At 42.6% G+C, this 288358-nt stretch overlaps 1 protein-coding gene and 1 non-coding gene across 2 annotated transcripts; one reads left to right on the top strand and one right to left on the bottom strand.

Moving 5' to 3' along the window:
• The first annotated feature begins 52212 nt into the window (after positions 1-52212).
• LOC126162009 (nephrin) lies at positions 52213-241538 on the top strand. Its single transcript, XM_049918231.1, has 19 exons — positions 52213-52317; positions 156637-156816; positions 176862-177014; positions 191432-191623; positions 192401-192691; positions 192885-193184; positions 196532-196665; positions 198127-198280; positions 200879-201057; positions 201532-201655; positions 202386-202664; positions 206563-206853; positions 207440-207612; positions 212939-213180; positions 217179-217360; positions 222592-222774; positions 226908-227056; positions 236682-236841; positions 237200-241538. Exons 2-19 carry the CDS (start codon positions 156678-156680, stop codon positions 237535-237537), a joined length of 3663 nt encoding a protein of 1220 aa, XP_049774188.1. The 5' UTR covers positions 52213-52317; positions 156637-156677; the 3' UTR covers positions 237538-241538.
• On the bottom strand, positions 115654-115728 carry Trnat-ugu (transfer RNA threonine (anticodon UGU)). The gene has a single exon. It is a non-coding gene; the product is annotated as a tRNA-Thr (tRNA).
• Positions 241539-288358: the final 46820 nt, after the last annotated feature.

The raw sequence follows: 288358 nt of genomic DNA, 5'->3' as shown, positions 1-288358 counted from the left end.
CGAAACACACACAAAAAACAAAAGAATCATCGCAGCCTTTAGGAAACTAAAACCGCATAGAAAACCCAAACAGCCTAAGAGAGTCCCGAAAGTGAAAGCGTGTGACGACCAATCTCGGCAATCGCTGGCTGCCTCAAAACCTAGTGATACGAAAGTGCATACCCCTGATGATACCAACACCTTCGCAACCCCCCAACCAACAGCCTCAATGCCGACGCCCAAGGAAACCCCCACAACAACCAACGAGGAAGCCAATCCAGCGCCCCCGGCAGAGGTGCACAACAACGCCACTACACCATCACGACACGTCACGGCTGCAGAGACGCCAACACACGCCATCGACACCGATAGTTTTAGTTACGATAAGCTAGATATAAATGTTAAATTAAGTAGGCTAGAAAAAAGAGACATCTTAGAGACGGCACAGCGGATGCTCATCCGCACCCTACACCCGTACGGCCAATCTGTTTGTTTCCGTACATCAGAGCAAACCGATAGAGTGATTCTCAAAACGGAGAATATTCCAACAGATCCAGACAGCCTACTAGACCTGCTCATGCAAGTGTGCGCCCGCAGGGAGGAACCATTCGATATGGACAAGCTTTACAAGGATCACGTAAGGGCTTATGGGAGAACATACTTCGATTACAGTCAAACTGGCAGCAAGTGCTACGCCACAGTTAAACACCCAAACTGCTAATAGCACAGCTTAATGCTATGCGGAGTATACTTGTAAATTCGGAGCTCCCACGGGTCCTACGTGAACTAAAAAGTGACATTCTGTGCATACAGGAGCCCTACACTAGACAAGGGCATATCCCCAACTTTCCTCCAAGTGCGGTGACGGTTTCGGAGGGGACAGGCTGCATGGCATCTGTCATAATCCTAAACAAAGAAATACATCCAGTCAAAATTACAGAACTCTGTTCCGAGCGCCTAGTTACAGTTGAAGTCACACACAAGGGGGATACTTGGATCATCGCGTCGCTTTACGCCCAATTCTGTCATTGCATCAAACCATACGCAGACCTCATCAGAGATGTTGCGCAATACGCTGGCAACAAAAAACTTCTCATCTGTGCAGACATAAATGCCAGATCAACCCTGTGGCATTCAGACAGAACTGACGACAGAGGTAGAATAATAAATGACATCATCCAAGAAAACAGACTACACGTACTCAACAAGGAAGGACATCACCCGACTCACATCGGACACAACGGTCATTCATCAAACATAGACATCACCCTCGTTAATAACGCCGCCATCAACCACGTACGAAACTGGACCGTACATGACCAGATCACTGCTAGCGACCACAACATCATCACACTAACCTTAAGTGGCACACCAAACGTCAACACAGAAACACTACCAAAAAGACTATTATTTGACAAAACAGATTGGGACAGGGTCAGACAAAAAATACATGAGCACAAACCGCAAGACATCACCGGCAGTGTTGATTACAGAGCACACATGCTGACAGATATCATCACACACATACAGAACACCTGCATACCCACAAAAAGAATGACAAAACACCAAAATATTCCCTGGACTACACAATTAACACGACTCAAACAAGACTCAAAACGTAAACGTAAACTTTACCAACGAGCAATTTCAGATAGAGAAAGACAATTACGACTACACGACTACCGGCTTGCCAAGGATAAATATAAACTTGAGCTGAATAAGACCAGGAAAGACCATTGGAACAGCCATGTAGCAGCACAAACACAACTAAACATTTGGGGGGAACCATACAAAATCGTGACAGAGAAAATTAAGAGCCCACTGGTTCTGGGAACGCTGCGACAGGAGGATGGTGAGATGACTAAGGGCTGGAGACGCACAGCGGAGTTCCTGCTGAGCAAACTCCTGCCCGACGACATCGCAGACACAGACACACCACAACATGCAGCGGTGAGACGCGAAGTAGACACAGTATACACCACACCAACCGTCACCTGTCCATTTGCGCAGGAAGAAGTGGCGATCTCAGAACTCAAAAACAAAAAGGCTCCTGGACCGGATGGTATCCACTCTGAGGTACTGAAACAAATTGCACCGCAGATCATCCCGTTTCTCACAACGTTGTTAAACGATGCATTAAGGCTGGGCCGTGTGCCTGCAGTGTGGAAGACCTCGAAGGCGGTTATCATCAAAAAGGCTCCAGACAAAGACACATCAGACCCCAAGTCATACAGACCAATTTGCCTTATCAATACACTCGGTAAAGTACAAGAAAAACTACTCTGCAAAAGACTACAAGCACACCGAACACTACGGGGACTGACACCACACCAATATGGCTTCAGGGAAGGGAAATCTATAGACGATGCAATTAACAGAGCACTCCAAATAGTACACGACACACCCTCCAAATACACACTTGCAATTATGATAGACATCTCAGGTGCCTTCGACAACCTCTGGTGGCCGGCCTTGTTCAAGAGGCTCAGACACCTGCAGGTACCGGAGTCTCTGTATAATAGTTTCATGGACTACTGCAGAGACAGAACGGTCGTTTGGCAAATGGACAACCAGAAAGTGATTAAACGAATTACAAAAGGCTGTCCACAAGGGTCGATCTGCGGCCCCATCTTCTGGGACATAGTTATAGAACCGCTCCTACTGTTACTAGAGGAGCACATCTTGACAGATGGAGCTGTCGCTTATGCTGATGATCTACTCGTCGTAGTTTCAGCAAATAACCGTGCCCAGCTAGAAGAAAGAGCCAATGGAACACTTAGGACAATAACCCAATGGTACACAGATAATAAATTAAAGATAGCAGGAAACAAAACAACTTATACATTGCTAAAGGGTATCCTGCGCAGGAACCCAATAGTCAAAATCGGGGACACTAACATAAAAAGACTAGCAGTCACACGCTATCTAGGAGTATACATTGATGAACGATTGAACTTCCACGAACACATGCGAATATGCACAAACAAAGCAGAAAAGATACTACACAAACTGGCTAGGCTAAATTCGGAACAATTCAGACTACCCCTGTCAGTGACACGAACATACCATTGCGCTCTCTTCGAGTCAGTACTATGCTTTGCTGCCAGTACGTGGGCCCACAGGTTAAATCTCTCAACCAACAGAACCATTGTACGTCGAGGCCAAAGAAGTGTTCTACTTCGACTAACAGGGGCATTTAACACAACATCAAATGACGCACTATGTGTCGTCATGGGAATTTTCCCCATAGATATCACCATCAGGTACCGCGCAGCAATGTACTGGCTTAGGATGGGGAGAATAGACCAGGTTCGGCAGATCACTGGTATACCGATTGAGACAACACGCCAACTCAGAGCATGGCGAGTGGATACCTGGCAGAGCGAGTGGGCCAACAGCGATAAGGGCCGCCGTGTATACAACTTCTTCCCTGACATCCGGGAAAGACTAAAACTAAAACATATTGATCCTAGCCGCGGTATGGTACATTTCATCACAGGACATGGCCCTTATCCCACGCACCTGTACCGCGTGAGTCTGCAGCAGACTAATAGATGCACATGCGGGGAAGAAGGCTCCCCTGAACATACTGTCTTCTTCTGCGGACAACGCACGAACATAAGACACACAGTACACATAAATCGCCTGAACACACAGAACGAACTACATGCCATAATACGCGACCCGGAAAGGTGGACTGAACTCAACAAACTAACGGACGAAATCTCGAAGCTCCAACAAATAGAATACTTGCGCAACAGAACCTACAGAAGGCAAGTCGGTCCAAACAGACGTCACGATGCCCAGGGGGACACAAATATGATTAGCACCACGAGTGATGAAGAAGAAACAGATACAGACCAGGACACCAACACAGATATTGAAGCGTCCAGCGCGGATGATCCATAGTGTCAACCAAGTTAAATTCAAAGAATAGAGTGGAACAACCGACAAGAGGTGCACAAGTCACACACAATCCTAAAAACAGATTGCACCTTATATATAAACAGTTAACAGCATCTCCATGTTCAATAAGAGCTTAAAGCTAGGTACCTCTTCAAGGGACCTACGCCTTCCGCTAAGAGGCAGCGCACAGTCTGTATGGAAGGATCTTAATTGTGGTCCCTCTCTTTTGAGCCCAACCCGACGGATACCTATGGTAGATCGGGGAAAACCACCGCTCAGGCTGTGTTGCTGGCGGGGCCGGAAGGTGCTAACTGCCACACCACGTATCATTGTAAGTCTCATTGGCTCAGTGTGAACTTTTTGTACAACTAACCTACACAGCCTATACCTCAACCTCCACTATACTAAGAACTTCTCATCTGAAGCTTAAAGTTGGGCACCTCTTCAAGGGACCCACGCCCCCCTGGTAAGAGGCGGCGCACGTCCTGGATGGAAGGATCTTAATTGTGGTTCCTCTCTTTTGAGCCCAACCCGACGGATACCTATGGTAGATCGGGGAAAACCACCGTTCAGGTCGTGTTGTTGGCGGGGCCGGGAGGTGCTTGCAACTGATGTACTCTACTAGGAGCCTTGTAGGCTCAACACAAACCGTTAGCGTCATTACCTTATTACTTTTACTACGAGTACCCTTTCATTAGCAACTTTGAGCCAAGCACAAAATCAGTTACCTCTATTGTATATCGTAAATAGTTTAGTAGGCTGGACATGGAGGTCTTAGTCTTAGTTTCTAGCTTTAACGTATCGTAATCTCTTCTAGTTAAGATAGTTTTTAGGATAGTAGATGTTAAAGGCATGGTGAGCAACGGCCAGCGTCTTGAGGTTCATTCCAAGACCCGGGCCGCCGCCCACAACCAGGTGACGGGCAATATTATACCCATAACTTCTCTATTCAGTTCTCTTCCTTCCTTCTTTCTAAATATTTAATTTCGTTTTGTTTATTAATTTCTTACTTGATTTTGTATTAGTTATACGTTTTTCTAATGCTGCACAAAAAAAAAAAAAAAAAAAGATATCAAATGGATCTAAACAGAGCCCGCCTCCACGTGGCGGGACACGGGCAACGGTGTGAGTGGGGTCGGGAGCCGGTGTGGTGTTACTTTCAGTCACTGCGGACCCCGGACCCAGTCACAGCGGCTAAGTGGCAATATACGACCCACCATAAGAAATTAGACGGTGGGTCATAAAATATAAGCAGCTAGTGGAAAAAAAAAAAAAAAAAAAAAAAAGTGTCGATCATCAGTCGCTAAAACTGAGGGCGATTTTTATTTGTGTAACGTCGATCTATGCGCAGGAGTAATACGATTTCAAATATTTGCAAGAGGGGGTTTGCTTAATTTATTTTCAAAGAATTCTCTGTAGCTTAGTGTAGTTGTTAAATCGGTGTATATAGTATAGCTATGCCTACGAGCATGAGACCCGAGTTACAATACCGGCGGTGGCACAAATTTTCGTTTCAGTCTGGATATATAGGACATAAATTAACTATTATTATTCCGGGCGGGAAGGAGCGCCTGGTCCCCGGCACGAATCTGCCTGGTGGATTTGTGTCGAGGTCCGGTGAACCGGCCACTCTGTGGATGGTTTTTAGGCGATTTTCCATCTGCGTCGGCGAATGCGGGCTGGTTCCCCTTGTTCCGCCTCAGTTACACTATGTCGGCGATTGCTGCGCAAACTTCTCCACGTACGCATACACCACCATTACTCTACCACGCAAACATAGGGGTTACACTCGTTTGGTGTGAGACATTCCCTGGGAGGGTGCACCGGGGGCCGAACCGCACAATAACCCTAGCTTCGGTGTGGGGCGGCGGTGGGGTGGACTGCCGTAGTCGTAGTCGGGTTGTTGGCCACTGCAGCTGCGGCGGGGACGGAGCCTCTCCCACGTTTCTAGGTCCCCGGTTAACATACAATACAATACAATACAAATACTATTAGTCTAGGATACAGGTCAGCCCACGCGCGGTTTTTCGACAGTTTTCCAGCTTGTACGCAAATGCTGGGCTGGTGCTCAATCTCCGCCTCAAAGTACACGATACACAGTGTTAAAATACGATGGCACACAGACGAATGGTCATACCATTCACAGACAGGTGGCGCGCATGGTTTGACTTCTGCACATTATCTGACGACTGTGACGACAGGGCGCATAGTTCCAACAAAAGTGATTTGCCAAATCATGGAAACATCGACCCGGTACGACGAAATAAAACTTAGGAGAGAGAGACTCGGAACGACTTGCTTCACGATTTCTTAGACGTAGGATGATCCATAAACTGAATCTGAATCCTCCCCCCCCCCCCCCCCGCCTTACTTTTCAGCAGGACTTATTTCCCTAGTACGTTATCCTCCTCATCGCCTGATACGTTCCTATGCGTCGCCACACAGTACCAAACTTGTCATATCTCATGCAGAATGGTGCTGACAAATGTCACATTCCTCGGAAGCCGCTGCTTCACTCATAGATGACGTCTGAGCTGGAATTTCATTACTGGCGACAATTCAAGAATCCCACTCGCAGAACCACTGTCGAGATAGCTTATAGGCACGGCACTACCGTGAACTTCCACAGCCCTCCTCTTCCACTAAAGATTCTCCTGCGCCCGCCGTCGGTATTCCGCACGACGCCCGCCGAGGATTTAGACACGCAACGAAATTATTAACGGGGAAGGAGAAAAGGAAGGACTGAGAGCAGAGGCAGGGCCGGTGCAAGAGCGACGGTAAAGGAAAAAGTGTGGTAGCTGGAGGGGAAAAGTGAGTGAAAAGAAGAGGGCCACGAATAAGAAAGGGCGGAAAAAAGCTTCTAAATACGGACGTCAATCGGCGCTTTCAGGACCGAAGGGGAGTGCGGGGTGGTTAATTAGTGGCGGCCGCGCAGTATCAGCAGGGTCGATGCCACTGGAGGGACCGGCGCCGCCGCCTCTTTGCCGGACGGCGGCTTTTGAGCCGCTTAACCCGCCGCGTAGGCAGCGCCGTGCCCAGGTGGCGCCGTTTCGCAGCCACTGTGCCCCGCACGCAGCCGAGTAATTAGCGGCGAGGCTGCGCGCACTGCGCCACGAGCACGCCTAGATGCTCTTCTCGCAGTCTTGGCGTCGCCGCGTGAGAGCTCTTATATCCCCAACATCAGATTGCACATTTCCACAGGGCCAAACTCCCGCCAATGGCTTGTTTTGTAGTCAATCGTGTGCCACTTAACTTTCCTAGTATCTCAGGCATCGACATTTAAACTAAATAACTAAAATATTGTTACTTAGTAAAAAACTTTGAGGTTCACCGATGACATTGTAATTCTGTCAGAGACAGCAAAGGACTTGGAAGAGCAGTTTGAACGGAATGGATTGTGTCTTGAAGGGAGGATATAAGATGAACATCAACAAAAGCAAAACGAGGATAATGAAATGTAGTCGAATTAAGTCGGGTAATGCTGAGGGAATTAGATTAGGAAATGAGACACTTAAAGTAGTAAAGGAGTTTTGCTATTTGGGGAGCAAAATAACTGATGATGGTCGACGTAGAGAGGATATAAAATGTAGACTGGCAATGGCAAGGAAAGCGTTTCTGAAAAAGAGAAATTTGTTAACATCGAGTATAGATTTAAGTGTCAGGAAGCCGTTTCTGAAAGTATTTGTATGGAGTGTAGCCACGTATAGAAGTGAAACATGGACGATAAATAGTTTAGACAAGTAGAGAATAGAAGCTTTCGAAATGTGGTGCTACAGAAGAATGCTGAAAATTAGATGGGTAGATCACATAACTAATAAGGAGGTATTGAATAGGATTGGGGAGAAGAGAAGTTTGTGGCACAACTTGACTAGAAGAAGGGATCGGTTGGTAGGACATGTTCTGAGGCATCGAGGGATCACCAATTTAGTATTGGAGGACAGCGTGGAGGGTAAAAATCGTAGAGGGAGACCAAGAGATGAATACACCAAGCAGATTCAGAAGGATGTAGGTTGCAGTAGGTACTGGGAGATGAAGAAGCTTGCACAGGATAGAGTAGCATGGAGAGCTGCATCAAACCAGTCTCTGGACTGAAGACCACAACAAAAACAGTACTAAAGAAAAGGTTGTATGCCATGCTAGCTGCGAGACGACGTAGCGTTAGCCGCCTATTCGCCTTTTACTGGTGATTACAATTGGCATTTGATTTTAATTTAAATTAAACAGAATTTTGATGCATACACAAACGAGTAAACGTCAGGATGTTTTCACTGGAAACCCCACGTCGGGTTTCGTTCCCTGCCCTTCATCGAGAAACCAGATACTTTGTCTCCATCCTACATTTATACACCTTAAGCCACATTACGGTGTGTATAAGTTCTAACCTCTCTAATTTTGCATTCATGGCCTTTTCGCGAGATATGTGTAGAAGGATGCAGTATGTTGTTTGACTTGTAGCAATGTACGCTCTCGGACGTTTAACAATAAACGCACGGCGTCTACCACTGGAGTTTGATAAACATCTCTATTGTGCTTACTAAACGAACTCATGATGATGTGCGCTGCTGCTCTTTGTACCACCTCTATTTCTTATCACTCCTACGTAGTGAGGGTCTCAGAGGAGCATCTGTACACACACTCCACAAGCCGCCACATGGTACCTGGCGGAGGAAACGTTGTAGCACAACTAGTCATTTCCTTTTCTTTTCCACTCGCAAATAGAGCGAGGGAGAACAACTGTCTGTATGCTTCCGTACGAGCCCTAATTTCGCTAATCTAATCTTCGTGGTCCTTCGGCGAAATTTACGTTGCTGGCGGTAGAGTCGTTCTGCAGTCAGCTTCAAATGCCGGTTCCCTAAATTTTCTCAATAGTGCTCCTCGAAGAGAATTCCCATTTGAATTCCCGAAGCACCTCCGTTAACACTTTCGTGTTTTCCGAACCTACCAGTATCAAATCTAGCCGCTCGCCTCTGAATTGCTTCGATGTCTTTCTTTAATCCTGCCTGTGTGGATCCCAAACACCCGAGATGTACTCAACAGTGCGTCACGCCAGTATCTTGTATTCAGCGTCCTTACAGATGAGCCACACTTCCCTAAAATCTTCCCAACATACCGAAGTCGACTACTGGCCTTCCCTACTACAATCCTTACATGCTCGTTCCATTTCATATTGCTTTGCAAGGCTACATCCAGATATTTAACCTACGTGTCTGCCTCGGGCAGCATACAACTAATACTGCATTCGAACATTATTGGTTTGTTTTTCCTAGTTATCTGAATTAACTTACGTTTTTCTACATTTAGAGCTACCTGCCAGTCATTGCGCCACTACAGTACACAAATAGCTATCAAAGGAAAGTTTTGTGAGCTACTTTCTTCGTGGGTGGGCAGTATTTCCTGAGGAGTCTTCCACTGAATCTCGCCTATGCAATCAAGATCGCCTGTGCAATCGTGTGTGGTGGTGTTTCTCTCGTATATTGCTAGTTCGACTCCTGAAAGTGGAAGAAATTTGCGACGACAGTATTTCAGCGGCGAGGGTAGGAGGGGTGGTGGCGTGAAGTTCCTGATTCCCAGACTCCGCGTCGCTATATTGGATTATATTCTACAACTCTCTGCAGAGTCTCATGGAGTAAGCAGTGCTTGGTGTTATCCTTCTTATGCGATGAATGATAGAGTGACCTGTTCATTGGAATATATGTGACAAGTTAGGAGAACTTAACTATGGTAACGGCTAATTGGAACAGTATATCAGTACTAACCACATGGCCTGACTTACATTACAGCCAAGATGAAGGAAGGAGTAAGGACGGACTGACGTAATTTAACGTCTAGGCGACCTCTAGAAGCAACTTATGGAACCGGCAGAAAGTTGAGTAAAGCCCTGCATCTTCCACGTACGAGACTAGTGTATCAATCACTATACGATATCGATCGCTGTTAGAAACGGGCAGAGCGACAACTGATGGCACTGGTGCATAAACCAGATTGTCCACTTTTGGCCGAAAATGACATTTTACTACCATTGTATAGTTTCAAAATTTCTTCATCGTATGATACAAGAAAGAGACTTGTCAATTGGACGAATTCAGAATAACATTCTGAATGGACATGTCCGTGACTTGCCTTGTCGTTGCAGCGAATAGTATTCAGATTCTGGCACGTGAAAGGAGAAGAAGATAACGCAGGTATTTCTGCAGTGTCATCTCTATGCACAGAATATACAGATTACATGTCTAGCCTAAAAAAAACCGTTTAGGTGTACATTAACAGTACTGATAATGAGAAATTTACTATTTCGAAGTACAGGTTCTTGGAATACTCTACTGAATACAAGCTTGTAATTCGCTGTAGTGCATCATTATCACAGCTTATTCATCATGATTTCGTGAATAAGAAAGCCTCAACTACACTGGCTTTTCGTGAGAAAAATTTTTTTAGGTGCCTCTGCGGACGAAATCTAAGAAATGTGAATACGTCATGAAGCTTGCCAAGAACCATTTGTCTACCTCAGACACAAAATTTTGTTATAAGTTGGCCTGCGACTGAACCGTTACGGTTGCTACATCAGTACACCAGAAGGGAAAGCACAATGAACGTCTTTGTAACCTTCCACAGCTATGACTTATTTAAGGGTGTCCATTTTATTTAATTTTCGGACTGATCACATTTACTAACCTGTAAAGTGCTAAAAGTTGTTTCGTTGCTTGTTTACTAATCAGACATCTTGTTCATAAAACAGAGCTGTTTGACTGTGCATGCGAGAGAGGGAGAGAGAGAGAGAGAGAGAGAGAGAATTCAAATTTTTAAAACTTCCTTCAGTATCGTAATAAATTTTGATTTGGTTATGTAAGAGTTTACTACGATGCATTGATGGCCTATGTAGAGGCTTGAAAAAAGCACGACCGATTTAAGTTTTTTGTATTTTGCTGGAAATTATGCAAATTTGATTTACCTCGCTATTTCACCAGTGCCTTCAGTTTAATTCAAGAAGTTATTTTTTTCAGCTGTCTAACAGTATGTCTTTTCCGCTTCCGCCCACTTGTTGGAGATTCAGTAAATTCTTCCTGTTACAGAACGGCGTCAGTTTTTAAACCAATTTTTATGCAGAGGAAATTTCCGATAATGGCTTACACGATGTGTTTTTATTGCATCTGATGTCTGACAGCACTGTAAAAAGAAACGCAACTATTTATCTCGCTTTTGTCAGCTCTCTCTACAACCTTTTTACTCGAAAAACAACCGGACTATCCAATTAGTACTATATTTTGTTAATTATTTGCTCGCGGGGCGTGTCATTCGGCATTGTCCGCTTTGAAATTACCCCATTTCGGAAATATGTTGAGTCGTACACGTTCGGACGTTAACAAGCCGTCAGAGCGGTTAACGAGCGCGCTCCTTCCATTGTGCCTGCGTTCGGCCAGTTCGCCTCCTCGGAACGGCTCTGTCAGAGCAGCCGTCCCTCGATATTTAATTAATGTCAGCAGTGCAGGCGTGCCCGCGCTGCATCAGCGGACAGAAATTCGCCCGGTGGCCGCGGTACATGATTTATTGGCGGCTGACAGAACGAGAGTCATAGCTGAATTAGCTTTCATGTGTTATTGAGTACAAGGTGTCACAATGTTGTGGAAGTAATTGTTTATGCGCTGGGAACACCGCCCTCCCCCTCCCCCCCCTAATTCTCCCTCCGCACAGTAAATGAAATTGCTCTTCTGAGTGCCACCTACGACATTACTGGTGAGATTGTGTGAGATTCACATTAGCCTGGAATGACAAGTGCGAGAAAAAGCAGCAAGGACGATCAGGCAATTCTGTTCGGTTGAAATGAGAATGCTGTATGGAAACTTCGTATAAAAAATTGCCATCTATAGTTTGTGGGATTGTTTCTGTGACAATGTACATTTCTATGTCACAGCTTCATCACTGCTCCTATAAGGATAAGGATCTTCGTCCGCAGCTCGTGGTCGTGCGGTAGCGTTCTCGCTTCCCACGCCCGGATTCCCGGGTTCGATTCCCGGCGGGATCAGGGATTTTCTCTGCCTCGTGATGACTGGGTGTTGTGTGATGTCCTTAGGTTAGTTAGGTTTAAGTAGTTCTAAGCTCTAGGGGACTGATGACCATAGATGTTAAGTCCCATAGTGCTCAGAGCCATTTGAACCATAAGGACCTTCAGCAATTTCGCAACACACCAGGAACACATTACTGTGATATTAAGTGATGTGTTTTAAATGTATGACATCACAATGGAACAACTCCTATGAATTCAACATACACAATTTATATATAAAATTAAAACTGCCATGTTGCAAAATTCAATTTAGTTGATACAGAAATCCCATAGAAAATTGCCCGGATGCAAATACCCTCTTTTGTCTATGAATGTTGACCCATAAAAAATATTATTACAAAGCAGTCTTTCTTCAGTATATGAGTAATTTAAGGCAGACGAACTTACTTCTGGCAACGGTTAAATCAGGCATCTACATCATTTAGTCCTGAAATAGACAGCTCGATCATACAGAAGTTTCCCATGTTCCGCCTTACAGGCAATACATGTGTTTTGAGCGTTCTTCGCTCACGACTGCAATTCAGTACATCTTTTTATCAGGCTTCGAATAATATACAGTTTTCGTAGAAAAATGCATGGAATATGACGTAGTAAGTATAGACTAGAAGATCTCGAGGGAAGTTTCGTTTTGGAGCGTGGAAGAAATTTACTAAAATTGTTGCAAACGAACTCACGCTACCTAAATGTGTGTAACACTTGAAAATCAATTCTCATGGAAAAGATTGCCGTGCTGAAGGCAAAACAGTACATTAAAATCCCATTATTGAATAATGTATAAGTCCGTGGCCATACGGCACCTTAACAATAACGAACATTTAAATAAATGTACATTTTCAGTTTACTGAGGGGACTGTGAATAACCGCAGGAGATTTTGTATCACTTGATAATTTTTGAAACCCAAAAGGTAGAATTAATTTACATGCAACTCCATGACTGATATCACAAGAACCACGTAATAACTACGCCACGGTAAAATGAAGATTTCGTTCACAAAGTATTCGTGAAACCAACAAAAACGCAAAGAAAGTTAGATGAATGAAGAAGGTATTTTACTCAGCTCGGTTGCGAATCAAGTACACCGTTCAGAGAGAACGAGAGCTGCCCCACGCTAAACGAAACCACAATCCCCACTTTGCTATTCATAACGGCTCAGTACAGACAGGAAGCTCTCGGCTCAATATGCCTCGCCAAGAACGCGTTTGCGGCAAATACTACCTTGTTCTCCATCGCTCGTCCACAGATAAATGCTCTCCACGATTCTCATTATTGTCTGTTACACGAAAACCCAGCCTGCAACCATGCATCACTCTCCTTCCTTCGCAGTATAAGAAACAGCAGTCACCGTAGCACAGGCGAGAACCAAACACAACGGAAGCCAGATCAGAATAGGAATCTTTTTTTCGTGTTTAAAACCTCGGGCCGTTTTATCTACTTAGCGGTCCCCACTTCTCACTCTCTGTGTCACCGGTCGCCCCAAACACTGTAGTTAGACAAACCAGCGTAGCTGAGTCAGTAGTGAGTACACAGATATTGGGTACGGATAGTACTGTAGAACTTGCTGGCGACTAGCAAACGCGAAGAACATGATAACGTGGAAGACGACAATTATAACAGGCAACTTTCAACTAGAAATCAATAAAGTTTACTGACGCGCGTTTTTGTCGCGGCGAAGGTCCTTGCATAACACTAGAATCCTTGAGAATGAAGCTGTGACTTCCAAATGTACGTTGCCGCTATATTAAGTTTTCTAATTACTTCCCTGTCTGTTTGCCAAAAACAGCAATAATGGTTACCATGTAAAATTTTATGTTACAGTCTGTGGAAAAAGAATGTAGAAAACTCAAAGATCGAAGTCAACGACACTGAGAATTTGTTTGTGTTGCTTCAGAGGCAGAAGTATTTGAGGGAATCAGGTAATGTGCTGCAGTCCCCCGAATACTTATCCACGGATCGGTCATAAGACGGATTTGTGTTGCAGCTGTGTCCACAGCATTACAGGTTGTCGAAATCTGTGGTTAATAATATAATTAACTATAGTAGATACAAAGAAATATAAGCTCTCTGTCTCTCCATACGGTAACAAACTGACGATCTTTTTATTATCTCGTACAACTTCATGAACTACAATCATTCGGCTATGTATACTAACCAGCTGGACTCTTGACACCCGAACGTGTGCGCCAGGACATTATCTGGAACTAATGTTGGTGTTCCTCGAGCAGTTTAATCCAATTTTAGCCTCACAATCGTTCCGCTCCAAACGCGGAATCTTGTGAGGAGGACACTGACCATGAAGAGAATCCTGTGACCAGCGTTAATAAAAACGTATTCATCATTTGTTCTTTAAAAATGTATCTCCCAGGAAGAATCTCACGTATGTTCCAGACAGCGTAACTGAAACTTTGCGCGGCACGTGTGCAGACCAGAAGTTTTCCTGTTTGATGACGTTTTCTTGCACAACAATCGATTTGGTCGCGATTAATTTGATCAAGCAACTGATTTGTTGTTTCAGAGCAATCACTTTACGGCGTGCATTTTCCCCTGCAACGGCAGTATTGACGGGCGCCCTGTGGCACTCTCACTGCCCGTGTGCTGGAGATCTCCTCTATCACTTGCTTTGCTTCACAGAGAGGGCTAGCGTTCGTCTTCCGTTTCCTTGGAGGACTAGCGGACGGCTTCTCGTATCCTGGCTGTTCCACCGCACGATACTAGCGTGGCAACCGACTAGCCGGTGCCATTCGTCCGGATCATCACATCAATAAAACAGACGGTTTGTCAGGTCGCTAAGTCCAGCAGCTTTTTAGATCCTCGCCATATAGAGTCAGCCAAAGAATTTATCGCCAGTAATTATTATAATCCTTTCGTATTGTGTCACATTTAATATATTTGATCTATCAGCGATGTTAACAGCCAGCTCGCGACCTCACCCGAAGGGCTGCCGAAATTGACATGAGATCAGTACCTCGCAATAAGAAACCATAGATATTTCTCGTAACATATAAGCTGGATCGTTGACGCAATTATTCTCGCCACAAAGTCAATTACAAACATCGAGGTGCCGCTGATGTCAGTGTAAATACGGACGCTAACCCCAACCAGACATCAGGCACGCACACTTACAAGCACAATTACTGAAATGAGTACAGTTCTATTTGCAAACCATACAGTTATTCAGTGACAAGCAAATACCCAACTTCAAGAGATCTTTTTACGATGTCCCCAGTCGATGACAGTCCTGCTCTGAGGCAAAGTCGAACTGATGCACAGTAAGACCTCTATCCGGCATGACCTAAGATGTTGAGTCCCATAGTGCTCAGAGCCATTTTTTCGCTACTTGTATACGAGTGAGCGGCGATACTGAGATAGGCAACGTTGCTCTACGTGATGTGTGACTTTAAACGTAGTTCCGCGTCGCTGGGACTTCCGGACTTCCGCAGCGTCAGAGGTTGCTGTCGGACTCGTTTCGACTGGGCTCCGAAAAGTGTGGGAGTGATGTGCCTTTTAAAGAGGGTATCACTCGAGACTTGTCCGCAAGTCAGTTCCCCTCCCGTGTGTCCTGGCGACACGGGGGACGCAGCCAGCTTCTGGTGCCGGACCACTGGCCACTGCACGGCCCGGCACAGCCGCACGCAGAGCCGGACGCCGCACTATATCAGAGTTAGCCGGCGCGTGCAACCTGAGTGCCTGCTCGTCCGCTGCCGCCCACACGCGTTATGCAGTCCGCTGCGTTACCCGCCTACCGCCGCGCCGGCAGCCAGCTACATCTGCAACTGCCGTAGAGGATGCTTCTTCACAAATAGAAGTCCGTCGTAATCACTCATACGCAGACTCTTTAATAAGCATCGCGGGCAATCTATAAAGATACCCTCAGGCAGTTATACAAAGAATCACCTGCACGTCCGTGTCGTATACCTAACCATTATGACAGTCGTATCCAGTTAACGGACAGCCTGAAATGGACTGACGTTAGACCGACAGTTGACATTCAGATCCAATTTACTAACCATGCTTAGGAAGCTCACAATAAACTACAAGTGCTTCAATTACTAACAGGCCGAACATGGGGATTGAACCTCTCATCTATCCTCTGCACATACAAAACTTTTATCTGGCCAGACCTTTCTTGCGCTAATGATGCCTGGATATCTGGCCCATCATTGTTCTGTCATTCTCTCCAGCTGTTTGATTGTCATGAACTACGCCTTGCCTTACGCTACGTTTACTTCCCCCCAGATACATCATTTACCATCTCATCAATTTCTCACATCTTCTTCCCAACACTGAACACCTCAGTACAACCCAATTTAGACACAAACACGATTCCATACATGCCACTGTTGCTCCTCTAATTCTGGAATGTTACAGCGTTTATACAGACTCCCCCCATTAGTTATACAAACGCACAATGAAATCGCTTCGGTATTTATCCGCCTTAACTCCTATTACTCTTTCCTGTTCCAAACCACTGTCCCCACCTCCCTTTCCGTCTTAAGCTGGTACTTTCCTCTTAATACTAGGCTCTGGCCCAACCCAATCCTCTACTCCGTTTCTTCTTCCCGACAGTCATCACGTACCTACACCCATCACAAACAACACACTCACACCCTCCTACCCTACAGAACCTCAATCTATTCTTTATCATGTCGAAGTCTTTCCTTTTTCAGTGCAAGTGTAATATTTTATTTCAAGATCTTACATTTACTGCACTAACTTCTTATTCACAAACAAAAAAGTCAACAGTTTCATTTTTCACACCACGACCGAATATGACCGAAAAAATTCATGACATGGCTCTGCTGGAATTGAACGGCCATTCACAAACTCAGATATTACAACAGTTCTCAGTAATAACCAGTTATACTTCAGGATACTTTAGCCTTTAAACGAAATAACTTCACTAATTACTGTTTAAGGCAGACTGTCAACGAGGGCGCTTCTTTGCACGTTGTAAAGTTATATCCGTTTCTATTTTACTGTTAAGTGGTGAAGTTCCTAAGAGCATTAAATTCAGTATAGACCCGAGAACAGCAAGTAGTTGGTGTAATTCCGGCAGTAATTCGTTAGTGGAAGCCTTCCCAATCCGCTGCAAATATTATCAGCCGAAGTCAGCACTGTGAAGTCCTATTTATAAAATCCGTCACATCAGTAAAATTTGCCAGTTCTCTCAGCAAGTGACTTCATCGTAATAATAAACTGCAATGAACGCTAATGTCAGTAAGGAATGCCACAAGTATTTATGGAATTATAAAGAGAGACAGCAGTCTGGTGCCACCCTGGCGTGAATGTTGTGAGTGAATAAAACTGGACCGTTAATGCCTACAGTTTAAAAGACTATGCCGATAAGTGCGAAACAACAGTTTTGCACACACTTTGCAATAAACATTAATCAAGCATGGCGTTTACTGTATCATTTTATCTGTCATCTTTTATAATCTCGAGATAGATCCTAATATGTGTGAAAGTGTTCAAATGGTTCAAATGGCTCTGAGCAGTATGGGACTTAACTTCTAAGGTTACCAGTCCCCTAGAGCTCATAACTACTTAAACCTAACTAACCTAAGGACAGCACACGCATCCATGCCCTAGACAGGATTCGAACCTGCTACCGTAGCGGTCGCGCGGTTCCAGACTGTAGCGCCTAGAACCGGTCAGCCACTCCGGGCCGGCGTGAAAGCGTTACCTTCCTATTATAATGTGAGAGTATCTCATTAATTAGAGCATGAACGTTTTCAGAAAATCGTTCTTTGTTACCTTTTACAAGCATAAAAAATGTCTATGAGATTGCAGTGATGTGAAATTGATCACCTATTCTTTCAAATCCTTCAGTTGCTCAACCAGTAGCAGCAGTGCCATTAAAACAGTCACTAGTTGCGGCAGTGGAACTGATTTATATTGGGCATCGAGCATCTCTCAGGTTTTTTAGCTTGTAAGCTCATGACAAATTTAAGTGATGATCTCTTCTTCAAAACCCCCTTACTACATATCCGCGATCCACGTCAGTAGCTGCTAAGTGACACTGCTGTTCCATTGTAACAATAACGAACTTTACCTACGAACATTGACATTCGTGTCCATTTATGACCTTTTTTCCACTCTCTATCGTTGTCTTTTCGAGGACAAGTTAAACATGGACATTGTCATTTTTTGAGCCCTAGCTGACATTTATTTATGAGACGATTTTGCCTCTCGTGGCTTTCCATTTAGGCAGTTGTCGTTGCATGCAATCTGAATGTGTTAAATGCCATGTTTTGTTAATTCCCTTAATATGAACAGGCAGTCCCGTACTGAATAATCTCGGAAAAGACGCTTGAGAGGAAACGGATTTAACTCTGGTGAACCAAGCCGCGCCCGACGGCCGGTCAAGTCAAAGGCAGGCGCGCCTCGGCCGCAGCCGACAGGCAGTTCTTCCGGCTCGCCCCAACGACGGCTGCGTAATGTTTGCCGCCCTTAATTGGTGCCGGGTATTACGGAATGGCAAATCAGATTTCTAGCCGGGTCACGGAAATCGAATAGAAATTACGCGTAGCTTGCCGGCAACGTAAACTCAATTTCCTCAGTCCTGTGCAATCACGAAAATGTTTCGCTGCGTTAATTCAACCGAAAACAACGCGGATGTTACAATTAGTTGTTGTTGTTGTTGCTGCTGCTGCTGCTGCTGCCCTTGCCATGTTTACGCCTCCGGAAAGCTTCAGGAACTTAAAAAAAGTGCGTTCAAATAATTAATTCTGCAGAAGCGTGTAATTATTTTGTCAAAATATCGTCCTCTCATTACTCACTTCTGCGGGTGCTTGTTATTTTGAAAATTGTAATTAAATGCTATAATAGAAACGAACTGTCGTTCTTCATGTGTTACTGCTCGTCTGTATTAATAGGAAATACATTTATATTCCAGTTATTTCTCCTGTGTGTGCTTTTGTGAGCAATGGCAGATGTTTGAGGAAGACCAAACTTATTTGCTCCATTTCACTTGGATAGTTGAGAATTTTAGTAAAATTCAGGGTTGACACGTCGATAGATGATTTTCACATAATTACTGCAAACTGCCTGGATTCTTGGTGGTGATACATTCTTTGTAAAACAGCTTCTTACGTTTCAGGGTGAAGGTGATAACGTTTATTTTCAATATTTATGTTGCACCTAATCTAGACTTAAAGAATACGTCTCCACTCGAAGTAAGAGAACTACAGTATTCGAAGGTCGCTCGAAATGCGAAAGGAATGACAGTAATATGAATACTCACAAATTGCCACATTTTCCCATCTAACTTTCCATATGTCACCTCGATCATTGAGTCATTCGTCTATACTTGATATGAATTATAAGTTGTCCGCTACCACATCGTGAGACACAATGGCTATTAAACAAATTCCATAACAGTATCTAACGGTCTTCTAAATACGCAAGGTACAGTGCGTGAAGCTTCGAATTTCTCTTTTAAAACTTCTGTTCTGAAATATCTCATTTACATTTCACCAGTGGTCGAGAGCTTACGAAGAAACATGGGGCACAAGTTACAGCAGGGGAAAGAAATTTTTTGTCTCGTTTTCAATGGAACCATTCAGGCATCCACTTTAACTGATTGATGAAAACGACAGAAAATATAAATAAAACGTTCTTCTTCCTTCCAAGCTGAAATGTTTCTGCTGTTCGTTATAGATAAAAATAATTATTCTTCAACTGTTTTTGTTTATACATAAATATATATATTCAACCCGATTATATTAGTTCCTTCAGTCCCTCTCTTACAATGGACCAGGCTTACACTCATAGAGCGTACATGGTTTAATTCACACTTACCTAAGAAATAACAGTGATTTTATTGGGACAAATAGTAGAATAGTAGTATAAACAGAAAATGATTTGCATGTATGTAGAGAGATAGTTAATACCTAGAATCGGTAAATATGTCTAAGGAAGTATTCATTTTTACAAATCAGGATAACAAGTTGGGAGTGATAACGGCACTTCTCTCGAATACGTCTTCAGTATTATAACTCGTGTGCCAGTTCGCTATGTGACACATAACGGAGGTGTCACTTATAGAAGCCAAAGGGGTGAAAAATTTTTCTTTCCATTTTCTCCCGAGTAGTTTGAGTATCATTTTGTACAAACACTAACAAGCAGTGCGTCCGCAGCTCGTGGTCGTGCGGTAGCGTTTTCGCTTCCCGCGCCCGGGTTCCCGGGTTCGATTCCCGGCGGGGTCAGGGATTTTCTCTGCCTCGTGATGACTGGGTGTTGTGTGATGTCCTTAGGTTAGTTAGGTTTAAGTAGTTCTAAGTTCTAGGGGATTGATGACCATAGATGTTAAGTCCCATAGTGCTCAGAGCCATTTGAACCACTAACAAGCAGTGGGGCAACAATAGCATTCTTAACGAGATTGCCTACACTCCCTATGAAGGAACTTCGTCATGCGTCTCAACATGGTACCTGAATTATCTGCGATCCCATTGGTTGGTGGTGGATCTATAACTCCTCCTGGGCCAAAATAGCACGAAATCACAATGACAGTGTGTTCAGTTTCGGAAGTTTTCCCCTATCGAGGAAGGTGGTGTATTAGTTATGATATAAATACTCGTATTAATGAGCAGGAAGATACAGATCTCTCTCTGTCCAACTAGATGTCGATACTTAAATGTTTCCCTACGCCATCGAAGGAAAATTTATGGATGGCTTTTTAAGCAAGGCATCGGGTGACATACTTCCTCTACCGCATCCAGTCCTAGCTAATGCTTCGTCTCCGATGTTCTCGTCGTCAGTACTAACCTTTTCTTTTTATTGCGCTCGCTTTCCGTGTAAATTTTTTCCTGCTTCTGTGTTGGGTGCTTGTTGAGTACTCCTGAGTCTTATTTTCTCACGACTGTTTTCAGTACACACCTTTTTTTTACTTACACGGAACTGTTCATTTTGGAGGCAGGTAATTGTGGCGTGTAATGCGAAATGAAATGAATGACTCATTCTAAATGTTAAGTTGTTCATTCTACAAAAGTAAAAAGACTGTAAGAAACTGACCCACACAACGATTTATTACTTTCAACACTTTCGTAGCGCAAATAACCAGGGTGCGAGAAATTACTGTCCGGTTTACTTATGACTAAGGCAATCTGCAGTATTACTTACATTTGCGATCAGCAGGAAGCCGTAACTTGTTTACAAAAAACGCTACACGTACGCACGATGTGTGCGATCTTTCCAGACATTGGCCGAAATTATCCGGACATCTACTAGAGGGCGTTAATATGGTATGCGTCCACCTTTCACCTTTATGGAGTATTGAACTTTCCTCAACACTTTCAATGAAGTTTCTGAATGGATTTGGAGGAATGGCGTCATAATGTTAGTCTGTAGCTGAAACCAGAAAAGGCAGTGATGTTTGACTCTGGTGGCCTGGAGCGGTCGGCGTTCTAGCACATACCAAAGATGTTCCACTTGATGTATTTAGATGTACGACCAGATAAAAAGATCTCTACTGGAGGCAATCTAGCCAGTTAGAATTTCGGTGCCCCCGGGTGCTCAGCACTGCCGTTCCCCCGTATGCCAGGTGTGCAGCTCCCAGGACGAGCCCCCTCTAATGATTGCGGTGCTACGCCAGCACCAGCCTGCGTTCTGTCCGAACCTAAGTGAGCTGCAAGGCTGCCCTTCCTGAGGCTCACGCGAGTTCTGCCCGGAAATCGCTTGCTTTATCCCGCTACGCACGCCAGCCGGCGATCAAGAGAGTCGCTGGGTTTCCCCATCCCTACCTTCCTGCTAACGTCTTCATATCGCCCGTCACGAAAAACATCGTTTTTTTTTTTTTTTCTCCACGTCCCTGTCGCAATTTTGTGAAGGAAAGAAAGTGCTATTTTGAAGACACTCAGGTACCTGCAGACGATGTTCATAATAATGGGAACACCAATGTTCCTTACTCTTAGGTCTGTACGAAGTGTCAACGCCGATCTTTGGTGCACTGTGAATTCCGTTTGTTATAACGGTGTGACCATGATCACGAAGAGCAACAGTCGTTATCTGCTGCGACCAGTAGCGGATGTATATTGAGCCTTAATGATCACTGAACATTAAAAGAGGATTGTCAGAAAGTACGCTGGAGTTCACCTTCACGAAACGAAAAAAAGAAGTTTAGAGTTGACGCCCCGCGAAAGATGTAGTCCTTATGGAGAGAACACCTCTCGAGACTGTCAAAGATGAGTAACTAAATCGTCCGTTAACAAGCTCCACATGTAATTGTGTAATCGTGTAGTATTTCGTGATGTACACAACTTCAAATATCACTTCATTAAAGACGAATGGAACCAGACCGATATTTGATCTGGATGTCACTGGATATTACCACAACTTCTATCGGGTAACATATCCTCGCGGTTAACCATTTGATTACACTTTATCGATCGCCCTTGGTGTCGTATGTTTCAGAGGAGATATTTGGTTAGGGCAGATTTTTGGAGAATTTCTGAATGTTGTGTTGTTAGCATTCTACATTGCTATAACGAAAAATTTATTGTTTCACCCAGCACTAAGAAAATGCTAAGCCCACTCTGTATGAATAGGTGGTGCTTCGTTGCAGCCGCGCGGGATTAGCCGAGCGGTCTCAGGCGCTGCAGTCATGGACTATGCTAGCAGTTAAGTCCCATAAGATTTCACGCACATTTGATTTTTTTTTTGCATCCCACTAATGAAAGTGGTAAAAAGGTAAAAAGTCTCTGTTATCCCTGTAGCTATAAGCTCGTGCAGAAAAAAGTTGCTCATCCGAATCCTGTTCATTTTGCTTCCTAGTCTAATGCATGGGTAAATAATGTTGTCTGATAAGTCACTTTAATTTGGCGGACTTACTGTGCATTCACTGTAGACGTAATAGCAGCGTGAATTTTCCTTAAACTGCAGGTAAGGCAGTCAATAAGGCCCCTCTCCCCCACCCCCCGCTTCCACTCCCCCACATTCACCATCCCTAACCGTTCTCCGTTTCAACCTTCGAGTAATGACTTCAACGCAGACGGTCGCATTTCGCCACTCGACGCCCTACATGTTAAGACAGGTGCTCAAGGAAATCGAAATTTTCAGCAATTTGTCTTACTGATGAATAACAATCGAATTAACCTGCTAGCTATTAATCCAACATGATCGCTTCTGTCAAAATTCCCTAAATCTGATATTTTTAATTTGTTCGGTTGTGTGAAATTTCTACACAAAACTCGCCTGGTATCACAATTTTTGCAACTTGTTTAAAGATGTAGCCCCGTTATCACTTTAAACATTAGCGAACGAAGCGAGAGTCATTTGAACTATTATTCTAATGAATGTTTGTGCAAAACTGCGAACATTGTGTGACGCAACATGTGCAGTTGTTTCCCACGAACTCTAAACAGGACTTCTTATGCATGCGGAATATTTGTAATACAAACATTCGCCCTCCGATTCGGGGCACGAGCCGCGGCCAAGCCGCCCTGACATAACCGCAGCACACGAAAAAACTACACACGCGGCAGCGACGCCAGTGAACCGGGAACTAGTTGATTACTGGCAAGCTTGGAGTGACGTGAGGATGAAACAATGTGTGAAAGTTGTGTTTTTGGACTGGTGACGAAATCGATAGTTTAGAACAAATATCTACTATCATCGGTATCTCGTTTCTTAGAGCATAGAAATCGTTACACAGTAAATTAATGTAACACAACTCAATTTATTCTTGAATTAAGATTATTTTCTAGAAATTCTTTAATTAAAATGTAGTTTAAAATTACGTATTTTCCCCTACTCATCCTCAGCACTAAGAGACTTTTAGTGTTAGTTAAATACAATTTCTTTCCCTATTAAAGTGTAGCATTTATAAGCCATGTACGGTTCAGACTGAAGGAGCATGCCAATTCCGGAAACTAACTTCTGAACGCTCTCTTCCGTTCAGTTACTATTCGGTTTTAGGAGTATAATAAACTGCTGACTTAGACAGACTGAGGTATGGCACTGTTTGTAGAAATACATTACGTCAGATACGAAAATAGATTTCTGTATCTTGCTAGGTGACAGTACGTGCCACATCATTAGGCGGGGCTTTCTTTGCAGTTCACGTGGACGCAAGTATGAAACAGAATTTTTCGCGGGTGGATAATTTATTGAGGTTATCGCTTATGCTACTGTGTACTATAGTGGATTCAAAATTTCCGGGGGGGGGGGGATGAGGGGGAAGGACAGCATTCTTTCTTGAAAGCTGTGTGGAAGAATTTAGCTGCAAATATTCGACGATTTAAAGAAAAAAAACTGTACCTCTAGTATTCACTTATAATTGGAATGAATCTTTCGTTGACACTACACTACTGTACGTGGGAACTACGTCCGTAAAATATATTTTTTTCTGTTATTTCCCGCTTCGTCTTCAGGTAAATAGGGGGATTGTACCTTTGTAACAAGTCCATGAGGGATGTCCTGTCAATAGTTCTGCCTACCTCTTTGTCTCTTAGCTAAACATTCATAATTTACGACTCACAGAAGACCGAGGCTCTGAAATGCACTGATTTCTCGTTAGATGAAAGACAAAATTCATTTTATACTTACGTTTTTGCCCTCCGAAAAATGGGAATCTGAACCGTCCCGAGGAAAATAGTGAATGAAAAATAAAAGTAACGAAACTGGGCGATTATTTCCCGGAAGCTAACTGAAAGCAAGTAATAAGACCGGCGGTAACTCACATACGACGCTCTCGTGTGCAATTATATGGGTACTCTGCAATTCGTATTAAGTGCCTGACGGAGGCTTCCTCGAACACCTCTGACGCCATTTTTCTGATGTTCCACTCCCCAGTGGGGAGAGGGAAAAACAAGCACTTAAATCTGTCAGTTCGAGATCTGATTTCCCTAGGTTTCTTATGATGATCATTTCTCCCTATGTAGGTGAACGGCAACAAAATATTTTCGCATTCGGAGGAGAAAGTAAGTGATTGAAATTTCGTGAAAAGATGTCGCCGCGAAGAAAAACGACTTTATTAACGACTGCCACTCCAATTTGTATGTCATCCGTGACACAGTCTTTCCTTTCGCGATAATACGAAACGAGCTGCCCTTGTATGCATTTTTCATTGTCATCCGGCAATCCTGTGTGATAAGGATTTGCACAGCGGTATTCTTGCAGAGGACGGACAAATGTACTGTAGGCATAGGGTTTGTTGCGTCTTCTTAGTGTTCCGCTAATGAACAGCTGTCTTTGGTTTGTCTTCCCAAAAATTACGTACGTGATGGTTGCCAGTTAAGTTGCTTGTAGTTGTTGTCCCTAGGTATGTAGCTCAACTGACAGCCTTTACATTTGTGTGATTTATCGTGTAGCCGAAATTTGACGGATTCCTGTTACTACTCATGTGAATGATCTCGCATTTTTAACTATTTAGAGTCAACCGCCACTTTTCGCACCATTCACATATCTTGTCTGAATGATTTTGCAATTGCTTTTGATCTTCTGATGACTTTATTTTAGGTAATTGACAGCTTCATATGCAAATAATGTAAGATGACTGCAAACATTGTCTCCCAAATCATCTATATAGAATAGCAACAGCAGAGGGCCTATAACACTTCCTCGGGGAGCGGCAGATATCACTTCTGATTTTCGGGATGACTTCCCGTTAATTACTACGAACTGTGACGTTTCTGACAAGAAATCACGAACTTCACACACGTCCACAAGAAGGATAGTAGAAGTGATCCACAAAACTACCGTCCAGTATCCTTGATGTCACTTTGTTGTAGAATCTTAGAATATATTTCGAGCTGAAACATGATGAGGTATCCTGCACATAAAGATCTCCTCAACGCCAAACAAACGTGGATTTCAAAAACATCGATCACGTGAAACCAAACTCGCACTTTTCTGAGACGACATACTGAAACTTTTGGATCAAGGCAGTCAGGTAGATGCAGAATTTTTTGATTTCCGAAAAGCATTTCACTCAATACTACAACTGCGCTTATTGTTAAAAGTACACTCATGTGGAGTAGCAAGTGTAATTTGTGACTGAATTTAGAACTTTTTGGTAGAGAGCACGCAGAATGTTTTCTTGGATGGATAGTCATCTTCAGATGCAGAAGTAACTTCAGTTGTGCCCCAAAGAAGTGCTTTGGGACCCTTGCAATTCATTTTATATATTAAAGACCTTGCAGATAATAATAAATTAATCTCAGACTTTTTTAGATGATGCATTTTCTATAATGAAGTACTATCTCAAAGAAGTGCATAAATATTCAGTCAGATCTTGAGAAGATTTCAAACTGATGCAAAGTTTGGCAACTTCCTCTAAATCAGAAATGTAAAATTACACACTTCATAAAAAGAAAAACACATAGGGTCTTATGACTATAATATCTATCTGATAAAAATACCTGGGTGTTCACACTATTTCGGAATATGAAACGGATTGATCACATAGGTTCAGTCGCGGGTATAGCAGGTGGTAGACTTCGGTTTATCGGACTAATAGTAGGGAAGAGCAATCAGTACACAAAGGCAAATGCTTACCAATCATTTGTACGACAGGTTGTGGAATATTGCTCAAGTGTTTGGGAGTCGTACCAAATAGGACTAACATGGGATACAGAAGTATACCGAGAAGGGCAGCACGAATTGTCACAGGTTTGTTTGATCCGTGGGAAAGGGTCACAGAGATACCGAAGGAACTGAACTGGAAGACGTCAAGACAGACGTAAAGCATCCCGAGAACGTTTATTAATAAAGTTTTAAGAACAGGCTGTAAATTATGATTCTAGGAATATACTGCACTTCCCTACCTGTCGCTCATATAGGGATCGTGAGGATAAGGTTAGAATAATTACTGCATGCAGAGAGGCATTCAAACAACCTTTCTTCCCGCGCTCCGTACGTGAATGAAACGGGAAGAAACCCTAATAACTGGTACAGCGGGACGTACTCTCTGCCACGTACCTCACGGTGATTTACAGTGTATTGATGTAGAGGTTGATTTAATTCATAATGTTCGAACACATGTTCCAAGATCCTACAGCATATCGACGCCAGTGATACGGGTCTGTAACTCAGCAGATTACTCATAGGTCCTTTCTTGGGTATAGGTGTGACCCGTACAACTTTTCCAGTTTGTAAGTACGGATCCCCAATCGCAACATCATGAAGGAGCTGTTTAAGATAAACTAAAGTTGGTAGGCATGTTTCCGTACCTGAAAGATGACGTCTATTCAGATTTCGCTACGAGAAGCTGGATGTTCCTTCCGCGATATTGCAGACGCGAAAGCGCGTTTGTGTTATCGAGAAGTAGGGGAGAGAGTGTAACGGACATGATACAGGATCTGGAGTGGACATCACTAAAACAAAAGATTTTTTCGTTATGGCGGGATGTTCTCACGAAATTTCAGCTTTCTCCTCCGTGTACGGAAACGTTTCATCGACTCCGATCTACATAGAAATGATCATCACAATAAAGTAAGGGAAACCAGAGCTCGCACGGAAAGGTATAGGTGTTCCTTTTTTCCCCGCGCTGTTCTACGTGGAATAATAGAGAATTAATGTGAAGGTGGTTCGATGAACCCTCTGCCGGGCACTTAAGTGTGATTTTGTGGAGTATCTGTGTAGATGTAGATGTGAAGCCAACATGTTCTGCACGGTGTCGACATGTCTTGGCCCGCTTGCTCACGAGATCTGTCTCCAGTCGAGCACAAATGGGACATCATCCGACGCCAGCTTTAGCGTCATCCACAGCCATCATTAACCGTCCCTGTGTTCATCGACTAACCGCAACGGACGTGAACGTTATACCACGAAATGAAAGCTCACATTTGTACGACACAACTCGTACACGTTTACATACTTACATTTCACATTCTAGTAGTTACACCGGTTATTAATGTTCCAGCATTTCACATTTGCAAAGGCTTTTCTCTGGTTTACATTAAAGTGTGAACTTGCACCATCAATCACTAAAGTATGCTACATACATAAACATATTCCGAAAATTTCATTAGTCTACACTAACAATTTCTTCGCGTTGGGATTTTTTCTATAAGTGTATACGACCGCTAAGTATGGATTTGTTGTATCAGCCTAGTCTGGAATGGGATCTAATTCACATACAATCTGGACCGAAAGACTTGACTTTATTAAGTGATTTGAATGGAAGTGTCGTGATAGTGTGATAATTATTTTGCAACACTAGAAATGGCTCGCTGCATTCTATAGTATTCTGGCGCTTCTATCCACCCCCCCCCCCCCCCCACCTCCGTTCACCCCACTGTTAAGTGCGAGAAAGAGAGCTGTCGTCAGACGGAAGTTGGGCAGTGTAGCGTGGAGCCCCTGCTGAGAGCTACGCGGGCGCGGGCTAACAGTTAAGTCCGGCGGATCTGCGGCGCTCTCCGTTCGGCAGCCTCGGCCTACCCCCAGCCACCTCGCAGTTCTTGGCGGCTCTCCACAGGACTACCCCACCTGGCGCGATATGAGAAATGCGCTCCGCGCCCGCCAGACGGGTAAATTTAGGCAACTTTGTAGCGCTTATCCACCGGAGAAAATTACAACGACCCGCTCTTTTCTCTACGAGATAACTCGCCCGCGTGGTTTAGCGCTAAGCCCAGGCAGTTCTTAAGATTGTAAGCTCGAGTTCGAGGCAAATTGGATTGCATAGTGCTCCAGAACGTGGACCTTCACTTGTCTCGAAGATAAAAGACACACACGAAGCCCTGCAATTACCTTACACTGCGCTTCCTCTGTCAATGCATGTGTAAACATAAGTCCTCAAACCCAAGATCAAGGAGATCCTCATAGAGATTGTATCTTTTTAAAAAATTGAGACTTATGCTTATAAAAATCCGAATAAGTGCAAGTACGACTCGCTCACCAAGGGTTCCGTACGAACTTAAACTCTAAATGAACAGATCGATTTGAAACAGTAACATTACACAGAACATTTTATTGAACTTATTCCCTCAACCACAAAATGAATAGAAAAACAAAATCTACAAACATATCAGAGATCATGTTACCATGAAATTAAAAATAACCGCTGGAAAGCATACGTTTAAGAATAAAACGACATCGGGAAACTGTCATAAACATTGCACATTACAACAATGCCTGGTATAACTAACTAACCAAAAAAAAGATTAAATTTCAAAAATTGAAATATTGTACCGAGATATGTACTTTACACAGGATGAAGACAGCAATCACCGCAAAATAGTCGCATTATAATCAATATATATATTGTAAAAGTAAGTGTATAGTGTTCGTCCCGCTAAAACTCAGAAATTAGTCCCGCTACGATCAAGGGAGTTATACGGTGTGGTTGCCCTTTATCCCCCCTCCATGAAAAAGGTTGCAGTTTTTACATGAAGGACGTGCTTTTGAAGGTAAAAAACTGGGAAGTACCACCTTCTAGAAATTTCTAGAACACACGAGAGTATTCTAGAACATTCTAGAACGTTCGAGAGTATTTGATTGCATTCCACAACATTCCACATTGTTCCGGAATGTTCAATAATGATCTTGGATGTTCTGCAATGTTCGGGAATAGTCTGGAACATTCGGGAAGGTTCCAGAATATTCGGAGACATCCCGGAACATTCCAGATCACTATGGAACATCCCAAAATGTTTTGGAATGTTCTGAAACATTGTGGACCATTCGAAACCTTTTTGGTATGTTCTGGAATTCGCCACTGCTGGGGTTACCAATTGGTAGGGGTATATAAAGCAAGACACGTCGTGGGTTCGAACGTCGTTCCTTATCAGTGACAAAGGGAGGAACCGAAAAAGTGGTGCTGTGACAACGCCTGCTTCCGAGTGACTTCTTTTGATGTCACTTCGATCAGCACTAACAGAGATGAAATCTATTATGTTTTTTTTCATCCAAGGATAAGTCTATTAGAGCATGGGATCATTACTACCTCTACCCAACGAAGGCCATAAATTTCTGCAAGTATATTTCATCGGAAATGAAGAAACAGCAGACGAGATCAAAGCACGCTTAAAAAATCACATCATTTGTCACACACGCAATGTCTGCGACTAACAAAAAAATATGACAGTTGAACTATTGAAAGACGAAACAACACCACATTTTGCTCCACAACTTTTACGAACAGATGTAGGCACATATCCTACTGACTAAATGACCGGCCTCATTAAAGTCAGGCCGCGCGGGATTACCCGAGCGGTCTAAGGCGCTGCAGTCATGGAGTGTGCGGCTGGTCCCGGCGGAGGTTCGAGTCCTACCTCGGGCTTGGGTGTGTGTGTTTGTCCTTGGAGTAATTTAAGTTACACAGTGTGTAAGTTTAGGGACTGATGATCTTAGCAGTTAAGTCCCATAAGATTTCACACACATTTTTTTTCATTAAACTCAGAAAGGATTTATGCAACATAGCCACTGCAGAAGAAGAACCCATCGACCAAATTTATCCAAACATTGTTCACAACTGGACATTATCGAAGCCGAACTTATGCCTGGACAGTACAAAAGACGCACACTATTTTCGCCAGAATACCACTGATCTCTACTGAACTGCCATTCCAATTTAAAAGACTGCAATTTCCACTCAAATTAGACTACAGTTTTACAATTATCAAAGCGCAAGGACAGTCTTTAAAATATTGCGGCATCTACCTCAAAGACTCCTGCTTTTCTCATGGCTCACTATACGTAATTTACTCCCAAGTAGGAAATTCAAAAAAATTGTTCATATATATACCGGATAACGAGATGAAAAAATGCGGTTTATAAACAAGTATTGTAAATACTTAGAATATGTTTACAACAAAAGTTTATACTTAAAGTTTATCCTCTTATTCCAACTACAACACGATCTCATATCAACTCACTGAGCGAAGCCGGAAACTGCAGCTAATAAACAATACTCATATAATCGAATAAAGCAGCGTTTTCGTCTCCTAGCACAGTATATAATGTCCTTATATGACATACACGACGCAGCGAACGCAGATGGGTACAAAAAGGCTTAATTATGTGTGCAGAATTGTCCAACCATCCAGGGAATCGAGAATTTCGACAATTTTTGGCTGTTATCGTTATCGATGCCGGCAAGATACCAAAATATGTGACATAAATGGCCATATCTTTTGATTGTATTGACATAGAAGCTAAAATTTTGTGCACCGCCAAAGGATCGTAGACTCCAGTACGTGACACCAATTTCAACTTGACACGTCTACTAATTTTTGAGAAAAAGGGTTTTTAACAGTTGGCAAACAGACAGACGGACGAATAACAAAGTAATCCTACAAGAGTTCCATTTTTTCAGACTTTAGTACAGAACCCTAAAAACGACCTCCTCGCCCAGGCCGTGAATTCCCAAGGGATGCCAACCGGCTGCTGTGTCATCCTCTGTCGTGTGGCGTCATGCGGATGCGCTACAGAGACGCATGTACTCAGCACATCACTTCACGGCCGTTTTGCCTACTTTTCAGACAGCGGAGCCGCTAATACTGAACTGGCATCACGGCGCTGAGTGCATCCCGTACCTTTCCTCCCCCCCCCCCCCCCCCCCAGGAAAAATCTTCGCAGTACCGGGAATCGAACCCAACTCCTCCGCATGGCAGCCATCTAAGCTCGCTTTTCAGCTAGAGGCGGACATCTGCATACTACCGCCCCGCATTTTTCGAGACATTGTTTATTTTTCAAGTAATGAAATGTCGTATCTAGACTTTTTGGGTCATTTAGAAGAAGAAACATACGTCCGCTCACATTAAAGTCATTCTGAGTGTACTGCTGCGTCATACTAAAAGAATTACCAGTTGGCTTCTGTGTCGGGATCTTCGTCCTGTGTTTGTTTGACAATTTTTTTTTGGCGTCCATTGCTGGTGGCGGATGGAGCGTGAATGTTTGACAATGTTTGCCACTTGTGCTGGCGAAACGTCAGAAAAATTGTCAAAGAAACGTCGGCCGAAGAACTCGAAACAGAAGTGAACAGGCAGTTTGTCAACAAGTAGTTAAAAAAGTCTTAACAATTTTGTACATACTAAAATAGCGAACGTTTCGGTAGTGTTGCAGTGGCCCTCCTCAGGGCCCAAACTGCATTCGCCCTGAGGAAAACGACCGAAACCTAGGTTATTTTAGTATTTTATAAAATAACGGTGCAGTACACCCAAAAAGATTTTAGTGAGACAAATCGGCCGCGGAATGCCTGTTTATGTTTCAATGTTTCCTTTTTTCTCCTGGTGATAGCATTACGTGTTTACCACGGAAAGGTTCAAATGGTCAAATTGCTCTGAGCACTATGGGACTTAACGTCTGAGGTCATCAGTCCCCTTAAACCTAACTAACCTAAGAACATCACACACATCCATGCCCGAGGCAGGATTCGAATCTGCGACCGTAGCAGTCGCGCGGTTCCGGAGTGAAGCTGCCACCGCGGCCAGCTTACCACGGAAAGAGAAATATTTTGACATATAATGTAATTTAAGTGTTACGAAGTCTTTTCTGAAAGTATTTGCTTTGTACCCTTCTACGGAAGTGCAACGTGCACAACTAACAGTGGAGACAGAAAAAGAATGAAATCGTTTCAGATGATACGCTACAAAAAAAAAATTGTCAAGATTAGATGCGTGGATCGGACAACTAATGAAGAGGTAATGCGAGGAATGGGAGAGAAATCAAAATTATGGGACAACTTGAGTACAGAAATGGACCCGTTGATATGGCACATCCTGCCTGAGCCATCGAGGAGTAATCAGTTTAGAAATGGATGAAAATATGCAGGGTGGGTGTAAAAGCTGTTGCGGAGGACAATGGCTAGTCTTCAATTAGCAGCTTCGAGTATACGTAGATTTCAGTAAGATGAACAGGCTTGCACAGAATGGACTGGCTTCGAGAACTGCATCGAAACTAGTCTTCGGACAGATTACCACAACAACACTCTTTGTAAAACCCATTTGCATAGTTAAATTTTAACTAACGCATTTCCTCCCATTACAGTTTAATCTCAACCCGTCCAGAGTGCAATGAAATACTTTCCCCGCATTTTTTCGTAAAAATACGCAATAAAAATAAAGTATGGATTGTGCCACGCTGGTGAATTGAATTCTTTCTGACGGAATAACGCGATTAAATCTGGTAATCCTTTTCCAGCTTCACGGCAAGAAGAACTTTTGATTTAAAAGCGGACACTGAAAATAGAATTCTCGGAAAAGCGCGCGGAGCAAACGAAGCCTTTTCGATTAAATACTCCTTTACCTGAAATTTCGCAGTATCAGAGATTTTCTGGTACTTTTCCGGGGCGTTTTATGCCAGCTTCAAATGAGAGCTATTCGTCCAGTTAATATTCAGTTTGTTACAGTATGGACTTTCCCATAAAATGACGTGAGCGAGGTAGTGAAATTACGCTGTAATTGCTGCTCGTGGTTGAGTGAGTCGCGCTTTCACTGAAGCGGAGCACGGATTGCTAAAGTCGCTGACCGTCGATAAATTCTGTGAAGTTCCGAGAGGGAAGGGGGGGGGGGAGGCGGCAGGCTATTTTCACCCATTACTTTATGCGTCAATCTGCCTGTTTGAATGGTATTCGAAGGGCACGTCCGGACGCAGACCTAAGAGGCAGTCGAATGAAAACTGAACACTCGCCACAACGGACCCATGGAGTGATCGCATTCAAAAGTAATCACCACGCATATTAAGACATTTATGACACTGGGAGACGAGCCAATCAGTTCCTGTTTCTTAGAACGCGGTCGGCCGCTGACGGATCCACAACCGCATCCACTCTTGCACTTCCTCGTCCGACTGAAATCGACGTCCACGCCTGTCTTTCTTCGGATCGCCAAAGATGTGAAAATCACACCGTGAAAAATCCAGGTTGTACGGAGCATGTTATGGTGTTTCCCAACTAAACTGCTGAAGCGTAGCCTTCATCCTATTGGGAGCGTGGGGACGGACGTTATCGTGCAACAGGAAGATCCCGTCTGACAACATTCCTGCATGCAGTTTGTGTAATGTGTCTTCGTAGCGCCGAGTATTGATGGTGTTTCCACGCTGGAGGAACTCGACGAGCAGACGAAACTTGTGTGAACAGCTTTTGACTTCCTTGGCGGAGGAGATGTTGGCTTTGCCGTTTGCCCTGTAGGAATGTTATCGGACGAAGTCACTGTGTTGCGCGACAAGGCCGACACCCACACTGCCAGGGTATGATTCAGCGATTTGATTGGATAACACCACAGTATCCTCCGTGCAGCCCGTATCTTTGACCGTGTGATTTTCAGATCTTTGGCAACCCGAAGAATGTCTTGCGTGGACGTTGCTTGCCGGCTGCTGTGACCGAGCGGTTCTAGGCATTTCAGTCCGGAACCGCGCGACCGCTACGGTTGCAGGTTCGAATCCTGCCTCGGGCATGGATGTATGTGATGTCCTTAGCTTAGTTAGGTTTAAGTAGTTCTAAGTCTAGAGGACTGATGACCTAAGATGTTAAGTCCCATAGTGCTCAGCGCCATTTGAACCATTTTCACGTTGCTTTCAGTCGGATGAGGAAGTGCAAGAGTGTGTGCGGTTGTGGATCCGCCAGCTGCCGCCTGCGTTCTGCCAAGAGGAATTCATCGTCTCGTCTTTCAGTGGGATAAAACGTCTGAACACGTGTTATGATTACTTTTGAATGGAACCATTCCATGGCACCATTGTGGTGGGTGTTCGGTTTTCATTTGACTGCACCGCGTACACACTTGATTTTTCTCTCTCCGTATGGGTGTGGAAGAGGAAAGGAAATGACGAATATTGCTACATGGTGCACTCTGCCATGTACCATACGTTGGCTTGCGGAGTATATATCTAAATACTGATGTAGAAGACGTGAATAACAACATTAATTCTGTTTTGAACTTTTAGAAAGCCCCTTTTAAAAGAAACCCGTACACATTGCAATAAATTATTTTTAATTCTGCTAACTGGCTTAGGCCTATACGACCATGTTCAGACAAAAGGTTCAAAAATATGTAATATTTCTAATGTTGTCGAGATTATTACTTGAGTTTAGTTCAATATACATGAGGAACTACAGTTTCCTCATTCTAAATATCAGTAAATCGGCTTTTAAACCATTTTAGGACGACGTATCTTATTCATTTAAATTTGCAAACGTATCTCTGAACCAACAGCTGCTGTGTTAATAACTGCTTCATCAACTTACGTTTTCGTTTAATAATTCTGCGGCGTTAAGAGACTCTAATTTACGGTGGACTCAGCAGTGTGTAATCTGGTTATGCAGTACAGGTCCTGAGTTTCGTTCAACGAGTCATTTATCGATAACTTGGCCCTCTTAGTATTTCGTGAAAAATACTCCCCATATCAAGAAAGAGAGAAAAATACGACTATGCAGGCGAGAATTAACTACGAAGTAGTTTTTGTTTCTACTTATTAGCGACACACAGCGGTAGCACTGCCTGTGTCCCCACAGATGCTTGTAGTAGCATGTACTGATCACAACCGGTCACATCCGTAATCTCCATTACCGAGGCGTCGCGATCTAAAATAACTTAAGTGTGAGCTGAGGTTAGATCTGTATACATACACTCGTGGAAAGCCCTTTCTCACTCCCTTATGTCCGTTATGGTTCTGTCACTTTGTGGTTCTATCACTTTGTCCCTCGCCCATATGCTTCTTGTTAATTTATTGGGATATTGCTGGTGACACTTAACGAAACAGCAGTGGTGATCAGAAACATATCTGCACGGTGTAGCTGCCTGGTCGTACAGCACTCATTTTTTGAGGAGATGTTTTGTTGTATCAGTTTTAAAAACACAGTCTGATAATTTTTTCAAGTACTCGAAGACAGACTGTCGCAATAGTTTAAGTGTACTCTCCTGGACTCTAAATTCATTTACTATATCATCACGCTGAAATGCAATACTTGTCGATTGTTAAAATGTCTCTGTTAATGCAGTGTCTGCAGCTTCATTTTACAGTGTCCTTCAGACATACAAGCCTGAAGGAAAAGGCTCTGTTTGACGGTTATAGCAGTGGTAAATATTACGAAATAGATTCGCTTTTTCTATGTACTGACAGGCGAAAATGACGATAAAGTATTTGTCTCTCCCTTCGCGGGAATGACGAAGTGTGTGACTGTAGGACTTGAGGACCTCGTGACATATTGAAGTTTGTATCGGTCCTGGAGGCGTATTCGGGTAGCCGGAGTTGTTACGGCGGCCGCTCCCGATAAGCTCCGGCACAAATTTTCATTTGTCAAAAATAGCTGACGTCAGTACGATGCGAACTCATTCCGTAACTTGTTGATGTAATGGCTGTCAAAAGCAGAAAAGGATGTCCCCTTCCTATGGACGCTGTTATAACGTCCACTCTGTGACGTCGTATCCACCTGCCACAGAGTTTATGTTCGGTAACAAACCGCAATGTACAGTGTATCTTTGACTTCGTCGATAGCGCATTAGCTACCTATTATATTTAGAAGAAGGCTGTGCACAGTTACTACGTCTCGAAGTGCTGACACGAGCGTTCCTTTCTCCATTTAGCAGTCTGGGGTGTACCAGGTTGCATATGCCAATAGCCCGGTAACTGACTACCTTTTTCACAAACAAGCAAAGCTAGACACATGACAGAAATTTATACAGTGTGGCAGACGCTGCTAAGCTTTTGTGTACAACTGAGCTCCGCTTACGCGATTTCAAGGCACCGTATGGCCCAACGGCGTGTTGTCAGCGGGGAGCCATGCGAACAACAAGCCAGCCGAGGACCCATAATTACTGGCCGGACGACCCCTGATTGGCGTGGACGTGGCCCTTAATTAAGTGCTGCTTTGACGTTGTCCATTCAGACGGCAGATCGTGCCTGTCCGATAATGCGACGCCGGGGAAACTTCTGCCTCGGCTCCGACACTCTGCAGTCAGCTTCCCACGTGACGTCTAACTGAGCCGTCGGCAGAGCACGGCAGAAGTTATCTCCAGAAGTTTAATGACACGTCACGTCGAAATTAGAAGGCGACTCACCTCTCCGAACTAGCATCTAAAAGATAAGGATATGTGTGTCTGTGTTTATTTACACGTGATGAGCAACCGAGGCTGTGCTTTGTTTCGAATGACCGGATGTCGTCGATACTGCAAACTCGGACTTCACTTCCTTCTTCGTATTTCGTTATGAAGTGCAATCTCTTTCGAGCGAACTAAGAAACTTGACATCCTCTGAAATGTGCTGTTTCACTGCTGGACCTGGACATAACGAGTCATGTCGCGACCCGAATTTTTCGACCCAAACCCGCCTTGAGGCAAACTGATTTTGCCACTTCCCCCTTTAACCTTGTAAGTCATAACTTTTCTGTTCTCCTATTTTGTGCTTCACACGTTTCTGCTTACTGTTTCACCGGCCGTTTTTGCCAGAACAAATATGAGTTCCGTCAATGCAAACCCTACCGCCACTTGGGGCTTAGAGAGCTTTCATAGCACTTCTGTATATTTCTAGGACAGCATGCCGCTTTTGTTTCTGTAGTCACGCCAACTCATTGCGAGTAATTCTTTGTTGTTCTAATTTTTACCGACCTTCCGTCTTTAATGTTCTTCTTTACCCGCCTATATTTTTATGCCCCCCTTCACACACACACACACACACACGCGCGCGCACAGACACACGCCACCGCCTCTCTACCGCCACAATAATCACCACCACTTCTCTGGAAACTATGTGATCTTGATTCTGATAAATCATTTATTGGGAAACCGATACAATCACAGTTTTGTGTAGTCAATAACGCAACAACCGGTTCATTCCATCTTGAGAATTTATAACAGCAGTAGTCGTATTATCATATATGGCAGAACAAATACAGTCTGAAGATAGCAGACGATGACAGAAAATGGTTAGATGGTCGTCGATTATCAAAAATTGAAATTACGCCAAAGCTTTCCTAATACCTGCATCAATTTTTTGGAGTTCATAAAATACAAATGGTTTCAGTAAATCGTTCTTTGGAGGGTGTTATATCCTCAATGACCCTTTGTTTTTAACCAATACTGTTAAGCACTGGTTTGCTGTTATGTCACATATGGACTGGAAGAATTTTCAAAAATTTATGACACCAGCAGACAATGCCGTATCCGTAGGGTCTTCAGCCTACCGTTCTCGCTCACCTTTACCTCATCTTAAAACTCTCTTACTTTACCAGGAGGGTTTCGCTTTATTAGTTCCTAGTCGCGACTTCTTCTCTGATGCATACTTGCTCGCCTACACGGCGCTTGAGCGCGAAATGCCAACTCTGGGCTCACAACCGCAAGACGAACACCTGCTACATTACGCCCTCTGCCCTATGCGACCGTATACTGCTACTATCACTGTACTGAAATGATCATTTTCACCTGGATTCCCAAAGCAAACGTTATGCAACGGCGTGGAAACAGTTCAATTGTTTTTGTGCTAAAATGTATGTTTTAGTTCCAGTGTTCCATAATTTCATTAAGAATGGATTGCCAGTTATTCAGCACTGCAAGTAGATTCAGTTGGCACCCATGGTCTAATGTTGGCGGCTTCGACTCGTAATCAAAACGCACTGGGTCCCGGATTCGAAACCAGCCGCTGTTTAAATTCTTAATGAAAATCATCATCAGCGACGGGCGCGGACTTTCGGTATACGGAGGGTGACCTTTGTTGTACCAACGGCTTTTTGAAAGAAGGCAGAGGAGCAGACATGGCTTGAGACCAAGATTTGTCCACCTATAAAAAACGGTCGACGATGTAAAATGGCGCAAGATGTTCAAAATACTGGGAAAAATGGTTGTAAGCTATAGCGGAAGATGGATGGTATAAAAAAATGCACAAGGACCAAGAGGGAACAAAGGACAGAAGACGGAGAAGGAAGAGGTCGGATTAAAAATGTGGTTGTTTTTCGTCCCTACCGTTCAATCTATACATCGAAGAAGCAATAACGTTTATAAAATTCAGGATGAAAAGATATCAGTGATAAGATTCGCTGATGACACTGCTGTGAGGGAAAACGAAGAATAATTACAAGACATATTGAATGAAATGAAATGTCTAGTGAATAAAGAGCATGTATTGAGAGTAAAGTAAAAGCAGATGAAAGTAATGAGGAGTAGCAGAAATGAGACTGGCAATCAACTTAACATCAAAACCAAGAAATTAAGAAGTTCTACTACCTTGCAAGCAAAATTAAACATGACGCACGAAGGAAGCAGGACATAAAAAGCAGACTAGCACAGGCAAAGAGGGCATTCTTGGTCAAAAGAAGTCTACTACTGTGAAACGTGAACCGTAAATTTAGAAAGTAATTTGTGAGAATGTACGTTTGGAGCACAGAAGTGAATCATGAACTGCGGAAAAACTGGAGAAGAAGATAATCGAAGCGTTGGAGGTGTGATGTTATAGAAGGATGAAGAAAATTAGGTGCAATGATGAGACGTGAAGAGGTTCTGTGCACAATCGGAGAAGAAGGGAACACATGAAAATCATTGATATGAAGCAGGGACTGGGCCATAGGACATGAGTTAAGACGTCATGGGATAACTTCCACGTTACTAGAGGGAGCAGTAGAGGGTAAAAGCTGCAGAGGGACACAGAGATATAAGTACATCCGAAAAACAGTTGAGGATGTTGGGTTGAAGTGCTACTGTGAGATAATGAGGTTGACACAGTACAGGAATTCGTGACAGAAAATTGATAAGAAAAAAAAAACTTTAATGTTAACCGATTTCTCCCGCTCTGCGTGTACAGCACTATTATTGCAGAAGAGTACGTGCGTAGTTGGACCAGAACTGACACCCTGGAATTACTGACTCCTGCTGTTTGCTGCCTTTTGTTGCGGTGCAGGGCGCGAACGACAGCTCAGCTCTTCATTTAGCCGGCGGGTGGCGCCTGTTCTGGCGTCTAGTCGAGTGCGGGCGCGCACCTCGACGCACAGTAGTCGGCGGCGGGAGGCAGCGTTGCGCCTTGCGAACGTGTGATCGGCTGGCGGGACGCGCCCCTGTGTGTGACACCGCGCGCCGCTTTGTCGCTGCGTAGGAAGCGCACTCACCGTTGGCAATCTCCTTTGGCGCTGTCGCCTGTTCGCTACTTGTTACACCGCTCGCGTCCTGTTTGCCAGCCGTCGGTAAGGTGTGCCTCGTAGAACAGAATCACAACGGAGAAGAGCGTGATGAAGAGCCTGCAGGCATCCCAATCCCTTCCGACTGTCATTACCGAATATGCAGGTGGTCTCTAATACTACGCTATCAAAATGTTTTCGACTGGCGAAAGGATGCGCAGTTAAAGAAAGGTACAAGAAATTGATCATACTATGCAGTACATTATTTTCTTGTCTAGAGCTCAAATGACTAAAGACTTGATAGAATCTCGTCGACGTCAAAGTCAGGAGAGATGGTGCATTATTTCGCTGTCAGAAAAGTGGGAAGAAAATCGGTCATTGAGTGATTTAGGGAAAACATGGAACCTCAAGCGAACTGGCCTGGCCGGCCGGAGTGGCCGAGCGGTTAAAGGCGCTACAGTCTGGAACCGCACGACCGCTACGGTCGCAGGTTCGAATCCTGCCTCGGGCATGGATGTGTGTGATGTCCTTAGGTTAGTTAGGTTTAAGTAGTTCTAAGTTCTAGGGGACTTATGACCACAGTAGTTGAGTCCCATAGTGCTCAGAGCCATTTGAACCATTTTTTTGAACTGGCCTGCGTGGCATACGAACCTTTATCGTCTCTAACAGAAGTTCATTGTGTTAACCAGTGCGTTACCTTGCTCAATGCTAGATCATACTGGCGAGCTATTATTTCGCACCCGCGTGTTCCTGATGATCACAGAATTTCCATTCATCTGTAACAAGCAGTTTATAAATATCACTAGACGAGTGACCTCTGTGGTAGTGGTATGCATTTATTTCAATCTTCTACTGGATCATCTCCTCCTTCCCCCCCTCTTTGTCCTCCTGCTTATCTCTCTCTCCCTCTTTCTCTCTCTGTCCATCTCCTCCCCCCTCTATCTGTCTCCATGTCCTCTTTCCTCCCCTCTTTCTACCCATCTCCTCCTCCCCTCCACCCCCTCTCTCTGTTCATCATCCCACCTCAGTAATAGGTTGGTGGTTCTTACCTCACGGTATTTCTTTCCAGACAGTAAGTAACGTGTGTACAAAGTTTAGTTGAAACTGATCCAGGAGGATCTCCGTATCCGCTGCTTCACCCGCGTACTAATTTGCAATGTGTCTTTCACATTGATTCAACATATTTCATACATATTTCACGTGTATCTCAGCTAATTTTGCCATGCAGCTTCGTTTCCACACTTCTCAGTGTGTATGACGTCTTATCTCCAGAATTATGTGTCGTATGGTGATATTATTTCGCAGGTACATTCAGTGGTGTATGTGAATAGTCCGCGAGATGAGTTGCGAATAGAGTTAGTAGTCAAGAAGCAACAAATTATAGCATCATCTCTGATGCAGCATTCAAAGCGAAAATGTAGTAAGCGATAAACTTTTTTCTTTCACCATTTTGTGTAGGGTCTGAGCGAGAAAAAGTTTCCTACAGGTTTGAAATTGTGTATAAGGTTTGTTGCAAGTGACTAAGTGCTCCCATTCTCAAATATTGGATGAGTACAGATTGGGTGTTTGCGCGTTGTGAGTTACACGTCTTATTCGCCGCCATCCCTTTGATACATACGTATCGATTAGGATACAGTGCAGGTTTTCAGGTATTTAAAAATTTCTTTGTTTTTGTTGTATTGTCCGTCGTCTAAGGTATGTTTCTGTGCCAAACGTTTCGTGTTCTAATGCAAGAGACGTCAGATTGGTTGGCTGATTTGGGGAAGGGGACCAAACAGTGAGATCATCGGTCCCATCGGATCAGGGAAGGTAGTCGGCCGTGCTGTTTCAAAGGAACCATCCCAGCATTTACCTCAAGTGGTTTAGGGAAATCACGGAAAACCTATATCAGTTGGCCGGACGCGCGGTTGAACCGTCGTACTTCTGAATACGAACCCAGTTTCCTAACCACTGCGCCACTCTTATCGGTGCAAGAGGCGTCACCAGAAGCTACAATAACACCGTTAGTATTTTAAACAAGCAAACCCAGCAAACAGAACTGTTTATACGTAACCGTAATTGGAAGGTGACTTAATGGAAAAGTTTACTATTAAATTGAATTCGTGCTAACTAGGACAAAATTTCATACTAAAGTCATTGACGGCTTGTAACCTTAGATTCACAATTATCTTTTTTTCTTCTATTATCGTGTTCTGTTACACGTGTTAGCTTTCACACTTAATTATGATAGATAAAATTTGCAAGTAGTAACACGCATCGAAGGTAGAAAATTGAATGCCGGATATTACAGCAGACACACATCTTCCTATTCATCACTTTATTATTGCCGTAAATAATAATAATATTGTTTTTTGGACAGCGGTGCAGAACTGAGCCAATATCGGGATGCACGGCTAGCTACTGTTTCGCGAAGATCCTTACTACTGTCTCGTCGCGCTTTCAACATTTTTTAGCCTGCATCACAGCGATGGAAACTGAACAAGAAAAGCGACTCAGAATATTGGCGTAACTGTCGCTTTACATGAGTGGTCGCTTCAAAGAAACTTTTATCCGAGGTCTGTTCACTGTCAACGAGTGTGGAAAATTTGCCTGCCTGGAGCCGTCTCCCCTGGAAATATTGCTTTGCGCTTCCAGACGTCTGAATCATAAAAGAGGAGAGGGACTAGCTTCTTCCTCCGTTTCCCATCCACTTGCTACAGTTGCCAACGGCTGACGCAAGGACGGAAAGAAGGCATTCGTCAATTTCAATTCTCTATTGAATTTCGGCGAATTTATGTCCTGCTTCGTGACCGGAGAATAAGGAATTCGTTCTTGATCCGACAGTGTGCGGTATATTTATTCGATTTTTGCGTCGTTTAAGGTGCTCCAGTGCCTGCAAAATATTACGGCCGTATGGCTGTTTAACGAGCACGTCCATGGCAACGCAATTACGGCGCAGGAAAGAGTGGGAGTAGAAAGTGACTGGGGGTTGTGTTGGCGTAAATCCTTAACAACATTCAAATATATTTATTAATCAGTTTCACAAACTCCGAACGCATCCACCCGGCGACGCAAGCAATGTATTCAGCAATCAATTTACCAAAATGCAAATGCACACAGTAAAACAATCTGCGCCTTTGCATTTCACCAACTTTACAATAACGGTAGGAAAGAAATATTACACCAAAAATAATTTCAGAACAGTAAAATTAGAATAAGACAACATAAAATAATCAGTCTTAATACACAATACAAATGCCTGAAATATTCGCAGCCAAAACTAGTCGCCGCAATTTACAAGAAATCGAAAATGAGCAATCCAGTACACTAGCCCAAGTTACTCACTACTGGACACAATAACGAAAATAACAAAATAGTGAATGCCACTGACAAGAAATGATTAAAATTTCGCTGAACATAGCAATAGCAAATGAGATTTTTCCTACTTTAATACACTGGACCCTACAGTGACTTCGGCATAGTTAAAAATTGTGATCTCCTGTTAACTTAATTTGGCCAACCCAACTCACACGTCTGTACTACAGAACTGCACTGATCACAACCAGCATCATTTCCTTTAACTGTCGTAGTCAAAAACAAATCGCAGCTAACAGCATTAGACTTCTGGCCGTCCTGTGTTTCCTGGGCACACGAAGGCAAGCCCTGTCCGCTGCTGCAAACAGAGACGATGTCTCGTTTTGTTAGCATGCCACGGCTACTCCCGACTGCAAGTCCAGCAGGCTTCCTCGCTGCTTTGCTCTATAATATCCTGCTTAGCTAAGTCCAGTCAGCTGCTGTCCTCTAAAACTGCTAGCTGCGTCGCCTCGTAGCTGGCTGTCTTTTAACTGCCTCCATTCCGCCATGGCTCCACTCTGACGGCAGCAGGCCAGCCACGCTGGGATATACACTGAAGCCCCAAAGAAACTGCCATAGGCATGCGTATTCGGATACAGAGATATGTAAACAGGCAGAATATGACGCTGCGGTCGGCAACGCCCATACATGACAACAAGTGTTTGGCACAATTGTTAGATCTGTTACTGCTGCTACAATGACAGGTTATCAAGATTTAAGTGAGTTTGAAGGCGGTGTTACAGTCGGCGCACGAGCGATGGGACGCAGCGATGTAGTGGGGATTTTCCCGTACGACCATTTCAGGAGTGTACCGTGAATATCAGGAATCAGTTAAAACATCAAACCTCCGGCAACGCCACGGCTGGAAAAAGATCCTGTAAGAACGGGACCGATGATGACTAAAGAGAATCGTTCAACGTGGGAGAGGTGCAACCGTTACGCAAATTGCTGCCGATTTCAATACTGGGCCATCAGCAAGTGCCAGCGTGCGAACCATTAAACGAAGCATCATCGACATGAGATTTCGGAGCCGAAGACCCACTCGTGTACCCTTGATGACTGCATCTCACAAAGCTTTTCGCCTCGCTTGGGTCCTTCAACACCGACATTTGGACTGTTGATGACTGGAAACATGTTGCCTGGTCGTACGAGTCTCGTTTCAAATTATGTCGAACGGATGGACGTGTACGGGTATGGAGACAACCTCATGAATTCATGGACCCTGTCATCAGGGGCTGTTCAAACTGGTGGAGGCTCTGCAATGGTGTGGGGCGTGTGAAGTTGGAGTGATATGGGAGCCCTGATACGTCTAGATATGACTCTGACAGGTGACACGTACATATGCATCCAAACTGATCGTCTGCATCCATTCATGTCCATTGTGCATTCCGAGGGACTTGGGCAATTCCAGCAGAACAATGCGACACTCCACACGTCCACAATTGCTCAGAGTGGCTCCAGGAACACTCTTCTGAGTTGAAACATTTGCGCTGGTCACCAAACTCCCCAGGCATGAACATTATTGAGCATATCTGCGGTCCTTGCAACTTGCTGTTCAGAAGAGATATCCACCATTTCGTACTCTTACGGAATTATTGACAGTTCTGCAGGATTCATGGTGTCAGTTCCCTCCAACACTACTTCAGACATCAGTCGAGTCCAGGTCACGTAGTGTTGCGGCACTTCTGCGTGATTGCGGGGCCCCTACACGATATTAGGCAGGTGTACCAGTTTCTTTGGCTCTTCAGTGTAAGTGGGCACACTCGGCACGTCATGCATGACCCATTGTCGAACGAAGACTCATCTGCTGCAGTCTATGGCGCCTGGCTCTGGCTCCAAGTTGACTTGGCGGTTCAGTTCCTCACTTCGCACTGTGACAGCACACCTGTCCATACCTCACACTTCAAGCGGCTATTTTGCTGATGCAGGTGTGGTATTTCGTGGCAGAAGACAGCAGCAGTGGTGGCCGCAACCGCCAAGTGAGGTGCGAAAACGACTGTGCCGAGAATCGCCTGATCATGGCACACAGTTTTCTTGTACAACGTTTTAGCTACTACCACAATGATCCACAGTCTTACCTCAGATAATTCTGCACTCTTGTTGGTATGCTATGACTCTAAGACTTCTGTGGCGTGCTTGAATTTAGGTCTCAGAGACAAATCATCATTAAGAGTCTAATTTACATCGACGATAGAGAGTATAATGGGAAATAGGTGTTTGTCGCCTTATTTGCCACCAACACTACTGGAAGATATTTTACGTGGTGATTTCAATGAAAACCTTTTGAAGGAGAATCTATTGGAAACTAACACAAATTACGATTTTCAAGATTGATATAACTGTTAAGACACTAAAGGAACTGAGTTTATTTGGAAGTAACACACGTTCCATGGTAAAAGACAGTCTTCCGCTTCAAGGTACAGGAGGGTGCACGACTTACGAAGTATCGTTTAGTCGTCCTCGTTTTGTATAAATAGTTCTAAAAGTATGTAGCATTTTACTCCCCATAAAAGTTTGTACTTGAAGGATCCACAATATATTCCAGATAGGTTTAACATATGCTGTTTGAGACGTTCCCGACTTAATAACTGCTTTACTGGTTCACGTGCGTTGCGAAGGATAGTCTTGTAGAAGCTGCACAATATTTCAACGAGACAGCTACTGCTCATCTTCAGCTGGTTACTGACGTGTTGGTGCAGTGGCTCGCCAGAAAAGCGCAGGCGCCGGGAGGGCGGGGCTATAACATCATCGTAGATGAATCAAAGAGCACGGCGACATCCGATGCCCCCTGCCGAAGAAGCGGGTCACGATCTTCGTATTAGCAAAACAGGAAAATCGCGGCCATAAATCGCGGCCCAGCCCGCGTGCGGGCAGAGTATTGGCGCCCAGTTTAAATGTGCACGCATTAAAGCTTAAGGACAGCCAGAAGAGGATGATATGTCTACCCTACGTTGGTGATTCAAGAAACATCAAATAAAATATGTCTTCCTCCCTCCAGAGTGCAAACGGTGCTGCATTCTGTTAAAGGTAACCTAGATCTAAGGAGACCAGGGATATATAAAATCCCGTGTCAGTGTGTCAAATTATATATTGGCCAGCCGCGTCGCACTGTTAAGGATAGATGCGTTGAAGATAGACGTCACGATAGCCAGAAAAGTCTGTTGTGGCTGAACTTTGTCTCTATGCGGGACACAGCATGAATTACCGAGAGACAAAGATCCTTTCGTCCGCTTCCGCGTACTGGGAATCCATCATTAAACCTAACTAACCTAAGTACATCACACACATCCATGACCGAGGCAGGATTCGAACCGTAGCAGTCGCGCGGTTCCGGACTGAAGCGCCTAAAACCGCTCGGCCACCGCGGCCGGCTGTATGATTCGTCTACGATGACGCTGTAGCCCCACCCCTGTGTGCCTGCGCTTTTCTAGCGGGCCAGCGTATATACTCATACTGGCGAGCCGCTGCAGCAACACGTCAGTAAGCAGGTGTCTCGAAATATTGTGCAGCTTCCACAACACTGTGCGAAGCAATGTCCGTGAACCACTGAAGTAGATTTCATATATTAACCAGCACCTAAACGTGCATAACGTGAAATATTTACAAATGCTGCACAAAACAGAACCTCTTGTATAACAACAACAAACATTGTAGAAAATGGCGGAAGCTGCTTGTGGCCATCTCTAGTGCGCACGCCTCCATGCGCTTCTAATATCAGTCACTAGACTGAAGTACTCACCAAAAAAGATCTAGTACTCTCAGGTGCGCTATCCGAGAGCACTGTTCCCTACTCAAGGCAAGCCTGAACGAGAAGAAATCACCGGGCATTATTGTTGGCAACAGGAAGTACCGGGAACGTATACGTACAACTAACTAGCTTGCAAACAAGACACAATCGCATAACGTCGAAATTTGCGGTTATTTGCAGACATTTTCAGTACAACACATACATAAAGAAAAATGGGGGTAATAAATCAAACGAAATGGAACTGAAATATAAATAAAAACAAAATTCTAAATCTTTTATTTGCGACGCGTTTAGAAAATTTTCTTCATCATCAAGTGATAGTCCGGTGTTTCGCTCAGGTGCATTGCACCAGCGAAAGCAGCGATGCAGATATATAGGCAGTCCTGTGAATCTTCGTTGCGTACTTTCCCTGAGAGCACTGCATGTGAACGTGCATATTCACATTTGAGCAGACAGACACAGAACAGGCTACTAAACATGTGTTTGTGCAGTTGCTCTGTTACTAGTCAGGAGACATCACGGACCCTTGTACCAAAATATTCCGTGAAATTTGTAGATGGGGTTCGGGTTCACGCTATTTATGTGTATGAGATGCTGCTGAGCAGCCGCAGTTTATTGGTCGGTCCTAATAGGATTGAGGAGAAGTGTCCCACTTAGAGGTGTAAAACTACTGTAGGCTACTGCATATATATATATATATATATATATATATATATATATATATATATATATATATATATATATATATATATATATAAGTAAGCTTGCATTACGGCTTTGGTCAGTTAAGGTCCTGCCTGGGTTACCAATATGTTAAGTGTGTTGAATACCTGTCTGGCGTTAACTCGTAACGATCACTTTGTTTATGTATGCGATTAGTGTCTCACTAGAAAACCGGAATCGAGAAACCATCTAGAAACAGAATAAGAACATACAAAGAGCTGTGTAACCTATACAACAATTTTGATCCACATAATTATCCTCCTGTCTATCACTTAAAAATAAACAGTATTTACAGGAAACTGAAACTGTCAATGTTTAATTGAGGGTTTATTCGAAAATTGTCGATTTGTAATGTGAAACAGAGGAATGTTGTAATCAAAATGTAGAAAACTTTATAGATTTATTATATAGAGATAAAGAACGCAATTTCCCCACAGGAAGAAGCAGAAAACAAAAATATATCAAACATCACTTCAATACTTTGTCATACGCACATAAAACATGTTTCTGTTATTGATAAACAGCTTTCGCATTTATGAGTTGAAACAGGAACTGTTGCATTTTATCATGATATATATATAAAATCAAAATGTAACTGCTTTCGTTACATAAAAGCGCAGATCATCTAATTTTTATTACATATAAAATGAAATTTATATTCTGTAAGGAAATAAAATACACGGTCGATTAACACTGCATGATGTGGGGTTCTAATTATGTGCAAAACAAACGAAGCGAACAAACAAAGAAAGAGAATTCGTGGTTCCCAGTTTCTCACTTACACTATCATTTGTGTTTCTTTCGATACCATTGCTACCATCACTACTGATAACCTTACCATTTACTACGTCACATATGTAGTGTATCAAAACTACCGAACTGTAGTTTTGACGCTGCAGTCACGGACTGTGCGGCTGGTCCCGGCGGAGGTTGGAGTCCTCCCTCGGGCATGGGTGTGTGTGTTTGTCCTTAGGATAATTTAGGTTAAGTAGTGTGTAAGCTTAGGGACTGATGACCTTAGCAGTTGAGTCCCATAAGATTTCACACATATTTGAACATTTTTTCTTTTTTTTTCTAGTTTTGGTAGAATAGACCTGTGATCTACTAAATACCATGGCACCACATGGTTGAAGTGCACAACTTATTTGACAGCTAGTGTGACAAATAAAGGACGCCTCAGCTGTCTGAAGACCCCTTCAGCGGTTGGCGCCTCTGGGAAGTACGTGCGAAGGCGTGTAGGATAGTTTTGTGGAGAAGGAAGGAAGGAGGGGGGTGGAGGGGAGAGCCGTGCTCGCACACGCTGCACAGCCCGGGGGCCTACGCTAGTGCCGGCCGGCGCCGGCAGCGGCGGAAGTCGAACTTTAATCCAGTTAAAACTGATAGAGGCGGCCTTAAGCAGATTACGGCGCCCTGGCAGGTGCCGGCGCGCCCGCCTGCCCCCAGATACCATCTCGGCCGCCTGCGTTGCGCGGCGCCGCGCTGGCCGCTCCTCTGTACAGCGACACACCGCGACTCCCCTTCCCTCGCAGTTCCCTGTGGAACCGCCTACGCAAACAGCCGCTCTCCCTGCTGGGCACGTGTTCCTGCTGTTCTCCAAATGCCCCGGAACAGCTGCGTTCTCTGGCAGCTCCGTGTTCTCGCAGTGCCTTTTAACCGAGAGAGCAGGCCGGTGCTAGGCAGCATTTCAAATCCCCGTTCGTTTTTACAGATGAATCGTTTGCAAACATCACGGACGCTATCCATACCTTCTCCATTCCGTGCTTATGTTCCATCACTAACGACCTCTCCGTCGCCGGGGCGTTACGCTCTAGTCTTTCTTTTTTTTCCCGCTGTATACTGATCACAGCTACCGGATAGTGTAATAAAGCTGGTGTCGTTATGCCTATAATTCATTTTGCTTTCACTGTTTACGCTTGGTTGGTTATTAAACCGACTGTACCTTGGTCCTGGAGCGAATCTATGTCCCTTTAATTTTACTACTGCGTTGTTGCACACTGAAAGGCCTGTTCGTATAGCGTAACGCATAACTCGGCAGTCCTCAGCTCGTGGTCGTGCGGTAGCGTTCTCGCTTGCCGCGCCAGGGTTCCCGGGTTCGATTCCCGGCGGGGTCAGAGATTTTCTCTGCCTCGTGATGGCTGGGTGCTGTGTGATGTCCTTAGGTTAGTTAGGTTTAAGTAGTTCTAAGTTCTAGGGGACTGATGACCATAGATGTTAAGTCCCATAGTGCTCAGAACCAGCCATAACTCGGCAGCTTGCGAGCCGGATTGAATCCGCACAGTGGCTGGTATGGTTTTCAAGCAGTTTCCCACTCACCTTGTGCAAATGCTCGGCTGGTCCTCGTATTCCGCCTCATGAAATGCGATACACAAACATTTAAAATACGATCAAACAGTTAAGTGTTGCACACGACTTCCCTCCCCTCGGTTACCTTGACAGTTGTGGCAACAGGAAGGGCATCCGACTGCAAAGTAAATTGATGTAAAGTAAAGCTGAAAGAAGGGATAAAGGAAAGGGAAGTAACTATCGATGTCATTTGCATCGCGACTTTATACGACGAGCGGAAATGTGAGCCTGACCGGGATTCGAACTCGCGCTCTCCTGCTTACTAGCACTGAGCCACCCGAACACAGTGTTTGTCGCAAATGCACGGACTATCTCGGCATGGTTCCCAGTTGGCGCACACTCCCACCTAGCGCCACCTATCCGCACCCCCCCCCCCCCCCATGTCCTCCATGCTCGATACTTTGAGATTGCCGCAGGCAGGTCGAACATAATTGTGCATCCGGACTGAGAATGGTCGAACCATTGCCTATTGAGACGAATCAGTTATATGAATTCATGGTGTGTTCTTCCGGACGTGTCCGACTCATTCATAAAAACAAATTTTCCGAATCTTGGGTACAGTGGAGCCTATAGCTAAACGGGGTAAACGCTGACGACAAGAAACAAAAGTTGTTTCATAATGAGAGAAAAGAGACGGTGAGAGACCGTGCAGAGCCACAGCTCAACGTCCCCATCCATCATGAACGGATCAGCATGAGCGGTGTCTCATGCGCTCACTCAGTGACACGCCCCTGCGGAGAGGTTCACTTTGAAGCATTTTATTTTTGCATTCCGTTCTCATCGAACGCTGTAGCTAATCAATACATTTTCCTAATCCTGATTTTACTTAGCAACTGCCGTTTCTCGTTCATGCGTTTGGTACATCCGCGTTACCATTAAAGTTTACACTCATTCCCTTCTTCGAAAAAGATACTTCGAATCTCAGCAAACGCTGCTCTTCGCGCTTTCACTGTGTGTATCGTTTCAGTGACCAGTAAGACTATGCCTAACGAGCAATACTTAACATTTTTCGTAGCTATTTACTCAAGGTTCAAATGGTTCAAATGGCTCTGAGAACTATGGGACTAAACATCTGAGGTCATCAGTCCCCTAGAACTTAGAACTACTTAAACCTAACTAACATAAGGACGTTACACACATCCATGCCCGAGGCAGGATTCGAACCTGCGACCATAGCGGTCTCGCGGTTCCAGACTGAAGCGCCTAGAACCGCTCGACAACAATGGCCGGCTTTACTCAAGGAAGTACGAAATACTTTGTTTTACCTACAAATAGGTTCTATTTTTACTCCATAGTGTAAAATAATGTTATGATCGTGTGTTTTTATACCTAAAAGATTTTTGTAATTTTATATGATGCAACAGACCGAAAACAGAAATGTATAAAACATATGCGGATAAGAATCCTACGCCAAGATAGCAAATTTTCTTCATTGATTATCGGTATCGGCTAGCCATCTCCGTGTCAATATAAAATATTGTTCAGTGCGTGACAGTTATTACACATCGTCGTATTCTTTAGAGGTAAGGCGCCCTAAACTCTGTAACAATATTTGATTTGTGATTAACGTTGTCAACTTATATAACCAACTTCGATTTTTCATTTTGGGGCCACTTAGCTCTTAAGAATACGACGATGTGTAATGACTGACACACATTAAACAACATTTTAGATTGACTTGTAGGTGGTTCGTCAGTGAGGCAAAACCGATAATTAATAAAGAAAATTTCGGATCTTGACGTAGGATTTTTCCCACACAGGTTTTAAATCAACAGATCACGTTTACAATATCAAAGAATAACACAGAAATTTATAAACAAATTTCCGTCTATTGTACACCAACGATAAAACAAAACACGGATCCTTGTTATTTTACTATTTGCAATTCAAGATACATTATTTGTGTTTAAATGTGGCAAAAATAATTTTTTTTAGTTTAATCATGCCCTGAAGTTAATAGTTTTCGGTTTCCATTTTCCTTAAGATTAGAAAATTCTAACCCTCTGTTTTTTCTGTCTCTCTCCTCCTCTGTGAATTATTTCAGCATTTGAGATGAGTAATGTGTAGCATTCCCGAGTGGCGGACGTCAAGTTACGAGCGTGTCGTCGGTGTTGCAGGCGCGTCGCAGCAGCAGTACTTCCGCATCCTGCCGAAGGACGTGCGCGTACACGAGGGCGGCGAGGCGGTGCTGGAGTGCGAGGTCAGCAACCTGGGCGGCCGCGTCCAGTGGACCAAGGACGGCTTCGCGCTCGGTGAGTACCGCGCCATATCCTCTCTCTTCACAGAACTTGCAGAATACTTTAATTTGCTCTCGTTTTACTAGATACGAGGTGATTTCGAAGGAGCGTGCAAAATTGGTAGGCATTTTTTGACGAGGTAAGTCACAAATAATGTTTGACGTCCGAAAACGCATGTTAGGTGCATTCACGAAAGACAGTGCAATGAACATAGTATTCCAGTGGAAGCCATGACAACGTTCGTGCCATAGGTCGTAAGTGGCTTGCAGTACCATCAAGCAGCAGCGATATGACCCTTCGTCCCACGAAAGCGCTTCCTCGAGCAGGGGAGGCAGTGTGTATCGCAGGGGAGCCCACATACGTGTCGCCTTGCAGGTGCTGTGAAAGTACTGCGGTCGTGTGTAGACAACATATACTAATATGATCTAATGAAAATTGCCTCCACTGTCGTGGAGAACAGCACCACACATTGGTATGGAGTGTCGTCGACTGAAATGTCTGTACAGGTATTTGCATGGTAAGCTCACTGGGCAAAATATTACTCACCCCTTAGCCTAATACGTCCTCACAGTATGAAAAAATACAGATTTAAAATTTTTCACGAAATTGGTGTTTATTATCGTAGTAAGCGACAAACACAAGAAGAATTTGGCAAAAAAGTAAGCAATCAATTCTTTTTGGGAGTTGACTTCACTTTAGACTATAATTTTGAAAATTTTTACAAGATTAATCTTTATTATCAGAGAAAGAGACGAACAGAAGAAAAAACAGGCAAAAAAGAACACAGTGAGTTGTTTTAACGGTATGCTTCCACTTTGGAACCACTGGGACATGGTTTCCAACCACCCATAACCTCATGTAAAATATTAGAATCTAGAGTGACATTTGTCTTCGACAAAATCCCACATCTCGATACTTCCATCAACTCACAACGCCGAAAATAAATTATAGTCCTAAATAACAAACAACCGTAGGTCTAAACTTGAATAAATTTTTCATCAAGACTACGTACTGCTCCAGTGGTTTCATTTCGAAACCACTCAAAAATCCAGTAGTACAAAGTCAAATTTACTTCACAATAACGTTAGATACACACATTCACAGTCGGCAACCTCCTCAATATAGCCACTATAAAAAATCGCATGTCACAATCTCCTACAATCACGTAGCACAATCTCTGTGCCGACTATTGCTTTGAACGCTATAAGAGACAGCTACAATTCACAACATTCGTAGAAGTACCTCAGTGTTCAACCAGATGTCTCTGTCTTACAACAGCACCGGCGGTTTTGTGCTAAAAGCACTGGTACTTCGAAAGAAGATGGCGTAAGAACAATGGTCGTAAAAAGATAGTAACTGACAGGAATCGAAGGCGAGTGTCACGCACTGTCAGTAGCAATAGACTTCAAAACCATAGGAATTGTGGGTGTCAACGAACGCAGATCCATCTCAGACAATTTCCGAACGAACATTCTGAAAGGTAGTGTAAGCAATGGACAGCTGGGAGTGGGGAGCCTCGCAAAACTCCATTGCTCGCTGTGGCATAAAAGTCTTCACTAGTTCAAACAACACATAGTGGACATTAGCTGATTGGTGCTGCACAATTATGTTCGACGAATCTTGATTTTTCGTCTTTCACAGTGATGCCAGGCGTCGAATGCACCGACGGCCCAATGAGGTGTTTAAACCACAGTGTGTGCAAGATGCAGTTCGGGCCAGGGGTGGCTCTTTGATGTTTTGAAAGTGTTTTACATACCAGGACTAGGGTCTACTAGTTCATGTTATCACGAACATGAAGCGTGTTTGATGAAATCTTCTCGGGTTATCAGCCGAGTCGTAACGTCGTCTTGTCGGAACGTTTCGGCGAGTTTCCTACTCGTCAACTTCAGGCGAAGTTGTCGACGCACCACAAGATGACGCTTTGACTCGGCTGATAACCCAAAAAGATTTCGCTGATCAAATTCGCCGAGAAAGCCTACATTCCCACACGAACCAGGATGCACATCTCAATGTTATCGGTGAGAAAGTATTGTACTTTCGTCTACATCTACATGAAGAGTGTGCTGCGGACACCCCCGTCTTCCAAAAGTGCAACAGTGATGTTTACGAGACTGCGTAATACATTTCTCGTTTGAGCACCAGTCGTGCGTCCTGTGGAACCTACACTGACACTGTCTCAACCCCTCAGAAAATTATATAAAACGTAATTATCTGCCAATCGGTTGCACACCCATTTTTATTAAAAAAAACCACATTAACCAGGTTTCGATAGTTCTGAGACTATTTTCATCAGAATGATAAAAGTTACCTGGAATCACATAACTTTTGAATTTCAGTATTTTAGAAAATGTCTAGATCACAGCAAGTGAAACTTAGCAGTGAAATCGACGCAGTTTGATACCTCTGCAGGATATGATCAATGGGTAGCTTCAGCTAGATATGATGTACGCGAAGAAGCTACTACACCAGTCCATCTCTTTTGGACATGTTGTAGGAAAATAAAGCTCTTGGAGTGGAAACTGCAATGAAAAACAGGAAAGGTTTGCGACGAATATTCAAAACATTAAAACTAAAAAACAAAAGATAGGTACCTGCAGTTAGACAGTCCAGTGATATTTTGTTTTAAATTTAGATACAGTAATAATAGTATTACTCAAGAGAGAGATCATGTTAAACTTTTTTATCCACGACGTTTTTGTGTTTTTTTATAATTATAACACCCATTTGTACTTCATATTGTAAAATAAACTCACATTCATGTAAAGCTCTTACTTTTTCCTTTTAAATGATGCAAGAACCGTATTCTTATCATTTTTCTGTTGTTTAAAATCTAATTTCAAACATCCATTAAATATGCCAGTTCACAGCCAAGTGCCGGGTGTAAAGAGGGCAGTGTTGAAAGTGTTAATATTCCCCGTCCAGCACCATAGTTTCCAGGACTCACAAAGCGTAGAACCATGCCTTGTTCTTAAACACCGTATTAATCTCTCGCATCGTCCATATTCTACATGCAAACCTTTCTGAAGTGCGTGACAGAGGGCACTTATCCATTGTGTCACGCGTTGCTGTTCCCATATGTGGCACGGAAAGAATGACTGCGTAAATAGCTATGAGCTCGCTATAGTGCGTGTTGTCTTGTGCTCCCCGATCACTGCAGGTCCGATACGTGGGGGCTGTAATATGTTTCTAGAGTCCTTGAAATTTTGTAACGGTTTTCACTCGATGGTTGACGCCTGTCTTCAAGCGTCTGACAGTTCAGGTTTTTTAAGCATTTTCAGTGCGCTCTCCCATAGGCCAAACAAACCTGTAGAAATAGGAAACAGCTAATCTGTTGCAAAGTGGAACGTTTACTAAAACCCCTTTATCAAAATTTCAACTTTATATAAACATCGTCTTCAGAAGGAAATATTGACAGCTAGGTTACATGTCGAGGCAGAAGAACGTTAAATTATAGCCGAAAGACATCAGTTACACAAATATTGTACCTCTGTAGTAATTAAAACATGTACAACATGGTTGTTGTCATTTGGTATTTCCCCTCCAATGTACAGCTAGTTAAATTTTATATGTGACTGACGCCTTTTGGATATATTTTAACGTACCTCTGCTACAACATGTAAGCCAATTTTCAGTATTTACTTCTGTAGAAGACATTTTTATAAACGTAGAAACTATGGTAAAGGGTTTAATAAATCGTTGTTTTGCAACTGATTGGCTGTTTACTCTTTCTAAAAGAAGATTTCATACTACGATTGGTGCTCCAGCCTTGTAAAAAAATTCAAAATTTTTAAATCTGTCACCATTCCTGCTGCCCTCCATTGCATACTTTTAAAATCTCCTGTTAATTCGGTATCGGGCCACACATATGAGCAGTATTCTAGGAAGCGTCACACCAGTTTTCTATAAGCAAATTCATTTATATACAAATTGAATTTTCCCAGCATTCTACCAGTCACCGGACGTGCACCACCTGCTTTATTTACGAGTGAACCTTAGTGGTCATTACGTTTCATATCCCCACAAATTGTTACCCTTAGGAATTTGCATAGCTTGACTGAGTCCAATAACGATGCATTAATACTACAATCAAAGAATACCACGTACTTCCGTTTTCTGAATATTCAAAGCAAGTTGCCTAGCTTTGCAACACTTTAAAATCTTACGAAGATCTGGCTGGATACTCTGTCTCTCACGACCAACTGAGGCCATTATAAAGGCTAGAGACTGTGTTTCATGGTGACTTATCTTTCGTACAAATGTTGTGAATAAAACCGTCTAGATCGGTTAATTCATTTCTTTAACACCGTTTCGACTACCGTCCGTCATCAGATATCAAAAGCTTAGAACTCGCAGAAAAAGCTTTAGTGTCGGTATTAGAAACCTATACGTATATTAATAGTAGGTAGAGGTCTTTAATACTGACACTAAACCTTGTTTTACAACTTATAAGTTTCTGATCTCTGATGATGGCACTTGGCGGAACGGTGTAATAAAGTGATTTGTTACACGATCTGGACGGTTTTATTCACAAAATCATTCACTGTGATTGATGACTCTCGAAGGAAATGAATTTATTGATTTTTTGTGTACGGTGTGAGTATATATGAGATGGAATCTAGCAAAGTGACCTTGCACTTACACAAATGATTTCGTTTCTCTTTTCCTCTCAGTGATAATTTCTCGAACTTTTTGAAACTCATCCTGTATAATGACTGTATTACAAAAAGGCTGCTGGCAGCCTGTAATTGTTATTATTATATCGTCTCTATTTTTGACACAATTACGGGCCTCATAATTTCGCTTCAAAGTTTGTTTGAACTATGACGTAGTTTAAAGAAGTATTTGCATACTGAAAGAGGTTATCCACAGATTTTTAAGGTATCTTTAATGCTTTGAATGCTTTTGATTATGTGCCATGATTGTACTGTGACGAAGGTAATGGGGAAGGTTAGAGAACAATGAATTTTTAGTAACTTGTCATTTTCTCATTGTAAATAAATAGCTGCGACGTTTACTACTATGACAGACGTGCTCGAAAACAGGAGGATATTAATTCAGCTACTCGTCTGCAGGGAGTCTACGAATTTCCATTTCGCGCTACAGTGAAGATTACCAGTGTTGCGTCGGACATTCAGAATCAAATAAAAGTTCCCGCGCGTTCTGGAAGCATAATTGCGAGGCTTAGACCGTTCGACCGAAAAATCTGGGGCGAAAACGTTGGTGCTCCATCCGATTAGTCGTGTAGCGAAAAATTTCGAATATTACGATTTACTTTTGTTGTGCGGAGAGTCAATTAGCGAAGTGCGGGCCCGAGCCTTTCCGCGCCAGATAGCCGCCGCATTGGCGGATTTATTCGGGGATTTGGCCGGCGGGTCGGCGAGGAGCGGCGCTGATGCCGGGCTGGCGATTAGTATGCCGGTCGCGGACCGCGGCAGCTGGCGGCGCCAAGCTTGTTCAGCAGGCGCCCCGCCGGCCGCAACCATAACGACGCGCCTGCGAGAGCGCAGCACACGCACACACACACACACACCTGGCGCGTGCCCACTGTGAACTGCGGGGTCCCCTCGTCCCTCAGGGGGCATTCGCGATGGGCCGAGCCACTTTGCCAGCTGGCGTGGTGTAGACGTGTTCGTTGGCTCGCGTTTCCCGATGGGAAAGCGACAAGTGGCGGTCAGCGTTTGCTCAGCTAGTGTGGGCGTATAGCAATTGGCTTTCGGTGGCTTGCGGTCTCGGCTCACGAACAACGCCCCATCTATACTTCGATTAAAGTAACTTTGTGCTTGATGTTTCGGCAAGTCGAGAAGCAGCCTACCACAGCTCTCTCTAGCTCTGCAGGTGCTAGCCTGGTCAGACAGCTCTTAACTTCGGTGATCAGACGGGAACCGGTGCCACTACGGCAAGCCCGTTGGCTGTTTGGGAGTGTCATGGAAGCTAAATTTAGTACACACAGGAAGAATACGTGGTCGATAAAATTCTTCAGGTTATGTGACCGGATTTTCAGTATAAAAAATCCCTCCGAACAGTGGCTTTCCTCAGGCTGTTTTACTTGCGGCTGAAAGAGAAAACCTTTACATCTTCCGGACATACTAGCGGATCAGGATTTTTTCGTAATCTGATAAGGTACTGAGAATGAGGAAGAGGGATGTTAGATGTCCTTTATTGGAGTTTGCTTTATTTCTGGCTATTGGTGGAAAAAGATGTCCTTGATTGGCGTTTGCTTTTTTTCTAGTCATTGATGAAAACAAGCGAGTGAGAAACGGGCGGCAGTACTAGCGTAGCGCTGTTTACTTGCTGCCGAGTACTGGCTGAGGCGTGCCAGTACTCAGAAAAAAAAACGCATGCTGAAGCGCAGATAACATCAGTCTTGCGTCATCTTGTTGAAAATTATCGTGGTGGAAACCTCGGAGATACGGTGCAGCCACTGGCCATAACAGTACAGACGCGTAACGGTTGCTGTCTAAATTAGCAGCTATGCGAGAAAGATCTGGCAACGATCGTTCTCTTCGTAAATCTGCACACACCTGTACGTCTATAGCGGTGCTGACCGCACAAGTCATCCAAAATACGATGCGGCGCCATTCCTGTGTCCAGTGTGGTGGTCGACGTGCGTCTGCCACCGCACCGAGGGAAGCGCAACAGTAATCGCTGTGCTGAGAGTCGTGGTACTGCAGACGACGTCGCTCTGTACTTACGGGTATTTGTCTTGCTGCAACCAAGTCCATTTCACAGCTACGTGACGTGGTTGTATGACCTTGCACAGTCGACAGTGTTAGTCGTGAAGGGCCGTTGTCGTCCGACATGGCCCTCTTGAACCCAGCAAGCAGATCGCCTAACAATGAACAGCAGTCTCGATATACCACGTTCCTTTTGCTGTTGAACCCCGATGCTTGCAAGTACACTTTTCGCTTTCTTAGACTATGCGCAACACGATCTTCTCACAAACAAAGAACATTCGAATGCGTATTTTTTTTCTTACGCACTGAATGAAGATGGTGTTACTCCAACTCAATTTGTGAGCTTGCGCTGAAGTGCTCGTCATTTGCATATCGAAGCAGCTAGTATACTAAATTCCGATTCCACGTTTCTTGCATGTCTCCTGTACCAGTACTAGTCCGCAACAACACTCGCCCCACCACTGATATCTTTCTGTTCATCAGAGTGGTACGAAAGTGCTGTAGCCAGCGATGGAATTATTCTTCTAAGTGAAGTGTTGCTCTGTTGCCGTTAAATTAAGAATAATCTGCAAGTTATTGTTGACCATTAGGAAAAACTACTGGAATTCACTGCGACTTTGTTCTATTTTATTATATACATTTCATTCTCTAGCCCAGTTTTGTGCCAAAGTAGAATTACCCTTCTTTCAGCTAGATACCAGACGAGCTTAATAGTATTACAAACGGAATACAAGTTGGGAATATATCGGATTCCAGTTCCGGAATTTATCGTACAACCAAGGGAGACTTAGAGAAATGTTGGTGAGAATATCGTGTTTCTAGACGCTTTCGGAATTAGCTTTTTGCGATAAACGGCTAACAGTTTCCATAAACGGCTAACAGATTTCGGGACGGTAAACTGACGGTTCTCAGCGGTGCCCAAGTACAAGTCCAAGATGGTTTTTGCTGACTGAATGAAATCCGCTGCTGATGTGTTCATGGCGGATATCATCTGCTTGTTCATGAAGTCCGGTCGATACTCAGGGCAGAGCTGACGATAAATTTTGATCATCGATACAGTCTTAAATTCGCTGTCGGTCCGTCATTTTGCTGTATACTGCGAGGGAGGAGGAGGAGATTAGTGTTTAACGTCCCGTCGACAACGAGGTCATTAGAGACGGAGCGCAAGCTCGGGTGAGGGAAGGATGGGGAAAGAAATCGGCCGTGCCCTTTCAAAGGAACCATCCCGGCATTTGCCTGAAGCGATTTAGGGAAATCACATACTGCGAGGGATAAGGAAGTGTCAGCAGATGATCATTTCATGAACCGTATATGCATGTTCTGTTATCTTTTACAGTATATGGACTGCCATCTCCTTGCGTTGTGGGAACGCTATTTTGTGGATAAACATCGTATCGCAAACCAAACAGACGTTTATATAAATATGTAGGCTTCCGCGCCGGCCGTGGTGGCCGAGCGGTTCTAGGCGCTCCAGTCCGGAACCGCGCTGCTGCTACGGTCGCAGGTTCGAATCCTGCCTCGGGCATGGTTGTTTGTGATGTCCTTAGGTAAGTAGTTCTAATTCTAGGGGACTGATGACCTCAGAAGTTGAGTCACATAGTGCTCAGAGCCATTTCTTTTGTAGGCTTCCGCAGCCAGAGTCAGTTGTCATTAAAGTTTTCTATCGTACCGAGTCATAATGTAAAAACCTATAATAGAGGCCACTGTGATGGTGGGCGAAGTTTTATTTTCTCCAGCACAGTTTTTTACATTACGACGCGGTTAAACACTCAGCAAAACTTTTATGGCAGAAATATGTTGATATGTAAATTGAAGGGGTGGGGGGAGAAAGGAAAGGAAAGGAATTAATATCAGCTGCATCGGTACTCTATGCGGATCAGCGGCGACTAGTGAATATGCGTGCCAGACAGGGGCTCGAACCCGGGATCTCCTGCTTACTAGGCAGTTGCTTTAATCACTGCGCCACCCGGACAGTGTTCTTTGCAAATGCGCGCCCATCGAGGTGAATCAATTACTTGAATGAGTGACATCTGGTCTCCCGGACATGTCCGAAAGAATGGACACCACACATTCATATAAACAGGTATTAGTTACTTAATTTACGAAACGTAGTTGCTATGGAATGAGATCTTCTGGCCAGGTATTTTTGCAGGTTATTACAAATGACCGTACGGTTCTAGGCGCTACAGTCTGGAGCCGAGAGACCGCTACGGTCGCAGGTTCGAATCCTGCCTCGGGCATGGATGTGTGTGATGTCCTTAGGTTAGTTAGGTTTCATTAGTTCTAGGAGATTGACGACCTCAGAAGTTAAGTCGAATAGTGCTCAGAGCCATTTTTGTTGCAAATGAGAGCAGCAGCTGTTTGCACAATGCTCCGACATAACTGAGAAAAAATCTGGGGAAAATGTAGGTTCCAGATTTTGCAGCTGCAGATTGGAGAACCGAATGCCGTGCCAGGAGAGGGCCATACACGGGAAGCTGCATATAGAGAGTACTTCCCAATTTGCCAGCAGGCCGTGCTGCATTAATATTTATTACAAACGCCGCGTCATGTAAAACTGATCGCTCGCTTGCAGAGCGACAAATAATAAAAAAACCGGACAGGAAAAAAAGAGCAACACAGCAAAAGAAGGAAAAAAACTTTGTCGTCGTCACCTTTCCAATTAGCCAATTCCGGCCATTACCGGTGCAGGCCCCTGCCCCCCCCCCCCCCCCTCCTCTTTTTCACATTTGCGCGCCGCGCCGCTGTCGAAATATCATCCGGAGAGCGCGCGCTGCCGGCAGTAAATTTGGCGCTCGTTAGCCGACAACCGGCAGGCAGCGGCCAGCGCGTGTATACGCGCCGCGCCCGCTGTTAATGGCGTTTCCGTGTGCAACATGGAACGCCCGTCAGCGGCCACGTCGATTTGCAGATAGACAGTCCGGCGCCGCACCATGCCGCGCCGGCAGATTTGGCAATAAATTTTTGTGTCACCTCGCCGCCGGCGGGCGGACGCGCCGCGACTTCTTGCCAGAGTCTGTCCTAGGGCCCGACTGCGGCAGCGCCTGCCAGTATCCGCACTTACAAATGTGGACAGAAATATGCAAACACCACAGACACAACACACTACCAAGTACAGTGTCCGGCAAAAATATCTCCTGTATTCGCAAAGGCCGCTGTCTCGGTTGTGGAGGAGATAAAGCTGTCCATGGGATATCGATCGGTAGCGGTATACCTGCCATTTTCAGCAGGCGCAATGGCTTGTCAAGGTGAGAATAGTGCGTTTGTTGTGGATGAGTATAGTGTGTCTACGACTGCTACTCGGCAAGAATTTCGCATTCGGTCAGAACATGCTCACATGACTCGGTTCCTAACAGAAAAAAAACAGTTCGAGTTTGGGTATGAAACTTTGGATCATCAGGTACTGCACTGAAAAGAAAATTTACAGGCTGACTTTGGACTGTAACAACCCTGGTTCAAAAATGGCTCTGAGCACTATGGGACTTAACTTCTAAGGTCATCAGTCCCCTAGAACTTAGAACTACTTAAACCTAACTAACCTAAGGACATCACACACATCGATGCCCGAGATAGGATTCATACCTGCGACCGCAGCGGTCTCGCGGTTCCAGACTGTAGCGCCTAGAACCGCTTGGCCACTACGGCCGGCAACAACGCTGGAAAATGTGGCGCGTGTGAGAGGTCCGTCTAGCAATCTCCAAAGCATTCGGCACTTAAATATACAGCTGCCCCGGGATTCTCTCATGGGAATGGAAGAATAACCATGCACAGAGATCTTAACATGCACCCATACAAAATTATGGTTACCTAACAATCTAGTGAGGGAGATTTTGAAACTCTCAGAGCTCTGTCATGAAATTCTTCAGAACATTCCCACTGGCGCTGTTTTGATTTTATCTGATGAGGCCCACTTCCACTTGTCAAGTACTATAAATAAACAAAATTTCCACTGCTGGGCTGCGAAAAACCCTCAGGTACTTCACCAGCGACCACTTCACAGCCATCCTGCGACTCGCTGATGTCACATGATACGAGAACTTCCTCCGACCTAAATTAAACCACTTTGTTGGGGACCATGAAGAGGCAGAAGTCTGGTTCCATAGGACAGTGCGACACCCTCCACTTGAAAGCCTTCTCTTGAAAATTGGAGGCAATTGTTACCTGAACGTCTTCTCTCTTCACGAGTAGACATCGCCTAGCCTCCAAACTCACCCGATTTGTCTCCTCGTAACTTTTTACTTGTGTACCCTTAAAGGGGCAAATGTAAGAACATCGCCCCCACAGACCTGCAAGCACTTAAGGAGGCAGTCACCCAAGAAGTGACTGCAATTTCACCTGATATGGCACGGACAACCATGGACCTTCCGGGCAAGGCTTCATCAAAGTGTCAACAGCGGAGAATGCCTTTTAGCGGACATAATTTTTAAAATGAGCTGACGTAAAAATCATTTATTGTTCACAAATGTAAATAATTTTTCTGTGTCTTTGTCTGTTTGTAACTACCTTTTTGAAATACGAGAGGTCTTTTTGCCGGACTCTGTATAATATAGTGACTTTCAATCAGCTTTCAGTCATCTCGAAATGGATGAATACACATCCTGTGTGGTTTTCAAGCGATTCTTATACCACTCTTCCAGCAGAATAGTGTCATGTCGAGGTAACGATGATGGAGGGGGATTGAGATAACGCACCCTTCTTTCCAAAGTAGATATCTGGTGACCGTGGTGGCCAGGGGAGATGCCACAATTCAACCTCGTGCTCACAAAGCAAGTCCTGACGATGTGAGCTGTCGCCTTGGTACACAGCATCACCATCGGGGAACAAACATTGTACAACGGGATGGACCTGATCAGCCAAACTGATCACATCATCCTTGACAGTAAGGCAGCTTTGGAGGCTAACCATCCAGATCTGTTTGTACCTTATGTCAATGCAGCTTTTGTCTTTGCTTTCCTCTCTAAAGATTGCTGTATGTCCCAGAGGAGCATGAAAATTCATGCAAAGTCGGACGTAAAGAAAAATTTACGTAGGAGGGAAATTCGGTTTCACACATCTCTACATTCTTACTTATGTACCCACTGATAAGTATGTGTGCGTTTTCAAAGCGAGAAATTGACCACCAAAGGAAAACTGTGGCAGAAGAACTACATATATTTCAATGGTATAACTTTAGTCAGCCGAGCCAGCGAACCCTAAGCAATACTTTCTGATTGAAGTTGTGTGAGCGATTGTATGGCTTACCTCAACGTGATAAAAACTACCAGTACATTATTTGAAGTGTTTAGACAGGAACTTTAACTACAGGTAACAGAAATAAAAACTGCTAATATTTACGTGTGAAGTAACACGCTACAGTGTAACAATCTTAAATACGAGATTGCACACAGAACGACGACTTGATAAATATAAAATCACGAAATAATCAAGTAAAATAAATGAAAGAATTATCGTATCTCAGTTGGGGGATTACACAACATTTTCTATCCCAGAAAGATACCAGGAAAAAGGTGGAAAAGACGAAGAAACTTAAAAAATACGACGTGAAAAATGAGAAGCTGAAATTTCGAGAAAATACTTTCCGGGAAGTGTCGAACGTCATAATTCACACTCCCCCAAATGCCTCGCGAAGTGATCAAAATGAGAAAATTTGAGAAATTAAATGTAATATTTAGGGTTACCGACTGTCTTTCTTTCCACGCGCCATTCGCAAATGGAACATAGGAGGTGGGATCAGTTAGTGGTATGAGAAGTACCTTCCACCACACACTGTCAGGCAGCTTACAGAGTTCTGATTCAGATGTAGCTAAAGTCTGCTGGCAACTGATATTGTTACAGCACTGGGAAATAAGTATTTGAATCTGGACATCTGAGAAGAGCACCTTGTGAAATTGTAACATGGACTGGGGAAGGATAGGAGAGCAAAAACTTGAAAGGGACTGAAAGTAATTGCCAGAAAACGAAGCTGAAAATTGGAGGATTAGCAAATACAAAATTAAGAGGCTCAAGATAACACTATATTGGATATCCTTACCAAAAAGTTGACATACATTAGTGAACGTGAGAAAAATAGTTGGGGCAAATTAGATGGTGATACACTAGTACGACGTCGCAGAGGAGAAGTGCCTACACTCAGGAAGGCATGGAAGACGACTCGCAACTAGCTGAAAGTATATGACATAATTATGACATGGTTTGCTAACAGGATCCTGCAGTCGCGTTTTTTTTCCTTAATCATACTCTGAACAGCCGTAAGTGTTACACGGTATCCTTGTATAATATAGGTACATGTTGTACCGTGACCTCTTTGGCATAACATTATGTCCAATCGATTCTTCAGTGCCAACCTGCAAACTATGCTGGGTAACAAATGACTTCGGCAAACGAATGCATGCTTGGCGAATATGCTCGACGTTATCTTCACTGATTGGCGGTCTCCGTGCGTTATTGCCAGTATAAATTACATTACCTTCTTTTATGATAAAAACTACTCCCAAATTCGAAATGTTCCCAAAACACTATCACTATCCCAAGTGTTCTCATTCATGTTGGGAAAAGGTTTATACACCACGACTCCAGATTCGCATGAAAGGGTTTGATTTGTTGAATGTTCTGAAAAAGGTAATTTTGTGTTTGAGAAAAAAGGAATATAGTTTTGTAACATTAATGGCTAACTGGCCCTTAGGCTTATGTCTAATAATCTCAGACGTGATTTTAGTTTATGGAAAAAAAGTTATTCCACTCAAACAGTTCCGCATATGTGAACTGTGATGTTGCGCAATATGGGATGAACTCAAATGGCAGCGTACGTACATTGTACTGTGATCGAGCGCTGGTTGCGTACTCGATCATGTGAAACGACAGAGAAATACGTTTTCTTGTCTCATACTTGGAAAGAAGTCTTGCCATTCCTGATCTTTGGTTGGCTAGCATTTGAGGACTGAGAGTCCAGAACAGCTTCACATGAATAGGTGGCGTTAGTTTGATGGTGAATGTACACGGAGAAAGACCTAGGTTGTACAAGAGAGTGTTATATTCTGTTTCAGTTGTATGACATTATTTTCATAGTGTTTATGTCTGTAATAAAGTGTACTGCACATTTTAAAGTGGGAATTAATAAAAAAATATTAGAGCACCTTTAAAAGAATCTCAGTCCCCTATCACAATTAAAAAAAATGGTTCAAATGGCTCTGAGCACTATGCGACTTAACTTCTGAGGTCATCAGTCGCCTAGGACTTAGAACTAATTAAACCTAACTAACCTAAGGACATCACACACATCCATGCCCGAGGAAGGATTCGAACCTGCGACCGTAGCGGTCACGCGGTTCCAGACTGAAGCGCCTTTAACCGCACGGCCACACCGGCCGGCCCCTATTAAAATCATAGCGATCCTCATTGCAATCAAGGTGAGTGTCATCAATGAACCTGCAACTGCAGTACCTTCTGTGAAAGGGACATAGCTATTGAAGAGTGGAGTGGATAGAATACTCCTGACGAGCGTCTCATGTGTACATGTGCAACTGTAAGCCTAAATGAAGTGCATGGCTGTTAACAACCAGTCCACATCATCACGTTTTCGGCATTAATGTGAAGTGAAGGTGTTTCAGCTTGGCTCTCAGAGAGAAGTATATTTTCCCATATGGTTCCCCTTATATTCGCCAGTGCCGCATCTTATTTACTGGAGCAGATAATACTTAGGTGATAAAAGTCGTGGGATAGCGATATGCACAAACACAGATAGCGGTAGTATCGCATACATAGGGTATAAAAGGGCACTTCATTGGTGGAATTGTCATTTGTACTCAGGTGACTCATGTGAAAAGGTTTCCGGCATGATTACGGCCACACGACGGGAATTAACAGACTTTAAATACGGAACCGTAGTTGAAGATAGACGCATAGGACATTCCATTTCGGAAATCGTTGGGGAATTCAATATTCCGAGATCCACAGTGCCAAGAGTGTGCCGAGAATACCAGATTTCAGGCATTACCTCTCACCACGGACAACGTAGTGACCTACGACGGGCCGCGCGGGATTAGCCGAGCGGTCTCAGGCGCTGCAGTCATGGACTGTGCGGCTGGTCCCAGCGGAGGTTCGAGTCCTCCCTCGGGCATGGGTGTGTGTGTTTGTCCTTTGGATAATTTAGGTTAAGTAGTGTGTAAGCTTAGGGACTGATGACCTTAGCAGTTAAGTCCCATAAGATTTCACACACATTTGAACACTTGAACAATGGGCTATTGCAGCAGACGATCGACGCGAGTGCCTTTGCTAACAGCACGGCATCGCCTGCAGTGCCTGTCCTGGAGTCGTGACAAGCAGACCTCACAAAGCTATGGACCCAAGTTGTCAAGAAGGCATGGTGCAAGCTGGTGGTGGCTCCATAATGGTGTGGGCTGAGTGTTCTCTGGTCCAACTGAACCGACCATTGACTGGAAATGATTATGTTCGGCTACTTGGAGACTATTTGCAGGTATTCGTGGACCTCATGTTCCCAAACAACGACTGAAGTTTTATAGATATCAGTGCGCCATGTCGCTGGGCTACAGTTGTTGGTGATTGGTTTGGAGAATATTCTGGACAGTTCGAACGAATAACGTGGCCACCCAGACCACCCGAAATGAATCCCATCGCACATTTATGAGACATAATCTGGAGGTTCGTGCACAAAATCCTATACCGGCAGCACTTTCGCAATTATGGACGGCTGTAGGGGCAGCGTGGTTCAATATCTCTGCAGGGGATTTCCAGTGACTTGTTGAGTCCATGCCACGTCGAGTCTGTGCACTACGCCGGGCAAATAGAGGTCCGACACGATATTACGAGCTATCTTATGACTTTTGTCACCTCAGTGTATTATCTCTCATTATGATGCCGAGCTACCTATTTCAGAAACATTCGGCCATCGGAAATCAAATCAAGTGCCACCAGGACTCCAACGTGACTCCACAGCATTCTTTAGACCATGCAGCTAGTCAATTTGTGAACGTACACTACGTTGACGTTACGTGACGTCCATCTTCTGAATAAGGGAAAAAAGCTATTCACTTAAATTGGTATTGTAATCGTTGATTTAACCTGATATAATGACGTATTGTTTATGTGTTTTGTGGATGAAAGACTTTCGATCAACAACAAGATCGCTATACGAGCACGAATTATTTCTCTTTTTTTGAGGTTCCGTAGTCGTAAATTCGGCACAGGTTGTCAGTCTTGGGTTGGGAACGGCGAGAGGAGCGTTTTTGGAGGGTGCTAAGTAGTTCCCTGGCGGATGTCGCTAATCTGGCTGTCGGGCCGTGAGCTGGAACCGCGGCATTAAGTCGGCCGGCGCTCGGCGACACGTCCGCATTCATCAGCGCCGGATTTATAGTTCATAATGTGGCGCGTTTTTAATTTGTTAATTGCGTTTCTCTTCTGAGCCGGCCGGCGCGGATTTTTCCCTCCCTTTCTTTAACGCGCCGGTCCGTGCAGTCGGAGGTAGAGGTCGGCGTTATTAATGGCGAGGTCGGTCGCCAGATTGGAAAATATTGTTACCGGGGCTGGCACTCAGAAATTAAACCACTTCATCTTTTGCGCGTAGCGGTCGTCATCACTGCACCGCGTGTCACCTACCGGCCGAAACTCGACCTAACAAAAAAAAACTAACTTTTCTTCGTGCTGATCGCATCTGTTAGGTGCGCAACCTCCTTAAAATTTAATTTTCACGACGTGCCCTTATTATAAATAAAAGAAAGGAGAAAAAAGAAGAAGTCGCGTCATGTACTTGTGTCCCGTGCTCGCTGTCATCCATCTTGAATTTAATTACGAGGCCGCGTCCCGTCCGTCGCCGCTCCTCTCTTGTTGTTGTTATACGCGTTCTCGGAAGACGGGCTCGCTCGCGAGAGGGTATTAGCACTTAAAACGGCAGGCCCGCTGAATGGCTCGCCTCCCCATGCATCATTCAGCGCCTTTTATGAGACTTTCTTTACGAGTGTATTAAACGGTGCCGGGGTACTAAGTTCTTTACACCGCCCTGCGCCGTAATTAAGTAGCGATATTCACTTAGAGCTCGTCGTAACTTGGCTTTAAGGAGTGCTCGGAATGTAACCCGTGGAGTTATTCGACCCTCCCCATTAGCAGTGGTAATTTCGGATCCACGGCCTCTTTCAGGTATGATAAAACTTAGCGTCGGAGCAAATAGATTACTAGCTGGGAGAGCGATGCACAGTCTGCATCTAATTGGTGTCTTCGCCTTCAGACTGGCCGCATACACTGATATTCTAGCGACTTAAACCCACTTGTCATCTTTGCTGTTTCTGGATGTGAATGTCTGCTTACAGCAGTCGGAAACTCTTAAAAGCCAGTCAAATTTTAAAGTGCACATAAATGGACACTATAGACTGTGTAGAATCTGGCTTTGAAGTGCTTTTAATCATAAATATTACGAGTAATTGCATTTACAGCTTGTGGAAATGTCCACTTGAACTGAAAGAAGTAAATGAAAAGACATATTACAGCATGAATAAATGCTGAACAGTATATGTAATTTTTTATTGCAACTGTATCTAATTTGTATTACGTCTGTGGCCGCCGAAGTGTTAATAATTTAAAATTTGCTAGGAATGTTGTATTTGCGACTACTTCAACACGTATGTGACATACATACAGGAACTAACTACAATCGCAGAAGCAGCGCCCACAAATAATGTTAAAGTTAAGTTAGCTCCAATAAAACTGGTGGGCAGAGCTTTGGTATTTTACGTAAATCTCTTGCCGGATATTATGAACGACGGACCGTTTCACCAATTACACGGTTCCAATTTGAATGCTCGACACCTCGTGGAAAATGAGCAGATAGTATGGCAAAAATTATAAGTCAATAGCGAGGTATTGACAGTTGCAAAATGTGGTACTAAGGCGAAGATCGGACAATATGTTTGGATGTCAGTTCAGTGCTTTTCAACTACGTTTCAGCTACGTTGCAATATGATAGCTGCAACGGTATACCTGCTAAGAGTTTCGTGTCTGATGTTCTCTTCATCGACGGAACCTTTTTTCCTTGCTAATGGGAAAAGACCTAAAGCGGAGTCGAAATCAAGAAGGGATTTGTAATGACTGTCTTATGGGGGAGAGAGAGAAACACAGAGGGAGAGAAAGGTAGATGAAAGTCAACAGTCATACGTCGTCTCTACTTGTGCTCAGTTTTGGGTCGTTTAATAGTCAGAATAGGTCTTAAGGAAGGAGAAACTAATGAAAAGCTGTCGAGATTGTACTTTGATGGCGTGATTATGAAGAAAAACAGTAATTTAGCCCCACACTTTAGCATCTCTTTGTTACTGTTAATCAAGAGCAACTGAAGCAGAGCTTGTGGTGTTGGAATTATCTATAGCATGACAACGCCAATATGAGTTTCTAATTCCAAAAGACATGCTGACTGTTGTGGATGATCACAAAGGAATAGAAACAGTGGTAGATGATGTTTCATATTTGGCAACAGGTGAGATTATTATTATTCTTCATGGGCGTTGAGGATGAACTTCAAAGAGCCGGCCGAAGTGGCCGTGCGGTTAAAGGCGCTGCAGTCTGGAACCGCAAGGCCGCTACGGTCGCAGGTTCGAATCCTGCCTCGGGCATGGCTGTTTGTGATGTCCTTAGGTTAGTTAGGTTTAACTAGTTCTAAGTTCTAGGGGACTAATGACCTCAGCAGTTGAGTCCCATAGTGCTCAGAGCCATTTGAACCATTTGATTTTTTTGATGATCTTCAAAGCCTCGCGTCGGCTTTCCCATTTCAGCTATCTAGACTTAAATTGAAAAGCCAGTACCACCCGAGATTAGTTGCTGAGTTATACCTTCCGTTTATCATAGATTTTTATCCAAGACTGTACAGACTGTCGCAGAATATAAAAATCTCATCTGAATAGCTTCTAATTCTGTCTGATCCGTTTATTGTCCAGTTCTCGCTGCTGTGTGCTAAAACGGAGACTGCCGACCCTTATCGAACTGTTATGACTTATTTCTTCATCACCAGTAAAAAGCCTAATAAATTCGCTTCGATGGAGACGCCGCTTGATTACACAGCAGTAAGTATAATGGAGCCCGCCCGCTTAGCCTTGCGGTCTAACGCACGGCTTTCCGGATTGGGAAGGAGCGCCTGGTCCTCGGCGCGAATCCGCCCGGCGGACTTGTGTCGAGGTCCGCTGAGTCGGCCAGTCTGTGGATGGTTTTTAGCCGGTTTTCCATCTGCCTCGGCAAATGCGGGCTGGTTCCCCTTATTCCGCCTCAGCTACACTATGTCGACGATTGCTGCGCAAACAAGTTTTCCACGTACGCGTACACCACCATTACTCTACCACGCAAACATAGGTGTTACACTCGTCTGGTGTGGGACGTTCCCGCCGGGGGAGGCGAACCGCATTATAACCCTGAAAGAGTGGTTCGGTGTGGGGCGGCGGAGCGGTGAAGTGGACTGCGGTAGTCGTCGTGGGGTTGTGGACCACTGGGGCTGCGGCGGGGACGGAGCCTCTCCGTCGTTTCTAGGCCCCCTGTTAACATACCATACGTTACAATACAATACAAAGCACAATGGAACGATTCGTCCAATAGATCGTACGTGTATTTGTAGGTCACAAAGGACATAATTCTTGATATCTACCGGCAGTGTGCGACTGAATGACAATGAAACGTGATGACGTAGCCCTGTTGTCCTTAAATCTGCATGAAGTTACTGAACAACGCATGGCGGAGGTTGCGTCGTACCAGTGTTATCGGTTTTCATTCCTATTTTGTTCGGGTAGTGAGTGAAGGAAAAACGACTACATGCTTTATACTCTCCCATCTTATTGTCATGATCCCTGAGCCAGACATGCGTACCGGCAGCGTAATAGCCACCCAGTTTTTGCGTGATCATACTCATCGGATAAATAAGAATATACAGAGTTTTTGTATGAAATAACATGAAAGAAGAATATATCGCACTCTTATGGAAAATAGTCGTGATACACAAAGTTTATAGATAAAGGAAAATTTCGCACAGGTTAAGGTAAGAGGAGGCAGAGTTTTGATGAGAGGCAGAACAGAACAACTTAAGCTTTTAGTGACGGTGTGTTATAGTTTATTTAATAAGAGGTGTGCAACAAATTAGTAACAAAGTTCAAGTTCAGTTTAAACATCTCTCTTCTGTACCAGGCGTACGGTAAAAGTAGATACCCATGTTTTACTCTATCCCGAAAAGCGACATATCGAACCAACTAAATGAGAACAAATAATTTAAAATGTAGTCTGCATTATGGTGCTATTCGATATTTTTGCCTACACACAAAGCATTGCCGTTCACAAGGCAACAGGGGAACGAATCCAAACGTTTACCATTCTAGGTTCTTGCCATCACAGGTGCCAACCCTAAATGAGTGTAGTACTTTATTAATCTTGCTCTGCAGAACCAGCTGATGCTCTCTACACAAGCAAGCGAGGTAGCGCATTGGTTAACTGAACTCGTATTCAACAGGAACGTGATTGAATGGTTCTTTAAATAAGGGCATGACATTTCCCTCCCCGTCCGAGTGCTTTCTCCGTCGTTAATGATTTCGACGTGACGGTATTTAAGTTACACTTTTATATCAGGTTATATGTGCAGCCAAATTATTGTTGCAGGTGCCTAGTAACTGTTCAAGCAGAAAAAGTTGAGGGACCGAGAAAGCACGAAAATAATGATAAAACTTAATAATATCTGAAGTTTTGCAGTATGTTTTCTTCAGTATTCATGCAGACCATAGTAAGAATAATTGCATTACTCATGCCGTGGAGGTCTAGTGAGTCCGTCGTCTATCGTACACCGTTTCGTGTCTGCGAACACATTGTGCCGTTGCCTCATTGAGCTGCTATATCAGCGGATTATTTTAATAAAATACAATGTTTACATTACTACCCTGTCTCCGTCTATAATGTTACATGTAGTGGGTACCAGGAGACTCGATGACGTACTGCTGCTTGATGATGTATTAGATTTCTCGGAAGTCGCTCTGTCAGTGTCGTTTCAGTCGTTCACATCTACTTTTGTAGACACGTTTGGAAACTCATGGTACACAGCGGTTGCTAAAGGTATTGAAACATTTCCGATCACATTGGAAGACTCATACTCCATGTATCCCGAACCTGCTTTCTGGTTACGGAATATTGTCAAGGTGATGTCCACATTCTGATTTTTCTTTCCCAGTAATGCTTCTCGTGGCAGTGCCTGCGCTCTTTGCTGGTCATCAGCAACTGGCTCCCTGCCAGCCGGCTGTCTCCCGCTTAGTGCGCGGCCAGGGATAGATGTTACTGCGTAGAGGAGGGAGGAGGATGTAGCTACGGGTTTCCTTCCACTCCCTTTCAAAGTGAGAGATTCTGAGGCAAGCCTTCAGCGGTTCCAGTGCTGTTTGTTGCTCTGCAACGGGAGCAGTTAACAGTGGAAACGAGTACGTTTCTCCTTGTAGTGACTTGTTTGAATGAGTCATTCAGAAAATGAGTTTACCGTGCACATCTGCTCTGATGTTGTGCAATCCGAGAATCGAGGCCTGAGACCTTTTCGCTTCCAACATGTTTTCTATATTCTTGAGAACTGAAGTCGGTTGTTTGAATACGACATCCGAGAATAAGACTTCCCGTTTCAGTTTGCGGATCCCCACGAATCGGCAAGGATGATTAGGGTTTAACGTCCCGTCGAAGACAGTCATTGGAGCACAAGTTCTTTTAAGGGAGGGGTCGCGAAGGATACTGTTCAGGCATTTTCGCATTTACGATGTAAGGAAATCACGAAAACGTAAATCTGGGTAGTCGAACGGCGACTTTAGTCTCTGTCCTTCGGAATACTTCTCTTATATCCTGCAAATTACCGCTGCGCTATCTCCTTCCGTTACAACACTCGAAACCAGAACGACAAAAGTTGTTGATTATACTCAGATCTGTTATTGCTAAATTTCTGAGCATGGTAACAACCATGAGAAATAACAAATAGATATACGTGTGTGAATGTACTTTTTCCCGGCGTGAAACAATTTTCACAGAATAATTTCCTTAAAATCTTATAAGGAAAACTGCATAGCGAAGGAAACACGCTATTCCAAAAACAGTGGACTGCTAACTTTAGAAAACAATGTAGCTGCAGGCGACATGAAATCTCACATTACTACACAGAATAAACACAAGAGAACCGGTAACTATGAGCGCAGTCGACTGCGTCTCGGAAAGACCACGATGCTCCTAGCAGCTAGACTGTAATGGTAAACAGTTCTCATTCCCCTTGGTGGACAGAGTTCCCACACTGCTTGAAGTTTTCTATTCTCTCCATAACTAATTTCCACGCTTTCTAGAGTTAAGCGCGCACAAAAGAGGGAGGCGTCGATCAGATTCCCTCATGTCTACTCGATTCCTCTTGATCATCGAGAACAGATTTTTTCGACTCCTGCAACTTCTCGATTCTGCCCACCACTGTTAGTACTGTTCAAGTAAGGAACCGAGAATACTTATCAGCATTGCCATTGTTTGTAGGTGATGGTGCCCCTTACCGTTTAGTAAAGTCATCAGAAGATCAGTATGAATTGATTTGGACAAAATAATTGTAATGTATGAAAAGTGGCAATTGACCCGGAACAATAAAAAGTATGAGGTCTTCCAGTTTCTGTTAAACAGTAAATAATACAAATTTAAAGGTAGTCGATTCAACTAAATACCCACGGATTACAAGTACAAGCAACTGAAATTGTAACGACCACATAGAAAATGTTGTGCGATAGGCGAATTGCCTACATTACGCTTGTCTGCCCTTTCCTGGAGTGTTGCTTCGCAGTGTAGGAGAAACTGGAACACCAGAACATGTCACACTGCTGTGCAGCACGCTAGGACCAGTGAGACCTGTACAGAATGACAACGACATCGCCAGAATAATATTTAATCCCGATGACTGGAATACAATAAATAGTGTAGCCGATACTGTATCGAACACTCTGCACGAAGAATACAAGCGCCAAAACCCGTATGGAAGGAGGTGTAGACAAGCACAAACAACATGGGAGGACACGAACACGACAACAGATTCCGAAACCGAGGAAGGAACACTAAGTGAACATGACTCAGAAGGGATCAACATGTAAGGGACCAAAACCAACAATGTTATACACTGCATGCCACAACACAGTCACAAACAACACAACAATCATAAATCAAATAAACACCGGCATCACATATTAAGACTGTAGTAATAAGGTAATGTCGCTTGGGAGGAGAAAAGGCTCGAAGAACTTTTATTCCGAGGCTCCTCCTTCCCAATGGCATCCTGCATAGTGTTTAAAGTATACTGTACACAAGCAGTAATGTATTGCTCATCTTATTGTGTGCAGACAGAAGTATATTCTCTTCTCTGTTCAAAGCTACAATCAATGAATTTCATATATCAGAAATGTATTAAGTTATTTAAGGAATAATGCATTCAAGTAGCAATGGACTATATTCTATTTCAACTAACAAGTTACAGACATAAGTTTATTTCTCATGTGAAGCTAAAATTTATATATTTCATGTATGAAGTGCTCAACCAAATTATATTCTCATCAACTATGTAGTAACAAATTAATGGAACCATTTCAAAAATTGTTAAGCATTCAATTCGCTGTAACCTTAGAGAAATCTTTATATATTATGTTGATTATATTATTTAAAATAGCATTAACATCTGTATACCAATAAGATTCAGAAGCATACTACCCTCGTTACATATCAAGGCATTGAGTTACTCTGTACTGTTAATGAAGTAAATAAATGTAGGGTCCTTACCAGACAGAATTGAGGGAGGACACCAAAAAAGTTCAAAGAAGGGCCGCTCATTTTGTTTTATTGCGAAATAGATGAGAGAGTTGGCTCTGAGCACTAAGCGACTTAACTTCTGAGGTCATCAGTCGCCTAGAACTTAGAACTAATTAAACCTAACTAACCTAAAGACATAACACACATCAATGCCCGAGGCAGGATTCGAACCTGCGACCGTAGCGGTCGCTCGGTTCCAGACTGTAGCGCCTAGAACCACACGAGCACTCCAGCCCGCGATGAGAGAGTGTCATGGGTATGATACTCGACTTTTGGTGACAATCCTTAACACAAAGGCATTTCTCGTTGAGGTGACATCTTTTCACAAAATTTCAGTCACTAACTCTCTCCTCGAATGCGAATATATTTTGTTGACTCTCACTTTCGTAACGAGAAATGACCATCGTAATAAAGTAAGAGAGAACAGAGCTCTCACGGAAAGATTTAGGTGTTCGTATTTCAAAAAAAATGGTTCAAATGGCTCTGAGCACTTTGGGACTTAACATCTGAGGTCATCAGTCCCCTAGAACTTAGAGCTACTTAAACCTAACTAACCTAAGGACATCACACACATCCAGGCCCGAGGCAGGATTCGAACCTGCGACCGTAGCGGTCGCGCAGCTCCTGACTGAAGCGCCTAAAACCGCTCGGCCACACCAGCCGGCCTGTTCATATTTCCCACGTGCTGTGTGGAGGTGGGAACGTAGAGAAATTGTCTGAAAGTGGTTCGACGAACCCTCTGCCAAGCCTTTAGATGTGGATTGCACAGTGGTGATACGGACGCCGAATGTTCTACGCAGATACTCCCGAAGCGAACGCTAGGAACAGACGCAGTAAAATGACGCTATCGGCTGATGCGTCACGTGGTACGCTGTCCCTCACCAGCCGCTTTCCGACGTGCGCGCTGCTATAGTGTGCACGGCCGCCGTCACTCGCCGCGCGCCAGCCGTGGAGGTGGCGACGAGACACGGAGCGAGCGCGGGCGGCGGCACGTGGCGGGCGCCCAGCAGCGCGTACTCAGCCGGCGTCGCGGCGGCGGCGGCTGCGGCGTCGTCGCCAGGCCAACCGGCGGCTCGCCCGCTGCCGCCCGCTGCGCGCCGCTATCGATTACCGCCTCTGCCCCGCCGGGCCGGGCTCCAGCAACGCCGGGCTGCCTGCGCGGGCGCAGCCCACAACAGGCGCCGCCGCGCCGCGCCGCGCTTTGCATCTCCGCCCGTCAGCCACCTACCTCTACGTCCGTACTCTGCAAGTCACGTCGTCTTTTGTGTCATTTGGAATTCGCGTTGGATTCTCCCTTACCCCCCAACAGCGTTCGAACCACGAATCGTGTTCGTAAAGCGCCACTCTTGGTAAGCCTATAAATGAACTGCAATATCGCTGATTTTACCTTCCTGGTTTCTCCACGATACATAGGTAGGTGTACGCAATATATTGATTCTTTTTGTACGTTCTCTGTTGATCGACAGTAACCCAAACAGTGAACCACAACACCTCTCTTCCAGCAGCTTCCACTGGAGTTGGATGGGCACCTCCGTGACACTTCCTTGTAAACTAGAGAAACCCGTGACTGAACGCACTAATGTTGTTACATGGCAGCTATTTTGAGGTGATGTACACTACTGGCAATTAAAATCGCTACACCACGAAGATGACGTGCTACAGACGCGAAATTTAACCGACATGAAGAAGATGCTGTGATATGCAATGATTGGCTTTTCAGAGCATTCACACAAGGTTGGCGCTGGTGGCGACACCTACAACGTGCTGACATGAGGAAAGTTTCCATCCGATTTCTCATACACAAACAGCAGTTGACCGGCGATGACTGGTAAAACGTTGTTGTGATACCTCGTGTAAGGAGGGGAAATGCGTACCATCACGTTTTCGACTTTGATAAAGGTCGGATTATAGCCTATGGCGATTGCGGTTGATCGTATCGCGACATTGCTGCTCGCGTTGGTCGAGATCCAATGACTGTTAGCAGAATATGGAATTTGTGGGTTCAGGAGGGTAATACGGAAAGCCGTCATGGATCCCAACGGCCTCGTATCACTAGCAGTCGACAGGCATCTTATCCGCATGGCTGTAACGGATCGTGCAGCCACGTCTCGATTCCTGAGTCAACAGATGGGGACGTTTGCAAGACAACAACCATCTGCACGAACAGTTCGACGACGTTTGTAGCAGCATGGACTACAAGCTCGGAGACCATGGCTGCGGTTACCCTTGGCGCTGCATCACAGACAGGAGCGCTTGCGATGGTGTACTCAACGACGAACCTGGGTGCACGAATGGCAAAACGTCATTTTTCCGGATGAATCCAGGTTCTGTTTACAGCATCATGATGGTCCCATCCGTGTTTGGTGACATCGCGGTGAACTCACATTGGAAGCGTGTATTCGTCATCGCCATACTGGCGTATGACCGGGCGTGATTGTATGGGGTGCCATTGGTTACACGTGTCGGTCACCTCTTGTTCGCATTGACGGCACTTTGAACAGTGGACGTTACATTTCAGATGTGTTACGACCCGTGGCTCTACCGTTCATTCCATCCCTGCGAAACGCTACATTTCAGCAGGATAATGCACGACCGCATGTTGCAGGTCCTGTACGACTGCTGCCCTGGCCAGCACATTCTCCAGATCTCTCACCAATTGAAAACGTCTGGTCAATGGTGGTCGAGCAACTGGCTCGTCACAATACGCCAGTCACTACTCTTGATGAACTGTGGTATCGTGTTGAAGCTGCATGGGCAGCTGTACCTGTACACGCCATCCAAGCTCTGTTTGGCTCAATGCCCAGGAGTATCAAGGGCGTTATTACGGCCAGAGGTGGTTGTTCTGGGTACTGATTTCTCAGGATCTATGCACCCAAATTGCATGAAAATGTAATCATATGTCAGCTCTAGTATAATATATTTGTCCAATGAATACCCGTTTATCATCTGCATTTCTTCTTGGTTTAGCAATTTTAATGGCCAGTACTGTACATGAATCTGTTACTAAATTTTATGTTGTTCTTCCTCTCAGCAAAACTCTTCTCTCTGTCTTCCACTTTAACGTGCACGAGTTTCTTCTTTAGGGGACAGCGGGGCTGTTCCACTCATTTCAACAGTAAGTCCTGTAAAATATGCCACGGAACTTTTAAAAAAATCTATCACTGTGATACAATTACGGTACTTTAATTGTAAATGCATTCTAGTGTATAAAAGATCGAAATTCCTTTACACGAACAAAGTATTAAACTAAAATATGAAAAAGGGAGGCAGCAATCATGATATACACTCCTGGAAATGGAAAAAAGAACACATTGACACCGGTGTGTCAGACCCACCATACTTGCTCCGGACACTGCGAGAGGGCTGTACAAGCAATGATCACACGCACGGGACAGCGGACACACCAGGAACCGTGGTGTTGGCCGTCGAATGGCGCTAGCTGCGCAGCATTTGTGCACCGCCCCCGTCAGTGTCAGCCAGTTTGCCGTGGCATTCGGAGCCCCATCGCAGTCTTTAACACTGGTAGCATGCCGCGACAGCGTGGACGTGAACCGTATGTGCAGTTGACGGACTTTGAGCGAGGGCGTATAGTGGGCATGCGGGAGGCCGGGTGGACGTACCGCCGAATTGCTCAACACGTGGGGCGTGAGGTCTCCACAGTACATCGATGTTGTCGCCAGTGGTCGGCGGAAGGTGCACGTGCCCGTCGACCTGGGACCGGACCGCAGCGACGCACGGATGCACGCCAAGACCGTAGGATCCTACGCAGTGCCGTAGGGGACCGCACCGCCACTTCCCACCAAATTAGGGACACTGTTGCTCCTGGGGTATCGGCGAGGACCATTCGCAACCGTCTGCACGAAGCTGGGCTACGGTCCCGCACACCGTTAGGCCGTCTTCCGCTCACGCCCCAACATCGTGCAGCCCGCCTCCAGTGGTGTCGCGACAGGCGTGAATGGAGGGACGAATGGAGACGTGTCGTCTTCAGCGATGAGAGTCGCTTCTGCCTTGGTGCCAATGATGGTCGTATGCGTGTTTGGCGCCGTGCAGGTGAGCGCCACAATCAGGACTGCATACGACCGAGGCACACAGGGCCAACACCCGGCATCATGGTGTGGGGAGCGATCTCCTACACTGGCCGTACACCACTGGTGATCGTCGAGGGGACACTGAATAGTGCACGGTACATCCAAATCGTCATCGAACCCATCGTTCTACCATTCCTAGACCGGCAAGGGAACTTGCTGTTCCAACAGGACAATGCACGTCCGCATGTACCCCGTGCCACCCAACGTGCTCTAGAAGGTGTAAGTCAACTACCCTGGCCAGCAAGATCTCCGGATCTGTCCCCCATTGAGCATGTTTGGGACTGGATGAAGCGTCGTCTCACGCGGTCTGCACGTCCAGCACGAACGCTGGTCCAACTGAGGCGCCAGGTGGAAATGGCATGGCAAGCCGTTCCACAGGACTACATCCAGCATCTCTACGATCGTCTCCATGGGAGAATAGCAGCCTGCATTGCTGCGAAAGGTGGATATACACTGTACTAGTGCCGACATTGTGCATGCTCTGTTGCCTGTGTCTATGTGCCTGTGGTTCTGTCAGTGTGATCATGTGATGTATCTGACCCCAGGAATGTGTCAATAAAGTTTCCCCTTCCTGGGACAATGATTTCACGGTGTTCTTATTTCAATTTCCAGGAGTGTATAAGAACGGCGCGGCCATTCCACCCAGTCAAGACGCTATTCCGCCCAGTGTATATCAATGCCAAAACCACAATGATTTATCACAAGTAAATGTTTTTCGCCCTTTCGTACCCACACACTTCATGTAAGAAATGTAGCACACTCCTGGCACTTCATCCAGAAGAGCTGCCTACAGCACTTGTTACTGTTTATTTCATATCTTCCTCGGAGCGTAAAGCGCTTAGATTTTTCCTTTTGTATGTAAGGACCATTTGGAATGAAACCAAGAGAATGCGTTGTCTAGGATTTCGCAGTAAAACATCACTTAAACTAATAATTTTATTGAGCGGAAATAGCCTCACGTATAGCCGCATGTGCAGACATTTCGAAAGACGCGCCATAAAAGCCAGCAATATTTGTTGATACGCACACTGCTTAAGCTGTATTTTATACAAGTAACTATGAGAGTTTAAAATTTCACGTTATTGTGCGTGGCATGCTTTAATCAGTAAGTTGTAGTCTTTAGCTATAGCAGTTATCCATCACTGTTCGCCTACTTCTAGATTTTTACCCTCTGTGCTGTCAATAACGTAAAAGGAAGCACCCTTACTACAACCAGATGCGGCGTCACTGAGATACCGCCTCATACTGAAGGGAAAACGTCCTCGACTCTATGAGAAACGAGCGCAGTGTTGCAGCATTTCTTATTTCAAGGGGATTAGCCCCTGGGCGGAATAGTCTCGCTGTACCCTGCCTGTTGTATGTATCAAAACTATTTTCCATAAGACTGCAATACATCTTCATTCCTGTTCTTTCCCACAAACAATCTACGTGTACCTTGAACTACATATTACGTGTCGTCATTTTCACAGTTTCGGTCCTTATTTCTTGAGCCTATTTGATGCCTGCAAAGAGTACAGAGTAAAAGATGCGGCAAGAATTCGAAGCTGTATAAACTTGAGTATGACATAACAGCAATTAAAAAAGAAAGGCAACAAACCGTTATTTTTCGTAAGCAATCACGTTGCATCCTCCCTAAGTGTCTTCCACGTGCGCTCAAGTGCAAGTCTCACATGGATCTCGTATCTGTATGTTGCCTGATTCTTCTTGGAACCGAAGCTCTCGGAATTTCGACAATAAATAACACAGTCACGCACAAAGCCCAAAAGCATGCTTAGGATCTAAGCATAGGGTGGAGAGGGGGGGCGGTGGTAAGTCTTATCAGTTTCGTGTTGAACGGCGAAACAATTTTGAAATTTCACTACTAACGTTCAGAGTTAATTTGCTACAAGTCAGTATCCATTAAAGGTTCAGCCTTTGTTAATAACAATACTCAGCTAACGTGCCAGTCTGTGTAGAGCGGTCAAGATGAGAACTCGTTTGGTGAAGTCCATCTACTTCTGAACGGAGAGGGGGATTGGGGGGGGGGGGGGATTTGCTTTCACTGCCCCACGCTGGATACGCCAATTACAACGCCTCTCTCTTGTGTCTACCGCTGCCGTTATATAGTGATGTCTGTGTCCTTCGTGATTGCTGAACGAACCGGTGACGAAACGCGCTGCTCTTCTTTGGACTCTGTCTCTTTCTCTCTTTCTCTCGATCTTTCCTTGTCAGGGTCTTACACTCAGGAGCAATACACAAGTATCAGTCGAACCATCGTTTTCTAAGCTATACCCTACACTACACTTCCTGAAGATTCTTCTAATGAATTAATCTGTAATCTACCTTTCCTACGAGCTATTTTATGTATTAGTTGCACTTCGTTCCATACGAGCAGACCCTAATATTTCGTGTATGTATCAGTTTCTAGTGACTGTTAGGCAGTCGTGTAATCAAACAAAAGTGTATATATTCTCTTATTTATTTTGAGGGTCAACCGCCAATCCCTGTATCGAGTGTGGTTCCTCTGCAAGACTTCTTCTATTTGGATACAGTTTTCGAGCGTTTATACTTCCATGTATCATTCTCTAGCAGCAGGACTGAGGTCTGCCGGCCGCGGTGGCCGTGCGGTTCTGGCGCTGCAGTCCGGAACCGCGGGACTGCTACGGTCGCAGGTTCGAATCCTGCCTCGGGCATGGGTGTGTGTGATGTCCTTAGGTTAGTTAGGTTTAAGTAGTTCTAAGTTCTAGGGGACTGATAACCGCAGATGTTAAGTCCCATAGTGCTCAGAGCCATTTGAAGGACTGAGGTCTCGACTTTATCGTATATATAGTCACAATGTGCTTTACTTTGTAGAATATCTTCAATCCATTCACAGAGGTGGTGTGATATGCCATACCCGGTGTTTTGTTCATTAGGTGACAATGTAAAACAGTGTGGAAACACCTTTCCGAAATTAAAGCTCACAGCTCCAACTCCCTGCGCATCACTATCTACGGTATTCCGGGTCTTGTCCACCGTTGTTTACAGAATTCATATTGATTCCTACATGAGAATTTTTCGGGCTCCAGAAGGATTATTTATTTCCATCACGTCCCGTCGCTTCTTTCTATTTTACTAACGAGTCCCGCAACTAGTGTCACACCGACCTTCATCTCCCTCCTGTCTTCAGGAAATCTATTCGTCTAGACACACCTAAGCTTACCGGACAAAACATTAGTCATTCCTAGAGAAATCATTACAAGCATAATTTTAGACCATGTAACTGCGTCCACGGACTTGATATTTTTACATCTGGGTTAAACCACTCACAGAGGATTCGATCGTGTAGTTCCATCAAATTGTGGGGATGTTGACGTTGGTGCCTTATCCGCTGTTATAATATATCCCGTAGATATTCCGTGGGGTTCAAATCACATGATTTTGGAGGCCAATCGACATGTAATAGGGTTCAGAAAGCCAATCTCATATTCTTCCAGCCCGACGTACTTTGCCTTTCTGGTCTTCAAGCTCCTGTGTGAGCAATAGCCTCTCTCGAGTCGACTGACTCCACGTGTTCATTGCATACAGCTCCCGTCGCAAGATGGGGATGGATCTTTGTTCACTCCCTGCAGCAATTCCTGGTGGGTTTGCAAGCGATTTTGATTCGAAGGCCGTGAAGCGCGTCTGCGGTCCCTCTCAGTCAGGATCTTTTTCCGACCACAGTTCTGACATCGCGTTTCGTGATCACGTGTGTTATACCACTGCATGCAGATACGTTGAGCAGTCCGCCGCGAAACACCGACAAACCCAGAAACTTCGCATACCATTGTCCCTTTTTGTCAACCTGTCACGTTCTTACACTCCTATGTTTATAAACAATGTCCACATGAAACAAAAATGTCTTTCTGAATTTCACTACCTTATTCTCAGGTAGAGGCAGAGAGTGCGCAGCTAATCACATGATTCGTTTACTGCGCCTTCTGTAAAATCTTAGTCGGCCGGGATGGCCGAGCGGTTCTAGGCGCTACATACAGTCTGGAACCGCGCGACCGCTACGGTCGCAGGTTCGAATCCTGTCTCGGGCATGGATGTGTGTGATGTCCTTAGGTTAGTTAGGTTTAGGTAGTTCTAAGATCTAGGGGACTAATGACCACAGAAGTTAAGTCCCATAGTGCTCAGAGCCATTTTTGTAAAATCTTAAAGAGTCATCCGTGCTTGCGCATTGGGGTTATGTTCGGTGGGCTTGCTATACGTAACCACTCGCACAGCACGGTAGATAAAAAACGGAACTTGCATTTGGCAGGATCGCGATTGAAATACCCACCTGCTCATCATTATTTAGTTTTTCTGTAAACATTTTCAGGAGGATGTCGAGATGGTTCCTTTAAAAAGATCTCTCTTCGTCGAATCCGATGGTACATTCCGATGTTGGCGGCCTCACCGATGTTGGGTCGTTGAACACTGGTCTTCCTTTTGCAGCAGTTGTTTTCCTTATTCAGCATATAACCTATTATAAACCCATCCCCGCAGACGATTTCGCTAATGCAGGTCTGTTCTGTGGCGTTCAACTCGGAGGTAAGTCGGTTAGAGATCTGGTGGTGGTGGTGGAAATTTTCACCGCCACTATTTGACCGACGTGTGCTGGAGAGGTGCTGGCGTAAAGTTTCTGGTCTCCAGTCTTTGCGACAGCGTCCCGGACTAAATTCCAAACCACTCCGCAGTGTCTCACGAAGTGAGGACATATGACACTGTTCATGGTGATCCGTCCGTCGGATAGGGATGTTAAGCTTGACGGCCCTCTCGGTGCTTTCAATCTATCCGACACAGATACACACTTGACACTTCATAACAGGTCGGAGGAAGACAACGCGAGAGCACCTCCACTAACACCTTGCCATGAACGGCGGTGCAGGATTCCTGTATCTGCTCCCCAAACACTCATTCCATGAGTATGAGACTATTTAAAGCACAAACCTATTATAATGTAATATTGTCTCATAGTTACGCTTCTTAAGGGTCATGCTCCCATCATCTGTCTTTCCGCGTTTAAATTATCAGTCTGACATACCTGAACATGCAAAGCAGCAATCTACAAAATGTAGTACTTTGGACAAAAGTTTTTGTCTTCTCGTCGCATCATACTGTCGCACGGTCACTAGAGTGCCACATCTGCTTCAGCAGTTTCTCCTACGGCGTCTGCCTGCCATAATCGTAGTGAGAGGAAACAGATGGTAACTCGGTGCTTTCGTGTGGCGCAACGCACTCCGCGTTCACTGAGCAAGAAATTTACGCTGGTCGTCGGCTGATAGCTTGTGAACGCGGTTGGACACCCTGCTGAGTAAGAGGGACACACAGATACATGAACAAGCATTGATTTTATGCAACGGAACAGAGCGACGCGAGTTTGCTATTTTTAAAGGAAGGTGAGGAGTTCTTGTCCAGATGACTGTACATTATGACTGCTACTTTGCATGTCCAGGTACTTACGATTGATTCTTTAATCACAGACAGCATGATGAGAGATTGTCTCTGGAAATGTGTTAACATTCCAATATGGTGTATTGTATGCTCAATAAAGATAATGATGAGTACAACGATCACTACCTCGGGTCCATAAATTGGGTAGTACACTGGTTTGCAGAACATAAGGACTAAAGTAACGTATGTATGATGTCCCAGTCCTACCAAGTACCATAGCTCGATGAAACTTGAACCATATATACAAGGATTAGTCAATTATTATCCGCATAGTAGTTAAAAAATTTTATTGTAATCAAATAGGAAACTTACAAGAATATAATTTTTCGACATAGTCTCCTTGCTTTTCAACGCACTTGGTCCATCGTTGTACAAGCTTCCTGATGCCTCATAAAAGAAGGTTCTCGGTTGAGCTGCGAGCCAGGAATGCACCGCTTCTTTCACTGCTTCGTCCGAGGAAAATCGACGGCCCGTTAATGCCTGTTTGGGTGGACCAAACATGTGGTGGTCAGAAGAGGCAAGATCGGGACTATATGGAGGATGATCCAGTACCTCAAATTTGAGTTTCTGGAGCATTTCAGTAGTGTGGGCAGCAGTATGCGGACGGGTATTGTCCTGCAACAGCACGCCACCTTTTGACAGCAATCCTTGGCGTTTGCTTCGAATTGCAGGCTTTAGCCTGGCAGTATGCATCTCATTGTAACGTACACTGTTTATTGTTGTGCCCCTTTCCGCATAATGTTCCAGTACTGGAATTTGTGCGTCCCAAAAAACCGTAAGCATCAGTTTTCCTGAGGACGGTTGGTTCTTGAACTTTTCCTTGCACGGCGAATTTGGATGTTTCCATTCCATACTCTGCCGTTTACTCTCCGGCTCGTAATGATGAATCCATGTTTCGTCACCAGTAATGATCCTGTCTAAGAAGTTGTCCCCTTCGTTACCATAGCGATCCAAATGTTTTTTGCAGATGTCCAAGCGTGTTTGTTTATGCAACTGTGTGAGTTGTTTTGGGACCCATCTTGCACAAACTTTGTGAAACACAAGTCTGTTGTGGATGATTTCGTAGGCAGAACCGTGACTAATTTGAAGACGATGTGTCACTTCGTCACTATTTAATCGTCTGTCTAAGAGAATCATTTCACGTGAACGCTCAATGGTTTCTTCATATGCGGCGGTAAACGGTCGTCCGGCTCCTTCATCGTTCGTAACAGTTGTGCGACCATTTTGGAATTTTTCAATCCATTCGTAGACACTCCGTTGTGGCAAGACACTGTTCCCGTACTGTACCGAAAGGCTTCGATGAATTTCGGCCCCTAATAGCCTTCCGACCACAAAAAACGGATCACTGAACGTTGCTCTTCTTTGGTGCAAATAGACAGCGGAGCAGCCATGATTAACAGCACGGCAGCGATAGCAAAACTAAGCTGGCAGCTTGAAAATTGCAAAAATATAACAACAAATATACAAAGCATGCGTCATCAACGTAAAACGACAGTACTACCAAAATAAACAAAAATGTAACTAAATTTCGGATAATAATTGACTTACCCTCGTAGAAAGAATTGCTACAGTGTAGTATAGGAGATAACTGGAATAAATTTACAAGCCGTGCGGAGTGGTCACGCGGTTTGAGGCGGCATGTCACGGACTGTGCGGCTGATCCCGCTGGAAGTTCGAGTCATCCCTCGAGCATGGGTGTATGTGTCGTTCTTAGCATAAGTTAGTTTAAGTAGTGTGTAAGACTAGGGACCGATGACCTCAGCAGTTCGATTCCTTAGGAATTCACACACATTTGAACATTTTTTTAAATATACAAGGAGACAAACAGAAATGACACTTTTATTCTAAGACAACACACTGAAGTCACCCCGAGGCATCGTGTACTACCGTTAACCCTCAGTCACTCCTCCCACCCCCCTCTCTCCAATCCTCCCTCCTTCACCATCGTCGTTCCTATTCAAGTCGGGAGTGTCAGGCTAGAAGGACGACTTTTCGAGTGATGGTAAGCCTTCGTATGAATTCGATTATCTCTAGATTTAAGGTCATCGTCTGTCCGCGAGAGGAGGAAGGAATATATTGACTGAATTTTCTAGGAACATACATTGACGAATCTTTTACAATAAACAACAGCGTGATTGTCAACGCTTTTCTTGGGGCTTCCACCACTGGAGCCGAATAAACATTACCGTGACAACTACGAGCTCATGAACCTGTGACGGTGCGGGCTAATGTCGTGATGATTTTTCAACAGTTAAGTTCATATATTACGTGCCGTGAAATGCAGAGTGTCACTCTTTGTCACTTGCAAACAGTGTTGTGTAAAAGATAGGAGAAGCACAAGCTGCGACATCGTCGCGAAAAAACACAGTGACCCGTATATGTAATAAGTTTCCTTTAATTAACGTCTATGGTCACAATCTTTTCTGTGTAACAGATCACCGGTTTCGGTCTTTAATGACCATCATCAGATCTGTCTCATAAAATCAAGTCCTAATGCACTGCAGCCATAGTGGCATAGTCAACTGTTAACTGCGGAATCAGCACCAGCATCATCAAATACATATAAATCACATCACATGCACGAGTCATGTTGTCAGTAAAACTCATTGTATTTGACGATGCTGGTGCTGATTCCGCAGTTAACAGTTGACTATGCCACTATGGCTGCAGTGCATTAGGACTTTGATTTTATGAGACAGATCTGATGATGGTAATTAAAGACCGAAACCGGTAATCTGTTAAACAGAAAAGATTGTGACCATAGACGTTAATTAAAGGAAACTTATTAGATAGGAGAAGATTCAGAGCCTGCATGAATTTGAATTTGAAAAAATAGTAATCTTAAACTGCGATGGACCTTCTTTTGCGTAACCAAACAGCGCTGATGCCTCGCAAAAGTCCTCTGCGAACACTGGAGCGTAAGTTGCGTACGGACGACGTATCTGTGAGTTGCGCTCTGACAGAACTCTGGACACGAAAGCGCGTTGTGTCGCAAAGAGAAACCTGTGACGTGGGTGGCAGTACAAGAGCTGGCCGTGTTTAGAGTGACCTGCCTGTCCCGAGTAGCGTCCCGCGGCAGCGGTAACTATTGGACCTCTGCGGCCGTCTTTCAGCGGAGCAGACAAAGGCGGGAGAGGCGCCTGCCGTTCCGCGACATCGCTGTCCTTTCTTTTCTGGCGCGTCGCTCTCGCTCTCACTCTCGCTTTCCGCGGCCGTCGTAGTCGCCAAAAGCCAGCTGGCGTCGTAAAAATTTGTACTGCATGTTCCTCGTTTAATATATAAAAACAGCGGAGCAAATTCCGCGACTGCGAATAAAAATTGCCGCACGGCGGTGGACTTGGGCCGGCGTAGGCCGTTAAGCGCCGCCGGAAAGCCCGGTACCGCCTCTACTGGCCTCCCACGTATACACGGAGGCCTCTCCTCGCTTTTTTTAGTTTTTTTTGTTTTTTTCATACGCCCTCCAGAGCACAAACGGTTCCAACAATAAAACAGTACAACCGCTAGCGGCGCCTCTATCTCTGTCTCCCTCTCTCCTCCTCTCCGCACGTGGTGCAGTGGTGCAGCGTGAAAAGTTGGCCGCGGCTACGCGTTAACAACTTGTAGCGCTGCGCTGCCCGGCGCGCAGCGGTTTTAATTCGGCGCCTGCTCGTTATGCTGCCCGCGCACCGCGGCCGTCTGCGGCCGCGCCTGCCTTCTCCTTCGCCCTCTGCCTTTCCCTCTGTCCTCGCCGCCGGACGAGCACAAATTAATGTACAACGCGTGTTAGCGAAGAAGCTACCGCGCACTTCAGTACGGTAATTATTCTACTACTGCACATTGCTCCAATAATTATTCGACAAAAAATGTGATACAGGTTAGGAACTTCATCGTGCATATTTCAACAAATGATTTCTGACCATACTCTGGCTACCTTTTTCAAAGGAGAACAACTACACGTTAATTGCGTGCAATAACTATACGTGGTGTCTGATAAAATATTTTGCATTCTTTGTACAGGGTATCAATTATACAAATAATATACAAAAAAAATACAATTTAACTGTGCATCCCACAATTGTAAGAAGTAATCATTCTTGAAATACTCAGTTTTAATATAACGTATGAAATCAAACACAGGTACGTTTGCCTTCCAATGTAAATATTAACACGCCTGGAACAACGCTAGTACCTTGTCTATTGCTATAACTGCCCAAAGACCTTATGTCACTGGCTGTAGATTTTCAACTTCTGGCTATCCATATATTCTGACGAACAGCAGCTCCATGACATCATATTGTTATAAAATAATATAAAACTTTGCATGAACTAGGGTTTACACAAATTCTATTCAAATTAAAATCTGTTTAAATTAATCCGGCCGGAGTGGCGGAGCGGTTCTAGGCACTACAGTCTGGAACCGCGCGACTGCCACGGTCGCAGGTTCGAATCCTACCTCGGGCATGGATGTGTGTGATGTCCTTAGGTTAGTTAGGTTTAAGTAGCTGTAAGTTCTAGGGGACTGATGACCTCAGCAGTTAAGTCCCATAGTGCTCAGAGCCATTTTTTTTTTGTTTAAATTAAATTGCTATAATACCATATACAGCGTGGTCAGAAACAGTTTGAAAAGCTTTTAAGGGCATTGCAGGATAGTTTGTGCTGAGAAATAATTGTTAAGATAACAATTCGCTACCGTGCACCACTTCCGAGTTAATTAGTATTGAAGTTAGCCTATCAGGCTGTTGAGCGCGCAAGTTCAAGCGGCCCGCCAGATACAGTGAGGGCCTCATAGCGTAGATGATAGTGCACGAGACCGCTCAACCTTTGGCTCGGATTCGATCGTTATTATCGTCTCTTGTGCAATTTATGTATCGCTTTCTGTTTCGGTTCTAGGAAACCAAACGAAGAACACATTGGCGACATCTTCTCTGACTGGCCGGTTGAATTGCACGAGCAACGGTCTAATTGGCCAATTTAATGCTAAGTAACTCAGAAACGGACTAACGTATCGAATTTTTTTCTTAACAGTTATTTCTCAGCATAACTATTTTGTAACACTCTTACAAGTTTTTCGGACTCTTTCTGATCACCCTGCATAAAAAATTTAAAACGTTAATTAGAAGTGCATGCAATTAATAAAAGTGACATACAAATAATTTTGACTTTTTAACTGTTTCACGTGTGCGTTGGTCTTCGCGTGCGCGTGTTTGTGTGCGTGTGTGTCTTTTATTTCGTACAGTTGTCCAGCACAATGAAGTTTCAAATTAAAACAGTCGTACGTTGTCTTATTTGGTAGAGAACACTTGAAATAACTTCTGATGTACCACAATAAAGCAAACTTCTGTAGAACGGTGGAAAATTCAGCACGTTCTGTATCTCAGTTTGTGCTGAAGTCTGCAAGAACATAGAAAATCAAAAAGAAAAAGAACTGTACTACAGGATGAATCCTATTGCAATCCAGGGTAACCTTGACCTGTTGTACTAAAAACGAATGAGCAGTTATTTATATCTATAATATGTTATCTTACTTGGTACAGAGCATTTGGAATAACACCCAAAATTCCGGAATAAAATGAGCTTCTGCAGAGGGGCGGAAAATTCAGCACAGTCTCGAATCTCAGTTTGTCTGCAAAAACAAAAAAATCCAAAATAAAAGGAATTGAATTATGCGACGTACCCTATAGTCGTCCGACGTAATCTTGACCATGTCGCGAAGTACAGCGGCGTTAACATCCAAACTGGAGCCTCTTGTTGCGTAGCTGTGAAAGCGTAGCAACTGGTTTTAGACAGGTCCTTCGCGAGCAGAAGCTGTGGTTCGCTTTTAATGTTGTTTCGTTAGTTGATGTCCTGTTGAAAATACTGGATACCAATAGCCTATGTGACGGAGTAGCTAAAATACACTAGCCACTGATGCTTCATATGTTGTGGACTAGGTGACTACTAAAGCAATGTCTTGCTGAGCGATGAAACTTGAAACACATCAGTAAACGGTCGCAGGTTCGAATCCTGCCTCGGGCATGGGTGTGTGTGATGTCCTTAGGTTAGTTATGTTTAAGTAGTTCTAAGTTCTAGGGGACTGATGACCTCGGGAGTTAAGTCCCATAGTGCTCAGAGCCATTTGAACCATTTGAACCATTGTAGAAAATAACAGATGTACAGCAACTTTACAACCACAGCGCGATAGCATTCGACTTATAATGGTACCAGGGTGTTCGTGTTTTATGTCTCCTTCTCGGAGGTAGCTATGATGATTCTGCGAGTTAGGTGGTCGCGAGGGGAGTTGAGGGGGCTGATGGAGCTTTGCAAGTCAGCACTTGGCCTTTACGGGTATTAAGCACACTCTCACTACCGGTAGAAAGTAAGGGTAACTACTTCAATCTACAATAATCTTTTTGCAGAGCCAATACACACTTAGCATTGCTGGCGAGATCTCTAAAATGAAATCGAAACACTTGTTGATAGATTGGATTTACTGTACTGTCGCTCCTAAAAATGTAGTTTACTTAGATCGAAAATTAAATGTAGGATCCACCCTCTTTTTTTCTTGATGGACTCGTCGGTAATTTGGAACTCCTCTGGCAGTGTTTCTAGCCCTTTGCAAGGTAATGTAGGTGACGAAGCTGCTTTCTCAAAGCTTCCATTCCAGCGCTTGTGTTAATTGACCACAACAGAGTGGGCTGTCGGTTCTGCTCATTAAATTATGTGGGGAGCGTGTTGGTTCACGTTGTCGCGATGATCGTTCCAGCCTTCAAAGAAAACCTGGCGAGGGGCGCTTACAACGTACTACACCAGGGATATGTGAACCATGTTTTTTTTTAAAGAAGTGTTACTTATCCCCCTCTTCCTTTCGCAATTTGGCTTGAGACATAAGAAATGCGTTACAAGTTGATTCGAAGAACAAGAAGTAGATCTAAGCAGAAACAGTGGTGTGAATTTATAGGTAGAACGTATGAAAATACATTACCAGCACAAATTCTCGGCTACAAACCTAGATAGACAAGACCGGGGGAAGACCACGGAACTTATGGGTGAAACTTGTCGATTGGAATAGAGGAAATCACGTAATCCTTGAAGAGAGAATAAGACGGAGAACATAAAATGTATGATTTCAATATGCTGATTGCAAAACTTAGAGTTACTGTAAACTTAGACTTACTGTAAACTTAGACTTACTGTAAACATGGATTTACTGTAAACGTGGACTTACTGAAACACTGTTAGTTTTTGAGAAGTAGAAAACACTTTCAAAGATAGTGGCGGAGAATTTAAGCCGTGTGTTCCTGTGTGGGAGGCATGATTCTGATACGAAATCCCGTCCACGTAATCTTGCTGGAGATTCATTGGCTTGGAATGTACAGTGTTAGAGGACTGGAGGGAGTGGCGACGTTGCTGCGGCGGTGCAGCGTAGAACTCAGGGCGAGAGCAGCAGTAGCCGCCGGCCTGATAAAGGTTAAGGAGGGGGGAAGGAGACACCGGCCCTAAACTTGCGGCCGCCATCCGTTAGCCTCGCAGACAACTGCCGACGACGGCCGGCATAAATCCCTGCTGTTTGTGTTGCTACGTTTAAGTTGCTTCCGAAAAGGTAGTGTGGGAATAATGATGATTTCCTGCCTTCACGTGCTTCAGTTTTATGCGGGTCGCTGTCGCATTAGGGGCGACCATTCATCTGCTTGGGAGCCGCCTCCCCGCAGCCTGCTTGTACTGCGATGTAGCGGCACAACGGGCACACACCACGGTGCCACGGTGTGCAGCCAAAAGTCAGTATGCAGTAGGCGCTTTCTCGTTTAATGAAATTTTCAGATTCTTATTGCACAATATGAGTTCTTTATCAATGGATTTAATCGAGTATTGCCGCTGTCTTCATTTGAGCAAAAAATGGGAAAGCTCTTTGTAAATGTGGATAAATCGTAAGATAACGCGTACAATAAAGTACAGTAAAGGAAATCCCATACAAACTGTTAGTGCGACATGGAAAAAATGCAGAGAAGCTCTAATAGGACCGAAACAGATCGTAATAGTCCTTAAGAAAGTGTCACGGAGGTGGTCGGGGAACTCATATAGGAAAATGTGGATGAAAGGGGATGTATCACAAGCTGCAACATTGTCGCGAAAAAACATTGACTCGTATATGTAATAAGTTTCCTTTAATTTACGTCTACGGTCACAAACTTTTTGTTAACACATTACCAGTTTCGGTCTTTAATGACCATCATCAGATCTGAAGCAAAAATGGGAAAAACATAAATACACTCACAGATTGTCTACAGCTTAAAAACAATACATAGACCATAATGAAAAGTAGTACTGACAATACGTTTGTGTGCTTTAAGTATGAAGAGGCATACCTGTTTCATAAGAAAATGGTTCAAATGGCTCTGAGCACTATGGGACTTAACTTCAGAGGTCATCAGTCCCCTAGAACTTAGAACTACTTAAACCTAACTAACCTAAGGACATCACTCACGTCCATGCCCGAGGCAGGATTCGAACCTGCGATCGCAGTGGTCACGCGGTTTCAGACTGTAGCGCCTAGAACCGCTCGGCCACTCCGCCCGGTGTTTCATAAGAACAAAGTCCTAATGTACTGCAGCCATATTGCCATCGTCAAATGTTAAATGCAGAAGCAGCACCAGCATCGCCAAATACATATAAATAACATCAAAGGAACGAGTCATGTTGTCAGTAGCACTACTACTTAAAACAAGCTTCCGTAGCCACCAGATGTCGCTAATGTCAGCGTACACTAGTTTTCAATAATTAATTGAAACAGCGATAATAAAGGGGGATACAATAGTTGAAGTCTGTAATGAGCTTACAACGTATAAAAGGCATTACAGTAATAAAAAGCAATAAGAAGAACGCGACAAAAGTAAGATTGTTAAAAAGAGGAAGAGTTAAGAAACAGTGGTTGACATACGCTCTAGTGCCAATATTCTAGATAATGACATAAATATAAAACACCGTTGATAGTGCACCGGTTAATATTAAACAACCATAAAACAAATCGCTAAAGGAGCCACAAATGAAAGAAAACATAGTGCTGCACATAATCAGCGCCCTCTGTTAGCGCTAACCCAGAATTCAGCACAGGCGGGAAATGGTTGGAGGAACGTGACCGCCAGAGGGCCCCTTGTACCCTGCGGAACTCCGTTGCAAGAAAATTCCGTAGTAGTGGATGACCCACATTAACTGGTTAATGCAGTCTATGAAATGAAAAGAGAAGGAACAAGAACATACTAGAGTCATGCGTAAAACATACGAAAACGAAGTAAACATGTGAGGCACTCAATACTAGGTGAAATTATCAACATACTATAAAAACAGAGGAGTGCAGTGATGAGGTGGCCGCATAACGGTGGATGTCCTGGAGCCTATTGGTAGCGACCATCTCCCTGTCCCCCTCACCGTTTCAGACGGTCGTCGCCCCCGCCCCGACCCTAGTACTGACCCTCCACCAAAGTACGTCCATGACTATTCCCGTGCCAACTGGAATGCCTACCGGGTTACCCTCTCCACCCAGGTCGATAGCCACCCCTTCACCTACCACCACCCTGACGATGTAACCCATGCCGCCTCCTTTCTCCAGCAGACCTTGTCTGAGGCCGTCGAGGCCCACGTCCCTACTGTCGCCATCCACCCCCACCGTCCTACCCTACCCCCACAGGCCGTCCTCCTCCTCCGTGAATCCCGTCGCCTCTACCGTGCCTTTCTCCACACGCGTGACCCGGACACACTACGACGCCACCGGCAACTACAGCGACACATTCGTAATTTGCTCGCGGCTAAGAAACGCCGGGACTGGCGACAAACATGCACCCGTTTAAATGCTACCCTACCTATAAACTCGTCCAGGTTCTGGTCAGGGTCAGCGTCTGGTTGCGCCGGCATCTTCGGAGCGGCGTCGATGGCCGGCCGAGGCGGCGGGTCGTCCGAGGCGCTCTCCGTCGGTGTCTGGTCGGGCTCGTTGGTGGCGTCGTTTGTGGTGACCGGGCGACGTTGCAAAGTGGTAGGAGAAGCTAGAGCAGCGGCATAGGTCACCGGTAGCACTGTAGGTTGCGACGTGGGTGGTTCTTCGGCAGCTGGAAGTTGCGTAATACGCCGTTTTAGGCATTCGGATCTAAGGTGGCCTTCTTTGCCGCACCCGGAACAGGTCCGAGGCTGGCCGTCGTATATAATTATTGCACGGCATCCGCTGATCTGTAAGTAGGACGGCACGTGGCTTCGTAGATCTATGGTGACCTGTCGGACCCCGTTTAGGACAGGATACGTCCGAAACTGTGTCCACTTCTCCGTAGTGTGGCCGTGGACTGTGCCGTATGGGCGTAGTGCCGCGACGACTTCCTCAGCAGGAAGTTCGAATGGCAATTCGAAAATGCGTATCGTTCGCATACCTAAGCCTGGGTGGTCGACGGTTACCTCCCCCACATTGCCATCAGCGTGACAGAAGCGGAGTCCCTGTTTGGTCTCACGTAGTATGCGTTCGCACGCCGCGTCGTTAATGATTTTCACATAGACCGTGCTGCTCACGATGGACAAATGTATGCCGATAATATCGGTCGCCGGGATCTTCACTTCCTCTTGCAGAAAACGCTCCACTTCGAGTGCTTTGGGTCGGGCATAATCGTTGCAGAAAGTAAATCGGAGTGTTGATTTACGGTAACGGTTCGCCATTGATCGTACAAGGTAAGCCGGCACTTAAGCAACGGCCGTCATAATGTAAACAAGGCGATCTCGCGCGCCGCACGAAGTCAACACGTACGCGTCCGCTCTGTTGCCCTGCCGAAGGCAGACTGTACAACAGTTTGTAGTGTGGATTATCGTCGAGTGTGAACGGCTCCGTGTTTGTCTTTATGTGTCTACTGTGTTATTATCCACCGTTATGTCACATCTGTGTATTCTTTCTGTTGTTTCTTTATCTACTCTATGGCTGAAGAGCGGCGTACCATGCTGCTGACAGCCTGCCTGTTTGTACGGGTTTGAAAATAACAATAAAGAAAAAGAAAAAAACAGTGATTAGAGTAAAACATTGTCGAACAAAGCAAAGTAGGCATTGGGCACAAACTCACTCTGCCAGTTAAGCAGTTTAGTTGGTTCTTTATTTTTTGCTTTATAAATTTCATGCTCCTCTAACAAACTGAGAGCACGGCCTTTTCCCACTCTGTGAAGAAACGCATAGAATTCTCAATGCTCCTTATGGAATGAGAAGTATCAGATAAATGATGTCCCAAAGCCGTTTTGTTTCGTGGCTGTGAGTGTTTTTTAGACCTTAATTTAAAAGAGCGGCCTGTTTGACCAATATAATATTTGTCACAGTTACTGCAGTCGATCCTGTATACTCCAGAGTTCTCATGAAACGCTTCTGCGTAAATTTAGAGTACCGATATTTGTGGAAGTCCATACAACAGACCTGCTGCCACCAGCGTGCAGATGTAGTTACACTGATGTGCTAAACTTAAGGACGAAAGTAAGTTTCGCGTGAAGTGTCATTGCCAAGTAACAAACCTCCGCGAAACGTGGACACAAGTGTTTCACTGTAGTACAGAAAGTAACCGAAAGAAATACGCACTGAAATGAACAGAACTGACACTTTCATTCAAAGACAGTAATGACGCTGAAGTCACCACGATTCATGATCCAACCCTAGACTTACAAAAGGCGGGACATGGTCGAAGCAGCGCGTGTGATAACAAACGACGGCAGCGCACACTCTGCTACGTGCTACCATGTTGACCACAATGTTGGTAATGATTTCTTGTCCTAGGGCGTTCCATTCCTCCACAAGCGCATATTCAAAGACTTTCAGATCAGTACACTCATACAACATTATGCCTCCTGTAAGGCGCCTCTTACGTGAGGATGACATTTTTACCACTTTTAATAAATTATTGTTTCTTATTGATGTATTCGCGATAGTTAGGAAGTACTGTAGTCCGTAGCCGGCCATGAGTCGGAGAGTATTTCCCACGCTGACGAAGCGACCATATGTCGCGCGTAGTGGGGTGGGGCTCGGCGCTGGGCCACAGCAAGAAGCGCCAGCCTGGGAAATATACATGACGGGAAGTACCGCCGTCTTGGCGCCAAAGTCACCGATTTTGTTTATTTATATTTAATAATTAAAGTCATTTGTGACAACATGAATACTAGGAGGAGCCTCTGGATGTTTAAAACTATTTATCATAATTTTGCCTCGTTAAAATTCATACCCGTTCATTAACAAATGCATATCTTAGTAAGCACGAACTTGACCGGATATCCGCGAACTTTGACGAAACTAGTAAGAGATACGGACTACGCGCCAAAGTCGGCAGTCGGCGTTAAGAGCTCTTCCTGTCTTGTTCGATGGTAGCCATGCTCTCGGTTACGAGGAGTTTGTGACATGAGTGTTTCGTTATTGATCTAATAGGAATAAAAGTGATATTACAGCATTCTGAATGTTAATTTCGAGTAAATAGATACCCCAAAGTTGATCGACAGTAATTTCAGATAATTAGCTACCACCGACAGAGACATCCAATGCGCCAATGAAGAATCTGCACGGGATGACATTTACGAGAGCTGCACCGCGCGCAGGTAGGAGGTAATCCGACGACACGACCCACCAAGGCGGATCAAGGAAGGTCCGACTTACACTCCCAAATTCCGGGTGGAAATGCTGACCAGTTGTACTGTACGTCACATATACCACCCTCTACGGACTCGCGGCTAAGCTGAGTAATAACAGTATCAGTTTAGAAGCTAGGGGATCTAGCACTCCCCACACCATAACACCTACACCACCAAAACGATTATGTTTGATAATGGTAATGTACCCTCATGGCCAGAGCTGGAACACATAATGGACCCAAGAATTTTGCCGAACTTAATCAGTTTGGTGGTCCAGATGTTATCGTGTCGGGAGGCATAATGTTGCATGAGGGTACTGACCTCCAAATCTTTCAACACCGTACACTCACCAGTCAATGTTATTGTGACGCTGTGCTCCATCCCCATGTACGTCTTTTCAGGGGTGTGTCACAATACAGTCTAAAAAAAATGGCTCTGAGCACTATGTGACTCAACTGCTGTGGACATAAGTCCCCTAGAACTTAAAACCACTTAAACCTAACTAACCTAAGGACATCACACACATCCATGCCCGAGGCAGGATTCGAACCTGCGACCGTAGCGGTCGTGCGGTTCCAGACTGTAGCGCCTTTAACCGCTCGGCCACTCCGGCCGGCCTCAATACAGTATATCGTGTTCATAACGGTCGTCACTTTGAAGTGCTGTTGTAAGGAAATAGGCTATATGTCGTTATTTACTTTACTGTGCACTTGTGTGCAGTATTTCTTCTTGTAGGCATGAGCCAGCCGGAGTGGCCGAGCGGTTCTAGGCGCTACAGTCTGGAACCGTGCGACCGCTACGGTCGCAGCTTCGAGTCCTGCCTCGGGCATGGATGTGTGTGATGTCGTTAGTATAGTCTGATGACCTCAGATGTTAAGTCCCATAGTGCTCAAAGCCATTTGGCATGAAGGTTCTGTGGCTGACATTGTTTAAGTGTCGTATCGGCAGGGGCAAGACGGCACCAAAAATGTAATTTGGAGTAAAAAAAATGGAACAAATAACTAGTCGCTGGAGGCTACTATGCAAACAACTATATTGGCAAAGTTGTTGGGACAACTTTGCCAATAGAGTTATGATTCAGCCTGCTTTAGGGTTTCAAGTCGAATGCATGAAATGTCTATGTAAGAAGGAGCCACTTGTCTCTCTGAGGTGGTGAACTGATCGCGCTCACTGATGAGGGAAGTGTAACTTGATAAAGTGGAGCAGTAAGTTGTGACGAGGCTGGCGCTGTTCTTTTGAGCGTGCGCTTAATATAAAGCAGGTGGCAGCGGCGCGACCTGGGGCCTCGTTATTGTCAGCCAGGGCCATGGCGAGGAGCAGAGCGGGACCCTGCCCCGGCCTAATGGGCTGCGGCCGCGAAACCCTAATGAGGAGCGCGGCGCCAGCGATCAGCGCCGCAGCCGGCTTACGCCTACAGCCGCAGCTCTGCGGTACGGCGCCTGCAACACACTGGCCGAGCGCCGCCTAGCTGCGCTAACGCTGTACGCCCGCTGCTGTGCGGACGCCTCCTTTCTGGTGACTCACCGGAGAGCTCACAGAACACACGACAAGTGCGCCTGGGTTTAACCGATTCACAGGGTGGGCGAAAACTCCCCTTACTCCTCTAACCCCTGCTTAGTATCAAATGTTACTATGGAGGTTAACAATTTTTGGAAACCCAGAATCTACTATGTAGGAATCAACATGGATTCCGGAAAAAGCGATCGTGTGAGACCCAACTCGCTTTATTTGTTCATGAGACCCAGAAAATATTAGATACAGGCTCCCAGGTAGATGCTATTTTTCTTGACTTCCGGAAGGCGTTCGATACAGTTCCGCACTGTCGCCTGATAAACAAAGTAATAGCCTACGGAATATCAGACCAGCTGTGTGGCTGGATTGAAGAGTTTTTAGCAAACAGAACACAGCATGTTGTTATCAATGGAGAGACGTCTACAGACGTTAAAGTAACCTCTGGCGTCCCACAGGGGAGTGTTATGGGACCATTGCTTTTCACAATATATATAAATGACCTAGTAGATAGTGTCGGAAGTTCCATGCGGCTTTTCGCGGATGATGCTGTAGTATACAGAGAAGTTGCAGCATTAGAAAATTGTAGCGAAATGCAGGAAGATCTGCAGCGGATAGGCACTTGGTGCAGGGAGTGGCAACTGACCCTTAACATAGACAAATGTAATGTATGGCGAATACATAGAAAGAAGGATCCTTTATTGTATGATTATATGAAAGCGGAACAAACACTGGTAGCAGTTACATCTGTAAAATATCTGGGAGTATGCGTGCGGAACAATTTGAAGTGGAATGATCATATAAAATTAATTGTTGGTAAGGCGGGTACCAGGTTGAGATTCATTGGGAGAGTCCTTAGAAAATGTAGTCCATCAACAAAGCAGGTGGCTTACAAAACACTCGTTCGATCTATACTTGAGTATTGCTCATCAGTGTGGGATCCGTACCAGATCGGGTTGACGGAGGAGATAGAGAAGATCCAAAGAAGAGCGGCGCGTTTCGTAACAGGGTTATTTGGTAACCGTGATAGCGTTACGGAGATGTTTAACAAACTCAAGTGGCAGACTCTGCAAGAGAGGCGCTCTGCATCGCAGTGTAGTTTGCTCGCCAGGTTTCGAGAGGGTGCGTTTCTGGATGAGGTATCGAATATATTGCTTCCCCCTACTTATATCTCCCGAGGAGATCACGAATGTAAAATTAGAGAGATTAGAACGCGCACGGAGGCTTTCAGACAGTCGTTCTTCCCGCGAACCATACGCGACTGGAACAGGAAAGGGAGGTAATGACAGTGGCACGTAAAGTGCCCTCCGCCACACACCGTTGGGTGGCTTGCGGAGTACAAATGTAGATGTAGATGTAGATTGTAATTCATGTTTACGTGATTTCGCAGCCGCAGTCGAGTTTTAATTTGTACCCATGGCAAAAGTGAGCGGTCATAGTTACACCATTGAGGAGCGCTTAGCGATAAGGGTGTGGATGTATGATCGACAACACGAAGCGCGGACAATGAGACTGATTATGGGAGCATTCCAGGATAGATTGAATAAGACTCCACCGCGAAAGACAACACTTCTGGATCGGGAGAAACGTGTTTTTGCTTTTGGCAGCGTTAAAGACAGGCCGTGAAGTGGAAGGAAGAAAGCACGAGGAGAAACAAGCGCCGGAGACCCTGCTTCGATTGAACAATCCCCTATGAGGCCGACACGTAAAAGTGCTTCAGAACAACAACGCGAGATCACATCAAAAGAGACCTTTTAAGGTCAGACCTTTTCGACCGACGTTCGTAAACGAGTTATCGGATACAGACCGGAACTGCTAGCGAAAATTAATGTGTATTTTTAATGTCTGTTCATGTATTGCCAACAATCGCAATAGGTGTCGTTATTTCTGGTCAAACACGCACACATCTTACTGTTGGTGAGTAAGCAACTGATACTTGAGCTATATTCGTGGATGCACGGTAGGTGTGCAGTTCGATTGTCGCTTAGGCACAAAAGTTTGTATCCTTATTTTAGATTCAAACACCTAGCAGATCGTAAGAAAAACCGATACGTAACATTTGATTTTTCTTAGTTAACAATCCGATTACGTGTTGGGTTCGTATCTCCGTCACAGAACTTCACATCATGCACTTCATCTTTAAGTGCATGCACCCTTTGTTACTTCAGAATTTAGGTATATCAGACATCTTTCGTGGTTAGCTAACAGGGACGAAAGGGTCTTGATAGGAGTCCCGGTTTATTACAAAAATTGTCGTCTTTTATTTTCAAGTTTAGATTTGGTTACTGGTATTGGCAAAAATTTCGGTAATTCATGACTCTTCATGGCTAGTCATCAATATGATGTTATTAGATTAGATTAATTCTTGTTCCATAGATGATGAATACGACATTTCGTAATGATGTGGAAGGTGTCATTTTAAATGAAAGATTTCTTTACATACCATGATTCAATTTCTTTGCAACAATGTTTTACACACACTCTCTCTCTCAATCTTTTTTATTTCTCTCTCTCTCTCTCCCTCTCCCTCTCTCTCTCTCTCTCTCTCTCCCTCCCTCTCTCTCTCTCTCTCTCTCTCTCTCTCTCTCTCTCCCTCTCTCTGTCACACACACACACACACACACACGTACACACACACACATTCTTTTTTTTATTTTTATTTGTTTGTTGTGCTCGACTATCGGTGAGGCATGAAAACGCCTGTGAATGAGTTTCTTAGTTTTGAGTACACTTACGAAAGACTATGAGAGTTACTGATTTATGGTGCTTGGTTTGCAGTCAATTCTGAGTATTATTAGTAACTACGCTCCAGTCCCTAAACCTAGTTACAGAAATGCGAATCAGACACATTACGTATTCCAGGCCATAACATCTGCGACTTGGAGACACCAGCTATGGTCACTTCCCAGCCCGCTGTAGGATCACATCGGTTCGTCTTCTTCCTGCTGGTACTGTAACTGAGATTTGGCAACATGGCAACGTATGTTTGGCAACTCTGTGATCGACGAGTTGCTTCCTTGTGTGCACGGAATTAAGCCTCAAAGTTCACTTGATTTTACCTGTCATTTCCATTGAATAATCTCAGTTATTATCGCTTGAGGTGCATCAAAAGATTGTAAACTTACGGTTTTCAGCCCAGAAAAGTCGTTGCAGGTGGAAATCGCTACTAATCTCGTCCTTTAAATAGCGGTTTATGACTTCTAGCCACTATTGGCCTCGTAAGAGGAAGCTAAGATACATACTTCTTCGCCAGATCTGTGGCAACGTGCTGACCTGTGAAAAAGCGTATGTTATGGTTCGCAGTTCCAGTCTCATTGACTTCAATGTTTTTACCCCTTCTGTGAAAGAGCTACAAGCAGTCAGATCAAACATCAATAAGGAAAACGCAAGAAAATACTTTCGGCTCATAATGCAATGGCGAAAATTCTGCACAACAGGTAACGCCTCTTTCCGCTGCTGACAAGCAAATTTTGGGTTTCTAGAAATACATAACTATATTTATGAAATGCCACATTTGCATATCTCTTGAGTATGACACAGCATACGAATTAAACACAGACCCAATCAAAATCTAAGTGAGTAGTATTTTACTAATTCGTGTCCTTAGAGGCATGCTTGTGTACAGATACTCAGTTTTATTAAAACAGACTTTCGTCGTAAGGTTATCGATTTCATTTCTTATAATACAGTGCACAATTTTCGTAAGGTTTCCTTTAGTGTTGTTGAAACAATAGTAAACATGAGAGCGAAATTAATCATCAACGATATATGCGAATTCTCTGATGTTATCTATAACAGTCTGACGATGCACATGCAGCTTATTGATTACATGCATGTAGAAAACTTGTTCTGAGTTAAAGCTGTCAAACAATGCATCTGCTGCCTGGCTGTCTATTAAACCTGAAAACAACAAAATGTCACAGAAGTTAGCCCTTTTTCCACATGCAACTATTTTGGGTTGAGACGTGAAGGGAATTATGTTCGAAGTTCCATTAGATTGGTAACTTCAGCAGACAGCAGAATTGAGTTTTAAAAAAATTTAGCAGTGAATGTATTCGAACTCGCGACATCTTATCTACACTGCACGACACTTACCATTACGCTACTAGCTGACACATAGCTACAACAGCTCCAGACCTGAACAACTATTCCTCCAGAACTTCCACAGCGCTGCGAGATAATGCAAATGGCCGAGTCTAGACTTCTGAGAGAAACAGTTACAGCTTTTCTTTTGCGCTGCACGACTTTTTTTACAAACAGATGCGCAATAGAATAGCTCAAGTGGAAAGGAACATTTCATATTTAAATTTCTGCATCCTACACTGTTGGCAGTTCTGTGTAGGTGGCAGTTACGTGATTTTATTTCGGAGATTACAAAATTGAGTCGAATGTATGCACTGGGTAGCCGAGGCAGCTAGTTCGTGGTGATTCGGTCAACCAAGTAAATGAATATACAGAATGTGCTGCAATTTACTACAGAGAGCCTGTGTGTCAGAATTCTCATCCAGTGTGGCACAACAGTGCTACGATAGAAAAATAAGTCACAGAAAAGAGGGTTTGGTGGTCTGTCGGACTGATGATAGGTTCTTATATCTGTGGTCTTGGTTTTATTCCCACTTCTGTCAATGATTTTAGATAGGGAGAGAAAGATTCCATTCTCTTCTGGCTACACCAAGTGAAGAAGATATAATGGCAGAGTGGTCTGAAATTCACATTAAAGGTGATATTCCTTCTCTCTTCCAAGTAGACGTCAGGTTGAACCACAATAAAGTCTGGAGTGGCGACATGTAGAAACTCTATCACCAGTAACCTTTCTTATACTAGTTATTTATTTCTAGGGACGAAACAAAAGCTATGTAGGGTGACAGGACACTTTTTCCATCTTTTATATGAGCTTCTGTATGTCGATAAAATTGGTTCTGAACTGAGAATGCAACTCACACCGTCCTTAACGCGGAATTTGATCCCTTCGTGACAATACAGCTCGGCTACGATTTGTTGTTTGTTCAAAACTGCAGATTCCTCAACATATCCACATATTACGCGTGAATGGGTTCGAATCTTGGCCCGGCACTAAAGATTTCATTATGTATTATCAAGCTCTAGCATGAGAACACATATCTGCTGGTGGATAATAATTTTGATTTTTGATGTTTTTTCATTCGTTGTAAACACTAACGATATCTGACGTTTTTGACTCCCAGTGGGACACAGAACTATTTGCGAGATCACTGTAAGTTCAAGATGTTATTCCGAGCTGCTGGTGGAGAAAAATTCGGTAGCTGACGTCTCTTTGCGTGTAGTCAACAACGATATGTGTGGGGCTCTATTCCCAGTGAGCGCTGAACTCTTCGTCATATTATTTTTAGTTCAAACATGCTCAAATGTTGCTGCTGGTGCAACAAACCCATATTTAACGTTCGTTTTCTCTAGAATATAACAGCGATAGGTGCCGGGTTGGAGTTCTGGGAAGGAAAAAATTAATGTTTCGTCTCGTCATTTCAGTTAAAACATCTAGCTACTGCCGAGAAAATCCGATATGTCACAGTTGTTTGTGCTTCGATATCAATCCGATTAGGTTCTGGGTTCGAATCCCTGTCCAACACAAAGCTTTGCCTCACGGCCTTTCAAGTAAGTTACTTGTGAAGAAGCAATATTTAACATCTCTCGTAGTTCGCAAACAGGGACAATAGACGCTGGGTAGGAATTCGCGTCCGTTAAAAATGTTTGCGTTATGTAATTTAAAGTTGATATTTGCTAACTGATACTGTCTAAAATCGAGGTATATCACTCTCTGTATACGTAATCAGGAATGACTGTTAGTTTGCGTCAGTCACGAAATCTTTGCTTAGTCAGCCTGACCTGGGTTTGAATTCATATGCAGAACGAGACGGTTCGTCGTGTCATTTGAAGTTCATACATATTCTCAACTAGCTGCTCGTGGTTAACTTAAATTTTAATGTCATTTTGTGTTAAATAATAAGTACTGTATGTTACTTTGAAGAGGAAATCATGAATACGACGAACTTAGTACGTGCATTACCTATCTGACGTAATAATGAGAGTGGTAACATTTCAGGTAGCCTATGTCATTTATTGTAATAAATGTGAGCTTACAAGCCTTAAGACAGTCTTATCTGTGATAAGGTGTTCCCTCATATTTGTAGCATCGTGGTATTACTTTACATCTTGAGTTACTGCGATACAGACCAGTGTTTTCTAGTGGTGACTTGTTGGAACCATTTTCAATAGTCAAACGACTGTACCAAGGAGCGATTAGAGGACCTGCTAGGCAACTGCGTTATGCCGGTCGCATGCGAATCAGGCGAAATGCAGTTCAGGTCGTTCGGATACTTTTGAGTATGACTACCTGTGCTAAAACAAATCGAATCCATTAGCATTCGATACTAGGGCGTACGGGAACTTCTCGCCTACCCTGTACTTAGTGTTACCACGATTTCAGTATAAACTTTCAGGGATGGAAGAGGAGGGCAAGAGTATCGGCTTGAGATAAGAAACCATTGTCCGGAAACGAATGAGTCGAAAGTTATAAACGGAAATGTGTTCTTACGGTTGTTCTAAACACTTAATGCAAATACGAGGACGATTCCGTCGAAAAAGTAAACGGCCGATTTCCTCCCCCATCCTTTTCCGTTCCGGGCTTGTGCTCCATCTCTCATTACCAGGTCGTTATAGGGACGGTAAACCGTAATCGCATTTACTTCTCGTGAGCCAGTTGCATATGACAACCATCTCTCACAACTACTTGCCAAGAAGAGAAGGAATTGTACACGGGGAAAACATGAATTACTTATCGAGAATATTTTCTTTCAAGTTATTTTTAAAGTTTATAATAAACAATTTTATTGTCAGTGACTTCAAATGGAAATAAAATCGAATAAGTAAATTTCGAAATAAATCCAGTACGTGCAAGCCGGCCGCGGTGGTCTAGTGGTTCTAGGCGCGCAGTCCGGAACCGCAGGACTGCTACGGTCGCAGGTTCGAATCCTGCCTCGGGCATGGATGTGTGTGATGTCCTTAGGTTAGTTAGGTTTAAGTAGTTCTAAGTTCTAGGGGACTGATGACCACAGAAGTTAAGTCCCATAGTGCTCAGAGCCAGTACGTGCAAAATATTTTTTTCGAAAAATAATAAAATTAATGTCCGTTATGTTGAATTCATGTCCAACCACATACTCTTTGTGTAAGCGTACAAAACTACTTTACTGATGTCAGTAAAACTATACGAAATTACAATTTTGAAATTGAGTGTGTGGAATAATCCCTTTCTTTTAACGTATCGACAGGTACTATATATAGCAACAGACGAACTATTGACCTGTTCCACTACAAGTTGCTCAATCTTCAGCTAGCAAGTCTTTGTTTGTTTTACCAGCCAGTTACCTACGAACGGTCTAATGTTGTTATTGCGGTATGAATTCACAGATAATTGTGCAGTTTTGAATGTTGATTTGTTTTCCTCTCTTTCGTTTTGAGATTATATGTGACGGCTTAAACAGTTTCAACATCTGCATACAAACACTAACGTTGCATCAGGTCGATACGGAGCTGTTCAGTAGGCAGCCACGGAAGTAATAAGAAGGTGAAATAAAAATTCCTGTGAGCCCGCCTGGGGTACATGCAGTTAAACATTTCTGTGTGGTAAACGAGGAAAAGACAATGTGTGTAAAGATGGCCATCACAAGAAAATCACCGAGCGAGGTGGCGCAGTGGTTAGACACTGGACTCGCATTCGGAAGGACGACGGTTCAATCCTGCGTCCGGCCATCTTGATTTAGGTTTTCCGTGATTTCCCTAAATCACTCCACGCAAATGCCGGGATGGTTCCTCTGACAGGGCACGGCCGACTTCCTTCCCAATCCGATAAGACCGATGACCACGCTGTCTGGTCTCCTTCCCCAAACCAACCAACCAACCACAAGAAAATCAATAAAATATGGTTTTAAAAACATGTCGTTGATATTTTGCATAATTACTCATTAAAAAATACCACTATCCGCTGGAGTTACTGCGTTCTTCCACGACCCGCCTTCTGCTTCGCTTCCGATTACGGCAGGGGAAGCAGGCAAGCAGGCAGTCCCTGGTAAAGTGGGCGCAGCTTTGCAACGGCCCAAGCTGCGCTCTCCAGGCGTACCACCACCGCCGCCGCCGCCAGCACCAGAATCACATAATTGCCGCCGAGAGCCGAGAAAGCGCGCCCATTTATCTCTTTTTGAGCTCCGCTGCAGCAGTGCGACCCGCGGAACTGAGGCAGGACGGAAGGAATTTAGATCGCTGCTGCAGATACGTGCCGTACGACAAAGATACTCATCGGCGAAACACAATGCGCGCTCGCGGTGCACAATGCCTGCTCGGAGTAAATTGCGACTGCTGTAAAGTTGGCGGCCCTGCTGACCCTACACATAATGGGGTGCACCAGTGCGCACCGCTGCTGACTACAGCCGGCGTTCCAGGATTGCCTGGAATGTAATAATGACGAAACGGTATTTGCGTGAACGGTACCTGCAGACATGCGTGTATGATACACGCCTTCCAATGGAGGCTCCATGCAAAGGGACTTTGATTTCAGAATCTTCAGCTTCTTCGATGGCACAGACTGATTAAAATAACTTCGTGACTGTATCGTAAGTGAGCTAAGATAACTGGCACAAGCTACTCGCTTAGTTTTCAGTCACAGTGTAGTTGCCATTAACTGTTAATTGTTTTACACTTTCGGTATAATTAGCTGAAAGTAATTGTTTTACACTTTCGGTATAAGTAGCTGAATGTAAATGGTTTTGGTTCCTCAATTAAATCGACTTGATTCAATTCCTCAACTGTTTCCTGGTTTACTGCAGCCACCATAAAAAATTATTCCTGGTTATTTTCTCTAAATTGTCCCCAGTTCTAGTACATTATGTGGAAATAAAAAACAAATACCTTCCTCATTTACTAGCAGTTGCAAAATGGTCTTGGAACAAGCATTCTCGCGATGGATATAAAATTGGACAGTGTGGACCACGAAGTTTTCGTTTCCAGCGGCATTCATGGAACATGCTGTAGTGGCATCGGTGTTCTTTCGTAGACGATATTGTACTTCCTTACTAATGTTACCCCGATACTTCTGTGAAAAAATTATATTCAGAACGCACGTACTACATTTCATGCAGATACACAAAACTTAACGCCCTGTAAATCTTACAAAACATGTTTCTGCTGACTAAAATTGTAATATTACATACCGTTAATTAATTTTATAGTCGCTTAGGTGAACGTAAGGATCGCGTCGGTAATCGTACTCGACTGGGCAACGAGAAGTTCCGTTACCTCATTCATATTTTCCACTCCGTACCGACGCACACAAGTAATTCACAACCTTCACTATATGAAAAACATTGACTCCTTAAACCCGACCGAGCGAGGTGGCGCAGTGGTTAGACACTGGACTCGCATTCGGGAGGACGACGGTTCAATCCCACGTCCGGCCATCCTGATTTAGGTTTTCCGTGATTTCCCTAAAATCGCTCCAGGCAAATGCCGGGATGGTTCCTTTCAAAGGGCACGGCCGAGTTCCTTCACCGTCCTTCCCTAATTCGATGAGACCGATGACCTCGCTGTCTGGTCTCCTTCCCCAAAACAACCAACCAACCTTAAACCCGAGCCGGCCGCGGTGGCCGTGCGGTTCTGGCGCTGCAGTCCGGAACCGTGAGGCTGCTACGGTCGCAGGTTCGAATCCTGCCTCGGGCATGGGTGTGTGTGATGTCCTTAGGTTAGTTAGGTTTAAGTTCTAGGGGACTTATGACCTAAGATGTTGAGTCCCATAGTGCTCAGAGCCATTTGAACCATTTGAACCTTAAACCCGACAGAAAATAATCGTGTGCTTTAGCAACTCGGCGACAGCGTTTTCCATTACCCGTGGTAACACTGAGAAAATGAGTAAAGATGGCGTGTCATTCCTTTTATACAGGATTTTTGAGTGATGTTGCTACTGACTTCGAGAAATGATGGTGAAGGAGGACAAATAGTTCAACTGGGCAGAAGGACCTCTGGTTTTTTTAAATGGCTCTGAGCACTATGGCACTTAACTTCTAAGGTCATCAGTCCCCTAGAACTTAGAACTACTTAAACCTAACTAACCACTAGTTTGAGACAAAAGTTAACGACCAGAACGTGTTGTGGTATTACTCCACCAATGAAAGACGAGAGACTGTAAACAGATATTCACAGATAAACAGATTCACAGATGTCATGTTCGCTTTCGGTCGATATTTGACTTTAACCCGTTTCGTCTTCAATGATTTAGCATCGGCCATTGGAGAAGCGACGTCACATCCAGTGTTGGCAGGGCACCTTTTCCGCCTATCGCTGTGCTTCATGTAATTCATTGCATCGAAATGAGTGTGCATGCAATTTTGAATATTAATAGGGTCAGCTGAATATTTGAAAATTCATCGGTCTTGGGCACCGAGCCGTGCAGTGTCAACATGTTCGCGTGCCGTTTAGTTGTGGCAGCCGCGTCTGTGCTACCACCAGTAAACAGCGGTGGTGGCGACGTCGGGATCGCTCGTGTTTACAAACAGAGCGACGTCTCTAGCAGCGGGCACCTAATAAAAGAGCAGCCCCGGAGCGTGCGGGAACCGCTGCAGCTAATGAAAGGCCTGGACTCTGGCCGTCGCGTCGCGGGTTAGTCGGCGGCACAGGGACCAAATGATTTCGCAACGGAAGACGTATTACGGCGGGACAAGAAGTCCTGTAACAGTGCGGCCAGCTACACAGTGGAAGGCAGAGAGCTAAATATCGATATAGTCAACAGGGCCTCTAAATAACTGTTTTATGTTCCAATGTGGACGAAATCTCGTGGGACCTAACTGCTAAGGTCATGAGTCCCTAAGCTTACACACTACTTAACCTAAATTATCCTAAGGACAAACACACACACCTATGCCCGAGGGAGGACTCGAACCTCCGCCGGGACCAGCCGTAAATAACTGTTTTATGTAAATGAAGAAAATTAGCGCCTGTCTCTTTTCTTAGTTTTTCCGTATAATTGTTCTTTTCGTCTAAAAAATTAAAAAGCACTGTATTTGGATTCGTGTGTGTTCTCCACTACACAGTCTTTCTCCTTCAGTTTTGAGGAAACTATTCGATAAAATATTGGTCGCTTTCGCACTTTACAGTCTCACATCACAACTTGATACTGAACTAGCTCTCTTTTTGTTATTGTTCGTAGCTTTTATACTTCCAAGTTAAACAACACGGTCCACATATTTCGAAAATTTTACAGCAAAAAATGTAGTTGCTGGCCAGTTTACATATGGTGTATGTCAGGTCACACATTGCTGCATATGACATGTAGTTAACACATCGAAATTGTTTTTAAAGTTGGGAGGAGAGCAATATATCTTTTCAGTCCCAAGTAATTATGTGATACGTATTGGTGGTTGGCCGCTACAGTCTACAGCGCATCAAAAACATGGTTCAAATGGCTCTGAGCACTATGGAACTTAAAATCTGAGATCATCAGTCCCATAGACTTAGAACTACTTAAACCTAACTAACCTAAGGACATTACACACACCGTAGAGGTCGCGCGGTTCCACACTGAAGCGCCTAGAACCGCTCGGCCACACCGGCCAGCACAGCGCATCACACGTAGTACAATGGTTGCACACTGTGTTCAGTTGTGCCACGTGTTTCTCTTTCGTATATGGTTTATGAAGTCATACACAGTCACACTCTATGTTAACAAAACATTTATTTTCATTTTAAAACTAGTAATAAACAATCGCAGATCCAGTGGCAGAGGTAATCTACTCTATGCGTAATTTTTTCTTGTCTTCACTAACAGTTTCATTCACGAAACATTCAGTAACTGTTTTTTTTCATCTATTGTTGAACAAATTATATGTGTTCCAGTGAAGGAAGAATTCTAAATCGGGTTTTGCTATTGACATAACCAAATAATGTTACTTACGTACAGCATAATTCTGTATGTCAGAGAGACAGTCACCAACTGTGAAAGGATTTGAATCTGCCACAAACTTGAATGAAAGAAGTGTAAGTGTGTCACTAGTGAGAAATAAAAATGCAAATGGGTAATTATTTTGTTCATGAGGCCGGTAAAGTGCCTGAGCACAACGGAAAAATCTGAGGTGTTACATAGCGCAGTATATGAACAGTGATATGCATTTCCCTTTACATGTACAATGTTATTAATTTTATCTCGATAGTCACTTTTGGCATAATGCAAGAAACTGATCTGATACTATTGACTCTTTCTCACACCACCCAGAAATTATTCTAGAGCAACGCTTAGTGAATTGGTTGGTTTTCTGTTCTATTTTTATTGATGTAAGTAGCCCTCTTTCCTATAATGTAACTGCCCAAAGCTGTCACGTGGCGTAATAGATGTGATGCAACGGAACAGAAGCCATTACTGCTGGTTCTTCAAACAGTGTCGGGACATTATATTTCCTCAAACGTTGTAAGACTTTGCAATGAATACTGTCACCGATGCTACACTTTTATCGGCACTGCATTTAATTTGTTGTGCATATTTACAACAACAAAATTGAAAAATTACGTATCTGTCTCTATACCAAAAATTAATATATTACATGTTTTTCCGGCACGCCATGCCGTATCTTTCTTGTTTCTATTCATTCATAGGTCGTCATGTTTCAAATACAAGGCCTGCGTCGAGTACCTCTGTATCTATAAGACACATTGTTGAAGCAGAATGTCCTATCGACCGTTTTATCAGCCTCAGAGAAGAAATATTCATTACGGCCAACAGCATGTCGCTCTCTGCGTCCAGTGAATACATTCCGTACAGACTGTCGTGACGAGATCGAAGCTTGGTCTACAAACATCACTGATTTTAACAGTTGTCTCTCTCGCCTAGTCCCGCTTCAGCGCGCGACATCTCAAGTAATTTCTCCACAGAGATTCAAGCTTGTATTCTGCAACACAGAAAATTGAACTTAAGTGTCAAGCCGCTTAACGTGGACGGCCGTCATGCGCTTAGCTAGCTTAGGCCAGCCGTTGGAAAGCCGACGGCATCAAAACAGGGAGGAACGTCGGAGCTCGCTGGCAACTTGCTTCGTCCCGCCTTGACGCGTAAACAAGCTCATTATCATGCTCTGCCTGCCGCCAAAGTGCTGCTAAGTCTTTTTGTTGTTGTTGTTGTTGTTGTTAATTGTTGTAAGTACTCGTCGCAAATCCCTAAGCCTAGTCTGGCACCTTTTGCGCCATGCGGCAGGAAAATTAGTCGCTCTTTCAAAATTATAATAGAATCTATTACTGAACAGCTGCCCCCTTTTCACGGTTTGTGGTACACGGATCCAGTTGCAGGCTGCCGATCTAACGGCTTCTAGGGGCAACAAAAATTTCATTTTCAGTATTTCATATAATTATCGCCAGAATTTAAAAATAAAAAAACAGTGTCATAAATTACGTCAGCATCCATCGAGTGTAAACATTTGGTGTGGGATAATAAACCGTAAGCTCCAGGCCCGTTTTTCATAGAAAGAACTCTGAACGCGTCCAAGTATAGCAGCCTCGTAACAGAACATCTTCCACGGATGCTAGAAGATGCTCCTCGGCATACTAAGACGAATATATGGTACCAACATGATGGCTGTCCAGTCCATCGTGCAAGAAACACTACATCATGTCTTCGCGAATTCTTTCCAAATCGTTGGGCTGGAGTAGACGCCTGTACTTTTGACGCACGTAGACTTTTTTCTGTGGGAAAAGCTATAAGACGCAGTCTACAAGGACGTAACAACTAAATCCGATGATATGCAACAACGTATTACTGCAGCCTGTTCGGACAATTCCTGAAACGCTAGCACGTGGGCAGCAGTCGTTTCATACCAGTATTTTGTATTGCTGCTGCAGGTGATCATTTTGAACACAACCTGTGGTGGCCAATTGTCTCATTGCTTGTCAGAATCTACATAACTAGTGTACGCACTTGTGTTGTTGTTTAGTGTATTGTACAATCGTCTGTGTTGGAAATTTTCAAAATACGATTTCTCGTAAACAACTGGCACTATAATCCTCCAACAAACGCCACTGACATTCAAATTTACCCTGTTTTTTAATTTGTTTGTGTATAGGCATTGTTCCATCTAAAAAGGCGTATGACTGCATAAAGAGTTCACTTTCTAAGTATTGTTACTGTCTGTTGATTGGCCAACAATACGAGCTCCTGACTACCAACCATTCACCGCACATCAATAGTATTTTCCACTTCCGCAATATATGCGGTGCAAGTTTTAGGTGAATGTGTGTGTGTGTGTGTGTGTGTGTGTGTGTGTGTGTGTGTGTAAGACATACGATGTATGATGTAAACTGGGAAACGACGGCAGCCAGGTTGGTTGTAGCCAACGCAAATCGAAAGTGTTAGTGATTATCATGTTACAGTTACATTAAAATTAAGAGATTAATTTCATCCACTGTCGTGGCGACAGATGGTTCATCGCATTTCTGCGAAACATTAGCTGTGTTTGTTTGTTTTAAGATTTGTGCTGATCTGTGATCTCAATATAAATGCTAAAAGAGTTTCATTTACACTTTGCCTCCGAGTTTAAGACAGGGATTGGAGCTACGTGCTATAGTGCAAGTGTATTCGATACGACAGGCCGATAACACAAATAAAGAAAATGGCAGCCCCTACCAGTTCAAATGAAAATGAAAGACAATCCTTTTTAGGCAGCTCTACGAATTATCTATCTAGATTCAAGAATCGACAATTCCCATTAACTAAATTACAAGTAGTAGTGTTTATTGAAAAGTTACACACCAAAAAAAGTTGCATACTGTAAACGGACTCTTTTTCCAGTTTACTTGGTTGTATTTATCTAGCATATGCACAAATAGTGTTGAGCAGTGTAGTGGTATTTTGTAGTTAATGCAAGGTGCAGGTGCTTCCCTTTCTTTAACGTATGACTTATCTCGTTCCACATCGCTGAGGTCCTTCTCCTTGGTGAGATCTACGGAACACATAACGGTCTATTGCGGGATGAGAGACAAGAAAATAATCGCCGCCCAGCTCACGAGGGGACAGAAAATGTTTCACGCATTCGTCGTCGTACAAGTTTCGAAAATAGAGTAGACTTCAGATGCCCCGGCAGATGAGTGACAGATGAGCTCTTGCAGCATTTGCGGATATTCGCAGTTTCCTGCCTCAGGTGTGTGCCAATCTTGCGATGGGTGTCCTTCAGCACACAAGAGGCAGGTCTCTGGAAGGATTTGTGCAATTAGCAAACTGTGTACCTTGTCTGGGACTGGTGCGTCAATTTGAAATCTGTACTTGGTCGTTAGTGATGAAAGACTCGGCGCGTCTGAAGCCTTGCGCCCCCTATTTTGCAGCACGCGGCCGAGGAGCAGCCGAAGTGCTAAGGGGATCAGCCGGATTGGGGTCGCGCTAGTCCGGCTGCATTACGGATCTCCGAGTTCTCGCCTTAACCGCGATGGAACTAGTCCCGGGACTTAGGGCGCCGTGTCCGGCAGCTCGCTGTCGCAGACTTCCCTGCCCCCACCTCTATACCACCACCGCCCCCACTGGGCGTGAAACCCGCGAGGGCAAGGGCGTCCTGGGAACATCTGCATACTGGGTGTTAGGTGTATAATTGCAGATATTTGTATTGGTGGCTGAGAACAGTGTACTGAACAACGTTACATGAGTATTTACTTCATTTGCAAACTGATAATTATATCTATTAGGAGTAATATGCTTTTGGGTTGATTATCAACTCCACTATGAAGTGGCAAGAGCAAGCCCTGGGCAGCAGGTCAGGTGTTGAACTGTGGACACGTGGACGCAAACCGGTTAGTCTCACAGACAGGCGTAGTCCACTTATGAGGAGAACACAGTAAGTGCCATAACGCGATTCCCCTGAAACGTCGCCCGCGGAACGCATGTCCCGGCTTATCCACTGATAGTCGACCGTTTCTGAGTAAACGACCGTCAAAGTATTATGTTAATTTAGGTGCCTTTTGTGGCCTCATCAGTTCAGCCAAAGAGGCGGCACTCTGGCCAGTGTCGCATCCCCGCGCTTTTGCGCTCTGTATTGGAAACCTAATTATTGTTCTTTTTTTACTTCATTTTTTTTCATTTATGTCCCCATGCCAGTAGGTTAATACAAGAATGTTTGTTATCAAGTTAGGGTGAAATGATTATTAAATGGACATCCTAGCTGCAAACAGACGTTTATATACTTCGTTGGGGACTTGTTGAAAATGTGTGCCCCGACCGGGACTCGAACCCGGGATCTCCTGCTTACATGGCACACGCTCTATCCATCTGAGCCACCGAGGGCACAGAGGTTAGTGAGCCTGCAGGGACTTATTCCTTGCACTATCCTCTGTGCCCTCGGTGGCTCGGATGGATAGAGCGTCTGCCATGTAAGCAGGAGATCCCGGGTTAGAGTCCCGGTCGGGGCACACATTTTCAACATGTCACTAACGAAGTATATCAATGCCTTTTTGGAGCTAGGGTGTCCATTTAATTATCATTTCATTCTAGTAAAGCTGCATATTTTCAGTGGTTCCTGTCTTTTTATATTCGTATACTCTTATATTTTATTCTTACAACTGTCCATATATTAATTCTTATATTTATTCTTATGTTTGTTCCTCAGGAAGATTTGATGCACTTATATATTGTTTTACATGTTCGTGTAGTAATCATCTATGGAACACGAGTAGATAAACATAAAACATAAAAAAATAAAACAGTTATCTGGTTTCGAAGATGGACCCCGAAAGTGTGAAGCTGCGACATTAGCCGCTGTGCCGCTCCTCTATTTGATTTCGCTGTGCTCTAAAAGGCACATACAGTACCTTGGAAACGGTCACAACCGTTTTCTCAGAAACGGTCGAGTACCAACTGATATGCCAAGATACGTGTTCACTTATTTTGAACCATCTTCCACTGATCAAAATTTCTGGGAAATGGGGCATATGGCACTTGCCATGTTCTCGTCGCTAGTGGTGCAGTTACGACCGTGCAGAAAACTTCAGTCAGAAAATTAAAATGTTCAAATGTGTGTGAATTCCTAAGGACCAAACTTTTGAGGTCATCGGTCCCTAGACTTACACTCTACTTAAACTAACTTATGCTTAGAACAACACGAATACCCATGCCAGAGGGAGGACTCGAACCTCCGGCGGGAGGGGCCGCTCAATCCGTGACGTGACGCCTCAAACCGCGCGGCATTAAAAAATTACATGACGTGTTTGCAGGAAGCCTGTTACACAAAGAAAAAAAATACATTAGCGCACTATTGGTACGTATTAAAGTACTAATGAACACAATACCTTCACTTATACTACTAACACCCTGAATATTGCAAACTACTGTGAGGTTCGTGTCACAGCGTATTATCATATGTTAGGGTTTCTTCCCGTTCCAGTCACATGTGAAGCAAAGGAAGGATGAATGCTTTAATGCCACTGCGTGTACTACAATTAGTTTAATTTTGCCTTACGGTCCTTGCAGCGACGGATACTTGTTCTCGAAACATTATACACAGGATTTAGAGAGATGCGTTTATCCTGAAGACTCTACCAATTCAGATTTATTGTGACACTCTCCCAGGATTCAAACAAACCTGTAACCAATTGTACTGCCCTTATTTCTAAGTTCAGTATCCCTTGTTAATGCTATATGTTACTGGTCCCACACACTTGAGCAATATTCTAACATGGGACGCATAAGTGATTTGTAAGCAGCCCCTTTCTTATACTAACTGCATTTTCCAAGTATCCTGCCGAGGAAGCCAAGTCTGCCACGTTCCGTACCTGCGCTTGGTCCGCTGTAAGGCTAACATAATAAAACATGTGCGTAGCGTCACTAATTTGACGACAGGACTTTGAAAAGTAAATTACATGTGTCGTCACATGCTAAGTTCATTGCGCAGCAAGAGTGCCGCATTGTCAGAAGAGAGCACATTGTCTCTCTTTCGTGCAGACCTGCCGCTGTGCGATTGGGAAACGCAAATCTAGATGGCTACTGATTTGAATGCCACTACTCCCGGATAAGAGCTTGATCTTGACTGTTGAACTAGCTCTCTCGACAAATGTTACCTCATGCTTCACTGTATAGTGGAGTGGTGTTTGGAAAGGACGGAACGGAGGCAGCGGTAAGTCATAATTTCCAACAAGTACACCAGACGTGTTGAGCGTAACTACTTATAAAATCGCTGCCAATGAAAAGTAGTCACTCGGATTCGTGTCCCTCTCCGGAACACAGCTTTAACTTGTCACTAATTATCCTGTACCGTACTATTCAAAATTTGAAAGATTTTTCGTTCCATTTTCAATCCTGAAGCTCCAATACTGCAGCGTCGTTGGAAAGCTTTTCTGGGATTTTGAATGGAAAGCAGTCAGTGCCAGAGATAATCCAATGGTATCCGGACAGCTCAGTTGGTAAGCGCAGTCAGGGTATCAAATGTCGAATATAGATCCGAGACTCGGTTCGGGGCATGGTTTTTAGTACTCATGGGTAATTGCTCGTGAAAGGGGCACCTGCGCATTGCGAGGGAAGGAGATAGTTTCCTACCTCAAGCGGAGGCCTCGTTGGATGTTTCTGTTAATTGTAGTTCACTTGAAGCATTTTTGGTCAATACTGATGTCACGGCTCGCAAGATAGAAGTACTACCTGAAACTTTCATAGATTTCATGACTTTACCTTTGCAGAGATGGGTGTTCTCGAGCTCGAAGTGTTTCTCGTAGTCTCCAGATTTATAATTTTACTTCAAATATGACTTTGTTCTCGCTTGTTAAGTTTTCTCGGAGAAGAAGCCTCACTAGAGCCAGAAGGGTGAAACAGCAAGAAGGCGTGTTGTAATCCCTTTGCAGCATCTACTATGATAGTTGTTTTTAGTAGAAAATGAGGTAAACGAGTATATGAATGCCGATAGTAATCCTTTCCAGATCACTGTGTTGTATAACATGCTCCAGAATAAGTTTTTCCTAATTCAGTTTATTCAATTTGTTTTACTCTATTCGGTTTCAGATAATATTTTCTCCGCTTTTGCTACTCATAACAGCGTGAAAGCTCCTTGCTTAAGTTGTATTTGGAAGGAAAAATTAGGATTCAGAAGCAGCTTGAAATTGCTGAACGTTTATAAGAAGTGAAGATGGGGATTGTGAACTGTACATTAAACTCTTTGATGATCACATTGCACGCAGTTTCTCTGAGGCAGGCATAAAACGTACGAGGAGCGTCCAGTAAGTAAGGCAACACCTTTTTTTTCTGATAGCAGGTCGGTTCTATTCAGCATTCCAGTACACCATATTATTCCCTACTCTTTTGGCTACAAAATCCTGTTTTTCAACATAGTCTCCATGCAGTACAATAGCCTTGCGTCACTTTGTTGGGAGGGCCTGGATGCCCATATGGTACCACTCCACTGAGCGACAACGGAGCCAACGTCTTGCTGCATCAATAACCTCCTCATCATCCGCTTACTGCTTCCTACGGAGTGCATCCTTTATTCTAGCAAACAGATTGAAGTCGGAAGATGCGAGATCCGGCGTGTAGGGTGGATGAGAAAGAACGCTGCTATGGAGTTTTGTGAGCAGCTCTGGGTTGTACAGATTTGTGTGACGCTTTGCGTTGTTACACAGAAGTAGAAGCTTGTTTGCATTTTTGTGACGACGAACACGCTAAAGTCTTTTCTTCAATTTCCTGAGGGTAACTTAATCCACTTCAGAGTTGATCGTTGTACCATGAGAGAGAACATCGAACAGAACAACTACTTCAGATTCCCGGAAGACCGCTGCCATGACATTATCGGCGGAGAGTGCGGCTTTGAACTTTTTCTTCGGAAGAGAGGTGGTGTGGGGCTACTCCATGGATTGCCGTTTTATTTCTGGTTCGAAGTGATGAACCCACGTTTCTTTGCCTGTGACGATGTTCGACAGAAAACGTCAAGATCGACCACGTAACTCGCAATCAATTCCACACAGATAATTCTTCGTGGCTTTGCATGGTCTTCCGTTAGATGGCAAGGAACCCAGCGCGCACACATCTTTGAGTACCCCCAGCTGGTAGAATAGGGTATCAATACTACCAACAGAGACTTCCAGTTGTGCAGCTAGGTGTTCGACTGTAATCCGTCGGTCACTTCGAATGAGAGTGTCCGCACGTTCCAACGTTGCAGGACACAGCTGTGTGCGACGGACTAGCATGTCAGAGATCGGACAGGGTTGCAATGATAGCAGATGCCTCGCCAAACGACTCACCGTGCTTTTGTTCACTGCCATGACTCCGTAGATATTTTTCAATGGCCTATGAATATCCGCGATGCTCTGGTTTCCCACCAAAAGAAACTCAGTGACATCTCTCTGCTTGGAACGCACGTTCGCTACAGACGGCGTTGTAAAGGCTACGTAAAGCGCCGCCATCTTTCGGAAGTTCATTCAACTATAGGGACTGAAGCAGGAATATTCAACGACGTAACACAGCAAATTCCACATTTTTTCAACCGAAATTCGTCGAGAAAAAATGTGTAGCATTATTTATTGAACGCCTCTCGTATATTCACTTGATGAAACCGAACGTATTGAATCAGAGAATTGCTGGCTGAGGATGGATGTATTCTGTAGCCAGCGTGGGGCTGGACAAACATTTGCGGGAGACTGTCTCGTGGTTCTTGTGTGGGGCACCTCCTGGAATATTGTGGGGAGGGGAGGCAGGGGGGGGGGGGGGGGAAGGAAGGGCGCCATGCAGCACTGAGGAGGACAGCGGCCTGCTGGCACAACTTGGCGCCAGCTTCCAGCTCGCAGCTTCGGCGGCGTGACGCTGACGTACCACCAACTTCAGCGCTCCCCTCCGGCGCCAGTTACATGAACGCCAAGTGCATGCGGTTGTGGCTCTCGGGTTACCTCTGTACTGCTGCTTAGCGGTTGAGCAATTTTCTACAGATCCTTTGAACTGTGGCAAGCACATCTGCTACATTAATTTCAAACACTGCTGATGCAGTTGGTTTTTTCGCCAACCTTACGACTGGTTTGATCGTCTATACCATCTTCTGCTACGTGGGACCAATCTTTTAACCTCTTCGCAGCTATTTCACCAAATGTCTCCTACAAACTGCTTTTTATTTTCTAGTTTTGATCACCTTCTACTGTTTTCCCACTCTTATGACCATCCAGCATCAGGTTAACTATACCTGGATGTCGAAGAATATGTCCCACTAACCTGTCCCTTCTTCTGGTAAGTGTCTCCCATATACTTGCAACGCCCCCTATTCTTTTTCATATTTTTTTCAGAATCTCTTTGTCACATCCTTACCAATATCTGATATCAGTACAGCTCTTCTACTAAAAAAATCCTTCTTCTCCCGCGCCAACCTATTTCTGATATCTTTCTTATTTCGGCCATATCGTACGCTGTCCAGTCACATTAACTGACCACCTATCAAAAGCCAGACTAGCTGCCTTTTGCAGTGCGGACCGCTGCTAGATGTGCTGGAAGAGAGATTCTGTAAGGTACCAAAAACAAGGTTGAGTCATGGCGACTCCAGTTCCGTGGCCAGCTGCGCTAGATTTCTCGGATGAGGATCCACGGCGTGAACAGCCCCATTGAGATGCTTCCACAGATTCTCGATTGGGTTTAAATCCGGCAAGTTTTTGGCTTGCTGAATTTGGTAAGTTCATCCTGGTGCTCTTCGAACAACACGCGTACACTGAGAGCTGTATGACATGTTGCATTGTCCTGCTGGTAGATGCCTACTTGTCGAGAGAAAATGAACAGCGTGTAGGGGTAGACATGGTCCCCAAGAATAGATACGTACTTGTGTTTATAAAGTGTGCGTTGCAGAATGACCAGATCACCTAGAGAACGCCACGGAAACATGCCCCAAACAATAACGCTCCCTCCTCTGGCTTGGATCCCTCCGACTATTGTAGCAAAGTGTTTACTTCCAGACGTTTTACGCTGATGGAGCTTAGAACGTGATTCAACTGAAAAGCCCACATGTCGCTCACTCAGTGGACGTTGAGCTGCGGTACTGGCGCGCAAATTCCAGTCTTCGTCGCGTATGATGAGCAGTCAGCATGGGTGCATGGACCAGTCGCCTGCTTCGGGGACACAAACGCTGCAGCGTTTGCTGAACTGTCAGTGAGGAGACGCTATTGGTAGCCTCTTGGTTCATATGGGCGGACAGTTACGCAACGGTTGCACATCTGTTCGACCATGCACCTCTCCGCAGCTGTCCTTCATCCCTGTCATTTAAAATGGCTCTGAGCACTATGGGACTCAACGGCTTAGGTCATAAGTCCCCTAGAACTTAGAACTACTTAAACTAACCTAAGGACATCACACACACCCATGCCCGAGGCAGGATTCGAACCTGCGACCGTAGCAGTCCCGCTGTTCCGGACTGCAGCGCCAGAACCGCTAGACCACCGCGGCCGGCATCCCTGTCATTTACGGGCCGTGGTGCAACACACAGCCGTCTCGGCGCCCGTTTTGGATTGCGCCATTTTCTCATGCACGGTATACTTTTACCACGGCGGCAAACGAACAGTTTACAAACTTAGCCATTTGGGAAATGCTTGTATCCTTGGCCCTAAAGCCAATGATCAAGCCGTTTTGTTCGTCAAGTAAGTCGCACCGTTTCCGCATTATGACAACGACGGCGCTGTCTTTCGCGTCCTCCGGACTCTAAATATACCCTCCACTGCTAGTGCTGCCACCTTCCGTCTGCGAGTGGGTATTACAAGTTGATGTCCAACATGGGCCGTGTTAAGTCGTTTATTCTGCTTCCCATAACTCTTCATCACGCCTGTCTGTATTCTGTTTATCATGAAGCCATCTTCCATTCTAAGTTCGTTTTGGTCTTACTTACATGCGATCAGGTATAAGTAACAGTACCTAGAATTTCTTGTAAGCTAATATGCCATACGAAAAGTAGGTTATTTAAACGAGCCGCCCCCCCCCCCTCCACCCCTCCTTACCGTCCCCCGTTATCCAGTCAAGCCTTTCGCCTTTCTGTTGCTTTTAGAAACACAACTGTGTGTTATCACTTTTCCGGCTCACGCGAAAATTTCGTATTATATAGATATTCAACATTATTCACACTCTCAGAATAATAATGATCTGCGTTGTGAACAGAGTAATATATTTCAGATAGCAACAGTATTTAGTAACTGCACGCTTTTCCTTTTGTTGCAGATCCGCATTTTGTTACAGGTGTGAATATTCTGTTTCCTTGTGTGCTAATAGGTATTAATTCTATATTTAAGTGATAAATTTGGGTATAACACCTTTCCATTAAAGACAGTCTGACACATTCTGTAATTATTGTACAAAATCCAGAAGTGAACGGGAAGTTGCTTGAATTTTAATATTTTATTCTCTCAGTCTTAATATAAATAACAGTTTTGGAAACATTTTTCTGCTAACATACGTAGCGCGAATTCCCTGCCTTTAAATCACATAAAATTGGATTTTATAACACACATGGATTACAACGTCTTCAACAATAGTAGACTGTTTTTTGAGAGGAACGATCTGCTTTTCTACGCCAGTGTCGGTATTTATGTTCTGTATTCAATAGTAATAATAATGTTTTCATGCACTGAGACACCTTTTACTAAGCAGTTACTACAGAAGCAAAAAGAGTTGACATAAAAGTAATTAAGAACGTAGAAATCTCAGATGGATATGACGGGTCTCCCGACCAATAATGCCATACCGTCTGGAGGGAAATCGTCCGTGACCTTAATAAGGGAACTGTTCTGAAGATTTGTTTTCTAGGTAAACCTGAAGCGGATGACCAGACGAAGATTTAATTCTGGTCCTTCCGAAAACGATTCACGTATTATGTTAATCACTGCACCAACTAGCTGCGTGTGTATAACACATTCAGCATTATTCACAAGTACATCCGGGGTTACAGAAGACAACAACGCAGAAATTTTAAAAAAATACACAAAGATAACAGGTATTAATGGACTGAGCATCTCTCCAACTTTTTATTCATAATACGCACCGTGGACAGGCATGTTAGAACAAGCAGACTAGTCACCCACTCCGTATTGTCGCAATGAATTACTTCGCGTGTGTATACAGGCAACCCGGTGAACAGATAGCCAAAGCAGTCTGCTGTCACAGCTTCTCAGGCAGTTAATGTCAGACTTCATTGAATTTCAAAGCCGCAATCAGGCGTCGAAATAATTCGATGGTGAAAGTTGAAAATTTGTGCCGGGCCGGAACTCGAACCTGGATCTCCCGCTTGACGAGAGCGCTTGCCTTAACCGCTTCGGACATGCGGGTACGGTTTTAATCCGAATGGCATTGTCAACTTCTCACAGCTGGTAGTGCCCACTGTCCATTCACTTACTTACCCGCTGCGCGTCCTTTATTCCTGCAAGAGGCACGGACCTGTTGTGAATCCCTACTAGAGTTATCAAGGCAGTCGTACTATACAGATTTGTGGTGTTCAGAACAGACACCGAACATGTATATAGGGGTATTCAATGAACTGTATGCAAGTACTGACGTTTGGTACGTCACAAACGATGCGCATAACGATCAACTGAAATGTGGGTTAAAGTCTTAAAGACTTGGAGAGATTCTCTATCCCTGACGCGTGTCTATTTTCTGCATGTCTTGCAGTTTTCATATGGTCGCCTTCTGATGCCCTGGATAAACTTACGAAAATCATATAATTACATAATGTAACTCAAGCTAGAGTTGGGACGAAGACATTAAAACTATTTGAAACTTCAGTACATTAGCCAGTCGACCCGATACATAATAGCAATGAATGAATTCACTAACAAATATGGAGAAATTTAGCCAGGCCAAGTAACGCTAATTTTGGATAGAAGACTATTCGAAGAACTAGGGTGAGACGTCAATGATGTGAACGGAGGTTTCTGTTCGCCGGGCTTAAAAATAAGAAGCCGCTCAGGGGCGCAGTGATGATGCTGTGTGCATCGACACCGTTCCAGCAATGGTAACGATTAATTAGTAGAGCCCCGTGGAGAGGCCACCGCTGTAGGCACTCAACATGATTGTCAGGTTAATGGTGGTAACACCCATGGGAGGGGACAATGTTTACTATGATGAAGCATGCTCTAGTATCAGACTGTTTGTTTGTTGCCAGTAAGGAGAAATATAATCAAGCATATTTACAAAAGAAAAACCATTAAATGGGCATTATTTATTTATTTGTACTACAAAATTCATTCCTTAATAATAATCATACAATAAATAAAAGTGTAGAAACAAACATCAGTGAAACTATACACCGAGATTACTTTGATATTCAGCCGTCTTGCTGTGAACAAACAAACAATATATCTTCCATAAAACAATAATCAGATTTAATCGTAATGATTTTTTTATCTGTTTCTTCCTTCCTTTGAAAGCCCTTGTATGTTTCTTGTAATTTTTCTTGTGCATTTCTGCTGAATAAGTAAGTAAAGCTGTCATCAACCCAAAGGTTGGATCGAGCAACGGAGTGCTTTACTAAGGAACAGTCCGACTGTGGTAGCCCTTGTTTCCCTCCGACAGTTGAACTGACTGCGCAAGTCGAACTTGAACCCCGAATCATGGCGTGTTTCGACCTTTTTCACTTTAAGAAACATTCCAAAAAATGAAAGAAATGATAAGTGACAGACTGTTCGAGGATCAAACTCACAATCTTTGGATCAAAAGTCTTTACCAGATCTTTCCATTTACAAACGCAGTACTGACACGTAACCTTTTTTCCAAAATAGTTTTCGTGTAACAATTTCAATTCTGCATAAAAGCTGTTTCAACGAAACAAAAAGAAATTTAAATTTCATAAATCAAAGAAAAGCACATTTCGAATCGTAATGACTCTCTCTGAGTACCTTTGTATGAAGCATTATGCCTTCTTGTAGATGTATCACTATACTTGTTTTTTTAATTCATCATTCACATATTCCTCAGTTTGGTTTGAAAGAGTATTCATATAACGGCCAAAACAAGTACACACAGATGATTCAGTATACAACCAAAAGTATCTGGGTACCTATTAGTTAGTGGACACTAATATGAGACTCGTCCCGACGTTCTAACTCATCCCAAAGATGTCCTGGTCGGGTTCTGGGCAGGCCAGTCCATTTAAGTAGTGTTATTTTCCACTAACTACTATTCCCGCGTAAATCTCTCCATCTCAGAATACCATTTACACCCAGCGTACTCAATTATTTCTCGTATATACTCTATTCTTTGTCGGACTTGGTGTTCTAACTGTAAAACCCGCACCTAGAAACCGGGAGGTCGCGATGTCGAAGCCCAGTTGGCTGCGGAAATTTTCACTCTACCCTTAATCTAGGCTTCACCTATTAGTGCTGTGACGAGTCGCCAGGAGAGGTGGTTCGGATTCCACATTAAACTGTAGCTCCTATTTCCCCAGTAAAATTACTGTAGTAGGTTAGCGACACGCAAATCGCCGAAGTGGTGTCGAACTGAAAGACTTGCACCAGGCCATTGGGCCGCACTAAATTAATTGTTTCTAATCTCCGCATTCCCCTACAGCTTTTCCTCTATATAGGTCCCTCTAGTCCCGTGGCAGTTTTCCCTGATGTCAAAGCACATTTCTTACCATCCTCTTCCATATCATACCGGGTGGTTATAATTAAAGTGCACCTATTCACGAGGTCCAGTATGGGGTGTGACTATCGTGTGGCAGCGAAACTTGGTAGGTGTGCTAATACGTTAAAGCGAAACCGATTAACGCTGGAAAACAAATCAGTTCCAGTTGTGGCCACCAGGTGGAAATCTGGCTTAGTACACCGTTTGTATGACGGTATGACACCCACGCTGTCATTTGACAGGCCTTAACGTGAGACCCGTTTCCGGCCATGCACATGCCGGGATGGTTCCTTTGAAAGGGCACGGCTGATTTCCTCCTTCGTCCTTCCCTAATCCGTCTTGTGCTCTTGTGACCCGTCCCTAATGACCTCGTTGTCGACGGGACGTTAAACACTAATCTCCCCCTATCAAGAGACGCCGTGTGCTGTTATGTGAATGGCAGCAACTACAATGCTTTAATGAGAAAATATAGCCGACTGGAAGGACTGAGGAGAGACCTGATGTCATTAAGTACCCTGAAGAGCCAAAGAAACTGGTACACCCACCTAACATCGTGTAGGACCACTTCCCGCAACACGACGTGACATGGACTTGACTAATGTCTAAAGTAGTGCTGTTAGTGAACTGACACCACGAATCCTGCAGGGCTGTCCATAAATCCGTAAGAATACGGGAGCTGAGATGTATTCTGAACAGCACGTTGCAAGGCATCCCGGATATTTGCATGTCTAGGGAGTTTGATGGCCAGCGGAAGTGTTTAAACTCAGAAGAATGTTCCTGGAGCCACTCTGTTGCTACATGCAGTATCGCATTGTCCTACTAGAATTGCCCAAGTCCGTCGGAATGCACAGTGGACATGAATTGATGCAGGTGATCAGACAGGATGTTTGTACGTCAAGGAATCGTATCTAGACGTATCAGGGTTCTATGTCAATCCAACTGCAAACGGCCCAAATCATTACAGAGCCTCCACCAGCTTGAACAGTTCCCTGCAAGATCCATAGATTCATGAGGTTGTCTCCACACATGTACACGTCCATCCGTTCGATACAATTTTAAACGAGATTCGTCCGACCAGGCAACATGTTTCCAGTCATCAATAGTCCAATGTCGGTGTTGACGGGCCCGGCGAAGCGTAAAGCTGCGTGTCGTGCATTCATCAAGGGTACACGAGTGGGCACTTCGGCTCCGAAAGCCATATCGATGATGTTTCGTTGAATAGTTCGCACGCTGACACTTTTTGATGGCCCAACATTGAAATCTGCAGCAATATGTGGAAGGGTTACACTTCTGTCACATTGAACGATTCTCTTCAGTCGTTGTTGGTCCCGTCCTTGCAGGATCTTTCTCCGGCCGGGATACGATAGTTTACCAAATTCCCGATATTCACGGTACACTCATGAAATGGTCGTACGGGAAAATCCCCACTTCATCGCTACATCGGAGGTGGTCCAATCGCTCGTGCGCCGACTATAACACCACGTTCAAACTCACTTAAACCTTGATACCCGATCTAACAACAGGGCCAGACACTTGTTGTCTTGTAGACGTTCCCGACCGCAGCGCCGTATTCTGCCTGTTTAGACATCTCTGTATGTGAATACGCGTGCCTATACCAGTTTTTTTGGCGCTTCAGTGTAGTTTAAAGGAGATGACAATGAAATTCGAAAACACGGGTGAGCTTGGTGTGGCACATGGAAGAGGAAAGCGTCCTATCGAGGTTGAAATTATTGACGAGGTTTCTGTTGTGTAACTGACCATGGAGCTCGTGCCCCAGGTTGTACTAGTGCTCGTGCAGTTTTGCGAGAATTGGTCATCCGTTGGTCAACAATACGAAAAGTTTTGCGGTCTATATTACACTGCTAACCGTAGAAAATACAGACGGTGTGGTAACTGGAACGTCATGATCAGCAGGAACGTTTGCAATTTGCTCTTCGGTTTCTGGCACGGATCGAAGTTGATGACATGTTGCTGGGCAATATTCAATGAAGTGACGAAGCACTGCTTACACTACAGAGACTAATGAATACACAGAACTGTCGAATTTGGAATGCTGTTAATCTGCATGTTGTGCACGATGATCCACTGCACTTGCCGTATATGACTATGTGGTGTAGATTAACAAGCACCTTCATTCTCGGGTCATTTCTTCTTTGAAGAGAATACAGCCAGAGGGCCTATCAGGTGTACCGTGGCGTCTGCACGTTATCGAGACCTCTTTGTATAGCATGTGATTCGTGTTGTGGAAGAGCGCAACTGTGTGGAAATCACTGTTTTCATGCAAGATGTGCCAACACATTACGTCGATCGCCCAGTGAAAAATCTACGAATGCAACATCCGACGAACATGTTATCTTCAGAGGTTTTCCGGATGCATAGACTGGAAGATCATCCGATCTGAATCCATGTGACTTTGTTTTATGTCGTCCTGTTGTCTCTGCAGAGCTGTAACATGGGAAGCAAGGAGAAGATGTTGTTCAGTGGCCGGTACCCGCTTCCTACAACCCAAACTGCACGCATAGATTAACTGGGTTATTTATTAATAAGAATGGAAAGTTAACTCAAGACATTCGTTGTGTTACAATCTCTGTATAGTTAACTTTAGCGTCACTGCTGGTGAAGTACAAAGTCCGCTATGAATATTATTCTGCTCACTACGTGCTGGCTGTCTCTGAGTTAGCGGCGGAGCTAACTGCTACTGCGATTCCCACTGGAGTGCGACTGATGACACTGGAACTTACTGGGTGCGACAGACTCGCCTTCGGATCCGCAGCGGCGATCTAAATACTGGCGGCCAAGAGGGATTTGGCGGCGCGTTTGTTTCGAGTCTGTTGTTGTAGGCGAGGTCCTAGGGGAGGCGGGTTGCAATTGCCTTCCTCCAACCGTAATGGGCATGAATGATTATGATGAAGACGACACATCAACACCCAGTCACCTCGAGGCAGGTGAATATCCATGACCCCGCCGGGAATCGAACCCGGGACCTCGTGCTCGGAATAGAGAACGCTACCGTGATACCACAAGCGGCGGACACTATCGATAGACCATGTGGGAGCAAGGCTTCCACGCCCCACGCACACGCGTAACTTAAGGCACAACACACAGGAACACCGACATTATTGTAGGAGCAAAGCTGTTGTCGATCTTATGTTATGTCTTTGTTGCTCGTTGCTGTCGGCACTGTTGTTAAAATAGCACTGATCGCTTTTCCAATTTCTCACCAATGCAGACTTCAAGAATAAAAAATATTCCTTTAAAAAAACAAAATAAAGAAAAGGTTTGAAACTTCCTGGCAGATTAAAACTTTGTGCCGGACCGAGACTCGAACTCGGCACCTTTGCCTTTCGCGGGCAAGTGCTCTACAGTCTGAGCTACCCAATCACGACTCACGCCCCGTCCTCACAGCTTTACTTCTGCCAGTACCTCGTCTCGTACCTTCCAAACTTAACAGAAGCTCTGGTGCGAACCTTGCAGAACTAGTACTCCTGAAAGAAAGGATATTTGGGAGACATGGGTTAGCCACAGCCTGGGGGATGTTTCCAGAATGAGATTTTCACTCTGCAGCGGAGTGTGCGCTGATATGAAACTTCCTGGCAGATTAAAACTGTGTGCCGGACCGAGACTCGAACTCGGCACCTTTACCTTTCGCGGGCAAGTGCTCTACCGTCTGAGCTACCCAAGCACGACACACGCCCCGTCCTCACAGCTTTATTTCTGGCAGTACCTCGTCTCGTCTCGTATCTTTCAGGACTGCTGGTTCTGCAAGGTTCGCTGGAGAGCTTCTGTTAAGTTTGGAAGGTACGAGACGAGGTACTGGCAGAAGTAAAGCTGTGAGGACGGGGCGTGATTGTGCTGGGGTAGCTCAGACGGTAGAGCACTTGCCCGCGAAAGGCAACGGTCCCGAGTTCGAGTCTCGGTCCGGCACACAGTTTTAATCTGCCAGGAAGTTTCACATCAGTGCTCACTCCGCTGCAGAGTGGAAATCGCATTCTGAAAAGAAAAGGTTTGTTTAAAAAGGAAAAATCTTAGCACTGCCGCTATGGCTAATTGATGTTTTCTTTTTCTTACTTGGTTATTAGTAAAATATATAGAACACTTGTTATAACCCGGGACCAAATAAATACCGGAAAATACTGGTTATTCAGAACTAAAATACCGGTGTCGGTTTTAACCGGTCGGTTTTCCCTATCCCTACCTCGCGGCCAGGAGACAGTGGCATACGAAGCACTCCCCGGTGCACAAAGTAAGGTGGTCGGCGGAATGTGGGTGTAGAGGAGCAGGCACGGGAGGTATGTTAACATATTACGGCGTATGACTGAACACTGCCCCAACAGAGGGCGGCGGGGTGCAGGTGAGGCCGCGGCGGAAGCAGGCCAGCCCCGGGGGCAGTCGGAAGGCGGCGCCGCTAATTGGATTCCGAGTGGAAGGCGGCGGCGGCGGCGTTACATAATGCCGGCGCTCCTTTGATGTCGGCGGCCGCCCTAATTTGGCCGCTGCAGCCCGCCGCCGGCCGCGCTGATTCGATAACGGGCCCCTCCTGGATTTGCCACAAGCTCCCTTTTCGCCTCCAGTTCACGCGCTGCAGTTAACCTCGCTTCGTCAAAAGAAATTTCTCGCCTCCCCACTAGAGGACGAAAAATTATTGCTCTCGGGGTCGTTTAATACATTGCGCTGGAAACATTAACTGCACTAGAACACAGTCGCAACTCACGCGTGTCCTCGTAAAATGCTGGTAGTTTCTGCATCTGTATTTCGCGAGCCACCTCGCGTTGTGTGGCGGGGGGTACTTTGCTACTGTTATTTTTCTACCTTCCCTGTTTAATTTGTGTGTGGTGCGTGGGAAGTTCTCGCACGAGAGCTAATTTCGCTGAATTTCTCCTTCTTGTCATTTCTTGAAGCGAATGTGGGAGGAAGTGTTGCCCGACTTTCTGGAAGATGCTGTCTCGGAATTTCCAAAGTAAAGCTGCCCGTGATACACAACGTCTCTTCTGTAGCGCCTCGCACTATAATACATTTCGTTGTTTCCCGTAACGCCTCTGAAAAGTCCACTAATTACGTGTTTTTAGATTTTTTTAAAATTTGAACCCCTCCCCCGTTGATGAGATTTGGTGAGATGTGGTGGGTCCCTCCCCTCCCCACCCCCTCCTCCTCACGTAAGCTTTACCCTACAGTTTTTAAACAATAAAATTTCTTATGTTCATGTATTTGCTTTATACCGCTAAAAATACTTGACACATATCTTCTACATACTACATTTTTTCCGTAAAATTAGAGCGGAAAATGATGACTACGTTTAAGGTCGTCAAAAGCGAGATAAATTAAATTAATTGTCTTGAAAGCTGACAAGCAGTTCTAGACATTTCGTGGTTTTTCAAATTATTTTCGCAAATAAGCAAATACAAAATAAGCTACGACACCACCTTCGCTTATTCTTCACTCAGTCCTTAGGTATTCTTCTATTGCAGTGACTGGCGAATTGACATCCATGTGTTTTGCTAGCACAGGAATAAAGTCATAAGACGTATCTACATTTCCTCGTGCAGTCAATCCAGCTTGTAGTCCGCGGCGACCGTCTCCTCAGTCCGACGGGAGACCACACGCGTTGTTCGAACCCTGGCCACAGGCGCTCGCGCGATTGCATGCAGCGCTGACCTATGTTTCTGCAGCTTCACTCACGGGCGTGGTAAGGAAATCTCCTAATCAGACGTAACAGTTGTGTGGCAGTTGTTTCATATCGGGAATCCCGGGCACGCACGCGTGTAAAGCATTCAGTTCAGTTCAGAGAGGCCATTAAGAATGGTCGGCACTTTAATATTATCTGTGTTCGGGAATAATTATTTAACACAAATTTTCTTCTGTTATAATAATATAAATCCTCTGAATTTAGAAGTTGACGTGATTTTCATTGTTCCACCCCCTTTAAATCATGTTTGGAGAAATTTGGCCGGACTCCTCCCCATTCTGAGAGGTAATTAGTGTGTACTAGTGTGTACTTGTTGATCGTGCACTAGGAGCGGGCTCGGGGAAGAGGGGCAGGGGATGGCTCTTGGGGGTTGTGCCTCCTGCCCCACTTCCAAAAACCAAACACTGTGCTAATCACTGGCTTAAACAAATTATTATGGTTACATTAAAACGTTATATATATATTATTTTTAATTCTGTTAAAATTCTACGCTTCTGTGTGATGTTAAATGTGGGTGCGTAGGTTACGTTTGGTGCAGGGAGAGAGTAAAAGACTGATCCACCCATCTGCCCCCCCTCCCTCTCCACCCTCCCCTCCCCAGAACCGAAGCTTGCATCCGCACTTGGCGCTTACAAACCCAGTCCATCACGCAACGCCCCAGTTTAGTCGCATTGTATCTCTCCTGTTAATGCAAACTGGAAGGACCTAGAGTGACGATCAATAGTCTACACTCAGGTGGACTAGAGTTTTGTAAGTCACCTCTTTCGTGGATTAATTATATTTCCGGATTCTTCCAATGACTCTCGGCCTCGACTCTGTTCTTCCTACAGTTAGTTTTGTGTGATAATTACATTGCATTGTATGTTAACCGGGGCCCTAGAAACGACGGAGAGGGTCCGTTCCCGCCGCAGCCGCTGTGGTCCACATTCCCACGACGACTACCGCAGTCCACTTCACCCCTCCGCCGAGCCACACCGAACCCAGGGTTATTGTGCGGTTCGGGCCCCGGTGGACCCCCCAGGAAACGTCTCACACCAGACGAGTGTAACCCCTATGTACACCACTATTACTCTTAATAGTGGTGTACGCGTACGTAGAGAACTTGTTTGCGCAGGAATCGTCGACATAGTGTAGCTGAGGCCGAGTAAGGTAAACCAGCCCGCATTTGCCGAGGCAGATGGAAAACCGCGTTAAAACCATCCACAGGCTGGCCGGCTCACCGGACCTCGACACAAGTTCGCCGGGCGGATTCTTGCTGGGGACCAGGCGCTCCTTCCAACTCCGGAAAGCCGTGCGTTAGACCGCTCGGTTAACCGGGCGGGCGGTCATTACATTACTAAGTATTTTACGATTTCCCAGCCATTTTTCGCCAGTGTGTAACCGAACAATAATGGATCGCTTCAGTTGTTTGCGTTACGTTTCTTGTAGTTTACTGTGAATATCCTGAAAAGAATTGATTCTAAGGAAAACAATCGCTTATACACGATGAATCATAATTAATGGCGTAAACGCATACAGTTGGAAGTACACGATACTAGCAGCAAAAAATCTTCTAAACATGGTCTCGAAGATGCGTACCTTAGGTGCTATGAGCACTTGTTGATCGTCGATACTACGAAACAAATCTCTTCTACTGCAAGCTCTTTGCTTTCCATATTTTGGGAGCTTTAGTATGGACCTAGACAAGAAAAAACTGTCTCGTAAACATGGTCTCTACAATGCATACCTACTGTGCTGCGAGTATTTCTTTAGTAGAAGAGCTGTGTTTCACTGTCGCGAAGATGAACAAGCTAATAGTTCTTAAGGTGTGCATTTTAGAACCCATGCTTACTACACTTGTTTGCTTATAGTATCGTCTTCTTTCAACTGTATGCGATTAAGCCGTTAATTATGATAATCGTGTATAGTCATAATTACAATGCTGTATGTGTATAGGGAAATTGCTACGGTCTTCAGTAATCGCTGTTACGTATTGGAGGCCAAGACATAAAAATATTCTTTTAATTACTAGACTGCAATTATTAAATTTAACAGTTGCCGTACTAACCTAACATAATCACACTGAAACATCGTTGAAAGTGCTTGTTCATCCAGTTCTTCTAATTTTCCAAAACAAGACTGGGAAATCTTGTTGGGTGTCACTGTCTTCTCATCGGTACATTTCACGAATAAAAGGTGCATTCCATTCTCAGAGTACAAACTAATTTCATGAATATCTGAGGGTTCGGAGGACGTCACAAGCCACGGCGTTTACTTTATCTTACTGTATGGTTATGCAACCTGCCTGATTCACCTCGAATGAAAAGTAAAATTGAAAAATATGTTAGTAGAGGAATCACTTTTGATCCCAAGACATTTTTTTATTAGTGGTAACCGGTTTCAGTCTTTGAAAATCATCATCCCACCATTTAGAGTCTCCTTTAGAGATCCGCGGAGGCAGCGAGCGGACCCAAACATCCTCCGAAAAGCACAAGTGAATGTGGTCTCTAGATGACCTTCAAATACTGAAATCGGTTACCGTGAATAAAATATTTTGGGATCAAGACTGATGACTTTATTAGAATGGAATTTATATCATTGATTTCCAACAGTGTTACTGAAAGAAAAATAATTTGATCCGACCCTACGCCTCACGCTGTGAGAACCGTAATTTCGGAATGAACAGCTCGCTGGCGACTGCTTCCGCACGTCGCTCTGCGGCGTAGGACGTGTGCGAGCTGGCGGGGTGGAACGCGGCGCCTTGCTTCCAGGCCTCCATTAGCAATGCGCCACGATGTTCCCCGCAGACTGCTAAATACAGTTGCGCACCTTGGATACGGGCCCAGACCTGACGTAGCTGGTACGTGACGTCGCATATGTCACAACCTTCGGCTGCGTGCTCTCCAGTTTAAGAACATGACGAAGTATGCCAACGTGACATCGTTGTTAACTAGCTGTTGCAGAATGGTGTTTTAAAAAAACGGCATAAACCTGTAGTAATAGCGGCTGCACCACTAAAAAAGCACTACTGAACTTTCTTAAGCACAAAGATAGTGAATATTTAGTTAAGCACGTACACAAATGTCATTGGGGCACAGCGAACGTTAACTTTAGTCTTAATACCTGCAGCGTACCTTAGTCTTAGTACCTCCAACGTACTGGAGTATTTTTGGTTTGCTGCGGCGTTAATCTGACGATATGTAGTTGTTGTTCTACAGCTTCATCGAACTAAGATACCAGTGCCTCTATGAAGATGATGAAGTCTACAAAATGTGCCGCTTCATTTCTTATCCGTCTACTTAATTTTCAGAGACTCTATGAACAGCTTCATTTCTCTTCTTTTCCGGTTTTTTGCAAATAAACGCTTAGGCAGAACTTTCCGGACATATTTGTCCAGCACTCCCTGTTTTTATGTGAGACGGTTAGTGGGTATGAAGCTAGCGCAGTCTACGAAACTCTGAGTGGAAGAGCTGGGTGTTACTGATTTCGTGTACGACATATTATACCTTTTTGTGCTTTCCCCTCTACACGAGTTGTCGGCCTGTGACACGGATAGGAAAGAAAAGGCGTTGACAAAAGCATCAGTCAGAAGGATTGTAATTCCTTTCGCCATCCGAATGTTCCCTAATGTTCACCAACCAAACAAATAAAACTATCACCTGAACCATGTCTGTACCCTCTGATGCACAAGGTGGTTCTCGTTAAACATTCGCTACTTGAACGAGTGTAGATATAAAGCTATCCGTCGTATGGGTACCCAGCTTTCTAGTAATGACGTTCAGACTGAGCGCTGCAGGAATTGCGATGTTAGTAGTGTTCGTGTCATGACTTGACTCTACGCGCCGGTACTGGTAAGACCACGAGGGGTTCAAACACAAGCGTCAGTTGCATTACAGTTGCAGACAGTCAACATGAGACTGGACAAGGTGAACAGGGTTTTACTCGCAAAGTTGTTTTACCAAAACAACAGCAATAGTGCTGCTGCTCTTTTTGCGGCTGGATTGGAGAACATGATTTGAAAGTTCTACTTAACCGTCGATTTGGGAATTGCTCCTGGGAGACGCAGACTGAGAATAGCGGCAGAGATTTTTGAAGAAGTTACTATTGCATTAGTTGAAAATGCGGCATGCAATGTGCGATCTTCAAGCAATGCGCGAGCTGTATCACGACAGTTGAACATTGCATGATCCCCCGTTCTAAAAGTGCTGCGGACAATTGTGAAATGGTTAAGTGCTGTGTACAAACTTCATATTACTCATCAACTTTTGCCACGTGACGCACAATTCGAGTAGACTCCGCTCTTGCGTTTCTTGCAAGGGTTGAAGTTGATGCCATCTGGCCTTCGAGCATTTCGTGCAGTGATGAAGCACTCTTTACTCTCGTTGAGGCTAAGAACACTCACATTTGTCGCATTTGAGGATCATCACAGCCAACGAACGTCCATGGTATTCCCCCGCGTAGTGAATGAGTCACTGTGTGGCGTGGCTTCACGGCGTAAATCGTGATTGGTCCATTTTTCTTTGAGAAACTCGGACCTCAAAGGCTAAGAACATATTTCACGAGCGGCGCACGTTACTGTCCTGTCCTTCGCCAACATGTGATCCTGCTCTACGGGAGACATGCTTTGACTCATCTGTTTTGATGCACGACGGCCCTCCGCCTCGCATTGCTAGTGAGCTGATTTGATTACTCCGTAACGCATCTGGAAGAAACGGAATCGCCGGCCAATCGTTCCGAACTGCGTGGCCACCAAGATAACCAAATTTGAACCCGTGTGATTTCTAGCTGTGGGATTACCTGAAGGTCTGAGTTTATCAACGGCACACTAACAAACGTTGGAGGTTGAAGATGAGCATAGCGAGGGAGATAGCCAACAACCCACCTGAAATGTTTCGGACAGTAGTAGACCAATATTTGGTGCGGTTCCAGGCTGTCGTGGATGAAGGTGGTCGTCACATTGGGCTAGGTAAAAGACGTAAGGACTAGTTCTCATAGTCGGGAGTATACCGCATACAGATGTAGACATTGGCCCTCAAAATACTCGTCGTTCGCCGCTGTGCGCGTTTGCGTCCGTGTAGCTCCTGGGAACACCGTTGAAATGGCTGGAGGACCCTCTAACGGTTTCTCTTGAGGCACTTAGGACCTCTTCAGCCGAATGAAATCTACGCCCGCGTAGAAGTGCTTTCATGAGAGGAAACAGACAAAAATCGCATGGTGAGGGATCAGGTGAGTACGGAGGTTGTGGCTAAACAGCTACCCGTTGTCTTGCAAGTTCCTCTTGGACAAGGGCAGAGCGATGTGCAGGGATGTTGTCGTGCAGCAACAGCCACTTGTTCCCCACTTGTTCCTACGCCAAAGCTCAGTACGCTTCCGGCAAACTGAATCGCACAAACGGCTAAGCGGGTTTTGTTTACGTGCAATGTCTGAGATGAATTCCCGTGCGAACTATTCTGTTTGCGTCAAAAGCAGTTCAAGTATTACCTTGTCACAGCTTTCTGTGTTGTGATACTGGCGTTTTCCAAATGTCTCCGAGCGTTATGGGACTCACCAGCTGAGGTCATCAGTCCCCTAGAACTTAGAACTACTTAAACCTAACTAACGTAAGGACATCACACACATCCATGCCCGAGGCAGGATTAGAACCTGCGACCGTAGCGGTCACGCGGTTCCAAACCGAAGCTCTTAGAACCGCACGGCCACACCGGCCGGCGGCGTTTTCCAGGTGGCGGTTAGTCGCTTCAGTTGCAGATCGTACAGGAAACGCCAAGTTCCGTCTCCAATTAAGATCTGGTTGAGAAACGTCGGAACATCGTCAGCACTAGTGATCAGGTCCCCACAAATCGTCAAGCGATCATCACCTTAGTCTCGCGTCAAGATGCGCGGCACACCGTGGTGGGTGAGACGCGACATACTCAGGTCATCAGTCATAATTTTCTTGCTTATATCGCGGCTGATCCCCTCTGCTCGAGAGCGGTTGGCACGCCCGTACATTGCAATCAGTTCGTAGCATTTATAGCCGACCAGTAGGCACATCATACTCCAAACTGTCTCTGCCTTGCGAAAAACGTCGCTGCCACCTAAACACAACACTCCAATCAATGCGTCGTCACCGTAAACTTGCTGCATCGTTTGAGAAGTCTGTAGGGGTTTTGCTTCTGGCAGCGCTTGATGTTTATCCGTTGTTCCAACAGCGACATACTCGTGTCGCGAACCGTGCAGTCAAACCACCGTCACAACAACAACCGGAGCTCTGCTTACAGTGCGGGGATGTACTCTTGTCCTCCACACCAAGTATCAGAACTTAATAACTGCATATAGAGGGTGTTACAAAACGGTACGGCCAAACTTTCAGGAAACATTCCTCACAAACAAAGAAAGAAAATATGTTATGTAGACATGTGTCCGGAAACGCTTACTTTCCATGTTAGAGCACATTTTATTACTTCTCTTCAAATCACATTAATCATAGAATGGAAACACACAGCAACAGAACCTACCAGCGTGACTTCAAACACTTTGTTACAGGAAATGATCAAAATGTCCTCCGTTAGCGAGGAATCATGCATCCACCCTCCGTGGCATGGAATCCCTGATGCGCTGATGCAGCCCTGGAAAATGGCGTATTGTATCACAGCCGTCCACAATACGAGCACGAAGAGTCTCTACATTTGGTACCGGGGTTGCGTAGACAAGAGCTTTCAAATGCCCCCATAAATGAAAGTCAAGAGGGTTGAGGTCAGGAGGGCATGGAGGCCATGGAATTGGTCCGCCTCTAGCAATCCATCGGTCACCGAATCTGTTGTTGAGAAGCGTACGAACGCTTCGACTGAAATGTGCAGGAGCTCCATCGTGCATGAACGACATGTTGTGCCGTACTTGTAAAGGCACATGTTCTAGCAGCACAGGTAGAGTATCCCGTATGAAATCATGATAACGTGCTCCATTGAGCGTAGGTGGAATAACATGGGACCCAATCAAGACATCACCAACAATGCCTGCCCAAACGTTCACAGAAAATCTGTGTTGATGACGTGATTGCACAATTGCGTGCGGATTCTCGTCAGACCACACATGTTGATTGTGAAAATTTACAATTTGATCACGTTGGAATGAAGCCTCATCCGTAAAGAGAACATTTGCATTGAAATGAGGATTGACACATTGTTGGATGAACCATTCGCAGAAGTGTACCCGTGGAGGCCAATCAGCTGCTGATGGTGCCTGCACACGCTGTACATGGTACGGAAACAACTGGTTCTCCCGTAGCACTCTCCATACAGTGACGTGGTCAACGTTACCTTGTACAGCAGCAACTTCTCTGACGCTGACATTAGGGTTATCGTCAACTGCACGAAGAATTGCCTCGTCCATTGCAGGTGTCCTCGTCGTTCTATGTCTTCCCCAGTCGCGAGTCATAGGCTGGAATGTTCCGTGCTCCCTAAGACGCCGATCAATTGCTTCGAAGGTCTTCCTGTCGGGACACCTTCGTTCTGGAAATCTGTCTCGATACAAACGTACCGCGCCACGGCTATCGCCCCGTGCTAAAACTATACATTAAATGGGTTTCTGCCAACTCCGCATTTGCAAACGTTGCACTGACTGCAAAACCACGTTCGTGATGAACATTAACCTGTCAATGCTACGTACTGATGTGCTTGATGCTAGTACTGTAGAGCAATCGGTCGCATGTCAACACAAGCACCGAAATCAACATTACCTTCCTTCAATTGGGTTCAAAAATGGTTCAAATGGTTCTGAGCACTATGGGACTTAACATCTATGGTCATCAGTCCCCTAGAACTTAGAACTACTTAAACCTAACTAACCTAAGGACATCACACAACACCCAGTCATCACGAGGCAGAGAAAATCCCTGACCCCGCCGGGAATCGAACCCGGGAACCTGGGCGTGGGAAGCGAGAACGCTACCGCACGACCACGAGCTGCGGACTCTTCAATTGGGCCAACTGGCGGTGAATCGAGGAAGTACAGTTCATACTGACGAAACTAAAATGAGCTCTAACATGGAAATTAAGCGTTTCCGGACACATGTCCACATAACATCTTTTCTTTATTTGTGTGTGTGGAATGTTTCCTGAAAGTTTGGCCGTACCTTTTTGTAACACCCTGTATACACATCATTGTCTGAGTGAAATATGCGTTAGGGGCAGTAAAATTTTAGGACCGACTTAGGGCTGACCACAAACCTTTTGTCACGCGAGACGTATCCATTCGGGCACCGATCCACAGTGCGGTATCCCCGGGTGCCCCTAGACAGCAGGTGACCGGCGCCCCCGGCTCGGCCACCTCTCAGCAGTATTTGTAAGCCGTACTCGGCGAGAAGCAGACGCGCGCTTCCTGTGGGCCGCAGCTGTGCCCGCGCTACTCTTTTCGCAGTAGGTGTGGCGCGCGTATAAATTTGCGGCACGGCACAGCGAAATTGGAATTCCAGCTGAAAGAGGCTCCTGTTTGAGAGGAGTGCCAGAAAGAAGACGAGAGAGGCGAAGAATTCGCTTTGAGCGCGGCGGGCTCCTCGATTAAAGCCGCCCCCTTTCAGACGCTTGCGCCTCGGCGCGCGGCGGTCGCTACAGTTATGCGCTAACGCAGCCTGCCTTATGCCGGCCGCGGCTCTGGGGAAAAAAAAAAGACACGAAAAAAAAAGAAAAAAGGTGGTCCCCGCCATGGTACAACGTTTTTCTGTGTTTAACAGTACGATCACACCACACTCATAATATTCACCAAAAGGATAGCACAGTCTTCCGTTTCGTACTTTCTGCTCCGTTAGTTAAATATAACACTTTTCATTGGGTGCCGTTAAGGGTCAGCTTCGGTCATTTAATTCAAACATGGTAAATCATTGCGCACGCACGATGGTATATTCTGAGTCGAATTTCGGTTCTTGTATTTTAAAACTGTTTACTGTTGATCCTCGCGGGCATTTTTCTGTAGTGTTCGTGTTGGTAAGGAGATCCGATCGTTGTACCGATGCCGTAAGCGCTCTACACCGCTGACGCATCTAAGAGCGACTACATATAGCACGCTCTGTGCGCTGGTGATATAGCGATCTTCAGCCGCTGCATGAAGGCAGACACTCTCCATTATCGACACCGTAGCTCGACTCTGACAATCTGCGCACTCGGGGCATCAAGTATCGCCTTAAATTCAGTGCTACCAACACACAATTCTTGGAAATTATTCGCCACACCATCCCTACAACGCTACCACCTACCAACATCGCACGCAGCCCTCTTCCGTGGAGTGACACAGTGTCACGTTAGACCGCCGTCTAACGTTGTTGTTGTGGTCTTCAGTCCAGAGACTGGTTTGATGCAGCTCTCCATGCTACTCTATCCTGTGCAAGCTTCTTCATCTCCCAGTACCTACTGCAACCTACATCCTTCTGAATCTGTTTATTGCATTCATCTCTTGGTCTCCCTCTACGATTTTTACCCTCCACGCTCCCCTCCAGTACAAAAATTGGTGATCCCTTGATGCCTCAGAATATGGCTTACCAACCGATCCCTTCTTCTAGTCAATCTGTGCCACAAATTTCTCTTCTCTCCAATTCTATTCAGTATCTCCTCATTAGTTATGTGATCTACCCATCTAATCTTCCATACATGGCTACACCCCACACAAATACTTTCAGAAACGACTACCTGACACTTAAATCTATACTCGACGTTTACAAATTTCTCTTCTTCAGAAACGCTTTCCTTGTCATTGCCAGTCTACATTTTATATCCTATTAGTCGAATTAAATCGCGCGATGCTGTGGGAATTAGATTAGGAAATGAGAGGCTTAAAGTAGTAAACGAGTTTTGCTATTTGGGGAGCAAAAGAACTGATGATGTTCGAAGTAGAGAAGCATACAGACACACTACAAAGAGGGCAGAAAGGCGCACTGTGGTTGGTTCTCCGCCTGCCGAGTACTTTCCACAGAACTCAACTGCCCGAAATGGCGAGGACACACGTCTAAGAGAGGGTTTTAGAGCGACTGCCAGCATATTCTGCCAAAAAAAAAAAAAAAAAAAAAAAAAAAAAGCGCCGGTTGCACGATACGAGCATTCTGGTGCTACACCGAAAACTTCAGCGTAGTGGCCATTCAAAATGGCGACAACGGGCAGTTGCAAAGGCAGTTGCTACTGACTTTAAATAAAATGAATGAACAAGAAGACCCAGCTTAAGTATACAAGAAGAACCGGACAAGTGCTAGCAGCACTCCCGTTCCGAGGGGTTCGTTCAAACTTCATTAGGTATATAGATAGTTCATCTACAGGTTTCACTTTGCAAATATCGAAATATGAGACATAAATGGCCATATCTTTTGATTGCACTGGATTAGAAAGTTAGTTTTTTTTGCACCGCCAAGGAATCGTAGACAATATTTTTTGGCATAAATTTCAACTTGATGCCTCTACCCGTTACTAAGAAAAAGGAGTGTTAACAGATGGACAGATAGACAACAAGGTGACCCTATATGGGTTCAATTTTTACCTCTGAGGTACAGAGACTCAACAAAGTATAGGAATAAACATATTTACAAGTTGCGGACTCCAAAAATAGCCGGACACTTATCTACAAGCCGGCGAAAATCCGTGCGACGACGAGGGGGAAGAGGAGATTCACACTCGGTGCTGGCATATAGCGCATTACACATAAATAGTACCAAAGTAACAGACAAACTAAAAGTTAATATTTCACTCTGGAACTGGATGTGTGCTGTTTAGTAACGCCCGTGCAGATAAAATCTGTATGCTGGTTCGGGACCCGAATCCGGAACCTTTTCTGTAGAGAACAATGCACTTACGGGATAAGCTATTCGGGCGAACACACGACCCGTCGCGACACTTCCAATTCTGCCAGTAGCTCTTTACAGCTTTCAAAGTATCACAAGTATGGTGCGGGAGAGGTTCTGTGAAGTGGGACAAGAGGTACAGGCAGAAGAAAAAGTTGTGAGAATGGGTCGTAAGTCGTGCGTGGATAGCTGAGTCGGTAAGAGCATTGCCAACGAAATTCAAGGTTTAGGTTTTGAGTCACAGTGCAGCACAGAGGTTTAAGCTGTCGGACACTTTGTTAAACTGTGAAGGTTTCCACGACCGAATGTCTCAGTTGTTGGCGAGTCTTCCATGTACTTGCGGAAAAGTGTACATTGGAACTACCAGGAGAAGCGTGAGTGAATGAACATAAAAAATGAGGTGTAACGGAGCTTGCTCCTCAGTCAGGAAACCATGAAGTGAAGTTTTCTGAAACCAAAATTTTATGTACAATGACAAAGTATTATTCACTGCTGCACAGGGAAGCAATCAAATAGACAAGCAAGGGAATAATTTTAACAGAAGAGAAGAATCCGTAAAACTTAGTAATATATGGACAATGGCTCTGAGAATCGATAGAGTTTTATATTTGACAGGCGACAACCGATACTTAAGTTTTATCTCTGACAAAGATTATCTCTTTTGATGAGGAGTAGATTCGCTAACGCCCACTTTACACAGTGTTCATGTCACTCTCCAACGTTTGACTCCTCAGTAGGCAAGATTCAGCGTCGCCACGAGTCCCTCCACTGTGTCCACCGCATCTCTGGATGAAACGTCAGGAACCTAAAAGTTTCTTGGACCAAGGCCATACAAGTCGGAAGACGTATCAGCAGCTAGTTTTTTAAACTCGTCCGACGGACAGATCACTCAGCCTCGTCCCATGCTCTCTCTTTACATGCGGGTTGAGTCTGTAGCCGCCGGCACTGATGTTGTGGATGCCAAGAACATATTCCATCTCCTCACGTCTCCTTGCCAGCTTAAGACTGGCGTAGGAAATTTTTTCCGACACTCAGATTACAAGTTACCACCTCTCGGTTGACAGCCACCATATCAAAATTTATTTAAAGTTTTTTTACTATGGCATCATTAACCTTTATTCCTGCAATATTATTGTGAAGAACTTTCCGTATATAGACTTCTGGGAATTTTATTTCACTCACTACTAATCTGGACATTAGTTCTACATACATATAAAAATAAGATTTTTGGTATTTGTCCACTTATTTTACTGTAATCGTAAGGCTATCCTCTTGTGTTAACAGAGTACCATATTATCACTAATTATAGTGATTATCTACCCGTTAAGATGTAGGTTAACCTTTCCGTGCTTTTGATTCGTGTCTCCCATCTGTCTCAGAACTGTGTGTTTGCCGTACCTAACGAATGGAATATCTGCGGCGAACACGAAAACTAGCTTGTAAGTTTCTCGTAGATGGCTAGTCGTTTTAATACGAGTACCAGTTCAGTAATCCGAGACCTGGGTTGGGCCTGAAGAAAGCTTACATCTCTGCCACGGAAACTATACTGTATGAGCAGGCCGATAGGTTGTACGAGGTTTATTCACAAGTACTTCTCAGGTTTCAGAACACGACTGCTCAAAAGCTACAAGACATACCGAAAAATGACACATATCAGTGCATAGAGCATCTCTCCAAGTTTACATTCGTAATACCCGCCATGGTGCAGTTGCACTAGGGGGCAGGCGTGTCAGAACGCGTAGACAAACCATCTGGCCGGCCGGGTTGGGAGATCGGATCTAGGCGCTACAGTCTGGAACCGCGCGACCACTACGGTCGCAGGTTCGAATCCTGCCTCGGGCATGGATGTGTGTTGTGTCCTTAGGTTAGTTAGGTTTAAGTAGTTCTAGGTTCTAGGGGACTGATGACCTTAGAAGTTAAGTCCCATAGTGCTCAGAGCCATTTTGAACCAAACCATCAGCTCCCCGTATTGTCGCATCACATTAGCGAACAGGTAGCCAAAGTGAGCTGCCTTTCAGGCTTTCATGTCAGCCACTTCAAGTAACTGCACTCGGATATTGACGTTTCACAAGCGGAGTTCACATTGAACACCTATAACGTGTTAATTAAAAAGTTGAAGAGCTGCTGTGTCCACTGATATGTATCTACTTCTGTATGTCTTGGAAGTTTTCACGCAGCCATTTTCTGAAACCATACAGATATTTATGAATAATCCTGTAAATATCACAAAAGTAAGTCAATGAAAGTAAAACGGTATTATCAGAAATCGAAAATCGTCAATGAGACCACATTTAATTTTAGTACTTACTTGGAATGGAGGTAGAACGTTTTGTTGAGGGATAGAAGGTTAGGCTCTGAGCACTATGGGACTTAACTTCTGAGGTCATCAGTCCCCTAGAACTTAGAACTACTTAAACGTAACTAACTTAAGGACATCACACACATCCATGCCCGAGGCAGGATTCGAACCTGCGACCGTAGCAGTCGCGCGGTTCCAGACTGTAGCGCCTGGAACCGCTCGGCCACCTCGGCCGGCTAGAAGGTTAGGGTTTAGTGGCTTGACAACGGAATGGTTGTTACAGATTAATTATGAAGCACGTGTTCAGTTAATCGTGGGTAGTGACGGAAATCGACAGAGGGCCGTTTAAAGTATCCAACCCAGACAGTCATCTTAACTCTGCGTCTGGTAACGCGCTCACCAGTACCTTACATTCACGCCCACTCTCACTATTTAACTGTCCTCACTAGCTTCGCCCCCTCTGGCATTGCAACACGTCATCATCGTCAAGCCGTGTCTTTAGAAACTACTTCAATATTTTAACCGCGAGATAAGTACTGTGTTGTTCGTGCACTATTAGTGATGACTACGTTATTGGCTGTAGGCAGCTTGCTTCTCGGAGGATCGGAATTCCAATAAAGAAGAGAAAAAACTGACGGATGTTAACGGGTTCCCGAACGCGATCCAGTGGTGAAATGTATCTGAACCCAGAGACTACTTTAGTGCTTACGGGGGCGAGCATTAAGCACGGGCCATTTAAGAGTGCTTACGGATGCTGGAGGCGCCTCCGCGGCGCGCATCGGCGACCGCGCCGCCGCCGCCGTCGCCGGCTCCGCTGCGGTCCCCCTAATTGCTTTAATTTAGTAAATGGCGTCCGCAGGCCGGCGCGCCTATGTATTATGGACGGAGCCAACTGCATTATACGGAGGGGGAGAGGAAGGGGGGGGGAGGTCCGGCTCCATTACAGCGCTGCCTGGACGGCCAGCCAGAGCAGGTAGCCTGTACACTCGCCCCTTCCGCTCCCAGCGCGGACCACGCGGTTTCTTGCCGGACCCACACGGCCCTGATAAGATTCTCTCGTTCTGTGATAAAAAAAAAAAACGCTTCTCATACGTCTTGTGTGGTTCCCTCGTTCTGTGCGCTTCCACCAACTTCGAAGGCTGACGCTAGCAGCGCACGTAATACAGGGTGTCCGAAAAGTCTTTCCCTGATTACATAAAAAAATGGCTCTGAGCACTATGGGACTCAACGGCTGAGGTCATTAGTCCCCTAGAACTTAGAACTAGTTAAACCTAACTAACCTAAGGACATCACAAACATCCATGCCCGAGGCAGGATTCGAACCTGCGACCGTAGCGGTCTTGCGGTTCCAGACTGCAGCGCCTTTAACCGCACGGCCACTTCGGCCGGCTCTGATTACATAAATTGATAACTCAGGCTAGAAGTAAGATACAAATATAAAACTGGTGTCTGATTGTTTACAAACTATCAAAGTTTTTTTTCACACATCAGTAAACTTCCACACGAGCACCCTTGGTAGCACGTAGCACATCTAGGCGATATTCAATTTCCGTCCTCACATTAGCCAACATCACTGGAGGGATCGATTCAACGACTGTGTTTATCCGTTGCCGCAGGGTTTCAAGATCTGGTACACGTGTTCGGTAGACCTCGTCCTTGACATAACCCCATAAAAAGAAGTCTAATGGGGTTGTATCAGGAGAGCGTGGAGGCAAAACCGTTGGCCCATCACGACCAATGCATCGCCCAGGAACGGTCATATCGAGATAGGCACGGACGTCCAAACCCCAATGAGGCGGTGCACCGTCTTGCTGAAACAAGACATCGGGGTGATACTGAAGCAGATGAGGAACAGCATACACTTGCAACAGGTCCAGATACACTGCAGATGTGATGGTAGCCTCAGCGAAGATGAATAGCCCGATAATTCGATCGTGCAATAGCGCGCACCAAACATTACCTTTGGACTGCCTCTGGTGCACTCCATGATCTCGCCAGGGGGTTGTGAACCCCAAATGCGCACATTATGGCGATTCACTACTTCACTGACAAAAAAGGTCGCTTCGTCGGAAAAGACAATTCGTTTGAGATAACCATCATCGTCCTCAATAGGTGATAGCATTTCGACCGCAAAGTCATATCGACGTGTACTGTCATTGGGCAACAAGGCCTGAACGATTTGCACTTTGTATGCACGAAACAATAAACGTTTGTGTAAAATGTCATAGAGAGAGCTTTTTGGCATCTGTAATTCACGTGAGGCCCTGCACACCGATTTCTTCGGACTTCGCAGAAAAGACTGCCTTACAGCTTCCACCCTGTCTGCTGAGGTTCTTGGTCGACCAGACCTCGGAAGGTCAGCAACCGATCCTGTGTTCTTGAACCTCTCATACCAGGCTTTAATGCTCTTGACATCAGGTGGATTCCTTCCAAATGTTGTCTGTAAGTGTCTCTGCACTGTGGTTGGTGATCGTGTCTCATGGTACCACAGGACACACTGTGCCTTCTCCTGATTGGTTAACATGGCTTCTTGGGCACTGCACCTCATCCACTACTTACGTACTGCGAACCTAAAACAGAAAAAAACTTAGATAGTTGTAAACAATTCGACACAAGATTCATATTTGTATCTTACTTCTAGCCTTAGTTATCAATTTATGTAATCAGGGAAAGACTCTTCGGACACCCTGTAGACCTTCTTAGAACACTCCAAACAAAATGAAACACCACACTGTTGACACGAACATCTTGATTTCCACTTCAAATGAAGGGGGCAAAAGACATGTGTTTTTCTTTTTTCAGACAGTTCATTCTTGGATAAACAATAGAGTCCATAGCTCCAAAACAGCAAAGTTTTCTCGGAAACTTCTCATCATCTGTCGCAGTCCAAGCAGCTGCAAAATGATGTCGTGTTGCCTTGTTCGTACGTTAGTTTGCAGCTGCTGGTTTCGCCATCGAAAACCTTTGTTCTTACCGAAGAAGTAAGTTTCTATATCGTCGTCAGCTTAAAATCTTTATCACTTTCAGTTTCTTGCTCCGAATTTGTGTCGTGATCACTAAATATCTCGAAATCGGGGGCATTATCGCTGTGGCCTAAGTCTTCATCTGAGGATTCACTGATTCCTTCTTGAACATCCACGTATAACTCACGTAAAAGACATGGCATAGAAGATTCAACAAAAACAGCGCACGCAAACTTTGTCGTACGCCTGTGAGACCTCTCAGGACCCAAAAATAAGAAATAAAACACGGTACAAGGCAAAAATAGGCGCGAGTAGCTTGCCATCCAACAGATAGGTAAATAGAAGGGTCCATTTTCCATCCCGAGACAGAAGAATCGTAGCAGTGTGACAGACATGGACCCATAGTACTAGAGGATTAAACGGCAACCAGTCAGAAAGAAGGTTTAAAAAAGATTGTTGAAATTTAACCATTACCGGCTTCGGATTTACTGCAACTCGTTTTCAGATGGCTCTTACATATTCCATCGCTTCCCTGATGAGGCCTCGTTCTGTACTTGTTAATGCTTTTGTGATGTGGTGTATATTTCTGTGCGAAGAATACGTCGTATATTTGCGTTAGGCGTTTTAAAGGTAACACATTTTCTCATTTTCTCACATGCAATGTGTGACTGCTGTTAAATTCTTTCGAAACTGCTTTGGTTGTTCAGTAGATGAGAAGTGTTTCACAGTAGCGAAGATGAACAAGTACTCGTTGCTCGTAAGGTATGCATTTCAAAATGTGAAAGCAAAGGGCTTGCAGTAAAACAGATTTGTTTCACAGTAACGAAAATGAAGAACTGCGCATAGCTCTTACGGTATACATTTTAGAGCCCATGTTTACTAGACGTTTTTTCTTGTACTGTTACGTACTTTGAATATTTGTCGGTCGAGATCTGATTCATCTTATTTGTCCTATGGAATGTAACTTTTGAAACACCCAGTATACACTACTGCACCGAAACCAGTAACTAGTGTTCAGCGATGCCTAGCAGGAAAATAAGGAAATCTGTAAGAGCCATCTTCGCTACTGTGAAACACTTTTCATCTACTGAACAACCAAAGCAGTTTCCAAAGAAATTAACAGCAGTCACATATTGCACTAAATCTGTCTGATCTATGTAAACTTTCTTAAATCATACTTATTGCTGTTGCTGCTTAAATTACGAGGGAGAATCAAAAATATTTTATTGCAACAGTTGTCTACACCTTCAGGCTACTTCTCTGCATAGCTACAGCTCCGACTTAGACAGTTTTCGCAGCGTTGTACCGACTCTCCAGTACCCTCGTCATACAAGGCAGTCGCATGTACTTTCTGCCACTTCTCTACGCTGGTCTGCAGGTCGTTGTCTGTGCCAAAATGGTGTCATAGCCAGTGGTTCATGCGAAAAATGAGGTGAAAATCAAAGGGAGCCAAATCCGGGCTGCATGCTGGGTGATCAAACACTTCTCATCGGAAACGCTGCAGGAGTACCTTTGTTGCAGCTGAAGTGTGCGGTCGAATATTGACATGTAAGAGGACAATGCCTGTTTCCAATATTCCTCTTCGCTTGTTGTGAATTGCCCTTCGCAGACGATTTTCTTGAACTGCCTGGTCCACTCGCTGAACAAGATCGTCGGTTGACAATCGCTTCCTTCCCTGATCGGCTGCGTCATGAACGCCTGTACGTCGTGCTTCAAAGTTCCTGCACCATTACCGCACTTTTCTGTCACACATGTCAGTTACGTTACGTGGGCTGTATGGAAATCAGGCGGAACCCGTCAGCGGGAAGAAATCAGATGACATCACGCACTTCACACTTTCCGGGAGACTGATATTCGAAGTAACTATATGTGCTCACTGTGCGACGTAACGTGATCGACGGGCGTACTCGAGACGCTGCGCTTAATCGGATTTCCACTGTGTTTTCAAATGTTTCAAATGGCTCTGAGCACTATGGGACTTAACTTCTGAGGTCATCAGTGTCATCAGTCCCCTAAAGCTTAGAACTACTTAAACCTAACCTAAGGACATCACACACATCCATGCCCGAGGCAGGATTCGAACCTGCGACCGTAGCGGTCGAGCGGTTCCAGACTGTAGCGCCTAGAACCGCTCGGCCACTCAGGCCGGCCACTGTGTTTTAATTTCGCGACTGATCGGATCGTGGAAAAAACGTTACACACATACACAAATTATAATTGTTCTACAGCCATGGTTCTAAATGTCTCCACTTTCGGCAGGATAGCGCACATTGTTTACTGTGGTATTCTGGGTCAGGATAAAACCAGCTAGGTGTACAGAGTTTTAGTGTGTTCAGACGAGATGAAAAGAAGCACTTTTTTATATGGCACGTATGGCTCAGGTACACAGTTTCCCCGTTAGTGGCTGATGAAAGTTTCGATGCTAGTGATGTTCAGAAACGGTACTCGAATTGCCGTGCGGTTAATGTTGTTTTAGAGATATTGCTGACGTCCTGTGGATTTGTTTTTGTGGGAGATGAAGGTTTGGTCTAAGAGATACCGACAGAGACTTCAGGAGAAATGGTTAGCCGTGCGTGGGACATCGTCTTAGTTAAGTCGGACTTCATCACCTGCCCAGAAACCAGCATAAGACCAACGAGAATGACCGCAATTACCTCCTGGCCGTGTCGCGATGGCACCAGTTGTTCCGTTCAGGAAACCCGAAAAGTGAGGAATCTGCTCGCCCTGCGTCGATCACACGAGGTCCAAATTCCGTAACTTTACCGTAGCAGAACAGGTTTGAAATGACTACACAGTATCAATTTATCTGTTATATGTTTGAAAATACTGCTGGAAACAAAATAAAAATTCGTAAACAACATTCGTTTTCCCCACGCACCATTCGCGACTGGAAGAGGGAGAAAGGGCGTGTGTACGTGTGAGAGGGAGAGAGTGGGAGGAGGGGAGGGGGGGGGTCGGGGTTGAGTGAAAATTGTACACAAAGTACCCTCCGTCACGCATCGTAACGTGGCTTGCGAAGTCATTCTTACCTCTGGCGTTCCTCAACCCATTTGGGTGTACCGCACTTTCCTGTGTAGACTGTTCTTCCGACATGTCAGTGAGAATAGCGATTGCAGTACAGTGGAGAGCGGTTTAACAGCTGTCCGGATGATAACGCGCTTCTGTGTCATCAGAGTGACAGGCGTACCATTAGAGAGCTCGGCACGGACCGGCGGACGCAGTGAATACTGTTGGAATCGGGCTCGGCGTGCGGCCGCGCGGCAGTTCGATCCCCATTCAGAGTATTTTAATAATGGCTGTCGGCGGTGCGGCGATTACTGCGGCGGCAGTAATGCGGCAAATATCGTTAATGGCGGAGTCGCTAATCTATCAGCGGTGGTCGGGGCGCTTGTTGTGGGAGGGCGAGCAAACACCCGTCTGGGGACTGGCGGCCCGGCTAACGCTACAATTAAATGTTAACGCCACCTGTCCGCACTCCGCCAGCACTCCCTGCTGCCGGCCCGCCGCTCACAACAGCTGAGCCCTGATACTTGTCGCTAACTGAAAACTGTGTGTGCATGGCTAGGCGCTACTCTCTCTCTCTCTCTCTCTCTCTCTCTCTCTCTCTCTCTATATATATATATATATATATATATATATATATATATATATACCTCTAAGTTGGTCAGTTGGTCGCACTTCTAGAGATTGTACAGGGGACTTAGTAGATCGTTTTACGTAGGAAGCCATGTACAGAAACGTCATCCAGCGACGTTGCATAGCTTCATAGTTATAGGCGCCGGCGCATGTAAGTGTATGTACGAGGGTGAGTCAAATGAGAATCTTAAATATTTTTTAAAATACTATGTAGTGTGCAAACGTGGTACAAAGCTGTATCACTTTTCAACATAATCTCCCCCACGCTCAATACAACTCCTCCAGCGCTTACAGAGTGCATAAATTCCTTTAGAAAAAAATTCTTTTGATAGTCCGCGCAACCACTCATGCACTGCGTGGAGTACCTCTTCATCAGAACGGAACTTCTTTCCTCCCATTGCGTCTTTGAGTGGTCCAAACATATGGAAATCACTCGGGGCAAGGTCTGGTGAGTATGGTGGCCGGCCGAAGTGGCCCTGCGGTTCTAGGCGCTACAGTGTGGAACTGAGGGACCGCTAGGGTCGCAGGTTCGAATCGTGCCTCGGGCATGGATGTGTGTGATGTCCTTAGGTTAGTTAGGTTTAAGTATTTCTAAGTTCTAGGGGACTGATGACCAAAGAAGTTAAGTCCCATAGTGCTCAGAGCCGTTTGAACCATTTGAGTATGGTGGAGGAGAAAGACACTCAAAATGCAGGTCTCTAATTGTTGGAACTGTTGTACGGGCAGTGTGGGGCCTTGCATAGACATAATGCAAAAGGACACCTGCTCACAGCAATCCACGTCGCTTTGATTTGATTGTATGCTGCAGATGATTTTTTAGGAGATCTGTGTATGATGCACTGGTGACAGTGGTTCCTTTAGGCATGTAATGCTCCAACATGACGCCTTTTTTGTCCCAACATAGAGTCAGCACAACCTTCCCTGTTGATGGTTCTGTTCGAAACTTCTTTGGTTTTGGTGATGAGGAATGGCGCAATTCCTTGCTCGCTTTCTTCGTTTCCGGTTGGTGGAATTGAACCCAGTTTTCGTCCCCAGTAACGATTCTTGCAAGGAAGCCATCACCTTCTCGTTCAAACCGCCGAAGAAGTTCTTCACAAGCATCAACACGTCGTTTTCTCATTTCAGGATTCAGCTGCCGTGGCACCCATCTTGCAGACACTTTGTGAAACTGGAGCACATCATGCACAATGTAGTGTGCTGACCCATGACTAATCAGTAAACATGCTGCAATGTCATTCAGTGTCACTCGGCGGTTTTCCTTCACTATGGCTTCAACTGCTGCAATGTTCTGTGGAGTCACAACTCGTTGTGCCTGACCTGGACGAGGAGCATCTTCCACTGAAGTCACACCATTTGCGAACTTCCTACTCCTTTCGTAGACTTGCTGCTGTGACAAACATACATCACCGTACTGAACCTTCATTCGTCGATGAATTTCAATAGGTTTCACACCTTCACTACGAAGAAATCGAATAACAGAACGCTGTTCTTCCCTGGTGCAAGTTGCAAGTGGGGCGGCCATCTTTATACCGATACTGCGTCGGTATGTGTGCATCTGCACTATGCAACCACCTACAGGCCATTCTGCACGCTGTTTGTAGCACGCTTACCAACTTAGAGGTTAACGGCGCGAAATTCCGATTTGTTATTACAAATTTAAGGTTTTCATTTGACTCACCCTCGTATATACAGGGTGAGTTCGTGATGATGTTACAAACTTTCTAGGATGACAGAGAAGAATAAACATATCAATTTGAGGTAAGGTTCCCCGTACCAGGAGCGAAGGAGTCGAAAGTCAGGAATACACCTACCGGTACAACTGTCGCTAAGATTGTAGAGTAGGCAACTTTCAGAAGTGGAAGTATCGACGAAGAAAGGAAAAAATGTACAGTAAATGCGTACTTGAGGAGCTATGATTACGTATTCATCTTCGCTACCGTGAAACACATCTCTGTTGGGCAAGTGCTCATAGCTGTTAAGATATGCGTTTTAGAGCACATGTTTACTCGACATTTCTTCTTGTTTTGATCCATACTACCATCTCTGAAAGTTGCCTGCCCTACAGTCTTAGCGACAGTAGTGTCGATAGGTGTATTCCAGTGTCAAAGGTATCAGAACGGTTTTCGCTTATGACTTTCGACTCAATCGTTTCCGGTAGAGGGACTCTTACCTCAAACTGATACATTTATCCTTCTCCATCATCCTAGAAACACGGAATTATCTTGTACGTATATACATTTATAGGCGCCGGCGCCTATAACTTTGACGCTTTCTATCATCGTTGGGTGACGTTTCCGGACATGGGTTCCTACGTAAAACTTGATCTTCTAAGTCCCCTCTATAAGCTCTTGAAACGTTTAAGGTTATTAGTAGTTGGAATAAATAACGGCACCGTGTGCAAAAAAATATATTTCGTATCACAAGCGGTTTCAGGCCATAGGCCATTCTCAGATTTAATGTTGCGGTCTTCTTTTGGAAAACTTTATTTACCAGGATCACAAGGAAGAACACAATGCTAAATAGTCATCTTCCAATGTTAAAAGTATAGAGAAGGCTAAAGGCCAGTATTCATAACGTAAAGAGCAGACTAAATTAATGGTTCCATATTAGTTGGAAGGGTACATACTACGTAACAGAAAGCAGTCTCTGTATCGACTATTAAAGCGAGACGCTTTGTCACAATCACATTTACAGTTCGAAAGTGTAAGTTAAAATCCACTAAAAAAGTGATCCACAATTACCGGTAACAAGTTATGTACTGAGAGATTTTTAGAATACACGTACCTCAGAAATTGTAGTTTCTATATACGGTATGTACCATATCATAATGACATGAGGCAACGTAAGGAGCCATGTTGCCTGTTGACAATATTGGGAGAAACTATCCAGCTGAAAGCAACAGGCAGATTGACCAGTAGTGTTAGCACCGACGTTTGATTCACTGAAGCTGCCATCAGGTGGCAGTTCAGTAACAATACAATAAAAACAGATGTAGAGTGCATTACAATGTTTAGCATGTTAAACATGGAAGCTACAGAAATAGTTAGAGCCAATGCATTCCGATAGTGCATTACACCTAACCACGTGTAAACAATTTAACGTAAAATGCCCGAAACTGTATCATACAGCAGTACGTCTAAAATCACAAAACTGATACACAATACGCTTACACAGACATTCAGACATTTTAAAGATCATCTCGTGCAAAACTGAAATGTCAGGTACTTATGACATTATCAAATTATTTATTTAACATATTACAATATAAATTAAAGTGCGACTAACATACACGAACTGTAAAAATATATAGGACTGTAATCCTTCAAGGGTTGTCTCTCTCAGTTCAAAGAAATCTTCTAGATTTTCACGATAAGCCGTCTCCTACAGCTTCTTACAAGGTGTTTGATGGTCTTATGTGCATTGTCACAGTGGCATTGAGAACGTGAAGCTATCCCCATCGGTGAAAACTTTCTGCACAATTGCCATGGATTGTACGAAAATTGTTAATTGTCTTCCAAGCTCGCCGCGGTAATCCCATGCCGACTGGCCTTGTACCAGCTCTTATGAGCGTCTTATATTACTGGTGGGCAATGATGTTGCACGTTTCTGATCGTGTTGAAATACACTGCTTGCAGCGATTCTGCCTATACGATGGGTGACTGCCTGGATTTCAATCGGCTCGTGCAGCGACATCAGAGTGAATTGGAAGGTGCGGAATTTTCAGCAATTTTTCATATACCTTGAGAAGGGCATTCTGTCTTCGAATATCTGGTGGTGCATTGTAGCTTAGATGTGGTAACCAGTGAAAAGCATTAGATCCGATGCAGCGTGTCAGTGCCCTCAACGCTGCATTTAGCTGAACATAGATTTTTCTCACATATGACATATTAAGCCACACTGGAGGACAGTAAGCACCCTGGAGGACGGTATTCATTCTTAAATGATAAACAAAAGAATATTGTTCCGAGTTCATTAAGTGCTCGAACACACTGAGCAAGACTCCTGTAGCATTAGGTCGTTGGTGATCACTTGAGAATGGCATAGGACTTGAAACTGTTGTGAATTAAATTACGTTTTACGCAAAAGAAGCTGCCATGTATTCTGAAAAGTCGCAATATCAGTAGACGATAATGACTTTAAACTTAGCCTGAATACTTTCAATAGGAAGAGCTGGAACCTCACTGCGATTGTGGTGGGTGACATAATTGGTTGTTCCTGCAATAGCTCTCCGCTAAACCGGGAATCCAGGAGTACTCTGTAATTGTTCTACTATGGCGGAATCGTGAACATTATAACTTGTGGTATATTAATTTCCGCATTCTGCATCTACAGGGTCAACCTGAACTGTAGCGAGTGAATTTCGGAGGATGTCCAGGGATATTTTCTGGTTATTTTGGTGTACAGGTCACGTATTGTCCGGCGACTCATTCCAAAGTAATAATTAGATTTATTTGGTTTGTTATCACAGTTACAGTCGTTTCTGTGAAAATACTTTCACAACACAAAGAGGGAGACAGCAACGCTGGGACACTTCCAGGATATTTAGTTTTGCCTTAACCCCTTGGAGAAATAGATTTTATAAATCCTCAGTCATTCGAAGTTGTCTAATTCGGAATTCACGATAATTTTTATCACGAAATGGAACCCCGGCCTGATAGTGTCGGGCATCATTTTCTCTAAGCCCATTCTTTGTAAAATGTTCGGTGCATTCCTTCCCTTCTGATTGGCTTCACCCGTGGGCGAATTTTTTATCAATGTTGGTCACCGACACACAGAAAATATAAAGCTTGCTCAGTCCTTCGGCCGATGTTTATTTGAAGGTTTTCGTGACGTTCCACCAGCACGAGTGGCTGACATTGTCAAAGCTTCGCTCTCCATTGCTGGTGGTGGAGGGTGAAGCATTGACAATGGCAGCCAAATCAGAAAAATCTTCAAACAAACGTCGGTCGAAGATCCCGAGACAGGAGCCAACATGCAATTTGTCAACAAGTGGCCATGAAACCCTTTACAACTTTGTTTTGGAAGTCCATTTCCCGACAATATACAGGCTACAAAGAAGGACAGTTCATACTCCTAATTTCATTATAGGATGACTAGTTTAGAAAAAATTTCTATTATTGTGACTTGTAGTAATTCGCATTGGGACTCAGTCCAATTAGACCGAATTAGGAAGTTTCACTGTATTTATAGATGTGTAAGACGTAGAATTGTAGCGCACTTGACAACAACCGTGATGACAGAAACTGGTAGCGGAGAGTGAGAGTGTGTTGGTGGCGCTGTTGCAGGCTTCTCGTCGGTGATCCCGGGCTTCCCGCGCTACTCGGTGATGGGCGACGCGCGCGCCGGCGTCTTCAACCTGCGCATCAGCAACGCCACGCTGGACGACGACGCCGAGTTCCAGTGCCAGGTGGGGCCGGCGCGCCTCCACAAGGCCATCCGCGCCAACGCCCGCCTCACCGTCATCTGTGAGTACCCTCTCCCCTTCACTCTCACACTAATTACAACTAGCGGCGGCTTCAACCGTGAAAGGCCTGCATTTCATATGTCGCGGGGAAAAGTTACTTGTGTGTCGTGAATGTATAGGGCTTTCAAAGTCTCTGTGGCAAACGTCTAGGGGCGATAGATCACATCGTGGGGATCAATTTCCGTTACACTCAAAATGTTCACTAACGCTTCCCGGTGACGCCACGCTTCGTTTGAGACTGATTGTACGTATGAAAGGCGGCACGGAGTAGGAGCCCTGCGACGGTCGTATGCAATGTGTGTTGCCTATCGTCCAGTCATTTGCTCCACGTGAAATGCAGCCAAGTCCAGCAAAGTTACAGTTGCTGATGCGCTAATAAAATACCTTTTTCTTCGTAGAGACACTCATTCTTACAGTTTTCTTGTTGAAAATGAAATTGTACAGACGGACCAAAGCTTAACTGCAGTAAGCAGGTTCAAATGAATACAGGTAGAGTAGTTATCCAGAGAAGAAGGGACTTGCACTGGATAGATTAGCGTGGAGAGCTGTAGCAAACCAATCTTGGACTAAAGACCACTCCAACAACATTCATAATCACATAACACGATTGCAGTATTACTGCTGCTGGGAAAACTTTGACTGTCTTCAGAATCTACATTGGGGAAAGAAACCAGAATGAAATCTCCACTCTGCAGCGGAGAGTGTGCTGATATGAAACTTCCTGGCAGATTAAAACTGTGTGCCGGACCGAGACTCGAACTCGGGACCTTTGCCTTTCGCGGGCAAGTGCTCTACCGACTTTTTTTTTGTTTGTATGAAAATAAAAGACGACATTCTTCGTAAAATAACAATATCCTTTGAAAACGTAAAACATAAAAGGTAGCTATATTTCCGCAACGTCCTTTTTTTTTTTACATGTGTAAGGAAAAAAAACTTAGAAGAGGAGGAGAAAAGGGAAATGAAATAAAATAGGAATACTTTCCGCGCCATGCTCCACTTTGGCGCGCCATCAGAACAAAATGCATTCTATCATTGATCATTAAAGGGGAACGTGGGATCGTCCAGTCTTGGCTGGCACAGTTCGTTGAGATTCCAGCTTTGAGGCGGGTTGGTGAAAATACTCTGTAAATAGTTCGCGAAAAGCCTTTCGCGGGCAAGTGCTGTACCGTCTGAGCTACCCAAGTATGACTCACGACCCGTCCTCCAAGCTTTATTTCGCCAGTACCTCGTCTCCTACCTTCCAAGCTTCACAGAAGCTCTCCTGCATACCTTGCAGAACTAGCACTCCTGGAAAAAAGGATATTGCAGAGACATGGCTTAGCCACAGCCTGGGGATGTTTCCAGAACGAAATTTTCACTCTTCATCGGAGTGTGCGCTAATACGAAACTTCTTGGCAGATTAAAACTATGTGCCTAGGCAAAGGTCCCGAGTTCGAGTCAGGAGTTTTCATATCGGCGCACACGCAACGGCAGAGTGAAAATTTCATCCCCAGGCTGTGGCTAAGCCATGTCTTCTCAGTATCCTTTCTTCCAGGAATGTTAGTTCTGCAAGGTATGCAGGAGAGCTTCTGTGAAGTTTGGAAGATAGGAGACGAGGTATTGGAGGAATTAAATCTGTGAGGACGGGTCTTCCAGGAATGTTAGTTCAGCAAGGTATGCAGGAGAGCTTCTGTGAAGTTTGGAAGGTAGAGACGATGTACTGGAGGAGTTAAAGCTGTGAGGACGGGTCGTGAGTCGTGCTTGGGTAGCTCAGATGCTGGCACGGTAGCTCAGCGTGTTCGGTCAGAGGGTTAAATGCCGTCTGCAATGAAAAAGTGAGTGAATGGATCATTGATGAACTTGATTGGGTTTCATAGGATGTCCACGAACAATATCGAACAAAAAAGATGGTAGAGCACTTGCCAGCGAAAGGCAAAGATCCCGAGTTCGAGTCTCGGTCCGGCACACAGTTTTAATGTGCCAGGAAGCTTCAGTATTTATGTCGTTCATAACTACATGCCGTACGTGTCACGTAGCGAATAAAGCGTCCAAGACATGCTTTATCATATTATACCAGAAATTTTTTAAACTTTTCATTCTCCATCTGTAAAAGTAGAGTGGAATTCCCAAGTTATTTTGTATAGCTGGTAGTAGGTTAGTAGGAAACCCCTTTGGGTATATCTACAAAGGCATTTCCAGTTCAGTACCATAATTTGCCTTACAGCCGACGAAAAATTCCCAAAAACTTAGGTAAGAGCGGTTTATGAGAATTATTTCTAACTTAACACTGAGACAGGGTAGGGTCGATGACTCGCTCGAGGAGAGGATGGAAGATTACGGTTTAAAATGTCGTCGATATTGAGGTCATTAGAGACGGAACACAAGCTCGGATTGTTTCAAGTATGGAGAAGGAGATAGGCCATGCTGTTTCAATGGAACCATTCCAGCATTTTCCTGTATCGTCTTAGGGAAATCACGGAAAACCTAAATCAGAAAGGCTGGAAGCGGATTTTAACCCTCTTCCTCCCGAATGCTAGTTCACTGTGCTAACCACTGCGCCACGTCTCGCACAACATACGCAGTGTTGTTCCTTTGTCGCTGTTGATCGCAGGCGATTCAGTGGACAACGGTTTGCGTCTGCATCAGAGAATAAAAACCGGGGAATTGTGTAGGTAAACCAAGTGATGCACATTTCCTCTGTTACTTGCACTAGATGCGTGCTTTCTGTATACGTCAGAGCAGAAGCTGGAAAATGTTCAAATGTGGAAAAGATAAAAAGTATAAAAAATTACAATGAAATAGGTATACATGCTTACTTTCATTAGAATGTATTCCACTATGTTTGCATTTATACCCGCTATTTTTTGACTTCAAATTATTCACGATTTTATTTATTGCCACGAGTAATTTCTAAGAATCTGTCTTCCGTTACATATCAATACAAGGAGCTGAAGCCGTGAAAACAATAAAATATATTTAAAAAAGAGTAAGGGCAATGTTGGTAATTAAAGGAAGACAGGAAGGATCCAGTTATTGATCCCGTACACTGCCGACGGTCTATGCCGCTCTACTACTGGCTGAGACGCGTTTATACATCTCATGTTCAGTAAAGACGACACGGCCCTGAGCATTCAATAAAAGCCGAACAGGGGAACTTCATCACACCCACTGTCTACAAAGCCTTAATCCACCCAAATCTATTTGCCCATGGCCGCGAGGGGTAGCCGCGCGATCTGGGGCGCCTTGTCACGGTCTTTGCGGCTTCCCCCGTCGGCGGTTCGAGTCCTCCCTCGGGCACGGGTGTGTGTCTTGTCCATAGCGTAAGTTAAAGTTAGATTAAGTAGTGTGTAGGCTTAGGGACCGATGACCTCAGCAGTTTGGTCCCAAATTTCCTGTTTGCCCATGTCACATGAATCTTTCACTCTACCAAAATTACGCCATGCATTCCTCCTCGCAATCCGTTTCCGTCTACCATACTCCACTAGGAACGTGTAGTTACTGACTTCCCTTCCCTCGACACCAGGCTCTGTATGGTTACACCCTTGATTATTAACACTTATACTCCGCCACGGTTGTACCAACACAGACCCGCAACCTCAACACTATACACACTCCACATCTTATCCCAACGTGACGTTTTCCGCCTCCCCCTACCTGGCTATGAAGTCAGAGCTCTATCCCCCTTTCCAACTATAACAGGATTCTCCTCTCCCTCATCATGTCAGGGCTCCTCTTCGCCTTCATCCTTAGTTCCCTCCTTCGCTTTCCAAACCATGGGTTTGGTGTCCTGTGCAACTCTTTCGTGGCACATCTTGTCCAAACAACTCTCCTTTCTACAAACTCTTTTACTTTTTTAGAAACTATGTTCGTATGTTTTATAAACAGACTCGACTGAGTAGCAGCAGTAGAGAGGTACTTCTGCTAGCCCACACTCGCACTGACGGGCGAGAGAATGAAATAACAAAAACGAAATAAATACGTGTTCTGCTACGGCGCTATTTTTAAATAGCATTTCCTTCCGTCGGGGTATATCAGTGGCTGCTGCAGGCTTTGTAGCGTCACTTCCCGGACCTCTTTTATTTTTTTATGGTTTTTCTTCCCGGATTTGGCGTGGAACGGAAGTATCCGCACTACAAGTACTGTACACGTTGCCGGTCATAAAGCGTATAAAACTTCATACTAATAACACGTACTGGCTACTTCACGAACTAGATGTCAATTAGACCAATTTTGATTTACAGGAAATTGCCGCTGAGATACCCCTTCAAATAACGATCCGTGTTCCGGCAACTTTTAATGTGTTAAGCTGACAGTTTCAGGAAGTTTTGGGCAATCAATCAACGTCTTGTTGGGGAAGTTGTTTGCCTGCCTTTGCCAGCTTTCGATTAGTGCGCCGAACTACAAGCACACAACTCGCCTGCTGAGGGACGCCGGCGAAATTTCAAAATCTCTGTTTTCACGTTACGCGCACGAGTGCTGCAAACGATTAAATAAAACTGCTGTGTCGTATGAGGACGGGTATTATCATAAACTTTTACGTTTAAAGGGAACTTGGTTTCAGTCTGACAATTCCCTCTTCTCGAATGATAACAACATTATATTACCGCCATTACGAAACCGAATGAATATTGGCTACTTACTACAGCTGTATCTACGAATGCAAAGAGTATACTTTGAAAACCAAGAAAAGTGTTTTACCCGCGTTACCTCTTCTTGTGCTTTTATCGCTGCGTAATTAACTGAAGTAGCTGATACCTTGTCTTAAATATTTCAATATATACACTCCTGGAAATTGAAATAAGAACACCGTGAATTCATTGTCCCAGGAAGGGGAAACTTTATTGACACATTCCTGGGGTCAGATACATCACATGATCACACTGACAGAACCACAGGCACATAGACACAGGCAACAGAGCATGCACAATGTCGGCACTAGTACAGTGTATATCCACCTTTCGCAGCAATGCAGGCTGCTATTCTCCCATGGAGACGATCGTAGAGATGCTGGATGTAGTCCTGTGGAACGGCTTGCCATGCCATTTCCACCTGGCGCCTCAGTTGGACCAGCGCTCGTGCTGGACGTGCAGACCGCGTGAGACGACGCTTCATCCAGTCCCAAACATGCTCAATGGGGGACAGATCCGGAGATCTTGCTGGCCAGGGTAGTTGACTTACACCTTCTAGAGCACGTTGGGTGGCACGGGATACATGCGGACGTGCATTGTCCTGTTGGAACAGCAAGTTCCCTTGCCGGTCTAGGAATGGTAGAACGATGGGTTCGATGACGGTTTGGATGTACCGTGCACTATTCAGTGTCCCCTCGACGATCACCAGTGGTGTACGGCCAGTGTAGGAGATCGCTCCCCACACCATGATGCCGGGTGTTGGCCCTGTGTGCCTCGGTCGTATGCAGTCCTGATTGTGGCGCTCACCTGCACGGCGCCAAACACGCATACGACCATCACTGGCACCAAGGCAGAAGCGACTCTCATCGCTGAAGACGACACGTCTCCATTCGTCCCTCCATTCACGCCTGTCGCGACACCACTGGAGGCGGGCTGCACGATGTTGGGGCGTGAGCGGAAGACGGCCTAACGGTGTGCGGGACCGTAGCCCAGCTTCATGGGGACGGTTGCGAATGGTCCTCGCCGATACTCCAGGAGCAACAGTGTCCCTAATTTGCTGGGAAGTGGCGGTGCGGTCCCCTACGGCACTGCGTAGGATCCTACAGTCTTGGCGTGCATCCGTGCGTCGCTGCGGTCCGGTCCCAGGTCGACGGGCACGTGCACCTTCCGCCGACCACTGGCGACAACATCGATGTACTGTGGAGACCTCACGCCCCACGTGTTGAGCAATTCGGCGGTACGTCCACCCGGCCTCCCGCATGCTCACTATACGCCCTCGCTCAAAGTCCGTCAACTGCACATACGGTTCACGTCCACGCTGTCGCGGCATGCTACCAGTGTTAAAGACTGCGATGGAGCTCCGTTTGCCACGGCAAACTGGCTGACACTGACGGCGGCGGTGCACAAATGCTGCGCAGCTAGCGCCATTCGACGGCCAACACCGCGGTTCCTGGTGTGTCCGCTGTGCCGTGCGTGTGATCATTGCTAGTACAGCCCTCTCGCAGTGTCCGGAGCAAGTATGGTGGGTCTGACACACCGGTGTCAATGTGTTCCTTTTTCCATTTCCAGGAGTGTAGAATAACGGTTCCCGGACTCAAAATTCCGAAATACTGCGAGCTTGGAAACACAGTGGAGCGTATCGAGTGCAAATCGGTTACATTAACCTTGTGAGCATCTACCTGTCGCCCTCATGGCCTGCATACCTTCTTTCTGAACGGTGCAACCATTGGCATTTATTATAATTTGTTATTATTGTACAGTAACAGGCACACATCGCAGAGCTCTATATGTCACTTGACATCATTTAATTTGAAAATGCCTCCACATTCACGTACTGAAAAATGACTGTATGCCACTGTATGTGTCAATCCCTGTGCTTTATATACGACCGTGGCAGCAGACTAATTATAGCGTTGTATTTCTGGACTGTGGGAAAGTAGAAACAAAAGTGATTCGAAGCATTTGAGAAGTGGAGCTCCAGAAGAACGTTGAAAATTAAGTGGACTGATAAAGTAAGGAAAGAGGAAGTTCTCCACAGAATCGGTGAGGAAAGGAATGCATGCAGAACACTAACAAGAAGAAGGGAAAGGATATCTTACTGCTCGTGGGAGAAGTGAGAGGCATCTAGTATGTCTACTTATCGGTGATGTTGCATATAAACATGAACTAAGTCTCTCGAGAGATTTAAGTTTCCCGTGGTGTTCCTAAAGCGATTAAAATGAATGTCCGGATGGGTCCAATGAAAAATACGTGGTCAGTTTCCTTCCCCGTCATTTTCCTACCCCAGCAACGCTCCGAATCTAATGCCAGTTTCGTCGAAGGGATATCAGAGCCTTATCCTCCTTCCCACTTCCTTCGCTATCCAGTCTGCCTTCCACGCACGAGTGCTAGGCGCAGACTGCGTCACGCGGATTCTACCAACATCTGCCCTAAATTAAACGAAGCATACAGTGTCGGACAGCGGCTAACCGTGGCACACTCTGACACAGCCCAGTGGCAGAGAGCCAGTAACTGTGTTCGATACACAGCACAGCACAGCACGGGCAGCTGTGTCTGCGATTGCGCGTCCCCACCTTCCTACTCCGCAGCCGGAAAAAGGGGAGACGAGTACGCGCGATTGCCTTCCCTTTGGGCTGTTGTGACCCAATTCGACGCCTTCGCTGAGTGCAGCAGCAGCGGCGGCTCCGGATTCGACAGGAGATCCGCCTCCTTCCAGTAGCAGACATGTCCGGATTTTTTGCGGCCACGCCAGTAAATCGAACAGGCCCCAACTTTCCCAGCTTGGCACAACTGCAGCTGGCTGACGCGTATCATATGAATCAGTTCGCTGATAAATGAATGATGACGGAATTCAACTGTATTTCTCACTCTTTCATGATATTTCCCAAATAGATGTACCTAATGGATCCGATTCTTCAATGTATTTCTCCTATTCATTTTAGACATTGAATTAAAAAGAAATGAATTCCAATTTCATCACAGTCGTACTCTGATGAAGAAACTAATGCCCTGTTGTTTAGTCATTAAACAGTTACGCAGAGCATAAACCACCTCCCGCACCCACTTGTGTTGCATTCTGAAATAAATGAGCTTGTTGTTTGGTCCTTAATGAGTTTGTTTTGAATTTGATAATGAAATGCAAAAAAAAAAGCGTACCCACACACACACACGCACACACACACACACACACACACACACACACACACACACACACACACACACTCGCAGGTATGCTGCCCTGGAAGTTCGACAACGTACGAGTTTCAGGATGACGGTTGCCCAGCGCATTACGCAATTGAAGCACGTGGCGTATTAAACCGTGATTACACTTGGTTGGTGGATCGGCAGAGGTGGACTTGTTAATTGGCCCGCTAGGTCGCCGGATTTCTTTCTGTGGGAATATTTAAAAGATAAGATGTACCAGCAAGTGCCAACAGGCCGTGAAGACATGGTCGACCGCATCAGAAACGCCTGTGCTGACATTCCCGCAGATATGCTTCTGTCCTGAGTACGGTCATTTGAAAACAGGATCACTACGTGTATTGAAGTAGGTGGTACTTCGTTTGAACACTTTCTCTAATTGGAAAAGTTGAGTAACGTTCGCCTCGAGCCACGGCCGCAGTCGCGCGTCGAATAGTCCCCTGTTCGGTATGTCGGAGGGAAACAACATTGCGAATAGAGTTTTCAATTAGAAGTTCTCAAATTTTGGCCTGTCCTACCATAGCAGCATGGAGGTGGGGTCTCACGTCCCATTGGATATTCAAGGGCCGTTCAGTAGCATGTCGTAAATTAACGTTTGTGTACACATTTATATTTATCCGATTACAGCGCCATCTGTGGCGAAACGAAGAAAATCCTCCAGACAAAACGAATGTAGATTTTACAACGAATGTAGATTTTACCGTAGAATCGCAATCTGCAATAAAAACGGGTGTTTCCATTGAAGATTTCAAAGTTGGCCTCGCCACCCACGCACGGGGTGGTGTGGCGGGTTCGGTGTGATATCGTTGGATGTCCCCATCCGAGGCAAAGAAAATGGAATTATAGCTTGTGTGTAGTTTTCGAGATATTTCAATGTCATCGGTTAAAATGAATATCCTCTATGTATATGCGCTGTAACAAATGGCGCGCGGACTAGCCGTACGGTATTCGGCGTCTTGTCACGGTACGCGTGGCTTGCCCCGTCGGAGGTTCGAGCCCTCCCTCGGGCATGGGTGTGTGTGTGTCGTCCTTAGCATAAGTTATATTAATTGGTGTGTAAGCTTAGGGACCGATGACCTCAGCAGTTTGGTCCCATAAGACCTTACCAAAAATTTCCAAAAACAAAAAATTGTAACAAATATGCCTGAAATATGCTTGAAACGGTAGGGTGTTTGAGCTAGGAACGTGGGATTAAAAGTTTTTGGTTTAGCTCGGACCAGCGGCCATTTGTATAGCCATTCGGGCGTCCGTCTTACTACAGCTGTGTTACAGTATATACAGCAGGGTTTGAACGACGAACCGGAGCTGGCGCTCAGACAAATTGTGCGAATCGATTAATTCATTTTGCAAAATATTTTAATTGGGATGAAATGAGTGCTGAGCTAATGGCACCATCTGTACGCGCACAGTTCGAATTTTACGTGCAAAACGTCACATGTAGAAAACTTCGGACTGGAACGAGGCTAAACGGTTCACATTTGGTCCACCGGTGTGTCGGATCGTAGTCTGATAAGTTTTAACCGCTTGAAAAATTCTTGCTTCGTTTCGAATTGACATGTTTTCCTCGGGAGTTTTTAAGCACGCCGCTTCTATAGTTTCAGCTTCTATGAATTGGTCGAAACTTCGCAAGTAAGTAGATGAATGGATAAAGTCAAAGCGAAATGTTTCTTATCCAATAATGTTCATCCGTTGTCGTGGTACGACGTAAGTTAAATGTAGCACGTAAATACGTTCTTACGTGTACTGAACGCGCGGAAACGGTTTAACGTGAATTAAATAAATAAGAAATGCATTCCTGCGATAAAATTGAAAACTCGCTTTCAAAAATATAGCTGAATTCGTATTTTACGTGCAAGAAACACGTTTTTGTGAGTTTTTTGGGCGCACCGCTTCTATGTTTCAGACTTGGGCGAAACGGTACAAGTTTTGTAGGAAGGTAGACAAATACGTGTAATTAATTGCTGTCGTGTTGTTTTGTGAATGGTTCATCCATTGCCACAATATAAGCAACATGGTTCGAAAGATAATAAAAACATACACTGGATCATCAGGCATGTCCCCAGTCAAAAAAATTTCAAAATTATGTCAAGAGTAAGATCTGGGAAGCAGAATTAAAAATGCTCCTATCGTAGCACCAAAAAAGGAAAATATGTCCTGAGCAGAGTTAGGGATGTAAAAAAAGAGGACTAGCTTTTCGACTTACTTGGCAGCTTCAAATACATTTAAATGAAAGGGTCCTGACATATTCGCTGTTTTTTACGAGTTAAGCCCAGTTCCACAGCGAGTTTTCTTACACCCAACTCCTGTTGCTTGTACAGGGATGGATGTAAAAACAAATAGAAACAAATTTATGTGTTTCTAGAGAATGGGATCCATCTGCAACAGAAAATATCCTTGAGTGTGGGTGCATCTATAATAGGAAATATCACAGAGTGAGAATGCATGCATCCTAAACCTTAATGACACGTTGTATTATGAATGAGATTTTCACTCCGCAGCGGAGTGTGCGCTGATATGAAACTTCCTGGCATATTAAAACTGTGTGTCCGACCGAGACTCGAACTCGGGACCTTTGCCTTTCGCGGGCAAGTGCTCCACCATCTGAGCTACCGAAGCACGACTCACGCCCGGTCCTCACAGCTTTACTTCTGCCAGTATCTCGTCTCCTACCTTCCAAACTTTACAGAAGCTCTCCTGCGAACCGTGCAGAACTGGCACTCCTGAAAGAAAGGATACTGCGGAGACATGGCTTAGCCACAGCCTGGGGGATGTTTCCAGAATGAGATTTTCACTCTGCAGCGGAGTGTGCGCTGATATGAAACTTCCTGGCATATTAAAACTGTGTGCCCGACCGAGACGTTGTATCATATTGCATGACATTACAAATGCCATGTTGAATGACATGTGTCATGTAATACGACGTGACATCGTGTGTCTTGTTACTTTGCGTGACACGATGCTTTGCATTACGTGACATGGGTTCTAATACGAACAAATAAAAACAAGCGAATTAGTCAAGATGTTTTCATTAAAAAATCATAATGCGACAAATTAAGCCATTACGGGAAAGGTCTTGGTCATGATGTATGATACAGGCAGCGCTGGTCTTTAGAGCTGAGCATCGAGGTACACAACTAGCGTGTGTATTTCTATTTTCATTTCTTATAACCCGATTGGACTATTATGATGTGTATTTATTCACGAGCACAGTTTCGGTTCAAAAAATGGTTCAAATGGTTCTGAGCACTATGCGACTTATTTTCTGAGGTCATCAGTCGCCTAGAACTTAGAACTAATTAAACCTAGCTAACCTAAGGACACCACACACATCCATGCCCGAAGCAGGATTCGAACCTGCGACCGTAGCAGTCGCTCGGCTCCAGACTGTAACGCCTAGAACCGCACGGCCACTCCGGCCGGCCACAGTTTCGGCTAGTGTCCCGTTTTAAAGTAACAGTTAAAAGACCTATTCATTGTCAGGGATACATTGACTTCTAAAAAATTTGTGAGCGCGAAATTTAATATTAAAAGCTATACCACTTTCTAACTTTGAAAAAAAAATGACTTGTGCAAATTTTTGAGCACAGAATGTCTGCTGAAATAGCAGTGATGTTTTTGAAATTTCTGTTGCTACAGCTGTTACTTGAAAAATGCACAACAGTCCAAATCGCAATCTTAAATAAATACACTCTTTTAATAATAGATCAGGCGGAAAATTTCATTACTAAAATAATTTTCAGTTGTGTTCAAGCATTTTAGAACTGCCTGATTTCAACGTAATTACATTTAAATATGTAGATTTTCTTACTGAGGTAAGTTGGTTGGGTTGGATTAAAAGCGTAGTGCACAAGTCAATGCATAACAGCTTCTCTCGATGATCCGAGCTTTAGGAAAGTGTGCAACCAAACGTAAATACTCTTCTAATTAAGTGAAGGCTACTGTGAACAGCAGTAAGGCATATTCAGAATGCATTATGACTTACTGATCTCAGTGACTCTCGTAGCATTTGGAGCACGCATCGGCACTGTAACAGTATTACGATTAATAACAACATATTATGGGATGCACATGACGTGAGTTGTTATTCGCGTAGCTATTTCAGTCCGTTTTCCAAAAGCTATTGAATTTACACCTTCGATATTTCTAATTTAAGTCATATGCTATGTATGATAAATCATACTTAATATGCTACCTTCAGGACACGTATAAATAAATAAATAAATTTAAGTCGATTTCCATTTAACTACCAGGTAAGCTACTGGCGCAGTAGATAAGAGTGTTCTCCATGCAGTATACACAGATACATCTAGGACCCGGTAAAACATCAGAAGCATTCCCTGTTAACAGCGTTGTGAAACAGGGGTGTGTGTTAGCTCCTACATTATATGGGATTTTCTTTTCCCCTCTGCTCACATTTGCCTTTGAGGACTGTGAGGAGGGAGTGTATCAACATACGAGGTCTGATGGGAATCTTTTCAACATTGTTCGCCTCAAGGCCAAGACCAAAGTAAATACAGTCGTTGTCTGTGAGTTGTTATATGCGGACGATGCAGCTCTAGTAGCGAACACAGAAGATGAGCTGCAGTATATAATCAACAAATTATCACATGCCTGTGAAATATTTGGTCTACTCATCAGCCTTCAAAAAACTAGGATCATGGCGCAGAGCACTACCAACCTTAAATCCATCAGCATTGATGGAAATCCTCTCCAGGTAGCTGATGAATTTACCTACTTGGGATCCACAATATGTAGCAACTTGTCTATGGACACTGAAATTACTAACAGAATCGCAAAGGCATCATCTGTCATGGCTAGATTGAAAAACAGAGTATGGAACAACGGACTGCTTACCACAAAAACTAAATTAAAAGTCTACAACGATTGTGTTATAAGCACCCATCTCTATAGCTGTGAGACATGGACAACTCTTTCTAAGCATGAATCTCGACTCAACAGCTTCCATTTCCGCTGTCTCCGGAAGATCCTTCAGATCCCTTGGAGAGATAGAGTGCCCAGCACCGAAGTCTTTCATCGTGCAAGCACAACCAGCATCTTTGCACTCCTGAGTCATCGACGTCTAAGATGGTTGGGACATGTCGGGCGCATGGATCCTGAACGGATACCGAAACAACTGCTGTGCGGAGAACTTCAGGAGGGTGTGAGGCCAGTGGGACGACCGCATCTTCGTTTCAAGTATGTCTGCAAGAGGGACCTGACCAAGACCAGAATCAATCCAAGTCGCTGGGAAAACATTGCAGATGACCGTGTCAAGTGGCGAGTAACTGTGCGCAACGGCGTCAAGCTCTCAGAGGACGAACGCACACAGGAACAAATCAGGAAGAGGACAAAGCGAAGAGACAGAGCGGCTTCTGTTCGAAGTCCCTCAAAGTACACATGTACAAACTGCAGTAGGGACTGCCACTCTGGAGTGGGACTTTTTAGCCTTAGCAGACGCTGCAGACTCTGAACCAAGCATATTACACCATCATCCCTCAAGGATGGACGGATGCCATTATAATTATATAATCTAGGCAGTCCAGCCGCACAATTACCTATATAACGTTATCCATTTCTCAGTCCGCTGGTGCAAAATCTTGAAATAAAGCAAAGCTGTCTGAATATATGGGGATAGCTAAAGTGAAAACTGTTGCATTACTGCCCACGAAGCGGGACCGTCAGTGCGAAGCAAGACTTTTGCCGGTGGAGCTACGTGAGCAACAAGTACGAATGCCAACTAAAGTAGTTAATATAAAATTCGCTAAACAGATGGCTATTTCTTTCATGCCACAAACGGTAACAGTAAAACAAAAAACCGTCACAGTCGGTAGTTACAGATGTTTCTAGATCGTTTCTCAGCATCAAAATACAATTATGGAAGTAAAAAAAGGTAGTCAACGCACATTTATCTGTGGAATGAAAAGTCTTTCATTTAACTTTTGTCGTCATTCTTTCAGTATAAATAAAACTGTATAATAAAGAAGAGGAGATTGGAATGTTCAGTGGTACGAAGCGTACGAATTTATTGCGAGCAGTGAAACTATTTATGTGGCTTTCCGACGTCACCGGAGCCGTGTAAAATTAATTGCGGGTGGCGAGCCCTAGAATTCAATTATTTGCTGTGATTGTGAGCAGCCGTCGTCAAATGACATTCTGCACATAGCTGCGACGCGCGGAATGTGTCGGGGCAGCCCCGCCAGCGGAACGGTGGCGGCAGCCCGTGCGTTGCCGCTGCTTATAACTAACTTGCCGTGAATATGCACCTCTCTGGACTGCGACGGGACGGCACGCGAACGTTTCCAGCTGGGTGGGGGCTCTCGGGAAGTCCCGAGCCGTACTGCACTGAGTTGTTGGAAAGAATCTTAGAACAAACACTATTTAGGAATGACTTTTTTTGTCCATACTGAAACGTCCCCTTCGAAAAATTTATGAATTACTGTGCTGATAAACCTCTTACGTTATTTGATTTTCAAACAGCTGAGCAAAACTGAACGTACTCAGACATTTCTCTCATTACTTATTCTGATCATCACTAAACTGACACACAATATCTTTAGCGCAACGCAGTCTGGCTTTCAATAATCTGTACAAAAGAATGTCCCCGACTAACAATAACCTATACCTTTCATGAATCACTTACCTCACAAAAATCTTCGTTACTCAAACTACTGCAATACAGCGTGCGCCAATACTGCCAGCTGAATAAAAAATTCTAACTACTGATAGGCATAGTTAGCCAATGAAAGATTTTTATAGAGAACAAACAATGTATTTACGTTAATAATGTTCAAAAGTCATCATATATATATATATATATATATATATATATATATATATATATATATAATCAGTACATGATATCCAATATTACAAATTTACTCTTTCTGGTGGACACACGTCCAGATCGTCCGCTCTCAAAATTCTGCTATCTCTCTCACCACATAACCCACTGCTGGCGGCTCACCTGCAACTGCGCAACGCTACGTGCTGTTCACATCCAACTGCCCAACACTACAATAGCAAATATTCCAACAATGCCAATCAGCCACAGACTGCACACAGCACAGCCAGTGATATTCATACAAAGCGCTACGTGACGTTACCAACATAAAAACCTAAACAGCCTACTTACAATACCTTCCAAAATGTGGAAAGCAAAGAGCTAGCAGCAGACGAAATTTGTTTCACAGTATCGAAGATGAAGAAGTGCTCATGGTTTTTAAGTTATGCGTTTTACAGCCCATGTGTACTAGACATTTTTGCTTCGAAAGATCGTTTCTCATATCCCTGAACATTCTGTCATATCCCTGAATACTGACCTTTCCTACTGGGATACCACGTGTATTAGAGACTTTAGAGACTTTCTTGTAATGACGACACAGACAGCAGTTGCCTATGACTTTCTTGTAATGACGACACAGACAGCAGTTGCCTATCAGCATATTAAAATGGACAGTAAAAATCAAGCAGGGGAAGGATCATGTCCATGTGCACGTTTATATTCCTCCTCATTCTTTAATAAAACCCTTAATAATACCACGGCGCAGTCACATGCTCACAAGAATCTCATTCAAATGAAGTTAATTTACGAGTATATTGAGCAGTATACGTCACACTATACATGTATTAAAAATCCGTACTGCAGCTGTCCAGCTGGAGGTGGGGCATAACGGAAAACTATGTTCTCACTCTTTACGTGATGGTAGTTGTAGGGCAGCAATTTGGAGAAAATGTCTCTAAAAGACAGTTAATTAATTCTATCGGCAGCAGCAGCAGCTTCTGAGCTCCATGAATCACAACCAGATATCATCAGTTATGAACAACAGTGGATCGAGAGAATTGGGGACCTCCAAACATCTAACAGGATTGTAACAAGGAGCACAGATATTTCTATATTATGGTCTGAGATGAGCTGACTGCAGTCTTTACACTTCCTGTCATGAGAAAATGACTAAAATGACGTATTAAGCGCCGAGAGCGTTTCAAGTGCAACACCGATGACTTGCATCTTTAACCACCTCGGACATAGCAGCAGATAGAGCTATGTGCGAGGTCTCCCTGGATACGAAACATTCGCTGAACTGAATCAAACAATAGGTCAGTATTCTTGGAGTTCCGATGGCTAGAAAGCTACAGTATTTTTCGTCCACCAACAGGTCCGTTCAAAATGTGCAACGGAATTGAAAGTCCGGTGAAATACGAAATTCATTCTGTATTACGGTTTTTAGTGGCAGAAGAACTTCAAAACTGTTGACATTCACCGCGAAATATGTGATGTATACGGACCGAACGTAATGACAGTGTTGTGCGTCAGTGGTGTCTTTTTTTGTCCATACTGATGATGACAGTAGTAACTGTCGCTCTGTGTTCACCAATGAATGGGTGCAGAAAACAGACAAATTCAAGAAACCCGGCGTTTCACATTATCTCACCTGTCGGACATCTTTCCGCAGATGTCTCGCAGTTGTTTCCATGAGATCGTGACGAAACAATAAGGATATTAATAGCGCTGTACTCTTTGAATTGGGAAACTCCTTTCTGAGATCAACAAGACATAACGGATGACTGCTTCCATGGGCTATATTTTTAATTTTGATGTGGAAGCAGAAGGCCTATTGAACAGAATTGGTGATCTATAACCAAACATGGGTGCCATACGATCAGGTGCACGCGAAACATCAGTCAGTCATGTGGGGTCATACCGCCTCGCCCAACGTAAAAAAAAAGTATTTCAAAGTTCTGTCAGCCCGAACGGTTATGAACACAGAATTTTGAGATTCTAGAGGAATCTCGTTTGTGGATTTGTGAAACATGGAAGGAAAATCATTTCGGAAGCTTACTGTGAGATGTTAAACTGAGAAGAATAAATCCAAATAAGCGACACTATCTCCTGACTACCGGTATCGTGTTCTTACATGACAATACTAAGCCACACCGCTGACCGAAAAATTGTAGCGTAGTTCAAATGAGACGCTTCTGAACATGCGCCCTACAGCACAGACTTGCCTCCAGGTGAGTTCCTTGTCTTCACGCGCATAAAAAACTGGCATGGCTGCAAACGCTTTGACTCTGACGAAGAACGTGAAAACGTGGTCACGGGCTGGCTATAATCTCTGGGTGCAGAATTTCATGTGGAGGAAATTGTCGATTCGATAAAATATATGCTAAATGTTTAAATTTGAGATGTTGTTATGTAAAGAATTAATCTAAAGGGTTCGTTTTAAAGTTTTTATAAAAAGTTTACCTTACCTACTCCAATATTTTACTTAAACACTAACGAACATTGCCTCCCAGACAGCACTCGTGCTATGTTGTCAGCTTTTTGGTGTAGATCTACTCTGACAAAGCTGTGGTCTTGTAAGATAACAGTGAAAACACCCATAAACAATGTTGAGGTGTGGTTTTCAGAAATAATCATACGTATGTCAACTACTCTCCTGATCTTCTTAGTAATCCAAATTAAATATCGCCGGACGTCTACGACATGTGTGAGAAAAATAATGAGATTGACAACTCCTGTGGATGATCTGGCAACGCTGTGTTGTTCTGCTTGTGTAGCTGGTGTGTTCATCCTATCCAGATGTGCAGTCCTAGTAGTTTCAGCACCGCACAGCCGTCACGTGCTTTCTAAGTTGTTTTTGTTGCGTGTGGAACAAAGGAATTTAGAGCAGCTTTATGCCATCTAGTTTTGTCTTAAGCTTGGGGAATCAGCAAGTGTAATATTTGAGAAGTTAGAGCAGGGCTATGGGGAGCGTTCTTTACAAGAGCATAAGTTTATCTTTTGCATAAATCATTTTCGGGAGGCCAAGAACACATTGAAAATGAACTCCTCTCAGGGTGACCCTCAACTTCAAGAAGTAACGAAAACGTGGAACGTATACTTGCACTTGTCGGATCAGACCAACGTTTAAAAATAAGGGGGATGGGTGACTTGTTAAACACTTCACCGTATACCACATTTTGACCGAAGTTTTGTACATAAGAAATTTTGTGCCAAAATGGTGCAAAAAACTCGCAGCTGAGCAGAACAACAACCGAAGAAACGTTTGCCTTGGTCTTCTTGAGAGGATTGACAGTGATTATAAGAATAGTGAGATCACATGTCTGAACCTGGATTTTGAATTCGATCCTAAGGCAAAGCGGCAAAGTGAGAAGTGGCACATAGAGACATCTCCTGGAATCGTCAAAAGCTCGAATGAGCAAATCAAAGACCACAATAATGCAGACTTGCTTTTTTGACAATAGGGGTATCGTCCGTAAAGAATTTGTTCCTTCAGGACAAACTGCCGTCCTAGTGCTTTACGAAGATGTCCTTGAAAGGCTCAGGAAGAGGGTGAATCGAGTGAGACCGGACATCGAGGACAACGCCCCAGGTCACATGGCCACTTCCGTCGCGGAATTTTCGATCTAAAAAGGCATTCCTGTTGTTCCACAGCCCTCCATATTCGCTGATCTGGAGTCCTTGCGACTTTTTTCTTTTCCCGAAATTGAAAAAAGTCTTAAAAGGATGTCATTTTGGGACTCTGAAGAACATACAAAAGGGGGTGACCGACGTGTTAAAGGCCATGCTGCTGCTGCAAAGACTGGGAACGACTCTGAAGAGGGGAGTATCGTTGTTTGAAAAAGTAAGAACTTTGGTAGATAAAAAATCACTATCATTACTTTTCTCACACACCTCTTGTGAGTGGTTTCATAAGAAAGATTCCTGGGTGGATTTAATCCTCTATAGTCTCTGATGGAGCCAGTCGATGTTATGCACAACTGTTGAATCGTTCAGATACCTCTATGAACGATTCAACAGTTGTGCGTAATATCTCAACTGCACGACAATTGCTTTGACGTATGAGTTCAGGTATTTTATGTAACGTGGTAGATATATGTTGCTATATATCATGGCAAGTGGCAGCAACATGGAAAACGATGGAAAGCAAACATTGAAGTGATAGGTTTTCCTTGACTTACAATGTATAATGCTGCACATAAGGACTTGACAATATTCATGCGGAGTTCATATAGAATACAGCTCAAAGTATATTTGTCCGAAGCTCTTAGAAGTAGATTTCACAAGTATTTTTGTACCCTCTGTAAGATCGTATGTCGCTATTCGAGTTGAAGGGAGGAAAGGTTCTTTATTGAAAATTTGTGGTAAGGTCTTATGGGACCAAGCTGCTGAGGTCATTGGTCCCTAAGCTTACACACTACTTAATCTAACTTTTACCATATCTAGCTCCAAGTTTGAGTGACCTGATGTGTTTCATTGCAGTGGAATATTTAACAAAAGCTGTACTTTTTTCCTCAGACGATCCGTTATCCGGCTACAGCGAGAAGAAAGGATTCTTTTTTCCGATGCTCATAAATAATAGGATTGTTGAGAAAGTTGTAGTAGTTTAGCCAAACATTTTCCTTGTGTAGTCGTTAAATTCGTAAACCGAATCGACAGGTCCTTTATACGCGCTTTTTTTGTCATCAGTCTACTGACTGGTTTGATGCGGCCCGCCACGAATTCCTTTCCTGTGCTAACCTCTTCATCTCAGAGTAGCACTTGCAACCTACGTCCTCAATTATTTGCTTGACGTATTTCAATCTCTGTCTTCCTCTACAGTTTTTGCCCTCTACAGCTCCCTCTAGTACCATGGAAGTCATTCCCTCATGTCTTAGCAGATGTCCTATCATCCTGTCCCTTCTCCTTATCAGTCTTTTCCACATATTCCTTTCCTCTCCGATTCTGCGTAGAACCTCCTCATTCCTTATCAGTCCACCTAATTTTCAACATTCGTCTATAGCACTACATCTCAAATGCTTCGATTCTCTTCTGTTCCGGTTTTCCCACAGTCCATGTTTCACTACCATACAATGCTGTACTCCAGACGTACATCCTCAGAAATTTCTTCCTCAAATTAAGGCCGGTATTTGATATTAGTAGACTTCTCTTGGCCAGAAATGCCTTTTTTGCCATAGCGAGTCTGCTTTTGATGTCCTCCTTGCTCCGTCCGTCATTGGCTATTTGACTGCCTAGGTAGGAGAATTCCTTAACTTCATTGACTTCGTGACCATCAATCCTGATGTTAAGATATGTAGATTAAATTGTATTTCTTCCTGTATATTCTCTCATATCGTATCCCTCATATTTTGCATTTAACGATTTTATTAATATAAAAGTGTCTCACTTTGTCTTTGCATTAGTTGTCGTGTGAAAACGCACCCTTATTCCTTATTGTTTAACTAATTTCTGTTTCAGCTCCTCCGTCTTCCATAGAAATCGTCGACCACCCACCAAATTCGAAGATAGAGATAAAAGAAAACGAGGAATTCGAGCTGGTGTGTCAGGTGAAGAACTCTAAACCGGCCGCTAAGATAATATGGTACCGGGGAAACGTCGAGCTCAAACTGGGTGAGTACAGTGCACGCTCCTTTGTCCTACTCGTCTAAATATTTGAATGCGTCTGCTGCTGAAGCAGGAAGTTTCCAGGCGAGTTCACAGCATGAAATGAGGCAGAAGTGGAACGTGACTCAATGAGCGTAACCAGTACAATGTCTGATATATAACAATGGTGTCCAAACACATCGTCGCTGGGGACACCACAGCGATGAAGGTGATACATGGAACGCAGACATGGGTGCATGTTGACCAAAAAAAAATAATGTGGTCTGATAATACTTCCGCCACCTTGCTTCCGAAGACAGGGAAAGTTTATACGGGCCGAAACAGGAATATCGCACGTTTCGCACTCATCTGAAGAATTAATTCTCACATAAAGAAGAGGAATAAAGATCAATGGAAAAAAAGGGTTCAAATGGCTCTGAGCACTATGCGACTTAACTTCTGAGGTCATCAGCCCCCTAGAACTTAGAACTAATTAAACCTAACTAACCTAAGGACATCACACATATCCATGCCCGAGGCAGGATTCGAACCTGCGACCGTAGCGGTCGCTCGGCTCCAGACTGTAGCGCCTAGAACCGCATGGCCACTCCGGACGGCATCAATGGAATTAAGGATAAACAAATCTGCTGTTCGGACAAAACAAGATCTTTTCCCGCAACTACAAAAATTAACCTGGAACTGTTCCAAGTTACAACATTGTCATGTTCCTTGGAACGAATACCCTATTCAAATTTTAAGTGTTCCAGTCGAGAATATCTTCTCAATACTGCATTTAATCAGTGGTACTCTACTACACACTAATCATCCGTAAGTGAAATTAGATTAACAAGAAGTATTATCAAAAATGAGTTACAATTTAGCAGGATTTTTAAACAGAAGCAATTGGTACCTAACACAAATTTCCATTCTGTAAATGGAACTGTGTGTTAGGAAAATTATTAACATATTAGAGAAACTTAGTTCATCTGCAAATATCACACGTTCCATGGTAGCAGACCTTTCTCCTTGTCGAGGTACAAGATGGTGAACGAACGGTGAAGTATGGCCTGACCACACAATATATAACTAGTTTTAAAAATTTTTCACCATAAAACTCTCCAACTGAAGAATTAACAATATCCACTAAATAGTTGTAGTATATTATACAACATCTATTTATCTCACAACAACAGGAACAACAGAAATGCAGGAAACAGCTTATGGCAGTTTCTAGTGCGTATTCCTAAAACCAGACTCTAGACTGAAACAGCCACCATGGAACATCGTGTGTTCCCTAGGTACACTTCTAGCAGGTACAGCTCTCTCCCATAAAGTCATTCAACTTTAGTATCACTTTAACACAGCAATTGTTTCAGATTCTTCACGAAACATAGTAAAAAGTTCCACTTGAGTCCACTACGAGGTGCATTCAAGTTCTAAAACCTCCGATTTTTTTTCTAATTAACTACTCACCCGAAATCGATGAAACTGGCGTTACGTCTCGACGTAATCGCCCTGCAGACGTACAAATTTTTCGCAACGCTGACGCCATGATTCCATGGCAGCGGCGAAGGCTTCTTTAGGAGTCTGTTTTGACCACTGGAAAATCGCTGAGGCAATAGCAGCACGGCTGGTGAATGTGCGGCCACGGAGAGTGTCTTTCATTGTTGGAAAAAGCCAAAAGTCACTAGGAGCCAGGTCAGGTGAGTAGGGAGCATGAGGAATCACTTCAAAGTTGTTATCACGAAGAAACTGTTGGGTAACGTTAGCTCGATGTGCGGGTGCGTTGTCTTGGTGAAACAGCACATGCGCAGCCCTTCCCGGACGTTTTTGTTGCAGTGCAGGAAGGAATTTGTTCTTCAAAACATTTTCGTAGGATGCACCTGTTACCGTAGTGCCCTTTGGAACGCAATGGGTAAGGATTACGCCCTCGCTGTCCCAGAACATGGACACCATCATTTTTTCAGCACTGGCGGTTACCCGATATTTTTTTGGTGGCGGTGAATCTGTGTGCTTCCATTGAGCTGACTGGCGCTTTGTTTCTGGATTGAAAAATGGCATCCACGTCTCATCCATTGTCACAACCGTCGAAAAGAAAGTCCCATTCATGCTGTCGTTGCGCGTCAACATTGCTTGGCAACATGCCACTCGGGCAGCCATGTGGTCGTCCGTCAGCATTCGTGGCACCCACCTGGATGACACTTTTCGCATTTTCAGGTCGTCGTGCAGGATTGTGTGGACAGAACCCACAGAAATGCCAACTCTGGAGGCGATCTGTTCAACAGTCATTCGGCGATTCCCCAAAACAATTCTCTCCACTTTCTCGATCATGTCGTCAGACCGGTTTGTGCGAGCCCGAGGTTGTTTCAGTTTGTTGTCACACGATGTTCTGCCTTCATTAAACTGTCGCACCCACGAACGCACTTTCGGCACATAACTCCATCAGCACATGTCTGCTTCAACTGTCTATGAATTTCAATTGGTTTCACACCACGCAAATTCAGAAAACGAATGATTGCACGCTGTGAAAGTAAGGAAAACGTCGCCATTTTAAGTATTTAAAACAGTTCTCATTCTCGCCGCTGGCGGTAAAATTCCATCTGCCGTACGGTGCTGCCATCTCTGGGACGTATTGACAATGAACGCGGCCTCATTTTAAAACAATGCGCATGTTTCTATCTCTTTCCAGTCCGGAGAAAAAAAAAATCGGAGGCCTTAGAACTTGAATGCACCTCGTATTTGTGGCTGTCTATTGTAACGAACCGCACACGAGGCAAAATGTGGAAAGTCACTATAGGGACGCGAAACGTTTGCATATGGACCAGGACTATGGTAATCAGTTGTGGGCATTAGTTTCGGGTCTAGTTCATACTCTGTTTGGCAAGCTATTCTTGTAGGCATTAACAATACACGAGTAGATCTAATAATGTTTGCCAGTGAGTCGATGGTTTTTATTTTGGTAAACACCGCCCAGCACTAAAGGTCTAAAATTAGAATGACAGAGACTGTTTCTGCAGTAGATGTATTTCTGTAATAATACTGTCTGAATATAAACTGTGTAGAGAAGCTGTAAGCAAGGAAACAACAGTTAGTAACTGACATCCCGTTTCGGTCATTTAACCTGAAATGCGTATTCATTGTAAGAACTTAGCGATCATAGTAGCTTCGCGTCATGTTTGCACATGGTCGTCCGTCCTATGCATCAAAGGACGAGTACGTTTAATCTACCTCTAGAGTGATGAACTACTATTGGTAATTGGCTAGAGGGATTACTGCCTTGCTTCAATGTACAAAGAGATTTATTGCACAATGTCCTGCGCGCGTATGTCAAGGCTGCAAACTGGACGCCCCCTCCGTCTATCATGAGCTACAGTTTGCCTTAGTATGTGCTGGTGCACAAACCGCTGCACATCAGCACCGTTTAAAAGGTCTTCCGTGATAATGCGTTTCTTTCTCTGTGATAGACAGCTGCTTAACGCAGTAATGTGCGCTGATGAGCCAAAACTTTATGATTGTCAGCTTAAAACGTGTTGATCAGCAGCGGGAACGCAATAGGATGCGATAGTGCGCGTCATGGTTTTGACAAGTCCTCGGTGGCTTACCGGACGTATATGGCACAAGATGTCTAAGCACAGGAGACACAGATCCCGGAAATTACAGGGCGGTGGTTTGCGGAGCTGGCGCCCAATAGCATGCGTGGTGTTCATATCAGGTGAATTTGGTGTTATGCTCCACGAATCACTGTAGTAAGATGTTCGGAATGTAACTCGGAGAGCTACCATGCTGAAATATGCCATTGTCGCCGGGGGAGGCATCAAGCATGAAGGAATACGGGTGATCCGCAGTGACCTTCACGTAGTCCTTAGCTGTCGTAGTGCCTTCGGTTACTTCCACAGGTCTCGCGGAAGCCGAGGTGAACGTCCCCCGTAGCATAATACTGTCCGCCGCGAGCTGCACGTATCGAGCCGAGCAGTCGTTCGCACAGACGGCGTGTCCGGGCACGACTATCGACCTGGTGTCGAACACCTTGTCACCTACTCGGGACTCCACCGTACTTCGACCACTTCCCGTAGGTACACACGAACAATCGTCCAGCTTCTCAGTTTCTGAGCTGCTCGTCGCCAGGCGCCGGACAATAACAATCTGCCCTTCGACAAAGGCGCTGATTTCAACGTATTTACCCATTCGCGGCCCGTATTGTCGCCGAAGTGACTACCCATTCTTCTCTGCTCTCTTCGCAACTCCTAAGGAACAGTTGCTATGGTAAAGTCGACAATTGCTGTGGAACAAGCAGCCAATAATAGTAAAAGAAAATGTAGAGGGCGGGACTTGCTAACTGCAGCGAAGGCTATGCAAGGCAGGGCACGCAGTACAGTGCTTGATGAAAGTTGTTGTGGAGACGATTAGTGCTACATTCCGTATGGTTCTGCAACATGTCTCCAAGACACCGGATTAGTGCTTACGATCGTGGACGAGCAGCTGGACGGCTCTGAAGCGGTTAAAGTGTCAGTACTGTGGTCACAGTAATGGATGTGCCCAAAAGTGTCACACTGGAAAAAAAAACCTCTTAAAGTGGAAATGCTATGGGGAAAGCATGCCAGTGGCCGAAGATAGAACATATGGAACACACCGCCGCAGGAGGATCGACGATACGTAGCCCTAATGGAGAAAAGAAATTGATATTCACTCCTAGGCAGATCGGTGCAAACCTTACAACCTCTGCTGTTATGCGTCTCGCTGCCAGAACTTTGCCGTGGCGATTAAATCAGACTGGTATGTATGCTCGGAAGCCTGTTAAATGCATCCCACTTCAACCACGCCGTCATCGAGAAAGAATTCGTTGGTATAGATAGCACGTGGATGGGGTGAGCAACACTGGTCCAGAGTGATGTTCTCCGACGAATTCTGCCTTACCGTGGCAAGTGACCTGCCACCAGTTAGTGTGGAGAGAGACGGAGCGGAGGGGGGGGGGGGGGGAATACGTTACACACCACAGAATGTCCACGGATTTCATCGGTTTGACCTAGGCGTTATTGTGTGGGCATATCTTCGCGCGAGATACCGTTACAGTACAATGGTATTGCACAGATATTATTCTGGATCATCGCCGTCTGTTTAGGGGTGTGACAGGTCCCGAGTTTCTGTTTATGGACGACAATGCCGGCTCACACAGGACCGTTGAGATGTCGGACACACTAGAAATTCAAGATATGGAACGGCCTGAATACCACCCCGTCTCCCCCGGACCTAACCCTATACAACATGCCTGACATTCTCTCGGCACACATGCTTACTAATGAACACCACCTCCCCAAACCGTGCAGGAACTGGAAACCGTCTTGAGGCGGGAGTGGGGCGATATCCCCCAAGAGCTCCTCAAGAGTTTGGCAGCACCTCGAATAACAGGGTGCAAAATAAGCATTAGTATCAGAGGAGGGCATATTTTTGACTGAGAGTCCGATATCGGCCTTTATGTTGCGAGTCCGACCTGTGTCACACATGAACGTTATTTATGTCTGCTACCCTGCGTTCCCATGTGGTAAATCTGTACTATTTTTCGTTATAAATACGCCACTCCATTTCTATTACGTATGTACTGTGTTTCATGTCGTCCATCATTGCCTGTGATTATTCCTGTCCAACAACGTTTCTGTTCTGTAGCATTTGTCAAGAAGTGTACTTTTCTTACCGAGCCACGTGCCTGCAACGCCACTAGGTGGCATTCAGTCTTGCGATGGGCACTGGTCATAATGTTTTGGCTCATCTGAGTGTAAGTTTCATGCTTGTAGATTCCCTGCCCGCGGAGGATGTAATATCGTAAGATAAAAGAGGGGTTCATCCAGTGGAAAAATTTGGTACACATTCTTACAAGGGAATGGTTCAATAAGACATGTCGAAACCAACCCTGAAATCTTTTACACAGGAAGAAGACAACGAAAGCAATGCACTGTCAGAATTATAGCTGTTAAGAGGCACTTAAAGTATTAAAAAAATAGCCGAAAATTGCCAAATTCGTAGCGTGCCATGCGGCGGAAGAAATGTACACCCCTACTGGCGCTGTAACAACTGCGCATGCAACTGGACACACACACACACACATACACACACATGCGCGCGCGCTTTAGCAAGGCATGCCTGCTAATAGTATCTTTTTTTTCTTCCAGTTTTACAGTAATGTGGAATCCAATTAACGTTCTCAATTTAGCAAAGATAAAATATGAAGAACGTGGCTTCCAGCCGAAATCACCTACTTCTCCTGACCACGTACATATGTGTCATTTGTTGGTTGATTTCCTTGACATTCATTCGAATGATATCGACATATCGTTTGAAGTTGTCGTTACGTTAGAAGAAATAGGAAATAACTGTGACGATTCCACGAAGTGTGGTTCGGACGACGTCAGTTGTGCCAGTAACAGTTCTGAAGAAGAATACCTTCAAACCATAAAAAAACACATACTGCAACAGCTTTCAGCGACAAAGAAAAGGCAGTGAAATATTGCTTAAACGAAGGGGGGAAAAAACGCATGAAGTTATGCAGTGTGCAAAGGTGTTTTCGTTTCGTAATATTGGAGCGTGAACTATAAAAATGCGCCAAACGCAAACCCGAAACCATCCGAATCAAAAACTGTTAGAAAGATTTAAAACTGCTCGTGAGAGTCTGTGCACCATTACCGATGGAGATCCACGAGACTGGGCCCTCCGAATTGCATCTGATATGAACATCGCCAATTTCCAGGCTTCGTCGACCTGGCTACGCAGGTTCAAGAAATCGTACTGAATAGGAAGTCGCAAAATTACAAAGTTTACGTCACGTAAACGTGTAGAGCAGCTGCTAGTGATAGACAATGCTATAGAGAAATTCGTAGCCGACATAAAGACGAAACTTGCTGTTATCCCCGCAACTGCTGTTTATAACGCTGATCAGTCAGGTTCTGTGAAAGAACTGCGTGCACATCGCACTTAATCATTTCGGAGTGAGAGAAAGACGATGTAGGTTTCCCAATCAATGAATGCAATGAAACATTCATATATGATAATGCCAGTGATTAGTACGAGTGGTTTACTGTTTCCGAAGCTGTGTATCTGTCTTCAAAAACCGCAAGGCAGATTAGGACCGAAAGCAAAAATGGACTGTTAGTTGCAAAAATCTTGTAATCGACGTATCAAAATCTGAAAAAAATAGGAAAGAATAATGAAACTTCCTGGCAGATTAAAACTGTGTGCCGGACCGAGACTCGAACTCGGGACCTTTGTCTTTCGCGGGCAAGTGCTCTACCAACTGAGCCAACCAAGCACGACTCACGCCCCGTCCTCACAGCTTTATTTCTGCCAGTATCTCGTCTCCTTCCTTCCAAACTTTACAAAAGCTCTCCTGCGAACCTTGCAGAACTAGCACTCCTGAAAGAAAGGGTAAGCGGAGACATGGCTTAGCCACAGCCTGGGGGATGTTTCCAGAAAGGCAAAGGTCCCGAGTTCGAGTCTCGGTCCGGCACACAGTTTTAATCTGCCAGGAAGTTTCATATCAGCGCACACTCCGCTGCAGAGTGAAAATTTCATTCAGGGAAGAATAATTTTCAACTTTTCGATCGAAACGTATTCCTACCAGCTGCAGAAGATACGTAATTCATTGGCTTTTATTGGATTCATGGTCTGGACATAACGACGCCTCTGCTCTTGTGGAGGACGGCGAAAGATATGTAGATGTAATGTGGATTCCGTCTGCAACTACTAGTGCGATTCAACCTCTCTGTAAAGGTTTTTTCGACAGTAGAAAGCATTTTTCAGACAACATAATTTCCGATGCCTCTCTCTCACTCCAGGTTTATCAGCGGTACAGTATTCTTAAGATCCAGTCATTTGTGCATCACCAGTTTTCTTCGCTACGCTTTACGAATTTGGTCAAGGATGCCTGTTATGCAGCGCATTATGCAGAACGACGGCTGGGACCATTTCTGACTCCATCCCAGTTCTGACTAAATAAAATTAGTGGTTACTGCGAAGTTCCTGACTGCATCAATTTTTCCTTTGTCCGGTCTGCCTGGTGCAAGATATATATTTGTTTTTGTCATTCAATAGACACTTCGCATTTTTGTGGCAACTACAGGGAATAAAAAAGAACTGTTTCACTGACAGTCAAATGTACAACATTCAAACATTATTGTAAGGAATGGCCTATAGGGATTGTTTTAAAATGTGGTACTGCAAGACACATTTCATTTCGACAAATTACAGGTCCTCACTGATGGAAGTCGTCTGCAACATCAAAAACTGCCAGATTTTATTTTCTCTGCTAGCCATTTTTATCAGGGTCACATGTGCAGGCATTCAACTGTCGGTATGAAGATATTCAAAAACATATTTTTATAGTTTAAGCCAGGTTTTCACCGGAGCAAACAAGCCAACAAGCACGAGCAAAAGAGAACCACATGTCTTTCGTGGCCACTTCAACATCTGTGAGAAGTGAATGCTCGGTTAAAAATCATAGTGAAAAAGTTGTGGTCTGAACTGAATTTGACCCCTCGCTCTCGGGATCACAAAGCGCGCGCTTTGCCACTAGACCATTTTTGTTTTAGGAAAAAAAAAAAGACCATTAGACCTCATACGGAAACGCTAACTGTGTCACCCCTTGAAATGATGCTCGGCGTCGTTAATTAGTGTTCTGTTTATAAATTTCTTCTCAATGGTAATGAGAGAAGCCAGGGAAAAATTGCAGCCGACATACAACGAAAATTTTGGAGCAGTGCTATGGAGAGATGGAGATGCAATTCCATGTAAAGTGCACTATCTCCATGCATGCCACGCTTTCATATAAATCGAGTCACTTAAATTCTTCCTTCCCTGCGCCATTTTGCATACTCCGTCAAGAACACTGCGCTCGCCATGCAAGATAATTCTCACTAAATAGCAAAGTTTCGCAATATGGCTCGAACAAGAAATACGTTGTATCTTGTATGCCGAATATTAGCTCCAAAAACTAAATCTAATAACACAGCGTTCATAGGCAATGGTCGCTACGTACCTCATGTTCTCTTCCGTTTCTTCTGGTATAAACGATTAAAGCGAATGGTAGTGAATTTTCTGCAAATGCTCATTCGCACGTGTTCGCTTCCGTTCACCCCATTGAAAACCAGGATTTAGCTGCTTAAAATTCGTGTCTATGAACTCTGGATAATTCCGCTACGCGGCGCTGCATGAGTGATTCGCAGAGGTCGCGCTCTAGGCGGACAGGGTTGTACAAACCGCTGTTATAAGCTGTTCTTCACGCGGCAAAAATGTGTAACTTCAACATTTTTTACAAAATACTTGCTGTGCCTTTTAGCAGCTAAAATTTTGGCAGTGCATTTCTTTCGTTGTATTCTTCTTGTGTAAAAAATTTCAGGGTAGATTTCGACTTGTCTTATTGGACCATTTCCTTGTTAGCTGAGATTGCTTCTGCATGTGTTGCTTTAGCCGGTTCTAGTCCAAGTGGTGGAACAAATTTTCATCCCACAGTTTGACCGGCAAGTCGAAGAAAGAAATTAAAGCTCTAGATTATGGATCATCCCGCACTTCTGACACAACAGTTGACGCTTGTTCAAGTATCAAGCGCCACACTGAAATTGTTACTCACGCAATATCAGGTGAGACCCAGAGTCATCGACAGAAACAAGTGAGCCAGGACAGCAGCAGCTGTTTTCTACGTGTAAACCTACATCTATACTCTGCAAACCACCCTGAAGTGCGTGGTAGGGGGTACGTCCAATTGTACCAATTACTAGGGTCTCTTCCCGCTTCATTCACATATGGAGCGCAGGTAGAAAGAATGTTTGACTGCCTGTGTACGTGCTGTAATTATTCTAATCTTATCCTCACAATCCCAGTATGAGCGATATGTAGTGGGTTGTAGTATATTCCTTGAGTCATAAATTACAGCCTACAAAGTGCTACGCCCAGGTATTTGTACAAGTTAGCCGGTTCCAACAGTGATTCATTGATATTATAGTCACAGGGTACTATCTTTTTCGTTTTGTGAAGTGCACAATTTTGTATTTGTGAACATTTAAAGCAAGTTGTCAATCTTTGCATGAGTTTGAAATCTTATCAAGATCTGACTGAACATTTATGCAGCTTCGTTCAGACAGTACTTCATTACAGATAACGGCATCACCTGCGAAAAGTCTTAGGTTACTGGCAGTATTGTCCACGAGGTCATGAATATGCAGCAGGAACAGCAAGGAACCTGACACATTTCCCTGGAGCACACCCGAGGTTACTTCTACATCTGACGATGACTCTCCATCGAAGACAACATACTGCGTCCTCCCTACCAAAAAGTCTTCAGTCCAGACACAAATTTCACTTGATACCCCACGTGATCGTACTTTTGACAATAAGCGTAGGTGTGGTACTGAGTCAAATGCTTATCAGAAATCAAGAAATATGCAGTGTGAGATTCCAGCTTACTAACACACCACGCTGTCTGTGTGAGCCAAGGAGGTTGGTGTGAGTGCACCACTATTTAAATATACTGAAGAGCCAAAAGAACTGGTACACCTGCCTAATATCGTGAAGGGCCTCCGCGAGCACGCGGAAGTGTCGCAACACGTCGTGGCATGGACTCGCCTAATGTCTGAAGTAGTGGTGGAGGGAATTGACACCTTGAATGCCGCAGGGCTGTCCGTAAATCCTTAAGTGTCCGAACAGCACGTTGCAAGACATCCCAGATATGCTCAATAATGTTCATGTCTGGGAAGTTTGGTGTCCATCGGAAGAGTTTAAACTCAGAAGAGTGTTCCTGGAACCACTCTGTAGCAATTGTGGACGTATAGCGCCCTGTTTGAATTACCCAAGTCCTTCGGAATGCACAATGGACATGAATGGATGCAGGTGATCAGACAGGATGCTTATGTATATGTCACCTGTCAGAGTCGTATCTAGACGTATCAGGGGTCCCATATCACTCCAACTGCAGACGCCCCACACCACTACACAGCCAACACCGGCTTGAAAAGTCCCCTGCTGACATGCTGGGTCTATGGATTCATGAGGTTGTCTCCATACCCGTACACGTCTATCCGCTCGATACAATTTGAAACGAGACCCGTCGGACCAGGCAACTTGTTTCCAGTCACCAACAGTCCAATGTCGGTATTGACGGGCCCAGGCGAGGCGTTAAGCTGTATAGATGCCCAAATCGATGAAGCTTCTATAATGGTTCGTGTGCTGACACTGGTTGCTGGCCCAGCATTGAAATCTGCACCAATTTGCGCCAGGGTAGCACTTCTGTCACGTTGAACGATTGTCTTCAATCGTCGTTGGCTCTGTTCTTACAGGATCTTTTGCCGGCCGCAGCGATGTCGGAGACTGCTTATTTTACCGGATTCCTGATATTCACGGTACTCTCGTGAAATGGTCGTAAGGGAAAATCTCCACTTCATCGCTAACCCAGAGCTGCTGTGTCCTGTCGCTCGTACGCCGACTATAACGCCAGGTTCTAACTCACGTAAATCTTGATAAGCTGCCATTTTAGCAGCAATAACCGATCTAACAACTGCTGCGCCAGACACTTATTTTATATAGGCGTTGCCGACCGCAGGGCCGTATTCTGCCTGTTTACATATCTCTGTATTGGAATAGACATGCCTATACCAGTTTCTTTGGCGCTTCAGTGTAGTCCCGTACAATGCGGAAGTTTTCTACATTGTTGGCCCGAGATTCTACACCTAAACTGGGGGGGGGGGGGGGGGGGGGGGAAGAAAGAAAGAAAAGATTACCACATGTAGGTGTGGTTGTATGTCCCAGATCTCTCAGATGTGTTTCATTTGGCGAGGAATAGTGATTTGACCGACCAACGAAAATAATCCAAGAGGGGCCAGGATTCTGGCTTTGGCAATTTTTGTGTAACTAATTCGGTGAGTTTGAGTAAGTATAGCATAGGAACTTATTCGAGAGGAAGTACTCAAAATTACTGTATCACAAACGTTTGACAGTTAACCAATTAAGTGTTAGAAGATAATATTGCTTTAATACCCAAGAGAGAAATATATTTCATTAGTAGAGCCTATGTAGAGAGTACATGTTTTGACAGTAATTAGTATTGATATGAACGCCACCTTTATGATTGAACAGTCTTAAATTACACCTCATAAGGATTAAACTCAACGAGTTAAGAAATAAAATATACCAATAATGTTTGGATCATTCTGAAAATTAAAAGTCATAAACACACAAAAATCAGAGCCATTGATCAAATTCTATTGAATATCAAGGAAAACGAGGGCTGGTAGCCAAAAATACCAATTATTAATGTACCCCAAAGTGAAGGAACAGGGAATAAACATGAAAAGCATTTATTTAACTTCAATGTTACCCATAAGTATTATTTTCTTGCTTACATAACTTCTCATCCATCATTTTATTGCATTATTTAAATGACTTGTATTCTTTAATGTTGACTGACAGTTAAGGGTGAACAATACGTTTTTTTAGAGCTATGTCCCAGGTTGTTTGGGTAAAGTGAAACTTAGAGTCAGCTTTTGATTAAACACATGTGAAAAACTTACTGAAACAACCATCAAATATGCTGACAGACCGGACTCTTAACAGACCATGTCTGTATTAGTAGTTTGATGTGTTATTGTGCAGTCATATTGACTCCACAGTCTCTATGACTACTTTTTGCACAGGGTTAAAAAGACTGGGGACTCTGTTCAGACAATATTCTGTAATCCACCATGACTGCAAAACTGCCTCAATACTGGGAATATGACATAATTCACTGTGAACAACCTGATAACCAAACAAATTCAAGTTATGTTTAGAAAGACATGAAATATCTGTAAGAAAGAGAAGCCTATAACCTAGATTTTAAGAGAGAACAAGTGCCCCCCCCCCCCCCTTGTAGAAGCCTATGACATATGACATTGGAGAGGAACATTAAGCTCAGTGACTCCTTGGTGTTATCCAGAAGTTTAAGCTAGGTTATATCCTCTTTCTGTGCCAGTACTACTTTATACACTCCCATCATGCTAAACAAATATACTAAACCCACAGCATTCATACATCATGAAGGAAAGTTGTCAGTCAGTACAAAGGGAGCAGTCATTTCTGGTTGGCAAATGAACAGCAGGTTGGGGTCTCATAGTCAATAATATCACATATTCTTCGTTCATTTCAACTGAAAAACTTGACCGTGATATACTGAGCAATCAATTAAGTGTGACCATATTATAAATTTAAAATCCACAACTTAGTGGTGATATGGCATTGACATAGAGGTTTTCATATTACCCTGTTCGTTGCTAGCACATAGCAATGCAGTAATCACAAGGTAGTGAGCATTAGTGTGTGTGGGAAAGATGTTGCCATGTAAGGCCTTTTTGACTTTACAAATTGTGCCCAATTTGTCAGGTGTTGCAGTGCTGCTGACAAATTAAAATGCAGTGAAACTGCCATCAACACATACGAGACAGGCAGCTGTCACCTTGATGAACAGTGAGAAGTCAGTAGTTGAAGTGCAGGCACAAGACATGAGGGCTAAGAGAATATCACCTCTTAGCTGTAGCTGTTAAGATTTGTAAAGACTTAGCTCAGCTGTAAAAGGGTTGGGGAAGGCTTTGGCTGTGACCTTCCTAATAGGAAATTTAAATCCGTATTGCCACATGTGGACCTGAAACCAGCTCCTTCACTCCAAATGAAAACCTAGTGTTTTTACTGCTGCACCATTTGGCTTGGTTCTTTGTTGGGGAACAGTATTTGTGCTATAGACACAATATGGTCCTATAACATTTATACACAGTGCTGGACAATAATTTCCTATGAAGGCTATTTTGAAAACCTACAGAATACCACCAGCAGAATATCACCACATTGCAATGATGACACGCCCAGGTCAGTACCTCACTGAGAGAAGTACCATGCCAGATAGTCTGAAGCAGAAGTATCAGAAGAGAATCTTACCCTGTGGGTCACTTCACTTGTTTCTTTTAAGAAATGCTGAAGACAAGTTTTTACAATTATGTCAATTGTTTCAGTCTCCAGAAATCCATCTTTTATGATCTAAAATAAGTCCTCACTTCCCCCCCCCCCCTTTTTTTTCTGACATATGAGCTCCCACTGGGTTTTTAAGGGTCTTTTAAGATGCTAAGTAGATTTGCCCAGGCTCAGGTGAGTCTTCTGTCACTTTCATTACTGAAGTTTTGATGGTACTGGAACATTTCTGTATAAATTATATATCTGCTTTAACATAGGCTGTCTTCATGCACTAACAGGAATGTTGCTTTTAGATATATCCTTTCATGTTTTTAGATGCAATTTCAGTGATGCATCAGAGAGTTAATGGTCCATGATTAAGAAAATCTTTTACGTTGTTTCAGTAATGGTGAGCCCTGCCTATAATTGCAGCATTGTGTAGTTTTAGTGACTCATAAAAATAATTACTTTTACTTTTTTCTCTTGTGCAGAGAAACGTGTAGATACAACAACAGAAGTGAATGCTGGTGCCAATGGACGTGCAAAACGCTATAACGTACTGAGTCGAATCAAGTTGCGACCAACAGCAGAAGATGACTATGCAGACTATACTTGTGAGGCTCGCCACGAGGCTTTACCACCTGACATGCCACTCCGTGTCACTGTGCAGCTCAGTGTCCTCTGTGAGTTATCTCTGCATCTTTAAAGTAACATTAATCTGTATTTGTTTTACACAATGTAGGACTCAATTAATTTTGTTTTCCATACTTGTAACAAAATTCTTCAAGTTAATGATGAATAAGTTTTGTTCGGAGACTTAGCCAAAGTACCTGATACATGGTGACTAATCCAATAGTGAAATGCACATGGTTTCCTCAGTTCTCATACATAAATCAGTATATCACACATATTGGTACTATATACTATGTTAAAATATGAATGTAATGAAGTTGGATGTATTACTACTTCATTCTACAGTAAAATAAACTCTTGCCTAATTTTTAATTTGTTGCAAGAGCTATTCTTGAAAACTGGAAGTAATGTGAGAAATGCTGGTAAATAGAGATACAAAGGTAAAGATGTGATTGACATTTGTGTAGTGTTGCTACATTCTTGTGATTTTATATCTGCGTTTCAAAATTAAGACATCTTCAATCAGAATTGGCAAACAAGCAAAAATAAAAAATTTGCATAGAGAAAATGAGATTTCAAATGTGACTTTACACTGATAAAAATAAATAAATAAAATTCAAGTGACAGATGATTCAGTTTTCATTACTTCATTTAAATTTGGTTTATAATAAGAATATTATCTGTGAACTACTTAACAAGAATATTTTCACAATAACTGAATGCTTGCATTGTGCAGTGAAGCTTGCAGTATACAATTTGCTATACTTATTCCTCAAAAGAGTTTTTCTTCCCAACATTGTAGGCATAAACATGTCAATGTGTTGCAGATCCACCAGGCGTACCATACATTGAGGGTTACACAGAAGGTGAGGTGATCAGACGAGGCCAGACAGTTGAATTGGTTTGTCGATCTCGAGGAGGGAACCCACCAGCACAGCTCATTTGGTACAAGAATGGCGAGCAGATCCGCATGGCTTACCGTACTGCTGGTCGTCTCTCTGAAAATGTGTACTCATTCACAGCAGATGCTAGCGATAACAATGCACACTATCGCTGCCAGGCATCCAATATTATGAGTCCTGCTCCATTGAAGGCTGATGTCACACTCACTGTTTTATGTAAGTGGTCACAAATGCTAATTTTGATTAAAATGACCTTAAATGTCCCTTTAAAAGACTAAACTTGTGAACAAAGTTCTCTGTTGTATGATTGTTGACCTGGGGACGTTGTTGTATTGCATCAGAATAGAGTAGCAATTGCTATTAATTTTTTTAAAAAAGTAATTGGTATCCTCCAACTCTAATGTTGCAGTTGCACCAGCACAGGTGAGCATCTCAGGCCCAACAGAAGCACGTGCTGGTGATGAGGTGCAGCTGACTTGCACTACAGCTAATAGCAACCCACCTGCTGAGATCAAGTGGATGGTGGGTGGCCGCCATGTGCGCAATGCCACACAGCGAGTGATTCCCTCACCAGACGGTGGACACATCACGACCTCCAACATTACCGTAACTGTTGCCCATAACCGTCGTTCTGTTGTCGTCATCTGCCATGGTCTCAACATGCAGCTCACTGAAAATGTCGTCAGCACACACACCATCAATGTGTTACGTCAGTACCCCATTATTATGCTCACTTTAAGTCTTTTGCACTTCCAGCGTGTTACAAACATGGTAAAATAGGCAGCTGCAACAACAGACTGCATGGTAAACTAGGACATTTGTTTGGTTGTAGTTATTTTCATTGTTTGCAAAAGTAGCTTCTTTTGGCATGTGTCACAATTTTTAAGACTTGATATTTCACAATTAGAAGTTCTAAGATCAGTTTTGTTGTCCAAGCATTGTTCTGTCTGCATTTGCATGTGCATGTAATCTGTATTGACTGGTTTAATGGAAGAATGATTGTGTCAATATAGGGAAAAGGTTTTTCTTGAGAAGAACCATTTTTCCTAAAATTGAGCTTCATAGACTCAAGTGCCTGATATAAATCACTCCTTTTTGTGACTGTGATTTACAACACATTTAATTTTAATTTTGTCGTATCATTTTAGCAACCAAGCAGCTAATCTAACCATCTAAAGAATATGATTGATTCCTATGCCTCATTTACCTCATAAAACAGTACTTGACACATGTAGACTGTAAAGACTAAATGGGTATTATGAGAAATAACAGAGTGATTAATTTTATTTGAATTGCAACTCATTACATCTACTGCATGACTAAATTTTTTCAATGTATGTAAAAGGAGGAGTTTCTGTGATGTCCTCCACAATGTCATAATTTGTAATTAGTTCAACTGGACTACTACTATTTGTAGCTAGTTATGAAGGAGTTTTTATGTGGCGTCTATTTAAATTATTTCCTACCTTTTCTGCTTGGGATTGTTCTGAATTGAGCCTCATTTTTACAGTGAATAATATTCTCATAATGGATATGATAACTTTGTAAGTAGTATGTAGTCTTTTGTTTATGCATAGTAATTTCAAAAATCACACGATCATCGCACACTTGCAGATAAAGCTTCAGTACTAAAAATCAAATAAAAACAGTCTTGATTGTGTTTTCAGATTTTTTATTTGTTAGTAGCCAGTTTCAGTCCTTTCCTCAGACCATCTTCAATCTTTCCTCAACATTATGGCTGCTGGTTGTGGCAGACAGAGCAAGATTTGTGGAAGTAAAGTAACTTCTATGGATCTCTCACTGTCTGCCGCCACCAGCAGCCATAATGGTGGGGAAAAGCCTGAAGATGGTCTGCGGAAAGGGCTGAAACCAATTAATAACAAATAAAAAAATCTGAAAATGCAATTGAGACTGTTTTTATTTGATTTTTAGCATTTTATACTGATTGCTGTTCTCTGATTATAGAATGCTTTCTGAAATTTTGAAAGCTTTAGTGGTTGAAGTCAGATTTACATTTACAATTTGGGAAGGGTAGCATGGGGTGCAGTGGCACCAGCTTAGTGGAATGGGGTGACTGCACAGGCAGTGGTGAGTGGCCAGCAGATTTTGTCATGCTGCCAACCACAGAAATGCATCCCATGTGCTATGCTTTTTATGAACAGCAACCACATGTAAACAGCAACTCACCTGAATCTAAATATAGTCAGAACTGAACTGACTTCACAGATGGACAAATATTCAGCAATTGTATACGTTTATGCATTAGATAAATGAACTCCGACATAGGTATGTCTACACAGAATACATGAAACATGGCACAACAAATGAAACATGAGGTTCAACAATGGCACTGTTGATTTGCAAGGTTGGCAACAAATGCTAAAGCACACTGTCTGTGCAAAATGGACTGATTTCTACTGATTCAATAACAAGGAGCTGACAGGATTTTGTTACTGTGCAGTTTGCTTAATGCTCTAAGAACAGTGAACTGTAGTGATTGAAAATGGATACAAATCAAATTTGTGAATTTGTTGGGGAACTTGCATAGGAGTTTGCAGTTTCCAATTGGTTCACACAAACAATAAGACACCAAAGAATTTCTGCCAGGTAGTTTGACTGCATCATGTTACACTTCAATTTCTTCTACACAATGGACAATTCGACCCAACTGCCGGGATCTTCTGGTTTTCATGGTTATCTGAAAACATGTGAACACTAGAAGATCCCAACAGAGAGGCTGAAACGTCCATTGTGTAGAAGAAATTGAAGTGCAACATTATGTGGCCTAAAATCCTCGAAGATTCCACCTTCAGTGACCATGGCCAAAATGCCTGCAGACAATTTGTAAGTTAATGGTTACTCATGAAGCAGAGACCCAAAAACAACTATGCAACAGGAAGAAAATATGACATCACAGAAGCAAATTTTCGTAGGTGGCATTGGGTCAAGATTAAATTAGAAATCATCTGTTTTACGTGCTAAACCTTCAGTGGACCAAATCAGGTAAGATTCCATGAGTTGGAGTAGCAGGCTTCCTGGCTACTCAAGAAAATATCAAAATGAAGACACTGGAGATAAAAAAAGAGGAATTTTACAGTTGCACGTGATGTTTAATTCAAAGCAAGAACGAGCGGTGTTTGATGATGATGGAGAGAGTAGGGTGTAGGCTATGCAGTACAATGCTTGCTCAGTGACTTCCAGTGGCTTAGTTAGGGTCTTGGCTTTTTATGTTCACAGGATTAGTTCCCATTGCCTGGCTACAGGAACCAAGATACGTGGACATTCTCGCAAACTTTCTACATATTTTTTTTGTAGCATTAGCATACCTTGATGTAGCTGCAGTATTTCAACAGGTCATTGTATCATGTCATTGATTTTTGGTTGCACACAGGTAATTTTTATTAACATTCCAGTTAATTCATGATCATAACTTGTTCGATCCCCCCAGTTCACCCAACCTTAACACAGCTGAGCATTTATGTGATGATGTTGATACCTGTGTGTGCTTCATGAACTTGGCACCAAATGTACAGTAACAGATGCGGGTAGCACTGCAATATGTGTGGATCAGTATCTTTCCAGATTGATGCATCACCTCGTGGAGCCCATGCCTCAACATGTTACTGCAATGTTGACGGCTCACACAGGAGCAGGTTGCTACTGACATCTTTGGTTTAGCATTTTTCATTGTTTGCTGCTGGTATGGAGATCCAGGCTTTGATTATTAATTACTCTCTCCTTTTTCTGCAGTTGTATTCTCCAGAACAGAGTTGATTCAGCCTTGCAAGTTACTCAGAGTACCTGATTGATACAGAACCAGTAAAACTTAGACAAGGCATCAAAATTGTTTCAGATAGGAAAGCTTGCACTAGCCTCTGAAAAGCATAGTATTTTCTTGTCTTTCCTTTCCAGTCTGAAGTGTATTGTCACCATATCAGTTTTAATCACATTGTTTTTAAAAGCATATGGTTTCTAAAAGTTTAAATGCTCAATTTTGCTTTGATCTATTTACAAAATTTTTCTTTACTACAAATATTCTCCTCTGTTCTCATGCAGATCCCCCAGGACCACCAATTATACAGGGATATACTGAGGGAAGCATACATGCTGGAACTGTTCAGAAAATTTCCTGCATCTCATCAGGGGGAAATCCTTTGGCAACTCTAACATGGTACAAAAATGACAAAAAGGTAATACAGTTTAATACAATTTTAGGAAATGTATGTCAGACTGTCCTGAATGATGTTGTATATTTTATTTAGAGTGTTGCATTTTCCCTCTTGTCATAAATTTGTTTATTTATTTATTTATTGTGAGCCAATATCAACTAGTTACAATTTTTTTGTTCCTGTATTCTGAATAAGTCAAAGCCTTATTTACCAAAGTCAAAGCCTTATTTACTAGAGTTACATATTATGTTCTGGTATTAATATCTACACCATTTTTTTCTAAATTTAGTCAAGAGAACAACATTACATACATGGACTATACATAAAAACAATTTGCTAGTGCAATACATAGATTGAGACATTTACAGTTTGTGACACATTCTAGGATGTGAGATTCATATATTTTTAGAGAAAGGGTCTTCCTTCATACCAGTGTACTAAAGCTAGACACTCCTCTATTGACTACCCAGGACTGTTTAGGAGCCATAATTTTAATTTGTTTTTTAGTTTTATAATGGGCAATTTGGAGATATTAGGGTGTATGCAATTCAGTAGTTTTATGCGTGAATAGTGATGGTTTTTCTCATGAAGTGTGGTTCTATGTGAGAGAGTGTGGAGTCTCTCTCTACCTCTAGTGTTGTGGTTGTATATGTCTTTATTAAGTGTTTTGTTACTGTTTATTGCCATAATGATTATCCTAAATACAAACAGGTTATGAACAGTTGGTATTTTAAATTCCTTAAACAAATTTCTGTAGGATTCTCTGACACATTTATTTCCCATAATTCTAAGTGCCTTCATCTGTAGGATAGTACTCTTTTCATATTACCTTTACTGCTAGGTCCCCATACCTCCATTCCATAACTTATATGGGATTCGAATAGTGCAAAATATATTTGCCTCAGAGTGGTAATATTACAAAAAGGTGTCAGTATTCTCAGGGCATATGTTGTAGTAGATAGCATCTTGCAAATATCATTTACATGATCAAACCAATTTAACTCTACATCAAGTGTCAGGCCAAGAAACTTGGCCAAGTATTCTTTTTTAATGTATTCATCACCCTTTAAATTTGGTTTTCATGAGTTTATTGCCTCCCAAGATAAAATTCAATGTAAATTGATTTATTTATATTTAATTTTAGTTTGTTTTGATTAAAATACTGCAGAATTATTCCTGCTGCAGTATTGCATTCCACTACAAGTTGCGAATAGCTAGGATTACGGCATATTAATGTAATACCACCTGCATGTAACATAGCTGTATTGGGATTTGTTATAGACTGAATATCATTAAGAAAAATAATAACAAGGAGTGGTCCTAATGTTGACCCTGTGGAATACCAAAATTAATGTCAGTGGTGTTTGATTTGTGTGCTTCCTCTGTAGTGCTAATAGACACACACTGCTTCCTATTTGTAAATGAACAAAAGTAAAGTTACAGGCAAATTACTGATGAACAATTTTTACTTCTCTTTTTTAGATAAGCTCAACAACAAAAGTCAGTGATCGTTCTGTATCTGCCGAAATAACCATTTTAACAAATGTGTCTGACAATGAGGCAAGATACAGATGTGAAGCTTCAAACTCGGCAACTGAAATACCTCTGTTTCAGATTATCACATTAAATGTGTACTGTAAGTATCCTTATGTGTATATATTGGTTTTATGAACAGACCTCATATCATACATATATGTCATAATAAATAGTAATACCATAATGTGGGCTGTAGACACACACACACACACACACATACACACACACACACACACACACACACACAAGCTGAAAATTCTCCAAAGTTCTGTCCTTTATATTTGATCTGCAACGGTCTACATTCTTCTGTTTGTTTCGCTTGGCAGTGAACATGTTACAGAACCAAGTGTTCATCATCAGTTAAGAAAATTCTTAAAGTCTTATATGTTGTGGGTACTTCAAAGAACTAGTCAACTGAATAACATACAGTGCAGAAGTGGTAGGGAGCTGGTTTGGGAGTGGTAAGACATTGGGATTACAAAATTATGTACATTTAAATTTCAGGTTATTATCAAAACAATTAAATTATTTAATGTAAAAAATACACAATTTATTAGTGGGGGTATTGGTGACTAGTGAATATGTTGGTAAGACCCAAGGCTCACATCTCAAAATACGTAAATGTAATATCAGAGATATCGCTGCATGTTGACAGACCCAAAATAAAACCACCAAAATAGTTTAATGTACCACAGAGTTTCAGCAAAACTTACTAATTGCCATGTGGTGTTACTTTTTAAAGGACAATTCAGAGATGTATGAGGAATTTTCATTATAAAATGATTTGGTGAATGCCACAATATCAGTAACCCCCCTTTCTGGGTTTGTTCCTGAATTCATTAAATAAAGCATTACGTAATGGCTAAACTGTTCTGTAAGTAGATTTAAACACCATTCTAATAAAATATAAAACACCAATGAATAAAACAGAGCTGACAAGCACTGAATAGGTAATACATCTGGGGAAGTTGTTCACATTTAATTTTACAGAAAAATTAGATATAAAGTGCAGGCTTTTATACACAGATAACCAAGCCATGCTACCCAGCAACATGGGGAGTAGGTAACAAAATCAAATTACAATCCATTTGCAATACAAATCACGACTATGTGTCCAGAAAATCGGCTAAACAAAGCCTCGCAGAAAAATACCAACGAACACCTTCGCTCACAATAGAAAATCAGAGGAATTACCACAATTACCAGGCAGACTTGGAAGAAACCAGGATGCCGTAGATCATACATCAGTTAAGAACAACATTACTGCCCCCTCAGAAGGCCTCACCATATACTGCCATACCATACAGTCCACACTATGGGTATACATTGGTACCCTAGGCAGGCTCACTTTCTCCAGCAGTACAGTAGCTGACAGTTAAACTCCAACTAGTGTGGTGGTGCCAACTAGTGTGATGGTGCCAATAACACCCACAGGCCATGCCCCTGCCTTTCATCACTGATTGGCTCAATAGAGAGCTTATGGGCCCTGGGCAAAACCAGACCTCCAACTCTCCACACCGCTGCTAGCAAATCCTTCTTGCTTGCTGAGCACACCATTGCATCAGTGTCTGCCACTACCCACGTGTCGTCTTGCAGGCAGGCATCCTCTGGTATCCCAAAAAAGGGGCAGAGACATACCCAGAGTAGTACAATTGATTACTGAGTGCCAAGGATTTTGTGTGTGAATGGCACAACAATATTTTAGTGTAGTATATCACATGAAAAATTCCACCCTCCTCAAAAATATCATGTCTGCATACATTTTGTAACTGTTCAGTGCTCATAAGTATCTTTGTTGACTTGTCTGGATCTGCAAGGTGTATATGAATCAGATAAAACAGGGAACCAGTCTAGGTTTTTTTTTTTTTCATTTGAAAAAAAAAAAATGGTTCAAATGGCTCTGAGCACTATGGGACTTAAAATCTGAGGTCATCAGTCCCCTATAACTTAGAACTACTTAAATCTAACTAACCTAAGGACATCACATACATCGATGCCCGAGGCAGAATTCGAACCTGCGACCGTAGCGGTCCCACGCTTCCAGACTGAAGCGCCTATAACCGCTCGGCCACCCTGCCCGACTTTTTCATTTGAATATATTCTTGAATGTCTTAATAATTCTCTCATGATCTGCCAGCGTTACTGACCCTATTGATGTTGTTTACCTAGTAATGAGCAGTTGTTGTATTTAGTTCAGTAATGTTGAAATAACTTTAGAAAAATTGAAAGTTGTAGTTTTGCAAGATTTACGTAGTGCATATAAAATATGTGAAATAGTGTGGAATAAGTGCCTATTGCAACAGAGTGATAGAAGAATACTAAGGCATACAAAACATTAAGAGAAAAATTACACTGCTGAAAATGTGACACACTTACTGAAAACCTGAAAGCATGCTAAGTATCTGTAATCACAGTGTGAATATATCATAAATGTCTTAGGAATGTGCTTACAGGAGACATTACTTTCTAATGGAAAAGTTTTGTGACAGAGATTTAGGGGGAAAAATCTTGAACTGGTGTAAAGTGTGGATTAATTTTTATGTTAGTTACCATAGCTTGAAAGTTGATACAGGAATCAGATGATTAAGAAACAAATGGTCATCACATCAGATGTAACAGAGAATTATATGATATCATTATAATGGAGAACGCAGGTTCTAAAAATGGAAAAATGCATTTGTATTCTCTGTTTCCTTAGTTCCTCCAGACCATGTGGTGATCCGCAAGGAGCCAGAGAAACTAACACCTGGTGTGAGAGCAACTCTGACCTGTGATTCGAGCTCCAGTAATCCTGAAGCAGAATTAAGTTGGTGGCGAGAGGGCATTGCTGTTCCAGGAGTCACCAATGTTACTCGCCCTGGTCTGCATGGAGGCAAGGTATTACTAGCAGTAACTGTATTTTAACTTCAGTGGTGTGATACTGATTTTTTTAAATAATTGTCATATTTGTAAGTTATAGTTACTGTTGCCTTTATATCTATTAGCATTTTTTTTTTTTTTTTTTTTTTTTTTTCCATGTTGAAATCTTGGTCAATTATGATTATCATATCCCAGGAGAGCTTGTGTCCATACAACTACTAGTGAGGTGGCACAGTACTTCAAGCACTGAACTCATATTCAGGAGAGGCAGGATTCAAATCTCCTCTATTATTTTCACGTATATTTTTATCCAAGGACTCTTACTTTACAAAGATTGACCATATACTTTTTCCTATTAGTATTCACACAATAGAATCAGTTATCAGCTGTGGCTTTTTTTTACTTGTTGCTGCTCCCAGTACTGTTTTTATTATTGTTTCTATTATAATTGTAGTGATAACTATTGGAACTGATGCTATTGCCTTCCTGCAGGTGTCAAGCATAATGCTAAATCTTGACGTGACTCCAGAATTGGATGGCAATGTATACACATGTCAGGCAACAAATACAGCAATGCAGAGGAGTGTTCATGATGCCTTCACATTGCATGTTTTTTGTAAGTACTCTCTCACTCAGACCAGTAGTTCAGGACATTACTAAGTGCAATAGTACAATACTCATGATAAGAAGGTTTTTGTAGAAGACTGCAGCCGCAGATTATCTGCAGTATTTTCAGTTTTAAAAAACGAGATTTACAAATTTTTCAATTCATGTGTGGTTAAGTACAAATATATATATCGCCATTTATAGTAACTGTATGATGTCTATAATGCCAAGCAGGTTTATTCGCTATGTTCAGACTGCATCGTTCAAGATGAGTCACAATTTTTTATCAGTTTTAATTTCAATAATATTTGTGATTGTAAAATATCAGCAGATTCTTGATGACATTATTAATGTTTTAGGTGTTACATTACATTACATCTCATCACATCACCAAACATTAGTTTGTGTGTTCATATGACAAAATATGTCTGATATACTTACTATCAGAAGCTGTTTATATGAGTAGTAATGATCTCAATATATTAACTGAAGGAGCCAATAACAATGGTCATACCAAAAATAATTTAGGACTGGTACATACAAAATAACTACTGCAGTAATTTAATTTTTGTAATCACACCTAGCCTTTTTGTCCAGTTACTTATCACTTTGTAATGTTTTGTGTGAGTAGTGTGAGTATCCCAGTCTTGGAGCTCTTTTTGCAAGTTGTGTATAAAATCTTTTTTCCTCAAAATGTCTTATGTTGCTAATGAGTATAAAAAACTGTTTCCCTTTTGCAGATAAGCCAGTCTTTGAAGAGGCTCCAAAAGACATGCAGACTGGTGTGGAAGGTGAAAGCCTTGTACTGTCAGTGAAAGCAAAAGCACACCCTGGAGATATAGTTTACACGTGGACAAAAGATGGAAATGTTGTAGGGAAAAGTGATGAGTCTCGTATCATAACAGAGGGTCCAGTGTTGAACATTACCCAACTACAGAAGGATGATGCTGGCTCTTACACTTGTGAGGCAATTAACAGTGAAGGAGCTACCTCAGTCACCATTAATGTCACAGTCCAGTGTAAGCATAATTCATTTTATTGATTTTGCTTGTTTATGCTGCTTCGTTACAGCTTTCACCTCATTTTGCTTGATAACGGATTGATTTATTGTAACATTCAGCTCATTAGGGACCTAGATTGACAATTTTCCTAAACTGAGGGTATTTTGCCTCGTGCTCATCGGGTGGAAGAGTTCTGTCATGGCTGGCTCTCCCAAGGCTATCAGTAGTTCCAACAGAATGTTGTCTACTCCTGGGGCCTTGTTTCAACTTAGGTCTTTCAGTGCTCTGTCAAATTCTTCATGCAGTGTCCAGTCTCCTTACTCATCAACATCTACATCCTCTTCCATTTCTATAGTACTGGTCTGAAATGCATCTCCCTTGTATGGACCTTCTATATACTCCTTCCACTTTTCAGCTTTCCCTTCTTTGGTTTGTACTGTTTTTCCCTCTGAACTCTTGATATTTGTACGAGTGTTTCCCTTTCCTCTAAAGATCTCTTTAATTTTCCTATCTATCTTTCCCCTAGTGATATATGCTTCTAAATCCTTACATTTGCACTTGCAGTCAATTTCATTTTTTAGTCATTTTTATTCCCTTTCTCCTGCTTCATTTACTAAATTTTTATATTTGTTCCTTTCATTAGTTAAATTCAATATCTCCTGTGTTACCCATGAATTTCTATTAGCTCTCGTCTTTTTTATCTATTTGATTCTCTGCTGCCTTCACTATTTCCTCTCTCAAAGTTAACCATTGTTATTCAACTGTATTACTTCCCCTGTTCTTGTAAATTGTTCCCTAATGCTGCTTCTGAAACTCTTATCATCCTCTGGTTCTTTCAGTTTATCCAGGTCTCATTTCCTTAAGTACCCATCTTTTTGTAATTTTGCAGTTTTCATCTTCATCTGCAGTTACACCTTTAATCTACAGTTCATAACCAATAAATTGTGGTCCTCATCTGCCCCTGGAAATGTCTTACAATTTAAAATCTGGTTCAGAAATCTTTGTGTTATTATTATACGTGTAATCAATCTGTACCTTCCAGTGTCCCCAGATATCTTTTACATATACTGCCTTCTTTCATGATTCTTAAACCAAGTGTTAGTGATGATTAAATTATGCTCTGTGCAAAATTCTACCAGGCAGATTCCTCTTTCATTCCTTTCCCCCAGGCCATATTCACCTACTATTTGTCCATCTTCTTCTTTTCCTAATATTGAATTCCAGTCCCCCATGACTAGTAAATTTTCATCTTCCTTAGCAATCTGGATAACTTCTTTTATCTCACCATACATTTCTTCAATCTTTTCATCATCTGCAGAGCTAGTTGGTGTTTTACTGCTAGCTGTACTGCTGCATTAAGTGTGGGCTTCATGTCTATCTTGGCTACAATAATACATTCATTGTGCTGTTCATACACTCCTGGAAATGGAAAAAAGAACACATTGACACCGGTGTGTCAGACCCACAATACTTGCTCTGGACACTGCGAGAGGGCTGTACAAGCAATGATCACATGCACGGCACAGCGGACACACCAGGCACCGCGGTGTTGGCCGTCGAATGGCGCTAGCTGCGCAGCATTTGTGCACCGCCGCCGTCAGTGTCAGCCAGTTTGCCGTGGCATACGGAGCTCCATCGCAGTCTTTAACACTGGTAGCATGCCGCGACAGCGTGGACGTGAACCGTATGTGCAGTTGACGGACTTTGAGCGAGGGCGTATAGTGGGCATGCGGGAGGCCGGGTGGACGTACCGCCGAATTGCTCAACACGTGGGGCGTAAGGTCTCCACAGTACATCGATGTTGTCGCCAGTGGTCGGCGGAAGGTGCACGTGCCCGTCGACCTGGGACCGGACCGCAGCGACGCACGGATGCACGCCAAGACCGTAGGATCCTACGCAGTGCCGTAGGGGACCGCACCGCCACTTCCCAGCAAATTAGGGACACTGTTGCTCCTGGGGTATCGGCGAGGACCATTCGCAACCGTCTCCATGAAGCTGGGCTACGGTCCCGCACACCGTTAGGCCGTCTTCCGCTCACGCCCCAACATCGTGCAGCCCGCCTCCAGTGGTGTCGCGACAGGTGTGAATGGAGGGACGAATGGAGACGTGTCGTCTTCAGCGATGAGAGTCGCTTCTGCCTTGGTGCCAATGATGGTCGTATGCGTGTTTGGCGCCGTGCAGGTGAGCGCCACAATCAGGACTGCATACGACCGAGGCACACAGGGCCAACACCCGGCATCATGGTGTGGGGAGCGATCTCCTACACTGGCCGTACACCACTGGTGATCGTCGAGGGGACACTGAATAGTGCACGGTACATCCAAACCGTCATCGAACCCATCGTTCTACCATTCCTAGACCAGCAAGGGAACTTGCTGTTCCAACAGGACAATGCACGTCCGCATGTATCCCGTGCCACCCAACGTGCTCTAGAAGGTGTAAGTCAACTACCCTGGCCAGCAAGATCTCCGGATCTGTCCCCCATTGAGCATGTTTGGGACTGGATGAAGCGTCGTCTCACGCGGTCTGCACGTCCAGCACGAACGCTGGTCCAACTGAGGCGCCAGGTGGAAATGGCATGGCAAGCCGTTCCACAGGACTACATCCAGCATCTCTACGATCGTCTCCATGGGAGAATAGCAGCCTGCATTGCTGCGAAAGGTGGATATACACTGTACTAGTGCCGACATTGTGCATGCTCTGTTGCCTGTGTCTATGTGCCTGTGGTTCTGTCAGTGTGATCATGTGATGTATCTGACCCCAGGAATGTGTCAATAAAGTTTCCCCTTCCTGGGACAATGAATTCACGGTGTTCTTATTTCAATTTCCAGGAGTGTAGTAGCTTATTTGCATTCCTATTTTCTTATTCATAATTACCCCCGTTTGATCTTGTATTTATAACCCTTTATTCACCTGACCAGAAAGCCCTGTTCCTCCTGCAACTGAACTTTACTAACTCCCACTATATTTAACTATAACCTATCCATTTCCCTTTTCAGATTTTCCAACCTACCTGCCCATTAAGGAATCTAACATTCCACACTCTGGTCCATAGAATGCCAGTTTTGTTTCGCTTGATAAGACATCGTCCTCAGTAGTCCCCACCCGGAGATTTGAATGTGGGCAATTTTTCCTGTGGAATCCCTGATACCAGCACAGCAAGGCCATTTTGGTTGATGTTACAAGGTCAGATAAGTCAATAATCCAGACTGTTACCCTTGCAGTTACTGAAAAGGCCACTGTTTCTCTCGAGGAACCACACATTTGTCTGACTCCTCAACAGGTACCCCTCCACTGTGGTTGCACCTTCAGTATGGCTACCTGTGTCACTGAGGCATGCAAGCCTCCCCACCAATGGCAAGGTATATGGTTCACGGGTGGGACATTGAATATAGGCAATAGAAAATTTATCTGTAACGCTGAGGCATGCAAGCCTCCCACCAATGGCAAGGTCCATGGTTCATGGGGTGACATTGAATATAGGAAATAGAGAATTTGTATGGAAGACCAAAACAAAAGTATATCTTTAGTTTCACACAGTGTAAATTGTTCTAGATAATACTTTTCACATAGAACCCTCTAGAAAGTACTCAAAACAACTCATTTTGTTTATTTAAGTATGTAAGTAAGAGTAATAAACAAGAAATAGAATTGCTCCTGGTTAGCATTAAATACACTGAGTTGATCGTTAATGATAGTTGAAAATATCATGTCAATATCATGTCCCAAACTGGGGCTGAAACTGAAATGTTTGTCTTTCACAGACAGTGTTCTACCAACTGAACCTCCATGTGAAAAATCTTCCCACAATGGACAAATGTTTTGGCACAGTGATTTTATTTGTCATAGTTGTTCAAACACTCTTCCAAGATTAGGACATTTCAGTTATATTGATTGTATTTGCTTGTTTTCACAGATGCTGCAATTGTCAGGGAAGCACCAGAGTCAATAATGGTGGCACCTGGAGAAGATGCACATTTATATTGTGTTGTTGATGGAAATCCTCTAGCAAAAAAGCACATCACTTGGAAACACAAGGCATTCTCTGAAAGCGATATGAAAAAGCGAACTAGCTCATCTTTCAGAAATGGCACTTCATATTTAGATGTCTTACAGCCAACAAGAGCAGATAATGGTCTGTTTTCGTGCATTGCAAACAATGGAATTGGGAAACCTTCAAGCAAGGATGTTCATTTAATTGTAATGTGTAAGTATCACAAACACTACATCTTAGAAGTAAAACTGATACACTCACGTAATTATGTAGTGAAAAAGTAAATGAAAATGGTGTGGTTTAGAAAAAATAATTTACTCTCAGTTCTCTGGATGGAATCATGCGAAATAGGGCTGCAATGGAGTTAAAAGTGTCTGTAGTTCTATAGCTCTTAAAGCACATTTTTGTTCTATTGCGACCAAGTTTTTAAAGTTTATTTAGAAGCTAAAAAATCAATGAGCTTCATATGGTATGTTTTGTTGGTTGCTACTGATCTTCCTATATGAAGTACCAGTGTTCTGTTGGTTGAGACTAAGTATTAAAAAAATGTAAATGAAATATGATTATTGTTTGTGTTACATTGTTTCTGGTTTTGTATGTTGGTTTTTATCATATGAACGAATTTCTCCTCTGCTTTTTGTGAGTAGGTACTTTCCTTGCTGTTTAAACATTTTTACTACTTTATTGTAATTTGAATGGCGTATTACATTTAGCTGAACTATTTCTATAGCTTTTATGATAAAATGAAAATTTTCATAAGAAAGATTACATTACATGTTATTTCTTCATCTGTTTACAGATAAACCAGAGATAGACAACTCACCTATGTTTGCAAAAGGTGCCAGCAATACTGGTGATACTGGACGTCTTACATGTAGAGCTTCTGGGGCACCCAAAGTACGGTTTGCATGGGCCCGGGAAGGTTCCCCAATACCTACAAACACAGATAAATATGATGTGCAGTTTAGGCAGGTAAATGATTAGTTCACATTTTTTTCCCAAAATCATAATAAGCAGAATTTATCTTACACAGAGGAAGCTACATGAAAGAAAATAAGAAGAAAAACCCTTTCATCCTGTTTGGGTTAAATTATAACCCCCTTTCATGGTTCCAGAATTAATGTTTTTTTTTTCTCTGTTAACAACATTTTGGTATCAGCCCCTGCAAATTTCGTACGTTTGGAATGTTTATTCCCAACTGATGTTTGCATTTCCGTAGTTACAAATTTCTTGCCATTTACACTTATTGGTACTATGTAGTGAAGAGAAAGAAGAACAGAACATGTAGTTAATAATGACACTGGCATGACATTGAATTTCAAGTAGTGTTTACAAGCATTACACAATAAACTTGCATAAAATAAGGGAAATGCAACCACTTGCCTACAGCAGATCAGTGCCTGGAGCACATTAACACATAACAGAAAATAGCATTTACACTAGCCTTCAAGCACTAGCTCTTTTTAGTGGGTGTGCATTTGGATATCTGTGTTGTTGTTGTTGTGTGTGTGTGTGTGTGTGTGTGTGTGTGTACTATTGCAAAAAAAAAGAGCTAGAGATTGAAAGCTAGTGCAAATGCTGTTTTCTGTTACATGTTGCTGCACTCCACACATTGGGCCACTATAGGTGAATGGTTGCCTTTCCCTTATTGTATGTATTGCTCCATCCATTAATTTACTTTATTGTTATACACAATGAACTTTCTTGGAGCTCTGGTCTCTCTAGTTCTGAATCAGTAGAAACCATTTTAAAGTTGTGATAATTCCTGCCTGTATTTCATTGTCTCTTAACACTGCCAACCTAACAATAACTATACCCTGCTTTTAGTGTGTTACTGAACGGTGTTGGGTTTGGCTAGAACTTGACTGTCCGAAACAAATAAAAGTTTGCAATGAAAACAAGAACTAGGTTAGCACCTCTTCCAGATGATGTAGGAACTACCTTTTAAGTCTCACAACTGTGCTGCCTCTTGCAAAAAAAAGTGTGAACTACATGAGAATTGCTGGTATATTGTCTCATTAAAAAATACATTAATTTTAATTTGTAGGGAGATATTTTAAATACAATCATAATTGTCACTCATTTTTTACTCTTCCTTCAAAATCAGTCCCAATTTCTGAGGTATTGGTTAGGATAGAGTACGACAGCACAGCTAAAATGTGACTGTGCATTCTGCACTATATTAGATCCTACAGAATTATGTTTCATTGTGCTACCACATATCAAAATATGTTTAGCTTCATGATGTAATTCTGTCACTGCGTCCACCACCTAATCTAATCAATCAGCATCGCATGTTGCTAACTTCTATCCTGTATTATGCATATTTTTATTCTGTCAGAGAATTTCTGAATAAGTAACAAAATTAATTGTAATAGGTACCTAATTTTAATTTGCCTACTATTTTGCTAATACTATGTATTATTGTAACTTATCTTTGACTTGTCCAATATCAATTGTACAATTTGTGCTATATGATAAAACTGGACCAACAAAAAATCAAATCAAATCAAAAACATATTTAATTTGAACTGCAGAAAGTTTCATGATTTGAAGTGAGATATAATTATTATTTACAGTATGATGTCAAACATTTGTAAGTGGCATATTTCCAGGTTTAGTACTTGCTTTTGGACCTCTAAATTCTTGGTTTAGGTGTTAAAACATTTGAGCATATATGTCTTCTAGAAAATGAGATAGAAAATAAATCACCAGAAGGAACTGAAAACAAACTATAATTTTGGTTGTTTTTTGTCAAAAATTATGAACTACCAGCTTGCGACTTTTCATGCTTTCCTGACGGATCTGTTGCAGATACGCTTCTCGGGTTTGCCGCCGGATCGTATTGTGTAAGTCGCACAATATTTCTTCAATGCAACTGCTCGACATCATCAGGTGGTGGTAGCTGCTGCTGTCACTGCTGCAAGGTGTGACTGATGATAATCGTGTGGCGGCGTCAGAATTTATCATGACGGGAGCAGGCAATACACGTGCGCGGGAAGACGCTCATAGTTGGAGGAAGCGGCACTCCTGGTGCCCCCTACTGGGAGCTGAAGAAAGGCCATCCGTGCGTGCGCTATGGGATGTATATGTACATGCGGAGGCACCCACTGCAACAGCGTTCTTGTCCTATTTTGGTGGCATGTCTCCCAGAATAGAAAGAATCCTCAAAAAAGCATGACGTCAAGTGTGTTTTTTGGCCACCAGCAAAATTGAGGAATTTATTGTGCTCTGTCAAAGACGACCTTGGCCTCAGAAAACGTGGCGTGTACAAAATCCCATGTCAATCTGGAAAATCTTATATTGGACAGACATTGCGAACCGTGCAAGAACGGTGCGTCGAACATCGTCGTCATACATGCCTGGGGCAGCCTGATAAATCAGCGGTAGCGGAACATTGCCTGGACATGGGACATTGTATGCTTTACAAACAGACGGAAATTTTATCCCCAGCGTCATCTTTCTGGGACCGTGTTATTAAGGAGGCCATACATATTTGCACGGCGGACAATCTTATCAACAGGGATGCAGGTTTTCAACTGAGCGCCGCCTGGAATCCAGCACTGGCTGCCATTAAATCAAAAACAGGAAAAACAAGAACTTCCGTTTCTTCAAGTGACGTAATGCATAGATGAGATTTAGTTGAGACTTTAACCGCAGGAGCGTCCGGCAGCACAGTTATTGCCGATAGCGCACGCGCAGATGGCCTTTCTTCAGCTCCCAGTAGGGGGCACCAGGAGCGCTGCTTCCTCCAACTATGAGTGTCTTCCCGTGCACACGTATTGCCTGCTCCCGTCATGATAAATTCTGACACCGCCGCGCAATTATCATCAGTCACGCCTTGCAGCAGTGACAGCAGCAGCTACCACCACCTGATGATGTCGAGCAGTTGCATCGAAGAAATATTGTGCGATTTACACAATACGATCCGGCGGCAAACCCAAGAAGCGTATTTGCAACTACCAGCTTGTTCATAAATGGAAAACTTATGTATTTGCTTGAACAGTTACTTCCCACAATTTACACAGTTTTTTCAAAGTCATCTGAAAAATGTAAAAGAGGGATTTCATTCATATGATGAAACATCTTCATTTTCAACCACAACAGTTTTCTTCTTTTCTTATGTTGGTGTGTACTTCAGTGCTACTACCTCTTTGGAGACAGATGATTACATATTTTCTTGTGGCGGGATCTGGAGCTATAGCAATCTCACATTTTAATTTGGGCTTGGAATCGTCAGAGACGACAGTGGTTTTGAGAAATTGTTTTTAAATAGTACTTGGGAGTAAAATCATCAGGTTATTTTATATAATCTATGAGTGTAAATATTTAAGTATGTAACCAGTAATGGAAATTCCTGAATGGAGCAGTACATACAATAAGGAAAAGGCAATCAAATGGCTCAAATGGCTCTGAGCACTATGCGACTTAACTTCTGAGGTCATCAGTCGTCTAGAACTTAGATCTAATAAAACCTATCTAACCTAAGGACATCACACACATCTATGCCCGAGGCAGGATTCGAACCTGCGACCGTAGCGGTTGCTCGGTTCCAGACTGTAGCGCCAAGAACCGCACAGCAACCCCGGCCGGCAAAGGCAATCAATCACCTGTAGTGTATCAATGTGTGGAGCACAGAGACACATAACAGAAGACAGCATTTACACTAGCTTTTGATCACTAATTCCTTTCCTAGCAAATGTACCCACATTCACAATAATACACAGCCACACGGTTCCAAAACGCACACTCTGTGGCCGTGGCAGGTCTTACTGTGGCCGAGGTGTATGTTTGTGTGTCTGTCTGTGTGAATGTGTATACTTTAGCTAGAAAAAGGGAGAGTGCTCAAAAACTAATGTGAATGCCGATTTCTATCTTTGTTTCTGTGCTCCATCCATCAATCTGCTGTAGGTGAGTGGTTGCCTTTCCATTATTTTACGTATCTAACCATTTCCCCACATATATTATTGGGATGATTGTAAAAGAACACCAATCTGAAAATGGAAGTGGGTGAGACAAATTGCTAATTATTTACAATATAAAATCTGTAAACCTTAAATTAAGAAGTTAGTTGCACATTGTGTGCTCAGTAAACAAAATTTAAATGACAATTATTATCGACAAAAAGGGTACATTTAGGGCATTAGCTGATTCTGTTTCTTCGTTAAGGCTACTCATTTCAAGAGAGTAACTGCCACATTATCAGATTATGAAAGACGAATGTTTTCACAGAAAGGAATTTCTGAATTTGAGTCCGAGTAGTTGTGAGCTAATTGGATACATTTCCACTGCAGTTTCTTGCTTGTTATTTTTAGATTCTTCTGCTTGCTGAATGTTTATTTGTATTTAAAAAAAGCGAATAAATTCCATGTCTGAAGAAGGGTGGTGAAAAAAATATTAGCTTAACAGCACAGCTCTCCACAGCACCACACCACTGATAACAGTACCTGTCTGTCATATGACAGTATGAAGCAAGGAGATTCACTCTATGTAGGTCAGTGGCACAGTGTAACATACTTTAAATAACAGCCAAGAAATTTTTATGGTTGGTAACACATTTTGAGTATTTCTGTATGAAGTTCCTGTCCAATCTCAGTCTAATTTCATTGGAAATCAGTGACTGCAGCGCTGGTTTTAATTTGTGAGTGTTTTTATTCTATTATCTCAATTCATTTGTTCTACCAACTTCCATTCATATTTAGATATATTCAGTTTTACACCAAATGTGAATAATATTAACTATACTCAGGGGGAAGAAAAACTGAAAATTGTACAGAAATAGATATGTGAGTTAAAGTTGTTAATGGTTGGTTGAATATATCCCATCCTGCCTCACTATCACAACAGGGTTTATGACAGTAAATGTTTGTTTTTAGTGATCACTTTCACAAGCTATTTGAGTTCCTGCAGTTTGCCAACGTAATATTGTGAGACTGTATTAGCCTCTAGTAGTTCTTAAACATGTACTTTGTTCTTTCATCCTAATAATGCTATATTGTTACATCTAATGTGTTTAGTCATAAAAGTATCAAAATAAATTTTAAATAATTTTGTTTGAAAGATACTTGAGCTGTAAACGAAGTGTATTAATGAAGCAGTAATTCTGGAGTAACTAGGTTGTAATTCATAACTACCAGAAATATGTAAAACATTACACTTTTATTACTGTTCTTCAGTTCTCACTTAAGGGACTCATTTCATATTTGCTAATAGATATGAAATATAAATTCTGTATGATGTTAAACTGGACCATTAAGCATATTACAGTATTAGACAATTACAAAATTTTCAATTTCAGGTGGACCTAGTTACTTATGAATCAGCACTCCTCATCCATCATGTTAGGCCATCAGATTATGGGAACTACGAATGCATTGCTAGGAACAACATAAGTTTTGCCACGGTTACTGTGCGACTGGATGTAACATCTGCACCTGACACTCCTTCGGCATTAACGGTTCTCAATGTGACTCATGATTCAGTCACTGTCTCTTGGGTTCCAGGATTTGATGGTGGAGTGCAGCCAACGTATCGCATTCGGTAAGACCATAAAAATAATGGTGTTATGTTTTTTTTTTAGTATACAAAAGATTGACTTCAGTTGCACATATTCTATTTTCAGTATACATTTAGAGCAAGGTATACTTTTCACAATAAGACAAGTGTGGCATTATTCTACTACACAAAAAGTTAATTTTAACAAACTTAGAAACAGATGTACGCAAACGAAGGCTTACAATGTACAATAAAGTATAATCAGTCCGGTTAAAACCATACATTACCAGATGACATTTTCAGTCCGTCAGCAAATCACGAAGTCTAAATTATTTAGTTTGCATCATAACAGGTTCTTTACATACAGTTTTAATGTAGTTTTGCACAGAGAATTGTCAAAATATTTAAGGAAGTTGCCTGTATCATAACAACATAAATAGATTTGATGTCTACATGAAATACTGGAAAGGAGCAACATTTTTCCTCTGTGTGTAAGGTTCTTGATAATGAAAGATGAAACTGAGTGGATGTTGTTGTTGTTGTGGTCTTCAGTCCAGAGATTGTTTTGATGCATCTCTCCATGCTACTCTGTCATCTGCAAGCTTCTTCATTTCCCAGTACCTACTGCAACCTACATCCTTCTGCTTAGTATATTCATCTCTTGGTCTCCCTCTGCGATTTTTACCCTCCACGCTCCCCTCCAGTACAAAAATTGGTGATCCCTTGATGTCTGAGAACATGTCCTACCAACCGATCCCTTCTTCTAGTCAAGTTGTGCCACAAATTTCTCTTCTCCCCAATTCTATTCAATACCTCCTCATTAGTTATGTGATCTACACATGTAATCTTCAGCATTCTTCTATATCTCTACATTTCGAAAGCTTCTATTCTCTTCTTGTCCAAACTATTTATTGTCCATGTTTCACTTTCATACATGGCTACGCTCCATACAAATACTTTCAGAAATGACTTCCTGACACTTAAATCTATACTCAGTGTTAACACATTTCTCTTCTTTAGAAATGCTTTCCTTGCCATTGAGAGTCTACATTTTATATCCTCTCTACTTCAACCTACATCAGTTATTTTGCTCCCCAAATACCAAAACTCATGTACTACTTTAAGTGTCTCATTTCCTAATCTAATACCCTCAGCATCACCCGACTTAATTCGACTGTATTCCATTATCCTCATTTTGCTCTTGTTGGTGTTCATCTTATATCCTTCTTTCAAGATACTGTCCATTCCGTTCAACTGCTCTTCCAGATCCATTGCTGTCTCTGATAGAGTTACAGTGTCATTGGCGAGTCTCATGGATTTTAATTCCTACTCCATTTTTCTTTTGTTTCCTTTACTGCTTGCTCAATTTACAGATTTAATAACATCGGGGAGAGGCTACAACCCTGTCTCACTCCCTTCCCAACCACTGCTTCCCTTTCATGCCCCTTGACTCTTATGACTGCCATCTGGTTTCTGAACAAATTGTAAATAGCCTCTCGCTCCCTGTATTTTACCCCTGTCACATTCAGAATTTGAAAGAGAGTATTCCAGTCAACATGTCAAAAGCTTTCTCTAAGTCTCCAAGTGGTAGAAACGTAGGTTTGCCTTACTTTAATCTAACTTCTAAGATAACTAAGATAAACTGATCTTCCCCAAGGACAGCTTCTATCAGTTTTTCCATTCATCTGTAAAGAATTCGCATTAGTATTTTGCAGCTGTGACTTACTAAACTGATAGTTCAGTAATTTTCACATCTGTCAACACCTGCTTTCTTTGGGATTGGAATTATTATATTGTTCTTGAAGTCTGAGGGTATTTCGCCTGTCTCATACATCTTGCTCACCAGATAGTAGAGTTTTGTCAGGGCTGGCTCTCACAAGGCTGTCATTAGTTCTAATGGAATGTTGTCTACTCCTGGAGCCTTGTCTCAACTTAGGTCTTTCAGTGCTTAGCCAAACTCTTTTCACAGTATCATATCTCCCATTTCATCTTCATCTACATCCTCTTCCATTTCCATAATATTGTCCTCAAGTACATCGGCGTTGTGTAAACCCTCTATATACCCCTTGCACCTTTATGCTTTCCCTACTTTGCTTAGAACTGGGTTTCCATCTGAGCTCTTGAGATTCATACAAGTGGTTCTCTTTTCTCCAAAGGTCTCTTTAATTTTACTGTAGGCAGTATCTATCTTACCTCTAGTGAGATATGCCTCTACATCCTTACATTTGTCCTGTACCTATCCCTGCTTAGCCATTTTGCACTTCTTGTCGATCTCATTTTTGAGACGTTTGTATACCTTTTTGCCTGCTTCATTTACTGCATTTTTATATTTTCTCCTTTCATCAATTAAATTGAATATATATTCTGTTACCCAAGGATTTCTACTAGCCCTTGTCTTTTTACTTACTTTGTCCTCTGCTGCCTTCACTATTTCATCCCTCAAAGCATTTCTTTCCCCCATTCCTACCAATTGTTCCCTAATGCTGACCCTGAAACTCTCTACAACTTTGGTTCTGTCAGTTTATCCAGGTCCCATCTCCTTAAATTCCCACCTTTTTGCAGTTTCTTCAGTTTTAATCTACAGTTTGTAACCATCAGAGTGTAGTCAGAGGACACATCTGCCCCTAAAAATGTCTTACAATTTAAAACCTGGTTCCTAAATCTCTGTCTTACTATTATGTAACCTATCTGAAACCTTCCAGTATCTCCAGGCCTCTTCCATATATACAAATTTCTTTCATGATTCTTGAACCAAGTGTTAGCTATGATTAAGTTATGCTCTGTGCAAAATTCTATCAGGCGGCTTCCTCTTTCATTTCTTAGCCCCATTCCATATTCACCTACTATGTTTCCTTCTCTTCCTTTTCCTATTATCGAATTCCAGTCACCCATGACTATTAAATCTTCATCTCCCTTCACTATCTGAATAATTTCTTTTATCTCATCATACATTTCATCAATCTCTTCGTCATCTGTGGATGTAGTTGGCATATAAACTTGTAATACTGTGGTAGGCATGGGCTTCATGTCTGTTTTGGCCACAATAATGTGTTCACTATGCTGTTTGTAGTAGCTTACCTGCACTCTTATTTTATTATTCATTATTAAACCTACTCCTGCATTACCTGTATTTGATTTTGTATTTATAACCCTGTATTCACCTGACCAGAAGTCTTGATCCTCCTGCCACCGAGCTTCACTAATTCCCACTACATCTAACTTTAACCTTCCATTACCCTTTTTAAATTTTCTAACGTACCTACCCGATTAAGGGATCTGACATTCCACGCTCCAATCTGTAGAATGCCAGTTTTCTTTCTCCTGATAATGACGTCCTCCTGAGTAGTCCCCGCCTGGAGATACAAATGGAGGACTACTTTACCTCCGTAATATTTTACCCAAGAGGATGCCATCATCATTTAACCATACAGTAAAGCTGCATGCCCTCAGGAAAAATTACAGCTGTAGTTTCCCCTTGCTTTCAGCAGTTCGCAGTACCAGCACAGCTAGGCCGTTTTGGTGGATATAAAGAAAATAAGCCAGTGATAACTGCTGATATGTGCAACATCTCAGAAACTTAGCTTACTATAAGTGAATACAAAAATTAAATTGCTGCTTTAGTTCATTATAGGGAAGAGTGGCATTTATATCGAGATTGCAAACTTTAATGTCAGTCAACTGATGATATTGTTCGGACAATAGAGATGCAAACACTTTTTGTTGGAGAGGGGGATTATGTTGTTAGAGTTTCATGTTCTTAATATCCAACAGATCTATTGAATGTGATAATTTCTGTTATTGCATTACTCAGAGCACTCTGCATGTTTTAACAAAGATTCTCATCTGCTAATTACTCTTGCTTAGTATTTAACACTTTTCAGGCAATTTACTAGCAGTTGATTTTGAGCCAATAATTTGCATTTCTTTTCTTATTATTCATTTGGATCAGCAAATTTTATGTTGTTTTTTATGAGTATTTATCTCTAGTGATCCTTTTGTCTATTTGGTGATCCATTCTGGACTTGCTTATAAAATTATTTTAGGTATCGTCCCACATCAGCAACATTTGAAGGATACAAATATGTGGATGTAACTAAACCGGATTCTAACACATATGCAATTACGGGACTTGATGCAGCAACTGATTACACTATTAGTATAATGGCCTTCAACAAACTTGGTGCTAGTAAATACCTGCCAGATCTGCTGCGTGCAAAAACTTCAAGTAAGTTTCTCTACTGTATTGGTCCTGTGCATAAAGGTTTGTTAAAAATGAATAAACACACCTCATATTTTATAAATTGAATTGTGCTTTGTGCTGATGAACACCACATTTTTGGACTGTTTTAATGCAGTCTACAATACAAAAGCTGGCATTTTTGCATGACGCTGTACCAACTGCAAGTCCTAGGCTGAGATGTTTAGTAATACTAAAATGCCTTCAGTTCCTATTGGGTATTGTTTTTGCTACATCTGCAATTTAAAAAGAAGATACAATTGTTTATATTGCAATAATGTTTTCACAAATGAAGCTGAATGTAATCCAAAATTGCAACATTGAATTTATGATGGATGCTATACTCTGCTTTGACTCTGCATATTTCTTACCTGCATCAGTGGAAAACCTGTGCATTTGTGTTCAAGTATCACAAAGCTTGGCATTTTCGTTATATGCTACAGGGTTATAAATCCTTGTTGACAATCTGCTGTTTCTAGTGAAATACATTTTATCTGTACACTATGGGCTTTATCAAGAACAATCAATTTCCTTATTGTATAATTGGCACAAAATGTCCTTATTATATAATTTACACAAAATTCTGTATGTGTTTCTATCTGTGATATCCAGCTGTAGATATTTTTTTCCCTATGCGAATAATGTGTTTGGTGCCCTCCCACTTGCCTCCTTTCCCCAAAAAGAAAGCACTCAAAATTTTAACATTGCATTATTCACAGGGATTATAATGATGTCAGACTGAAAATTTGTTTGGAGAAAAGATCAGTCTCATCAGTATTGAAATGTTTTTCCTCGTGATCTTTAGCAACAGGTTTACTTTTTTTGCACTGTCTCCACAAAGTTGGTTGCACAAAATTCTTTGATGAATGACCCACTAATTTGGCACTGTAAAACAAGTAATTCATACACATCCACTGCTTTGAGATTTTCCTGACATGCAGTCTACTCAGCACAAAAATCCATTTTTCAACATAGAAAGTAGATTTTCTGATTTCTTCCTTCATTTCACACCTAAGAAAGTCTCGCTAAAAGTCCATCGAGCTGTTCCACTTCATTATACAGAGTATGTGTTACTCTCCATTATTAACATTCTCTGTGTCAACTGTGAAACACAGTGTAGGTGTCAATTTCTATCTGACACAGTTTTAGAACAGTTAAGTGGAGTTAACTGATTGTGTAACAAAGATTAGGGAATAAGTGCATTTTGTGTATTGACAGTCTGTGCAACATTGTACAATGATAATCACATTATCAGGTTAGGATTGCTATCAGACAGCATAACTTGGTTGCAGTGTCCATATTATGTTGTTAATGATAGAGAGAAAACTTTTCTAAGAATATGTTTTTTTCTCTGTCATTAGTTACTGTGCTACCAACCTTTTCAAGCAATGAAATATGGCATCTGCTGAACATATATTTCTGTTTTGTCTTCTTTATAGTTTCCTTTACACTCTAACTGCTTACATTTATGTCTCTTTCCAAGTTTTCAGTGTATCTTCTCACATGTTTCAAAGCCATGTCTTAATTGTTTTGTGTAATTCAGCAAATTCTACTATATACCTGTAATTATTTGCTTGAAACTTGTACTTATTTTTAATAGCTGCCTTGTACCATTTGAGATTTTATTTTCCTTTGTGTTTTATGTACCTACAGTGTATTGTGCTGTTTGCACAAGTACCATAATTAAATTATAAATACTCCAATCTATCCTTCACTATTGATCGAATTAATTTCATGATAAACTACTCCATTGCTGTCTTCAATTGTAAATGTCAAAACATATTTGGAACACAATATGAGAATGAATTGCTAAATCTATGACTGAGACAAGAGATTGCAGGTTTTATATGAGCACTGAAGTTGTGTATCTGTTTTGTGAACAGTCACAGAGATTTATCATCATGTGTTTCTTAGAGCATTGTTGAGCATATCACTACCATACAATGTTGTGCTCCAAACATACATTCTTGGAAATTTTCCCCTGAAATTAAGGATTAGTAGATTTCTTTTGGCCAGGAGTGCCCTGTTTGCCAGTGCTAGCCTGCTTTTTATGGCCATTTTGCTTCATCCATCATGGGTTTATTTGTTGTGTAGGTAGCAGAATTTCTTAACTTCATCTACTTCATGATCCCCAGTGCTGATACTAAATTTCTCACCTCAGTCTAATGAATTAGACTGTCCATTCGATTCAACAGACCCTGTAATTCTTCTTCAGTCTCAATGAGGATAGCAATATCATCAGCAAATCTTATCACTGATATTCTTTCCCTTGAATTTTAATCCCGCTCTGAACCTTTCTTTTACATCCATCATTGCTTCTTCAATGTATAGAGTGAACAGCAGGGTTGAAAAACTACACACCTGTCTTATACCCTTTTCAAACCAAACACTTTGTTATTGGCTTTTCATTCTTATTATTCCATCTTGGTTCTTGTACATGCTGTACATTACCTATCTTTTCCTGTAGCCTATGCCTATTTTTCTCAGCCTTTTGAACATATTGCACCATTTTACATTGTTGAACACTTTTTCCAGGTCCACATATCCTATAAATGTGTCCAGTTTTTCTTCAGTCTTGCTTCCATTATCTAGCACAATGTTAGGACTGTCTTTCTGGTGCCTTTTCCTTTCGTAAAACCAAACTGATCATCTTTTGTATATTATTCTTGTCAGCCACTTGGATGCATGAGCTGTTATGCTGGTATGTGCAGTAGTTCTTGCACTTGTGTGCTCATCGCATCTTCAGAATTATGTTGATGATATTTTTCTGTAAGTCTGATTGTATATATCCGATCCTGAGATGATGCCATGGCCACAGGAGTGTGCCATTGGGTGTCTGTATGGTTGTGTGTGTGAAAATGTGTGCTTTTGCTGGAAAAAGAGCTAGTGCTTGATAAACAGTGTGAGTGCTGTTTCCTGTTGTGCGTTTTTATGCTACAAGAATTGATCTTCTGTAGGTAAAACTATTAATTAAAATTATAGACCTTCAAGGTTGTCCAGAATGGAGATTTAAAAAATTATTAGGCATGTTTGTTAAAATTAGTGCAGTGGTGCTGCCGTCAAGCTGCCATAATCGGAAATATAGAAGAACTGAGAGTTTGTAACCCAGTAGTAGGCTCGTTTCAAATATATCATTGACCTGTTCCAGATCCCTGACATGGTTTGGAGAGTAAAAGAGTGTAAGATCAGGATTTTGTGGGTAATATAATACAATAAGGAGAAACTGTGGGACATAGGAAGCTGATTTATTGAGTAAATTCAGTACAGTGGGCTGTCAGCTTTACTATGGGAAAATTTATGAGTGGTTTTGGACTGGGGATGATATATTGAATAAAGGACAGAGGAAAAATGAAGATAGACTACTGGTTGGTTTGAAAACAACAGTAAGGAATATAGTATTGCTCAATGCTGTTTCTGGATCAGAACATTGTTTCATCTTTTTATTCAACATAAACTTATTCTGTCACTTTGTAAGCTTGTATTTCTGGGAAATATAGAAGAATTATATACTTATTAGCTAACTTTGATATTTCTTCATTCATTCATTCATTCATTCTTGCACAACATTGTATTCATAGAAATGGTGTAAAAAGAATCTTGATGGATATCAAATACATCCAGGATTGCAGTGCACATCTATCTAAACACACGGGGAAGTCGCTATTCAGAAAGAAAATGTCTATTTTTCCAACTTATAGCTGTACCTTCAGTTTTTTGATTATAAATATTTTTATTTTATTTTGTGCATGGACACTTATCACACTATTTCAGAATATTGTCACATTGAATGTAGCTCACTTGAACACTAACAATTTCTTGTATTCCTACAATTCAGGTATTCAAATAATTTTGAATGCTACACATTGCTTATATGTTCTGCTAAATTCCATGAGGTAATTTGCGAGTATGAGAGCAAAAATACAGTTTGATAATGATCAGAAAACACAAACACAACTTAAATGTGTTACTATTACGGTAACATAACTTTCAGTCTACTGTCTATTATGTTGTAATGAGTTTCTTGCTCAACCAATTTGTTGTGTTCCATTTGTTCATGGTGATAAGTGAATGCTAAGAAGTAGCAATTGCTGTATCTCACAGTTGTGGTTCATTTTTTTTCTTTCTGTATTATTATTGCCAATATAATATTTGAACATTTGGCACTTCATTTATATTATATTGCTTGTGTTATTTATTGCACATTTTGAATAACCTTGTATTCATTTATTATAATTTGAGAACACCAACACCTGTCATTTGCCAGGAATTGCTGCAATACCAAATGTTATTTGCACAGTTTTTGAAAGCTTTATTATTTGTTGTGTTCAGTAAATTTAATCTACAAATAATTTGAAATTTGATTTGTACCTTTTCTTTTCATAAACAAACATCTATATCTGGTGGATTCTACCACTGCTGCTTTTGTAGAAAATGCAATATTTATCAGTGAATACATGATCTTTGTATTTTCAACTGTATGACATCTGCAGTTTGTATTTTCGTTGATAAATCAAGGATAAATTGATCACCACACCCTTTCTCTTATACATTTTCTGGTCAAAACCAAAATGAACGAAGATATAACCATAATACATGGGTATGCTTATAATGTAATGGTTTTATTGTTAAAGAGTATTGCCCCAGATGTGAAATGCCACCATAAACCCAGAATACTGTTTGCACAGTGTTGCTCAGTAGTATTATAGATTAATGTTCCCAGCAAATTTTGCACTTAAATTTCTATGGTGCATAATCTATCACAGTCACAGTCTAAATATACTTCACTCATGGTGGCATTCCATTTATTGAGTCTTGCAACCATTACACTGTCATGGCAGTTAAACTGGATTAGTGTCACTTTCTATGGGAGAATAATTTGCATAGCTGCTGTGATAGATCAGAGCCTTACTAATGACCCCTCCCCATCACTAACCCTCCACCCCATGTCCGTCCCTCCTCTGCAGGCGAGGGCCCTCCCACGAGCCGTGAACTGGGACTCGACTCTGGGGGAAGCAGCAGCGGCTCCAGTGGGGGGCCGAGTAGCCGTACTCCGGGGCTTGTTGTAGCTGTTGCATCAACAGTGGGTGCAGCACTACTAGCCTTGAATGTGGCACTGGCAGGCTGGTGTTTGCGCAGGCGTGGGGCGGCTGCCTCAGCTGGCCGTGCTGCAAAACGTCTCACAGCAGGTGAGTCACGTCATTTATCTCATGTCCTGACAGGTGGACCTCCTGGGAAATCAGGTACTGCTGGTGTCGGGATTGGCCCTGATGTGCCTGATGCTCTACTCGGGAAGGCCGATGTTCCACGCCTCGTCATTGTTGGTGTTTCAGTGACTGGAGCACTACTTGTTCTCTTCAACATTGCTCTTGTTGCCTGCTTTGTGTACAGGAAGAGAGCCAAGGGTAAGCGTACAGGTATGTTAAAAATGTTGCATTCCTAGAATTTGAACTGTTAAGCCATGGTTGTAAAAGGTATTGTAACTAAATGAAAATGAATGAAAAAGATTCAGTTTATAAATGATGGCAGTCACAGTTTCAGAAATATAAAATTGACACTAGTGTAATAATGAGATTAATGAAGAATTTCTATTTCTGTAACATCAGATAATAAATGATGTAAAAAAGAGAAGTGTTATGATGTAAATCTACGTACTTAGTAGTGCTGGAAAGACATATACAGCAGTACAGGATAAACATTTTTGGTGATATATTGCAATATGATGATTGTGACTATAATTTTCTAATAACCACGTTTTCCAATTTTTTGACATAATATAGAGACTAAATTTCTTCATTTGATTATGCGAACATAACATATGAGTAAAAAGGAAAATGTAGAAAATTTTAGCAGAAAGGTTTCATTCAGCACAAAGGATTTAGAGAAATGTTCAGGGAGTTGTTGGGATCTAAATGCAATTCAAATTCATGAGAACTTAATGTCCCAGTCTTATGGGAAATAAAAGTAATGAACTGAGAGGATAGGGTAGTAGTGTTAACAGAGTAGAATTTGAACAAAGATGATGTTTAAAATAAGAGAAAAGAAGAAAAATATAGAGAATGAATAACAAAAAAACTTACATAAAATATGCATGTCAAGAGACGCAAAAATAATCCATTACAGCATGATAGTGAAACAGAATGCCTCTGAGCAAGTAAATGCCTACCACTGAATTATAAATTAGACGAACTAGAAGTATTGGAGAGAAGAATCATGAGTAAAATTTTAAGTCCAGTAAGAAGCAAAGAAGTAATTGTGAAGTATATCAAAAGATGGAAAAAATTACAGAAGCAGTAAGGGAAAGATGACAAAAGGCTGACAAAACAGATCCTCAGGTATCTCTGGAAAAAGAAATTAACAAGGTGTGTGTCAAAAGTTAACATAGATTTGGAAATACACAACATAGATGCGTAGAACGGAGAGATATTTTGAGAAAGAAAATCTTAAAGTTTGATTCATTTCATGGTAGAAGCAGTAAGAGAACATGTGAGAAGTGATATAAAAAAAGAAAAAAAGAGACATAGTGAAAAGATGAAAGAATATTTGAGGACTGAATAGTGACCTGCTAAGACAGAGTTGTGTTTTCATATTTTATTTATTTATTTTTTAATGTGTGCATAGCCTCTACAATTGGGCAGTATTTATTTTCCTTAGAACATGTAATTGGTTCTAGAGTTACAACAGTTATTAAAAGCTGGTTTTTAATCATGTGTCTCCTTCTCTTATTCAGAACAATATAGCTGATATTTCTTCAAGTTTTGTATACAGAGTGGGTTTATTGTGAGACATAATTAAAAATCTGAGTGATATGAGACTTACTTGCACTGTAGATTTTATGTTCTTTGTCTGAATAGTGAAAAACACTTTTACTGCCTTCATAGTGACTTTAAACACTGTGTAAACATTAAATACAAAATGTTTGAAAAAAGAAAGCGGGAAATTAACTGTAAGGGTGCCATAGCAAGTTTAGCTCAAATATATAAACAGTGGTCCATTAACAGATTTGTAGGTGATCTTGATTTTTGTTTGCTCTAATATTACAATGTCAAATATTTGAGGATTGAGGAAATGCAACCACTCATTTGCAGCCAAATGAGGGGCAGCAGCCATAGCCACATGATCAGAAAATAGCCACAGATCAGAAAATCTGGATGTACACTCTTGTCCCAGTCTGAGAATTCTCTCTCTCTCTCTCTCTCTCTCTCTCTCACACACATACACACACACACACACACACACACACACACACACCTGCTCTGACATTAGTATTATAGGGGGTATTATAAGGGAGGAAAGGCCATGACTGGCAACTCTCAGGGAAGGGGAAATGGAGAACGGGGTAGTGGCAAGTGGGAGGAATGAGTTGGAAAACTACAGGAGAGGATATGCTGCTGAGGACAAGCGAGTAGGAACAGCACCATTGAGGATGGGTACTACCACAGATTGAGAGTGGTCTGCAAGTAAGGCAACTGACTGTACCTTTCTGCACAGAGAAAGAGGGAAAATACTTCATCCTGTCATGAGTTTGCCTTTTCATGCTGTCATTTAGGAACAGACAGGGTACAAGCACCATTGAGGATGGGTACTACCACAGATTGAGAGTGGTCTGTAAGTAAGGCAACTGAATGTACCTTTCTGCACAGAGAAAGAGGGAAAATACTTCATTCTGTCATGAGTTTGCCTTTTCATGCTGTCATTTAGGAACAGACAGGGTACAAGCACTTGCCAGGACATGACAAATATTGTTATTTGTTAGACTATTGTCATTCTGGTCAGATACCTGAAACCCTTGCCTTTAATGTTCTCAGCATTGTTCATTGAATGCCATTAAAATTCCAGGTTGCTCTCATTCACAAAACTTAAGTTGGCTGTGTGAGGTATAGTAATATTTAATATTGTGGAACATAAGATTTTTCAACAAAATTGTCTAGTTGTCTACTTCTTTCTTGTAATAGCACCATTTTTTGGTGATTTGGAAGAGGTACAGCCACTATCTATAATACATTTACTGAATATCTGCTGCATGATTCTCTTGTCAGTCCAATTACCAATGGCAGCTGCCAGTGGTGGGGCAAGCACGGTAGGTGTATTCATCTTCTACTTTTGACACTCTTGTGGATAAGTTACAGAACTTTGTAGCTTAGCTCGTATGTCTAACCCTCAGCACCTTCGTTTTACCATCATCTGTAACAAGTATTAAGAGAACAAAACATGCTCACTAAAGTGAAAATCACCAATAAATGTTGAGAGCACACTAAGTAAAGCACATCCAGCAATATAATTTTGTTGGCTCCAGCAGCATTGGACACTGAAAACCGCTAATGTACATTTCCCTATGACCTACCTTCTTAGCTTAGCAAGTGGGTTGTTGAGAATGGAAGATCCTACAGTTCCTACATATGCATTTCAGCAGCATTTTTCCTGGGTGGCAGTGGGGATCAAAATTGCATAGGCACTGAAGCAGGTGGTGTAGGAAGGAATTAAGTTTGGGGTTTTAATGCCCTATTAATGATGAGATCATTAGAGATGAAGCACAAGCTGAGATTGTAATGGAAATCAGCATGCCCTCTGAAAGAATCCACTGGGCAATCATTCCAAGTGATTTCATAAAAAAATGAAAAACATAAATCTGGATGGCAGGATGGGAATTTGAAACGGCAATCCTCACAAATATGAGTCCAGTGTCTTGTTGCTGCACCACCTCACTCGGTGCAGTAAGTAAAGTGATTGGCACTGCAGAGTGCAGCAACTTCAGCAATGGGATGCTTGAGTAGCCATTGCCATTTATGGTTGCCATCCATGTAAGTAGGGAGCTGGTTAGGTGTCATACACACATAAAGTGCTGTGCAGTCATTTGAGTGCAGTTGGTAAATGACAGCTGCTTTCATGTGGAGCTCTACCTGTCGTTGGAGAAAAACTTTCGTTACGAGGCTTGTCTTGAGCGAGTATATTTGGTGGGTCTTGGACCTGAGTTGTTGACAATGGACTAACAGATATTATACATAGTTTGATGTATAGGTTGCATAGGAATGGACTAGAATATTGCACAAGTTTAACAGGTGTTAGGATTGCCGTGGAATATGAAGGTAGGATTTACTCATAAGGTAGGATTTGCTCATCTCAGGTCATGTAGGAGGTTGCTGAAGCCCTGATCATGCCTGAGTTTTTGTTTTTATCTGTTATGTGCATCTATATGTTGTTCACCATTGGGCTACAGATTATTGAACATCTTTTTCTCCTTTTTGCTTGTGTTCTATCAGTGTTTGTTGTGTCACATTAAGACTTACACTACATGGCAGATCATTTGCTTTGCTAAAGGGGCAGTGTGTTTGTCATGATATTGTGATATGTCATTGCGCTATGTTACTCATGTGTCATAGTCGCTGTCCATTATTATTTCTTTAATAGGAGACTTTTACTGCTGATTTGTTATTTTAGTATTATTTCTGCTTGACTTTTCAAACAATTTCACTCTTTAATATTTAGTTACGAAATACAATGATCCACTTTATCGAATGCTTCTCATGTTATATTTCAGCTGCCAGTGAACAGAGCAGCAGTAAGTCGGCAACCATTGAAATGTATGCCCCTAGCAGTTATAATGAAACGGTCACTGGTGAAACACTAAGTTCAGTTTCAGAAAAGAGTGAAAGCTACTCAAATGGAGACAGCAATCAGGAATATCTAGTAAGATTTAATTTAATGCTTACTCCAATTTTTGATCCACAAACAAAAAATAATATATATAATTGATAGATGTTAACATACAGCAGTAAGATATTAATTAATGGGCTGTAATTTTTGTGATAGTCTCTTAATTAGGGCAGTGTTCACCATTTTTTGACACCTGTTAATGTGTTGTCTTGCAAAAAAGTGCTCGTAGAAGAATAGCATAATGTGAATCAAAACTAACGCCCAGTGTACAACTTTACATGTGAATATCTGTCATTAACTGTGATTGTAAGATTTGTATGTGTGTACTCTTGATTATAAAGATGAGAATAATTGCTATGGATTGTTTTAAACATTAACTGCTAGTTTTATACCACAGACTGCATTCAACTTAAATTAACATCTTCCTCAAATATGTTTATAAAAATATTATACATACCAAGAAGTGGTAGAGACATAGACAAACAGAAAGTCACAAAAATTCTAACTTTTAAAACAATAGCAAATTGGAAAAAGCACATGGAGGCAATGGGCCTGATCAGTAATTTATTAGAAAAGTGATCCTTGACACAGAGTCAAGGAAAGCACAGCAGTATTGAACAAGAGAAAAAGTCAACTACCAATTTTTTGAAAAGAAAGATGATTTTAAGTCTACCAACTGCAACAGCTGGCAAGGAACAAGTAAATGAATAAAATATCACAAAATATTTTACACCATCATCATTCATTCTGTATCTATTGCTGAGTAAAGGGCTTCTCTACATTTTTCTATGGATTACCGTATTCAGCTACATACACCCATGCTGTTCATGCCTGCTTTCTAATGTCAGCTATCCATCTTCCCACTGGGTCTTTGTGTATTTGTTGGATTCCAGCAATGAACTTCCTTGATCCATCTGCAATGCATTCACATGTCACACCCATCTCCAGTTCATTTTGATTACATCTCCCACTCCTGCCTTTTTCCTGATCCATTTGTTTTTATGAAATGTCAAGTACATATTTGTAGATGTGGGTGGCTATTATATGCACCTGTTAAGTGTAGTCTTGTTTCTACTGTTATTTTTGAAGGAAAAGGGAGGAATCTCGAAGAGCACAAAGCTTAACATGCCCTTCCAATGGATGGCGCACCATTGACATGTTCTCTCTTCATAAACCACTGCCAAGAGGTTTGGAATTTAATCCAGGAGAACAGCAACAAAACTGATTATTAATTAATTTATGCCACTATCCCTCACTGACCAAGTTCCGATGATAAGAACTTCTTCAAGAATTTCTACACCACTGCATCTTGACAACCAGTAGGTGCAGTAGTCAGTGGACAAGGATGATCATCATCATCATTTTCTGCTATATTATCAGGTCATTTGTGTCTCCATTTCATGTGATCCACTGCTTCATTCTTAATGCTGGTGTATGTGCTGCTGTCCATCACATCGTCCATGATCTGAAATCTCTTCCTTTCTGTCCTCCTCTTTCCTTCGACATATCTTCCTAAGACTGTTTTTATAAGCCCATCCTTCATTCTTAATATATGTCCAATCCAGTTTTGTTTCCTTCTTTTTATTACATCCAATAACTGTCTTTGCTTTCCCACTCTTCTTAATATATGTCCAATCCTGTTTTGTTTCCTTCTTTTCATTACATCCAATAACTGTGCTTGCTTTCCCACTCTACTCAGTACCTCTTCATCATTTGCTCTATCCCTCCAACTTATTCTTTCCATCCTCCACCATGTCCACATTTCAAAAGCCTCCATATTGTATTTATTTTCATTCTGTAAATCTTCCCTATAGCTTTAATGGTACTCTCAGTATCCTGTAATTACTTTTGACCTGTTGCTAGGAAGACCATGTTGTCTGCAAACCTCAAACACCATATTCCTCTTCCTCCAACATTTAGCACATAGATAAGGATAATGTTATATATTATTTAAAAAAAAGACTAAATTACATCAAAATACATACAAAACTAGGAGACCTGTAAACTGATGCTAATGAACATTTGACATGAAAAATGTTAAGGGATATGAAAAAATGATGAAATGAAATGATCGTATGGCATTGTTGGCCTGGAGGCCCCATGCGGGGGAGTTCAGCCACATTAAGGGATATAAAATCAGCTGATATAAACAGAAATGAATGAAAATGTTGAGAAAGCTATTTATACTATGGAGAGAGAAAGGAACAAATTGACACTAAGGTGGGGGGCGGGGAGCCACAGTTGGAAGAATTGATACTAAAGAGGAGAAGCAGGCCTCTGCTTCAAGGAAGACACATCAGGATGATATCAAAGGGGAAAAATTATTGAAACTACTAGCAGTTATTTATTTGTGAGATGAATTGCTGTGCTTCCTTGATGCTGTGTGTGGTTTTTCTAATTACCATACCCCATTTTTTCTGATGATCGAGCCTTTGGCTCTGCATATTAGAATAATAATGGCTTTGCCTTTCTCTGTCATGGGCTGAACTGTTAAAATATTCTTGTTGCATCAAAGTACAATGTTATAGGAGAATGAAAAAGATCAGAAATGCTAAAATGATCAAAAATAACTTTAAAATCAGATAAAATTGGTAAAAAGTATGGTAGAAGATCAGGATGTAACATCCTATTAAATGAGGTCATTAGTGGTAGAACAATGGATTAGGATAAAAAAGGATAGTGGTGTTTGTCTTTTCCACAGAATCAGCTCACCATTTTCACTGAACTATTTAGAGAAAGCACATAAAATGGATGATGATATGAACCCAGATTGACTTGAAAGGGCTTTTACATCCTTAACCATTGCTGCACCACACACAGTCTTAACATTTTGCTCTTTGGGAATCCTTCCTGTAAATATTCACATTTTCTTTTGACTATCATAATTTATTGTAGCTATTAGTGAAGTAATCTCAGGTCCCAGAATTTCAATATTTGTCTTCACCATCTTTGAGGCACTGCTTTTCCTGTCTCTACTGCTGGTATTATAGTATTTGTAAACAGATATCATTCATTCAGCTGTATATTAATTCCAAACACAATGTTGAAAAATATGATAGGAACTGTAATAAAATGAAATTGAAACAATGGTTCAAGGGAGTCAAAGTAAGGTAGGAATTGGTCCCTCCTTCTGAGCTCTGAGAGATGTTACAAATGCTCTATTAATAATGCTTGTTTTTTCAGCTTTTCCATTTGCCTACCTATAGTGTACATTTGTATTGTTCAGATCTGCCTATAGTTTATATAAATGGCATTAATTAAAGTCCATATAACAATGTAGATTCCCAAATCCACTACCCTGATTGAATTACTTGTCTTTACTTTATAAATAATGAACTAAAACTTGAAATACTATTTGTTTTTTATTGTTCAGGACAAGAACAATAACATGAGATTTATACACTGAAATATCTCACTGCTTCAGTGAGTCAATGTTGCCACCTTGACCCTAAAAAAAGAGACAATATGCTACAATCTTGGAAAAAAGCGCATGCACATCTGTGGCTTGCAAAGCATCTGCTAGCTGCACTCATCAATATCATGTCAAGACTGTCACCATAACTGCCCAAGTGCAGAGCACCTCCCTTCAGAGGAGGCTCTTGCTTTTATTTTAGTGGTTTGTGATGTTGATCCTGAGGTGTCAGACAAGCACTACATCAGAATTATGATGTGTCACATGACTGCACATCTGTGGCTTGCAAAGCATCTGCTAGCTGCACTCATCAATATCATGTCAAGACTGCTGCGATCTTCTAACGGTAGCTTTGTCAAGATACGATAACTGCATAGAAGAAAGTGTTACTACATCGCTTCAGCAAGACCTTGTGCTTGCAAATCGTTACGTAAATAAGTTAGAGGAACTGATAAAGCAGCGGAATTATGACGATTTAAAAAATGAGTGTAATGAAAACATACCGGCAATTTTCGTTTCAAACAAAACTTCTGCTAGTAGTAAACGAAATCTTTCTGGCGGTATGACATCGTCAGTAAATAGAGTGCAAAGAAAAACGGGTAATAAAGACACGACAGGACAAAATGTGAACTCAAAAAATAAGACACGTGAAAGTGAATCTAGATCATCTGTGTGTTCTAACGAGAGAAATGTTTCTCCAAAGTGTACTATAAAAACGATGGAACGAGGGCACCTGGTGAACAACAAATATCAAGTCTGTGTATTAGGTGATAGTCATGCAAAGGGTGTGGCACAAATAATAAATGATCGGCAGTCGCAATTCAGAGTAACAGCCATTGTCAAACCTGGTGCTCCCCTTAATGAAATAGTAAATAATTGTGAAAACTTAGTTAAGACTGGAACATGCTGTGTGCTAATAGGTGGAGCAAATGACATATACAAAAATGAAAGCCAACTAGCGACAAGGACACTTCAAACAACTCTAAAAAAGCTGTCAGATCTAAATTTAAAGGTTCTCGTTGTAAGTGTGCCACATAGACATGATCTAATCGAGGAATCATGTGTAAACAAAGAAATAAAGTCAACAAATAATAAATTCAGGAAGATCTGCTGTGCTTTTAAGTGTGCAACTTTTGTTGATGCAAACAGCTCAGTGAGAAATCATTTCACGAGGCATGGACAGCACAGGAACTATTATGGAAAAAAGATGATGGGTGAAAAGATACTAGAAGAAATAAGCCGCATAACAGTAGAAAAGTTCCCTAAAATCCCACTCCAAATGAGGACAGAAGCATAAGAAATGAAAACCTTAACAAGAGCAACATTTGCTGAAGCACTAAAAACATCATCATCTGCTATTGTAAATATTAAAATGTCATCAGCTGCCACAGCTAGTATAAACAATCAATCAGCATCATCAACTTCAAGTAGGAAAAGCAACAGAAACAAGAAACCTGTGGTACAACAGGATTTTTGATATCCAGCCATAATGAAAACTCCAAGATAACAGTGTTAAACGAAAGGAGAAATACCACCAGTGCTCACTCCCCTGTTCTGAAGATTATGACTCTAAATGTGCAGTGCCTCAAGAACAAATATTGTGAACTTGAAATAGCAGTAAGTAACACCCAACCTGATGTCTTGTGTATTACAGAACATTGGTGTAAGGACCAAGAAATTAGCAGTATTCATATTAATCCATTTAAACTGGCAAATAATTATAGTAGGAAAATTGCAAAAGGTGGTGGAGTCGGTATTTACCTTAGACAAGAGTTAGAATTTAAAAAGAGATGTGAAGCAGAGAACTTAAGTATTGAAAAGTTTTTTGAAGCAGGTGCTGTCCAGCTATATGGCCTGATGAAAAAAGTCATAGTCATAACAGTGTATAGGTCACCATGTGCAAACATAGAAGTCTTTTTTGATAAATTAGAATTGTTGCTAAATACTATTTACAAAAAAGAAACTGTGATTATTCTTTGTGGTGATTTCAATATTAATCTTCTAGTTGAAAGTCAACAAAAAAGGCAATTTTTGGACATATTAAAGAGTTTCAACATGTCACCACACATAAACAATTAAACTAGAATAACAAACACCTCCAATAGCCTCATAGATAACATTTTCTCAAATATGTCAGAAACTAACATAGAGGTAACAAACATAGATTTAGGATTGTCTGATCACAATGCTCTCACCATTGAAATCCCTTTAAGGTCAAAGGAAGATAAAGGTGTAAATAATATTTACAAAAGAAACTTCTCTGTGGACAGCTGTCATCAGTTCATAAGTATCTTAGAAAATGAAAATTGGTTAGATGTTTTGAAACAGTCAAGTACAGATGAGGCATATAGTGCATTTGCATCGATTTATATGATGAACTTTGAGATGTATTTTCCAAAGAAACTGACCAGAGTCAAGTCTACTGGATACATAAAGTCAAGTTCTTGGATGACTCTTGGAATTAAGAAATCATGTGAAAACATGAAAAAACTGAATTCAGAGTTGAGGGAGTGTACAAATATTGATTTTATAGAATATGTAAAGAGGTATAGGAAAATATACCGCAGAGTAATTGCAAATGCAAAGTTATTAAGTAATGATATGGAAATAAAACAGTCCAGAAATAAAACTAAAATAGCATGGGAAATTGTGAGAAAAGAAACTGGGGTACCTACCAAAGACAAGGAAATTATTCTAAAAGATGAGGAGAATAAAATGGTAGATAAATATGCCATGCCTAATTATATAAATAATTACTTTTTAAATGTACCCCAGACATTAAGCAGGAATCTTGGGGAGCAGATTAAGATGGAAGCACCGAAGGTAGCCAGCAGTATGATGGCAGTTCCAACAAACGAAAAAGAAGTTTTAAAAGTGATTAAAAGTCTGAAGTCCAAGATGTCAGCTGGAGTAGATGAGGTGCCAATAATATTAGTAAAGAAAACAGCTAATCAGATAGCGAAACCATTGACGCACATAGCAAACTTGTCAATGGCTGAGGGCGTAACTGAAAATTTCTAAAGTCATTCCCCTGTTGAAAAAGGGTGATAAACTTAAAATAGAAAACTACCGACCTGTCTCACTCCTCCCAACTTTCTCTAAAGTTTTAGAGATACTAATGAAATATAGTCACACATTATCTTAATATGCACAATCTGATAAACAGTAATCAGCATGGATTTCAAGCTGGGAGAAGTATCGAAACAGCTGTACTAGAATACACAAAAGAAATAATCACTAAATTGGAAGAGGGAAATAGTGTAGTTGGGATAAATCTAGATTTGTCAAAAGCCTTTGACACTGTTGACCACAGCATACTTTTGAAAAAGCTTGAAGCTATAGGTATCAGAGGACCGGTAAAAAAGTGGTTTGAGTCTTATCTGGAAAAGAGGATGCAGGTGGTTAAATTACAGCACCAAATATTAATCAAAAAATTAAACTAAGATCAGATCCAAGGGAGGTCACAGTAGGAGTACCTCAAGGAAGTGTATTAGGCCCCTTGCTGTTCCTCATTTACATTAATGATATTCAGGTGTCAGAGAGAAAAGCTAGAATCATGTTATTTGCTGATGATACTAGTTTAATAGTTAGTGATATGAAGCAGTCATTGCACAGTACTGTGGACCATGTCCTACAAGATATACAAAAATGGTTTAGTGCTAACAAGCTAACACTGAATGCAAAAAAAACTAATTATGTGCAATATGGAAAAATAAGTGAACAGGACGACCTAAATCCCACCATGGAGGGCAAACAACTTGAAAAAGTACAGTGTGCAAAATTCCTGGGTATGCACATTGATGAGAAGATTAATTGGAAGGACCATGTGGTGAACTTAGCACTAAAACTAAATTCAGCATGTTTTGTGCTTAGAATAATTTCAAGAGTTTGTAGTAATGACTGTACCAGATTAGTATATTTTGGCTATTTTCAGTCCATTGCATCCTATGGGATAGTATTCTGGGGAAAAACAAATTGTCGTCTAAATGAGATTTTCAAATTGCAAAAATGTGCTATTCGGATAATGACCCACAGCCCACCTCAAACACATTGTAGGCCCCTTTTTAAAGCATTGAAAATTTTAACAATTCCATCATTATACATTCTGAAATGTCTGTTGGTGATCAAAAGAAATCAGGACAAAATGAAAACCAATAGAGACTTCCATAATTACAATACACAGCAATGTAAAGATCTACACATACAAGCTGTAACAAGGACCTGAAGCCAGAAACATGTATGTAATCAAGGCATCAAACTTTTTAATGCACTACCAAAACATATCAAAGAGCTGGAAAATGAGGATAAATTTAAAACTGTTCTAAAGAACCACATGCTTGACAAATGCTATTACAGCATAAGTGAATATCTCTGCGCAACTGTATAAAATATATGTTTAAGTTAATGTGACAAATGAAATTACATCAGTGCATAATAAATTATGTTATAAAAACACTTATTAGTTATGTATTGTATTAAACATAAGATAGATTAGTATGAATTCAGCACAGATACAAATTTTGTAAAGATATTATATAGTTGTTAAAATGTACCCTGACAAATCCTATATCACAAATGTGATCATTGGGATGATAATAAATAAATAAATAAATAAATAAACTGCCCAAGTGCAAAGCACCTCCCTTCAGAGGAGGCTCTTGCTTTTATTTTAGTGGTTTGTGATGTTGATCCTGAGGTGTCAGACAAGCACTACATCAGAATTATGATGTGTCACATGACTCAAATTGAGCATCACTTAATTTTAAGCTATGTTGATGGCTAATCATACAGATAACTCAGTGCATCCAAATGACATTCCTAGATGCACAAAAACTGAAAGTTCTGTTCACATGCAAATTGTGTTTATAATGTATTGCTAGTCCCCATGCTACTCTGTCCTATGTAAGCTTTCTCATCTCTTAACAACTACTGCACCCAACATCCATTTGAACATCCATACTGTATTTGCAGCCATGTCTGTGTCTACAGTTTTTACCAACCACACTTTGCTCATTTGCCAAATTGACTATTCCTTTATGGCTCAGTATGTGTTCTAATGGCTCAGTATGTGTTCTACCAACTGATTTCTTCCTTTAGTCAAGTTGTGCCATAAATTTCTTTTCTCTCAATGTGATTCAGTACCTCCTCATTAGATATGTAATGGACCCATCTAATTTTCAGCTTTCTTCTATAGCACCACATTCAAAAATCTTCTATTTCCTTCATGTGTGAACTGCTTATCATCCACATTTCACTTTGCATAAGTCTCCATGCCATACAAATACCATCAGAAAATACTTCGTAACACTTAAGTTTGTATTCAATGTTAACAAATTCGTCTGTTTTAAAAATGCTTTTCACACTATAAACAATCTGCATTTTATACACTCTATACTTTGGCCAACATCAGATATTTCACTATCCAAACAGCAAAACTTACTACTTTTAGTGTCTCATCTCCTAATATGATTCCCTCAGCATTGACTGATTTAATTTGATTACATTCCTGTACCCTTGTTTTTCTTTTGTTGCTTCTCAAAATATAGTCTCTTTTCAAGACACTATCCATTCAATTCAACTGCTCTTCCAAGTCCATTCTACCTGAACTTTAATTTCCTTTCCAAATTTCTTCTTGATTTCCTTTACTGCTTGTTCAGTGTGCAGATTGAAGAACATCAGGGATAGTCTACAACTTGCTCAATTCCTTCTGAACTACTGCTTTTCTTTCATGTCCTTTGACTCATGTAACTAGAGTCTGGATTCTATACAATTTGAAATAACCTTTCACTTTCTGTATTTTAACCTTGCTATCTTCAGAATGTTAAAGATTGTATCCCAGCTGACAGTGACAAAAGCTTTCACTAAATCTACAAGTGCGATTAACATCAGTTTGCCTTTATTAAACCTATATTCTAGGATAAGTTGTAGAGTCAGTATTGCCTTGCATTCATCTACATTTCTCAGGACCCAAACTGATCTTAACCTAGGTCGGCTTGTTGCATAATAGAAGACGAGTGCTTCAATAGAGCAATGTTGTGTTTACACCAGGTGTATTAAAAACTACAAAACATAGTAAAGTAATCTACTGCAAATGGAATATTTTCACACCGAAGTGATCCCAAATCTATTTTTTATCATAGCAGTCAGCATGGCTTATATAGATTCAAAGAGTAAATTAAATGTAGACTGTTGTATATTTGTGTAGCTGGTTTAAATAAACTTAAATCAAATTTCCTCTCTCAATAGGAAGACAACACAAAACCACCAGCAGCAAGTACTTACTTGATTGACCAGATGGAGTATCCTTACCAGTACCCTGCTTATGAGGTCCAACATCAGCCAAAGCCTCATCACGAGGAGGGTTCAGAGACAATGAACAGAAATACTTACAATCCCAGTGTAGAAGGTAACAGAATATGTACTCTGATAACAGTAATAGGTTGTGCAGGGGCTCTTATTTTCTTAATAATTCAGGAATGCAATCGACTTCGTACATTATTACATTGTCTTCTGCAGTTAAAATATGAATTTATTGAGAAATGTTGTGTAAGGCTTTAGGTATAGCACTGTGCTCCCCTTGTTCTTTTCCAGTAAATTTTCGTCAGCTATCTTGCTTGCAAAACCGTATTGATTTAATGAGGCTGATTGTGATCATGTTTTTTAATCTGAATATCGTGTTAACCATCACAAACACTTTTGAAGCATAAACTAAAATGAAATTGTTTCAGTGCAAGTATTTGAATTTCTAACTGGTTTCTTTGCAGGAGCAAAATTGCATTATGCGACACTACCACCACCACCGAGCCATGCAGATGGTCCATACTACAACATTTCCCCTGATGCCCGTTATGTGGCATATCCACCACAGCTTGAGTTTGCACATCTGACAGGCTCCTTGCGGCGACCGACAGCTGCTGCTGGTATGGGAAGTGCAGTGCGTGCGCCGTCTACTGTGCCGCCTCCTGACGTCACAGTCTCCCACAACCCTCCTCCTGTTCCTCCGCCAGCTGTTGTGCAGAATGGTCCCACTCCGCTACTTTCGACATTCAATCCTAATCTTGGTTACCCAGCCTCTGTAGAAGCTGAAGGACATCTAGTGTGATTGTGCTCCCTTTGAATAGAAGAGCTTCACGTGTGGTCTCTGTGGTGGTTGCTGATTCCAGTGGAAACTGAAGCTTGTGTTTTCAAAATTTTTAAGAAAGTTGGTTACAGTTTTATGGAGTCATATAATGACTGAAGTGTGTGTTAATATAAGATATGTGCCAAAGGCCTATGAGAACTTCTGGCACTATCGGTTTCAAAATGCTACATTCTGAGCATTAATGCATATAAGAATGAAGAGTTTACTCTAGAACAAATCTCTTTTGTTATGAGATGTCTTACACAGTTCCACTTTCAAAAGAAATTTAATCTGCAGGAATTCACCGCTAGTGAAGTAAATTTGTTGAAAATGTGTAATTTTATAAGTGTGTTGGACTGTTTCTAGGGACATTGAGGATCATTCAGTTTAGTGTATAGTGCAGATGGTGCTGTTTTGTTGCTGTGAATTGCTTACTACTTGCTGTGCTCTGTGTATGGATGGAGTGTGAACAAACTTCCATATGAAAAAAAAAATGGGTTCGTATGTGTGAGGTATTGACAGTACAATGTAAAATTACTGCGAGGTGCTGGTTTGAACAGAATGTGATGCTGTTCTCATATTGTAGGAACAGTTTATCTTGAGCTACTTGTGTGATAGAACAATAATAATTTATAAACTGCATTGAACATGCCAGCTTCGTTTTTTGTAAGCTGCTGAGACTTCTATCAGTATGAGATTTTTATACTCGATACAGATTTGTGTTATACACAAGAAAGAATCTCTTCTGTATAGAAGTTTCACTGTAATTATGGTGATCCACAAACAGCTCAATCACCTGCAGAATTTCAGGTGACTCCACAGTTTTTGCATTAAGACTGAATAGTTGAACTTAGATAAACAACACAGTTGGATACATGTAATCTTCCACTTAATGTCTTTTGATCTCAATTTTCTTGTTTGTATTTGAGGTATCTTACTATAAAAGCATGTTGTAGGTACATATATTTCAGTGTGAAAAATTTTATTTTTTCAAATTACTGCTGCTTTGTGCATGTACAGAGATCTCCTTGTGAAAAGAAGATGTCTTCACTGGGTCTTGGGTAAAGGCCCTTTTTGCATTTGTATGCAATCTAGAAACAGTTCTAAATTTCACTTACTGTTTACCTGTAGAAGTATTTTAGATTTTTTCAGTGACAAAAAGTAATGGATATTTGCTATTTAAAATTTCAGTATTGAATTGATATTTACTTTAATTACATCATTTATTTTAATCAGAATCTAACAGCCAAAGATAACTGCGAGTACACTGGCTGTATATGAACAATGAATTCATCCGGAAACAGGGCTGAAATAGGAAATGTTGTATTTCTCTAAATATACTGTAACAGTAGAACCTTTAAATTTGTTGCTATTGAAACTACACAGCATCAGCACAGATTCATACTAGATGGGCCTGTAAACTGAAGCCTGTAGAGTGCAACACAATTCTCTTTGAGACAGTTTTATATTGTTTTATTCAGAATGTTTCATCCTTCCATCATTTCTTGTATCTTGCACTCATCCAAATCTATATCAACCTCATCTAAATAGATATGATGTATTATTCTGCATTATGTGTAATATCTCTTAGTTTATATTTCAGTTAACTTTTTTATTTTTCAAGCCACCTTCTTTCAGAAATTAGAAGATTCATCTTTCACAGCTTGTATCTACCATTAAGATCTTACTTTTAAATGATTTGAAATTATAATTCTAAAGTTGGTTGTCAGTAGCTTTGGAAGGGAAAATGAGATGTCAGTTGGCAATGTTTTGCTCGTGTGCTATACTTTTTCATTTTTTCACCTGACTATACATGTTCATTCCATGCTGTTGACTATTTAGTACTAAAGCGCTTATACCTGTTTAATCCTGATTATCTGAACCTTGTGACCCAAAGTGACTGATACCAAGCACAGAACTATCTTTTATTTATCACCATCAGTTTCAGGTATGCTGTTACAGTTCCTTTTGTACTCATGGTACTGAGGCCAGAAACTTTAGCAGTGAAAGATTAGCAGTATATTGAATACTTCCTCATATGTCAACCGTGTTTCTGATTATAAATAAATTTTGATCAATATGTGTGTATTTGTTGACAATACAGTCTTACATCAAATGCAGTGTAAGCCTTAATACCTTTTACACCATTTCCATATTTTGCATTTTCTGCTATACAATAAATTTGTTTGTCCATAGTATTTCATAGTTGCTCTTCATGAAAAATTATTAATGTAAGGAGACATAATAATCCCTTAAAAGAATTGTGATAGTAGCTGTAAGTAAAATCAATGAAATGCTCATCATATCTTACAAAAGAATTGCTGGAATATGTGTCTTGTAATAATTGGATGTAGACTAATATGTTAGCTACAACATCAGATGAATCAAAGAGGCCTCCCAACTGAAATTTCCATGTGCACTGCAAAACAGTGGCTCTTGAATTTGTTTTGGATTCTGATTGTTGTTGCATCAGGAAGAAGAGTAATAGCTTAATTTTGTCATGAAATTAGCTGTAGAACACTTCAAATTTACTAAACATCTGAGGAAATTCTGCTGAAATGTATTTTTTTGATTTTCCCTCTTTAATGTTGGTCTGATCACTGATACGTTAATTTGAATGTTATACACATAATGGTCTTTTTTATTTTAGTGCCAGTACTTTGAGTGAGCATCATTTCAAAAATAAATCAGTATTACTGTGTAGATTATCTTTTTGCAGTTGCACTTTGAAATTTCTTGAACAGTCTCTTTCTTGAAGAGTAACACCCCTTATTCATGAATCTCACACAGTTTGATTTGCTTCGAGCAACATAAAAAGACACCATTCAACATAAAATTCATAGCAATTCATTAACATAATCACCTATATCAATATTATGTTTACTTTGTACAATTTTGTAATGGGGCATGCTAAAATATGTTTTTCATTTTTTCTGATATTTTTAACATAATTAATAAAACATTTTTCTTTAAGATTACCTCCCTGAAGTGGGAAGCTATTTTCAGTTTGAATGTTTACTGTATCACAGGCATCAGACCATCAGCTCATATGAATAAGTACAGTTTCAAATGTGTTGATGTGGTAAGCCAGTGTAGTTGAACTACTGTGCACCACATAAAATATTTCTTCAATATTATATTGGATTTGTTGCACAAGCATTTCAGTTACAAACTACTGAGCCACTGAAAGTTGGTATATGGGCTGTGTGAAGCTAGAACAATTAGTAAAATAAATTATTTAAACATCTATTTTGATTTTCAATCTTGTAATGAATTAAAGCATTATGTAATCTAACTGTAGTGTATTCTGGTATAACTTCTGCTGCATTTTGTGTGCATGGTTTCCAAATTGTGAAAGTGATGTGAACTATTTTCTGATGTGTCAGTGTGATATCTCCATATGAAAAAAATTCAAGTGTGCTAGGTTCTGAATGCAGCAAAAGAAATTCCTACAGGAATACAAACTACCTTCATTGTAATTTCGCAGTTCCCATTTTATGAAAAATGTTTGCTCAATAAATGTTTTGAAATGTGTTTGTAATAATCTGATTAGGTAAAATGTTGCCGTGTTGAGTACAGATACAAAAATGTGTTACAGCTGTGAACACAGTGCTCTTCCGTAATTTTAATTGCAAATTTGTACAGGTATGCTTCTAGTTAATGATGTATAAATTATATAGCAGTACTGTAATTATAATTGATACTATGGACAATGAAAGTTGAAAGAATTGTATTTTTAATACGGTATTCTAATTTAGCAGATATTAAAGTGTACAGAAGTCACTTGTTTGACTCATTATTCAGAGTTTGTATATAATCACATACCTTAAAATAGTTTGAATGTTAGTGTATATGAATAGTCCAAATGACAAAAATAATATAATTTTGTTCATCATCATACATTTACAGAAACTTAATATCTGCTGCCTCCATGTAAAATGTCATTTTATAATGTGTAATATATTATGTGCAGTTATTGATAATTTTCTTTTTATAACCGATATCCACTTGCAAAAATATGCCATAACAAAATGGAGTGCCTTGTAGTAACTGGCTTTGTGAATATAAAAGAAAAATACTGTCATGCTCAGTACGCAAATATTGAGCATTTCCCATTTCTTCCTGTGTATATCAGTCTGTTAAATACAAATTTGTTGTATAACAAAATCTATTTATGTGTTGGACGTTTTACAGTTTTTGACCTTGTCTCAGTATCTGAGTGCCTGGAGAAACTGAAAATATGCTCTTGTATCCAAAATGTGTTTCCTCAGAAGCTGGTCAATACTTCAGAGCTTTATATACTTCCGTTTATGACTACAGAATGTACAATGAAGGCTGGATGTTCTTCCAGTATGCCAAATAGATTTTTATACCATTAGCAAGAGGAATGTGTTTCATGATTTTCGCCTTCTTTCATTAAAGAGGGAGTTAAAATGAGCAGCAAAAAGAAGGGAGTCAATACTGTAGGACTGGATTCCATCTGAATGCTCACATTAATCAATTTCGATTTCCTCCCCCATTTTATGTATGGCTACTCCTTCCTCCATTCTTTACCCTACATTATTCTTTGAAGAATGGCAGACTTCTCGTGGGATGATCCATTTTAATATAGCTTTATTCTTTGATTTCATTCACTAGCAGTTTATTTTAAAAAAAAAGAGTTCTTTCTTGTTTACTACTTGCACAATTTCAGGCACGTGAGTCAAAATCATATGGGACTAACCAATTATTGTCACAATTTTATTTTAAAATAGCCACAAGCATATAATTGTCTTAGCTATTGTTGTTTCTGTTAATGCATTCAGAATACATCCTGCAACAGGCAGAATGAACTAAGAGTTTAAAATTCTGTTATCCATTCTTTTTCAACACCTAAAAGATTGTAATGGGTGGTTTATTTCAGTGATAGATGTGAACAGAAATAAGTAAACATGTCTAGTTCAGTCAGAACAGGCCATCTTTAGATCGTGAATGGTAGATTACAATGTAGCATGTCACATTTGTCACCATGAATGACTGTGTCCACACAAAGGTCTAAAGGAGTATTGTAAATAAAACATTAAATCAGTACAACCTCAATACATTTCAAATCAGGCAAACAGGAAAACAAACCATTCAGCATTTTCTTTTTACAGAGAGTGAGCAGTGAACTCTGTATTTCTCACTCCATTTTTATACTCTAGGGAAAAATTGCATTTTATAGTTACTGAATTTCCTATTGTCGTACCATATTCACACAAAATCATATGGCATGCAACATTCAGTCTTATAATAGTAATTAGGACTTCATACATACCTGTATGTTTTCATTTATCAATACTTATTCAAGTGCTCATTCTGGTATACAGAGGGCTTTTAATAAGAAACTGTCCTATATTTAAACACTTTCCTGGTATGTCTTCAATTTTCCAACTAGGGAAAAAAGTGTTCTAAGATTATATTTTAGTGTTCTAGATTTATGAATTAATGTTACAACTGTGGAAATACTAGGATGAAAACAGCAAGAAGAGGAAAGGCAGCTGCTCCCAGCAGTTGTTTTATGAGTGTGTATCATAATAATCATCAACCATTTGACATACACTGTTGGATAGAGCTGGTCTCTAACTTTTATACAGTATTATTCTCTTCAACTATGCACAAACATGTTGCTGTTTTCTTCTCTTGCCCTTTCAAGTTTATTTTAATTAGTCATAATTACATTGTCAACTTCTGTTTGTTGCCTGATCCATTTTTCTTGTTTCCTTGGTTTTCCTAGTAACACCCAAAACCCTTTTCACCATTGCCCAGTAACCCTCAGTGTTTGCATGTCAAAACTTGGTGATGCATATTCATTTTAATCTTTGTGTTTATGACACATAACAAGTTTAGTTTTGAAAACTCTTTTTAGCCTATCAAAATCACTCCAAACCGTTTTTACTCATCTGTACATGTTTCTTCTGCTCCCCCTCCCAGTGGTTATTATCAGTTGCCCTAAGCACAAAACATCAGCAATTGGTTCTATGCTTTATAGTTAATGTGTACTGTTAGTCTTTTTGGCATATACTCTGTGTTTTGTGTGTGTGTGTTTGTGGCACATTGGTGGGTCCATAGATTATTACCAGGGGAGGCCAGGTTGATACTATAACATATATTAGATCACTTTATTATAACTTGAACAAGATGAAATACCTAACTTTGGAACAATCCATTGCCACAGGAATGTCACATGTTTTTGATACTGACACTGAACACTAACATATTACTTGATACGGTACAAGATAGTAGTCTATCCTCTCAAACTTCAGTAGTCTATAAACTTTGCTGCAGTTCTGTCAGATACAACTCTCACATTGTTGACCATATAGTGAGATGATGCTACATCTTTAGCAATAACTGCAGAGTGGGCTTGTAATCTACCCCTCCCTCACATCATTTGTTGATTGTCGCTGTGTTTATCATTAACTCGTTTAATAAGTTTTGACAGGAGTAAGATTTACAATACTCTTTTTACTTATCTTCTTTTTTCGTAGTTGGCTCCAGTTCTTCAAGTCTAGGGGCTCATTATTGAAGCTGAAATTTTTGGCATTATAGGTTCTCATGGTTGCAATTGGCATAATAAATTTGAAGTAAGCCTGCACTGTATTTTTTTGTTTTCACAAATATTTTACTCTCACATTTTTCTATATCACTTTGTCTTTTGAATTTTCACATTAACAAAGCCAAAATTACATTGTTATTCGAAATTACAAAAACACTTCTGTTCACATCAGATGCATGCCGACTACTACTTTACTCTGCGGTATTACCAATATTCGAAAGGGATTATAAATTCTCTTGACAAATGAATTTCTATTAATTTCTATTATTATTTTACAAATAAATCCAGAAATAAACATAATAAACAGTACTAAATTGCATAATTAATAATAGAAATTTTAAGTGTGCCAAATATTGCATTATTTCAAATGTTTCTAAAAGAAAATAATTTCAACTGTACTTTCAGAGAAGGTACATACCGGTTATAACAAAGAAAATGAAGTAATCTCTTTTCACAGATTTTAGCCTCAAATATAATACATTGTGTAAAAAATCATATAAAATTCTTTTAGAAAAACAGCTGAGATAATATTAACCTAATCAAAATTTGAAAATATTTTTGTTATCAGCTACTTCTGTTGATGAAAAGTAATGCTAGAGGAGGGTGTCCCTATCCAAAATCCCCCCCTCCCCTCCCCTACAAAATTTGGAAACAAAGTATTTACAATATTTTTTGACATATATAAGGTTTGACAATCAGTGTACAGAATGGTGCCAAAAGATGGAATACAGATGTATAGAAGTATCTGATACACAACACATTACAGAAAACATAAGAAAAATATCTGCTGGACAATTCATAATCTACACTCCTGGAAATTGAAATAAGAACACCGTGAATTCATTGTCCCAGGAAGGGGAAACTTTATTGACACATTCCTGGGGTCAGATACATCACATGATCACACTGACAGAACCACAGGCACATAGACACAGGCAACAGAGCATGCACAATGTCGGCACTAGTACAGTGTATATCCACCTTTCGCAGCAATGCAGGCTGCTATTCTCCCATGGAGACGATCGTAGAGATGCTGGATGTAGTCCTGTGGAACGGCTTGCCATGCCATTTCCACCTGGCGCCTCAGTTGGACCAGCGTTCGTGCTGGATGTGCAGACCGCGTGAGACGACACTTCATCCAGTCCCAAACATGCTCAATGGGGCACAGATCCGGAGATCTTGCTGGCCAGGGTAGTTGACTTACACCTTCTAGAGCACGTTGGGTGGCACGGGATACATGCGGACGTGCATTGTCATGTTGGAACAGCAAGTTCCCTTGCCTGTCTAGGAATGGTAGAACGATGGGTTCGATGACGGTGTGGGTGTACCGTGCACTATTCAGTGTCCCCTCGACGATCACCAGTGGTGTACGGCCAGTGTAGGAGATCGCTCCCCACACCATGATGCCGGGTGTTGGCCCTGTGTGCCTCGGTCGTATGCAGTCCTGATTGTGGCGCTCACCTGCACGGCGCCAAACACGCATACGACCATCATTGGCACCAAGGCAGAAGCGACTCTCATCGCTGAAGACGACACGTCTCCATTCGTCCCTCCATTCACGCCTGTCGCGACACCACTGGAGGCGGGCTGCACGATGTTGGGGCGTGAGCGGAAGATGGCCTAACGGTGTGCGGGACCGTAGCCCAGCTTCATGGAGACGGTTGCGAATGGTCCTCGCCGATACCCCAGGAGCAACAGTGTGCCTAATTTGCTGGGAAGTGGCGGTGCGGTCCCCTACGGCACTGCGTAGGATCCTACGGTCTTGGCGTGCATCCCTGCGTCGCTGCGGTCCGGTCCCAGGTCGACGGGCACATGCACCTTCCGCCGACCACTGGCGACAACATCGATGTACTGTGGAGACCTCACGCCCCACGTGTTGAGCAATTCGGCGGTACGTCCACCCGGCCTCCCGCATGCCCACTATACGCCCTCGCTCAAAGTCCGTCAACTGCACATACGGTTCACGTCCACGCTGTCGCGGCATGCTACCAGTGTTAAAGACTGCGATGGAGCTCCGTATGCCACGGCAAACTGGCTGACACTGACGGCGGCGGTGCACAAATGCTGCGCAGCTAGCGCCATTCGACGGCCAACACCGCGGTTCCTGGTGTGTCCGCTGTGCCATGCGTGTGATCATTGCTTGTACAGCTCTCTCGCAGTGTCCAGAGCAAGTATGGTGGGTCTGACACACCAGTGTCAATGTGTTCTTTTTTCCATTTCCAGGAGTGTATAAATACACTATGTGATCAAAAGTATCTGGACACCCCCAAAAACATGCATTTTTCATATTAGATGCGTTGTGCTGCCACCTACTGCCAGGTACTCCATATCAGAGTCCTCAGTAGACGTTAGACATCGTGAGGGAGCAGAATAAGGCGCTCCGCAGAACTCACGGACTTCGAACATGGTCAGGAGATAGGGTGTCAATTGTGTTATACGCCTGTATGTGAGATTTCCACACTCCTTAACATCCCTAGGTCCACTGTTTCCAATGTGTTAGTGAAGTGGAAACATGAGGGGACATGTAGGTCATTCTGTGTAATAGGCAGACATCTATCCAGAACATCACACAGGAATTCCAAACTGCATCAGGATCCTCTGCAAGTACTCTGACAGTTGGGTGGGAGGTGAGTAAACAAGGATTTCATGGTCGAGCTGCTGCTCATAAGCCACACATCACGCCAGTAAACGCCAAATGACGCCACGCTTGGTGTAAGGAGTATAAGCATTGGATGATTGAACAGTGGAAAAAACTTGTGTGGAGTGACGAATCACGTTACACAATGTGGTGATCCGATGGGTGTGGGTATGGCAAATGCCCAGTGAACATCATCTGCCAGCGTTTGTAGTGCCAACAGTAAAATTTTGAGGTGATGGTGTTATGGTGTGGTCGTGGTTTTCATAGAGGGGGCTTACACCCCTTGTTTTGCATGGCACTATCACAGTACAGGCCTACATTGATGTATTAAGCACTTTTGCTTTCCACTATTAAAGAGCAATTTGGGGATGGCAACTGCATCTTTCAACACAATCGAGCACCTGTTCATAATGCATGTCATGTGGTGGAGTGGTGGCACTACAATAACATCCCTGTAATAGACTGGCCTGCACAGAGGCCTGACCTGAATCTTATAGAACATGTTTGGGATGTTTTGGAAAGCCTACTTCATGCCAGGCCTCACTGACTGACATCGATACCTCTGCTCAGTGCAGCACTCCATGAAGAATGGGCTGCCATTCCCCAAGAAACCTTCCAGCACCTGATTGAATGTATACCTGTGAGAGTGGAAGCTGCCAACTCCATATTGAATTCTATCATTACCGATGGAGGGCACCACGAACTTGTAAGTCATTTTCAGCCAGGTGTCCAGATACTTTTGATCACATGGTGTATATCAGAACATTGCATTCAGATTTTCACATTTTTGAAACATTCTGTCACAAGACGAATTATATAATGTCAAAACAACTACATTACAACACTAAACAATAGAAATAAGTGCAGAGGCAAGGTAAATTACTAGAATTACAAATTGCAAGTTTACATCTATAAACTCACACCTTCAAAATCTTCAAAAGAGAAGAGAAAAAAATTCAGAGCCTAAATGTATGAAAAGTGAGCTGTCTCAAAAAACTCACAACAACAGGTACAGACCAGAAGAATATACTCAATCATGAGTGGAAATATAACAAAACATCAATCAGCCACATAGACCAGAAGTGTTTTAGAATATGTTGACTCATGAAAGGACAAAATAATGGAAAGATATTAGGGCCTGAGCTTACGTTGTGGGGACCAACCCATAAATCCAAACCGCACTGGGTACAGACCAGCAAAAATGTTTTGACACAACAAAATGAATAAAGTTCATAATCATATCAATAAATTCAATCATATGTAAGGAGTAATTATAGGACACATCTACCCTCAATCAATTGTCACACGCTCTCCTTGCATACACCCACACAGTTGTGATGACTAGGAGTACCTAAAACAAGAGTTCAGCATGAGTATGTCCACAACTCTTGTTCCAATCAGATACAATATTGCAGTAATCAGGATAAATATAGGTAATCAGAGTCAAAAATAGCTTTGAATGATGATATAGTCGAGTAGCTTGAGGACCAAGATCAGAGTATGAAATCAGACATGTATACATCTTGCTGTACTGTCTATACTCGTAAATGTCTTCCACACTATTTACTAATTGTTCATATAAACTAATCTATGTACATAGTGGCCTAGAATATTCATTTACAATTGATAAAAATGCATACTGATTTAGAGCTACATAATGTATTGGGAATTTAAACCCCCTACTTGAAAAAACATACATTAATGTAAAATGACACTGTCTTTGCCAGTACCTGTTTTCCTAAACAGATAATTCCATGAGCTCTTCATATAGGATAATTTCTTAGCTAACAATTTACAAGTATCAGTTACAACACTGATGTAATTGACAGAAGTTTGAGTACAATACCAAGCACCCATGAACTGTTGTAAGTTGACTGGACCAGCAGGATACAGCCATACAGAAATGTGGGAAGTGGATCTACCCACATCTCTCAGTTTCCTTCCTAGATTTCTGATCACACGGTCTAACGGATAGGGTTACTTCCATCTAGCATTCATATCAAACTGTGAAACATTGTTTTGTGTACTAAGTATGCTGTTCAGTTCCTCACTCGCATCACATGGCATATGCTCTGCCTATTTATATTCCAAAAGCAAGTATATAGGATTTATGTCAGATAGGATTAAAAAGTGTTCACATATGATGGAACTTTAATAAAGAGAACTAAATGTAATGAAAAAACTGCACTAATAAGATGACAAAGCACAAATCTATTACAGAGCATATTTATATTGTTGTGTGAACCTCCAAACACAGTGTGTGTCATAGATTTAAACTCAGTCAATAGATAAGATAGAACTTAAGAAATCACATCATCTTACATACTATATTCCTGACAAACAAAACAAAATTATACAGTCATATTAATCTGAAAACATAGTGTATATTTCCTTCCAGACTAGGGATCATTATGCATCCATGTTCAAAGTTCTTGTCTTCTATACTAAAAGTTAACAGTAATTGACATTTTACCAATTTGCTTTGGTTGCCAGTTGTTCCTCTTATCTTTTTCACCTACAATGGGCATTTCCACAAAATTCTTACTGTACTTAATCTTGTCTCTAAATTTTTCAGATATACCACAAATGAGGCTACCCGTATCGGGCCTACAGATAACTCACCTTTACTGTTTGGATCATTACTTTGCGTGACATTAATGATTGTCAACATAATTCACAAAAAAACTCTGAAACTTCATTATTATTAAACTCAACAAATGCCTGATACTCATCATCATCATATTCCTTCAAAATTACCTCATCAACAACATTACTAACTAAACAAGTCTCATCTCCATCAAAGTCACTTATCTTATCTACATTCATTTGCAATAAGCTACAAGTCTCAGACTTACAAACCTCAGTTATTTCATAGCTCTCATTCACATCTACATCAAAAATATCACCTAGTTCAGATCCAATACAGTCATCACCTGTATTACATACATCAATAACACAGTTTTCTGACCAAGAGAAGAAATCAGTAGTATATACTACATGAAAAGTTTCACTACTCTCACGTTCTGGTTTGTGACTAACACCTACATCACCATAATTAAACATAGTACCCAAAAACTTTTGATCAAAACGTAAGTGAGAAGTCTGTTATTCTTTCTGTTCAGTTTCAGATACCTGTGCCATATCACTAACACTGTTATTATTGTCTAATTGCAAGTGTAACTTAGGGATCCTGTGCTTGTTGTGTTTCCTCATCCTAAAACTGTGGACCTTCATTGAGGCAAACTGCCATTTCCCGAGTAGTTACTTCTATGATTGTTTCTTCTATTAAAGTGCCCATGGTTATCCCCATTATTCCCATGCTGCTGATTTTAAAAATTTATGCCTCTATTAACATTTTGATCCTGATAGAAGTTACCATTATTTTTGTTTCAGTAATTATTCTCATTGTGATTTCTATAATTCCGATTATTATGGTACACACTTCTTTCTACTGCCCTATCCAGCCTGTCAACTTACAGTAAAAATTGTTCAAGACAATTTTCAGGTCCGTGTACTAAATCCCAATGCGGTTTTTCTGGTAATCTCCTGTTTAGTGCATTAATCAATGTAATTTCGTCAAATGGTTTGTTAAGGTGTGTTAATTTTTTAAGTTGATTCCTACAAAACTGTTTCAAAAGCATCATCCCTATTCCTATAATTAGAACCATTCAAAAATTCACTTTTAATTCTCCCATGTTCAGCTTTATTTATTTAAAAAACTTTTCTCAAAACTTTGATATGTTTCCCACTGACTTAAATTAAATTTACCCATGATAGTGCTTTGCCTTCAAGACATCTTTTAACAAATTTAATTTTTTGACTGTTATTCATGCCTGACACAAAACTATCTATACAGTGGTGCAGAAGATTCACTGGATGTAAATTGTCTGATGGAAAACTTTTGATAGGAGTGTTGGACCATGCAATACCACTGTTTGCACACAGACTTTGGTTCTCTTGAATTTCTTGAAATGCTGAAATTTTTTGATCTCAAACAGTTACATTAGTTTGCATATGTTTTCAATGTTTGAAATTTTCTAGTCTAAAGTGGTGATGCTTTGTTCCATTTTTTTCGTTAAGGCCTTCTGTTAAACTCTTACGTCATTAACACTCTTCAATTGTCTTGCTGACTCAATTATGAATTCATTTTCCAAAACAATAAATTTATTTTCTAAAATATCAATTTTTTCATTCATATTTTTTAACCTCTCTAACAACCCACTTTTTAGCTCTGAAACTTGATTACTAAGTTGGTCCATTTGGTCTTGCAATCTGCCCATTTTACTATTGTTTTCAGTTTTCAGGTCATTTAATTGTCCTTGTAGTGAAGTAAATTTTTCAGTTAACTGATCATTAACTGCACTAAATTTGCTATTGTTATCTGTCTTCATTTCCTCTAGTTTTGCCAAAATTAACTGAAAAATATCAGTTTTTACTGCTTCTTTGCTGACTATGATTTCACTCACTCAAACATGTCCTGATTGGATCCTACAGCTCTTACTCCTACCCTCATCTCTGTTCATTTGTTAACAAGCATATGAGTCCACAAACAAATTAACCTCACAAATAGTTTGTTCTTATCTTTATTTTTTAATGTCCCTGGTTATAGTTGTAAAGGCCTCTATCATTCAATCTGGACCATCATTATTGATAGTATACCATCACTGTTGATAATATATACTTTGGTGGGCAACCTTCAGTCTTCTTTCTTCACATGATCAGAAATCTGTTCATACATAAACTGCAAATGACACAAATCACTCTCCCTTCTTCTGCAACAGACAAAACTTCATCATTAGTCATTTGATCCCGGACGGGATAATGCCACCACTTGTAATCTACCCCTCCCTCGCATCATTTGTTGATTGTCGCTGTCTTTATTGTTAACTCTTTTAATAAGTTTTGAGGGAAGTAAGATTCACAATAAACTTTTTACTTACCTTCTTTTCTCATAGTTGGCTCTAGTTCTTCACGTCTAGGGGCTGATTCTTGGAGCTGAAATTTTTTGTCATTATAGGTTCTCATGGTTCCAATAGACATTATAAATTTGAAGTACGCCTGCACTGAATTTTTTGTTTTCACAAATATTTTATTCTCTAACATTTTTCTGTATCACTCTGTCTTTTGAATTTTCACATTAAGAAAGCAAAATTACATTGTTATTCCAAATTACAAACACATGTCCAATCACATCAGAGGCATGCCCACTACTGCTTCACTCTGCGGTACAACCAATATTCCAAGGGGTTTACAAATTCTCTTGACAAATGAATATCTGTTAATTTATATTATTATTTTATAAATGAATCCAGAAATAAATATAATAAATGGTACTAAATTGTGTAATTAATAATAGAATTTTAAGTGTGCCATATATTTCATAATTCCAAATGTTTCTAAAAGAAAATAATTTCGCTGCACATTCAGAGCTAATACATACCAATTGTAACAAAGAAAATGAAGTAATTTCTTTTTACAGATTTTAGCCTCAAATATAAAACATTGTGTACAAAATCATATAAAATTCTTTTAGAAAAACAGCTGAGATAATATTAACCTATTCAAAATTCGAAAATATTTTTGATATCAACTATTTCTGTTGAGGGGAAATAACGCTAGAGGAGGATGTCCCTTTACAGGCTGAGTGGGACTCTGTTCTGATGTAAGTCTTCACCAGCAGTGGCATATGGAAACTTTTGAGGGCATGTCTACACCATTCATCATTGCATCTGGCAGCAACTGTGCTTGTGGGTCCATCACAAGGTACCAACCTTGCCATGGCACCTTGTTCTTTAGATGATACCACGATTTTAGTGTGATAACCTATTTTGTACCCCACATTTTTCCCATTAAGTTTTCCCTCTAAGTGTTAAAGTTTATCTACATGATACATAGATGTTACCACATTATTGGCAGACTAAAGAGGGCCCAGAATTTATATATACAGGGTAGTCCATTGATCGTGACTGGGCCAAATATCTCATGAAATAGGCATCAAACGAAAAAACTACAAAGAATTAAACTTGTCTGGCTTGAAGCGGGAAACCAGATGGCGCTGATTGGCTATGATTGGCCTTCTAGATGTTGCTGCCATAGGTCAAACGGATATCAACTGCGTTTTTTTAAAATAGGAACCCCCATTTATTATTACATATTCGTGTAGCACGTAAAGAAATATGAATGTTTTAGTTGGACCACTTTTTTCGCTTTGTGATAGATGGCACTGTAATAGTCACAAACATGGCTCACAATTTTAGACGAACAGTTGGTAACAGGTAGGTTTTTTAAATTAAAATACAGAAATTAGGTACATTTGAACATTTTATTTCAGTTGTTCCAATGTGATACATGTATCTTTGTGAACTTATCATTTCTCAGAATGCATGCTGTTACAGTGTGATTACCTGTAAATACCACATCAATGCAATAAATACTCAAAATGATGTCCGTCAACCTCAATGCATTTGGCAATATGTGTAACGACATTCCTCTCAACAGCGAGTAGTTCGCCTTCCGTAACATTCGCACATGCATTGACAATGCACTGACGCATGTTGTTAGGCGTTGTCGGTGGATCACGACAGCAAATATCTTTCAGCTTTCCCCACAGAAAGAAATCCAGGGACGTCAGATCCGGTGAATGTGCGGGCCATGGTATGGTGCTTCAATGACCAATCCACCTGTTATGAAATATGCTATTCAATACCGCTTCAACCGCACATGAGCTTTGTGCCGGACATCCATCATGTTGGAAGTACATCGCCATTCTGTCATGCAGTGAAACATCTTGTAGTATCATCGGTAGAACATTATGTAGGATATCAGCATATGTTGCACCATTTAGATTGCCATCAATAAAATGGGGGACAATTATCCTTCCTCTCATAATGCCGCACCATAAATTAACCCACCAAGGTCACTGATGTTCCACTTGTCGCAGCCATTGTGGATTTTCCGTTGCCCAATAGTGCATATTATGCCAGTTTACGTTACCGTTGTTGGTGAATGACGCTTCGTCGCTAAATAAAATGCGCACAGAAAATCTGTCACTGACCCATAATTTCTCTTGTGCCCAGTGGCAGAACTGTACACGATGTTCAAAATCATCATGTTCCTGGTGCATAGAAATATGGTACAGGTGCAAATGATGTTGATGTAGCATTCTCAACACCGACGTTTTTGAAATTCCCGATCCTCGTGCAATTTGTCTGCTACTGATGTGCGGATTAGCCATGACAGCAGCTAAAACAACTACTTGGGCATCATCATTTGTTGCAGGTCATGGTTGACATATCACATGTGGCTGAACGCTTCCTGTTTCCTTAAATAATGTAACTATCCGGTGAACGGTCCGGACACTTGGATGATGTCGTCCAGGATACCGAGCAGCACACATAGCACACGCCCATTGGGCATTTTGATCACAATAGCCATACATCGACACGATATCGACCTTTTCTGCAATTGGTAAACAGTCCATTTTAACATGGGTAATGAATCACAAAGCAAATACCGTCCCACTGGCGGAATATTACGTGATACCACGTACTTATATGTTTGTGACTATTACAGTGCCATCTATCACAAAGCGAAAAAAGTGGTCCAACTAAGACATTCATATTTCTTTACGCACTACATGAATATGTAATAGAAAATGGGGGTTCCTATTTAAAAAAACGCAGTTGATATCCGTTTGACCTATGGCAGCGTTTGATGCTTATTTCGTGAGATATTTGGCCTGGTCACTATCAGTGGACCACCCTGTATATGAACACTTCCTCTTGAAATGATGAGAATCATTTCTGTGATAGGAATCTCCTTGCTTTAAATTTTGAATTTTTCTGTATCTTGATGAAGTCTGTTGGCTGATGCAGCATTGGTTTATATATTCTTGAATATAATTTGAATCCTGGTTTTCCCCAGGCCTACTATTGCAAATGTAGTTGAAAATTAATAAAAAAACTTTATAAAAATCAATTAGTCACAAGCTACATGATAAATCATAACTATTGCTCTGCTTTACCTCTTGCTAATAGTACATTTTACTGTATCTGCTTCTAAGGCAAGGTTTTTTTTTCAGATTAAAATCTAATGTATTCTCTGAATAGGTAGTGATAATTTTACTAACTGTATGTTACAGAGGTTGAAATGATAGATCGATAGTTTTTTTATGGGTTATCTTCTACTTTTATTTGGAGCAGAAAATTGCAGCATTGTTCCAGTTTTGAGGAATTGTCTTTCTTTACAAACAGCCTGTAAAATATTTTGCAAGCTCATTTTATATTACTTTGCCTAAATTTGTATTGAAACATCATTATGTGTGACATTATCCGTTTCTTCATACCTCAAATGGTTTTATATACCTAATTTGGTATTTGTTCTGAATGTCATTATTATTTCCATTATTGACTAACTATATGTGTGATTCATCTCTTGAACTATTCAGATATTTAAAGAAGTCTTGGAATTTCTATATGTTTTGTCTTTGTTGTTAGATACTGCACCATCTGCTGTTTTAAATTATTTTGGTTTCTTTAAGTTTTGTTATTTTCTGTTGTTTCCTTCACCATAAGTTTTAGTTTTGCTTTAAAAGTTTTATTGTTTGCTTTCCCATACTTAAATCTTCTCAAATATATTTATTAATAGTTTTGTTTCATTCAGCAAATTCTCATATTTGTATCACCTTCTGATGATGAGCATTGTTCTGCAGTAATGTTTTGACAAGTTTCCTACATGTCGTCTGCAGGCGAAGTGTCAGTTTCATGTCCACTGTGTGTCTTTATAGCTGCTGGACCACAAGCTGCCCTGCCTCGTCTCCGACAGCTGTACCAATTGCACATGTCTGGAATGGTTGTTATTGAGAATAGTGGGGAGAATCCTGGACAGTAGTGGGGGGAGAGACCTTGTGGTATGCTGCAGGGTCCCTCCATTCTGGCGCTGTCCATCTGTTCCATTTTCTGCCTTCATTGCCTTCACATGAGAGCACTCTGGCACATTCTTGCACCCTGCACATCCCTGCAGATCTCAGTTGGCAAGATTGCGACTGGAGATCTGCCTGCTTGTCCGAGACAAACACCTCTCATATGTTCTGAGTTGTGCTGCAAAATACATCATTGCATCTGGCCGATGTATTGTTAACCACATTCGCAACTGATGCTATGGACTCCAGAAGTCTGTAGTGCTAATTTGTCTTTTATTGAGTCAAGCATATGTTTGATTTTAGCCAATAAACAGAAAATTTTTCTGATGTGTCTTTTCTCCAAAATCCTGGCAGTCTTGGGCATGGATGGTCCAGCATTCAGAAGGAACACTAGATGCTTTGCGTCTTCTTCCATGTTGTCTTCTCTCTTCTTCTTCTCAGCTAGAGAGCGCATCTTACCTGTGTCTCCAAAAGATTTCCCACAGATGCTGCAACTCAGTGGGTAGACCATCTTTGTCACATATGCCTCGTGCTCTTTGTCCTAAGGTGGTAAACACAGATTTCTGTTGTGCTAGATCATAGCAGCTACTGGGGTTTAGGTACAGGTCCATGTGCATTCTTTTCCTGAAAAGGATGTCCCATTGTAGAGTCAGTTTTCTTCTTTATCAGGATATCAATGAAAGATAGGCATCCATTTTCTTCCATCTCTATAGTGAGCTTTATGTTGTCATGAATGCTTCAGAATGATGCTGTGACTCAACTGATAATCTGAGAAAACTTCATTGCCAAGAAAGCCTGGATTCCCAAATATCACACCTCTGTGGGGAAGAGATCCAGCACAGCTTGAAGATGCTGCTGAAACTTTTGACTCAAGAAAGCAAGTCTCCTTAGCAAATTGGCTTTCTTACAGTGATGTCAGGATGAGGACATGATGCTGCAGTTTGTTTACATCTGCACCTGATCAACACAATGAGGACATAACAGATTCTACAGTGTTCTAATTAAGCCCTGGTGTGGGAACATACCCACACCATGTTGCTTGAACTAGACAAAATCAGGTGTACTCTTCTCACCTGCCCCCTGCAACTGACATCCAGTCTCTCATCCTGCATGTGGGAGAGGGTGGATAGTAACTTTGCATTCAGTTAAATCTGCAAGCACAAAGGAACCTTGAAGAAATGCATCAAGTTCCACCAACTTCCATGGGCTCATATGGCACTAAGGGCTCAAATTCCATCATCAATTTGACTGGAAAGGAATTAGTTCAGGCAACAAAATCTCGGTGAAAAGGACTAATTTTGCACTGGTTGATAACATTCTACCTAAACGAGAAATAATCATTGGCAGCATTGAGATAGCCATTTGGGAGGAGAGGTGCAGGATTCTTGACAAACCCAAAGTGCAGAAAATGAACATCTCTGCAGCAGAACACAGGATGATGCATGACTGAGAAGATGAACAGTCATCCTAGCAATTGGTAAAGGCAATGCAACAGTACTGTTATGATCAGTTGACTACTGCGAGAAGATTGATGTGCTTACAAGACATAGCCTGCAAGCAACTAGAAAACGATCCTATGCCAATGGTGGCAAGGAAGACCATTTCACTCCTAAAAAACTCAGGAATGGATAAGGATATGGTCAGGAAGTTGTACCCAAGAGCGCTGATACCACCACGGCTGTATGGCCTCCTAAAGCCACCATGGCTGTATGGTTTCCTAAAGACCTACAAGAAGGGAGTTCCACTATGTCCAATATTGGACACAATAAATCCACCAACATATGGGATAGCTGAACACTTAGCACAGCTACTGAAGCCTCCCTTGGGTCACACCATGTCAAAAACTCAATGGAGTTTGTGAAGGTGCTTCAGGAAATGTATCTGGACAAGGGTGATATGGCCAGCTTCAATGTCACATCACTTTTCACGTGGGTACCACTAGAGGACTCCTTGTCATTACAAGGGAGCCACTTGACTGACACACTGTGGAGTTGTTCTGTCATGCGCTCACTACCGCATACTTCCAATATGGTGGAAAGTTCTACCAACACTTCAACAGAGTCACCATGGGAAACCACAAAGCACCAGGCATTGCAAAAAAATACATGAAACACTTCGAAGAAATGACTCTTAAAACCATGCACCTGAAACTAGAGGTGTTGCACTGTTATGTGGATGTCACATTCACAGTGTGTCATGGCGAAGAAAACCTGCAAGGATTTCTTCACTACAGCATACATGACAATAGAAAATTCACTATGGATGTAGAAGGAAATAGATGCCTACCTTTCCTCAGTATCCTGACACAGAGGAAAACAGATGGGACATTCTGTCTACAGAAAAAAGTTGCACACAGACCTGTACCTAAATGCCAGTAGCTGCCACCATCCAACAGAAAGAAAATCTGTGCTCAACACCTTGGTGCGCAGAGCATGAGACTTACACAACAAGGAGATTCTTACCCACTAAGTTGTGGCATCCTGGGGAAATCTTTCGCAGGAACAGCTACTCAGAGACAGAAATAAGACATGCTCTCCAACCAAACAAGAGGGAGAAAGAAGATGATCCAGAAGAAGACAGAAAGTGTTTGGCATTTTGAAATATTCTCTATGAAAGACAGATTAGGACTATGGACACTTGAAGTCTATAGCATCACTTGCAAATGGTACAAACAGTACAACTGCCAGATGCAACAGTGTATTTCACAGCTCCACTCAGAACATGTGAGAAGTGTTTGCCATGGTCAAATGGACAAATCTGCAGGTAGAGCACAACCTCAACTAAGGTCAAATAATTGCTTTGAGCATACCAAGGTGCTGTGCCAGGTAAATGGATTCTGGAACTTGATCATCAAAGAGGCAGTGGGTGTATGGGTCCATGATAATCTTGTCACTCGGGATGACAGTATCCCACTGAGCTCTACATGGGATGTGGAGGTTGCAAGAGTGTGCCATGAGTGCTATGATGTGACCTCATCAAAGGCAGCAGATGGAATAGCCAAGCAGTGCCAGGATGTGACTTCCAGCCATTCAGTATGCAGCAGGTTCTCCCATCCCACCCCAGCCCCATCTGTGGCTCTCCCTTTCACCATCTGTGATACCCCTTCCAGAAGCATGTGATAAGCACAGCCATTGCAGTCGAGGCAGAGAAGCCTGTGGTCCAGTGGCTATAAAGACATGCATTGGACATGAACCTGACACTTTGCCTGAAGATGAAGAGTAGAATACTTGTCAAAATATTGTGGAATAATGATGCCTGGACTCAGCTGATAACCCAAGGAAACTTTATCATTGAGATTCGTCAAGAAAATCTGCTTTCCCAAATGTCATCTTCTCTTTTATAGCTGCTTTGTTCCATCTGAGATTTTCCTTTCTTTTTATGTTCTTCATACCTGGAAATCTTTTGCTGTTTGTATAAATATTTTTGTTAAATAATTGATTATTTTATTTATGATAGTATAATCTTCATATTCCGTGATGAGTAACCTCTTGCATAATGTACTCCGGTCTTCATGCAAGTTCTTAAATAAATTATCATAGACTACATTTCTGACTTCCTGCTTCGTGAGTGTGTTTCTTTCTAACTATGTAAACTCAAACAATGGAAACTCCTGGTAGGAATGTCAACAATTTAGGAAAAGATAAATTGCTACTTACCATAAAGAAGAGTCACCAAGTTGTAGATGGGCATGATTAAAAGACACTTACATATAGCTTTCAGCCACAGCCTTCATCAGTAAAGACACACACACATACACACACAAGCAAGCACACCTCTCGCACACACGACCAACAACTCCAGCATCTTGGAATGGACTGCAACATCACATGGAGTGGGTGGGATACAGATAGTAGTGTATGGGTGGGAGAGAGACGAACAATGTATGGTGGAGTGTGCAAGGACTAGACTGCCAACAGGTGCAGTGACAGGAAGTTGTGGGGCAAGTAGGAGGGGGAAAAAGGAACAAAAAGGAAGAAGAACATGGGAAGACGGATGGATGTGTGGGCAGGGGGTGGCAGATAAACAGGGTGGGAGATGAGAATGGGAAGGAGGTGACAGGACGGAGGGGATGGAAACTGTTGGGTGGAGTGTGTGGGGGCACTATGTTGCTGTAGATTGAGGCCAGGGTAATAACAAGAGTGGAGAATGTGTTGCTAGGATAACTCCCATTTGCACAGTTCAGGAAAGCTGGTGGTGGAGGGAAGGATCCAGATGGCTCGGCTAGTGAAGCAGCCATTGAAATGAAGCATGTTATGTTCAGCTACCTGTTGTGCCACAGGGTGGTCTACTTTGTTCTTGGCCACAGTCTGGTGGTGGCCATTCTTCGTGGTAGACAGTTGGTTGATTGGTAGTCATGCCAATATAAAAATCTGTGCAATTGTTGCAGCAGAGTTGGTAAATTACATAGTTTGACTATGAAGTCTTTCTCGATGGACTTCTTGCATAAAAAGTTCTACATCGACATCTACATACATACTCCACAATCCGCCCTACGGTGCGTGGCGGAGGGTACCTCGTACCACAACTAGCATCTTCTCTCCCTGTTCCACTCCCAAACAGAATGAGGCAAAAATGACTGCCTATATGCCTCTGTATGAGCCCTAATCTCTCTTATATTATCTTTGTGGTCTTTCCACGAAATATAAGTTGGCAGCAGTAAAATTGTGCTGCAGTCAGTTCTCAGTTTACTTGCCGCATTAAATCTGGATAAAATCCTGAGCTTTTGACGACTACTTCCATCATCCATCATCCACTGCTTATAAAAGCAGAAGCCTCACTGGTCCATGACAGTCAGGTTTACCCCTGACAAAGATGATGGAGGTAGTCATCGAAAGCTCAGGATTTTATCCATATTTGACGCAGCAAGTAAAACGAGAACTTTTTATGCAATGACATAGTTGCTTACATAGGTGGCCTGGCCCCTGATCAGGTAGGTTAGGTCTGTGACAGGACTGGAATAGGGCAGGTTTGCACCTGGCTCTTCCACAGGCACATGATCCTTGTGGCAAGGGGTTGGTATTAGGATTGGCATAGGGATGGACTATGATGTTGTGGAGATTGGCTGGGCGATGGAACACCACTTTAGGAGGGGTGTTAACTTTATAAACTAGTTATTTACATGTTCCATGGTTCATTTGTTTGATTAATTCTAATAATGTGTAACAAGTTCTTTACATCTATATCTACATCTATACTCTGTAAACCACAATGAGGTGCATGGGAGATGGTATGTCCCATTGTACCGTTATTGGGTTATTTCCCATCCATTCAAGTATGGAGCATAGGAAGAATGATTGTTTGAATGCCTCTCTGCATTCTGACCGTCCCCATCCTCTTGTTGCCCAGGGTTGAACTTAGTTTCGTTTGGAGTAAGTTAGTAATTTGAGTGGCTGGTCACATCTTCACAGCACTTGACACATTGAGATAGTGACACAATGCAGCGAGAGACACATACAGTCAAATTTTAATAACCAGTTCTGTTAATAATAAAAATACTCATCTTCTCTGTTGCTCTTCTTTGTTGTATGTTGATGGCTCATTGTTCTCTTCCTTTCTGTGGTTCGTCTTTCTATATTTGTGTAGAGGATGATTGGGTTACTACTTCAATGACAATGTGAAATCTGGTGGACTTATGCAAATTTACACATATATTTTTAGTTTTTTCACTTCACAATACAAATCAATAAAACATACATAACTCGTTCTCCATCCTTGCACCTCCCAATCATTCAATCAACTGCCCAAAAGAACAAAGATTTACCTCTAACAACATATAGCAAAGAAATTACTGTCATATATCAATCTATCTATTCAAAGTGATCTTTGGTACATACATTTCATAAACAAAATACAATTAATTACCTATCTTTTTTAAGAAGTCCATAATCATCATTGTAATTATATTAAGTATTTCTAAATGTGGACATTCAAATGTTTTCTCGCAGCTTTGGAATACTAGATTTTTGGTTTTTACATCTCCACCGCAGTGTCGTTCAATTCATATTATCCAATGCTGAATCTACATCTACATCCATACTCCACAAGCCACCTGACGGCGTGTGGTGGAGGGTACCCTGAGTACCTCTAACAATTCTCCCTTCTATTCAAGTCTCGTATTGTTCGTGGAAAGAAGGATTGTCGGTATGTCTCTGTGTGGGCTCTAATCTCTCTGATTTTATCCTCATGGTCTCTTCACAAGATATACGTAGGAGAGAGCAACATACTGCTTGACTCTTCAGTGAAGGTATGTTCTCTAAACTTTGACAAAAGCCCGTACCGAGCTACTGAGCGTCTCTCCTGCAGAGTCTTTCACTGGAGTTTATCTATCATCTCCATAACGCTTTCGCAATTACTAAATGATCCTGTAATGAAGCGCACTGCTCTCCGTTGGATCTTCTCTATCTCTTCTATCAACCCTATCTGGTATGGATCCCACACTGCTGAGCAGTATTCAAGTAGTGGGCGCACAAGCGTACTGTAACCTACTTCCTTTGTTTTCGCATTGCATTTCCTTAGGATTCTTCCAATGAATCTCAGTCTGGCATCTGCTTTACCGAAAATCAACTTTATGTGACCATTCCATTTTAAATCACTCCTAATGCGTACTCCTAGATAATTTATGGAATTAACTGCTCCAGTTGCTGACCTGCTATTTTGTAGCTAAATGATAAGGGAACTATCTTTCTATGTATTCACAGCACACTACACTTGTCTACATTGAGATTCAATTGCCATTCCTTGCACCATGTGTCAATTTGCTGCAGATCCTCCTGCATTTCAGTACAATTTTCCATTGTTACAACCTCTCGATACACCACAGCATCATCTGCAAAAAGCCTCAGTGAACTTCCGGTGTTATCCACAAGGTCATTTATGTATATTGTGAGTAGCAACGGTTCTACGACACTCCCCCTGTGGCACACCTGAAATCACTCTTCCTTCGGAAGACTTCTCTCCATTGAGAATGACATGCTGCATCCTGTTATCTAGGAACTCTTCAATCCAATCACACAATTGGTCTGATAGCCCATATATAGTACATTTCTCTCACTATAACATGTTTTATTACCACATGCAGCAATTATTCTAGTCTTATCCTCACAATCCCTATGTAAGTAATACATGGGGGCTTGTAGTATACTCCTAAAATCATCATTTAAAGCCGGTTCTTGAAACTTTGTTAATAGATTTTCTTGGGATAGTTAACGTCTGTCTTCAAGAGTCTCCAGTTTGGTCCCTTCAGTATCTCTGTGACACTATCCCACGGATCAAACAAACCTGTTACCATTCATGCTGCCCTTCTCTGTATACATTCAATATCACCTGTTAGTCCTATTTGGTATGGGTCCCACGTACTTGAGCAATATCTAGAACTGGTCACATGTGTGTTTTGTAAGCAATCTCCTTTGTAGACTGATTGCAATTTTCCAGTACCCTACCAATAAACCACCTCCTTTACTGATGTCTGAGCCTATGTGATCATTCTGTTTCATATCCCTACAGAGTGCTACACCCAGGTATTTCTATGAGTTGGCTGATTCCAGCAGTGACTCACTGATATTATAGTTATAAGATACTATCTTTTTTGTCATTTTGTGCAGTGCACAATTTTACGTATCTGAACATTTAAAGCAAGTTGGCAATCTTTGCACAAGTCTGAAATGTTATCAAGATCTGACTCAGCACTTAAGCAGCTACTTTCAGAGAGTACTTCATCATAGACAGCTGCATCATCTGCAAAAAGTCTGATGTTACTATTAACATTGTCTACAAGCTTATTAATATACAACATGAATGGCAAGAGTCCTAACACACTTCCCTGGGGCACACCTGAAGTTACTTATAATTCTCCATCCAGACAACGTACTGTGTCCTTCCTACCAAAAAGTCCTCAGTCCAGTCACAAATTTCACTTGATACCCCATATGATCATACTTTTGACAATAAGCATAGGTGTGGTACTGCGTCTTGTAGATAGGTGTCACCTTCACTTTTTTCCAAGGAATGGGCTTGTTTTTTTGTTGAAGGGATCCATGACAAATTCTAGTCAGAGGAGGGGCTAATTCAGCCACAAATTCATATAGAATCTGATAGGGATTCCATCAGGTCCTGGAACTTTGTTCAATTTTAATGATTTCAGCTGTTTTTCAACACCACTAATAGTAATACTTATTTCATTCATCTTTTCAGTAGTACAAGGATTAAATCTGGTCAGTTCCCCTGGGCTTCCCTTTGTAAAGGAGCATTTGAAAATCAAGTTAAGCATTTCAGCTTTTGTTTTGCTATCCTCAGTTGCAGTTCTTGCCTTATTGGCTAGGAACTTGACACTAACTTTGGTGCCTTTACATATGAACAGAATTTCTTTGGGGTTGTGCAAAATATCATCTGACAATATTCGTTGCAGACATCACACATTACTCACTTGATAGCCAAATACATTTCATTCAGCACCTCTTTATCTACAGTCCTATGCTTTGTTTTCCACCTGTTACACATTAATCTATGTTCCTTTAGAAGTTTCTCTACAGTGACTGTACACCATGAAGTGTCCCTCCGATTATGAACTATATAACTATACAAATTAAGGTCCATTTAATACGTTACAAACCTATGTGTTCAATAGTTCAACCAAAGAAAAAAAAAGACACACTTTTTGTGGGAAAGGTAGGCATGAAGGCATTTTCCCAGCCCAGCTACTTTGAAATTCGTAGGATCTTCGCCCCATGGCACTGATTTACGAACTTCTGGTATCAGCTACTTGTTAAATTAACAACTGAACTTAAAGCGTGATGTAGGTTATGTACTTACATACAAAGCAGAATTTTGTTAAAGCAGACAGTTAGCCATCAACTACGTGATAAAAAACATAGATTTAAAGTTCTAAAAGACTGACCCACCTCATATCTTGAAAGCTTCAAAGCGCAAACAATTGACAACACACCTAACTCTTTCATCATAAAAGCTTTCAACTGGAGATGCAGGGCTACCACACTACACTCACAAGTAGGAAAAACACTACATTCAGATCTTTGCCCCATGTGCACCTTTGCCCCCGCCTGCCATATATGAACTTACAGAACATGCGTCATTACACGACAGAAAATCCCAATTGGTACAATGAAGAGCTGTTGCATAATCTCAAGTCTGGCATTTGGAATACAGTATCTGGTGCCTGTCGTAACATGATTTTTTCACCAAACTGCTGATGCTCATTGCTAAGTCCAAACACGGTTTAATCCATATGTGGATGTACTCACAGACGTCTGTATGCATATTTTCAGCACAGTGGAGCAAAGTATTGGAACAAAGTTTGTACAAGTCCACTCAGTGGAGCAAAGTATTGGAACAAAGTTTGTACAAGTCCACTCGGGATTGTAGCCAGATGTATCCAAGATGGGGTCGACAGAAGCGTCCGATCCCACGCGTCGGCTTTGACCCGTGACGTAAGGGTGTTGTCGTGTGTGACGTCATGACGGCGCGGAGTTTGGTTTGAGTGTGGTTGTCTCCAGTTCTGTTTTATCTTATTTTATTTACTTTTCTGATCTGTTCGTTCTATCTCGTGAGATTTTATTTTTAATTGAAAAACGCTTATTACTTATTTTAATTATCTGTTTCCTCCATTTTCTGTTTTAGTTTATTATATTTATCTTTCTGATCTGTTCATTCTATCCCGTGAGATTTTTTTAAAAAAAGACAAAAAACACTAATCAGCTACTGAAGCATCTTTATCTTCTATGGGTTGCAGGGGTTACGACCCCTGGGGAGGTGGGTGGGTATTCATGCATGGCTGTCTTCACTTACACGTTGTAGCTACGCAAGGCGTCTAAATTTGTTTATATTTAGTTTGCCCCCCCCCCCCCCCCCCACCCAAAACACCCCATTTCCCGCGCTTGTCCGGTTAGAGTCATTAGGCTTCTTGTGGAAAGTGTGTGTGTTTGTTTTTGTTTCCGCCATATTTGTGACATCATGGGTCAAAGCAGACGGGCGGGATTGGACGCTTCCGTATTTCCCCAAGATGAGAGATGATGTTTGGTTTGTGGGGCGCTCAACTGCATGGTTATCAGCGCCCGTACAATTACCCAATCTTTGCTCAGTCCAATTTCGCCGCTTTCCTGGATGATGATGAAATGATGAGGACAACACAAACACCCAGTCATCTCAAGGCAGGTGAAAATCCCTGACCCCGCCGGGAATCGAACCCGGGACCCCATGCTCGGGAAGCGAGAACGCTACCCAAGATGACAGTGATGACGTCATCCAAGATAGCGGGCATGTCGTCATTCAAGAGTGCGGATTTGGGCAGGAAGTTTTAATTTTGGCAGGAAAGTGCTATGCCCCCCTCCTCTACCCCAGAAAATAGGCAGGAAGTTCAAATTCCAACAGGATAATGCATCACACCACAGTTATATATACTAACCTAAGAAAATCGTACAAAGATAGGACAATTGGGCTACCTCCACTAACCTAAGTCACCCAACCGTCAGATCCTCCTAGGAACTGGCGCCATACTTGAATTTTGGCAGGAAGGAAAGGTCACTTGGGGTTTTGCTACCAATCTACGAAAATTGCTGCAAAAAAAGGACATTTGGACTAATCTCAGTCACCCAACCGCCACCTCTTCCTAGGGATTCATGGGAAATAGAATCAGAGTGCACTGGGCTGTTGGAGGGAGGAAGAAGTGTACTTTATTTATTTTCGATCAATTTATTTAGGGATGGAGTATATTTATCACGGTGATACAGAACACACGCTCTGACATGCCACACAGCATACAGACCTGCAAACTACTCCCAAATAATTCATGTATAATGTTCTACACAATTGCTTCCTAATTGTAAACTGACAAAATAAAGCATTGCACAGCCTACAGACAGGCAAACCACTCATAAATAATGCAATACATTTACATCCAGAGAGCCAAACAATGTCTAAATTGTCAAAATAATAATCCATCTAAAAGACTCTGCAAACATGCATGCTAATTGTCAACTATCGAAATAATGCACCAGTCTTTATTTAAACAATTATAGACAGCACCACCATCCAGTGTGTTCGCCAGGAGGTCTGGACTCCAACTGACTTAGTGCACACTACCACCAGCAGAGGGCGCTGTCGTCTGTGATGTCATCTGATGATGCAACTACAGTTATTCAAGATGGCGGCATACGTTGTGTTTATCACAAGGCGTAGTACATATTGCCAGCACCAGAGAGCGCTACCGTGGACTTGGAATGAATTTTTGGGAATGCCACGCCCACCTGGACTTGGAAGGAAATAGTTAAAGTCTCCACCACGAACCTCAACCGACCGCCACGTCCCCTTACCAACCCATGTTGTCGGGCTAACCTATGCTAACGTGTACTAATGTATACTAATGTGCACTAACGTGTACTAACCTGCACAGTGCATGATGTCATCCAAGATGGTGGGGGAAATGGTGGGCAAAGGATTCTGTCTATGATGGACAAAAGTTTTTATTTTGCAAGCAATGTCTCCACCACAAGATCTAGACTCCATCTGACCTAGTGCACATTACAGCCACCAGAGGGTGCTACCATCCCTCCTGTGACGTAATCGAAGATGGTGGTCTGTAGGGGGAAAATGGCGCGACAATGACTCAGCCTGTGCTGGGGTGCTGGGCAGAGTAAGGAAGGCGTGCATTCTATTTCTTTTCTAACAAATTAATTAGGGATGGTGTATATTTGAACACTGATACAAAACACATGTTCTGACTTGCCTGGCATCACCCCACACAGCCCACAGACCTGTAAACTACTCCTAAATAACACTTTCCAGACATGCCAACAACTCCTAATTTACTGAAATAATTTCAGTGGAGACATGCAGACTCCTCCTAAATAATGTACACAGTAATGTGTAGACACGCTCAGTACTCATAAACTGTCCAAATAATGCACAGCACAGCTTACAGACCTGCTCGCAAAATAATGCAACAGACACACAATCAATGCGCGCAGATGCCCTCAGGCATGAGGCAGCGACATCCCATTCATACCTGACTCCAAAGAAATTCCTATCCAAATACATGTTCACTTAGGCACTGATATCGGTGCGAGCGGCCAGGGACACGCATGCTGTCACAGTCGCGAATCGCCGCCATAGGCAGGTGAAAGCTGCATCTATTTTCCGGTATACAGCCACTGTTATACTGATGTCACATAACTTCCAGACACAGCCCCCATATGCGAGACACCTCCGGACAGCACTTGTCTTTACCATTGATGACAGAGTAGCTACAAACCTTCGCAAACGCATCTAAGAATGTTCTCAATCGTATACTCATGTCATGTGATTATGTAAAAAATATAAGAACTTAGTCGACCTTGCATATACTGTCCCAGAAATAGTTAACGCTCGCTTTATTCATGTCTCAACTTGCATGCACGAAAATTCTTGCCCTAACAGAACCTGTTTACGAAAATAACGCAGAATAACGTCGAATGCAGTCTTCCCAGTGCTCCTAACCTGATAGCCTTCCTGCTCTCAACATACGCAAATGTTCTCACCATATCCCAGCACAAAGAACCTGAATGAATTGAGCATATACATAAGCTTGTAATTTTCGAATGTTGCACACTGCGGCTATGCGTTTATCTGTTTCCTTGTTAGAGGTATTCGCCGTTACTAACGATCATTTTATATAGGGCTGATGCATGTATAGTGTAATTTCCGAACCATGATTTGATGTGAACAGTGGGCGCTATACATCTCCAGGAAGCTGTATTGTACTCGTATCACACTGAGTCAATGTTTTAAGGAAGTAGTTTTTGTTTTGTTTTGTTTTTACGGTTCGGTAAGATAGCTTATCGTAGAGAAATCGGGAAGAAGGATGTATGTCCTGCGGTTGAAATATATTTCTTACATTGGAATATTACCAGCGCTATATATGATCTAACATTATAGCGCGTTTTAAGCGCAGAACGTTGTAGCCTTATGAGTGGGTATATTTATGTTCTTTCTTACCAATACCTTCCAGGTGCCGATCCTAGACTCTAGAACAATATTTTAGAGTTGATAGCTTGGTTGATTTAAGTAAAAATGCGTCGAACTCCATCTGTCTGGAGATCAATCATATATAAAAATTATTCATTTCTTGTTCTTCTTAACCATATGCTATTACAAGACAACACTTTGAAATCTGTTACTATACATTGATAAGGAGTGTTAAGCTCCTTGACATGGGCGCATCTAGAGAAATTTCATGCACTTGGATAGATGAGGGCTCGGAAAGCTCTATTCATTCACGAGACAAGAAGTGTAGCGGTCTACTTCTGATCGGTTGCAGATTAATTCGCTAACGGTGCAGCAGGGCGTGTTGGTCAATGACAGTTTGAGGAGGGTCTTTAACTCCCTAATTTCACCCTAAGACAGAGAATGTTCTGTGACTCCCATAAGCAGAGAGATAGATCGTAAATTAAAAACTATGCTTAATGTGATAGAAATATGTGGAGCACTGTGTGGTATACTTTGATGATTTATGTGTTCGAAAATTAACACTGAATGGACATACTGCACAGTCATCTATTCATGTTCGCAGTGATACTCGCAAAGTGGAGGAGGGGTGGTTTAGCTATGATACTGAAACTGGGGGAAACATGCTGTCACATCATTGGCAGGTGTTGACGTTACTGTAAAATTGCTAAAAGTGTTCGCACTATCATCTGTGATGATTATTATTAGAGTATATTGCTGGTGTCTTTTCCATCCCATCCATGCACTGGCGTGGTATTGGTCACCACATAATGATGACTGACACCACTTGTTTGAGTTGGAGAGAGAGTTTTGGCAGGTCGACTGCACCGAAACAGTGAACGCATATGAGGAATCAGTCGAAACGGAACGTAGAGTTATTAGCTATTCCATCAGTGAGAGAGATGAGTCTAAATGTAGAGCTCGTGAATCACGTTTGGACTGTAGTTTGGAGACTCTACACTACGCGAGCAAACTCTCCTGGTTTCCTTATGTTGTAAGCGTGTTTTATTTAAAATCGGCCGATGTGGTGCGTGTTATGGCATTTGCCGTAAAAACATCTACATCTACATCTACATACATACTCCGCAATCCACAGTACGCTGCGTGGCGGAGGGTACCTTGTACCACAACTAACATTTCTCTCCCTGTTCCACTCCCAAACAGAACGAGAGAAAAATGACTGCCTATACGCCTCTGTAGGAGCCCTAATTTCTCTTATCTTATCTTTGAGGTCTTTAAGCGAAATATAAGTTGGCGGCAATAAAATTGTACTGCAGTCAGCCTCAAATGCTGGTTCTCTAAATTTTCTCAGTAGTGATTCACGAAAAGAACGCCTCCTTTCCTCCAGGGACTCCCACCTGAGTTCCTGAAGCATTTCCGTAACACTCGCGTGATGATCAAACCTACCAGTAACAAACCTAGTAGCCCGCCTCTGAATTGCTTCTACGTCCTCCCTCAATCCGACCTGACAGGGATCCCAAACGCTCGAGCAGTACTCAAGAATAGGTCGTATTAGTGTTTTATAAGCGGTCTCCTTTACAGATGAACCACATCTTCCCAAAATTGGAGTATTCAAACATTACAGGATTCTTTTTCCTATTCATCTGCATTAATTTAATATTTATCTATATTTAGAGTTAGGTGCCATTCTTTACACCAATCACAAATCCTGTCGAAGTCATCTTGTATCCTCCTACAGTCACTCAACGACAACGGCTTCCTGTACACCACAGCATCATCAGCAAAAAGCCGCACATTGCTATCCACCCTATCCAAAAGATCATTTATGTAGATAGAAAACAACAGCGGACCTACCACACTTCCCTGGGGCACTCCAGATGTTACCTTCACCTCCGATGAACACTCACCATCGAGGACAACGTACTGGGTTCTATTACTTGAGAAGTATTCGAGCCACTCATATATTTGGGAACCAATCCCATATACTCGTACTTTAGTTAGGAGTCTACAGTGGGGCACCAAGTCAACCGCTTTCCGGAAGTCAAGGAATATGACATCCGTATGATACCCTTCATCCATGGTTCGCAGGATATCATGTGAAAAAAGGGCGAGTTGCGTTTCACAGGAGCGATGCTTTCTAAAGCCGTGCTGACGCATGGCCAGCAACTTCTCTGTCTCGAGGAAATTCATTATATTCGAACTGAGAATATGTTCGAGAATCATGCAACAGACCGATGTTAAGGATATTGGTCTGTAATTTTGAGAATCCGTCCTTCTGCCCTTCTTACATACAGGCGTCACCTGCGCTTTTTTCCAGACGCTCGGGACTTTACGTTGGGCAAGAGATTCGCGATAAATGCAAGCCAAGTAAGGAGCCAATGCAGTAGAGTACTCTCTGTAAAACCGAATTGGAATCCCATCAGGACCTGGCGATTTATTTATTTTCAACTCATTCAGCTGCTTCACAACCTCAGTGATGTCTATCACTATGTCCTCCAAACGGGAATCTGTACGAGACTCAAACGGCGGTATGTTTGTACGATGTGAAAGATTTCTCAAATGCTAAATTTAAAATTTCAACTTTCGTTTTGCTGTCTTCCGTTGCCAGGCCAGACTGATCAGTGAGTGACTGGATGGAAGCCTTCACCCGCTTACCGATTTTACGTTAAGACCAGAATTTCCTTGGGTTTTCAGCAAGATCTTTTGCTAAGGTATGACGGTGGTAGTGGTTGTATGCTTCGCGCATCGCTCTTTTTACGGCAGCACGAATCTCTACTAACTTTTGCCTGTCCTCATTCTCCCGATCTTTGTTGAACCGCGAGTGCAACTATCTTTGCTTCCTGAGCATTCTCCGAATTGCGCTGTTAAACCACAGTGGGTCTTTTCCGCCCGGAACCCACTTTTTCGGCACATGCTTCTCCAATGCCTGATTTACAATGTGTTTAAAATTTGCCCATAATTTTTCCACGTCCATCGCACCGGAAGTAAATGAAGTCGATTCATTTACCAAGTGGGATGCTAACAACTGCTTATCTGCTCTTTCTAGTAAGAATACTCTCCTAGCCTTCTTGGTCGACTTTTTAACTTTCGTAACCATAGTCGTAATGACAACATCATGATCACTAATCCCTGTCTCAACACTGACACTGTCGATGAGGTCTGGTCTGTTCATGGCTACCAGATCTAAAATATTTCCATTACGCGTTGGCTGTCGATTTAGCTGCTCAAGACAGTTTTCGCAGTTTTCGCATAATGTGTTCAAAAGTAATTCACACGACGGCTTGTCTATACCACCTGTAATGAGTCCATAGACATCCCAGTCTATACTAGGTAGGTTGAAGTCGTCTCCGACTAATATAGCATGATCTGGGTACTTCTGCGATACAGAGGGTAGACTCTCTTTGAATGATTCTAGAACTGTCATGGTGGGACCTGGTGGCCGGTAATAACACCGAACTATTAACTTTATTTCTCCCATCCCTCTTAAACGTGTCCAGATAACTTCACAATCACACTCTACTTCGACCTCAGTAGACACAATATTTTTGTCAACTGAAATGAAGACACCAGCTCCTACGGTGTCTAATCTGTCTTTCCTATACACGTTACAACCCTCACTAAATAATTCAGAACTTCCTATCTCAGGGTTCACCCAGATATCAGTTCCGAGAATAATTTGCGCGCCACAAGCTTCCTGGAGGACAATAAATTCAGGAACTTTATTCCGAACACTCTGAAAATTTACTGCTAATATCTTGATAGCTGAACTGTCTTTACACTTAGCGCTTCCTGATTTCCCTGCCTGCACGTCGACTGGTGAGTGTTCATCAGGACACCTCGCACTACTGCCTAGCCTAAAAAAAAACCATGTGCACGCCACAAGTACTCTGCTACCCGAGTAGCTGCTTCCTTTGTGTAGTGCACCCCTGACCTATCTAGGGGCGTCCTACAATTCCCCACCCAATAGCGCAAGTCTAGAACTCTGCAGCCAAGACATGATTTACATTGTGCAACATCTAGTTTCCTGCGAAAAGCCATGGATCAGAACTTCTTAATGTTAGTTTAGAACCTGGCACAGGCCTCGAAGCCGTGGCAGAAAAACGAAGTGTTTGGCATTGTACAAGAGCGTGTTAGAAAACAGTGTTTCAAACAACTAAACAGGACCAGAGGGAGCGTCTTTTGCGACTTAGTATAGTCCGTGGGATACGATCATTCGTCTAGAGTATAGGTGATCAACCTTTAAGGTGGCCTCTGCAGTGCCTGTATATTTAATAGGATCGTGACACACAGGAGGCAGTAGCAACAGCAGTTTGAGTTGTAAATTCGGTGAGGGACTGGGTATACCGATAGGAATGCTTGGATGGATGCACGCTGCACTATTCTGGGGAGCATTGCGAAATTTCTTTCTCTGCGCTGGAGCCCCACCACAGCTTTGCATCACCGCCCCAGCATCAGCGTCTGGGTGACTTCTATATCAGATGAAGTTAGTTGAGCTTTTATAGTTCATAATTTTTCTCTGTTGGGGGGGGGGGGGTAGAGAATAACGATGATAGCATGTTGGGCCGAATGATTTGAATGGATGCAGATGTGCTTCGGGCTGTAGTATCTGTATCTAGTTTGGAGACGTACCACACTGCGTGCATTTCTACCGAATGGTCAAAACAGGATCCTGTTGCAGTAACTCAGATCGTTCTGTTTCTACATGGGTTGCAAAAGGTGGTGGATATGTCTTTCTCCGACTCATGCTCAGTACTGACTTAAACTGGAACGATCACATGCAGAAAGCTATAGAAATGGGAGCAGGTGCAGGATGCGTAGGGGGTGACTAGAATCACGTTGGAATTTTACTGTAGTAGCTAGGTTCAGGAAAGGTGGCTCATTTCGAGATATGAGAGTGTCAGAAATATGATTGAGTAGTGGTTGTAATCATTAAAGCAATTGTCAATAGGATCCAATGCAGGTATGTGCTTGAATGGAAAGTCCGGATTGCAAATCATGGACATCATTTCTAGAGGATAGCGTAACACTGGAGATCTGGGAAGCTAGTGTACATTTTCTTACGACATCAATTAGCACATCATCTACTACTACTGTTTGTGTTCCTTCTCAATCAGTAATCACCTATAACTCAGTGGATATATTGCAGAACCTCTGATATGGTCTCGAGACAGAATGCGCTACAAATACTATAGAATTTTCTATCTGGGGGCGGTTTGAGGGAGTCGCAAATACTGCTTACATTCCACGTTCCTCAGCCGAATCAGTTTCAAAATACGGTAATTTTATGACGAGGTTGCATCATGGGCTGATAATACACATTCCAACAATCACCATCACCCTATTTGTCTGGAAAAAAAAACCACCTCATTCAGAGGTAATGTCGTACTTCGATTCGTAAAGTGGTTGTAGCTTTTAATGTGGATACTTGTGTGCACTTGTAGAACCAAGATCGCTTGTGACAGCAACATGCAGTAGTTGTTGCAATCGGGTTTTTTAAACATCTGGCCGAATACATCTCTCTTTCTAAGACATGATGGTAGCACTCGCAGGAAGAAATCTAAGAGACATGCACACCCATCACTGATTTTCGGTCAGTATTATTTTGTATTGTATCAATCAGCCATTGACGAAGTGTTACACTTAGTAGTAGGGGATGCATGATATATTCGCATTTGAGCATCATGTTGTAGGGAAGCAGCCTACTCACGCCTTATAAAATTTACATCAGTCTTTCCATTGTGTGCCAGCCTAGTCCGCTGTAACTAGCTCTGACGTCATAAATGTTGCGCAATACTTTAAAAATCAAGTAAATAACCTGAAACGTTTCTAGCATGTCAGGAGTAATACTAAATCAATATGTGTTGAATGTCAGTTCAATAACTTTAACCATTTTCGAAATTTGGACGTTTTTCTGTAAAAATCATTGGCGCAACAGAAAAGAGCTAGAAACTTAAAAATTTATATTTAGATTCCTTTTTCATAATAATTTAGTAGAAACAGTATTCTGGATCTCACAAATTAAAATTTTAGTTTAAATTCATGATTTTTCTGGTTTTTGTCTTAAAAATTAAGGAAGCAAGATAGATTAAGTAGGCGAATAAATAAGGCTAGGATGTTTAAATTTAAGTAGAAGGGAGATCCGCTATAATCATAAAGATGTGAGAAGTTTCAACTGAATAACTATAAAACTATAGCGATAGCGTATCTCCAAAGGGCAAGTTCAGAGCTCGTCTACTGCATGTAGTGTAATTAAATTAATTCTCTCGCCCAAAATATTTGACTTAGCCACGTCAGACTTTTATATGTTTACTTACTTATGTGCTGACTGCACATTTAAATTGAGAGATTCATCGGCCATCAGCAAAGGAAGCAATGATTTATTCGATAACTTAAAGTGGTGCATTACTAGCCCAGCGGCTAGTCGGGAGAGCGGATTTGATCAGGCGTTCCCTTAGGCGTCCGCACCGCGGCTTTATATACAAGAACGCTGCGCGAGAAAAAAGGCCCCAGTTCTCTCCAGACGCTGATTAGCGCGCCACCTGTGCTGGGAGTCGCGTCGGTATCATTGCTATAAACAGCCTCGGATGCCGTAATAAGTTACTCGGGATACGCGTAACCATGAAATCGTTTTCGAGTGAAGTGTTAATTCTGGGATGACTTTAATGATCTATCTTCAGTTTGCGTTTGTCGTATTTTCACGTGCCGTCGCGGGACAGACATTCTAGCATTATTTTAGTGTAGCGTTTGATGAACATTATCATCAAATTATGGCGAGCATTCACTTAAACATTTAGTTTGAACAGTTATAGTTGCATCAGTGCATTAGACTCTGAACAGCTCTGGTAGTTGGATTGTGTGGATTCTTTTTGGTCTGTGACTTTCAGAATATAATGAACATTTTAGAGAGAATGGTTTTTGATTATGAATCCCAGACAATCTCCTAATTCCTCAGAGCTGTAAGCTGTAGCTATAAATGTATTTCTCAGATGAAGTGGGCACTAGGATTTCTAATTACAGGCTTCACGTTTTGCTAATCACTTTCTGGTTGCCAATATTGTAGTTAGAGAGCCAGTGTTGAGAACGGCAAACAGCATAAATAATAGGAACATTTAATACCAAATTATTCCACCCGCCACAAGTATGTGTTTGTGTAAAGGAAACGACTATGTCCAGTCGTAAGGAAAGTACATACATTTCCATTTCCAAAGCAACAGCCTTCAGCAGGGTGTATTTCGGTTCTTCGCTCATTGTTGAATCCCGTTCAATTGAGACCACGATCGTAACATTTAATTGTAAGTATAATGATAAAACATATATCAAATGGGTTTTCTAGAATGATTCCGTGTATGCACGGCCTGTGGTGGGAATGATTCACATTTACCGTTAACGGCAGCATCCGTCCGAAAGCAAAGGCCTGTTGGAGTGTAGGAATGTATCTGAGTTAACTTTGCCATCCTCTAGATCGAATAGCGAACTAATACTTAGTATGCGCTGGATAGATTTCGTGATCAAGTGGAAATTTGAGAATGTATACAGAGGTGCGTTTGAATTGGACTTTTATTCCCTAAAATGTAAATTGTTCGGTTGAGTGCTTCTGCACATTTCGCGCCTTTATTTAGTTGAGAGAAGATCGATTGTGGGGTGTGCATCTAGTAGTTTGTGTAAAGGAAACGACTATGTCCAGTCGTAAGGAAAGTACATACATTTCCATTTCCAAAGCAACAGCCTTCAGCAGGGTGTATTTCGGTTCTTCGCTCATTGTTGAATGCCGTTCAATTGAGAACACGATCGTAACACGAGACGTTTTCTTGTTCTCTAGACAAGAGAAAAAGCTTAGTTGGCAAGAGAAAAAGCTTAGTTGGCTTGTAAATAATAGGGATGATTTTGAATCTGTTACATCAGCGAGATCGGTATTCGCGGGCGGAAATATCATTTTTCATTTGTTTGTTTCTAGTTACTCAGTGGTCTAGAGCACACTCCACATAGCTAAAATGTCAGGTTTCTAGAGAAATAATTTCCAGTGTATATGTTTGGAATTGTGTTGCGTGAGCAATCGGGAGGCTATTGCTGTGTGCTTGATATCGAGAAGTACCGCGAAAATTATTAAATATTATGGTAAACCATGCAAAAATACTTCTGTTCTTGTATTCAAGCTCCTGTCATCAGTGGGAGAGCAGTGTAATTGAGTAAGAGTCTTTCCATATTTGACAATAAGTATGGCACTTTGCGAGGTTTACTTGTCGCTGAAATATGGCGATCAGTATAAAATAGTTAATTGCCGCTGAAAGTCTCATCTGAAGAAAGAAACAAAAGGTGGACGGTGCTTCCCTAGGACTGAGGAGCATCGTGACATATAGCTGGTGTGAGTGTAGGTATACCATAATTGTTTCAGATGCTGTACAGATCTAAAAGATAATTGCACTGTTTGTATAAAATGTGTATATATTGCATTGTAAAGTCAATGTGGCTTGTGTTGTGTAAAATGTGTATATATTGAATTGTAAAGTTACTGTGGTTTATGTTGCGGCATGACTAGAGAGGATGACTGTGTGTCCTATCGTGAGATACATATAGATTCAGCACATCAATTTTTTACGGGGAAAATTATGTGTGTTATAGATACTGAGATTCGTTCTAGAAGCACAGCCGTCAAGAGGAGACATTACCTGTACATCAATCGGTGTCAGACTGTAACAGCAATCGTAATATTTAATTGTATTTACACTGTTAAATATGTTCCTGGCTTCCAATATCCTTGTGAGATTCGTATGTACTTGATGATCTATGGACAACTTTACAGGTTTAACTGTCAATGCACTTTAGCTATCTGTACAAAATAATTTTACCACTTAAAGTCCGATCTGCAGAAAGAAAGAAAAGGTGGATGGTGCTTTGATACCAAGAAACAACAGTAATTTGGCGAGTAAATTCGATAAGAGCCAATCATAATGCTCAGTTCATTCAGATCCTTTGGCTGGGATATGGGAGCCTCTACATAGTGGTGAGAACATTTGCATGATGACCAGTGTGGCCAAGCGGTTCTAGGTGCTTCAGTCTGGAACTGCGCAACTGCTACCCGCAGGTTCAAATCCTGCCTTGGGCATTGATGTGTGTGATGTCCTTAGGTTAGTTAGGTTTAAGTAGTTCTAAGTTCTAGGGGACTGATGACCTCAGATGTTAAGTCCAATAGTGCTCAGAGTCATTTGAAGAACATTTGCGTATGTTGAGAGCAAGAAGGCTATCAGGTTAGGAGCACTGAGAAGACTGCATTCGACATTATCCTGCGTTATTTTCGTAAAAAGGTTCTGTTAGGGCAAGAATTTTCGTGCATACAAGCTGAGACACAAAGAAAGCGACCGTTAACTATTTCTGGGACAGTGTACAATTTCGGCAAGGTCGTCTAAGTTCTGTTTTTTTTTTTTTTTTTTACATAGTCACGTGAAATGAGTATAAGATTGAAAACATTGTTAGATGTGTTTGTGAAGGTTTATAGTTTCTCTGTCATCAACAGTAAAGACAAGTGCTGTCCGGAGGTGTCTCGCATATGGGGGCTGTGTCTTGAAGTTCTGTGACATCAGTATAACAGTGGCTGTATACCTGAAAATAGATGCAGCATTCACCTGCATCCGGCAGCGACTCGCGACTGTGATAGCATGCGTGTCCCTGGCTGGTTTCACCGACATCGGTGCCTAAGTGAAGACGTATTTGGATAGGAATTTCTTTGGAGTCCAGTATGAACCGGATGTCGCTGCCTCATGCCTGAGGGCATCTGCATGTAGTTTGACAGCTGACGGCAGCCTCACTTTGTTGGGGTTGCCGCTAACCTCCAGTGCGCTCTACTGGAGAGGGGGTGGCGGATGGTGTCTGCACGTGTTGATTGTGTGTCTGTTACATTATTTTGTCAGCAGGTTTGTAAGCTGTGCTGTGCATTATTTGGACAGTTTATGAGTACTGAGCGTGTCTACATATTACTGTGTACATTATTTAGGAGGAGTCTGCATGTCTGTACTGAATTTATTTCAGTAAATTAGGAGTTGTTTGAAAAGTGTTATTTGGGAGCGGTTTACATGTCTGTGGGCTGTGTGGGGTGATCCCAGGCATGTCAGAGCATGTGTCTAGTATCAGTGTTCAAATATACTACATCCCTAATTAATTTGTTAGAAAAGAAATAGAATGCACGCCTTCCTTACTCTGCCCAGCAGCCCAGCGCAGGCTGAATCGTTTTTGCACCATTTCCCCCCTACAGACCACCATCTTGAATTACATCACAGGAGGGATGGCAGCACCCTCTGGTGGCTGTAATGGGTACTAGGTCAGATGGAGTCTAGATCTGGTGGTGGAGACATTGCTTGCAAAATAAAAACTTTTGTCCATTATAGGCAGAGTAGTTTTCCCGCCATTTCCCCCCACCATCTTTGATGACATCATGTGCTGTGCAGGTTAGTACACGTTAGTGCACATTAGTATACATTAGTACATGTTAGCATTGGTTAGCCAGACAACGTGGGCTGGTAAGGGGACATGGCAGTCAGTTGAGGATCGTGGTGGAGACTTTAACTATTTCCTTCCAAGTACAGGTGGGCATGCTATTCGAAAAAATTCATTCCAAGTTCTCTGTAGCGCTCTCTGGTGCTGGCAATATGTACTAGGCCTCGTGGGAAACACAATGTATGCCACCATCTTGAATAACGGTAGTTGCATCATCAGATGACGTCACAGACGACAGCACCCTCTGCTGGTGGTAGTGTGCACTAAGTCAGTTGGAGTCCAGACCTCCTGGCGAACACACTGGATGGTGGTGCTGTCTATAATTGTTTAAATAAAGACTGGTGCATTATTTCGATAGTTGACAATTAGCACGCATGTTTGTAGAGTCTTTTAGAAGGATTATTATTTTGACAATTTACATGTTGTTTGGCTCTTTGGATGTAAGTGTATTGCATTCTTTATGAGTGGTTTGCATGTCTGTAGGCTGTGCAATGCTTTATTTTCTCAGTTTACAATTAGGAGGCAATTGTGTAGAGCATTATACATGAATTATTTGGGAGTAGTTTGCAGGTCTGTATGCTGTGTGGCATGTCAGAGCGTGTGTTCTGTATCACCGTGATAAATATACTCCATCCCGAAATAAATTGTTCGAAAATAAATAAAGTACACTTCTTGCTCTCTCCAGCAGCCCAGTGCAGGCTGATTCCATTTCCCATGTATCCCTAGGAAGAGGTGGCAGTTGGGTGACTTAGGTAAGTGGAGGTAGGCCAGGTGACCTATCTTCCGGTAATTTTCTTAGGTTGGCGCCAGTTCCTAGTAAGATGTGACAGTTGAGTGACTTAGGTTAGTGGAGGTAGCCCAATTGTCCTATCTTCGTGTGATTTTCTTAGGTTAGTATAGATAACTGTGGTGTGATGCATTTCCCGCCATTTTTCTGGGTGCAGGAAGGTGGGGTGTAGCACTTTCCTGCCAAAATTAAAACTTTCCGCCAAAATCCTCCATCTTGAATAACATCGTGGCCGCCATCTTAGATGACATCATGCACTGTTACCAAGTCTACATGCTGCCATCTTTTATGAAGCCATGCACTGTGCTCAACTCTACACGCCACCATCTTGGATGAAGTCATCGTCGCCATCTTGGATACATCTGGCAACAATGCAGAGTGGGCTCATATGACCTTTGTTGCAATACTGAGCAACGGTGCATGTGGTGTTCGGTGAGAAGAGGACAATCATTAGAGGCATGCAATCTCCCAGCCACTTTGATTGAGTGATCTTTCTCTCTGGGACTTTTACCTGTGAGGCAAACTGAAGGGTCAGGTGTACTTACCCACTGCAAGAGCTACAGCAAAACTCTGGAAATACTATTGCTGCTATCCCTCAGGCAGAGATGCTCTGCAAATCTTACAGTGTGATAAATTGAGCTGAGCACTGTATCGACATCAATCAGTGATGTGGCCATTTCCAGCATCTTCTGTGATGTTAATTAACAGTGGTCAATGTGTAAACATTTTAAGGGCCAGTTTCATTGTTCCAAATCTATAAGACAAAAAAAGAAAAGAAAAAAAACGAGGCAAAACAAATGATTTATTCGACTGTGATGGAAATCGCTAGATGTGATGTACATGTACAAACAAACAAATTATTACAATTTCAGAAGAAACAGATGATTTATTCAAGAGAAAAAGCTTGACAAATTGACCAAGTCAATAACACGTTGGTCTACCTTTTGCTCTTATGCAAGCAGTTATTCGGCTCAGCAGTGACTGACAATGTTGTTGGATGTTCTCCTGAAGGTTATCATGCCAAATTCTGTCCAAATGGTGCATTAAATTCTAAAATTCGCGAGGTGATTAGAGGGCCTTGCCCATAGTGCTCCTAACTTCCTCAAAGCGGGCGAGATACAGCGACCTTGCTGGCCTAGGTAGTGATGAGCAAGCACGGAGACCAGCACTAAAAACACTCACCTTGTGTGGGAAACTATTATCTTGCTGAAAGTAAGCCCAGGTCGGTTTGCCACGAAGCACAAAAAATAGCTTGTAGAATACCATCGACATACTGTTGTGCTGTAAGGGTGCCGCAGATAACAATTAAAGGGGTCTTGCTACGAAATGAAAGGGTACACCAGGCCATCGTTCCTGGCTGTTGGGCTGTGTAGTGGGCAACAGTCAGGTCGGTATCCCACTACCGTCTAGTGCGTCTCCAAACAGTTCTTCACTGGTCATTGGCGCTCAGTTCGAAGCAGTTCTCATCAATGAAGATAATTCTACTCCAGTCAATGAGATTCAAGACTTAAGACATGTCTGGAGACGCCACGTTGGGATATTATCCTGACTGTAGCCTGCTATATGGCCCGACAACCAGGAGTGATAGTCTGGGGTGCTCTTTCATTTTGCATCTGGATCTCTTTGGTTGACATCCGCGGTACCCTTATGGCACAGCAGTATGTTGACAACATTGTACACTCTGTTTTTTTGCCCCTCATGGCAAGCCATCCTGGGTTTACATTTCAGCAAGATAATGCCCTCAAGTGCACTGCAAGAGTTTCATCTGCTTCTTCTTCGTCCTTGCAAAACCATACCTTAGCCAACAAGGTCGCCAGGTCTCTGTCCAGTTGACAGTGTTTGCAGCATTATAGGCAGGATCCCTCAACCACCTCTGAATTTTGATTATCTAACGCACCTGTTGGACAGGATTTGGCACGATATCCCTCAGGTGGACATCACAACTCTATCAATCAATACCAAGCCGAATAACTGATTGCATAAGGACGACAGTTAGACCAACGCATTACAGACTTGCTCAATTTGTGAAGCTCTTTCTCTTTATGGAAGCCATATGACGTCCCCAGTCGATAACACTCATTACTTCGTGAGAAGAAAGATCTAGTTGAGTTTCACAAAAACTGTGTTTTTGGATTCATTGTCGGATGTTGGTCAATAAATCGTTTCCTTCGAAGTGATTCATAATGTTCGAGCACAGTATATGTTCCAAAACCGTACTGCGAATCGACGTTAGTGTTATGGGTCTGCTATTCAGCGGATTAATCCCATTTCTTTTCTTGGGTATTGGTGTGACTTGTGCTACTTTCCAGTCTCTGGGAACCGATCGCTCTAGAGCGAGTGGCTGTGTATGATTGCTGACTATGGAGCTATTGGATCAGCATACTCTGAAAGAAACCTGACTGGTATACAATCTGGACCGGAAGCCTTGCTATTCTTAAGTGTTTTAAGGTGTTTAGCTACACTGAGGATGTCTACTTCGAAGCCATGTTGGCTGTTATTCTTGAATCGAATTCTGGAATATTTTCTTCGTCTTCTTTTGCGAAGGAATTTCGGAAAACCATGTTTCATGACTCTGTTTTACTGGCACTGTCATCGTACAGTGAAGGTATGGACTGCGTCTTACCACTTGTGTACTTTACATACGACCAGCATGTCTGCGTTTTCTACGGATTTCGAAATAGAGTTTCATTGCGGAAACTATTAAAAGCATATTGCATTGAGGTTCGTGCTAAATTTCGAGCCTCTGTTAAACTTCGCCATCTTAGGGATTTTGCGTTCTTTTAAACTGGCAAGCTGTTTTCGTTGTTTCTGCAGTAGTGTTCTGATCTGTTTTATGCACCATGGGATATCAGTACCATTTCTTATTAATTTATTTGGTATATGTCTCTCAAATGCCGTCGATACTATTTCTTGAAATTTAAAACACATCTGGTCTACGCTTACATAATCAGATTGAAGGAGTGGAGACTGTCTCTTAGGAAGGTGTCAGACGAAGTTTTATCTGCTTTTTCAAATAGATGTATTTTGCATTTATTTTTGGTGGATTTGTGTATTACAGCATTCCGTCTAGCTACAACAGCCTTGTGGTCACTAATCCCTGCATCTGCCGCGATGCTCCTTATTTGGCCAGGATCGTTTGTTACTAAGAGGCCAAATATGTTTTCGCAACCGTTTACATTTCGAGTGGGCTCCTGAACTAGTTGTTCAAAATAATTTTCTATGAAATAATCGAGCACGATTTCGGACGACGTTTTGTAGGCCTACCTATCACCGACGTTAAATATATATTTTCGCCAACACATTGAGGGTAGACTGTAGTCACCAGCAACTATAAATGTATGATTCAGGTATCTGTTTTAAATAACACTCAAGTTTCGTTTAAGCTGTTAAGTAACTGTATCGTGTGAATCAGGGGATGGGTAAAAGAAACTAGTTATAAATTTAGTCCGGTTATCCATACTAACTCGCAGGAACTATCTACTTCAATTTCACTACCAGGTAAACTACTACTGACATTTCAGCAAGATAATGCCCTCAAGTGCGCTGCGAGAGTTTCAACTGCTTCTTCTTCGCCCTTGCCAAACCCTACCCTCGCAAATACCTCACCACTAGCTGCATTTAATCTATCCTTTCCGAACACGGTTAGGTCCTTTGTTAAAATTTTAGCTGAACTTATTTCCGGCTTTAGCCAGCTTTCCATACCTGTAACGATTTGAGATTCAGTTATTCCTATTAGCCCTTGGAGCTCTGGCACTTTTCCAACATAGCTACGACAGTTTACAACTAAAATATTGATCGTTCCTGTGTCTACCCTCTTCCTGTGTTCATCCTGCACCCTTTGAAACTGAAGCCCTTTCTGCACGTTTGTGAGACCTTCTAACTTAAAAAAAGAAAACAGCCTAGTCCGTTCCACACAGTCCCTGCTACTCATGTAGCCGCTTCCTGCAAGTAGTGAACTCCTCACCCATTTAGTGGAACCTGGAAACCCGCCACCCTATGGCGCAAGTCGAGGAATCTGCAATCTACACGGTTGCAGAACTGTGTGAGCCTTTGATTCAGATCCTCCATTCGGCTCTGTACCAAAGGATCATAGTCGGTTATATGGATGATACTACAGATGGTGAGCTTCGCCTTCATCTCGCAAGCAAGACTGGCAGTCTTTCCTACTTTAGTTAGTTGCCCGATACCAGACAGAATCTCTTCCGATCCAAAGTAATACACATCGTTGGTAACGGTATAAGTCACCATCTGCAGTTGGCTGCAACCTTCGTTCTTCATGGGTTTCAGAAGCACCCAGTCCACATCTGGAATGACTCCTCCCAATACACACACAGAATGCATAATGGATTCTGTCCCCTACTTTGTAGCCATATCTATAAGGGGCCTCATTACATACCTAATACTGGAGCTTCCAACTACCAGTAATCCCACTCTCTCTAAAAGCCCAGACCTTGCAGGCCAAGGGGATTCCTCTGGAGCAAGCCGAGCGACTCAGTTGGCTCTGGTAGTTCATCAGTCAAGACAATGCTTGAAACCTGATTGTCACATGAACCGTGGAGCCCTCCCACAGGCCCCTCGAGAAGTGTCTGTCTACTGGCCACACCTTGGAACAACCTCCCACTCGACCGTGGGTGAGTCGCGCAGGGTACCCGTGTTGTCTGAGGCGCCTTGTCATGGTCTGTGCGGCTCCCCCCGTCGGAGGTTCAAGTCCTCCCTGGGACATGGGTGTGTGTGTGTTGTCCATAGCGTAAGATAGTTTAAGTTAGATTAAGTAGCGTGTAGGCTTAGGGACTGATCGGTTTTCCACATCCCCCTAGGTGAATACAGGGTTGGTCCCCACGTCCCGCCTAAGTTACACGGCTTGCAGACATGTGAACACTTCCGCACTATTCCATGGCTTACACTAGTCGCAGACAGTTGGGGTACATTAATTCCTTCCCAGGGGGTACGGGGTGGCGGCAGGAAGGGCATCCAGCCACCCCTTCAACTAACATTGCCACATCCGATTAACCATGCCTACCCTGTGGCACAAGGCGCAAGCAAAAGAAAGAAAGGCTTAGGGACCGATGACCTCAGCAGTTTGGTCCCATAAGACCTTTACCACAAATTTCCAATTTTTCGATCATGGGTGAGCAATCATCCTCTGTGCAGGCAGTACCAGGTGTGGTCACAGTAGTGGACCGATCGGTGGATGCATGGGTCTTGCTGGACGTCCCTAGGATCACTCCATTTGACCCCCTGTGGTGATGCTCATTGGCAACAGCCTCGAGCTTCATGACTGGAGCTGTGAGCGAGGAGTCACCAACTCGGCTCTCATCTGAACACAGCAATCTTAGTTCCTGTCCGTACCAAAAACAGACTGATAAATACTCAGACACGCACGAATAGTATGAGTTGAAGCTAAAGAACTCTGGCGAAATGTAAAGTAAGTCGCTTCTTTTGAGCTGCGTCAGCTCACAGTACTCGAAATATAATTCGCAAACGAACGGTGTAATCGCGTTTATCAGCAGCAGGGACGCAGGCTGTCTCTCACTGATGGTCTAACCGGCACTGATCTGATCTAACCAGAACAAGCAATCAACAACCTGTATGATACGATAGTCGATCAAGCGTCGATACAAGCAGGGGTGCTTTACGCTACATTGCTATTAAATAGAAAGATTGTGCCTAGAAAGCACACAAATACGCAGGAAATTAAAATAAAACTAAACTAGTACCCACACAGATTTCTGAAAATTGGTCGCTCCTGTTGGGAGCTCGTAAATATAATTCGCAAACAAACTGCTTACTAGCCTTTATTTGCAACAGGAACGCAGGTCCTCTCTCACTGATTGTCTAACCTACACTATGAGAGTAAAGGTAACTGAAGAAATCAACGAATGAACTGATCAAGATCTGTATGCCAGATACCTAGAGAAGTAGTCAGATACATACTGCTTCTTCATCAACACGGATGCTACAGAAACATACCGCATTAAATATACATCCTAGCCCGTATTTTAATACAGTAAATGAATAATTTCAATGTTTTTAGGCCAACTAGAGGCTACCACCCCATTACACCTGTTTAATAGTAAAAACATGGCTCTTCTATTCGTCACTGCGTTAGCAGCATAAAACTGTACACTACAACACTGAGTAGTCTTGGAACTAGTAGATATTACTTACACACGGGCTAGTGATGACATAAACTACCGATCCCGAACAAAGACTTTGGCAACCCCGGACATTTGTGCCATATCGGATTATTTTTCCGGATACACAGTCTGTCGACGATAAGTTGACCGATACAAAGGAAACTATTACGAGAATGAGATTTTCACTCTGCAGCGGAGTGTGCGCTCATATGAAACTTCATGGCAGATTAAAACTGTGTGCCCGACCGAGACTCGAACTCGGGACCTTTGCCTTTCGGGGGCTGATATGAAACACTCCGCTGCAGAGTGAAAATCTCATTCTGGAAACATCCCCCAGGCTGTGGCTAAGCCATGTCTCCGCAGTATCCTTTCTTTCGGGAGTGCTAGTTCTGCAAGGTTCGCAGGAGAGCTTCTGCAAAGTTTGGAAGGTAGGAGACGGATACTGGCAGAAGTAAAGCTGTGAGTACCGGGCGTGAGTCGTGCTTCGGTAGCTCAGATGGTAGAGCACTTGCCCGCGAAAGGCAAAGGTCCCGAGCTCGAGTCTCGGTCGGGCACACAGTTTTAATCTGCCAGGAAGTTTCAAACCATTACGAGTTAAAAAATCTTAACGAATATGTGTAATGCCAACTTACTTAAATCGGGGAACGGCAGAATCGAGGTATTAAGTCTGCACCGACGTTTGCATTGAAACGCACACTTTCACAACTCATTTGCCTGCGCAGAGCGCACAACTGCCGGGCGGTGGGGGCGGCCTCGCTCTGCCTGCGATCATCAATTGTCGGCGGCGTCTCATTATTCGCAATAGAGACGTTGAAAATATATATATATATATATATATATATATATATATATAAAACTCTTCAGGAAGCCGCTGGAAACCCTTAAAACGAAAACAAAACCGGAAAAACCAGACGTATATCTCAGTACAAAATGCGTATTTCACACAGAAATTAATAATTTGTCTGTTTCCACAAACCGCCTTTACGATTACCATCTTTTGGGTTGACTTTAACTGCCAACTGTTTGTATCTTTCTTCAGGTATAGGAAATACTAATGTCATGAAGCCACCTTTACTACAATTTTTACGATCAACCATGCCCATACAACAGTTCGTAGGGACGGGAGGCTATGTCTGAAGGTACGGTGTATTTTTTTTATATTTTGGAAGTGAATGGCTATTTGTAAGCATCCATGATAAAGTTCCCATTCTGCCCCTGTTAAGGACCTGCATAATAACGACTTTTAAATCATTTACTTGAAAGAAGGCCACCTGACTACATTCCATTTTTTTCCTTTCTTTCCCTTCCTCTTTCCCGGAAGCTCGTGGGAGCCTCCCCCCCCCCCCCCCCCCCCCGTCATCGCTGTAAATTCGACTAACGACATAATTATTTTATTTTTCTTAAGTTATGTAAAATAAACTGAAAAAAGGAGATGCAGAAGTGCACCAACGTATTTCTACTTACAAATAATTTTGCCACGGTATAGAGCTCGTGGGAGCTTTAAAATCGTCCTGTAGCACTGGCCATTGTGCATTATAGCCTACTTCTGCCACAGCAAACGCAGAACACGTGAAAGCAAGATTCTGTGTACTCTGAGCCAATCAGTGCCGATATCAACATTGCCCCCCAACCCAAAACGCTATTCTCACTCACTCATTCTCTCTCTCTCTTCATGTAGGCCCAGATTTTAATGACATAAAAGAACAGCGAAATATTAGAGCCTTGATGACCTAACAGTTATATAAATATGACATTGAAACATCTGAAAAAACGCGAAGTACACTGAAACCAATAACAGCTATCCAAACAATAAACCTAAACTAAAACCATGTTTTTGTTACTGCACCACTGGTTCAAAGTATTCCAAATTAGCTAACACGTCCCATCAGTCTTGAGTTTATGCGTAGTTGCATAAGGGCACTGGATCATAAAGTGCACTTTAAAGTTTTCCATGCCGTGCGGAATTAACCGAACAGTCTAGGGCGCTGCAGTCATGGACTGTGCGGCTGGTCCCGGCGGAAGTTCGAGTCCTCCCTCGGGCATGGGTGTGTGTGTTTGTCCTTAGGGTAATTTAGGTTAAGTAGTGTGCAAGCTTAGGGACTGATGCCTTAGCAGTTAAGTCCCATAAGATTTCACACACATTTGAACATTTTTTGAAAGTTTTACATTTTCGAAAATCTTCTGTTGTCACTGAGGATAGATTTGCACCTGGAAAAGCTCCTGTCCACATCACAGGACGCCACAGGAGTGTATCTGAGGTCACTACAGGCCAGCTTTGGTTCATTGTCTTCAAATGTCCTGT

The sequence above is a fragment of the Schistocerca cancellata genome, chromosome 2, assembly GCF_023864275.1.
Source record: "Schistocerca cancellata isolate TAMUIC-IGC-003103 chromosome 2, iqSchCanc2.1, whole genome shotgun sequence".
Lineage (NCBI taxonomy): Eukaryota > Metazoa > Arthropoda > Insecta > Orthoptera > Acrididae > Schistocerca > Schistocerca cancellata.
The sequence above is the reverse complement of the archived record's forward strand: the minus strand, read 5'-3'. Positions and strand labels throughout refer to the sequence as shown.

Excerpts from the sequence above, each read along its gene's own strand:
- LOC126162009 (XM_049918231.1), top strand. The coding sequence starts at position 156,678 with ATGGGCGACGCGCGCGCCGGCGTCTTCAACCTGCGCATCAGCAACGCC. Across the intron at positions 196,666-198,126 it reads GGTACAAAAATGACAAAAAG|ATAAGCTCAACAACAAAAGT; the intron begins GTAATACAGTTT and ends TCTCTTTTTTAG. Across the intron at positions 206,854-207,439 it reads TGTTCATTTAATTGTAATGT|ATAAACCAGAGATAGACAAC; the intron begins GTAAGTATCACA and ends ATCTGTTTACAG.